Genomic DNA, 288,358 nt, shown 5'->3' with positions numbered 1-288,358 from the left:
AATGGGGATACAAATACCCTATTGCCGAAGATTTTAATTCAGAACATCATGGAGCGGATCTTAATGTCATTAGGTTGTGGTGGATAGAACATGTAAAAGGAAATAGAAAGGGAGGTGTTAATGCAGATATTCCATGCAAACGTGAAGTCTGGTGGATACAGAAATTGAGTGCCACTGAATCTGACCTCAACACAGCAAATTAATTTTGGCACTGTCTTAAAGTGCTTTACGCTGAGTATTTCATTTTCAAAATATATTTTTGTGAAGTGACATATCACCATGTGAGATGAACTCATAGGCCTAGAAATCATGAGTTTGTTTTCCTTTTTGGGGTATGACTTAAAATAATGGACAGCGCTAGGTAAGATGAACTCATTTGATGAAAATGTAGGGGTTTGATTCCCTTATTATACTACTCCTCTTTATCATACTACTTGGGAAGACGTAACTATTATTTCTTTTATAATAAAAAAAATGAATAGGTTGATTGTTACATGTGCAAGACTAGTGGACCTCATTTTGAGCTCATTTTGAATTCATAAGATAACTATTTGTGAGTTGAATTCCTTTTATGATACTGCTGGGGAAAGTGCATGTATTTTTTAGTTTTTTTGTTAATAGATTAATTTTTGTTATTATGTGTACAAAAGAGTTGTGATTTATGAGGGCTTTAAGATTATTGATCATTGGAAATTCTAATGCTGCATGTCCAAAAGGAAACCCTGGTCTGTGAACTTTCAATTAGTAGACAGTTTAGTATCTATTTGGACACGGAGATTGTATGTTTATTATATATAAATGAAAATACAGTTGCATAACATGGTATGTGATCCTATCTATGTGTATATCTAAAGGCTGAAGCTGAAAAGTAAATGATTAATATGCGTATACTATTCTATGAGATTCGTAATAGTTGCAGCCTTAGTGGCATATTCTTGTTGTTGTTATTTGCATTCAAAGGCTTTAGTTGAGAGCAACTAAGTTTAGTAACAATAATAAGATTAATGCGGAATTAAAAATAGCCAAAAGTAAAACATTTTCCACGTGATTTATCTTTCTTAGAAAGAAACACGCTATAAATAAATAATGTGTCATTATAAAATTAACTGAAGAAATACAACTGAATATGGAAGATCAGGGAATCTATTGAATGGGATGGAAATAAAGTGGATTATGAATCGTTTCCCCGTTAAAGCAGGGAAAGCGTTATGATAGAGGATTACATCTCTAACTTATGAGGGAGGTTGTTTGATTAGTCTTGAAATAGTTAGCTAAATAGATTTGTCATTTTTCCAATTTTCATTGTAAATAGAGTTATTTTCTCTGAAGAAGGAATATTAATAAAATAGAATAGGGCAATTTTGTCCTATGATGGTATTGAGAAGTGGCAGTTGCAGACTACTGGACATTCCATACGTGATTTAGGTAAGCGATGCATGTCTGTATGAAAAAGGTGGAATAGCCCTGTATTATTTTATTTATTTCCATTATAAGGTGGAACATGAAATAATAAAAGTTGGAGACTGACCGTAAAGAAACAGAATATATGTTTTGTTAACGGGGTTTATCGCTCAAAGTAACATTGCACAATATGAAATATTCTTTTGAGTACATAGAAATCTTGGGATGGAACATGGGAAAAAGTAAAAGAAAGGGGACATTTTATGAGGGATGTGTATTAATCAAATGTAACTAAAACATTTTTACATAATAAAATATGAACTCACTTTAACAACACTTGTAGTTTGTAAGTAAGCAGTAAACACAACAAAAAGCTCTTTGTAAATTTAAAGTTGTTAATCCTTTGGCATGATTATTATCTTGGTCTGTGCTTATCTCTTTAGTATACATGTCGCCTTGATCATTGTAAAGCATCTGTTACCCGCAAGGGTCATGTTCCCACTATATAAAACTTTATAAATAAATAAAGTCCATAAGTTTCCTATTTCTTTCATATTAATTACTTAACAGCCCTGAAGAAGCGTCTGACTTTGAAGCCACAAAACACTGGTTGGCTGAATGTGCATGATCAATAAATTTGACAAATTACCTTCTTTTGCTGAAAAGCATCAGTATTGGCAGACCATTTTGAAATGCAGGAAATTAGATTGAAGTGCACACAATAGTGGAACAATTTAAATGGAGTTAATTTTCGTGGATTATCAGATGTTTGGATATAAGATGTTATGTGGATGAAAACATTTTTTTTGATGAATTATTGTCTTTTGACGTACCATTGATTGATGAAAAAGGTTCTGTATTCTGACGGAATTGTATCAATAAATACCTATAAAATAGTACGTGTGAGTCGAAAGGATTGTGTAAAATAAGTACAGAAATGAATAGCAAACATATATAAAATGACTCAAGTTGGATTGTTGAACAAGTTTCTTTTTGTGACTCTCCGCCCAATGTAACATTTATTGTTATAGTGGAAATTGGTGCTGCGGCACTCCACGCACCCTTACATCGAGCACCTATGCATATAAAGTAGAGACAAAAAAATAAAGAAGGGATGAAATAACCCTTCAAGAGTAATATAGTGACTGGGGGTTTAGGGTGGTGGAAGCATGAGGTATGAGGTAGAATCAAGATTAGGTGTTCACCGACCTCGTTATTTGGCAGAGCTACTAGCAGACCAAACCTTTACATTTGCTTGATAGAAATCAAATAGTGATGCCTCTCCCTCAAACAGACACATGGTGCAAGTACCTTTTTATCTAGCATTTGGAAGTGAAACATATCCCCTCTTATGTGCATTCTGCTGTACCACAACAGTTTGACCAAGGCATGTGTCTAACAAGTGTTCTAGATGTTAAAAAGTTTCACGAGGTTGGGCTGACATTGCTCACTTGTGTGAGTCTTAGGGGCTCATTATGATGGCGGGCAGACATCAGTCCGCCCGCCATCATCACGGTGATGGGACAGACCGCCAGACGTGCGGCGGTCCCACCGGCCCAATTAGGATGCACCCACCATACTGGCGGGCGCATCCTGGCCTTTTATCATTGCGGATGGTGCTGCTGGCTGCAGCACAGTCCGCAATGGTGAAAGGGCTTGCACAGCATTTCCCTGCACCACGTGGCAGGCCCAGTGCACCCCCCAACCCCCACCAGAGGGCCCGCAATGGGCCCCCAAAGCCAATCCCTGCCAGCCTTTCCATAGCGACATCACCGCCATGGAAAAGCCCATCAATCACCCACATCCTAATATGGCGGGCGGTGCCTGCTAGGCACCACCACCATATTACTGGCCCAGCTCCACCGGCTGGCAATCGTAACGATTGCCGACCGGCGGAAAAGCGGCGGACGGACTTTGCCTCCACCGCGATACCCACCGCCATCATAATATGGCGGGAGGTATTTTTCATTACGATGGCGTAGCGATCACCACCGCCGGCCGGGCGGTGGTGATCGTTACGCCATCGTAATGAGCCCCTTAGTTAGTTTTTGAAAGCTACAGTCTTCATGTTGTTTGGCATAACCTCACAGCTGACGGATTTATGTATACTTGTGTGATGTTTATTTCTTTTTCTTGCAGTTTGTAGGAATTTAATGGTTAGTCCTGGGTGCCAGATTCAAGCAAAAGCCTTAGGAAAAAATACAAATGGCGATCTTATAAAAAAATTGATTGTACTGTAGAACATCGAGGCCGTGATATTCTAATATTGTGGACAGAATAGCGAAGGACAAAATATGGAAAAGGAAGTGCTTATAGAGGAAGAATAGATTTACTATTCTTAACTCCACATCTACGCAACTTGTGATATACATACATATATATATATATATATATATATATATATATATATATATCTCATCAAGGTTTAACATGTAGAATTAGGTATGGAAAATCTATATTTACTTACCTTTCAATATTTTCTTTTCGATATGTGTCCACGATATTTGGTGCTATTGACATTCATTCCTTGCTTGCTAGTTAATTTCTGTATGTGCCTATCAATCAGAGGTGCACTTGCTAATAAATCGGCATCAACATCTTTTTTTCTGCCAATTTATTTAGTGAGTGCATCTGGAACCTTTCACTGATATGGACATACAGAAATGAAGTTATAAAATAAATTGCTGGAAAACTGTTTGAATTAACATGTGCTGTCAGTAATTAATACATCTATGAATGAGTCCCTGATGAAGTTCAATGGCAGGGATGAAACATGTTGGCTGGGCTAACATCTTCCATAAGTGTAATTAAAAAGAAGAAGCAAGAATAAAATAATTGAAAATATCGTTGTTTTGGATGGCCTTCTTAAAGTTTCGGATGGACTGAATGTGAGCTTCTCTGTGACCATCATTCCAAAAATGCATTATGTTGATTTGTTAGGACACAATACAGTGATTGTTGATCATTTGGAGTGCTTTCTCAATATTGGTTTTGTTAACAGCGATTTATTATAGAAGGTTTGTTGGCAGTTGGACCTCAGTGAGTAAGCATCCATAGTGGGATTAATGATGTAATAGTCTAGTGCAGTGAAAAAGGACCACTACGGACAATGCAGTGTGTCCTTCTATTTAGTTGTCTCTGTATGATATTTCTGTACGTCTGCTTTCCTCACCTATTCCATTCCATTACCAGCTACTTGCCTGCCATATATTTATATAGTACATGTTCTTATTGGATTTTGATGGCTTTTTGTTCCTTTTAAGGTATGCTATCTCACTCAGCTTTCATCTATCTGGTTCTGTAGCCTTGACACCTGTGTTGCTATGATAATTTTTTTTGTCTGTTTCATGGTTTGTTTCTACGCTTGTTTTCCACATTTTATGACTGTGCTTGGATACATCTCCAAGCATGTCATTTCTGTGCAGTATCTGTGATGGGGTTGATTTCCACAACATTTTGTTCCTATCTTGTGTCAGTTGTGCCATAGTAAGTTTCCATAGCATTTTGTTCCACATCTGTTCCTTTTGTGGGGGAAAATCTCCACCAACCATCAGTTCCATACTCTTGTTGGGTGTGGGTCCCATACCCCTCATGTTTTGTGAACCCCCTTGGGCTATCTGACCTCTAGTTGACTTTGATGGAGCAACTTTTGTAATTGCTGAGTTCTTCTAGCTAGACTCAGACGGTCTCAGTACAGAACAGTGTCGCTGAATCATCTAGCAAATACTTTAATCCTCTTTGGTGGAAGTTAGGGTCGTCATGTAGATGTCATCTTTCATTAATTTTAATGCGGTGCAATGTGCACACCTAGTATTTATCTATAAGTCATTGCAATTCAATAGTGACAGCTGTGCATATTGACGACTCCTGGCAAGCCTTGATGCAGACTGGAAAGACCTTTCCTAGTCTGTAAACCAGTTATAGTGAATCTTACGAGTTCTTCTATTTCTTCATAGTCTGGGGTAACTGGTGCAGGTTGGTGACCCAGTGTCGAACACTAGACGCCGAGCACCAGACTTCCCTCTGGACTAGGCAGACCTCTTCACTATGCTTGCTGTTCAAATCCAGTTTCACCACCTATCTCTAGCCGACTGTAGTTCAACATGGTGCTACAGTAAGATTTGTTTAGTCCTGGATCCGGTTTGTTTAATTCTATTTACATGTTTGTTTATAGAGGCATTCTCTGTGCTGAAGCCATCCTCACTTTTATGTAAGTACAAACCTATTTCACTGTTGTAAACCCTTTGACTTGCAAACTCAGAGGGTTTGCAACTATAAGTGGCATTTTGCTATGCAGTAAACCTATCTTGCGAGTCATAAAAGCATTAACTTTCAAAATGTGTATACAAACCCCTTTGGAATGACAATTAGTAAGGGGCATGAAAGAAGCATCTCCTCGAACTTGGGATTTGGAATGGAATGTATCTATGGTTTGCAACCGAAATTGCAAACCATGAGAATGTTACTGACTCCTCCAAGGATGTGGTAACAGGGTTGCAAAGGGGAAGCAGTCCCCACTGGACAGCTTTCCCTCTGAGAATCGTGTTCAGGGTACCACTGTGTACTTCCCTATGTGTTCCAAATCATGATTTTTTTAAAGATGCACTACTTTCTTTAGAGCTGGCGAACCGGCAGCGGAATGAACTTCCCCATATTTACAAGGCCATCTATAATCACCCTGCATGACTTTTCATGGCCTTGTAAATATGTTTCCCTTTCCCGCAAAACTCTGCATGAAAGGGGCATTCCTTGGGTGTTCCTGTGGGTGTTCCCATGCAACATCCATGGAGCTTGATGCCTTCCCAGATTTACAAACTTTTGTAAACCTAAGACTGCGTCAGAGCCTCCCAAGGTCAGGCGTAAGGAGGAGATCTACTTTAATGTCTCCTTGTTTTTTCCTCTTTCTTTGTGTACTGCATTCTGCAGCATGCATAGAAAGAGGAAAATGCCTTTAATGATTGGGACACCTTCTTGCACAAACACAATCATCCCCTTAGCGCAGGCACTCTTGCAAAATGTCATAAGGGTATCTGCGCTGGCGCACGCCTACTGTTTGTACACCAGCGCCGGCAAGAAGAACAGGAATGCGCCCCATCTTGTAGATACAGTGCATTCCTGCCCTTTTATTTTGACGCACAGCAACGCAGCAGGAAGGCTTGCTGCACTGCCGTGCCTCAAAATATTGTAACTGAGGCCCTGGATGTCTTGGTTCTTGCAGACCAGTGCATTAGGGAAACCACCATTGAGGTTGTTGAAACATTGTAAATGCATCAGTAGAGATGTACCGGGAGGGAAGTTAAGTGCTTCTTCTAATCCTCGATGCGCATAAGCATTCTGCTACTGGAGTTTTATTTTATTTATAATGCACATAGGACTACAGAGCCCAGAACGCACGAGAAATATAAGTGGTGGACATATTACTCATCATGTCTGTCATGCATTAACTTTGCAGGACATGAAACCTCTGTTCTGGGGAGGGGGTTATCTATGAGTTTTCCTCAATACAAGTTGTTAGAACTGAGTGCATTACACAGCTCTGTATTCCATTTTTCACTCTCCTCCTTGCATTTTTAGTTTAGCAAAACTCTCAACAAAAAGTGCAAATAAAAAAAAACACAGGGATTGGAAAATGCTTGGTAGGGAAGCTTTTGTGCTGAGGAGAAATGGCAGGCACAGGTATCACCACAATGTTGTGCTTTAAAGAGGCTTGATATAATGTAAAGAACATGTCAGTGTTAATGCCATGTGTACGGGGCCGGCTTTAGTGCTGGTGGCGCCTAGTACAACAATCTTTTATGGTGCACCAACACAAAACTCCTTCTCCACCAACTCCCTCACTTCCATTTTTCTTTTTTTTGCAGTTTTATATAGCGCGAGCTCGACCAAAGGTATCAGAGCGCTTTACACGAGCACCAGTTGTATTACTGACAGACACATTCATTTTGTTGTTGTTTTTTTAGGCCTGGGGAGATTAAGAGATTTGCCCATAACCACAGTATGTTTGAGGCTCCCACCAGACTCGAACTTGGTTCCCCAGCTTCAAAGTTGTCGCTCTAGCCATTAAGCCACATCCTCTCACCAACCAGTGCCCCTCATCTCTCCATAGCCCCTCTCACATGCATTTCGTTTGGTTTATAGTGCTACTCATACCTTTACAGGGTGTCAGAACACTTAACATCACACACATTATACAGAGCCAATGAATCATACATGTGTAAATCCATCTATAGGAAGTGTCACATAAAACAATGAGGATTACAGGTTGTAGAAATCACATGTCGTCCATTCTAGTAGGCAGTGCAGTATATATTAGGAGTGTTTGGTATCGAAGAGCACAAACTTGGGATTTAAAATATACAACAGTAGTCTGCTTTACTAATAAAAATGTAGTTCTACCCTAACAAACCCTTTTTAGCAACAGTAGAATAATGAAAGACTGGGAAAAAACTTAGGGGCTCATTATGATGGCGGGCGGACCATAGCAGTGTTTGGGACCGCCCGCCACACATGTGGCGGTCCCAACACTGCTATTAGGATGCGCCCGGCATACTAGCGGGCGCATCCTGGGCCTTCATCATTGCGGCCGCTGCTGCTGGCTGCAGCACCGTCCGCAATGATGAAGGTGCATGAACCGCATTTCCCTGCACCACGTAGCAGGCACCCCGCGGTGCCTGCCACATGGTGAATGGAAATGCAGGGGTTGTACCATGGATACCCACCAGTGCAGCGACACCCCCCCACAAGGGGGGCCTGCAACGGGCCCCCACACCCAATCCCTGCCAGCCTTTCCATGGCGGCATCACCGCCATGGAAAGGCCTGCGAAAACCCACATCCTAATATGGCGGACGGTGCCTGCTAGGCACCACCACCATATTAGTGGCCCTGCTCCGTCCGCCAGGCAATCGCTGCGATTGCCTCCGGCGGAAAAGCGGGGGACTGACTTTCCGTCCGCCACGGTACCCACCTCCATCCTAATTTGGCGGTGGGTAAATCACCATGTGATGGCAGAAGGACCACCACTACCGGCCTGACGGTGGCGGTCCTTCCGCCATCATAATGAGCCCCATTGTGTTCTAACCTATAAAACACAGTTTGTGTGCAGCTCTGGAAACTGATACTAGACAAACTCTGAACACTCTCCAGTTGGAACATTGATCCCCAGAGTTATCTTGACATTTTTATTGCTGTCTGAAAACTGCTGGACACTCACACGTTCTTTTAAAACTCTGTTATTTCTAAATACGGCAGCCTCCAAGGTCAGCACCAAGTGCGGCTGCACCGGTTGCACTGCCCTAGAGCTGGCCCTGCATGGGTACCTGCTTCATCCTCTGCTTTGGCAATTTGATAGGTAAGTGGGAGGAGCTGGTAATCTGCACTCAGGAGAATGCAAAGTATAACCAAAACATGCTGTAATGTATCAGGTATATTGATGATCTGTCCTTTATTTGGAATGGCTTTCTGAAGAGTTTGCAAATTCAATCAATCATTCAGTCAAAATGTATAAAGCGCAGCTAATCACCCGATAGGGTATCCAGGTGCTTGCAGGTCCTGAGGCTTATTCCAACAGCCAGGTCTTGAGGGCCATTTCGAATTCTGGAAGTGAGGTGATGGTCCGGAGGTACCTGGAGAGGCTGTTCCAGGTCTTTGCTGTGATGTGGCTGAAGGAGGGTCCTCCACTTCAGCTTCAGTAGATGTGGGGAGTATGGGCAAGTGAAAGGGAGGTGGATCATAGTCTTCTTAACGGTTGGTGGAAGTTCAGGCGGTGGTTAATATATGCAGGTCATTGGTTGGTTAGAGACTTTTGTGCGTGGGTCAGAAGCGTGAATTGGCATCTCTCCTTACGGGGATACCAGTGGAGATGCCAGAGGTGGGGTATGATGTGGGTTCATCAGGGTAGGCCAAGGATGAGTCAGGCTGCAGCGTTCTGCAGGAGGTGTGCGCCGATTCCTACATAGAAGGCAGTGCCATAGTCCAGTCGGCTGGTGATGAGGGCCTGTGTCACGGTGCTTCTTGTGTGTTAGGGTAGCCACTTGAAGATCTTACATGGCATGCACAAAGTGAGGAAGCAGGCAGAGGAGAGGATGTTGGTCTGTGTTTTCATGGTGAGCTTGTTGCCAATGATGATTGCGAAGTCCTGGCATGGTAAGAGGAAGTGGGTTTGGGTCCTAGGTCTGATGCCCACCAGGAGTCGTTCCATGTGTTGCTGCTGTTGCCAGTAAATTCATTCAGTACTAATGATTTGAACTTATAATTTACAAACAAATAAGCAGCTCTGATATAAAATACCAGGACCTGAAATTAAGTGTTGTGGGAGACGATTTCATGACGAGTATGTATAGGAAAGAGAGTACCAGGAATTGTCACGATTCATTAGTGGTGTATGGCAGAGTCTGATGATAATCCACCCCGCTCCCAGAAGATGGTTGTGCTAGCATGTAGAAGAATACTAAGGACAGAACAAAATGAAACGGAAAGGGGAATAGGAGTGAGAGAGAAAAAGAGAGATCCAGGGCTCCCAGTCTTTTAAACATTAAGGGGCTGATTCCAATCCGGGTCGGAAGGGCACCTTAGGACCTGGGGTCTCCAGGCCCTATGGGGCGGTAACGTGACACGAGCGGTCGGGCCACCAAAGGTCTGTGTGTAAAGCAACCATTCAACACGCACCTCACATGGGACGAGGGACACACACAATAAGTGACGCCACACTGTAGGAGTTAGGTAAATACTCAAGTTTATCCAAGTAGATCACGTTAGATGCAGTTCGTGAGGTAACAGTACATTTCATAAGCTGACAACACAATTCCTAGCGCTATACATATTAGGTAGGAGCTATAAAAGTTGGTCATACCCTACAATGCGATTCCTGAAATGTCAGTACTGCCTGCAGGACAACTACTATCCACGTAGGTGTCCAAGCGCGCTTCACTTGCCTATAGCGCCTGAGGGGGGTGACTACAGCGCTGGGCGCGCTAACTGGTGACGACCTCAGAACGGGGCATCTAGCACAGAGAGCTACTCGTAACAGATGACATTTAGCACTTCAATATGGAACATGAATAACAGAACGCTACTCGTAATCAATAGCATGTAGTACTTCAATATGGGCGTGAATAACAGTGCGCTACTCGTAATCAATAGCATGTAGTACTTCAATATGGAACATGAATAACAGAACGCTACTCGTAATCAATAGCATGTAGCATTTCAGTATGGCACATGAATAACAGAGCGCTACTCGTAACCAGTAGCACGTAGCGCTTCAATATGGAACAGGAATAACAGAGCGCTACTCGTAATTAATAGCACGTAGCACTTCAATATGGCACATGAATAACAGAGCGCTACTCGTAATTAATAGCACGTAGCACTTCAATATGGCACATGAATAACAGAGCGCCACTCGTAATCACTGACATGTAGCGCTTCAATATGGCACATGAATAACAGAACGCTACTCGTGATCACTGACATGTAGCGCTTCAATATGGCCCATGAATAACAGAGCGCTACTCATAATTACTGACACTGAGTACTTCAATACGGGGCAGGACAGTCAATGCGCCTCACGGAGCTTTCAGCGGGGAGCGCCCGGGACTGGAGGAGCGAGTCTCTCGGCTCCGGTGCAGTTCGTAGGGCACCACGTGTCAATACAGTCAAGGGGGCACCCGGAAAGGATCCCTCGGCGGGGTCTCTCCGTCGCGATGACAGGGGGAACTCCCACGGAGAGGGAACCCGGGATAAGGGTGCGGTGTGGCTATCAACCAGCAGGGGGTGCACCGGGAGTCGATCCCAGCCTTCGGGCTTACCTCGATCTCCGCGTCGGAAGGCGTCCGCTCCAGCGACGATGAGGGAACTTGGCCCCGGCCTCGCGCACCTTTTCACGCAGCTGCGGCGGCAGCGGCGGGGCCCCGGGCTTCTCCGCGGGCCTCGCGACTCTGCAGGGCACTTCTTCCGGCCTCCGGGCCGCGGCGTGAGCGCGCTGGCTTCCACGTCACAGGGGGGTGCTCAAGTTAAGGATGGGGGTTCCGCGCTCAGTGGAGCACGCTGCCGGGGGTCCCAGGCCAGGTCAGGGAGCGCAGGGGTCATAGCGCTAATACCTGGTCGATCCCCGGTGGCTCTTCAATCTGCTTCGCAAACGGCTTCAGGGGTCAGTCTGGACATGCAGTCTCAGCGCTTGGCATCTAGGTTTAGAGGTCAATCTGGACACGCAGTCTCAGTGCTTGGCATATAAGTTTCTGTTCTCAGATGTTAGGTGAAGTCTTGTTGGCTCAGATGTATCTGGCGCCCTTAAGGGGTTCTGTTACAGGGGGGTAGGGATGGAGAAGGCGACTAGGTCCTTCCTAGTCAGGTTGGGCAGAGGTTCTCTGGGTCCTCCTACTGCTGGGCAAGATCAGTGGGTTTCACAGGGTCCCTCACTCACTTAAGAGGCAGCACCTAAATCCTGTCACTCTCAGAGGCATAAGTCCCTGGCTAGGCCCTACCGCCTACACTCCTGGTGGATTCTTCCAGCTCTGCTTCACCCCACTGGCCAACTCACCACAAAAAGTTCCCTCCCTCACTTAAGTAGCCCTAGGTCAGGTGACCTCTAGCCAAGGCGGCAAAAGAAAAACCACACCTCCCTTCTAGAAGGTTCCAGCACATTCCAGGAGCTTCCCCACTCTACCTATGGAACAAAAAGGCGGACTGGTGTCGCAACATTGTTGTGGGGTTCCAGCCAGCTCCTGGCAGCTAGGGTGCTACTAGAACAGGCCACTCTGCGGTAGCAGGGGCCTGTGGCAGCCATCTTGGGTGAAGGGAGCACCTGCACCTTAACACTACAAAAACGAAAAAATTCAGGGAAAAAGGGCAAAGTCCAACACAACCCCCTTCCAGCCGAAAGCCAGGGTAGACCGATCAATGCCTTGATGGTCTTCCCTGCTTGGGGCGAGAAAAGGTGGACGCAGGCCCGCAACGGTAGGAGCACCCGTAGGTTCTCCTCCGCTCTGGAACCCGATGGTTCCCTCTCAACCCTTCCTGGACCAACGAAACCACCCCACTGGGGCTCCCTAGCTAGTTGTGGCCAGGACCGGCTCCCGGGCCATCCAGATGTCACTGGCCCGCGTGGTCTCTCAGAGTGGGGGGCAGTAGCCCCAGGCCTGTAGTGCCCGTTGACCACTCTCCTACTCTTCCTTGCAGTCCTAAACTGCTTCTGGTCCTTCCACCTGGGGTCCACACCCTTAGGCTGACCAGCCTTCAGGGGCGAGGCTCTTCTCCCCCTAACTCTCCTTCTGGGGTTCCTCACCCTACCCTGCGAGGCACCCTCAGACCACCACTGTCCCCTCAGTACAGGGCCTTGACCCTTCAACTGATTCCTCAACCTAGGGTCTAAACTCTTAGGCTGAGCCGGTGCCCGAGGCGAGACCTTCCTCCCTCTGCACCCCCTTCCAGAGTTCAGCACCCTCCTAACGGGAAAAGTACCCCCAGAAGTCAATTTCGGGGGGACCCTGTTAACAGAGGCCCCACCCGCCAGGTCAGGCAACCCCTGAGCCTGGCATCCCAGCACAGGATCTAGACCCTGCGACTGGGCCAACCCCAGAACCTCAGGCGCGCGGGTTACAGTCGCCCTGGGTCCTCCTGACACTAGGGGCTTCCCTTCCCCGGCGGCACATCGGGACAGCCCATGCTCCCAACCTGGGGCTTCCTTGCGGAACTCTCCAGGCCCTGAGACTGCGGTTGGGGCACCTCGGGACACCTCCCCGTCTCACTCCTTCCTATGGATAGGTCGTGAGGCCCTACAACCCTCTCTCCCTGGGACCTAGCTGGGCTATCTGCCACCTCTCCCACCTCGCTGGGTTGGAAGAGCCCTGCACCACCCCCTTCAGGGTCACCCACCAATGCCTCCTCAGACACCCTGGTGATGTCATCCTGGGGTAAATAAAATTCTAGCTCCTGTGGAGCTTTCGGTATGCTGCCACCAGTGTCCTCACTGGACACATTCATCTGGAGGGCACGCAGCTCCAACTCCTTTAGCCGAAGCTCGTGCGCCATCCTCCTCTCCTCCATTGCCCATTTCTTGTTCTCTCTTTCCCTTTCTCTTTCATGTTCTAATTTCGCTAGCTCCCATTTTAATTGCCTCTCTTCCCTCCTGTCCTCGTACTCCTCTGGAGACGCGCTCCTTCTAGACCCTGTCCTACTACTGGCCCCAGAACGTCTCCCTGGGGGCACATTTTCCGACTCGTCTATATTTAGTACCTCTAGTACTTCCTGGGCGCTCTCCTCCTGAGGTGCATCTGGCGCCTCTTGTCCCTCATCCTCTTTCCCTTCTGGGTGGGCCTCTACCCATGCCCTAATGGCGGTGCGGAGTTCCGGTCCTTTGGCCTTCCGCACCCCAGGCACCCCCATCCCCTGCCCGAACTCCCTTAGTTGCTTCACACTGTACCCCTCGAGGTCAGCTAACCGGAATTCCATTCTGGCAGGTGGGGACCTAGATACTAAGGAGAAAAATTCCTAGGGTATAGGTGACAGTACCGGCTAACCAGAACTCTTGCACTCTCAACCTGGACAGTGGAAATAACAATGCAGCAATCAATGGTTTCAGAGCTCTGGAACAAAATAGGCTTTTAATTGTGGCGCCCTCCGCCTCACGGAAGGGTGCTGTATGGTCACAGGTCCTAAGGATCCCACCGCTCGCCAACAAATGTAGGACCTGGGGTCTCCAGGCCCTATGGGGCGGTAACGTGACACGAGCGGTCGGGCAACCAAAGGTCTGTGTGTAAAGCAACCATACAACACGCACCTCACATGGGACGAGGGACACACACAATAAGTGACGCCACACTGTAGGAGTTAGGTAAATACTCAAGTTTATCCAAGTAGATCACGTTAGATGCAGTTCATGAGGTAACAGTACATTTCATAAGCTGACAACACAATTCCTAGCGCTATACATATTAGGTAGGAGCTATAAAAGTTGGTCATACCCTACAATGCGATTCCTGAAATGTCAGTACTGCCTGCAGGACAACTACTATCCACGTAGGTGTCCAAGCGCGCTTCACTTGCCTGTAGTGCCTGAGGGGGGGGTGACTACAGCGCTGGGCGCGCTAACTGGTGACGACCTCAGAACGGGGCATCTAGCACAGAGAGCTACTCGTAACAGATGACATTTAGCACTTCAATATGCAACATGAATAACAGAACGCTACTCGTAATCAATAGCATGTAGTACTTCAATATGGGCGTGAATAACAGTGCGCTACTCGTAATCAATAGCATGTAGTACTTCAATATGGAACATGAATAACAGAACGCTACTCGTAATCAATAGCATGTAGCATTTCAGTATGGCACATGAATAACAGAGCGCTACTCGTAATTAATAGCACGTAGCACTTCAATATGGCACATGAATAACAGAGCGCTACTCGTAATTAATAGCACGTAGCACTTCAATATGGCACATGAATAACAGAGCGCCACTCGTAATCACTGACATGTAGCGCTTCAATATGGCACATGAATAACAGAACGCTACTCGTGATCACTGACATGTAGCGCTTCAATATGGCCCATGAATAACAGAGCGCTACTCGTAATTACTGACACTGAGTACTTCAATACGGGGCAGGACAGTCAATGCGCCTCACGGAGCTTTCAGCGGGGAGCGCCCGGGACTGGAGGAGCGAGTCTCTCGGCTCCGGTGCAGTTCGTCGGGCACCACGTGTCAATACAGTCAAGGGGGCACCCGGAAAGGATCCCTCGGCGGGGTCTCTCCGTCGCGATGACAGGGGGAACTCCCACAGAGAGGGAACCCGGGCTAAGGGTGCGGTGTGGCTCCCAACCAGCAGGGGGCGCACCGGGGGCGATCCCAGCCTTCGGGCTTACCTCGATCTCCGCGTCGGAAGGCGTCCGCTCCAGCGACGATGGGGGAACTCGGCCCCGGCCTCGCGCACCTTTTCACGCAGCTGCGGCGGCGGGGCCCCGGGCTTCTCCGCGGGCCTCGCGACTCTGCAGGGCACTTCTTCCGGCCTCCGGGCCGCGGCGGTGAGCACGCTGGCTTCCACGTCACAGGGGGGTGCTCAAGTTAAGGATGGGGGTTCCGCGCTCAGTGGAGCACGCTGCCGGGGGTCTCAGGCCAGGTCAGGGAGCGCAGGGGTCACAGCGCTAATACCTGGTCGATCCCCGGTGGCTCTTCAATCTGCTTCGCATACGGCTTCAGGGGTCAGTCTGGACACGCAATCTCAGCGCTTGGCATCTAGGTTTAGAGTTCAATCTGGACACGCAGTCTCAGTGCTTGGCATATAAGTTTCTGTTCTCAGATGTTAGGTGAAGTCTTGTTGGCGCAGATGTATCTGGCGCCCTTAAGGGGTTCTGTTACAGGGGAGTAGGGATGGAGAAGGCGACTAGGTCCTTCCTAGTCAGGCTGGGCAGAGGTTCTCTGGGTCCTCCTACTGCTGGGCAAGATCAGTGGGTTTCACAGGGTCCCTCACTCACTTAAGAGGCAGCACCTAAATCCTGTCACTCTCAGAGGCACAAGTCCCTGGCTAGGCCCTACCGCCTACACTCCTGGTGGATTCTTCCAGCTCTGCTTCACCCCACTGGCCAACTCACCACAAAAAGTTCCCTCCCTCACTTAAGTAGCCCTAGGTCAGGTGACCTCTAGCCAAGGCGGCAAAAGAAAAACCACACCTCCCTTCTAGAAGGTTCCAGCACATTCCAGGAGCTTCCCCACTCTACCTATGGGACAAAAAGGCAGGCTGGTGTCTCAACATTGTTGTGGGGTTCCAGCCAGCTCCTGGCAGCTAGGGTGCTACTAGAACAGGCCACTCTGCGGTAGCAGGGGCCTATGGCAGCCATCTTGGGTGAAGGGAGCACCTGCACCTTAACACTACAAAAACGAAAAAATTCAGGGAAAAAGGGCCAAGTCCAATAGGCACCGAATGCGATCCGGCCGGAATAACTACGAGCCGTACGCGTGTTTTCCGGCCGACTCATACAGCTGTACGAGCGAGCAAGTATGATGTGAGCTACATGAAATTCACCGACCGAGTCATTTCCGGGTCCGTACCGCTCCGTACGTCTCGGTCGTAAGCTAACCGTGGCGTGCAATGGATGCGATTCACATCCGAGCCAGTATGATGCACGCGTCGGACAGCCTGTGTGAGCCGGAGTGTCTGGCTCGCAAATCATCCGGGTGGTTGCCTTTGGGGGTCCGCGTCGGACCCCCTGTCACCCGCAGCCCTACGACTCGGACACAGGGGGAGACCCATGGGTCTCCCCAACACAGGCATGTACGGTGCGGATGGCACCGATGCGTACCCACTGTAGGAGGCGCACTTGTCCGTGTCGTACCCATTCAGTCAATGGGAGCCCATGTACACGTCGTACAACCGGCTCCCATTGACTTCTATGGGAGTCCGACCGAACCGAGTCCGGCAGCATATGGCCGCATCGTGGTCGTACTCCGGCTCGGTCAGAAAACACTCCGGATCCGGCTCGGTCGGAGTGCTTTCCGACCCGGATCGGAATCGGCCCCTAAGCTGTCTCATATGAGGTCTAAACATGTTGGCATTCTGAACAGTGGGAGTGCATCTTATAAGGTAGGTAAAACACAGATATATGTTAGCATCATTAACAAGTATAAGTACATAAGTAATCAACATGAAATAACAATTAAGTTGCTTGCCAGCTTCAAGATGGCCAATACAAGAGAGGAGGGCGGCATGATGGTTGGTACAAACCCAATTAGGAAGCCATCTGAACAAACAAAAATGTCTTTTTTTTAAATGCATCCCATTTTCTTTTAAGGAAAACGGGCTGCATTTAAAAAAATACTGCTTTATTTAAAAGCAGTCCCAGACATGGAGGTCTGCTGAGCCCAGCAGGCCACCATACCTCAGAGGGCAGCCATTCCTAATGGGGTCGCAAATTGCGAGTGCCTCATTAATATTCACGAGGCATGCAATTTGCGACTCCATTAGGAATCACTAACAGTGTCTCAGACACTGTTGTACATGGCATTTAGCGACTCACAATTGAGCACAATTTGCGAGTTATTAAATAAAATGGTCGTACATCTGGCCCAGAAGCCGTAATCATGGTTGAGGTCTAAGCTAATGGGCAATTAACCTCAAGGGAGAAACAAGAAAAGTGAGGGACGAAGTGACAATGAACAAACTAAAGCCCAGATTTATGAAGGGCTTGCATTACAGTTGTTTCAAGCAAGGCGATGCAAGCCCTTAAGTCAGATTTAGTATACCATGCACAGTCACCTTGCATGGCTCTGTGTGGCATAGTAATTCTGGAGTTATGCAAGGCAGCGCAAGTCGCTTCCTTGGGTTACTTTACATTTGGGAAGGCGTTCCATGGGTGTTCCCACTTATCCACCCATGGCTTTTGGTGCATTCACAGATTTACTAACACTAGTAAACCTGGGAATGCATCAAAATGCTGCACCATCCCAGGTGAGGCATAACAAGGAGAAATATGTTTATTTTTCTTTCTACATGTGCTGTATTCTGCAGCACACATATAAAGAGGAAAAGCCTCAGAGGACAAAAACCATCCTGGGTGCAATGCCTCACCTGGGATAACTGTAACGTAGGCATCCTTGCACCAGGATTCTTTAGTACTATGCAATTCAGCATACAACAGCAAATGGCACAATTTGAAATGTGAGGGCCTGGATTGTTGGTAAGTGTTATGTTTCAGTGCCCGTCATGTTGTGCATGGAAGTGCACGACATGCCTTCTTGGCATTGCGGCGGGTGGTGCTGAGAGCACCACCCCCGCAATGTTAGCAATGCAGGATGCGCCCGCCAGTGTGGCGGGTGCATCCTAATTTCACCTACGGGACCCCCGCACCAATGGCGGGCGGTCCCATTCCACAACCCACCATCCTAATGACCCTCCAAGTGTATTAAATTTTGTTAAATGGTTTGTTCGCAGGTTTTTCTATTGGAATATTTAAGCATGATTACTGGCATAAGTCATTGGATGATTGTCAGACAGATTTTGAAGACATGATGAGACATTTACTTATACAACACATTTCCAAAAACCACAAAGGAGTATTTAGGAAACTGCAAATGACATAGTGAGTGGAAAATAATATTTATGGAAAGAAAGATATATTTATTTGAAGCTGGTAAGTGGTGAACAAAAGAAACCACGTTTTCAGTCACAAATATGAATAACATTAGACGTAACACAGAATTGACGATCATGGTGTATGAGATCTTGAAAGTTCAAAGCCCAAATATTTGGGCTAAATGTCCATTTCACAAATACTCCTCAAAAGGCAAATGAGAATTTGTATTTGTCCCAAGAGTCAAGGTGGCGGCTGCACAGGAGAAAATTGCTTGTGTCTCTTGATTGTGGTTCTGTTGTGATCTTCTCTCACTGGTCCTGATGATCAGCCCGTCCTTGGGGTGACCGGTGGCGCAGCAGTTGCAGGGTTCCCTGGCAATTGGCTCCTGGGATTGCAGGGCTAGTTGTTTCCTGTATAGCCCTACATATGTCCCTAAATCCATCCTGTGCCACCCCAGAAAAGGAGCACATGACAGATCCAGGGGGTCATTGTGCTCCCTCTGCAACTGCCTAATTTCACACATTATTTCGTTGTCATCATCAAGGAGCTGTATGATATGGCCAATCTGGTCTACTTGCCGGGAGGCTACTCACATTATATTGTGGCCCATAATTTCCTTGAAACTATGGGCATCAGTGGTCTCTCTCTACTGTGTTAATGGTGCTCTACCCTACCAACACTGCCTTGTGGCCTTGGATGAGTTGCCACCATCCCATTGGGTTCTGGATCACCTGCAGATGTAGTGGTTTCAGTTGTAACTGGCAATACAGGAGCCAGGACTGGGGTGCACTCTGCCAATATAGATGTTAGAGATGGGCCACAGGGAGCAGTGTCTACTACTGCAAGTTGCAGAGGGGGAGGCACTACAATGGTGGTAGCAGTTGTGGTGGGCAGAGTGAGACTCACCATAGCTGCTCTCCAGATCCACCTGATGAACCAGAACATGTCAGGAGTGATGCAATATGTAAGGTCATAAGCAGCGCATGGGCGGAGCGCAAGATATAGTTAGCACTGCTAACTACAACTGGTCTGTGTTTTTTTTAGTTCAAAACTTTATGTGGGCACTGAAATTTCCACCTAACTATAACATCACTTTACCGTTTGTTTTTTTCAGTGAATTTCTAAGGTTTAAAAAAAAAAACCAGATCTTATTATCACACCTATCTATATGACTTTAACCTTTGTTTTTTTCAGTGAATGTCTAAGGTTTTAAAAAAAATGTAAATTAAGATATCATTATAATTCCTAACTATAACATTACTTTAACCATTGTTATTTTCAGTGAATTTCTAAAAGCAAGCCTTTGACGATGCAATTCCTGCGATTGGCTGCAGAGCCTGGTCCACAGTCAGGCCCTGCAAACAACCCAAGCATGCAGGCAGCTGCCAGTGGAGGGGGTTGCACGGCTCCTCCTGCTCCCAAGTCACTATTGGTCACTGAAGTCCATCTCCCGGGGGCCAAAAATATTTATATTAGGGGATGAGGGAACACTGCCCCTCACCCAAGCCCAAATGGGCCATGGGGACCCTATTGCCCAGAGCCATACACTAATTATAATAGAGGGGGAGCATGGACCCCTCCCTGATCCTTACGAGGCCCCAGGAAACCCATTCCCTGAGGCCAAAAACAATTATTTTAGGGGAAGGGCATGTGGTTCCACCTCCCAAGCCCAAATATCCCCTGGTATCCCATCCCTGAGGCCAAAGAATATTAATAGGAAGGGGCACATGCCCACCTCCCCAAGCCTTTAGAGGACCCAGGACCCCATCCCCTGAGCCAAAATAGTCATTTTTGTGGAGGGGGATTATGACCCCCCTTTTCGTGAGCCCTACAAGGCCCGTGGGCCAAAACCAGTTATTTTTGTGGAGGGTACGTGTGGCCCCTTCTTTGAGCCCCATGCCCTGGACCAAACATATTTATATTAGGAGAGGGGGAAAATGAATTAACTATAAAGGATGAGGTGTGTGGCCCCCTCCCAGAGCCTTAAGAGACCCCAGGGACCCCATCCAACAGGGCCAAAAAAAATTACTTTAGGGGAGAGGGGCACATAGCCCCCATCCCTTAGCCCAAATGGGACCCAGCGAACCCATTTCCAAGGGCAAGGAATAATAATAGGGCATGTGGCCTCCCCCTCCCCGAGCCTTAAGATGCCCTGCGGACCCCATCCCCAGGGCAAATAAAAGTTATTTTTTTAGGAGGGAGCGTGTGGCCCCCCCACCCTGAGCCCAAGTGGGCCCTGGGAGCCCAGATCGGGGACTCGAACACCCACTGCCAACCACTAATAATATTGGAGGGTGGCATGTGGTCCCCCTCCATGACCCTTTAGAAGCTCCGGAGACACAATCATAGGTCCTGCTGTTTCATAGGTTCTTCTCACGTCCAACCATGACTGTGTTTCCAGTTGTAATCATGAATCTGTCCATTTGGTGTACACGCAGAGCAGTAGGCTGTATTCTTTCCTTAATAAGGCACAAACACTCATAGAGCTATGTTGCCCTTCCAGCCTAAATTCCAATATGTAGGCATGGACAATTGGAGACATTCAAATACTTGCCACAATGAAAATACACAAAAATGGAACAGTACATCGCACAGAGCGTCCATATGCTGTGTAGTATGCTATAATGTAGCTCCTAACAGTTGTTGCCCAGTAAGATACACCACACACAAACATTCACACAACCAGAAATAACAGGCCCAGAATATTTATAACTGCTGTACAAAGTGCATATTACCTGTCTAAGAAACAGGTAAATGTTCTGCGGGAGACTTCCTCGACAGCAAAACCACACACCCACATCTAATTGCACACAAGATAGCCACCCAGCTAGAATTGGACCAGAACACAATACCCCAAACATATCAACACTGGATTACTAACTCTTCTGCTTGTAACAGAAACCCTGGCAGCACGTGTTCAGTGTGGCACTCCCAGACAGCCGACATGAATATTGGGCCATCCTAATGGCTTAGTGAGTGATATACAAATGCCAAGAATATTAAAACATAACATGCAAATATTCTACAACCAGCAACCTCAACCGATTGACAAAGACTACTGAGAATAGGCACAGAATGGTACAAGCGACATGACAAGGGACCTTGACCAGACGTCTCTCTCCTCTACAACACACTGTACAAGCACTATAAGGTGTTGATCAAGAATGCACATTAACATAGCCGGACTTATAAACTGGCACACCTCGACAATTGCATGGGACAGAAAATAGGGGAAGCAAAATCCTTTTATCTAAGGAAACCAATTAATCTTAGCTTGATTGTTTTAATGCCAGGATTGTTTTAATGCTAGGGTGTCTGTTTCTCAAAGAAAATGTGTAGAGGCTGCTATTACAGCACGTATGCATCGCATTAGCGACCCAAATGCACTGTTAATTTTTATACACCTAGCTTGAAAGTGGATCACCTGCCTGCGAGACCTATTGCTTGCAGATCTTTAAGATATACCTATAGTGGAGGTTGTTTCCACCAAGAGGTGCATTAGTCCCTCCTCAAATGCTATTGGGTGTTTCGTGTATCATTCCACCTCCTGTATAGCTCTCTTGTTCCTTTAAGCGTGTAAGAGATAGATGTAATTTTGATTAGATGGAAATGGTTTGCTCGTGTGTGCATCTGCTGGCAAGGGGCGGTTTATTGCAGTGTGTTTTAGTCTAGGGTAGTGATTACTCTAGGGTAGCCCTGTACACTAGTTATGTAGGTCGAAGTAGGGACATTATGCATGCAGACCTATGAGAATAGTACAGTATACAAAAACACAAAAAAGGAAGACTTCACCAAAATGGCCTTCCAGTAAAAGGATATTCTATATAGGATGAAAGCACTCCAACTACAACCACCCACACTGCCATGAGCACAAAGCTTCCAGAATCAGGACACAGTAAAGCTTTGATGCTGTGGCTCCACTTTGGCATCCCATCAAAACAAGAAAAGGTCCATAGAACAAGTATAGTCTACCTGAAAATGAATATTGTCTAGCTGAACATACACATAAGGGCTAATTACGATGTCGGGCGGAATCACTTCTGCCCGACACCACATCGGTCATTGGACCTACCGACACCTGTCTGGCGGTCCCGACAGCCCCATTTGAATGCGACCAAACATTGTTTGGTCGCATTCCTATATTTTACTAAGGAAGTATGCATTCCGGCAGTAAACCGGCCGTAATGCACGCTCCCATAGTAAAATGGGAGGTGCAGTTCATCCCTGCACCCTATGGCAGGAACCTCAAGGTGCTTCTCTGTACATCAAAGAGAAGGGGGGGACCGGGAGCTAGTTATGGTCCAGTGTCTGTGCTCCGTGTTATATCTATAATACTCAAATGGAGACACTGTTCCTAAAGAGGGAAAGGGCAAAAGAGACCAGTTCGGAAAGAGATAAGAAAGAGGAAAGGCCTAGGCTAGTATTAGGCCCAAACAAGTTTAGATCAGGAGGGAGGGCATACCTTAGTTTCTCTTGTTGCCCTCACACACCCCGAAGGATGTCATGCTTCATCATTGGGCGTTTGCTCCTCGTCGGGCCGGCGCTGCAATGCCCTACGGGTCCCCCGAAGGGTCACTTTAGCGGAGATCTTTTAGAGAAAACGCCGTTTGGTGCATGCGGGTGTGTGGTTTGGGTCCTAATAAAAAGATATGTGGTGATGGGGTGTGAAAACATTGTTTGGTCGCATTCCTATATTTTACTAAGGAAGTATGCATTCCGGCAGTAAACCGGCCGTAATGCACGCTCCCATAGTAAAATGGGAGGTGCAGTTCATCCCTGCACCCTATGGCAGGAACCTCAAGGTGCTTGCCACAAGGTGCAGGGATCAACAGAGGGGCACCATACGTGCCCCCTGGGCCTCCAACCAGAGGCCATGCACCAAAGGGGGCCCTGCTGGGGGCCCCCTAACACTCTTTCAAACATGGTTTCCATGTCATACTGACTGGCATGGAACCCATGTCGTAAAGCATGCATCGTAATCTCAAGGGCAGAAAGAGCCGACCTTGAGATTACAGGCCGCTTTCCGACCCGGCTGACGGGCTCTCCGAGCCCCTCGGCCTCGGAAGCCAGTCAGAATGACCGGCCGCCTCCATCGTAATGAGGCGGTCGGAAAGGAAACTGAATGGCCCATTACGATGCAGCTGTAAAGGCTCTGATGGTAAGTCGGAGCCTTTACACGCTGCACGTAATCGGCCCCTTAATCTACCTGAACATACACACACACACATCCCCAGTATAGGGCCTCTCGTGTCTATAGAATAGGAAATGTGGCTTTCACACACCTCCTTCATAAGGCATCTGGTGCATATTGATTGGGTTTCTGTGTACAATGCTGGACACAGAACTCTCCTTCAAAATGGGTCTGTTCCAGCCTACACTCACCCCTCTCCTGGGATGTATTGCACCCAGAGAAATGGAGATCACATATCCATCTTCTGCATGCAGTAATGAATCTTTATTGTCTGCCTATTAGGGACCTTTGTTACACCTGCTGGTGATGCAGGAATGTTTTGTAGCAGTTCTTTCTATTTACAAGTTTTGCCTCATTTCTTCTTCCTGGGACACCCCTTTCATCCATACTCCCTGCGCCCCATAGCTTTAGGGCAACGAGGTCTGTATTAGGCATTTTTCAAGTAACTAACATTACATTAACTGCCGAGAAGCATTTTAGTTTGTGCTATATACATAATCATTACTAGTATAATTGTGAGGAATTGGGTTCTTGCCTTCTCAAGCAAGAACCACAATCCTTGTGAGTGTGAACTACAAAAGTTACTAAATTTGCCTGTGCTTAACCATCTTGTAGCTTGGCACAAAACAGTCAGGCTTCACTTAGAGGCAAGGTGTAGAGTATTTATGAGGCACACAACCAGTAATAAAGTGAAAACAAAACACAAGGAAAATCCCACACCAAATTAGGAAAATAGAGCAAAAATTTATAAATTAGTTGACACCAAAACAACTTCACACGTTGCTTCTAAGTTAAGCTTGACTGCTTTTGGGCCAGAGGTACTGGGGGGCAGAAAAGTGGAAAGGGAGTTCAGGCTGCAGATGGCCAAACCAAAAACAGAGGTGACAGCTGCTCAGAGGACCCTTGAGGAGAAAAGAATGGTTCATAAGATGTCTGAAGGAGCTGGAAATAAAAGCAAACTAAGCCTCAGAGTTCAGCAGCAATGGTGGCAGCGTACATGGCAGTGGCCATTCAGTGAGAGACTGTACTCCACAAACCTGGTGCTTAGCTACGTGGCGGGGGATGACAAAGACAAGTGGTTTTCTGCCCATGAAGTAGCCCTGAGAATGGACAGGGTCCCAGAGGAGGATTGAGGGGGTTGTTTGCGCCCACAGTGAAGGACACCCTTCTTACGCTAGAGGTGGGGGATCAGATGAAGTATGCTCCCATGAAGGCCATTCCAGTCACCAAATTTGGACTCACTCCAGAAAAGTACCACATGAGATTTCGGGACAGTCAGAAAGTGGCAAACCAGTCTTGGGTGGATTTCTTGGACTACTTCAGCATTGCACTGAGTGGTTGGATGAGGAGCAGTAAAGTGAGTTATTTCAATGGGCTATATGACCTGATTTTCAGAGAGGTAATGCTCAATACTTGCTTTACAGAATTGTGTCAACACCTGATTGACAGTAAGCTAACTGACCCCTGGGAGCTTGCAAAGGAGGCAGACGTCTGAATTAGTACCAGGTTATCTAACAAGGTACCTGGGAGTGGCCCCAAGAGGGGTGGTTCAGGTTCCCCCAGCAGAGTAAGGGGGATGTCCAGGGTGACAAAGAAGTCCCAGAGTAAGGTAGGGGGAAAAGACTTCCCATGTCCCTTCTGAAAATCAGGGGGGGGGGTTCTGGTGAGTGGTGGCCCAGGATGCCCCGTTTCCAACCCATTGCTTTGGGCGTTCCCCATCAGGACACTAGCAAGGGTACTCTGTCTGTCCTAAGAAACCACCCACTGGTGGGAATTCTAAAGGGGTGGCCAATGTGGCCTTAGGGGGACATAGTCCCAAGGGACAGGTGGTAGAACGTGCCCTGCTCTCCCTTAGTTGGGAGATAGACTCAGAGGGTAGACTTGTGATCTTGAGGGTAGCAGTCATCACTTCCACCAGATCACAGTTTATGGGATCCCTGTCCCTGCTCTGTTGGATACCAGTGCAAGCCAGACCATGGTGGTGGAAAGACTGGTTTCCCCAGATCAGTGCATCGTACAGGTGTGTAGGGTGAGACAAGCCTGTGGGCAGGACTTTGTATGTCCTATGGCTCTGATGCCCCTAGAACGGTATGGGGAAGTGGCCCTGAGGAGGGTCATAGTTAGTCTCCAGATGCCCACTGACTATATTTTGGTAAATGAGTTACACCGGTATTAAACGAGCAGGGAGGGGCGGCCACCCAGGGCGCCCTGAAAGCTCTGGTTTCAGGGGTACTACTACCACAGGGACAATACAGAGCCCCAGATGGAGAGGCAGGAGATGGAAACAGTCCACAGTGGGAGCGCCAGTGGATCAGGGGTTGCCAGCTTTGAGAACAGTGCACCCTAAGACCTGAAGGCACTCCCTCCTACAATGTCACAGAGACAGAGGGGAAGAGACCAGCACCAGGCAGACCCCTGTATGACACAGACAGACTGTTTTTTCCTAGATGGGGGTGGTGCCCCCCCCCCCCGAAGATCCAGGCTTGCCAAGCACCTGTTAAGCCTCAGGGTACAGACCCGGGCTGAGTGGCCAGTCTCAGTTTACCAACTATGGACAGGTGGGAAAGAGGGCGGAAGCAGGGTGCCTAACACCCATGGCTATTGCCCCCCCACTCAGAGGTCAGAGAACCCTGGATTGTTTGGGACCTTACTCTTGACAGTTATAGCTGTCAGTGGCCTCTGCTGGGTGCTGTACTTATGGACAGAGTTTTCTTTGGGTTGGGGGCGGAAGTCAAATTCCAGGGACGGAATTGGCCACAACACTTTGTTGGCCATGGTGGTACTGTCTGCCTACTGGGATGCGTCTTTGAGCAAGTTAAGGTTAGGTGCTTCACAGATGGGATCCACAGATGAGGAGAAGGATTCCCCATGGGTCGGGTCAGTGGGCGATGAAAGTATAAATAAGGGGATCCAACTGAGTTCAGATGGACATAGAACTGACAAGTACCATTGTAGAACAAGCCCACTGTCGATGTTCTATTGTCCCCACAGGGAAGCCCATCAAGGTATTGATTGGTCTGCCCAGGCTTTTTGCTTGAGGGTGCTCGTGATGAGCTTGGCCCTCTCTGCAGGGTCACCTGCAAACCGTTTTGCCTTTAGTCCTCCTGTTTTCTAAACCCATTTTTATTGCCATTAGGTCTCTGCATACATAACCAGTGCTAAAGTGCTTGTGCTCTCTCTTTTGAACATGGTAAAATTGGAGTACACCCAACTGGTACATTTAATTTACTGGTAAGTCCCTGGTAAAGTGGTAGTACATGTACTCAGGGCCTGTAAATTGAATGCTACTAGGGTGTATGCAGCACTAAGCGTGCAATCCACTTAAGTAGCTTTCCTGAACATGTTTTAGGCCTGTCATTGCAGCCTGCATGCAGTTTTAAACTGCCATTTTGACCACGCCAAATAAACATTTTGCCAGGCCTACTCCTTACCTTCAAATGCATGTGAGTCATTCACAGGAAAGGCCCTAAACAACCGATAGGATATGGGTGCACTGTATTTAAAAAATTGGACATGTAATTTTGTTGTATGTGTCCTGGTAGTGAAAAACTCCTAAATTCATTTTTCACTACTGTAAGGCCTACCTTTCACATTGGGTTACTTTATTAAATGTAATAAGTGAAAACTTTTGTTTGGGAACAGGTTGAAATGTCATGTTTGGGCTCTAATGAATTGTAATTTAAAACCATCTTTAATGGTCAAGTTGGATTTTAAGTCACAATTCTCAAAATTCCACTTTAGAAAGTTGACATTTTATTGTCCGAACCATTTGGTGCCTGCAGCCTGTATCCTGGGTCACTTCACTAGGTGTAGTTGGCAGTTGGCCTATGTGTATTCCTCTCAAACACTATCACACATGGGTCAATACTAAAAAGAGAAGGGAGCACACTGCCTGACATACCAGCACACAATTAGTCCAGATGCATTGTGGTAAATGCAGTGCATGATAACATTCACTTCAGTTGAAAATTCGTAGTATTCACCATTGATGCTGCAGCTAGTGCTGTGTGTTTCTAGACTGGTGTTTCAGAATTACTGTCCTTCTTCAGTAGAAAGTAACAAGTGACATTTTAGAGTGCAGGCAATGCTGCGTATAGTTTTCTCAGGTTTGGTACCACTCCCGGAGCACAGCTGCATCCCAGAGCTCGTCAGCACAAAAACTTAGTGTTCACCGTTTTTTGTGCAGCAGGTGCAGTGCATCTCTAGATGCATGTTTCAGGATTGTGGTACTTCTGCAGTAGTGAATAGCAAGTAAACTTTGGTAGTGCTGGGATGCAAGGCAGCGTGCTCCCACCCTCCTTCTGTTCGAAAAGACTCCCTTGATCTACGAAGCTGTTGAGCCCGTGTTGATGCACCTGCATCCAGTGAGTGGTATAGAGACCAGGGAAGACTTTGGGCAGCATTTCCAGCACCCCCAAAACGACTTGTTGCTCTCTACTAATGAAGGAATTAATCCAGAAACACGTGTCTAGACTTACACAGCACAGGCTGCACCAATAGGGGTGATAAATTAAAGACTACTACTGAAGTAAATGTTAGAATGCACTGCATTTACTAAGATGCATTGGGACAAAATTGAGTTCCTGGATGTGACACAGTGTGATTCCCCCTCCTTCAGTATCACAAAGGGGGACTGGGTGTTGGCAGGATGGACCATCCTTACAAGTTGGGAAGGGCAGGGCAGGACTGAGCACAGCCCCACTTGTACTTCACAGGAACTGCCTCTGCACCACCCATAGCACTTCACATTAGCCTTTTGTGACTTCAAGCATCCTGGGACCAGGACAGGGAGAAAGGAAATTCCAGAACCAGATGTAGGGGGAAGCCTAAAAGTTTCTCCCACTTCAAAGCTGGCACCAGATATGAATACTGGACCCTCCGACCAATTCTTCAATACACTCCTGGACCCGCGGATCCTACAGAAGACGGACTGCCCTTCATGTTACAGCGATGACCATCTGTGACACGAGGCCTGCTCATTGTTCTACAGCGATGCCCATCCACGACATTCTCCCTGCTCCTTGTGGTCTTCTTCATCACAAATTGGATTCTTCGTGACAGACTTTGAGAAGGTAACTTTTTCAGTAGGACTAACCTGGTCCCTGTATCTGACCCACGCTCCTTCGCGGTTGGCCTGAACCTGTGACTTTTCCTCAGTCTAGCCTGACCAGATGACCACGAGGGGTGCTTTGTGCATGTAGGCGCAATACTTACCTAAATCTGTAAATTTCATACCTTTGGTTCAACTGATTGGATTTTTGTCATTTTGATGTCAAACAATGTATTACATTTTACTTTATTTTTTAAGCTTGTGGGATTTTTCTGGTGGTGTGTTTTCACCTTATTACTGTTTTTGTGCTACATTACACATTGACTCTAAGTTAAGCCTGACTGCTTTTGTGCCAAGCTACCAGAGGGTTAAGTGAAGGTTAATTTAGTGACTTTTGTTGTTGACAAGGATTGTGGCTGTTGGTTGACAAGGGCTCACACACTCCCGCAACTAAATATCCAATGTCTCACAATACTTATTTACTCAAACCTACAACACATTACATATATGGTGTATTCAGTTGTACTAGAATTTTCCTTGCATCATCTGAAGACAGGTAGCAACATTTATTTCAGCACTTTATTTTTTATCACATATTTTGTTAATGTTTATACAGAAATTGTTTTCATTTCAGAGATCACAAGGAAGCATTTTGCTTTCATATCTCGTAGTCAGGCCTCTAGTTATGAGTTAAACAAAGGAGATTTGATACAAGTGGCATTTTATACTGTAGCTTTATGTATGCAGTTTGTAAAAGTTCCATGGAATGGTGTCAGAAGGATAAAGTAATTTGAGCATTAAACAATCCTTCTAAATGTTCAGGTATTTTAATTTGAGCTCAAATAAGACTTCTAGAATTAATGCCATTGTATTCACCCAAATTTAGCATCTGATAAGCCTGATAGGTTTCTGTTTCTATAGATAAATATAGACAGTGGACCATTTGTTATCCTGTATGCAGTTAGCTTTAGATATGGAACAAAACAGGAAGTTGATAAGTTAATTGCCTTTAGTAATACTCTGATGGATACACTATTAATTGCAGATCCCGCACCAAGTGAATCTCCCCGGTGGCAAAACGGTTTCAGAATGTCTTGCAGAGAGGTGATGCCATCAACCTCTGTTGTGTCTCTGTCAGCCATGACAACATGGAGCATCTTCAATGTAGTACAAGTCTGCGCTGATGTCAGTTTAATCAGGAGACCATTCTGCACGCAAGAAAGCGGAGCGCAGCTTACAGAATTGGTCTTTCGCTGGCAGTGCCCGATAACTCAGTTGGAACCTTATTAAAATCCAGGGGTCCGCTCGACAAAGTTGATTAGTGAGGTGATTAGTAAGGAACCCTGATTTAGAGAGAGGCTAGCCACTAGAGAAAACACTGTCAAGCACAACTTACTTATTCTTCTGATGGATACTTCGAACTGTAAGCTGCTTAACCTGCGAATCAGTACCACAGCAATGGCCTCTTCAAAGAGGGGGTCTGAGGAGTGGACTTACATCAGGAGGTCCTACAGGAGCAAGTAGGCAAAATGTCCCTCTCTGCTGGCTTGTGGATCACAGCAATAGTGCCTGGTGAAAGTATGGCCCTAACCAAAGCAGATATGCTGCCCTCTCCTCTGAAGGATATTTTTTAGCTAGGGCAAAGCACAGCATAAAGTAGAGAACAATCCTGTGAGACAAGGTCTGTTTCTGGACAGCCTTTTCATTCTTCACATCAGTAAACCCAACAAGTGCACACCTTGGACCCAACCAGTGTAGCCTCCCCACCTCCATAAATGATTGTGGTACAGAAAAGAACATAGGAAGCATGATGGACTGCCTCAAGTGGAAACACCACTTTCGGAAGAAAGGATACATGTGTCCTACGCACCAGTTTGTCCGTGAAAAAGGTGGTTTATGGAGGCTGAACTGACAATACTTGAAGCTTGATGACATGGCACTCAGAAGTGATGGCAATGAGGAAAATGGTCTTGCGAGTTAAGAGCCTCAGAGTACAACTAAGAAGAGGCTCAAAAGAAGCATACACCAAAAATGTTAGAACAAAATTGAGATCCCAATATGCAATAATGAAGGGGGACAGAGGGCAGCATAAGTGTAAGTCCTTTGACAAACCAGCTCAAAATGGGCGATTTGAATAATGAGGGGTGATCTGGTAAACAAAGGAATGCCAAATGGGCTGATAAGTATACCTTTAACAAGACCCACAGCAAAGTTAAATCAAGTATATCAGACAATCTACCCTGTTCCTGTATAGGGTTAATCTGCCTCTCCTGGCACCAGGTGACAAGGTTTGCCCAGTGTAAATTGATTTGTTGGAAGAGCAAAGGGTGGAAAAAATGTCACCAAGCACCACAGGTGGCAGATCAAAGCCCCTCAAATGGTTCCCCTCAATTTCCAAGCATGATGGTTTAGATTGTTGAGAGACGGGTGCAGCACCCGGTCTTGCTGTTGGGCCAGTAGGTCCTCAGGAAGAAGAAGCTACAGAGGATGGCAGTTGCTCAGGATCAGTAAAACAGCGAACCAGGTCCAAACCGGAGCCACCTAAATCAGTTGTGCTCGGCCCCACCTGACTGTTTTCAGGACTCACAGTATCAGAAGAAGATGTGGAAACACATATATTAGGCTGAAGTCCCAAACAAGGTATCCTGCGTCTCTTAGAGACACATGAGAATAAATCTTCATGCTGCAAAAAGCTGAAAAATGAGCATTTTCAGAGATAGTGATAGGTCTAAAAAGAGTATGCCTAATTGGTCAAAGATAGTCCATGCCAAATTCGGGAACAGGTGCCACTCATTATTGGCAAGATGATGTCTGGTGAGATTGTCTGCCCTGGTGTTGAGAGGTCCTCGTAGGTATATGTGTTCTTAAAAGTATTTTAACACATACTGTTATGTTTTTTAAATTTCTAACTTTTTAATTTTTGTCTGATGTAATATTATGAATTATATTTGATGTAATATTGTATGTGCCTTTATGGATGTGTAAAGACTTCTGAATAAAGTTTTATGGTGATGATGATGATGATAAGAGGTCCTGGAAGGTGGCTGACAATCAGGGAAATCAAGTGAAGTGCCAACCAGAGCCTCCAGACAGATTGCACTGGAGTATACACTCTGCCCTGCTTGTTGCAATATTTCATGTTGTCTATCAACACCTTGAGCAACCTGCCCTTGAGGGTAAGCAGAAAGGCCTTCACGGCCAACAGGGCGACTTGTAACTGAAAGAGATTTATGTTTGGGGCTGCTCCTTCTGAGAACAGAGACCGGTCACCTTGTCCAGGCATCAGTCCTCCACCACCAGACATCCTGAGCCACCTTGATGGAGATGCATATTCTGTTTGAAAGGCATCCCTAGTGCTGGGCACACTGAGGTCACAGATTCCACTGAAGGGCCTGCATATGCCAATGAGCAGGAGCACCAGCAAGATGCACAATGCCAAGAGCCCAAACCACCACACCGCTCAATGCCAAGATACCAACTCGCCATTAAGGCTGAAACAGAAGCTCTCACTTGAAACATCTGGATCGGAGCCTAAAGGTTCTGGACTCATTGCGGGGGCAGGAAGACCTTCAGGGTAACTGTGCCCAGAATGGTCCCAATAAAAGGAATCCTCTGCACTGACTTGAAATTTGGGGTCAGTGATGGAAAACTCCAGGGTAGACAGTAATGGCACCCTTATCCTTGGGTGGTCTAAGACTAGTTGCAGTCGGCAAGCATTCAGCAGTCATATCTAGGTACAGAAATACATATATCCCCAATGTGAGATGATGTGCTGCAACTGTCAACATGATCTTTGTAAAGAGCCATGAGGGGGATGTAAGTCAAAAGGGCAGTACGGTACTTTGGGAGTGGTATGACCTCACTACATAGTAGAGATACTTCCTATGGGACTACTGGACTCGCACACGAAAATATGTATCCCACAGTACCAGGGACTCCATCCAGTCCTCAGGATCCAAAGCTTCCAGAACATGAGCAAATGTCATCATTTTGAACTTCTTTTTGAGGAAGGAGCTCAGCAGTCTATGGTCTAGAAACAGTCTTAGAAGCGCATCTTTCCTGGGGACCAGAAATTACCATGGGTAACACTCTAGTCCTCTCTCTGCCTCTGATATCAGCTTGATCATCTCTTTGGTGAGCAACTTTCTCATTTACTTTGGAAGAATTGTGGTAAGATCCACCACTGCCTGAGAATAAACTGTGGGAATGTGTAGAGGTGCATTCAGAAATATAAAGGTATACCCAACTTGGATAATCTGAATGGACCATTGGTCTGGTGTGATGGAGCAGCAGTAAGGGCAGGCAAGATTGCACTCCGCCACCTACCGGTCCCAGGGTGAGATCATAGGTTAACTAAAGTGACTTGGCAGCAGTGCCTAGTGAAAAGGAGGATGAGGAGTGTTGCTATTGTCTTGGGATCTGCTCTACCTCACTCAGCATAAGAAAGTCGGTGTGCGTTTCTGTATAGGAAGAGCGAGTTGTCACTAGAAATACACAAAATCCCTTAAGTGTCCTCTGACCTTTCTGTATTGTTGATGGAAGTGGCGTGCAGGGGAAGCTATGCTACTTTTATATTTCTACAAGTCCGTATCTATCTTCTTTGAAAAGAGCCTCGATTCATCAAATGGCATGACCATTAGATAAGTCTGAATATGCCCAGAGAATCCAGTTCAACACATTCATGCATGTTGTCTGAGAACTATGCTAGTGCCCACAGCACAGGCGATAGAATGTTTAGTGTCCAGTTATGAACCCAGGACATACTTTACAGCATCTGGATCATTATGCACTGTCTGAGTGAAAGGTTGTGCATGTGCCAGGCTGGCAACAGATAGTGTGCCATGTCTCAAAGGGTGTAAATCTAAGGATCAAGGTGAAAAACTGCATTCATGCAGCTTAATGCCAACCAGCTAATTGAAAACACTTCCTGCAGATAGCATTGATGCTTTTTGACTCTGTACAATGGTGATCTTGGCACCGAATTCCTCTGTACTGTGCTTGTTGAGAACTATACTAAAAGACGTTCTGGGGTGAGATGTGGTTTCAATCATTTTTGATCACCTGATGGCCTGTAACATCTCACAAGGGAGTAACTCATGGCCAGAGCGGAAAATGGATTTGGCTGAGTAGACAGGACCGAGTCAGTTGGGGCGTCGTTGGAAGGCACCAAAGGTTAAGAGGTCAGAGACACAGGCTGAGAGAACCTCTACTGCAAACGAGGCACGTTCCTCCATAAGAGGCCCTAAAGCTGAATGCAGGGCGGATTCCAGGGAGGTATAAAAGCCACTGGCAGTTATAAGTCAGCATCTGCATAATGAGGTGAATGAAAATTACCTACCACCTCATTGGCATCCTCATTATACAGAACATGTTTAAGGCCTTGAACGGCATCTGAATCCAACCCAAAAATGTTGTCCATCCTCTGGAAGCATTGTTGGCAAGAAGGAGGGGCTTAAGGACAGCCCTCATCAACCCTCAGCATTTTCTTGTAGAATCAACTACCCCAAAATAGGGGTGTGAGGGCTCTAGCTGAAGATTGTTCAGGCCCTGAGCCTATAGCTGATGCCAAAACCGCAGCACTGCTGGAATCATAGCTAGCCCCAAGAAATGACAAGGATGTGTGGCCAGTGCCATAAAGGAGGAGGCACGATTGGTGCCATTGGTTAAGTGGGCTGACTTTGTCGGGGGTCAGTCAACACTAGTAGAAGGCCTAACAGCAGAAGTAAAACTGGAGGCCCACTTATTAATATTGAAAACACACTTCACAATCCCTGAATATTAGATGTAAACACATTAAAAATTTGGACAAGTATGCCTGTGCACTGTCTGTGACCTGACCAAAGAGGGCACGAAAGAGCTGAAACTAGATCATAAATTCAAAGCTGCTCCGAACAGGGTGCCCCAAAATACGTTTGGCCCAGGGCCCCCAAAATCCTTAAGGTGTTCCTGGCTGGAAGGCGCACCAAAGAGAACCAGGATTTAACTGCAGTATGGCCTTCGTGAAGGCCACAACTTGCTGATGAATCAACGATAGCCCATGGAAATTGGGGCATATAGACTCCAAGTTCGGCATAATGATAGTGTGACCAGACGTCCCGGATTTCCCCGGACAGTCCCGGCTTTAGAAAACTGTCCCAGTGTCTCAACGCTTTTGTTAATTTTAAATACATGTCCCGGTTTTTATGACAAAGGCCAGGACATCCTCCGAAGCTGAATGGAAACGTTGTCTCCCCTTTCACAGACTCATCTGGAAGGTGTGAGGATGTGGCCTACAGCCAGAGCTGTCAACTTTGGAGCTGGGGAACTAGGTTTGAGTCTCCACGTAAGCGCAACATCCTGTGATTCTGGGCAAATCACGTAATCTCCCTGTGCCTACCAAAAATAGATGTGTCCTTGTGTAATATAACTGGTGCTCATGTAAAGTGCTGCAATACCTTCGAGGGGACTTCGCGCAATATAAATCTGCAAAAAAGTGTAAAATAATGTATTGGTTTCTGCCAGGCAGCACAGGAGGAGGTAGCTGTCTGCTCCCAGCAGAGATACAGAGTGGGGAAGAAGGGGCAGGTTGGAGGTAGTTCTATTGCTGAGGACGGTATGTATGTAAATGTAGCCTTGAAAATGTGTGTGTGTGTAATATATTCATGAATCCTGCGATCAGAGTTTGACGCGGCTGTAAAAGAGTATTCAACTTACGGAACGGCAGGGGTGCTGCCGCCTTCACCCGACACAGGCTTGTGTTCCATGGAGAGCGGCAGGGGGATTTCACACAGAGACCTTTGAAAACGTAGGATTTAATTTGCATACCTACACATGAAATACGACACAGAAAATCATGTGTGATGCTATCCGCAAAAGGTTGGATGTAGCTAAGACTGTATTTTGTGAAACGGACAATGACTCAAATAACAGCCACTGGGGGCAGGGGGGTGCAGCTGACACTGGAGGGACGAGATCCCTCAAACAGGACCTGTTTCAGTTGGAGAAACTCTACAAGAAAGAGATAAATCGCAGTTGGGAAGTAATATCCTTGAACAATTATATCGAGGTTGGGAGGGTCCCAAGAGGGTTGCGCACCCCGATCACCCCCAACCTACCAGAACCCAAGCCCAAAGCTACTAGAAGAATGGTCGCATTTGATGGCATCAACCTGTAAACAAATGTTGGGACTATTATCCAAATATGTAGCTACTGAACTCCAACAGGTAGGGTAAGACATTAAGACACTCAAAGAAGCCCTTGACAAACATGCCTCCCAGGAGGAAATTGGAAACTTCATGAGGGAGATGGAAGGACGGCTGTTGAAATATGAAGAAAGCATAAAATCCAAGAAAAGGTGGAAATTTATCAAAAGATAAGAATGACTATGCGATGGGACGCATCCTCACGTTTGGGAAAAATATGAGGTGGCAAGAAGAGATTTAAGGCAATCGGAATCACTGCGACAGCAAGAAATCACAACATCGGAGTCAAGCTCTGATGCATGTTCGGATCTAGAAGAACGACAGGGCATATCTAGAAGAACGACAGGGCATGTCAACAGGGGGGGAATGTGCCCTTTACCACACTCGAAGAATACCGTTTTTTATGGCAGAACCAGGCCGTAAAAAAGAAACCTCTGAAAGGAAGAGGAGGAAACAACGGAAAAGAATAATCAGGAAAGGAGGTACAGGTGAAAGACACCGAGAAGCTGCATGGGAGAGGAACACGGCAAAGCAAACGCAACAAATGATGGGTGAGAATACTAATCTTACTATAATAAACCTATCCTCCCATAACATTACCCCAGAAGAACGCTCTGTCTTAGAATTAGGGCTGTCCTTCTGCCCAATTGCCAATTTTGAATATTCACATACCTATATTGACATTTTCCTCTTTATTAGAAAACTGAAGTTACTCAAAATTCATGCTCTAAAAAGAAGTAGAGACACACCCGGGAGGGTACAAGAGGGGTCTTCTAATGATCCAGTGACGGATATTCTCTCAATGAGGGATATTGAGACACTGGCATCACTGAGAGAGATGGAGCTGGGAGCAAGGGACTGGGAGACGGACCGTGAATTGCTCAATAACATCGGCATTGGCACGGACAGAAAGTCCAGGAGCGATTTTAAACCCAAGTCTAAGTTTAACCCTGTAACTCTGCATGACAGTATTGACACGTACCATGAGATGGTATTGCATGACCTGATGGAGATATGGAAGACAAGAAAGAACCAGTTTGCTAGAAATTTGACAGAGTGGCAAAGACTTGGGCTGGAGTCCCTAAGAAAAGCAGACACCTTTGTTATAAAGCCTTCTGACAAAGGAGGTAATGAGGTGCTTTGGGACATCAACAAATACAGATCAGAAGCAAAACGACAGTTAGAGTACTCAGGGATCTATCTGAGATCTAGCTTGGCTCAATACAGTAAAACCATCTTGAGTTATCACAACCTCTTAGAGAATTGGCACAGACAGGGTCTTCTGAGCCTGAATGAATTTCAATCGCTACTAGTGAAAAAACTAGTTACCCCGGTCTTTTACATGCTGCCTAAGGTGCATAAACATTCAACGGACCCACCGGGCAGACCTATAATCTAAGCAAACAAGTCTACTTGAGAACAGTTCTATCTACCTTGATTACTTTTTGTGTCCATATGCAATTAATCTGCCATCTTACTGTAGGGACACCATGGATTTTATATCTAAAATACAAGAGATTCCGTGGAAAGAGTCCTACCTTTTGGCCACAGTAGACGTTGTAGCACTCTACACCTGCATTGAACATGACTTAGGCCTGGAGGCATGTAAATACTTCTTCAGAGATAGGCCTCTATCAATGTATGACCATACCATTATGCTACTAGAAATGTTGCGGTTTTGCTAGAGAACAGCAGTTTCCTATTTGAGGAACATCGTACAGGCAACTGACGGGCACAGCGATGGGAAGCTGCTTTGCTCCCAGCTATAACTGTATGTTTATGGGGTGGTGGGAGCACATCTTGAATGAGGCAAATGAAAACTGTGCAAATCACCTGATCCTGCGAACGAATTACATTAATGAAATGTTTCTGCAATGGGACGGTCCACAGGATCATTTGGAGACATTTAGAACAGGTCTATCAGACAACAATTTAAACTTGAAATTCACTGGCAAGATACACCATAACACCATTGAACTCCAAGATGTACAGGTAGAAGCAAAAGAGAACACAATCCACACTAGGCTTTTTAGAAAGGCTAAAGCGGCAACAGTATCTTACTCGCCCGGAGTCACCATCCAGAAAGTCTGAAGAGAAGCATTCCTTATGGTGAGCTTCTAAGGGCCAAGAGGAACTGCAGTTCCACAGAGGCATACATTGAGGAGGAGAGAAACATGGTGGGCAGGTTCAGAACTCGAGGATATTCAGGAAGAACCATCAGGGCAGCAGTGGAGAAGGCATCGAACAGAGACAGGATGAGCCTACTAACACTTAGAGTCAGGGAAGAGAGCAAGCAGGAGGTGAGGTTAAATACCACAAACAACTGTGCCTCTCAGGCCATACATCAAGTAATACGAAAACACTGGCACTTGGTCAGGACGGACATGACGATTAGCAGACTAGTCAGCCCCAACCCTCACATTACGTACCACAAGTGTAACTCCTCGTAGGAGATTCTGGTCCATAGCCATATGTCACAGGGTGGGCTAACCCCGGGATCCTGGTTGAGGGAACTCCCCGGATTCCACAGATGTGAAAAATGTAAGGCCTGTGCAAATAGTCCTAATGTGAAGAGGTACAGTCTCCCCACTGGTAAAATTGCCAAAATACACAAATTTATCAACTGTAACAGCGATCATGTTGTGTATATTTTGGTATGCATGTGTGGTTTGAGGTAGGTGGGGCGAACCATTTTCCTGGTTAAAAAGAAGATCCTGGAACATTTGCGTGCGATCAGAAACAAAGATCTAACATACACTATTGCTAAGAATTTTGAGCAGGTACATGGAAAGATCACAGATATATGTTCTAAAATGTCATATTTTGGCGTTGACAGGATTCCAGTGCATGCGAGAGGAGGACATCGCGAACGCAAGTTGAGGCGCAAAGAGTCCGAATACATCATCCAACTTCACAGCAGATTTCCCGGTGGCCTCAACCATGATGAGGATCTCCACGTGCACCTAGAGTAGGGGACAGGTAGAACACCCATGGTGACCTTCCATGTTTTGGACACTAACCGTTTCCTTTTTTAATAATGCGCGACGTAGCAGGGATAGAGAATGAAATTCGATAGAACACACCTTTGGTTTTGGATTTTTTTGCTTTGTTGTCTATTCATTTATTGGATCATTTATTTAATTATTAATTGTTTTTTTCACGTGGCACAGGAGCATGATATGAGATCAGGGATTACAGGGCCAAACTTAACCACTTTTTCTTTGAAATATTTAGGAATTTGCCACTGGGCAGATGACACCAGAAGTTAACAAGATGCCACTCACTTGTACAGTGTAAACCACAGATGCACCGCTATAAGAGCAACACTGCCTGTTTCTATGCTCACTATTGACATTGAGGGAGTACTGAAGTATTACATGTTGTGGCAATATTGATGTCTTTAAAACTTCAACAGCCATTCGGTTGGTCTTGCCATAGCACATGCAAGATGACATCACTTGCTTACAATCACATGATTTATAATTGTATTATACATACCTTTTTTGAAAAATGTGCATTAATTGCTATTTATAAATGGATATGAATTATGTACGACTTATTTTGAAAATACGTGCGTGGTTAACCTCGAACTAGATGGTAGTCTGTTTTCCCATGCTGCCCATGAGCTGAGACTGTATCATGTTCAGGGAATTATGTTTTCCATGTTATTATCATTTAAATGCATTGTGGTTTGAAAATGAAGCACTTCCGTGTGTATGAAGTGACTTTGACAAAGACCGTTCAGGTTGGAACGCGTCAGTCATTAAACTTTTATCTCTTCGTAAAATCCCGGAGTGCGGCTTTTCTTTGCGTAGCGATGGGAGGACTTTTGGATTTTATACGTGGGTCCTGCGTCCGCCTAGACAGCACCAACCTCGCATGGTGGATGTGGTCGGATGAAACAGCAGGAGTTATTTGTATCGATATACATATAGATATATACAGTGGCGGCCAGTACGTTTTGGAGGGAGCGGGGGCGGACAGGACACACTCTCACGCACATATAACACTCAAAGCAATGTATTCACACATGCACACGCACGCACACAAACACATCCATTCACAACACTCTTCACCAAACATTCATACACGCACGCATGCACCAAACAGTTTAAAAGAGAACCAAACACTTATCTGCAGCCAGCTCTGCCTCGGAGGTTCCAGGAGTCTAGGGACTGCTGCTTTCCCTCATTGGCTGAGCTAAGGTCAGCCAATGAGGGAAGGCAGCAGTCCCAACGTCTTCACAGAGTGGGATAGGGTCAGTGAGACTGCTGACCCCACCCCACTCTGTGATGAAGTGTCACTAATTGACACTCGACGCTGGACACTTCAGGGCTTAAAACTGAAGCGCCCAGGTGCGAGGCAATCAGTAACGCTAGCCCTCGTCCCTGAGGGGAGGGCCTCAGGGACCTTTGGTAAGCTGAGGAAGTCACGCCCACAGGAGCTGTGATTTCCTCAGCCCAGCAAAGTTCAGCTCAGGCAGCCAGAAGTCTGCGCTGAAATGCGTATGTCTAGCTCCTGGCAGCTTGAACTGAAAGTGAACAGTGTGTCAGGCTGACCTTTGTGCAGCCTGACCAACGCTGTTCATGAGGGGCGAATGGTGGAGGGGCTTGGCACCTCAGCCCCAGTGGACTGGCCGCTCCTGGATATATATATCAAAACAATACCCTTTCGTATACACATATATATATATATATAAATATATGCACATACATTTACAAGGCTACGCAATAAAATGGACGGGCCAGGTATAGAAGTAAGACTAGAGGCTTTAGTCCTACTTCTATGTCTGACCTGTCCCGGTTTTTACGACTCAAAATCTGGTCACCCTACTTATGAATTGTAGACTGAGGCCCTGCAGGCTACTGATCTCTCAGTGTGCTTGTGAATATAGGCAGTGTGTGTTGTGGAAAGGTGTGAGCAGGCTGTTGTGCGCCCATTGACCTTTCCCCTATGACAAACCACAGGTCAGAGAAGGGGGAAAGGGTAACCTGCCTGTGCTCAGGAGTCATGGCAAGCCATCCTCTCACCTCTCCCTCGCTCCCCAGGTAACATTTCATTGTTACATTAGTGTCACTCACTATAGGAGCTAAAGCACAAACGTGCCACACCCAAAATCTCTGGCTTTAAAAGAGCATCTTTGCTGAGATGGGCCTTTTGCAATAGTTCAGTTAGATTCAGCTCTGCGTGTTGTTTTCCCTCCTGGACCGAAGGGTTTTTCCCAAGTTAGATAAAGGGGGTGATGTAGAAATATAATTATCTTGCATTTCCGCTTTCTGTCCTCAGCCTCCGGAAGTGCCGGTTCCCGGCGCCAGCTACAGGGCAGACGCGCAGGCCGTGTCCTATCGGCAACGATAACTCTCCGCTCTGATAAGGTGCTGCGCTGGCGCTGCCCTCATACCGTTGCTAGGAAATGAGCTCGGCGGTAGGTGGCCAAACAACAACTGACCGCCGCAGCACACCTGCGGAGAGCTGATTCAGTCACGGAAAACTACAAACCTCTCCCACAAGGCATCCCCCCTCTCCTCGGTAATACAGAAAGGAAAGGCTAATTAATTGTGAAGCGTAATGCGGCATATATTCAGAGTCGGTGTTATTCAGTCATTGTAACACACATTAATACTCCCTGGGCAAGTTTCACTTGATTGGTGCTGGCTCGACACGTAAATACAGCATTCAGCAAGTTAAGTCGATCAGGAACAGGGTCAAGACTGATTTGCATATGGCTGGGTCTGAACCTGGGGTGGCGCAGTGAGCTAAAGAACGACGATGGATTCAACCCAGATCTGTGACTGGGGGTGAGTGTCTAAAAAGTTTCAGCGCTCTGTCCATCATCTGCTCGTGTTTGCTTTGGCGCATCATGGCAGCATCAACGGTGATACTTTATTTTCGATTGAGATGGACTCAATTTTTGCTGAATTCTACTACATATGCAGCAGATACTGAATTTCGTGGTAACTGAGGTAAATTCATAATTATATTAATATCACCATCAGAGTAAAATCACATAATCCCAGTGGACATGGCTCTACTGAGTTAGTTTTTCACATTTTCCAGGACTGCTTTAGTTCCTAGTCCTAGCAAATTTATTATTTGCAAGCATGGTCAAAAATATTCTGTACCATGCTGCAGGAGAACCCTGGTTCCAAGACACAGAGACCTTATTTATGAAGCCCTTACGCCGCCGTTGTGTCACGTTTTGAGATGCTGTAGCAGCGTAAAAAATGCACCGTATTTACAATGTGACACATCTAGGCAGATGCGTCACTTTGTAAAGCCCTACGCTACATTATACCTGCGTCAGGGTTAATGTATGCAGGGTGGGGGTTCCAACGCAGGAAAGCCACGAAGAAGTGAGGCAGAGAAATCTATGAGATTTCACTGCGCCACTTCAATGGCGTCACAACATCAAATCCTTATGCCTGCTTCAAACAGGCGTAAGGAGCGACGTATGGCTTTTCACATGGGGCTTGCCCCATGTGAAAAGACACATTGCTGGAGTTGTGTCTGTTTTCAGACACATTCCAGCAATGCGCCAAATTGGCGCCTACAGATACGTCAGGAACACTGACATGTCTGTAAATCCTTGCGACATGGAGCACCGTACAGTAAATATGGTGAATCTATGGTGTCGCAAGGATGGAGCACTGAAAAATGTTGCATCGCTGTTTTCCCACAGCATTGCAAAATTTTTCATAAATGAGGCCCAGAATCTTTGCAAAAAAACACCTAGCCCCGTCTTACTGTTCTCAGTTGCAGCTGGGACACCTGCGCATCTCTCAAACTTGTAACGCGGTTTGTTGCCAAAAGGCCTTCATAATAGGTCAGATTTGTGTAGATTATTAGGCTATGAATGAAATTAATAGGAGACGCCAATATACTCTATAATGTTACTTGTCTGCCCGACAACGCCAGTCCACCAGAACATACGTAATCCCAGAATTTGCGACTACAACAGCTACTTGGTGTCCTTGAACAAGTGTTGTGTTTTCATGTGCTTCCTTTCATAGCCAGGAGCAAACATAACCAGAAAAAATATGACCTTATACTGCACTTTATTAGAAAATGATAAGAGCATAGAAAGGTATTTAAGTGGCAAAAAGCAGAAATGAAAATAGGAAGATGGCTGCTCTGCTGCAGTTGGTAAGGACAGTGGTGTTCTAATTCTCGTATGTTTAGGTTCCTCTTGGGTCAGTCAACAATTCCTCTCCCATTTCTTATATATTTAAGGTGAATCCCACAGAACTGCCAGTCTACTGGCAAAGTACTGGGGAGTGAAGCACCTTAATACATTTAGCCCAGCAAGGCAAAAAGTTTTTTTTTCCCCCCGGCAGTAATCGTGCTGGATCTTCAGTTCCCACCCAAAAAAAAAAAAGAAGTGTGGGGTCCCGAGCTTCTCTACTATTACGCCCCCCAGGTGGGCCAGGTCTCAGGCGCATGCAGGATTAAAAAAAGGAGGAGGGGTGTACGGGACACTCCTCCCGAGGCTCTTTGAAGCCCGGGACCACCACCTCCCTGGGGCTTTTATAGTATAATGGAGGGGGCTGCACATACCTCTTCCATATGTTCTTTTAAGCCCCAGGGACCACCACCTCCCTGGGGCTTTTGGTTTATATTTGGAGCAGGGCCGTATGGACCCCCTCTCCTGGAGCAGGTTCATGTCATAGGAACCACCACCTCCCCAGGGAAAAATTCAACATAATGGGCAGGCAGGTTGGACCCAGCCGGGCATTGGGGACCCCCACCTCCCAGGGCCAAATCAACATTTAAAAAAATGGGAGGGGAGACACGAAGACCCCTTCCGGGCCATAAACGGCACCAGGGACCATCACCTCCCCAGGCCAGTCTACTACAACGGACGGGGGCAGTGCGGCCTCCCTCCTGGAGCCATACATGGCCCTTGGGACTGCCACCAACAGGGCCGGCTCCTGCTATGTCCAGGGTACCCACCCCCAGAACATAGCGATTTGCTGTGATTTATTGTGAGCTTTGCGAGCCCCCGACAAGTTAGAGCAAACTTTCTACTTCCAGGAAGCAGGAGCTGACAAAATGCTCTCACTTACTGGAAGGTGAAGTTTCGTCTGTCTCCCTGCCTGCTGTCAAGTGGGCAGGGAAAGAGACGAAACAATTGCTCTCACAGAGAGCTGCATGTTTAGCAGCTCCCGGTCTGTTAGAGCAATGCCGGCTCCCACAGGAGACGGGGAGCGGCAGGGACTACAGGGGCCTTGAGGCTCCCACGGACGTCCTGGGGTAAAGAGCAGCAAGAAGCAAAATAAAGGTGAGAAACAAACAGAAAGAGGCAGCTTAAAGCTTAGCATTAAGCAGAAAGAGGCAAGATAAAGGTGAGAAACGTGCAGAAAAAGGCAGAATAAAGATCAGAAACAAGCACAAACAGTCAATCAATCAATCAATCAAAAGACCTTTATTCGAATTTCATAAAATTCATAAAAGTACATATAAAAAATAGTTCATTATTACAATCTTTCAATACAGTTTCATAAAATAAAAAAAAAACGATACAGCAACGAATCAGGGATTTTCCATCATTTTACGTACACGTGTGATAAGTCTTAAGAAAGTGCTGGTGCGGAAAATTAATTAATCTGTCTCCAGAGAAAGTAACATTGAACGGGACTCCTCCAGAGAGAGTGGTCTCTGCTTTCTAAAATATGGTGTTAAAAACCAATTTATATATTTTAGATAAAATTTACAGAAGAATAGGAAATGCAACTCATTCTGTGTGCTAATACCGTCGCACGGGCAAAAACTATACTCTGTCGAACGATGGTAACCCAGAGGGAAACCTAGTAAAAATTTTACAGAGCCAGCCCTTAAACGGAATAGCAAAGACCTCTCCCAGTTAGACATGGGTAGGGTAAGATAAAGTGGGAATGGTTGCAGGCACATGTCGTTCTCCATGTATCTTACTACAGTGGGTTTTGATATTTCCCTTTCCATTCTTTCAGTATCGAAAAGTGCATAAAGCGCTTGTTTGACCTCTGACTTATTTTTGGGTTCAATTCCTAGTGGGTCAGAAAAGAGGTCGCCTCTTTTTACGGTGCTTAATATTTTTTGAACTCCGGCTAGCCAAGGAATCAATAGGCCATGATCACATTTAAGGCAATCTTTGATTATATCTTGAGTTAGAGTGGCTGCATTGTTCCGCCAGATTCTCAGCCAAAATAGAGCTGGTCTGGATCTAATGAAATCACAGATATAGGGAAGATTTAGCTCTTTGTGGCAGATGAATTCGGAGGATGAGATTGGGGCACCCAGTAATTTCCTACAGAAACGTCTCTCTTCACGTTGAATACCAGGATTTTTTCCCAAACCCCAAACTTCGGCCCCGTAAGTTGCGGCAGGAATGCACTGTAATCTAAAAAATTTTAAAATAGCACTAGTAGCTCCTAGTTTCTTTGGGCGTGGGAGACTCAATATTGAGTTGGTGGCTTTCGAGAACTTGCTCATGGCGTGGGCAGAATGCCCACTCCATGAGCCGTTCGCAGCGAAAACCACCCCTAGGTATGTAAAGGAATTTACAGTGTCTAATTTATTAGGACCAATACGTATGGTGTTAAGTTTCCGTTTCCCAGGCCCACATGACATTATAAAAGACTTTTTAAAATTTACACGCAGATCTAAACCCTCCATATGGTGGACAAAATTTTCCACAAGCAGACGGAGGGCATTTGGGGTGCGGCCCATAAGGACCGCATCATCTGCGTATAATAAAACTGGTAAAGGAAGCCCCCTGAATAATTGGCACATCTTTAGTTGCTAATTTTAATGCTTTGGCTATCCCGTTGATATAGATGATAAACAGCAGGGGTGCTAAAACGCACCCCTGTCTAACCCCCCTACCAATCTTTATGGGTCCAGATACTTCACCACCCGACCCAATCCTAACTTGTGCATTGAGGTCTGTATGAAGATGCGCTAAAAAGTGTACGAGAGCCTCATCCAAGCCGTAGTTAAGTAGCATAGTCCATAATTTCGATCTATTAACTAGGTCGAAGGCTGAAGAGAGATCCATAAAAGCAAGGTAAATAGGAGATGACCGAGCAACGTTATACTTATCAATTATCAATTTTAAATTCAAACACTGCTCGACCGTACCTACCCTGCTCCTGAATCCCATCTGACACGGGTCCAGCAGATCTGAGTCTTCTATCCACTCTAACACCCTATTGTAAATAACTCGCCCAAGTATTTTTAAGGTGTTATCCAAGAGCGAGATTGGGCGATAGTTGGCTGGGTCTGATCTGTCACCTTTTTTGTATATTGGGACAATAATGCTAGAAGACCACGTCTTGGGGATAGGTGCTTTTGACAGGCTGTTGAAAACATTGTGGAGGATCGGTGCCCATAAGTCCGGGCTGTGTTTTATGATGTCTATAGGGAATCCATCTGGGCCGGGAGCCTTGTTACCAAGGCTCTCTTTAATGGCTACTTCTACCTCAAAAAGATCGATATATGGATTCTGCAACTGTCCCAGATCTGGAATAGTTAACTCCTCAGTGGGGGCAGCGTATATTTTGGAGAAGTGAGCCTCCCAAATGCTGCTAGTTATGTTACAACTGGTTGGAGATAGGTGTTTGCCCATATCACGCGTTTTCCTAACGGCGGCCCAGAATGGGCCGCTACTCTTTAGGTTGGCGCTGACAACCAGTGATTCCCACTGTTTCGTTAGTAGGGAAGCCTTCCTTTCAGCTATTTTTTGTTTATAATGTTTTCTAGCTGTCTGTACCTCTGCAGGGTTCCTTGGCTTAGTCGCTAATGCCCTACGTAATCCCCTGTTTGCAATTGAGCAGGCGGAGTCAAACCATCTTGGGTCTTTCGTTTTAGTAGATGGAGGAACTGACAAGACGGTCTTGAATGTTTCACATAATTTACAAAAATCAGTGATTATCCTATGACAGTTCCCATCGAATAATAAACAAGAGTCAATTAATACTTGGTGATCATTTTTTACACTGTCAAATATAGCTGCACAGTCGATTCCCCTCCATTTTAAGCGGAGACCACCATAAAATAATGTAATATCCCTTGCTCCGTTTAGGTTAGCATATACCGGGCTTGGACCCAGGTGTAAGGTAACTGAGAGGGGATTATGATCTCCAAATGTTGACTCCACCACTTCAGAATCTATAACACAGTTGGTTAGGTAAGGGGATGTGAAGATGAAATCAATGGTAGAACGGGAATCCCTCCCTCTAAACGTAGGGGCGCAGGCCATCCCCGGGGTTTGACTTACTTCCATAACATTACTTAAAATATGTTCATTTAATATCTTAGCTAATTCAATACCCCTTCGTTCTGCTTGATCCAAAAGGGTATTATCCTTGTGCCAGTACTTCCTTAAAATGTTTGCGTTAAAATCTCCCCCGATGAGGACCCCTGACTTATCTTCTAGACCTATAATGGATTCAAGGTGTACTAAAGTGTTGGAGTGCTGTATAGTTCTTGTTCGGTACAGAATAAAAATCATTATTGTAAAAATTAATTAAATAGAGCTTAGTCTTTCGATTATGTTCAATGACCTGGATATTTGGATTCCCTTCAGATAAATCCTTGAATGTGCCTCCCGCCAGTATCCTGATACCAATAAAAAGTCCTCCCACTGCACGGCCAAAAGCAGGTTTTGAGGCGTGCACACTGAAACAATGGTAACCTTCTAGGTGCACATTCCCTACAGCCCAAGTTTCTTGAAACATGATAATGTCTTTACCATTCAATAGCTGGACCCATCGGGGGTCAGACAACCTTGAGTCTAGTCCTGCGACGTTCCAGCTGAAGATGGACAGGTTTGAACCACTAGGGATGCCTGGGAACTTATCCCTTACACTCTGCTTGGGATTAGTTGGCAAAGTTGTTATGTCCACACAAGTAACTGGTGATGGGGCAATGACAACTTTTGTGATCTTTAGTCGGGTTGTATTAGTTTCTATGGGATCTGAAAGTACCCCAATTGTGTCAATTACCTCTGCACATTCAATATTACGTGTGCTGTTCCTCAGTCAGTCCAGTTCTTCTAAGTTAGAAAAAGCGTGTTCAAACCTATTATAGGTAGGGACATTATACATATATCTCGTCTCGTTCTGGGCAGTATTAAAGTTTAAATTAGTCCCTGCATGAGGCCTCTCCCTTGGGATATACTGGGGCGCAATAGGGTAGGATGAATATGGCATCGGGTGTACCAATGGTGTGAATGCATTACCTAATGGGGGGCCATTCCTAAAGTCGGCATATTGATCCTGCTGGTGCCTTCGGCTATTGATTCTGTTATAGGGATTCATATCCTGTCTATATCCCCAGGAATTAATCTCAAAGTTATGGCCGTGGCCTTTCAAGTGCCTATAGAACAGGGGTCTCCAACGAGTAGCTCGGGAGCTACTGGTAGCTCGCCAGTACCTTCAAAGTAGCTCTCTGAGGTGAAGTCAAGGCCAGTATCAATTTCAGATTAGGTGCCTATTAAAGAAGGCAGCACTGATCATTTCAAGACCCTAAGAGTGACAGCCAGCCAATCACAGTAACTCATACTAACACTCAAACACACACTGTGCCAGCTTATAGGACCTGCTACATGACAGTCTGTAGCCAATCTCAATATAATTAAGCCACAAGGAGATTGACCATGTTGTAGTCCCTCCTTTAGCAGTCACAACATGTGTGTGAACAGTGCACCATCAAAAAACTAAGGCAGCAGTAGCCTGAGCTGTAATCAGTGCTGACTCACCAAAGTGCGGGACTGCAGGAGTCAGAGTGAAAATGTCAGTTAGATGTATGATCAGCTCAAGACCTGAGGAGAACAGGGTATGATCCAGACCTGAGAAAATTAAGAGATTCATCAACATTTATGTGTGTGCCCATATAAACACTATTGCTTCCCGAAACTATGCCTGGTGCCAAGAACCGCTAAATATATATGCTAGCCACATCATAAGAGTGCTATATGTGGCATAATTGTGTCCATTCCTGAAATAATAGTGCCAATGGCATAATAATGGTCATCCTTGACTATTTCAGTATTTTTGGTCTAGTTGTGGTATGCTGGCAGCCATCATAGACCTACTCGGAGCCTGACTGGTCTATATGTAACTATTCCTGGCATATTAATGGTCATGACTGATATGTGGTCTTATCCCTGATCCTTCTGGTTTCCAGCCTTGGCACAACTGTGGCCCTAGTATAATGGTGGGCATTACTGGCATAATCCAGGCATCCCTGGTGCTATGGTGAGCATCCATTATGATATAATGGGGTAACCCACAATTGTCCACGGACCTGGGTAACGATTGGTATGGGAAACAACGGTCCTAGACTTCTTTAAAGCTACAATTCAGTTATGAAAAACATTCATTAGTCAAAGGGCATCCGGTACATATAGAATTAGCATTGTATCATTAATGTACCACCATTTTCTTTACAATGCAAACAAGTATATCCTAAAAAGACACAAAGTCACAAAATATCTCTCCAATAGTGACTGTTTATTATTTAGTTACTTTTATAACAGATCACCATAATCAATGCTCCAAATAGAGAAAGAGGTTGCTCCAAATGGAGTGTGAAAAAAGGAATGTGCTCATGAAGTAGGGCAGATATAAAGGAGGGGAATCCAAAAGGCAAATTCAATAACCAATCAATTACACGTTCTGGTATCCTTAGTAAAACTGGTTGTGGTTCATAGTGGCACCAGTTTTCCAGATAGGCCAGTCACTTATGGATTTACAAATATTCATTTCATGATTTTCTGATGATGCACAGAGAACTTCATCTGTGAAAATGCAGGCTGGGATGATATCAGGTACAGGCACACTGGGGGAGCGTGTCGACATTTCTACCCTGGTGCAATGATGGTAACTTATATCCTCTGCAGGTGGGTCTTCCTCAGGGGCTGTATCCTCACTGTACCTCACCCTAGGTTACTTCTCCTCCAACCGTCCTGAGGAAGACCCGCCTGCTGAGGATATAAATTACCCTCATTGCAGTTTTAGTTTTCAAAAATGGGGTTTCTTCTGGAAAATTGAGTTTGTTTGCCCACAGTGGAAAGTAGTATTAGAAGTACCCAAGAGGAAGAAGGGTAGTATTATATTCCCATTGTGAGGGTTGTGGGGCTTTTGCTAGTGTGCATTGCGCCCATTGCGGGGACCTGAAGTTTATAATTATACAGTCCCCCTCAAACTTTTTTCTCAACGGACCCACCCACTCCACTCTTTGGGTATGAATAATCTCCCCAGCACCCTCCATCGGGAAATCACAATTTTTGGATAGCCAGTGGAGGGTTCTGTTTTTAAGATTGGTAAAATTTTCCTCTTGGTCTTTCCTTAGTTTGGGCACATTAGATAAAACCAAGACATAAGGTCCGCACTCTGGAGGTAAGTTAATATGAGCCGGGATCTGTCTCATGATAGGTGGGATAGGCTGATCCAATTTAGCTGGGGGCGTAAAGGGGGAGTTACAGGCATCAATATTGTCTTGTCTGGGTTGTGGCTTATTACTTTTGGAAACATTTTTATCCATACCTGCGGGGGTATCAACCCTGGTAGGTTTAGATTCAGATGCCGATCTGGCAGGATGATCCGTATTGGGTGGGTTTTTACTTGTACTTGGTTTTGGTTTTGGGGGTAACAAGAGGTCATTAATATGTCCCTTGTTATTCGTATTAGTTACCCTTAATTGTGGTTTATCTACAATGGTTACCCCCAAACTATGCGTAGTTGTTTGGTTAGGCCCAACACCCAATTTTGTAACTTGATCACTTAATTCCTTCAATCTCTTTTCAATGTTCAGGGCTTGTAAATGTATTGGCCCCAGAAGAGTGGTTATCAATGTCTCCAGTCTCCCCCAAAATCCCTCATTCTCTGTCACGGTGTTAATTTCTATAACGGAGGAATCCAGTGCGCCAAATTGGTTTCCCCCCTTGTCTTTATTTGGCTCTACAGGTGCAGCAGTCCATCGTGATAATTGTTGGCAGTCCTTGTGTTTATCAAATATAGGCTCATTATGCTTCCGTTTGCTCTTCGCTTTTTGCCTTTTAGCTTTCTGGCCCCTAGTTTGCATAGATACGCCAATGCTTTGATCCTCATCTATAGCCAGTATATCAGAGTCAGGGCATAGACCTGCTGTGTGTATCTGGTCATTGCCTAGGGGTTCCGAGAGAGTGGGGTCCCTATTTATGCTTGGCTCTATCAAGGTAGGGGTCGATGACAGCCTGGTATCCGTTGAAAAATGACCACAAGAGGCGGTATCTCCATTAGTGCAGTTCTTATTAGTACCTGCACCCGGGAGCCCCGCATAGGATGTGGCTAACAGAGAGTCCAGTGATTTTTCTGATGAATTATCCTGATGCATAAATAGGGGCAAACTTGGTGGGAGTGATAAGCGCCTTTCTGTGTTCTGGATTGCCGTGGCGACAACGCCAATGGTTTTCTGTAGCATTTTGTCTATTGCTGTCAGGCTAGGCAGTGGGGTAGTGGGGGTTGATACAGGTAGTTTCTGCTTACCCTTTCTTCTTGGTGCAGCAATGCTCTTCTTTCCCATTGTAGATATTTAAGCCGGAGCCCAGCAGTGAGTAAACAGCGATTTCTGGTGTATTTCTATAACCAGAAATGTTAGAGAAGGGGCCCAGCCCTGCCTCTTCCCGCGCGTCCCGCGCTGCGGAGGCACCCGGCTGCTTTTGTAAGGCTCCGGGCGCCCAGATGACGTCAGGCGCTTCACGGGAGCCAGGGGATGCTGGGCAATGGTGTTCGGTACAGCCGTTCCCCTCACGGCGATGGAAATGGGTGCAGGAGGCAGGATTCCCCCAGTTGGAGAGCCGTTCACCTCACGGCAGGTAGGTTTGCACTTTGAAATGATTCTCGGGTCTTTAAGCGCGTCCCCAAACAGTCAAAATAGAGGGGAGAAACTAGCAGAAAGAGTCAAAATAGAAGTCAGATATGAGCAGAAAGAGGCAGAATAAAGGTGAGAAACTAGCAGAAAGAAGCAGAATAAAGGTCTGAAACAAGCAGAGAGAAGCAAAAAAAAGGTGAGAAACTAGCAGAAAGAGGAAAAATAAAGGCAAAAATAGGTGAGAAACGAGCAGAAAGAGGGTGAATAAAGGTGAGAAATGAGGAGCAAGAGGGAGAATAAAGGTGAGAAATGAGAAGAAAGAGGCAGAATAAAGGTCAAAAGAGAGCAGAAAGAAGCAAAATGAAGGTGAGAAACAAGCAGTAAGAGGCAAAATAAAGGCAAAAATGGTGCGGAACGAGCAAAAAGAGGCAAAATATAGGTGAGAAACAAGCAGAAAGAGGCAGAATAAAGGTCAGAAACTATCAGAAAGAGGCAGAATAAAGGGTCAGAAACTATCAGAAAGAGGCTAAATAAAGCCCAGAAATCAGCAGGAAGAAGCAAACTAGAGACCAGCAGAAAGAGGCAAAATAGAGATCAGGAACGAACATAAAGAGGCAAAATAAAGGCCAGCAATGAGGAGAAAGGGGCAAAATAGAGCTCAGAAATTAGCAGAAAGAGGCAAAATAAGAGTCAGACATGAGCAGAATAAAGGCAGAAAACAAGCAGAACCCACTCAGGCACTCATGCATCCACTCTCAGAACACCTTAGACACTCTCACAGCCACTCACAGACCTATTCAGACACGCATGCATCCACTCACAAGTGAACTGAGACACGTACACCCACTCACAGACCTGGTCAGACTCACGTACCCACTCACAGACCTACACAGACTCTCATGCACTTGCTCACAGACTGACTGACACAATCGTGGAGACACTCGCAAGCCCATTGAGGTACTCTCACACCCACTCACAGACCCACTGAAACATTCACTAAGACACTTACGCACCCACTCATACATCCACTCACACAACCACTCACAGACCCACTCAGATACGCATACATCCACTCACACACCCAGTGAGACACTCATGCACTCACTCACACATGCACTCTCAAAGGTTACAGGTTATAGTTAGGAAATAACATTAAAAATCCATAGAAATTCGCTAACAAAACAAATGTCACAGGGATGTTATAGTTCGGAAACAGAATTTAGCATTATAGTTGGGAAATAGAACTAAAAGAACCTTAGAAATTAACTGGAAAAAATAACAGTTACTTTATAATTAGGCTCAGATTTTCCTCATACAAAACCATAGAAAATCTGCAGTTATGGTTACCTGAGCTAACTATAACTTACACCCCTGCAATGCACTGCTTATGACGTCACACGGGACATCACTCATAGCATGGTCATTGGCATCACTGATGACATCTCAAATGACATCACTGATTACATCATCCACAGAACCACTCACACACCCACTCACATCCCTATATAACCTCTCATACTCTCACTTACTCACCCACACACCCACATATGCATTTAATGACCCATTCAAATACTCACACAACAGCTCGTTTATTCATACAACCACTCACACAGCCTCTCACTCACCAATACAGCCACACAGTCACTCACTCAACCACACAGCTACTCACACACCCACTGATACAGCCACTCATACACCCATGAAGCCACTCAGACACCCACTCACACATGGATACACACAGACAGTCACATAATATATGCTACTAGTAGTATCAGTAATTAGTAGTACACCTAATAAACTAATTAAACTTTTGTAGTAACTTAGTATACATGTTTAACACTCAAACTCTTAGAAAACTCTTAAACTCACTGAATGATGTCATTTGATGTTATCAGTGATGTCACTGACCATGTCATGAGTGATGTAATATGTGAAGTCATAAGCTGTGCATTGCAGGGGCATAAGTTATAGTTAGTTTAGGTAACTATAACTGCTGAATTTCTATGGTGTCTTACATGGGAAATATGAACCTAACTATAACATCGCTGTAACCTTTGCATTTTTCAGTTAATTCCTAAAGTTGTTTAAATTCTTTTTCCTAACTATAACATCCCTGCAACCTTTGGTACTTTCAGTGAATTTCTTTGTTTTTTTAATGTCATTTCCTAACTATAATGTCTCTGTAACCTTTGTTTTTTTATTAGCACATTTTGAAGGTTATTTAAATTGTATTTCTTAACATTTGACCTGCAACCTTTGAGAGTGGGTGTGTGAATGGCTGTATAGGTCAATGAGTGGGTGTGTAAGTGGCTGTAAGGGTGTGTGAAAGAGTGGTTGAGTAAGAGTTGCTTTATGGGTCTGAGTGGGTAGCTGTCTGTAGATAAATGGGTCGGTGAGTGGGTGTGTGAATGGCTGTATGGGTCTGTGGGTGTGTGAGAGTCTGTATGGGTGAATGAGTGGGTGTGTGAGTAGATTTGTGAGTCAGTGAATGGATGTGTGAGTGGCTATATGGGTATGTGAGTGGGTCTGTAAATAGGTGTAGAAATTGTTTTGTGGGTCTGTGAGTGGCTGTATGTGTTTGTGAGTGGTTATTTGGGTGTGTGAGTGGCTGTATCACTCTGCGAGTAGGTGTGCGAGTAGTCTTGTGGGTGTGTAAGTGAATGTGTGAGTGGATGCGTAAGTGACTGAGTGTGACTGGGTGTGTGAGTGGCTGTGTAGGTATGTGAGTGGATGTGAGAGTGACAGAATGGGTATTTGAGTGGGTGTCTAAGTGTCTGGGTGGGTCTGTCAGTAGTTGTGTGAGTGATCGGGCCACAACAGAACTTCACCTGCCTCTTTATCCAACAAAAGTCCACAGTTTTGCACAATATAGCTATCAAACTGGAGTACTTACTATTGATTAATTACTAAGTGCTACCTCGTTGGGTAAATGTCCAGTGCATATTCTACACTACATCTGCGTAATGGACCATGAGGAAATGTCTCCAGTGACATTGTGTGTGTTTAAGTTGTATAATTTTTCCTTGTCTGTGTTTATCGAGAAATCTGTGATAACATGACTCATCCAAAGGAAAAGGCAATGAGACTACAAAGCGATAAATCTCCACCAAACAAGGGCATTTCCTCCTAAGCATACGAGTATGTGCTTCTTTGTTTGGTGGCGATGTCCTCCTATTCCACGGCATCAAAAACGCACCACCAAAATCAGGTGAGGGGCCTTTTGGAAAGCTGTTCAACATGGGAGAAGGTGGGAAGACCTTTGCATGTTACTAAAGAAAACGAGGTGGGACCAATGGGTGGCCATTGCAGATGATTTTTGCCATTTGTATCCTCGGGATAATTAAAAGGGAGAACCACAGAGACTGCTCTCAAGACAAGAAAGAAAGCACTTGTCACAGTCACTACAGATCAGATTGCGCTCCAAGAGATCAACAATGCATTCACCACCATTAAGGTTTCCAGATTGTTTTTCAACATGGAATATGAGAGGAAATACATTTAATTTGCCTTCGCCAATCCCAAGAAGTTTGTATCATTTGTGCTTTACAGAAGTGGAGCTTCAAATGGGGCACCTGATGTGTTTATATTTGTTAGTGCTTCCCTTTGAGGTTTCATTTCTGTGAAATGAGCATCAAGGACATAACGGAACCTCCTTGTTTCCAAGAAGAGTCCACAGTTTTGATGAAAATGTCTAACCAACAGGAGTACCTTCTACTGGTTAAATAGTAAGTGCTACCTCGTTGGGTGAATGTCTAGTGCATAGTCTACACTACAGCTGCGTAAAGGACCATGAGGTAATGTTTCCAGTGACCTTGTGCGCCTGCCAATGGAAATACATTGTAAATATTGTACAAATCGGGCTGTTGACCACCTATCTGTTTCTCTGCCAGTTATTCCCATGTTCATCCTTTCTTTGGTCTAGCAGGGCTCTTCTCTGGGCACTCTGAAGGGCTACCTTTCGGTCCTTTCATCTTTCCTTCAGCTGCCTGACTAGCCATCACTTTTTAAGTGCAGAGATTTTTGAAGGGGTTAACAAACTTGTTTGCCCCTTCCTCCTTTATTATACTACAGTGGGAACTTAATTTGGTTCTCACTTTCTTGATATCCACACCATTTGAGCCACTGCACAACTGCCCTCTACAGTTACTCACTATCAAAACAGCTCTTTTAGTGGCAATAACCCTTGCCAGAAGGATAAGCGAGCAGCAGACACTGTCATCTCAGTCTCCTTAACCGGCCCGTCGTTCCGGACAAGGTAGTGCTCTGCACTAGGTCATCTTTTCTGCCTAAGGGGGTAATACCCTTCCATCTGGGATAGTCTGTTATCCAGTTCACTTTCTATGCACCTCCACACTCTTCTAAGGAGGAGGAACGTCTCAACGCTATTTTTGGGTCCAGACAGTGATTGGTCTACCTCAATCACACCAAAGAGTTCCGGGTGGATCACCAACTCGTTATAGAGTACGTTGGATCAAAGAAGGGGCGTGCTGTCCAAAAGAGGACCATATCCCACTGGGTCATCCTCTGTATCAAGATCTGTTACACCTTAGGGAAGATCCAACCCCCTGAAGGTCCACCAGGGCGAAGGCAGCCACTATGGCTCTTCAGCATGGTGTTCCCATTTCCGATATCTGCCAGGCAACCATTTGGACATCCTTGCAGACGTCTGGCGGACACTATTGCCTGGATTCTCAGGTATGCATGGAGGGCCTGTTTGGCCGCTCTGTTTTGCAGGCTTAATCTTTCTGCAGTCCCACCTCCAGGTAAGATATTGCTCGCTATCTGTATAAAGGTAAGGAATCTGCGGCTCAATGTCTCTATCATAAAGGGCAAGTTACTTACCTTCGGTAATGCCTTATCTGGTAGACATGATCTAGCTGCAGATTCCTTACTGACTCACCCTTCCTCCTCCGCACTGTGTATTTGCTTTAGTGTCAAGGGCTGTTCCCTTCAGGCCCCTATTTGTATTTTGTAACACTCCACGATCAGTCACTTCATGGCTCCGCGCTTATGGCACGGAAAGTCATGTAAAGTACTGATGTCAGCACAACTGAGTGGTGGCTATATAGACGACGAAGACGTCATGCTGAGTAGACCGACACCTCCTACCGGTGAGCAGGGGGACCGCTATCAAAAATCTTCCAGATCCAGCCTGACGGCTGGAAGTTCACAGTTAATGAATCTGCGGCTAGATCATGTCTCTACCAGATAAGGTAGAAACCGAAGGTAAGTAACTTGTCCTTTATGAAGGTAGTTTTCAAAGTGCACTTCTTCAGTTCACTTTTCATTTATTATACTTTTTATTTTGACTTTGATATATCTTTAATATATCTTTAATGCAGCTGATGCACTAGGAAAAGATGTGTTACATCAGCAATCTCAGCTTTGGTATACAACCATTTGATCTCTCACACACCATGTAGATTTAGGTGATGTACTTTGTTTTTTAACAGAATACACAGACATATATATTTTTTTTTTTAAATGTACGATGGATGCAACATGTTTAATTTGTCATTGTTCTTACATAAATTTTAAGTCTGTGAGTTTGGGTCAACACAAACCATAATGCAACAACTGTCTTTAAGAATAATGGAGGATGGCGTATCCCATTGGTACACACTGTCAAAACCTCTTTTTCTCACGTGATGACAAGGAAAGTGACTTTGTCCCTGCATATTCTCAATAATACACCAAAGACAATACAAAGTCAAACAATATTAACTTATTTAACGCATGTTTACAAAATTATTTACACTCGGGTTCAAAATTGTGTTCTGCATATGAAAAATACATATTAAATACAATTTTGAACAAGAAAACATTAACTGTGAGCACCACAAGCATCGATATTTAAAACTTTATTTATTTTGTCCGGTCAGCATTACAGTTCACACTTTTGGCATAGTTTGTCTGGCTTACAACGTATACATCTCACAATATAACTACATTTGTCAGAGGTTGAGTCCAGTTTTCACGCATCCTTGGGCATTGCAAAATTTCACATTTCCTCACAGCATGATGACACATCCAACCCCCGGTTAGGTCTGTGGCATAGTTTAGTCTGTGATAACGCAGTACAATGCACATGAATTTAGGGGCCATTACTCCTACCCATCCCTTCAATAACACCTGAAGGAAGATCATCACTACAAGCATCATACATCTGGTAATCGCATTACTGTCCACGCATCACACATCTCCCCCCGTGGTCAAAAGGTATTGTTTCAATGGTTCCCAGAAATCTCTGGGCCGTGATGTATGCGGTAATCCTTCTGCATATGTTTCCATAGTTTCTCTGCAATATGACATGTCCATAACCCAGTCCTTAAATTTTGGTGGTCGTTTGCTACCCCATTTAATTGCCACACGCCTTTTAGCTAGTAATAATGCTACCGCAAGGTACTTCCGTCGGTTGGCCAGTTTCAGTTTAATCCTCCCTAATAAACATACCTGGGGTATGTTCGGTATCATCTCTTTCAGCATTGTAGTTATTGCCCCCATAATGTCTTGCCAATATTTATTTATCTGTGGGCATGCCCACGCCAAATGCAGAAAATCTGCATTCATTGCATTAAATCTTTGGCACCTATCATGAGGTCACCACAAGCATCGATATTACTGTGAACAAGTTTAGAAAATAGTTTCAATTTATCCAAATAACCCTGTTCACTTCACTGAGATGATGTTTTTACTTCTCTGGCTGTACTGCTCAAATGAAAAGTATTAACTATATTTGCTACATTTAAAACCTTCATGCTCTAATAAGGATGTTGCATCTGTTTGAGTGCATTCGATATGTATCCATCGGCAACATTCATTACATAGTGCCTATTGGATAAGGAAACACAATAAAAAAAGATGTTATTTACTTTGCATTGTATGCAGGTCAATAGGTTTCAGCTTTGCTAACTTAAATAAGTTTCGGGCGGTTGGAAGAAATATCTGTAGGAAACTGCACCAATTTGAAAAGGTCACCAACATTTTTTGACTGATATCTGATGCTACTTTCACTGAAAATCACTAGCTTCATACTAACAAGGTCCCCAGTGCTAGTGTTCTTTCCTAAAAACGTGGTAAATGCATACTTGTTTCACGTTTCTCAAGGACGTTAGCACCGCTACAAGTCCCCAGTAAGTGGTAAACCTGGTACTGAGAGCATTGGTACTAAGGCGGGTCCCTTATAACTCGCATTTTGCCACTCTAATGGTAGCCTGGAATCAACCCACACAGACTCCCAATCTAGGCTGCATGAATTGATACACACAAAAAAACATTAAAAAAACAAAATGGCATACACCCCGTCTACTATGTCTCCAAATGCTGCATGGTAATATTTGTAAGTCAGCCATACAACATGCCTTATATGTCATAAGGCAGGGTGCATTATATTCCCTCTCAGAACATATAAGCATTAGCAGATGTGCCCCTGTACTGTACAATTAAATTACTGACAGTATAAGTCAGCAGGGAAGCCATTACAAGTACAGACACTAGTAACTTCCCCAGGTCTACGATGGTTTCACTGAAACCTATTAAGTTTGGTATTAAACAGCTTGTATTAATAAATCCACGCCGACCCCAGCATTGGATTTAATAATATTTGCACCCAGAGTGCACCTTGAAGGTGCACTCTGAAAAACTTGTGATTAACAGTGAGCTGGCTGGTCAGTCTTGATCAGCCTATCACCACAGACTAGTTTCTGCCCCCCTGCTGATGAGAGCCTGCGCTCTCTCAAGACAGACACTAAGCCTGCTCAGGCTGGAGATGATGGTTACCTCTTCCAGACAAGATAGGCACCCAATCAGCATATGGAGGATGGAGGTTTGGAAGGCTTCGTCTGCTTTTGATATGCAACCCAGGCTTCCACAGACAGGGTTATTGCCACCACCGGCCCAGGGCACATTTGGACCTCTGACAGGCAGGAAAACTGGCCACTCAGGAGGTGTGTCATCTCTCCAATCAGAACCTCCCCTATGGTGGTCTGCTTGATGTGCAGACAACTCGCAAAAATGTATCCATCTCGATTTTTCGTGGAATTATGCTCTATGGTTTAGGGTTAAATGTGCATCATACTGGAAGTCGACATATGGAGGATTACATTTATGCATTGCTTTATTTTTACAAATGTATATTTAGAAGTTGAAACTTTTGGGTATTAGAGAGCTGTACATCAGGAAACACAAAATAATAAACACATAGGAGTACACAATTGTAAGAGCAGAAAAAACTCAATTAAAGGAGGTACATTTTCTATAGTAGAGTCTGGATTCAAGATGGTCATTTATTATTGTGTTGGGTGATATAATAGAAAAAGTAATAATGGTTACGTAGTACTACCAGAATGTTTTGCTGAACGGCAGAACATGGAGGTTAAAGTTGGGAGCAGATGCAACTGTCATGGGGAAGGAAAATGTCCATTAATAGTTAATTAACTCTTCGTTTGAAGAGGACAGTTAAGAGGTAGGATCAGGTCACAGGAAGAAGACAGTTCCAAATTGCCGGTGAGCTTCCAGCGGAGCAACACTTGTCAGTTTTATTTTGCAATATTTTCTTGAGCTTCAGTAGAGGGGAGCATGTGCTTACCAAATTTCTGTTCCAGCCTGATAGGACGAGTTACTTGGCCAGTATCCCTGCTCCCGAAAATTCCCAATCAGGAACATACATTCTGCTGGTGGTTTTTTAGACCTAGGTCCCCAACCAACTCTAAACCTGAATTAAAGCCCTTGAAAATGACAGATTTTTTTTTTATCAGTATTGCATTTTTCTCCCATATTAAAGCATTATGCATAAAGACGCATTGTATTGTATTTTTCACTTACCTGCTAAAATCAATAAAACAAAATGTACATCCCTGTATATGGGATTCTGGTTATCTTAATGTATATAAGAATGAACGTTTTTTTTACAATATGGGCGCGTATTTAATCTTAGCACTGCCCTTTTATAAGCCTTAACTGTTTGCCCACACTACCACAAAGTAGAGCTTAAGTGTTTGTAATTTGTACACTGCAAACCAAGGAGGGTTGTCTGGATTCTTTGCACAGTGTAAGTTAGCTGGTTGAAATATATAGAACTATCAAAAAGTGTAGTATTTACCTATTTTCACCTTGTACTTTTACATAGGCTCTTCACAAGGAGGAGGCACTGACGCCGAAGGCACCAGCAGTGCCACATTTGTCATCGATAAATGTCAGTGCAGTGCCTCTTGTTAGTTAATCCGGACAATCGCCCCTTCTTTGATGTTGATTTACCTTTCACCTTTCTGCGAATAATTAATTTACTTGAGGAAGAGCAGGCGAGACTGAAACACTTGGTCTGTGATCAACAAAGAGCAAGAAAGATAGACCTGTCATGGACTCAGTGCATGGCCTCTTTTGCATTTTCTCAGAAACCCCCTATGTACTTCTCCTGAGGTCCTGGAACCGATGAATACCTGGCTGTACTTTTACTACCACCCTTCGAAAACATAACAACTTGAAAAAAATTACAACTTTACAACCTCTGGGGAACCCGGACAAACCTACAGATCTTTTTAACATTAATATTCTATATGAATCATTTGATTTTGCTCTGTAATGCAAAAGACTAAGGGGCATATTATGACTTTTTGTCTGAGCGGTCACAAGGCGGTCCTAACCTCTGCACAACCACTCTGCCAAAGGTCATGACGCATGCCCGCCAGATTACATATTTTTTAGTAGTCTGGCAGACGGGGTGCTTGGTGGTCCCATGGCGGTGCCTCTTTGAAAGGTGGCACCGCCATTAAAAGAGGCACCGCAATGGGACCACACTACGAAGCTGCTGCACGGCATGGACTTGCAAGTCCATGCCGGAAATGAACCTATGAGCATGCACACAGGTGGGCACACGTTATGCCCCCCTGTGTGCATGCACATGCGTGTTAGGCACAGGGGGGCTCTGCACTAACCCATTTGTTTCCTCTCCACCAGGGTTTTCATGGCAGTAGAACTGCCCTGAAAACCCTGGCTAAGAGGGAAATCGTAAATTGCTTGGCGGGACCTTGGCGGTTTAGCCAAGCATATTGCGGCCTCTGACTACGTCCTACGTCAGGCTGTTCCCTGGCAGAGCTGGCGGTCCCAGAGTGGTTTGACTGCTCAAGTCATAATCAAGCAGTCGCACCGCCTGTGCAGCGGTGGCTAGATCCACCACGCCACCATGATACTGGCTCTCCTCAAACCGCCAGACTCGTAATAGGCCCCTAGGACGGTTACCAAATTTTGGAAAAGTTAATGGGAGGAAACACTCTACATCTGGTAATGATTTTTACTATGCTGTTTGGAAACGGTTGAGTGTAAAATTTCATCTTGCCAAATACGCTACTACTGCGCTTCCAGTTATCTTTATTCTGAGATTTACAATCTTTACTAATAAAGGAAATGTGTGTATTTACCATTAAGTTTCCATCATTTACATCTGGTTTTTTGGTTGCAGACACCACAGAACTCGTTGACAAATTCTAAATTCAATATTGAGGTAGATTAGCACATCTTAACAGTAAATGCAAACAAAGTGCAACTTATCTGGAGCATCAGGTACATTTCTAAATTTTCCACAAAAAAATACCAAGTTTAGTCGTACATATGTCTAAAAACAAGGAAATCAATAATAGGACGATATTCAAAAACTTGCATCCATAACAACATATTCACTTAATTGTTGGTGCAACAAGGCAAGTTGATATGCATACAAATTAATACATGTAAAGAGATCAGCATGCTTGCTGTTACATTAAAGGATTAGCTGTTACAAGTATCTTGCTCTAACTAAGGGCCTCATTATGATGTCGATTGGAAAGCATTCCGACCGGCTCTTTGTCAGAATCCTTTACGACCGACCCAGACCGGCCAATTACAATGTTTCCGAACACCTTTTAGTCGGACACCCATTGACTTCAATGGGAGCTTGTGTTTTCCAAACAACAAGACAGGCTCCCATTGAAGAAAGGGGTGGTTGTGGAAAACCCTGCACCTTGTGGCGGGCACCCCATGGTGCTTGATTGTAAAGCAAGGTCCCATGGGTACCCCCACGGGCCCCAACCGGAGGCCTCTGGGTGAAGGGGGGCCTGCTACTGGCTACCAAAGTCGGTTTCCGACAGCCGATCAGTTTTGGACAAAGCAAGTCAGAAAGGCTGTCTGAATCAGACATCATAATACTTTGGTCGGAAATGCGGTCCATAGAGCTGTACGATTCGGTTTCGCCGAATGCCAATCGGAACCGAGTCGGAAAGACCGAACGGTTCAATTGTATCGTAATCGGTCGGTAGCAAATGTTTCCTAGTCGGTCGGAAACATTGGTGGAGTTTGGAGCCTTTCTGACCGACATCGTAGTGAGGCCCTAAGTACAGATCTTAGTGGTAATATTCAATAAGGAAAAAAAGCGACATTAGTATAATCTCTCAGCTTGACTACTAACTTTACATAGTGCTGTGACGGAGTAAGAACTGGTCAAAAATCTTTCTAATGGCAAGACAAATTACAGTTTTTAACGTACTCAAACATCATTCCCATATTTTAAATAGTTAATACTATGTACACAATTTATGCTGTGGACTTTTCAAACAAAATCATCAGAAAACAATATTAGCTATCTATCTAAACATTCCGTTGACGCAAAGGCATTACACATATCCAAAATTGAGACATGAAATGTTAAACTTTAACCTGATGACTCCATTAAGTCCAGTGCAATCTTGAATGTAAAATCCTCCAACTTTTGGGAAAGTCTGTAACTGGCTGTTGACTTAGGTAGGAATCTGCAAACTGAGAACACAGTCGAGTGTTTTACTTTCCTCAATTAATAGTAGAGTAAAATGTATATGTTATCAAAATGACCAAGTTTAAGTGTAGTGGGCGTAAAAACAATTGGCCTCATTATGATTTCGGTCGGAAAGCCATCCGACGGCTCGTTAAGAGGCTTTCAGCCCCACATCAGAGGTCTCCATCCAACCGCATTATTACGATACTAGGGGTCAGAGGGAAACCAACGGAGGAATACCGCTCTGCTTCCAACAGGCTTTACGGCCTTCGTCGAGGCGGCGTTCGGAAATGTAATACCTAAAAGTCAGCATAGCCAACCTTGCCTCACCCGTCGGATTACAATTTCGCTTTTCGTCTGCCCTTTCACAGCAGTCAGCCCGCCATGAAAAGGCATGTGGAAAGTGACTTTGGGGGCCCCATCCTCCTGGACCTACACTATGCCGCCTGAGGGGCACATGCAGTGCCCCCTAAAATCCCTGCACCATGTGGCAGGCACTGCATGGTGCCTGCAAGACGATCCAGTGATGTTTAAACTCTGCATTTTTTACCATGCAGCTTGTGCTGTGAGCATCAGCACAAGCTGCAATGGAACAAATGTAGGATCCGACTGCAAACACGGGGGTCAGAGCGTAAACTGGGAAGTGGGAACTCTGACTCATTGTCGGCGGTTCCGCTTACGCTACGGTGAAATTTGGACACGCGCCCAACCGGCATAGTAATCGGCCTCAATGTGTCTTTAAATGTTTTAACATGACGCAAGAGGCTCTGTCATTAGTGAATTCCCCCTCCCCCATAATTGTTTATAGTCAAAGCCCTCTATACTATTTACTACTATTACTACTATTCAAGAGAAAAAAATCAGGTATGTAACTTCAACAATTTCTCCTTTGAGAATATCGTCCATTGTTCACTTTGATAAAATAAATCAAGGTGCAGAATGTCTTGAATTATCATTACCAGCATGCAAAAAACACCACAATTGTAGCAGTCTTGTTGCTTTGCGTTAGACTGTACCACCAATTCCTATTTTTTTTTTAATTTCTTGCTAGAGGTGTAAGCCAATGCTACATCCCAAAACACAATAGGGAATAAAATCACCCAATTTTTATATGCAATATTTAATTTAGGCCTCTCTTACTATTACAAGCCCTCACATATTTTTATCAATAACGTTCAAACCTCCTTCTGTTCAAGAAAATAAAATAAAAGGTTGCACTTACTAAAAAGAATCCAATGAACACCAATATTTGTTGGACAATAAAATTGTTTCTATATTTTCATAAGGTACCTGCACAGACTAGAATGTGGTTATGAATAACTGTACCTGTCATCCAAACTCCATAGGTAAACACTTAAATGAATACAAAGGTATGAAAGGCTTTTCAATCATAATTCAAAATTAACAGTATTTTCTTTGAACACAAGCACACATATTCACAGCATACTGACATGTGAAATTTTGCCTATTGTTCAAATTTTTTTATTACATTTTTGTATGTCTCTTGTAGACTTCAACAGAAAATCAGGCAGTTATATCACCAAATCATTACAACCTGACAGTGTGAAAATTCACATAAGATATTCAAATAGTTACCCGAAAAACAGACGATCGATATTTGCCCAAGAGAATTGAGGACAACCTTGTCGCAGAAAGTGCTAAACACTAAGGTGAAAATAAAAGAACATCATTAAACAGATTGAAACAGAAATATTTTTTTGCTTGTTCTTTTTTAATACTGATGTAAATATATGTACATTGGGTCTTGACAAACATAACTTGGCAAGGTACACATCTAGTACCTATTTATAAAAAATAAAAAATAATTACACTTAGCAGTTAACTAGTGCCCGATTGCGACTCTGGCGGAGCGAGAATCATCAGACTGGCGTGAGCGCGGCGGTGGCAGTACAGCCAGCGCCACACCGGCAGAACAGCCACTCCATTAACTGTTGGGTGGTTGGACCTTTGGAAGAGGAGCCACACTGGGAACGCCATGACGTCCGCCAGACTACAAATCACTTATAATCTGGCTGGCGGGCAGCGGCAAAGTTTGGCAGGGGGCGAGGATTGGAGTACCACTTGCCCTTGTACCGCTTAAAACCTTAATCAAGCCCTTAGTGTACATAATCATATTTTTAGAAATCCCCAGTTTGTAGACATAAAATCAAAAGAGTGCAGTTAAAATTGCATGCATCAAATACAAACATTAAATTCTTGATTTCAGCATCCCAACAATATACATATTTTATGTATTTTTTGTGACAGTATTTGTACGATCTTACTTTTGAAAAGCTTATTCTCCATGACTTAAATGAAGTTTATTTTAAGCTGAAGATTAAAGAAAAGACATGTATTAATTTGTGAAAAGAATCTTTTTTTTAAAAAAAGATTGGATATAAGTGTGCATCATGAAAAATACGCACTGTTCTAATTTTTAAGATTAATATTCACCTTTTTTTTTTACAAATTTAAGTTCAAATAAAGAAAACATTATATACAGACATACCCAAAACAAACATTTTTAAAACTAAGATATTTTTGTAAACAGCAAAATCTATCATCATACTTGAGAGCAATTACAATTATCTCATTAAAATAACAGATCCATATTCGATGAACGGTTTGTGGTTAATTCAGTTTAACTTGAGAATGAATAATCTTTAATTTTGCTCTAACCATGAACTGTGTCTTAATGATATAGAAACCAACCTCATCAACTATCCATTGGGGCGTTTTGAGTGAATGAAATAAATTATACAATTTTATGTTCGACACTATTGCTTCCAAACAGCCAACCACTGGTTTCTCCCATACAGCCAAAGGTTTTTCAGTTTATTAGATGCATAGTCTTTTAAATCTGTGGATACATTAGTGATGAACGTATTTTTAAACAAAAATGCAAGACTCCTACATAAACTTTAAAACTTTCAGTCACCCAAAAAAAATTACTTTCACTACGTAGCATTTTACAGAAACGTACTTTAAGTTAACTAGAGTAAACCTATTGTTAACCATAAATTAACTATAAATACTTAACAGCCTTATTACAATGTCAGTCAGAAAGCCTTCAGCCTCAGGTTGGAGGCTTTCCGACCGACATGGTAGCTTTTAAATCCAACCGCCGAATCACAATGTTGGTGGTCTGAGGGTAAACCGGACGGTCAATCCAACTAGGTTCGGACAGGCTTAAGAAACCCGTCGACCAGTCGGAAACCGCCCATAATCCCTTAACAAAGGCATCTCCTCCTTAGGGATTATGATGTCGGTTTCTGACAGCAAATCCATGACAGCAAATCCATGTGTAGGAAAGCAAGTTTGGGGAACTCTGGCAGGGCCAACTTCCTCCCCCCAGCCCTCCTCATTTGGCCCTGGGGGGGGGACATATGGCGCCCTGAGGTGCCTGCCCTATGGTGCAGGAATGTTTTCAAACTTCCATTTTTCAATGGGAGCTTGTGCTGTGAATGGTTTCAGCTTGCAGCACAAGCTCACATTGAAAAATGGAAGTATGCAAATGCACCATGTGTAATCGCATCCTAATTGCAGGGTAGGGACCACTGAACTGAGGGCGATCAGTTACATATCCGCAACAATGTCAATCGGAGCCAACTCGGACTGCCTTTGTAATTAGGCCCATAATGTAATATTATCTTTGAATAATAGAAAGCCCATTTTTTTTTTTAAACAAAAAAGGATATTATTTAATCCATTATATAATTGTAATTTCAATACATCTTTAAAATAAAAAGCTAAACTAGAAACTAGTGTCCAAATTAAAATTCTCATCAAATATATTGTTTGAAAAAAAAGGAAATAAGAAAAGAACAATTTTTGATTCAAAGCCAATTTTTGATTGCATGTAAAGCACTATTTGTTCTAATTTTAAAACTGAAAACTACTAAGATATAATCACAATAGTAGATAGTAATACCAAGCTGCTTGTGAGAACACCCTTAGATCATGACTGTCAATATTTGTTAAAAAATTTCAAAACGGAAATTTGCATATTAATAAAATAGGTAGCAACCTCACCCCCCCAGCGGCACACAAGTTTGATTTTCTGCAAAATTCTCAATCTCCTCTGAAAGTGTTTTGAGTGGAAGAGATGCTGCAGATTCCTGATTGGTCATGCTTCCTGTAAAATATTTTTTTAGATTTATACAGGTACTACCAATGACACAAAAATATTTACAATAATTACCTCTGCATCATATATCCAAATTAAATCCATTACACCTCAACGACATAAAAATGCAGAATAAAAGAGGTTTTGTTACATTGTTAAAAATTCAGTTTGGAAAAACAGCCACTACTCATCCAATCCACCCCAAACCCTGCTCAAACAAAAATAAGTTTTCAAAAATCCCTTATTTAACAGACTGTACTTTTCAAACCATATATTTTTTACAATCTCAGTTTCACGTTCTCTTTCTTAACTTACTACCTTTTACTAAGTATGGTGCCATTAGCCTAGGTTGATGGTATATAATTCCAATACACATCCAACTTTTTCCCATTGCATACAAAAAACACACCCTTCAATGGTTTGCTGCTGCCGATCGACTTATAAGGCCTCAAGATGTCAAGATTGTGCATTGTACGTAAAGGGAGGTTGCTTGCATTAAGCAATCTTACACGCATTCCTTGAATTTGGGCGATAGTGTACGGTCCTTTAAATTTATGTTCCAAAATCCCTCCTTTTCATGTACTTCTCCTGCAATTTTTCTGGGGCACCAACTGTCCTTCTGTAAAGATGCAAGGCTTATATTTCTTTGTAACTCTCTCCTTGAATTTTTCTTTTTGCCTTTCCTGTGCAAGCTCAATATTCTGTTTTGTCTGCTTCTGCAACTCTCCTCTTTTTTTTTCTTTTCATTGATAATGCCCGCATATTCTGTTTCAGTTGGTAGAATAAACTCAAGCTATTAAAGGAAACATAAAAGTCAATCACTATTTTTCATTATAATCACTACGATTAAATGTATTTGAAGAATTTAAAATAAAATAATGTAAGACAGCTCTGCATAATGAAAAATATGCATTTATAAATACAACCTAACCCTCTATTTAATAAAAAAAAGTTCAATCACAATATCAAGATTTATCATAAATAAAACTTATGCAAAAGAAAAGTAACAGAGTGAAATAAGATGTGATAGTTGTCAAAACTTCAAAAGTACCTGCAAGTGAATGTATGCATAATTACAAGAGCTCTATATAGATTTAGACATTGATAGGTGAAATGACTCAGAAACTAATAGACCATTTTAACAATTCTTATAACTCAAAACACAATCATAATTCCATACCTGATCCTCTGCAACCTCACTTGAAAATCTTGCTTCACGGCCATACATAGGTTGAAAAAGGACACTTTTGCTGTGGTATGTGGCTTCGATCTTAAAGCAAACATCGCATGATCCAAAAACATATCCTAGCCGTTTTGATGCTCATCCACATAGTTAGACAATGTGCTGTAAAATAACAAAACAATGAGCAAGTTACATGATTGTTTCTGAAAATATATAAAATAAAGTTTCCGACGCTTTAAATCAAATATTTTCAATTACATTTGTTTCATATAATCTTCGATGTTTCAAGTTAGTATTAACATATTATTGAACACCAAAGGGAATCACTACAATGCCGGTCGAACTCTAGTTCGACCAGCACCATAGCAAAAGCGGGCCCGCCCCACAAGGAGTCAGCGGTGCCGCTGCCCTCATTGGAATGCGACCGCCGGTGCACTCCAGGCCCCATAGCGGATAGCCAGGTGGGAAGGGGGCCCTCCTAGGGGGACAAAAAGTCACTCTACGCCTGCCTTTTCATGGTGTGGGAACCTCCATGAAAGGGCAGGCGGAAAAGGACATTGCATTCCTTATGGCAGTGCCTGATCAGGCACCACCCCTATTGTAGGGATTACTGACCCTCCGATGGTCCGAATGGCTCAGGGCTGTCTCTCCGCCTGCTGCCTCTTACCGCTCGCATTGTATTGCGTCAATCGGACCGCAGCAACAGATGGTCGTCGGACCGCATCTGATGAGTTGTTGTATGTGGTCCGAACGCCATCAGAATAACCCCCCCAAGTACTTGCAAACCTAAAACAATTTAAAATTGAAATATTTTGTAAATAAACTACTGGATAACATGTGTATAAAAAACAGATTCAGAATTAGCTTTTAATGTTAGCATTAGTACGCTAATCTAAACCATTTGTCTGTGGATGATATGCTGCACTTAAAAAAATTTCTATTTCTAAGAGTTTTGATAAATCAGAATTAACCTGCAAATGTTTTTAAATATATTTTATATTCTGATGTTTGAGTTGCCAGTAAAAAGTATCAACAAAGGGAGTGAAATCTAATTATATAGTACACAGATGTGTAACACACCTTTAAATGCACAATTCGACTAACGGGCAGAATCCGAATACTTTTCAAATAAAGAAAATTTTGACATCTAAGTTTCTAAAGCAAACAGACACCTATACTATAATGTGCCTGTCGGCCTTTAATGAATTTGGAGTAAAATCTGTTTCAGCCAAATTAGGGGTTAAATGTAAAAGTTATAAAAGGATGGGTAATAAAAATGCTACATGACTTGCATCACATGGAATAAATTTTGCCTAACAGTAATAACTGGGTAGCAATTAGTGGAGACCTGCTCTCAAACAGAATAACAAAGGATTCTGACTCAGAGGGTGCAATCATCCACTGAATCAAAAGGTGAAGAGCAATTTTAAAATAGCAGTCATTAAATATGACAGATTGGTAATTCCTCTAGTTTATTAATTGATCATGCCATTTCTAAATATATATCTATTACTTTTTCAAATCCCAATTTCCCCTGCTTTGAAGATTATGAATTTCTAGATTTGCATACAATTTTTTTGATAAAAAGATGTTACTTTAATATAGTAAGTGAATAAATAGTAGAGAAACATTAAAGTTGTCACAATATTATATTTTAGATCTACCTTTACTGTTCTTTGTTGCATTCATAAACCATACAAATGAACACATTTTTTTTTCAAAACTTTATACAATAAATTCTTGTTTAAAAAAGTAAATATACCTTTCAAATTTCAGAATTAAAACAAGTACTATTTTAAATAACACACAAATTATTAAAAATGCATACTCAATATTTAATGCCTATTTTATACACTCACTTAATTCACAAACTCCCGTCCTTGATCTGATAGAACCCTTTTCGGACTTCCATGGCGTACGTACATTTGCAGAAGTCTGGAAGCAACTTCAGCTGCACTCTTTGATTATAGTGGAAATGCCTCAACACATTTTAAAAAATAGTCAGTTGCAGTCAGAATATATTTGTATCCTGTAGGAATGGTTGGTAAAGAACCCATCAAATCCACTCCTAAAAGTTCCCAAACTTCTTGTACCTGTTAATATACACATTATAAATAAATGTTATCAAAAGATATGCAAATTCTTTATTTATTTTTTAAAAGTTAGTATTTTACGCAAGTGTCAACCATTTTTATTTAAAATTCAAAATCATACCTACAAAACTGTAATTTCATAAAGCAAAACTTAAGACACAGTACATAGTACATACTTACATTGATTTTAACCCAGAAGATATCTGGAGTGAAGGTTGTTCCTTTTGGCAAGTATCACACTCCTTGAATGAAAAATGAAAAATAAAGCTCTATTAAATAAAATTTGCGTGACCCAAATAACAAATTTACATCAACATGTGACTTCGTATCTCTACAAAGTGTAGATGGCGTTCATGGAAATATTATACCCTCCAACACTAGTGCCTGTCTCAATTCCTTGTAAAAAATTACATTATTTCAAGGACACCTGCCAAATCATTCAGATTTTAAAGAACATATCCTTAGCAATCACAGTCTTTGAATTGGTGCACAGAATATGATAATTGGAGTGAAGGAGTTAATCCCCTCCATCTGCAGGCACCATAACTAAGCTGACCGGTCTGCTGCTCCTGAAGTTCCACAGACTCCGAGAGGCTCAGCAACACAGGTGGTGGTTCAGCATCTCCCTTGAGGCCTGCAGTGTCTTCTCAGCTAGTTTGAAGCCAGTATCCCTCGTCTGAACTGCTGGAACAGCACCGCTGTATACCACGTTGACTTGCTGTTGCCAAGGCATGTTGACTCTCTCCTCCAAAGATCTTCAGGCTCCAAGAAGTTCCAGCCTCCAGCATCTCTTGCTAGCAAGATCTTTGTACTCATTGCATCCTCTGCACCGTGGGCCTGCATCATTGGTGAGCAGCTCAAGGTCCTCTTGTGGCTTCTGTGCCTTTGGCCTGTGGGATCTCTTAAGGATCTTCTTTGGCTGCTGTGGGCTCCCCTGCTTGCTCAGGGTCTGCTCTGACCCTCCTGCACTTGGTGAGTCCTTTCGAACTTGCTGATCCCAACACTGCACCTTCTTTGATTTCCTCATTTATTGCTGCTGCCAAAGCTTGTTGGTGCTCCTAATGGACACCGACCACCTGGTTCTCGACTACCGACATGGGACAGATTGTGAATGGCTCCTTGTCTTCCACAGCATCACCTGGTCTTCACGGCTGCAGCGACAAGGTCACTGTCAACTCTCATGCATCTTCATTCATCGGTGGTCATTGGTCTTCCATGCCTCCTGGTCACTCCTGAGTGGCACAGACACTGCCCCGTCTGCTTGCAGGTACTCCTCTTCTAGAATCCACCCTTTGATTCCACCAGACTGTATCCACCTTCTTTACCAGCTACATCTTCACTGAAGTTCTCCATTGGGGTCTAAGGCAGTTTCCGACGTCACTTCACACCTATGCACCCGGCTTCCCTGCAGTAGGTATCCTGTTCCTGGGGTATCCACAGGTGGGGTTACTCTCCAACCTTCCATCTTCCACTGGGTTTCTTCAGGGTCCCCTGGGAAGGGTCCTTCTTCTTGAACACTGCAACCGTGACTTCGCCATTGACTTGTAATAAGCCCGCTGGCGTGTTTCCACTCTGCACACGGCCTCCGTGGGGTTCCTGGGTAAGTTACCTTGGGTAGTTCCTTGGGTCCCCAGCAATTCTAAGTCTCCTGGGTCCAGTCTTGACTTCGGTTGTGGTTCGCATTCCACTTTATTAGTATATGGTTTGGTCTTCCCCTGGAGACCACTGTGTATTTGTGCTACTTACCTATTCTATTATTGAAGTATTGTGCGTATTGTGATTATATCTCCGGGTAGGATATATTTCCATGTGTTAGTGAGTTTATAATAAATACATATTTTTATACCTGCACTGTGTGGTTCTTTTTCACTTAACCAACACTATATGATTAGTACTGGTAAAACAAGCTGCTTTACACTCCTTCTGGACTAAGCTTGAAGGCTGCTCTCCACAGTTACAAATTGGAGAGCTTTCTATGGCTGTCTAAGACCACTAAAATCTCCACAAGGACTGTCTGGATTAGTGCAGGTTGCTTCACTTAAATAAGTGTGAACCCTATACTAAGCCAGCCTCCTACATACATAGTGGGGAGTTATGAATTTTTATTGAACCATTGTGATTCTTGTATAAAAAATATGTTCTGCAATGATCAGTAGAAAGAAGCAGATGAAAGTGATTAGCACTATAAGGACAGTGTGGATTTCTGTTCCAACCATGTGCTTTAAAATAATGGAAAAGACTTGCAGCATGATTTTGAGTTTGGCAGGCATGCACCGGGATGCCACGCCACTGCCCCAGGAACGCAAAACTGCACAGCTGCCCACCTGAAAGATTAAGAATAATTTCATGGTCTGGCGGGTGGCGTGTCAGTCCAGTGGAGTGGCAGTGTAATGGCTCATATGTGACCCTTTAACTGCAATGCAACTGGATCACTAGTGCACATTGCTGCACATCATAACTGTTAAGCCCATGCCGTGCTGGAATGGGGTGCGTGCACACATGGTGGCATAAAATGTGCATCCCTGCATAGACCACCGTGCACATGGCCATTTCTTTACTTACCGCCAGCATTTTCATGTAGTAACAACCTCCAAGAGACCGGCAGAGATGAGTCATAATATGCTTGGCGGTGCCTTAGGGCACAACAAAGCATATTGCGTCATCACGAACGCGCCCCAGGGTGGTCCGACCGCCCAAGTTGTAATCCAGCGGTTGTAGTGGTCCATCAAACTCAAAATAAGGCTCTTGGACTCTTGCCACTGTACGGAGTTGCCTAGATCGGGGATGCATGCACCACATAGAGCTAGCCAAAGAATGATCTAAATTCTGTGCCTAATTAAAGGCAAATCCAGAGGGGGCTGAGGTATGGGAATTGATTAATACACAGTGCTCCCAGGTCGACAACTTGGAATTCAGGGCCCATTCACAGGCCTGGCTTGAGTACATCTCTTGGGCCTATTTGAAAGTTTGGGCTAATATACCTGTATGCACTTACAAAGAATAGCCCGTCATTGAATGTCGCTTGCTCACCATTTGGAAATGGCCAGGGACCAGGGTGGATGGATTCCTGGCTCTAAGGCGAAAGGTGACAATAGTGGCCCCGTTGTCTGTGAATTCAGCCCCATGCCACACGGACACCACATACATCGTTTAGGCAATAAACTCTACCAGACTGGCCAATAAATAGGGATGGACATAACTCTGAGAAACACTGTAGATCATGTGACTAAACCAGAGGGTAGGATCATAAAGTTTGTAGGCACAGCAAGAATTGCATGGGTGACGTCCAGCAGCTACTTCCCAAGTCAAGCTGAAGGGGAACAATTTAAAAAACATGTGGTTGCTGAGGTTTACAGAGGGAGCGGAAGGGACACAAACATAAAGGTCTTTCGAGCATGAGTCAATACTTGGGCCATAAACAACTGCATATGTCCTTGCTCTATTGATCATCCCTTTGATAGAGGGGACATAGACCTACATAAGTCCTCCCACTATATACAGTCATTTCCAAACTCATTAACTTCTAAGACCAGACTCTATTGTTCATGCCACCAGCATGCAAGGAAATCAATTACTTAATTTGATTATGGTCATTTTCCCGGAGTATGCCAGATTTTTGCTACCATGGGTAACATTCTAAATATGGTAAAACAGAAGCTGGGAGTGTAGACGTTCACTGATCGTGATGTATCCTGCTAGGCACATAGTTCTTTTATGATCGTAGACATTCTTGATATCCTGGCAGCCGTGAGGGACTGGGTGGAGGAGCAGAAAAGTATCTAACTAAAACCAATAATTGCAATCTGAAATCTTATGCAGACTCTAAGGGGTGACACAATAACTGGGGTGTCTTGCCCTTCTTCTTAGGATAAGAGTGGGACTGCAACTGGTTAGCACTACTGCGTTTTGGAAATATTGGGGTGACCGTTAAAGAACTCCTTGCTTGAATGGTTTTTTCCCCACCTCTTTCTTCCTCTGGGAACCATGAGTGAGTGCCCCCCCCCCAACAGACATGGATTTGGATACTCTGTTGATAGCCTAGAACTCAACCTCCTCAGCAAGATTCCAGCAGTCAGTAAGCTTGCTGTCATCTATGTACGGGCACATGTTTGCTAAAGATATTAAGAGAATGTGTTCACTAATAACCAAATGTTAGAACAGATTAAAATAAATAACTTTGCTGTCCCTCGACTAGCAATTTAGTACCTAACTGGAGTAACCCAAAAAAAAAACACCCAGGATTGGTTCCGAAGCCTCTGGAAATTCCCTTAATCGTTGGTGAACAATTTTTATGAGTCATCCAACATTTTTCAATCAAAATGGTCCTCACTGTGGTACACTTTGTATGGTCCCCAAACTCTCATCTTAGAAGTGGTTCTCTCCCAAATGTTGGCATGAATTTTTAAGACTGCCCCAAACCCATTGCTCCGCAGAAACCCAGTATACCGTTAGTGCCACTGCATAAGCAGAATACCCTTTATCAATGTCATCTCCAAAGCATAAGGCTGAGCACCAGATGTAGAGTAAAACTAAAAATGCAACTCTAAGAAAAATCTAAAATGATGTTGCTTGTGAAGGGGCAACATACACATAGTTACTGTAACGCAAGTCCTACCCTCAACAATAATCACCTTTGTTAAATAATGACTTTCTGGGTGATAAATTGTAAGCACCCTGACCTAAAAGTAATCACAAATGTTAGTCATGGGAAATCACAACACATCCTAAAGTATTCTGTGCTCATCCTCCGTTAGCTTGGCACAGGACAGTCGCCTTAACCTAAGAAGCAATGTTTAAAGTATTTGTGCAACACCTCAAAGATTAATGCTTCCCTTCCAGTCCTGGATCCAGATTCTCTCCAGGAGAGTTCATAGCCCTTTCTGTGTGGACCAGACACAGTCTAATCAATTAAAAGTGTGAGGTTGTGCCAAGCTTGTCCCTCCTGGCCTCCAAAAGGCCCATCAATACACACCTAAACTCATTTCAGTGTGACTATCTAGATGGAATTCACATATTTCAGCTGTCTGACAACACAGCTCGAACAGAGACAAAGAGCTGGAACCAATTTTGCTAAAGAAACTAAATGCCAACATTCTGAACGTGGGATTTGCTAAACTTGAATTTGAGATTCAACTTCCACATGAAGTATGATTATAAATAGTGAGTACATTAACACCAAACTATGTTTAAGAGACAGGCCATGCAGTAATCAAAATACGAAACCATGTGTTTTCCAGTACAGAAACAGTTAAAACTTTAAAGTACATACCCAACCTTTTTAAAAACAATAAAATCTGCCTTATGGGTGATATAGAGACTCTCTTGTTGGTGACATTTATAAAAAAAAAAGTAAAGGTTTACGGATGGCAAAAGATTTATCTTGTCAAGTCGAAGTGGCAATGTAAAACTGCACATACAGGTTTGACAATGGCATAACTGACCCATGGCTAGAGTACAAGTTGAGGTGGTATAAAAATAAGTGCTAAAGGACCGGTATTAGCATTCTATTTACAGACCACGAATACAGGTAGTGAACTTTTCAATGATTGTAAAATTACACTAAATTTTCCCATTTGAGGTCAAGCCAATGATTACCTTATAAAAGGAAGGAAAAAAACAAGCACTTTGCAATTTGTGATCAGTCATTAAGTGCACGGAGTTTGATCCAAGCAAACACAAGGTCAGAAAGATGTAGGGATCTAGGAAAAAACTTGGGGGATGACCACACTATTTATGGCAGAAGCTGTTGAAAAAGTTTCAACATCTTGTGGTCCGGGATGGGACGGAGTCAATCATCCTTCGTTGGGTACAAGGGAACAGCATCCATGACACAATTCCTGTTCCATGATTAATGAAACCTCTACTTTTTATAGAAGAGCTGCCACCTCCTATTGAAGGATGTCAAGGTGTTCCTTGGAGGGTAAATTTGGAGTGTGGTGGGGGAGGAATAGGGGGAAGTCAGAATGAAGGGAAGAGTGTGGCCCTTTTTATACTAGCTGAAAGACCCACTTCCAAAGTGGTAAAAAATAAGAGGCTCCATCCACATTGGCTCCTTATAGGTCATGATGAGTACAGCAAGACTGATTCCCTTTGGTAGAGGGGGGTGGTAAAGGAGGAGAAGGAGAGCTGTTGGAGAGTTCCACAGAGCCTGCCCCTTTTCCGTAGCAATGGAATCTGCTGCTGCAAGTGGTACTGCTAATTCTGGTTAAAGGACAAACGTCTATAAAATAGATATTTACAACCTGTAAAAAAAATTGAGCATTATATATATTTCACCAAAGAATATGAATTTCTAAACTACACATGGAAGGGTACAATCAAATACAAACTAAAGTTCATAGTTCTCATTTAGAATACCAAAATGACTTTACTTACTGCTAAAAAATAAAGCACCCATAAATAGGGCACAATGGTGATTTTTACCAAATGATACTGAATACCGGAAGATAGATAAGTGTATTCATTACAACAAAATTTAATATGCTTAACCCAAACATATTTATCACATCAACGGGATAGATTTACAGTCTAGGTATCATGCAAGAGTGATTTGTGTGCACCACACACATAACTAAGAAAATCAATAAAATTACAGTTGCAAGCTTAAAAAAAGTAGACGACTGTGACTGCATGAAAATACTGGTTTCTTTGGGTGACGGTTGAACTTGCACAGTTAGAACAAACTGGGAAGAGGTCACATGACGGACACAGTAGTAAATAAAAAAAATAACACTCTTAAATTCCTGGTTTTGGTGCTGGTAGATCAGATTTGCACAGTTGCCACAAAATCGGAGGAGGGCAGGTGGAGGAGATATAAGTAAATATAACTCATTGTGTAAATGCTCGGTCCGGATGCTAGATGCTTGGACTTACACAGCTGGTCTAAAGGATGAAAAAGTCACGAATGAATACTGTAGTAAAAAAAATGTATATTAATATTCAAAAATAAATAACAGAGTTTATTTGACATATCAATTAGTAACTAGTACTTAAGAGATATAACGTTTGCCTTCTTTCAAACTGGGAGTGAAAAGACTTAGGGTCCTATTACAAGTCTGGTAATCAGATGACCACCACAATTGTGGAGGCGTGGCGCATCTAGCCACTGCCGCACATGCAGTGCGACTGCCTGATTACGACTCGGGCAGTCAAACGGCCCGAGGACTGCCAGATCTAGCAGGGAACAGCCTGATGTAGGAGCAGCAATCAGGGGCCACAATATGCTTGGCTAAACCGCCATGGTACCACCAAGCATGTTACGATTTTTTTCTTAGCCAGGGTTTTCATGCGGTTCCACCACCAATGAAAACCCTGGCAGAGAGAAAACAAATGGGGCAGTGCAGAGCCCCCCTGAGCCTCGTACGCATGTGCATGCACACAGGGGAGCATAAGATGTGCCCACCTGTGTGCATCCACATAGGTTCATGTACGGAATGGACTTTCGAGTCCATGCCTTGCAGCAACCTTGTAGTGCGATCCCATTGCAATGGCTTTTTAATGGCACCACCGCCTTTAAAAGAGGTACCTCAATGGGACCTCCATTCATCCTGCCTGCCACACTACTATAAATTCGTAATCTGGCGGGAAGGCAGGGTGACCTTTGCCAGAGCAGTGGCAAGGAAGTTTGCACCACCACCCCACCACTCTGCCAAAGACTCGTAATAGGCCCCTTATTGGGTAATTACAACTACGGCAACAAAGTACAGCTGCAACCCCTGGGATCCATGAACCCTCGGAGTTGTTGCAACAGTCTTAGGCAGCAATATGCTGGCGGTGCCAATACAGCGCCGACAAGCATATTATGAGTTTCCTTACTGGTCTCCTTTTCATTGTGGTGAGCTCACCATGAAATGTGTAGCAGTTAGGAAAGTAAGAGTGGCCTGAAGGGCCCCCTGTTTTGCACATCTGCATTGGAGTGCATGCAGAGTGGCACTCTGCACACCTAGTTCCAGCACAGGATGAAATGCAGGATATGGTACCTTTTTTCCCAGGCTGGAACGTGCTTTGTTGGTCCCAAAGTGATGGTCCCAAAGTGCTACCTTTGTAAGGCTCTCATAAGAGCCTTAGAAGGGATGGCCGTGTGACCACCAAAGCAGCGCACGTGAGACCAGGTTGTAAGTATTTAATATGGTGGGCGGTCCGACTGTGCTGGCGTTGCTGCCCACTATAAGAGTGCCAAACCTGTAATAAAGACCTAAGTGAAGAGAGAAGAATGGTAATATTTACTATACACACACCATTCAATTAAGCCTTAAAAAACAACTCATTCACTACTAACTAATAAAATAATTTCAAATACATGGTAAATACATAAAAAATATATATATGTTAATATATAAAAATATATATAATATAAAATTAAATAAATTAAACATCGATTACAATTTTCAATACACATAATAATTTATTACAATTGATATTAAAATAAAAATAGAAATCTCAATCCTGGAAATAAAAACAACCAATACGTACCAGCTTTTTCACGTTTTAAAAGCTAAAGAAAAGTAACACATCCATTGTTAAATAACTTAAGTATAATAAATTAAATAACCATTTGTAAAACTATCACTTAAATAACTTTCTACCCTATGCTTCCACAAACCACATTTCCATTTAACATTAATGTTATTATTTAGACATATTAAACAATGCAATATTTATAAAATTAATAACAATTATCAAGTTTTCCTACAATAAATATATTTTGTTTACCAAGACACCATTTATCGATACAAAACAAACAATGCACAGCGAATCTATAAATTAAAAAAAATGAATTGCCATCATTTTTTAGAAAACATTAGCAAATAATTAATAATAAAACAATAATAAATCAATTATATTTAAATAGGTTCCCACACTTTTCTCCAACAAATGCTACAACTCACACCTACTACATAAAATAAAAAGTAAATTAATTACATACTATACATAATATTTTTAATCTCAATATTTTTCATCATAAACTTTTTTTTAATTATTATAGTTGATTTCCTAAATACGCTTTACCCCTTATAAAATAGTACAAAAAAAACCCTAAAACAATTAAAAAATATATTAATTACATATTTATGAATTAGTCTTTCATTTACTTTCCACCACATACCCCTAAAATACGCGCAACCTGTACCTAAAACTTTAAACAAAAATAATTCCATTCAACACTAAAATAAAAAAGTAACCGATATGGGTCAGATTTGCCTCCGACCACACCGCCGTGGTGTGTGAACCGACCGACCATAGTTGGGCAGTTCCGACCACCTAATAACACTGCGACCAGTTGCAAACTCCCATTTCCCTATTGGAGCTTGTGCAGCACCAGCGCATTCTTCAATAGAGAAATGGGAGTTTGTGTAAATCCCTGCAACGTTTGGCAGGCACCGGTGCAGGGATTTACGGGGGGCACCATAAGTGCCCCTCTGGCCCACAACCGTAGGCCGCAGAGGGAAGGAGGCCCTGTTATGGGCTCCATAAGTCACTTTCCGACAGCCGTTCCATGTCGGAAAGGCCAGAATGGAAAGGAGGTCTGAAACAGACATCGTAATCCCGAAAGTGGAAACCCCGTCCTTAAGGGATTATCTTTTGGTTCCGACTGGCCAACGGGCTCCTTGAGCCTGTCGGAAGCCAGCCAGAATGACCGCCTGGTTTACACTCCGACCGCCGACATCTTAATGTGGCAGTCATACCGTAAACCTACCATGTTGGTCGGTAAGCCTCCGACTTGCATTCGAGGCTTACCGACCGACATCGTAATGAGGCCCATAATATGAATTAAAATATGATCATCATGTAATTATAATTAAATCACTCCCCCATTATCCCCACAAAACACACATAAAAATACAATTATACATAAACCAATGATACAAACATAAGTATTAATACACTAATTTTTAAAATTCAAGATAAAAATTTACTAATATTGAATTACATTCAATAAAAGTACCTGCCTGCACCCCTATAAACACCACAATGAGCCCTTGTCTTAGAAAATCCACAAAATATTGAAATTTAAATATTAAAACTGCTACCAAATATTATAGACATTTTTGAAAAATACGTTTAATGTACAAACATAATTTAAAATTATTTTGGAAAGGATATAATTTCCACCTATATTTTTCGAAACTATATTAATAATTTCCATATTTTGTATCATGTATTAATAAATTCAAATATTCTTTAAAAATACATGGATTTGAGATTTTTAAAATAAATATAATTTAGCCCAAAACAAATTATTTTGGCACACATTTTTTCTAACAGATGATATTTTGAACTCAATATTTAAGTCTGACGATTTCTTATTTCAGATATTTTGGGGGTCATTATGATAGCGGGCGGATCGCCACCGCCCGTATGGCGGTAGCGATCTGCCGGCCAAAATCTATCGCCCGCATAACTTTTCCCCCGCCACATTATGATGGCGCGGGGGATCCCGGCGGACGGGAAGACTGTCCGCCGGTTTTCCGCCGGTATGCAATCCACCCGATTGCCTACCGGGCGGAAAAGCCCGGGAATATGGTGGCGGTGCCTTGCAGGCGCCGCCATCCATATTATCATCATGGCGGTGAATTGCCTTTCCATGGCGGAGACTCCGCCATGGAAAGGCAGGCGGTTTTGTCTTTGGGGGCCCGTTGCGGGCCCCCAGGGTGTTGGGGGTGCACATGGAGGGTACCTATGGTACCCCCTGCATTTGCATGCATAAGGTGACAGGCACCGCGCGGTGCCTGTCACGTTGTGCATGCAAATGCACAACATGCATTTTACACATTGCGGCGGGTGCTGCTTGCAGCACCGCCCGCCTGAATGTTTAAAATGCGGGATGCGCCCGCCAGTCTGGCGGGCGCATCCTAATGCCACTTGCGGGACCGCTGCGACAATGGCGGGCTGTCCCGTTTCCCGATACGGTGTCCGCTCGCCATCGTAATAGGCCCCTTTATCTCTAAACCATTACAAAGACTTTAAAAACAAAAATTAAGAAAAGTTCCTTCTGAAACTCAATTTGTTTAAATAGATTAGCTGTAATGTTTATGTCACCATTAGTAAACAAGAGTTTATATACACTATAGCATTGCACATATACATAAATGTGTTTGTATAAATGAGGAATTTATACTCGCCATTTATCATTTTTCAGCAACATGACATCAAGTCTTGAAGGTGCACAGTTTCACACTTTCCATGTTTTGTGGCAAGTAGTAAGAGCACATTAAACATATATCATGTACATGAAAGTGTAATTGTAGACCGCCAACAACACAGGGATTTATAGGTTAGGTGAAAAAACTGGAAAGTCGAAGATTTAAATAAAAATTGAACATCGCAGAGGTAAAGAAGCAAATTACATTGCCATGCTTAATAGACAATCTCATCAAACTTTTCTGAAAAACGATACTTGAGCAGTTGTTGGACTGGTGTGAGGACCGCCTAATATTTACATTTTTACAGAAAAGATTTAAGGACAAGCTTAAGGCCGTTCATCATACCTTCAAGTTCTTGCTGGTGAAACGGGGGACAGTGGGAGTGACCAAGTGAGATTGTTACCAGGCGTTTGTTTACCTGAGCACCACATTAAATTGGTCCAACAAGGGAAATTATAAGAGTTGCTCATTGGGATGAGGACCCTACGTGACCCTCTGCACTTGATTAGGCTAATCAATGAGGGAAATTTTATCACAGTATAGTGTAGTGTGAAAAAAAAGTAACCCAAGCATTTATTGTAAAATAAGATGTATGCAAGGTATGCCTCCTTGGCCCACATTTCTTCTTGGAAGTCATTGACAACTGTATTGCTTACTTATCAAATTGCGTCATCGATTATGTATAGTAGTTGAAAAAACATCGCTAATCTTTCAGGACGACGTGTTGTGGTTGTCCAAAACCAGGAGGAGACTGCAAAATCTGTTCGATAGTTGTAATCAGTTCTGGTGAGCGTGTTGCCTTCAAATGTACATGTCTAAGACCAAACAGATGTCTACACCAAAAAGGGCAGGGCAAAAGGGATTATGAAGGTAGTAACGAAAGTACTGGAAGAGTCCAGAAGTTTGAATACTTGGGAATAAGATTAAACGAGTCAGGCGGCAGGGGCTCACAGATCTTAAAAAGCACCCTAATTTCAAACCAGCTGGCTGGCGCCATACAAAAGCTCACCAAAAAAACAGGATGGTCTAGTGAAAGGCAAGCAGTGGAAATAAAGACCAAAGCTAGGGTGCCAGCCCTGAACAAAGCAGAACTATTGGGTCATTGCAACACCACTGCCCTGAGCAGAATAGAAAAAATATTCCTTAGAAACCTGGTGGGTCAATGAAAGGGCAATTCACTGATTCTGTCCCGCTTGCATCTGGAGATCCAGGAGATATTTTCACTAATGTCGTTAAGCCTCCCCAAATCAATTGGCTTCAAATCGGGAGCACAGACACTTTGCGTCATGTCAAGGAGGGCCTGCAGAACGTCTTTTTGGCATATGCAGCAGAGAAAACAGATAGCTATGGGTGTTCAGAAAGAGATCTATTGATCGGAACCTAAGGAAATTCTGGAGTTAGCCACAGTACATCCACAGAGTGGCTGTGACCATAATTAAAAAAAAAAAAAATGAAAGGCAATGAGCTTAGGCGCAAGAACCATTCATCCTTGCTAGGGATTCTACAAGCGCCTGACTTTTCCACAAATCTGTGTGCAAATTCAAGGAATTCCTTGATTTTATATGTCTGGCACATACTCGTTTATGAACAAAACTATATAGGAAACAATTTATAAAAAGATAATATACAAACAATCAAACACTTCTTATGTGTACCCCCATTGGTCAAATATAACTACTATTAGACCTATCTTTAATTAAATCTCTTTATTTCTTGTTGTTTTTATCTTTTTTTTATCTTTTTTTACAGTTGAGGGTCATTTCATTTTTGTTATTTCTTTATAGCCCTTCAAGGGCTATAAAGAAATAAAGAAATAAAGAAATAACAAAAATGAAATGACCCTCAACTGTAAAAAAAGATAAAAAAAGATCAAAACAAATAAAGAGATTTAATGAAAGATAGGTCTAATAGTAGTTATATTTGACCAATGGGGGAACACATAAGAAGTGTTTGATTGTTTGTATATTATCTTTTTATAAATTGTTTCCTATATAGTTTTGTTCATAAATATTTGCTTTAAAACCCTGAGATAGGAAATCTAATTAGGGGTACCCTTGTTATGTTACAATATATGGCACATACTCGTTCCCTGGACCTCAAAATTAGATATGGTTCTCTCTCTCTAGCAACCTTTACCACTGACAAAGCAAAATCAGGGAATTAACTTTTGTTTCTATTAGAAAAATGCACAGTAAAGTTATGAACATGTTCTGTTTTTCTGTCCCTTTATGCAAAACCAAAGTGCAAAAGAATTGTTCACATCTGCGGAGCCCTTAGCCTATTAAATAGCAGAATATAGAGTATATAAATGACACCTCCTCATTTGTGGTTTGTTTCTTTTCAAATTATATATTGGTTAATTAGAGGTTAAGTTCTGGCCATTGTAAAAATTGATGCACAATTCTGGTTGTTTCTAGATTTGTGCACATAGCTTAATGAATTTAAAGTACATTGGTAGACACAATATAAAGTTATGCTCCAGATGTACTTTCCATATCCTATACGGTTGTAATTGTACGGTGAAATTCTATATTTTGTTTTTTAATTATTTATTTTTACATTAATATCGTAGCCATTTTAAATATGTTAATAATGATTTTTTTGATGCTTTAAAATGTTTAAAAATATCATTAAAACAAATGCTAGACATACTAATTAAGCAAATTACAAATAATTTAACAAAAAATCCAAAAGATTGTAACTACTTGAAAAACCATGACTTGATGAAAAGGAACTTTAGTTGTACAGTTTTCATAAACATTAATAAATAAATGTTTACATAGACCAATGCATTGTAGATATACTTACAAAAGTTTTGGGAAGTTGGGAAATTTATACTCACAATTTTTCATTTTATAACGATATAACATCACATTTTGAAGGGGCCCTATTTGAAATTTAAAGGGGTTAGTGGCAAGGAGAAGAAGACCATCAAACAGATATGATGTATATGAAATGGTAGTTGTAAAGCGCAAACATAACTGGGACTGAAAGGTTCGATGAAAAAACAATAGAACCGAAGAAGTAAAAGAAATTTGGTAAGACAGAAGTGAAAGAGCCACTTACATCTCCCACCGGAGGCCTGGCTCCGACTCAGCATTACCCTTGGACCTTCAAGTCCCAAACATATTGATCTTTAATGTAGCTTCTACATGCCATCCATGCTCTGCCATCATGTGCCATAAATGAAAAGGAAATAAAAAATATAAAACCCTGGTGACGAAAGGAAGAAGAAAGATAGCCATGTAATGGGTAAATTGAATAAATAACCCAATAAAAACATGGAAAATTCCCAAATAGCCTGCTTGAACAAATTGTGTGATGATAGGAAAAGTCTTTATTTCACTAGCCTGCTTCTTCGAAGTTAAAATAATTGCGAGCAACTTGCAATAAATCAGTTCTGGCTGTAGGCTGCAAAGAAAAATGGTGGATTAGAATGAAACACTTGTACATGTTAATTTTGTAACTACACCACCAACAATATAGCAAATAAACAAAAGGTAAATTCTGGCATAGGTGGGCAAAAGCCTCAAGGTATAAATGAACGTGTTGGCAGATAATGGTTAATGTACGCCAAAGTTGAACACCTACTACTTACTGTGGGAAAATAGGATGAGGCTGCTGGATAACTTTGCTAAGGAGCCACTAGTTCAACAGAGGATTGGCACCTGGATGGGCTTTCAGCGTCCACAAGTCCACATAGGAGGACAAGTAAGGCCTTGGTGATGCACATGAAAGCAAAAAATCTAACAATCAAGTGGGTGAATTGCATAATTTGAAGCAAGAAAACCAGTGACCAACCCTTGCTTCACAGTTTGACCAAGATCCTGTCTTCAGGCACTCCAAGGATCTTCGCACAAAGTTGTCTAAACACTTATTTCCCAATTTTTTTTTTTTACATTTCTTTTTATTAAACATTTCAATGACAGTACATCCATCCAATACAGGCGAGCGACCTTATCATTACACATTATCAACAGTGACTTCCGATAGATATCATGCTTATTTAACAGATTATGTTAAGGGGTGTCAAGAGTTTCAGATTCGCTCGGTCGACCAGGCGGGGTACAGATGTCTCCTCTGTAGTGATTCCAGGCACCCCATACCCTCCGCCATTTCCCGGGACGGCCTCTGGCCACATAGACTGATTTTTCTCTGAACATGCACCAGTCTAGGTCCTCTTCCCATCTCCTCAATTGGGGCGGCTGGACTGCAACCCACTGCTGTGCTATGTTCCGTTTGCCGATCATGTAAGCCAGGGTTGCCCATTGTGTTGTATAGGTGTTAAGATCTGTGGGCTCCCAGACGTTCAGGAGACACCGACGGGCCTCCACCTGGACGCTTACCACTAATACCTCTCGCAGCATGTGATGTATTTCCCTCCAGTATGATTGCACATGATGACATTCCCACAGGATATGAAAAAAAGGATCCTACCTCCCCACACCCTTGTCTACACTCTCCGCCTTTCCCATCTGGACCAAGCAGGGCCCCGTGATATATGTCCTGTGGAGTATTTTGAGTTGCACTAAACGCAGCCGAGCCTGAATTGCGACCTCTCGCGGGGATAATACCGCCGCTTGCCAGTCCTCTTCGTCTAGTTCCAGCCCATCACTGCACCATTTCCCCTTAAGGGCCTGCAATGGAATCGCCATGTGATTGATAAGTTTCTTGTATATAAGGGAGATGGTTTTTACTGGCAGATGACCATCTAATAACCTATCCTCCAGGGGGGGGGGGGGGGAGGGGGGAGGCGGCGTCCGGGGGCCTTGTGTTACTTGGAATCAGAGCACGCAGAGCATGTCGGATTTGGAGATATCTATAGAGCTCAGAGTCTGCCAAGCAGTATTGAGTTTGGAGTGAAGTGAATGGAAGGACTGTCCCCTCTCCCCAGATGTCTCTGATACGCGAGATACCTGTAAGGTCCCACTTATCAAACCCTTTACATTTCCAGAGGCTCCCAAGTCTCTCAGAGCTCCACAATGGAGTGGCCAAAGTTAGCTTGTTGTCCCATTGTAAATATTTGTTAACTACATGCCAAGTATGGACGGCATGCGCTGTCTATTTCCCTAAATTAATGTCAGCTCCCTACACTTCCTCTATGACTTTGCCAATGCATTCTCGACTTTCTGGCCTCCAATTTCCTCAACTATGTTTACTAGTACAAAGGTCATTGGAATAGAATACTTTGATTGAACCAGGATCACTAGGTACTCTGTTGAGTTCAGAGGGCATGGCAATGTTTCAGCGCAGAGGACTTTTGTTAAGTTGCAGTGGAATGAGAGGGATGAAAACAAAAGGGTATGCGCAGTGCCTGCTGAACCCTTGCTAAATTGAATGTCGAGAAAGGAATCACTGCGTTGACCAGCAAATAGTGAACCAAACAAGTCACAGGGTACAAGCTGCCATCTCACATGGCTGTATATAACAATGCTTCTCGCTATCGAAAGAGAGTGTTACTAGGCCAATGACACTAGCGATCTGAAACCGCTAATAATTTTGCCTTCATTACTGCTATCAACCCTTGTGTATGGATCAGAAATAATGTTAAGTGCTGAGGCAAGTCTACTTGAATAACTGGTGATAAGATCGTATAAACACATTTCCTGGTTACTCAGAACCATCCTCATCCGCCCAAAAAAGGTTGGAGTTCTCAATAACAAAATATTCACTCGCTATACCTACGGCATTTATCAAGCTCTGTCACAAATTGCGCTCAGATGCAGATGATATGCTGGCCCATCCAGTTTGGACTGAAATCAACCTCGAAAGGGGGAATGGAGACAACAAGAAAAATCTTGAGAGCAGTATTAAGAGGCTTGAGTTGGGCACTCTGTGGAATGCCAATATATCTGGGCAAGCTTTCAAGAAAGCGGTAAACAAATCTATTAAACTGCAAGTTGGGTGACAGATACAGAAAAGCTGTCCAAGCAATTACATGGGTGACTGGTCTTGAAATCATACTCCACCCTAACAGAATCGCCTCTTCTAGTAACAACCTACCATTGGACGATAAAACAGACATACCTGGAACTGGGCTCAGTGGGATACCCACACAAGATTTACCCCCCCAAAAAGAAGGAAGGCGGCCAAGGAGAGACAACAGTTGCCACCTATGTCACATGGGGGATGAGACTTTACCACACGTCATAAGTATTTGTCCTGCTATGGTAACACAGCGAAGTTTATTAAGAATAGAGTTTAACAACCAAGGAGTCAGGACCTGTAAAGACACACTGATGGAGTCATTGGACCTAAGAAATGCAATGCTGAACATTAGAATAGTACAGTTCCTGGCTTTTTTAATTAAACTCTGGTTAGTGTAAAGGTTTGGACAGTGGTGAGGTTGGGAGGGGGGGGGGGGGGTTGATGAAGAGAGCCAGATAGTAATCCATGGGGTCATTCTTCATGCAGTGATGGTTCGCTAGGGAAATGGACATAAGCTGCTTCCTATCCCATCAAGCCATGTATCATTAAAACATAATTTATGTCTGCTCACAGAGTTTTAGCACTTTCAGTGCAATTTGCAAAAATGCATTAACACTATTACCTCAGCTCTGAAAACATGCACCAATCTCACCAGATCACCTTTTCCTGGCATGAATTTGCACAATAGAGTTTCCTTTATGTAAAAGTTGCACATTGCATAGTCCTTGGCCGGTTACCCTAACCTCGCACATTGTTCGCATACTTTCGATGAGTTGGATAGTACATTTTATAGATGATCCCCAATTAAGAAATGAAAATGTTTCTTGACTCATGGGGTGCTTTGCAATGCAGTGACGGGCTGCTAGGGAAACAGACATAAGTTGCTCCCTAGCCTGTCAAGCCATGTACCAATAAAACTATGTCTGCTTGCTGAGGTTAGCACTTTTAGTGCAATATGTATAAATACGATCGCATCAGTTCGTATAGCTTACACCAGTCTCACCATACCCCCTTTTTTCACGGCATGAATGTCCACAATAGGCTTTTCACTATGTAACATATGCACATTGTATTGCATTCCTTGGGGCATCATTTTAACCTGCCCCCTATTCTATTAACCCCTTCAGTGCCCATGACGAGCTGGACTCGTCATGGGCCGCGGTGGCGCTGTGCCCATGACGAGTCCAGCTCGTCATAGACCCCCGCCCGCTAATGCAACGGCCGGCACAGGGCGGGGAAAGGGGCGGGCACTGAAGGGGTTAAGCAATGTATCAATGAAAAAACTATTTAGGGCTGCTCACAGAGGTTTATCACTTTTAGTACAATCTGCATAAATGCATAAACACGATCACATTAGCTCGTAAAGCTTGTACCAGTCTCAAACACCCCCGCACCGCCCCCCCCCCCTTCTCTATATTTTTAAATTTGTAAGTACATGTCGTATTATGTATGTCTCTTCTTAGGTTTATGGTTAAAATTGATTGTTTAGGCTTTTTGGCTTCTTACCTAAACTTTGCACATTGGCACTTTATTTGCCTATTACTAACAGGAGGGGTAGTAACATTTTGTATTTGTTTTCTAAATAAGAAATTATCTGGTTTGATCTTGATGGACAACAAATCCTAGAATTTTTGTATGTATATGTTCTGTTATGTATGTCCTGTGCAAGGTTTAAATTGACTAATAAACTATTTCTATAAAAAAAAAGGCAAATTACCCTAGCGAGGCAGGTGAGTGACAGGGGGTTTTAACCCAACAACTGTACAGCAAACCATCCTAAAAGATACAGGCTAGCGAACTCCCAATCACTGTGTTTAAAAAAAATATATGTTAGACCTGTCAGCCCTAGAGTGGTCTACCCGTTTTTTGCCCTTGTTGCCTCATTTTTTTCCGCCATCTTTTTGTTGGCCCTAGGTCTCTGGGCGCCTTACCACTGCCAAACAGTGCAGAGGTGCAGGTGCTCTCTCCTAACAACATGGCTGCCACAGGCCCCTGCTACTGCGGAGTGGCCATTGCATACACACACTAGTGGTTAGGAGCAGACTGGGACATCGTGATATAGTATCTTTTTCCATCCCGCCTTTTTGTCCCATAGACTATTATGTGGAAGCTCCTGGTACCTTCCAGCCCAGGAAGGGATTATGCTTTGCCGCCTTTGCAGGAGGGTCACCTGACCTGGGGGTATAAGAGCAAAGGAGGGAAACCTGACTAGTTGGTTGGGGCACCACTGGACCTGGGGGAACCTCTGCCGGAGCGTAGGCGGCTGGGCCTAGGGGAGAAACCTACACTACTGGGACTGACTGAGTCTAGGCCCTGCTGTACCCAAGTTAGATGAGGGACTCTGACTGCCTGCTGATCTTGCCTGGAGAGGGGACAACCCAGGGGACCATCTCCAGCGTGCTGCAGGGACCCACCCTGCCTCTGATACCTGCCAACTCAACCCCCCCCTTCTCCCCCCTTCTAAGCCTACCAGGGGGACCTGCCATCACCTCTCCCCCTAAGACAAGTGCTGCTCTGGACTGTCGCTGTGGGCCCTCCACGAACTGCAGGTAACGCGCTGTGACCCTCAAGCGCTGTGCTGCCGGAACTGGGCCCCAGAGAGAGAAGCTGTCTGCTGTGGCACGCTGTGCCTCAAGCGCTGTGTGGCCCCAAGCGCTGTATCAACCCCGCGCTGAGCCTTTAAGCGCTGTGTGCCCCAAGCGCTGTGTCAACCAAGCGCTGAGCCTCCCCGTGTGGTGCCAGCCTAGCGCTGTGGAAGTATATCGCCAACTGCCCAAATCACCGCCGCTGCCCCGGTACCCGTGCCCTAGTGCCGCGTGGATGCAAGCGCTCCGTGCTGGAATCACCGCCGCTGCCCAAGTCCCTACCGTCTAGCGCTGGACGCCTGGACTCACTTTGCTCTCCTGAGGCACAGCCGGGAGTAGCGCTCTTCGTTCTATTTTTTTTAAAAAAACTGCTTATTGTGTGTATTTTATACTTCTTGATTGCACTTAGCCCTGGCATATCTTCATCACTTGGCTCTGACACCCCCCGCACAACGGAGCTATCGCTGCAGCGGGTGAGGTGTTTGAATTGCTATTGCCGCCATTTCGCCGCGAGCCTTAGGCCACGCCCACTCGCGCAGGCCACGCCCCCTCCGCCAGGACTGCTCTTAAAGCGCTGACTACAAGCGCCATCCCCAGACTCACTTTGCTCTCCTGAGGCACAGCCGGGAGTAGCGCTCTTCGTTCTATTTAAAAAAAAAAAAACTGCTTATTGTGTGTATTTTATACTTCTTGATTGCACTTACCCCTGGCATATCTTCATCACTTGGCTCTTACACCCCCCGCACAGCGGAGCTATCGCTGCAGCGGGTGAGGTGTTTGAATTGCTATTGCCGCCATTTCGCCGCGAGCCTTAGGCCACGCCCACTCGCGCAGGCCACGCCCCCTCCGCCAGGACTGCTCTTAAAGCGCTGACTACAAGCGCCATCCCCAGACCCACTTTGCTCTCCTGAGGCACAGCCGGGAGTAGCGCTCTTCGTTCTATTTTTCTTTAAAAAAACTGCTTATTGTGTGTATTTTATACTTCTTGATTGCACTTACCCCTGGCATATCTTCATCACTTGGCTCTGACACCCCCCGCACAGCGGAGCTATCGCTGCAGCGGGTGAGGTGTTTGAATTGCTATTGCCGCCATTTCGCCGCAAGCCTTAGGCCACGCCCACTCGCACAGGCCACGCCCCCTCCCAACCCTCTCTCTCACTGGTATATAACATGTGTCACCCCCGGCAGCGCAGCGGACGAGCGCAGCGGGCGCGACGATTGCGCGCCGAAGGCGCGCCTAAGGCAAGCCCGTCTGCGCCCGTCCGCAGCCGGCAGGGGCCCGGGGCCCGTAACTCTGCCCAAATCACATCCTATGCCTCTAGGGACCTGATTGCATTACACTCTCTCTGGCCGCTGGAACCCTCCAGCCATTCAAAACTACTCCAACTGGGGATTTTCAACGCCCGTAGTGTTTTTCCAGAGCTCAGGGCCCTTTCATCCTCCATCACCCCTGAGCACTCTGCCTCCTTCCCACCCTCTATAACCCGGCCTGCTCAGTCACCTGTCAACATGGAGCTAGCAGTTGCATACCTCAACACCCGGTCTCTTGTCAGTCACCAACACGACATATACCACCTTCTGGACTCAGACCGTCCCGACATCTTGTTCCTAACTGAGACCTGGCTGAATGAGGACTCCTCCCCCGACATCTTGGCAGCTATTCCTCCTGGGTATTACATTCTCCAAGCCAACCGACCAGCTGGCAAATCCGGAGGTGGCGTAGCCGCTATTATCAAACTCTCTCTCAGATTCTCTTCCCTCTCTCTACTCACCATCCCCCAGGCTGACTGCCTGGCTATTAGACTCGAATCCTCGGTGTCCCCTCTTACCTGTGTCCTGGTATACCGCCCCCCTCAACCCATGCCCAATTTCCCCTCCCTCTTTGGCGATCTTCTATCCCAGCTCACACTCAATAACTCCAAACTCCTGGTCTTAGGAGACTTTAACTACTGGCCATCTGACCCACATGAAAGCCCCCACTCTTTGGCTTTCACCGATCTATTAAGCGGCCTCAATGGCCGTCAACATGTCCACACAGCTACTCATTCCAAAGGCCACACCCTAGATCAGGTCTGGACTTACAACCTTGAAATCAAATCACTCACGATCCTTCCTTGCTTTTGGTCGGACCATTTCTTAATCTCTTTCCTTCTTCTGGTCCCCCCACCGCCCCCCCGTCGTCGAGGCCCTAGCCTCCTGGCCCACAACTGGAATAAAGCTAACCTCGACCTCTTTCTCTCCTCCCTAACATCTTCGGCTCCGCCCGGCCTAGGTCCTCTAGACTCCCAGGAAGCCGCACTCGTCGATTGGTTGGAATCTGCCAGCGACAAAGTCGCCCCCCTTAAGTCTATCCGAACTAAGCGCCCTCACGACGCACATCGCTGGTTCTCCGACAGCCTCAAAACCCTTAAACTGGGACTTCGCCAAGCCGAGCATCGCTGGCGCCGAAACTACGACCCCTTAGAAAAAGCCCACTTCCTAAAATTATCCGGAGAATACAAACATGCAATCTCAGCTGCAAAATCTGCCTACTTCTCCACAAAAATTCTCAACTCCACGCAAAAATCTAAAGACATCTTTGCTATTGTGGAGGAACTTTCACACCCGGATAGGGTGACCATCAAACCCCCCCCCCCCCTCTCAGGCACTCTGCGATTCCCTTAACCATTTTTTCATAGACAAAATCAGTAAAATCAAAAACAGTATCTCCTCCGGGGCCCCAGCAATGTCCCTCCCAGAGGCCGCCCCCTTTCTCAACTCTCGCTCCCTGACACAGCTCCCTCCTATACCCGAAGAAGACTTCTTCCCCCTGCTCCACAAAGTCTCATCTGGTTCCCCCACAGACTGCTGCCCTCCGGCAATTCTCCGGACCGCTTTTTCGACCTGCCCTGGCCCTCCATTGGCCCTCCTGAACAACTCTCTCCTGCTCGGCGTGGTCCCCAGTCAGTTCAAGAACGCCGAAGTGGTCCCCATATTAAAAAAAACCAACGCCGACCCCACGGTCTTGGGCAACTTCCGCCCCATTTCCCTTCTGCCTTACCTGAGCAAGGTACTTGAGACGCATGTGACCAGCATCCTCAGCTCCTTCATCGAGGACTCCAATTTTCTAGACTCCCAGCAAGCTGGGTTTAGACCTGCCCATTCGACAGAGGCGGTTATCCTCTCTGTTATGGAGGAACTTCGTAGAGGCCCCGATTCCAACATCAGTCAAGCCCTGGTGCTCTTAGATCTGTCAGCGGCCTTTGACACGGTCGATCACACCATCTTAGTCGACCGTGTCAAAGAGGCAGGCATCAGCGGGACGGCCCTTAACTGGGTTTGTTCTTTCCTTGCGGACCACCATCAATCAGTCCGTCTTTCCCAGTTCACGGCAAACCGGACGAGAGTCACCTGCGGTGTGCCGCAGGGTTCATCCCTGTCACCCCTTCTTTTTAACCTTTACCTCACCCCCTTGATCCGCTCCCTCCCCAGTAGGAATGTCACTGCATTTAACTATGCAGATGACATACAGCTCGTTTTCAATCTCGACTCCTCGGACAAAGCGGCTCAAGATTTCCAATCCACCCTTTGCCATATCAGTAACTGGATGAGCACTCACCATCTTAAACTCAATCCCGACAAGACGGAGCTCGTTCTTGTCGGAGGCCCATCCAACCCCTGGAATTCCACCTTCTGGCCCCTTTCCCTCGGCCCTTCCCCCCACCCTGCTGACAAAGTGAAAAGCCTCGGGGTTTACATCTCCCAAGACCTCTCAATGAAGCACCAGGTCAGTGCCACTGTGTCGTCCTGTTTTTTTCAGCTCCAGAAGATCCGGAAAATAGCCCACTTTCTGACCACTGAAGCCCTCACCTTGGCACTGCTGGCGTTAGTCATCTCTCGGATCGACTACGCCAATGCCCTGTACGTCGGCATCCCACAATACCAAATCAACAGATTGCAGCTGATTCAGAATCAGGCAGCTCGCCTTATCTACCACCAACCAAAACATCACCACGTCCGTCCTCTCCTCAAGGCCCTCCACTCGCTTCCTGTTTCGGAGCGCTGCAAGTTCAAACTTGGCTGCCTGACTCATAAATCTCTGGCAGGCACCGGTCCCTCCTTTATTTCCTCCCTCTTGCACCCTTATACCCCCTCCAGGAACCTCCGTTCCTCTCATCTTGCGCTCCTTCAGACTCCCCGCTTCAAGCGCAAAAAACACGGAGGTCTCAGATTTTCCTTTTTGGCACCCTCATTCTGGAACTCTCTGCCGCTGGAACTGAGACTTTCTCCCTTTCACCTTCATTTCAGGTCTCTCCTAAAAACCCACCTCTTCCATGGCATTTACTCATAAATTCTTCTCTCCCCGCTTTCTGCCTCTTGCTGAATAAAGTGAATAGCGCCAAGAAACCGTCCGGTGAATGCCACGCTTTATAAGTAATTTTTACATTACATTACATGGAAGCGCTACTTGACAAGTCACCGCTGCGGCCCGGGCACTGGGAAGGCGATAGCACCATCTGCGCTGCCACTTCGTGTGCCGTGAGGGGGCGCTGTCACCAGGTGCGCCGCGGGCCCGACAATCACCGCCGCAGCCCCGGCGCCTGTTATTTCCGAAGCTGTTCCCCGTCCGACTTCACCGCTGCGGCCCCGAAGTCTGAGGAGGGCCGACGCGGTAGGGAGAGGGTCGCGCTAGGCCCAGGCTGCGCGTTGCCCGGCAACAAGGGTGTCGGCCACGCCCCCCCTACGAGCTGCTCCTGGATTGGCTCCCGGGCGGAGAGGGAAGCCCGGAGCCCTCTGAGGCGTGGCGGGGCCGGAGCCCCGGGGAGCTTTCTGTCAGCCAACGAAGTGTACCGCCCCCCCCCCCCCGCGAGGCCCTGAGGGAAGAGTGGAGCGGGCCTCCTGGTGGTAGGAGCGCGAGGCACTTGTTAGCGCCGGAGTGCACGGAGACTGCCTACGGTGAGTGCGGGGAAGCCAGGATTGGCCCTGGGACCCCTGCACCCCAGGTGCACGTGGATATACCTCCCTGCTGCAAAGGAGAGGAGGTTGTGAACGTTAGTGGGAGCTGGGCACGAGTGACATCAACAGGAGCAATCCTATCCGGGGAATAGTGCCTGTAATATTTCCCTCCCCAGAGGAGGTGTGGTTGTTCGGTTCATGGCCTGAAGTACTTAACTGAGACTACCGTTACCAAAAGGTTGTTGGTGCTATCCCCATGCATGAATTTATGCCTATTTGGTACCCAAACGAATTCAGAGTTGCCCTGAGGTTCCCTACCCTATTGTACCTGAATGAATTACGTGTTAACCTGGAAGTCCCTGCTTCCTTCGTGGGGCCGAATAAATTTTTGTCCTTCAATGCCCTGCCAGTCACTGATTCATGTATTTGAAGGAAATGATCGTTGCTCTGTGATTATCCAATTTTGTTAACTGTTGCTCTGAAGTGCCCTGATTGATTTACTGCAATGAATTAATTGTTACCCTATCCTGCATTGCTCAAAGTAACTGAATGGACTGATTGTTGCCTGGTGATTACCTGTTTTAGCTACTCCATTGAGAGGAATGACTTTGTTGTTGTTGCCTTGAAATCAACTGCATTATTCCTGAAATTAATTCATTTACCACGACTTGAAAATAGATAAAGAATCTGGTTTTTAGAAAACAACCTGTTATGGCGTCCTTCATTGTGTGCGCATGGCTGGGTCCGTGTGAGTGAGTGCTGCACCCGTGCTTTACACATTGCCTTTGGGTGCCTTCCTACCTCGCGCCAAGCTACCGTGTCGGAATTGGTCACCCCAGTTCTAACAATATGGATTGAAGCTTGTGAGAAGTTGGCCTGATGTATGATGTCACTAGTTCTAGTGTACACCTTATATCAGTCCAAACAACCCTTATGGTGATTGGTTGTAAAGGCAACCTTATAGACCAGCTATCCTAGTGGTAGCATGGACAAGAGCAGTCTTAGGCTAAACTCTGAATGGCATGTGAAGTCAGCTGTGATACCATATATAATCCCTTGAATACCAAATGAAAGGACACCACAACAGATATATATATAAAATAAAGTGTATTTATTCTAGTCAAACCCTCAGCACTCTTTATGAGATTAGAAGTAAGTACAACACAGTCTTATTCAAGCATACATTAAGTCACACAGGTAAGTAATACAGTTAGGCCCTAGGGGCCACGCAAACCATATACTAAAGAAGTGGTATAAGGACCACTGTCACGGAAATAGGATAGGCCTAGGCCTAGGGAATCGCTGGGGCTACACTACACTAGCAACAGTTAGGAAGTGGGAGGCCCACGGGATTCAGGTGCAGAGTTGAAACACTCACGCGTAATGCGTAAAAGTCGACAGAATTACTAGCAGTTAGAAATTAACAGTTTAAGGACACTTCTGAAGCAGCTAGAGAGTCGAGACTCGGAAACTAGACCCTAGGATAGTCACTACCCTTGTGAGCACCGAAGTACCCAAGTTACCTAGCCCACGGGCTGCGGGTGCATAGGTGTGAACTTGCGTCGGGTTTCGTCGTGGACTTCTATGGATGCCTGAAGGAAAGTTGCTGACAGGCAGTCAGTGAAGAGTGTCCGGTGGATCCCAAGGCTGGGATCAAGAAGAGAGGATACCTGCAAGCAGAAGGGACAGAGTCAAGGTCACTAGCCAGTGACCACGTGGGACCAGGAAGGAACCAGGCGATGTCTTGAAGATTGAGGTGAAGGGTGAAGCTTGTCGCTGCAGCCACGGGTACCAGGAGACGTCGAGGACGACCAGGACCAGGAGGCGAGCTGTCCCACGAAGGCTCTTGCTGTCGGCGGCGTCGAAGTCGAACTAGGACTCACCAAGCCTTGGCAAGCGGAACCCACGAAGAACGGAGGACTTGCTTCTGGTGCAGACCAGGAAGGTGTGGGGTGCTTCTCTTTTGCAAAGAAGCGGGAGCCAGTCTGGAGGAGCCAGACCAGCAGTGAAGATTTCAAGGTGTGTCGTCACAGAGGCCGCTAGCCAACGGGCAAGCAACCGGAAAGACGCGGCAGGCAGGAAAATGCAGAAGGGCCCCACGCAGGACTCGTGGAGTGTGGGGGGCTGATCTTCGGTGCAGATGGTGCTTGGGGTTGGGGCTTCTCAATCCCCGGTGCACAACTTCGAGGGTGCCTCAGAAGCTGCGCTGGAAGATACTCGCCAACTTTCCCAGGTAGCCGGTCCCACGTCTCTCGTCGCCTCCACGGATCTCAGCTCGGCTGTGGATCAGGGTCGGAGAAGTCTGGAAGTCAAGGCTCTGGTCGGGCTCTGCAGTCGGTCCCTCGTAGAACTTTAGCAAAGCAAAGGGTAGTCTCTTGATGGTGCCTGTTTGCACAGGGTAGCCACTCCTTGGCCACAAGGGAGATTCTTCAGTCTTCTTCTTTCGTCGAATGTCGAAGGTCCAGAGTTTCTGTTCAAGTTGCAGGTTCAGGATAATCTAATCTCCTGGGGCCCAGCTACCACTCTTATACTAATCTGGGGGGCTGGGTTGCCTGCTAGGTCACGCCTTATGGGTGGGACCTGGGAGGGGGGTAGTTACACCCCCTTCCCTTTGTCCAGTTTCGCGCCAGGACTGGGGCTGGAGTGCCCCAGCACCGGTTTGAACTGGACTATGCATGGGACACCTTGTGTGCCCCAGGCAGTGTCTCGTTTCATTCATCCCTCCCTGCCCCAATACACTAAGGCCTGTCTGGGGTGGTGCTCGCACCTCCCAAGGCAGGAAACCTATTGTCCAAGCCTCCCTTGCCGGGATCACTCCCAGCAGCAGGAGGTCAGACTTGTGTCGTGGCAGCAGCATCCATTTTGTGATGCTGGGGCTCTGGTTAACTTTAACCGGGTAAGTAGGTTACAACATGTCTTCTCCCTCTAGAAGGGAGGGATAATGTCCTCATCCCCAGAAATGGGATGGGGGTATTATTCCAAAGTGTTAGACACCTTACACGACATGTTTTGATAAAGCCAAACCATAGTTACCATAACCGTTTAAGATTATAAGGCACTTTAAGAGTATATGGTAGGCTATATCATAGAACAGCTATAAGGACATGGTTCCGAAAGCTGCAGACAGGCTCAGCTCATACTAGAGCACCATCTCACATGTTACCAAGCACTCTGCCTCCAGGATTGTTAAGGCCTGCTATAGGAGTGGCTGATAGGTACACATGTGTCTATATATAAGATAGGTATAGGAATACTACACCTAAGCAAGGGGTGATTACACGACCTTGCCATAGCTGAGTGATCAGCCAGTTGTGTCATAATGGAAGGCCAGGCCAGGGGTGGCATAATACATGCTGCAGCCCCTGGTAGGCCTAGGGTACACCTATGCCCTGGGTACCTAAGGTACACTGTACAGGGGCCAATAAGGTGATCCTATCCAAATGGGTTATGCACCTAAAGTACATAGTATCAATTTAGAGAGAGAACAGCAGGGCTGTGGGTCTGATTAGTAGGCCCACAGCCACATCTAAGTCGAAAACCAGTAAAGCAAAAGCAAAATGTGGGGGTGAACATAGAAAGCAGACCCTACTCTCCTACACCCCCCCCCCCAAACTTAGGGACATTAAACTAACCTTGACCAGTTGAGTCTTCATGTTCTAAGTGGAAATATCTGGAGAGTCCATCTGCATTGGCATGGTCAGTCCCAGGTCTATGTTCCACTGTGAAGTCCATCCCCTGTAGGGAAATGGACCACCTAAGAAGTTTGGGATTTTCACCCTTCATCTGATTTAGCCACAAGAGGAGCTTATGGTCTGTCTGAATCTTGAAGTGAGTGCCAAACAAGTATGGCCTCAGCTTCTTCAGGGCCCAAACCACAGCAAAGGCCTCCCTCTCAATAGCTGACCAACGTTTCTCTCTAGGGGTCAGCCTTCCACTTATAAAAGCAATGGGCTGGTCTTGACCATCTATATTAAGTCGTGAAAGAACAGCTCCCACACCTAACTCAGAAGCATCTGTCTGGACAATGAACTCTTTGGAGTAGTCTGGACTTTTCAGAATAGGTGCACTGCACATGGCCTGCTTCAGGTCATCAAATGCTTTTTGACAGCTTACTGTCCACTGAACTTTCTTTGGCATTTTCTTGGAGGTCAAGTCATTAAGTGGTGTCACAATGGACCCATAGTTCTTAACAAACTTTCTGTAGTACCCAGTCAGGCCCAAGAAAGCTCTGACCTGAGTCTGGGTAGTTGGAGGAGTCCAGTCCTTTATGGTCTGGATCTTGCTCTCCAGTGGTTAAACCTGACCCCCACCAACTAGGTGGCACAGGTATACAAACTTGCTCTGCCCTATCTGGCACTTAGTGGCCTTGATAGTGAGGCCTGCCTTTTGCAGAGCCTCTAAAACATTCCTCAGGTGGACCAGGTGATCCTCCCAGGTGGAGCTAAAGACAGCAATATCATCAAGATAAGCTGCACAGTAATCATCCAACCCAGTAAGGACTTGATTCACCAACCTTTGGTAAGTGGCAGGTGCATTCTTCAAACCAAAGGGCATTACCACAAATTGATAATGTCCTCCTGGGGTCGAGAAAGCAGTTTTGGCCTTTGTATTCTCAGCTAGTCTGATTTGCCAGTAGCCTGCTGTCAGGTCAAATGTGCTCAAAAACTTAGCAGCTGCCAGTCTGTCAATGAGCTCATCTGCCCTAGGTATTGGGTGGGCATCTGTCCTAGTGACAGCATTGAGACCTCTGTAATCCACGCAAAACCTCATCTCTCTCTTACCATCTTGGGTGTGAGGTTTTGGCACAAGAACTACAGGACTAGCCCAAGGGCTTTCTGAAGGTTCAATGACTCCCAGCTCCAACATCTTTTGTACCTCAACTTTTATGCAGTCCCTGACATGGTCAGGATGCCTGTAGATTTTACTCTTCACAGGCAGACTGTCACCAGTGTCCACCTCATGGGTGCACCAGTTTGTCTGACTTGGGGTCAGAGAGAACATATGTCTGTAGGATTGCAGAACTGGTCTGCAGTCCTGTTGCTGATGGACAGTGAGGCTGTCAGAAAAGACCACACCATCAACTGAGCCATCATCAGGGTTCTGAGTCAACGGGTCTGGGAGAGGGTCACTCTCTTCCTCCTGCCCCTCATCTGTAGCCATGAGTAAGCCCATGTCTGCCCTGTCAACATATGCCTTCAATCTGTTGACATGAAGCACCTTGTGGGGGCTTCTGGGAGTCCCAAGGTCCACCAAGTAGTTGACTTCTCCCTTTTTCTCAACAATAGTGTGGGGTCCAGACCATTTGTCTTGGAGTGCTGCGGGGGCCACTGGCTCCAACACCCACACTTTCTGCCCTAGCTGGTAAACAGTCAGCACAGCCTTTTGGTCATGCCAAGATTTTTGGAGTTCTTGGCTTGCCTCAAGGTTTTTAGAAGCCTTCTTCATATACTCTGCCATCCTGGAGCGGAGACCAAGTACATAATCCACTATATCAAGTTTGGGTTGTCTGAGAGGTCTCTCCCATCCTTCCCTTACCAAACATAGGGGTCCTCTTACAGGATGTCCAAACAAAAGCTCAAAAGGGCTGTAGCCAACCCCCTTTTGTGGGACCTCTCTGTAAGAAAACAGAAGGCAGGGTAAAAGGATGTCCCATCTTCGCCTAAGCATGTCTGGTAACCCTTTTATCATTCCCTTTAGGGTCTTGTTGAATCTCTCAACAAGCCCATTGCACTGTGGGTGATAGGGTGTGGTGAACTTGTAGTTCACACCACACTCCTTCCACATTGCAGTCAAATATCCTGACATGAAGTTGGCACCTCTGTCAGAAATGACCTCCTTTGGAAAGCCCACTCTGGAGAATACTCCAAGCAGGGCCCTTGCCACAACAGGAGCTGTTGTGGTCCTCAGGGGAATAGCTTCTGGAAACCTGGTGGCATGGTCCACTATCACCAGTATAAATCTGTGCCCAGATGCTGTTTGTGGGTCCATCGGTCCTACAATATCTATGCCCACTCTTTCAAAGGGAACCCCCACCACAGGTAGTGGTATGAGGGGGGCCTTTGTGGTGCCACCTAATTTGCCACTGGCTTGGCAGGTGACACAGGAGCGGCAAAACTCCTTGGTATCTTCTGACATATGGGGCCAGTGAAAGTGAGGGACAAGCCTGTCCAAAGTCTTGTTCTGGCCTAAGTGTCCTGCAAGGGGAATATCATAGGCCAAGGTAAGAAGGAAGCCTCTGAACTTCAGTGGTATGACCAACCTCCTGGATGCACCAGGCTTGGGGTCTCTAGCCTCTGAATACAGCAGCCCTTCATCCCAATACACTCTATGGGTACCTTGAGCATTCCCTGCAGCCTCAGCAGCAGCCTGCTGTCTGAGGGGTTCAAGAGAGAGGCAGTCTAATTGAGCCTGTCTCAGATCTGCCCTTGAAGGTCCCCCTGTCCCAAGAAACTCAACCTGATCAGGTTCAAGTTCTTCCAGGACAGTTCCTTCAGGGCTCTCAGAATCATCCTCCTGTGAGGGCTGATCCAGTGTCTGAGGCAGGGGGGAAGGCACAGCCTTTACCCTACTGCTCTTTCTCTTGGGTTGTGACTGGTCCATAGTTTCAGGATCCAGCACTTGTTCAGTGGTGCACTTTTTGGCCTGTGACCTGGTCACAGCAAGGACATGTGCATCTATCCCCAGCATTTCTGCATGGGTCCTATACTCCACTCCAGACCAAACTGAAGTTTCAAGATCATTGCCCAGTAAACACTCTACAGGAAGGTCTGAACTAACAACTTTCTTGAGGCCAGTTACCCCTCCCCAGGAGAAGTTAACAATAGCCACACTATGGGAGGTAGTGGCATTGCTAGCGTTGGTCACTAGGTAATTCTCACCTAGTATGATCTGTCCAGGGTCCACAAAGGCAGGTGTCACCATTGTATCACTAGCCCCAGTGTCCCTGTAGGCCTGAGCCATTCTTTGGTTAATAAAAGGAGTCTGTCTGTACTTGCCCAGGTTACTGGAGCCTACAGTAGAGGACAAAGCTAAGTCCCCATCACAGATCAGAACAGCCTGAGTAGGTATCCTGACTAGGCCAGAATCCTCCTCAGTTCCCAGGGTTAACCCTCCTACACCCTTTTGCTGGGAACCACCACTTACAGCTGAACTAGGGGGTACAATTGCCTTAGGGGCAATGGTGGCTGGGGGCTTATCCTTTTTGGTGCACTCACTAAACCAATGTGAGTTGGACTTACAATAGTTGCACCATGGTTTCTTTTGGCCATCTTTCTTTTTATCCTTTTTGGGACCACCCTCCCCCTGAGCCTTTTGGGGGCCTGGTGATGACTTCTGGTCTTTTTGTTTCTGATCATTACCCTTCTGGTCTGCCTTTTTCTGATCACCGCCCTGGTTCTGGTGTTTCTGCTGAACTCTAGTCCTGACCCATCTATCTGCCTTCTTTCCCAATTCTTGGGGAGAAGTCAGATCAGAATCAATCAGGTGTTGATGCAGTAGCTGGTTTTGACAGTTGTTAAGTATTTGTTCTCTCATGATCAAATTATACAATCCTGTATAGTCCTTAACCTTACTTCCCACTAGCCAGCCTTCCAGAGCCTTAGTGGCGCAATCTACAAAGTCAGTCCAGTCCTGAGTCTGTGTCTTCTGGGTATCCCTGAACAACAACCTGTATTGTTCAGTGGTTAGGCCAAACCCATCAATTAGAGCACTCTTCAGGACAGTGTAATTGTCTGCATCCTCATCACTAACTGTGAGGAGCTTGTCTCTACCTTTCTCAGAGAAGGAGAGCCACAAGATAGCTGCCCACTGACTTTGGGGTACCTGCTGTACTTTGCAAGCTCTCTCCAAAGCAGTTATCCATTTGTGGATGTCATCCCCACACTTGTGGGGAGGGACAATCTTGCTCAGGTTTCTATTATCATAGTGCCTGTCTCTATCCTTAGGGATATTGCTGCCACCAGTGGGTTCTAACCCACTTAACTTTTGCTCTCTAGCCAGAGCAAGCTTCTCCTTGGCAAGGGCAAGTTCTTCCCTCTCAATCCTCAGATTAGCTTCCCTCATTCTGGCTTCATGCTCTTTTCTCCTGGGGGAAGTCATTCCCCTGTGAGAAGAGGCACTAGAGATGCTAGAGACATGGGAGTGGATGGATTCCCTTGAAGGGGATCTGTCTCTCCTGCTTCTCTGGTTAAGCCCACTTGGGGGTCTGTATGGGGGGACCCCATGAAAACTCTCATGTAAGCTTAGGTTAGCCTGGCTAAGTCTTCCCACTTGGCCCTGGCTGTCTACCTCTTCATCTGAAGTCCCATCTGAATCATCTGTGGTGGGTAGACCCTCCTTTGTACCTAGGGTACTAGCCTGTGAGGCCCTAAGAGTATCATATTCCTCTAGGAGTTGCACTAGCTGAAGGAGGGTAGGGTTTGCACCCTGTTTTAACTTTCTGGAGGTACACAGTTGTCTCATCTCCTGAAAAGTTAGGGTATCATATCTAGAGGGGGTCTTTTTCAGACCTGCCCCTCCTGAGAAAGCATCTACTTGATCTCCTCCCAGAGACATGATCTAGTGAGGGTGTGGTGTGTGCACCTACCTACACTAGTTGTTTCTACTAAACCTCTCTAGTAGTTGTAGTCAGGGTGTGTACTCCCTTCAACCTACAACTAAGTCCAGTAGGACTTAAGTATTATAATCTATGTTATATGTACCTAAACAATATCTGTGTGATCTTTCAATTTAGTATCTCAAGATTACAATGGTATTGCAACAGCAAGCTCAGATCCCACCGCTGCCACCAATGTGAGAAGTTGGCCTGATGTATGATGTCACTAGTTCTAGTGTACACCTTATATCAGTCCAAACAACCCTTATGGTGATTGGTTGTAAAGTCAACCTTATAGACCAGCTATCCTAGTGGTAGCATGGACAAGAGCAGTCTTAGGCTAAACTCTGAATGGCATGTGAAGCCAGCTGTAATACCATATATAATCCCTTGAATACCAAATGAAAGGACACCACAACAGATATATATATAAAATAAAGTGTATTTATTCTAGTCAAACCCTCAGCACTCTTTATGAGATTAGAGGTAAGTACAACACAGTCTTATTCAAGCAAACATTAAGTCACACAGGTAAGTAATACAGTTAGGCCCTAGGGGCCACGCAAACCATATACTAAAGAAGTGGTATAAGGACCACTGTCACGGAAATAGGATAGGCCTAGGCAATCCCTGGGCTACACTACACTAGCAACAGTTAGGAAGTGGGAGGCCCACGGGATTCAGGTGCAGAGTGGAAACACTCACGCGTAATGCGTAAAAGTCGATAGAATTACTAGCAGTTAGAAATTAACAGTTTAAGGACACTTCTGAAGCAGCTAGAGAGTCGAGACTCGGAAACTAGACCCTAGGATAGTCACTACCCTTGTGAGCACCGAAGTACCCAAGTTACCTAGCCCACGGGCTGCGGGTGCATAGGTGTGAACTTGCGTCGGGTTTCGTCGTGGACTTCTATGGATGCCTGAAGGAAAGTTGCTGACAGGCAGTCAGTGAAGAGTGTCCGGTGGATCCCAAGGCTGGGATCAAGAAGAGAGGATACCTGCAAGCAGAAGGGACAGAGTCAAGGTCACTAGCCAGTGACCACGTGGGACCAGGAAGGAACCAGGCGATGTCGTGAAGATTGCAGGTGAAGGGTGAAGCTTGTCGCTGCAGCCACGGGTACCAGGAGACGTCGAGGACGACCAGGAGGCGAGCTGTCCCACAAAGGCTCTTGCTGTCGGCGGCGAAGTCGAACTAGGACTCACCAAGCCTTGGCAAGCGGAACCCACGAAGAACGGAGGACTTGCTTCTGGTGCAGACCAGGAAGGTCTGGGGTGCTTCTCTTTTGCAAAGAAGCGGGAGCCAGTCTGGAGGAGCCAGACCAGCAGTGAAGGTGTGTCGTCACAGAGGCCGCTAGCCAACGGGCAAGCAACCGGACAGACGCGGCAAGCAGGAAAATGCAGAAGGGCCCCACGCAGGACTCGTGAAGTGTGGGGGGCTGATCTTCGGTGCAGATGGTGCTTGGGGTTGGGGCTTCTCAATCCCTGGTGCACAACTTCGAGGGTGCCTCAGAAGCTGCGCTGGAAGATACTCGCCACTTTTCCCAGGTAGCCGGTCCCACGTCTCTCGTCGCCTCCACGGATCTCAGCTCGGCTGTGGATCAGGGTCGGAGAAGTCTGGAAGTCAAGGCTCTGGTCAGGCTCTGCAGTCGGTCCCTCGTAGAACTTTAGCAAAGCAAAGGGTAGTCTCTTTGTGGTGCCTGTTTGCACAGGGTAGCCACTCCTTGGCCACAAGGGAGATTCTTCAGTCTTCTTCTTTCGTCGAAGGTCCAGAGTTTCTGTTCAAGTTGCAGGTTCAGGATAATCTAATCTCCTGGGGCCCAGCTACCACTCTTATACTAATCTGGGGGGCTGGGTTGCCTGCTAGGTCACGCCTTATGGGTGGGACCTGGAAGGGGGGTGGTTAAATCCCCTTCCCTTTGTCCAGTTTCGCGCCAGGACTGGGGCTGGAGTGCCCCAGAACCTGTTTGAACTGGACTATGCATGGGACACCTTGTGTGCCCCAGGCAGTGTCTCGTTTCATTCATCCCTCCCTGCCCCAATACACTAAGGCCTGTCTGGGGTGGTGCTCGCACCTCCCAAGGCAGGAAACCTATTGTCCAAGCCTCCCTTGCCGGGATCACTCCCAGCAGCAGGAGGTCAGACTTGTGTCGTGGCAGCAGCATCCATTTTGTGATGCTGGGGCTCTGGTTAACTTTAACCGGGTAAGTAGGTTACAACATGTCTTCTCCCTCTAGAAGGGAGGGATAATATCCTCATCCCCAGAAATGGGATGGGGGTATTATTCCAAAGTGTTAGACACCTTACACGACATGTTTTGATAAAGCCAAACCATAGTTACCATAACCGTTTAAGATTATAAGGCACTTTAAGAGTATATGGTAGGCTATATCATAGAACAGCTATAAGGACATGGTTCCGAAAGCTGCAGACAGGCTCAGCTCATACTAGAGCACCATCTCACATGTTACCAAGCACTCTGCCTCCAGGATAGGAATGTTAAGGCCTGCCATAGGAGTGGCTGATAGGTACACATGTGTCTATATATAAGATAGGTATAGGAATACTACACCTAAGCAAGGGGTGATTACACGACCTTGCCCCAGCTGAGTGATCAGCCAGTTGTGTCATAATGGAAGGCCAGGCCAGGGGTGGCAGAATACATGCTGCAGCCCCTGGTAGGCCTAGGGTACACCTATGCCCTGGGTACCTAAGGTACACTGTACAGGGGCCAATAAGGTGATCCTATCCAAATGGGTTATGCACCTAAAGTACATAGTATCAATTTAGAGAGAGAACAGCAGGGCTGTGGGTCCGATTAGCAGGCCCACAGCCACATCTAAGTCGAAAACCAGTAAAGCAAAAGCAAAAAGTGGGGGTGAACATAGAAAGCAGACCCTACTCTCCTACAAAGCTCACTATTGAAATTCTATTATAACACTTTATGGATCCGGAAAATTGAGAATAAGTGGTCAACACCATAGCATTAGTCTGTGCAAAAGGTGATAACATTTTTAGTGTTTTGCATCCTTTTTCAGATGAGGTGACAAGACACTATACCGTTGTCAAAATGTAATTAGGCGTAAGAGACTTTGAGAATTACTTTCTAACTTCCCACACTTTTGGCCAGTCCTGCACACATCTATTTTATGCCCAAGTTTCAGAACAACCTGTGTTACTGCTATCGATTTCAGCAAAGCATGAAGAGGCGTAAATATTTAGTCGCAGAGACACATCATTGTAACACATTAGTATATGTGGCTTTTTATTACACACACTGCAACACCCTTAGCTTATGCAGAGAAACATTTGCTGCATCATGTTTGAAGCCTCTTTGATCCTCACACACGTCACTAAGCACCTCCAAAATATGTCCAGCACCCTAACCACCATGTACTACGCAAGGATCCCCGGACGCGAAAGCAAATCAGAATTCTGTGTGGCCTCGTCAGGAGTAGGAAGCACTACGTAAATGCTAAAATACTATACAATAAAATGAGTTCCAGCATTGTCGATATTGATACGTAAATATTTTGTGTTTTCTCGCATAGCGTGAAAAGGACTTTAGTTGGCCCTCATGTACTGTGCCAGTTACTAGTAGCCCAAAAGCAGACCCTTTGATCTTAGGCACACAGCATGTTTTGTGCCTTTGGTATATTTAGTGAAAACAACGTAGTGGGACGGTAATCATTAGCCTCGCAACAGGTAAAAAGCCTAGAATTATTAGTCCAAGAGAGTAGGGCATACCAATAACCAATATCCTGACAATTGGTAGTGTGCCTGTAAACAGAAAGGCACTTGGCTTCGCACAACGTACCAACCCCTTACACCCTACTCAGCAGGTTCTGTACCCATAAATATTAATTACATATTAGCTCCTATGTGTTGGTAATCGCTAGCCTGCAGCGAGTATAAGTCTATACGCATTATATCCTGAGCAGACATTGCACCTACGACTATCTGCTCTGATATGTGACCCCTGACTTCACTGCGCAAACACTTGCTGACTCCAACGGAGAGAGACGTTTTAAGGCATGGGCAAAGTGGGCTCCGGACCAGGGCCCCAGCCTTTCAGGGGACCCCGATAGAGCCAGCTCTGTTAGGCAGAGTCTTGCCCTGATGACCGTGAATAATTATTAAACAGATTGTTTTAAATACAGTGTTCCTTTAATTTATTTTTAATGTGCATGATGGGTGAGATTCTATTGCAGACATTTTGCAGAGAAAGTGTGTTTATGTTTCATGCAAGTCATTAAAAAAGTTTGTTTTAGATCAAAATAGGGCCTCACATATGAGAAATGGGAGGGAATCACAGAGATTATTTGCAGCACTATTAATGAGCTGCTGCTGTGTTAAAATATTGAAAACACACATCACTATCCCTGAATATTAGATGTAAACAAATTTGAATTTGGACGAGTGTAGCTGTGCACTGCCAGTGACCTGGCCAAAGAGGGCATGAAAGACCTGAACTTGAATCATGCATTTGAAGCTGTTCTGAACAGGGGCCCCCAAAATACGTTTGGCCCTGGGCCCCCAAATCCTTAAGATGTCCCTGCTCCAGGGGACCGTGCTCTTTTTCACTCCCTTGCTCACGTTCAGCCTGATCTACAGACATGTTTCCCTGATAGGTGAGGTAGTGTTGTTGCCAGGGAGAAAGATGCAAAACAGAGGTGTTCCTACTTCCTCACTTTCTTTTCCTCTATCTGGCCACAGGATTTCTTCTCAACAGTAGACGGAGAAGGGAAGTTGCCATGCTCCACCTGCTGTAAAAGGTACAGGCTAGTAAACTCCCTATCTCAGTGTATTTAAAAAATATGGGTAAAGTTCATTATGGAAATTGTATTATAACACTTTATTTAAATATTGTTTACTAATGAAACAAACATTTGGTAACCGTAAAAAGTATAAGCGAGTAACTCAGGCAACATAAAGGGTAAAATATTGCACAGTAAAACAAATTAAAAAAAATAAAAACTCACGCTGCAAATACAGTAAAGTAAGAAATTATTATTCTTTTTACTAACATGAGCAATTTCTGCAGGGGTGTGACTGCTGGGAAGAAAAGTTTAGAGAAGATACAGAGGGTAACCTGGAGGAAGAGAAATTGATTTGTAGAACTGGCAATGGTAGCGCGTTACGTCATTGGAGTTAGTGAACATTTACGGCTGTGTGACCAATGACGGTGAATTGCTGTTGTGGAGGGAAGCTCAGAAAAATATGCAAAATGCTAATGTTTATAGTGCGCCCCAAAACACGCATGAGCAAAAACGAGGAGGGAGCACATACAGACGGGGATCTTATAACGATGGAACACAGCAATATGTTACCCAACAGGCAGCGCATTCGCTGTCTTGTAGGCTTCGGCCTACAACTTGCTTTTGGAGCTGCACTTATATTATGTCCTGGCGCCCTCTGGTGTCAAAGCTGTATAAATATAGTGAAAATGTGTGCTTTTTCGTTTCAAATGACAAGTAGGTTTTCAATGTAGTGGTAGTTTACTTGGTTACAAATAATTGTAACCTATCATGCAGACAGCACAGTCCATTGTGTCAAGACTGGCCCGGCCTCAGGCCGTCCTTGGCCACACCTTGACCGTCACGTATCGGCTGGGCAAAGGGGAGAGAGACAAGGGGAGAGAGGATGTGGTCCGTCGGCTAAACTGCCGATTTTGGTGCTGGAAACCAGAGTTCGAGCCTCTAGGTCGCGTCCACGTCCTGTGATTCAGGGCAAATCACTTAATCTCCCCGTGCCTAAATGTGTAATGTAAATACGGTGCTCGATGTTGCATCCAGCTAGATGCATTCTAGTGTTTCACCGCTGATGTAAGACACTGTACACCCACCCACCACAGGCGTCACCAGTCAGGTGACCCTGGTAATAAAAGGGGCCGGGTGCACGTGCCCGGGGCCCAGTTACTGCACCATACCAGCATGTGTCTGTGTCAGTCCTTTTGCCCAGCATGAGGGCCTAGCGCCCAACGTAACACTGGCGACGAGGCGGGTACTTCCACCCGCGTGTGCACGCTCCGATCGGCGCACCGAAGGAAAGAAAACATAGAGGGAGAGAGGACTGCCCCCAGGGAGGCCACCCCCTCCGCGAGAAGGCGCGACACGCCGAGAAGCCTGCAGGGCGAGGCGGAGCCCGCAGCATGTCCGGAGGCGGCCAGGTGCCCACCCAGAGTCTGACGCCGTGACCCCCGCGTGGGAAGCGCCCCGAAGACAAGCGGACCGATCGGAGCCCACCCGCATCGGCCGCGACCTGCCCGGTGAAGGAGGAGAAGTGCGAGCCGTGCGGAGCCCACCCGCATCGGCCGCGACGCCGTGATTCAGCAGGAGGAAGTCGGGTGCCCACCCCGACCCCGTCGAGCCTGCCGCTGTGCCCGGTTCGAAGAGTGGTCCGAGCAGAGCCCACCCGCGTCAGCCACGACTCCCTCACAGAGCCTGTGTCAAGCGGAGCCTACCCGCGTTAGAAGAAGCCCAGCCGGGCAGAAGGTGAGCCCTGTATGCAAAATGGCGGGGGGCCGCGACAAGAGAGCCTAGCGTGAGAGGAGGATGAGAGTGGCGGCCGTCCACTTCCCCACGAGGAAGATTTGAACTCGGTCCAGAAGCGAAGGTCCCCGCCCCTACCAGCACCAGCGAGGGGACGTGAATCACTGTCACTGTCCTGCTACGGCGTAAACGCCGGAGGCGGAGCCCACCCGCGAAGGAGCAGCGCGACGAATGGAACCAGCGGGTGCCGACACACCCCCCCCCTGCCGCGCGAGGACTGCAGGAAGCTGCCGCGGGCAGGGAGAGCGATTCGAAGATAAGGAATGGCCGCCGCCGGCCATAGCAGTATGCCCCCACCTCACAGGACCCCGGCGGCACTCGGAATAATGATAAGCGGCCAGCGCCGCCGAAGATAAACTAAACTGGGCGCGAGTTGGCACTGACTGCCAGCACGCCCACAGAAGTCCCGACTGTGCAGGGAAACCCAGCGTGATGGAGGAGCACCTCTCACCCAACTCGCGCACACGCGAGTGATGCCTTGTCCTCTGTGGTGCTTACTAGCAATGCCCGTTGCCCCCTGCCTCCAAACAAATAAATGTAAAGGACTTACCTGCTGGCTGGCCCCGGTCCTGCTCCCAGCGTTCTGCTCCTGCTGTGCCTCCAGCTCTCCTACTCACGAGGGAAGCCTGGAGAAACAAAACAAGAAGACACGGAAGGACAGTCTAGCAGCAGAGAAGGTTGCTGCTGAGTGAATGGAAGAAAAGCACACCCTGCACTGCCATCTAGTGGCCGGAGGGCAGCATTGCACCAGTTGCAGGAAAAGAATGGAAAGGCTAGAGAAGAGGCAGCAAGGCACGTACCGCAAGGTCTGACCGATGCGCGATGGTGAGCGCACGGGAACGCGATGGAGGCGCACAGGAATGCGCCAGAAGCGCAGGAACGGGACAGAAGCGCAGGGAAGAAGAGACAGTGTGCCACAGGGATGCAGCACCATCCCACAGCGACAAGGAGGAAGAAAGAACGGTGTCAAGCCGACCAGCCACATGGTCGGACCCCTGGAGCCGCGTCCGGTGAAGCGCATGAAGAGCGCAGTCGAATGCGCGCCAAAAGTGAAGCCGACCGGCCAGACGGTCACAAGAAAGAAGCACTGCTGTAGGGAGATCCCCTACATCTCCACCGCCCCAGCGAAGCCCCGCAGTGGGCCGAAGGAAACAGTGTCCTCCCTCGCACTGCGTCAAGACAGAGTCGGCAGGGACCCAAGACAGCAAGAGAGGAGTCGCACACCACACGTGGCAGGCCGCCACGGCAACGGACACTCCTACAGCACAGCGACACGTGACCCGACGTCACAGCGCACAGCTAGCAAGGAGCCTTTCACACAGAGTGAACAGTCCGGACAAGCACACGGGAAACCCAGAAGGAGCAGCCGCCGAGACGGCGCAAGCACGAAACTTCTTGAGGGAAGAGAAGAGGGATCCTGCAAAATCCCTGAGGAGGGGTCGGTGCCACGGGAAGTCCCCAAGAGGTACACGCAAGTCCTACCAACAGGACAGGCCTGCAAAAGGCCGCAACAGAAAAGGAAGATCGTCACAAGAGAGACGCGACCGGTGCAATGTCCATGTGGAGCAACATGAGACAGGTGGCAGGACGCCACATCCAAAGAAGAGCCTGGTCAGAAGAAGGAGAAGAGCACGGCACAATGCCATTCCGCAAAGGAGGAAAGAACAGTGGCATGACGCCGCAGGGCAGACGACCAACACAGGGGTGCACAATGGAACAGAGAAGAGCGACAGGACCAAGGACTCGCATCAGCACGCAGAAAGGTGTTCATCCACACAAGCCAGCCACCGGGGTGCAGAGACGTCACTGGAGACAGCTCCGCGGGAGGACCTACCGTAAGCCGCTAGCAAGCGCAATCTGCGTCCTGGCCCCACGCTTCACAGTTCGACCGTCCTCTCACCTGTCACCGACTGCTTGGTATCGATAGCACCACACCTCGCAATGCACCTGCCTGAAGTCAACGGAGAGGTGCCACGAAGTCCATCAAGTCCTTCTCACTCCCTAAGGTCACCCCGACGGAAAATCACCGCCTGTCTGCCCACTGAAGAAAACTAGCATCCTGTTACCACCTCCCAGGTGCATCATCAACAAGGAGCATCGCACCACCCGTGTGAATCCACACACGCCCCGAACACCCGGAGCGCAACGAGGCGAATCACCCAGGACCAGTCTGTGCACCTCAGTCAACCTACAGCCTGCCGAAGTCGAGCACACCCGGCCATTGGAAGAACCGCCCTTGTGGACTACACAAGACCTGGCCGTGGCCCTGTTGGGAGTTCTGCAGCGACCCCTAAGTGTGGCCTACGCAACGGCCCACAAAGCCCACGCGGTCACGTGGCAGTCCAGGGGACAAGGGCCTCAACGGAGCTCCCGCGCGAAGGGAGTCCGAGTAGGAGAGATGTGTCGGTCACAGCTCCACGTCAGGTGAAGGAAACACTAAGGTCACGGCTGAAGACTGGTCACCCGCAAGATCACCAGAGGAAGGTGCAGAACCCTAGTCCAGACTGCGAGGATGCCCAGACAACGACACCACCCTCGGAGGCTACATGAGCGACTTGGCTGTGAGTCCGCTGGCAGTTCCTCAGCGACGCCTTCGCGCGGCTCCCACGAAGCCCCGCACGGTCCACACGGTCCCATGACAGCCAGCGAGCAAAGCCACCCAAGAGGCTCCAGTGGCAGAGGAGTCCAGGCGAGGGAGGCAAGTAGAGCGTCGATCAGCAGTCAGGAGTAAGGAGGTCACTGAGCACGTAATTCCCACAGGAAGGCCTCACCCACAGAGATCGTCTCTGACACCAAAGTGGATCTCACCACAGCTCCAGATGCATCAACACTGAACTTGTAGGTATAGACTTCGACACCGCGAGACCAGGCCGGTCTAAAGAACACCACCAAAGCGACTGAAGGCATCCCGACCGGGCGGTCTGAGGCTCCAGCGCGGACTGGCTGACGGCCCGTATAGACTCACTTGGTGTTTGTGTGTTACTTCTGTGTTTTATTACAGGTTGGACTTTTGTTTGGTTTTTCATTAAAGTTTGGGAGGGATGTTGCATCCAGCTAGATGCACTCTAGTGTTTCACCGCTGATGTAAGACACTGTACACCCACCCACCACAGGCGTCACCAGTCAGGTGACCCTGGTAATAAAAGGGGCCGGACGCACGTGCCCGGGGCCCAGTTACTGCACCATACCAGCATGTGTCTGTGTCAGTCCTTTTGCCCAGCATGAGGGCCTAGCGCCCAACGTAACACTCATGTTAAAAGCTCCAATACCTTCGGGTCGAGTTCGCGCTATATAAATATGCAAACAAATCAATCCACAGGGAGAGTGACAATCTATGCGGGCTGACCGACAGTCCCCGCAGGGGAACCTCATAAGAGGGCGGCCCCTTTAGTGCCACAAGATGGCACACTGGGCAGCCTAGTCTTTTGGCTGAGACCCCTGCTGGGGTCCCATGCGTCACTTCCGGCCATGGGGGGGGTTTCAGGGAGAGGTATATAGTCCTCTCCCGCCCCCCTGGCGGCCTCTTTGTCCCCTCGCCCTGACGCCGACCCATTAGCGTTGGGGCCTTTTACCCCCGGCTCAGGTGGCATTGCCCGAGTTGTCTAGGGGTCTGGCCAGCCCCCCACGCCCAGGTCGGATATCGCTGGATTTCCTGTTTCCACTCACTCCACATGCGCGCGGTGCAGCGCCTGCCAACAACCAAGTCTGGCGGCCGCATCCTCAGCCCCCCCCAAGCCTCGGCACGCTTGTCTGGGGCCTCATTGACCAGCGTGATAAGCAGAGGCAGGCATGGTAAGTTTTGTGGGTGTGAGGCGTGCTGTGCAGCCTGGTCTTTGTCCGGCCTTGGTGTCTCGCATAGCAGAGGACGGGTTGGGTCTCCCCTCGGGGATTACTTGGCATAGGTTACTGGGCAGGTATTAGGCCCGGCTTTGTCATTAGAAGTCGTAGTTCGGCTTCCGCCCTCTGACTGCGCTTGAGTGCGAACAATACAGTTGGTCTGAGTTGCTCCCTGGTACACAAATCTACCTTTGGCCTCTGAGGAGATGATTTTGCGGGGGTGTTTACGTTGCGGTTTTCCAGGCATGGGCTCAGTGCTTGATTGGAAGGCCAAGGGGGTTTTCCGGCGGCACGGTGGGTGCCATGTTTCCTTTCCATGTAAGATAATAGGATTGCAGGGGGATGTACGAGGCAATGCCTAGCTTCCGGCCGTATCCCTGGGAGTCGAGCACAGATGGGGCTGGCCAGCATCGGACACGCTGGGGTGTTTTCTGTTTTCGTCAGTCCTTAGGGAATAAGGAGCGGTGCACCGATCCATGCCTACACAGCGGGGGCCAGGCGTGGGGACAGGTTGCCATATTGCGGATCGTCCAGTTTAGTGTTCTGCCTCATGGACCATGAGCAGCTGGAGGGAATATTAAGGGGATGCATTCTTGCACAGGAGGCCTTGGATGCCACCCCCTTGATGACCCGTGGGAGTATTAATTGTAACGTGCCTCGGCCTAGGGCCTTGCGCAGGTGCACTGTTTTAGTATATCGGGTGGCTCCAGTGTTGCTGCCCCAGCTGCAGCAGGCCCATTACTGAGTCCCACCCCTGTCGTAGCAGCCGGAGGTGCCCTTGGCGGGGGGTATTCTCGGGGTGCATACACGTGATGATTTGCAGGAAGTGTTAATTTGACGGTTTTGGTGATGATGCAACCTTAATGGGCCATTGGCCCGGCAGGCTGCGCATGGGGATGTGGCTCCCTGCAGTCGATTGATGCACAGATGCAAAGGGGGTCCGGATGGGACCTCCTGAGTTGGATCTTCCACGTCCGTCACCACCGTAAGTTTGCTATTACTACGTTCTCTTTTACGGGGCATAGATGCTGGGGTAGCCGCCCAACAGCTTTTGGTATCGTGTAGTTATTGGGAGACCATCGCTACACGCACACTCCGAGAACGCATCTTAAGGAGTACGGTGGGCACCGCTTAGACATGCTTAAGCGAGAACTGGGGCTGAGTTCCTGCGGTTTTCTAATTACTGTTTGAAATAGAAAGATTTTCTGAGAGTACTGCAGAGTAGTCTCAAATGCGTTCCGAAAATGTATATTCTTGTAATGATGACTGCTATCACATCCTGCAGCTGACAGTAAATGAGGATGGTCCAATTGCGCATCTTGGCACGTGGGAGCAGCAAACGGCTTCCCTTGTTCCCTGTTCTGCTAAACATTCTTACATGAGCTTTGTCTCTCTGTGAGTGGCTGCCAGGTCCAGCTAGAAGTGTCAGGGCAGAACTTCTATAATTTCTCCCAGGGGTCGGTTTGGGAATATATCTCCGATCCACTTTTCAACTTTATCACAACAGCGGCCTATTGTTCTCTAAAGTGACAGTGGGCAATGTACTTGACCCACTGCAGTCATAACATCTCAGGGCACCTGGTGAGTGTGGAGGGTGTTTCTGCGTAGGTTTTGCTGCCTTTTGCTTGTGCAACTATCTACCTTGACAAAGCCAGCAACCCTGGCATGTAGGGTATGATGTTCTTGCTGCATCACATATCTGGAGGCATTACAGCAAAATACTAGTCAGGCGGCACACCATACTACGCACAGAATTTTGATTGCACAAATTATGCCATACCCCTAATTACTTTAACCACGCCAGTCCAGGCAGCATAGAGTTTTCATGTGGTGTAGCCATATGTCACGGTATTGTAGTGAGGGATTTTGAGGGTGCACTTTGTTAAATTGTGGTGCATGCTCAATTTTCCCTCCCTCACTACACTAAACAATTACAGGGCACCAGTGACTCATTTGCTTTCGGGTACCCGGCTGGGCTGCCTTGACACGTGTGAAGTTCAAAAGGTATTATCGGGCTGTGTACGAGTTCACATCTGCCTAATACAGACCTACCTGCCTTTCCCTGGCGTCATCACCCTGATTGAGGAAATGTATTGCCATTCTTCCTCTTTCGTACTGACTGCTTAGGTTTATATTCAGCAATGCAAGGCATTCATTTTAGTTATTAGAAGTGCCAGTGCACTCGTCAAGTGTCTTTGACAGTACCCGTTGGTAAGTGTGATGACTCTGGCTTTTCGAGCCCCCCCCCTCTTTATACAAACAGCGCCATCTTGGCCAGCGGTCACATGTCTCAGTTATTTCCAATTATTTTCAGTAGGGCGCAGGGTGTATTGAGCATCAGTGTATTGGGCTGTGCGAAGTATATTGGCTATACTATAAGGGGGGGGCAGACGGTGCCCCATGGGCTTGGTATCGTTGGGTGGGCATGCCGGTCCCTGGAAGGACGTGATGTGGTTCGGCCGTCTGGGGCGGGGCCTGCACAGACAAACTGGAGATCAGTCCAGGCTTCCCACGCGACCCAACTGTGTGTTCACAGGCACATTTGCATTTCAACTTGCTTCCCTGTGATCTTCAAACGTGGGTGTGCTCTCATGCGAGTCGATTTGGCAGACTGCAATGTCGCTCTAGACCTCATGTAGGATACAGATGCAGTTAGGTCTCAGTACACTGGTAGGATGTTCACTAATACGGAGGTCCACTACACTACAGAAATGAAATACAGCGGATGATGCAAATGCGCATAGTTACCACTTTTACAGATTGGGACGGGTTACTGGGTATGCCTTGCCAGGACAGTGACACACACTTTATTTGAACTGGAGCCTCAGTAAAGGTATGATGGAATCGCAAACTGGTACAGGGGACTCTCCTCTCCAACATGCTGCGGGGGCATTATGTTGACAGGGCGGTGACTGGCAGGCAAGGGCATCAAGGAGCGGTATTAAGCAACAGGGTCAGTTGCAGGGTGAACTGCGTAGGTTGTCACTCAGCGAAAGGGTGCGGTGGTGCCACAGTGGGCACAATTCATATCATTCCCAAACCAGGTCAGGAGTGCACACTCGTACACAACAGCACACGCGGTAATATTAGCAGTTGCCCTTGGTAGAAACTCTTTTGGGGGCCCCTGTTTGGATCAGCTCTGAATGTGAGACAGTCCAGCTCTTTCTTGCCCACTTTGGGAAAAGCACTACAGTGCACGGGCAAACTCTGCCAATTTCTAAATGTGTTTCTATACAATATTCGGGGATAGTGACGTGTGCAATAGGGTAACTCAGCAGCAGCTCACTAATAGTAATGAAAATAATAGGTGAGTCTGCCAACTAAAAGAAACATTTTAGTGATGTCGTAAGGGTGGAACACATGACCCAAGCGGCGCATGGTGAAGCTTTGCAGGGGGGCATACTGGGCTCGGGATCTGAATGCTGTGGGTCGGAAGTGCGACCATTGGTGGTAGTTTCACTCTCACAGGTTGAGAAGAATAATAAGAGACTTGTACTTGGTTGGTGCCAATTTGATAAGGGACTGTGTTCTCCGCAAGCACATGTGCCACCTGGCCAGAATTGTTGCATTTTCGGTATACTACTACACCAAAGCCATATTAGGGCTGTTCGCCTGGTTGGTGTCCTGTGCTAGAGAGGGGCAGATTCGGGCCTCCCGGCCCCGGGTAGGGGAGGGCAGTGCTCTCGCTAGGTGCAGCTGCTATTAGGGGGGCCTTTGGGGTGCATCTTAATGATGGCACCATGGGTCAGCGAGTGGGTGCTCAGTATGAGGCGAAACCGGCACATGCCAGTTCCCCCCTCAGCGCAAGGTGTGTACATCACGCAAGGCTTTTAGTTTGCAGGCGCCCATCTCCAGTACTTACGGTGCCAGGCTGTCAGACTGACTGTGTATATGTATGATATTCGGCTCAATCTGAGCTACTTCAGTCTCATACTTTGACTCCCAAAGTATCGTATATATGTTACCGTCTCACACATGCACACTCGAAGCTCTGGAATATCTCTCAATAGCAGCCTTATACCTTGGTCGTCTTAGAGTTTCTTGTTGGTCTAATAGGCGTACTTACTGATATCGGGATGTCTCCCTCATCCTAAGGGTTTGATTGCTAGCAAGAAAGTGTAATTCATAGTCTTTTATATGTCACTCTTAGTGCACTGGAATGATGGAAATGTCACATATAGCAGTTGAAACCTTGGCAGCCTTGGTTGGGGCGGCTAGCTCTTGGTTGGCTAGGCAAGAAAGCTATATTTGTGGCTTATCTAGCTTATGTAACTAAGAAGCATTGTCAAAGCCAACAGATTGGCTTGTTGTAGGGTAGTGCTCCTTTTGTAGTAATATAGGGAGGCAATGACCTAGCGTCTAAATACCAGGCAATATGCAGCACATTGCCTGAGCGAGCTGAGTGGCCCTGCAGATTAGTTGGGCCAGCATGAGCCACACATAAAGCTTCTACATTCTGGCCCACGCTGAGACAGTTACATAAGTTGTATCACAGCATCGCCAGTTTCTATACTCAGGCCCATTGGTACTATGGTGACGCATCATCACTTTGCACAGAATTTGGGCCTGCATTAGCCTCCCATACCTCCTCCAGTCTAACCCCACTAAGACCATTCAGCTCTGGGCAAAGTTCACCCGAGATGCCAGGCAATAATGCCATATGGGGCCTTCGTGGTTTTAGGCAAGTAACCAGAGGCACCGAAGCCAGTAGTACTAGCTTACAGATTTATGTATTTGGTGGATACATCTGGACAATGGCCACCAGCTCATCTGTGCATCATTCTCCCTCAAGAGAGCAGGCATTATTTGAAGCCCCCATCTATCGAAGGCACATATTTGATTTTATGACACTTCTTGATCTGATAAAGTAGCTCGGATAGGGAGCAGAGTAGTCGGACAGCGTTTGTGGCTTGACACACAAATCATGGCAGGGCACACATGGGGGGATGCACAATAGACATACAGTCACACAAACCAGAGGGACACCATTCAGTTGTTCGACACATTTCAACAACAGAATTGCCTGCGCAAATGTCTGGTCGATGCAGCCGAGTAAGGTGCACTCTGTATATCAAGGGCATGCTACCAGTTGCTCAGGGGAGACAAAACACCCGCCCTATAGCCGGGGAGCCAGGCATTTGCAGGAGTTGCCATTTAAATAGTGGGTTGCGGTGGACAGGCTGGGGGGAACATGGGGTCATAGCATAATTTGGCTACACTTATTGAGGAATGATTGTTTTGGCATTCCCACTGCTCGGGAAATGGCAGGTAGTCGTACATGTTGTTCCCCCCTCCTATACGGCAGGTACACGAGGACACCAGTGCTTAATGTCGCCTATCCCACGGCAGGATAGTCACCAAGGGGTGGACAGGCCATTGGCATGCCCTGCCAGGACAGGGATAGCCACTCACACTATCTGGAGCATCTAGGGAGGATATATGTTGGAAACACAGTGCGCTGGGCCCATAACCCCTCACCAAAGTTGCGAGGGGCATCATGCTGTCGGGTGTCTTTGAGGGATGGGCAAGGGCATTAAAGGGCATTAGCTCATGACTAAGCATTTGCAGGGATGCAGAAGGGTCCCAGTGGATCCACCAAAGGGACTGCAGCGAAGCATGTGACACACAACCTGGTAGCCCGACACCCTTACCGGTATCAAGGGTCACCGGTGGAAAGCAGGGACGGGACAGCTGTGACCGGTTGAAGGTTCAGCAAGCAGGGTGGGCTGAGTAAGTCGTCAGCCCACGAAAGGGTGCAGTGTCTAATAACGGGTACCATTCACATATTCCCTCAAACCTGTTTTGACACCATTACTATGTTCACCAGGGAGCAATCCATAAGAACTGTAAAATTGTCTGGTCAGTGGGGCGAAGTAATGCACCCTAGAAGGAGACCATGAAGACCACAATGTGCGCTTTTGTGGTCTGTAATCATCCCCAGCTCCCGTGGCAGGGAGCTCGGTTGGGGGAGGCGATGGAGCCTGCGCGCAGAAGGGTCATCTGTACTATGCGTTAATTCACTGAGCAGAGGGGATTTGGCTTCCTTAGACATGGGTTGCTACACGCCAAATTCACAGGGTGCTTTGAGGACAATGGGGAACATCTGTCCAGTTAAGCATGGACCTATCCTTGCTGGATAGGGGGAGAGGCACCATAAACAGCTATAGATAAGGCCGGTACTTTGGGCAAAAGGACACTGCTTCAATACATTAAGGCCACAGTTTGCAATGGAAGCAACCAGTTAGGGACATGTGAATGGTGGTGGTCAGAGATCACTCCCCGGCTCCCATGGCAGGGAGCCCGAACTGGGGAGGCAATGGAGGCTGCGCGCAGGAGAGTCAGATGCGCGATGCGTAAATTCACCAAACAAATGGGGTTTGGATTCACAAGACATGGTTTGCCTCATGTTAAATCCACGGGGTGTCTCGTGGACGATTGGGTACATCTCTCCAGAATAGGCATGGACTTGTTCCTCCTGGACCTAGGGGAGGCCCTGGAAATAGCGGGATGTAAGTAGGAGCGCCGGCCTTGGTCGCCACACCCAGGGCTGTGACGGAGTTACATGGCGATCCAGAGGCGGAAAGGTACTCAGGGGTACCCTCTTCAGGAGTACAAAGGGTGCTGAGGCCGAATATCCCCAGGAAGTCTGTGTGGTGGACCCTGGGGTGCGACGGCGCCCCATCTGTCCTACGGGCGGTTGGAAACCTGTACAACCGGGGGTCGCTTGAACGCTCCGCCCCTCGTAGGGGGGGGGCGTGAGTTATATGGTGGACCAATGTTTCACCGGAAGTGGGAGGGGCTATCCCCTCACCACAACCGCTAAGCACCGATTGGCTAAGACCACGATGCAAGTTGGCCCATCAGGTGGTAGGCCGGGAGGGGCGGCTTGCCTTTGGATCGCCTGTAAGATAACCCACCATGTTGGCATATTTGGTATGCTAATAAACCCGCAGCAATTTTCTCCACCAAAAAGTTGTCTTGTCTGCTTATTTATGCTACCTGTATGTTGCTGCGGGAGGGCTGGTGAGTGTGGCAGATATTGGCACTATGCGGGCTGACCGACAGTCACTGCAGGGGACCCTCATAAGAGGGCGGCCCCTTTAGTGCCACAAGATGGCACACTGGGCAGCCTAGTCTTTTAGCTGAGACCCCTGCTGGGGTCCCACGCGTCACTTCCGGCCGTGGGGGGGTTTCAGGGAGAGGTATATAGTCCTTCCCCGCCCCCCTGGTGGCCTCTTTGTCCCCTCGCCCTAACGCCGACTACCTCCCATCCGCTTACCCGGCGATCAGGGTGAGGGGAGGAAGGATGTTCTAATCTTTCTATTTGTGTTGCAGGCGGAGTTACATGGCGATCCAGAGGCGGAAAGGTACTCAGGGGTACCCTCTTCAGGAGCACAAAGGGTGCTGAGGCCGAATATCCCCAGGAAGTCTGTGCGGTGGACCCTGGGGTGCGACGGTGCCCCATCTGTCCTACGGGCGGTTGGAAACCTGTACAACCGGGGGTCGCTTGAACGTTCCGCCCCTCGTGGGGGGGGGGGGGGCGTGAGTTATATGGTGGACCAATGTTTCACCGGAAGTGGGAGGGGCTATCCCCTCACCACAACCGCTAAGCACCGATTGGCTAAGACCACGATGCAAGTTGGCCCATCAGGTGGTAGGCCGCGAGGGGCGGCTTGCCTTTGGATCGCCTGTAAGATAACCCACCATGTTGGCATATTTGGTATGCTAATAAACCTGCAGCAATTTTCTCCACCAAAAAGTTGTCTTGTCTGCTTATTTATGCTACCTGTATGTTGCTGCGGGAGGGCTGGTGAGTGTGGCCGATATTGGCACTATAGGGAGAGCAGCAATCCACAGGGAAAGCAGAAACAGAGTGGCCTAACGGCTAGAGCGGCCGACTGGGGAACCAGGTTCGAGTCTGGCGGGAGGCTCGAATATGCTCTGATTCTGGGCAAATCATTTAATGTAACCTTGCTTAAAAATGAACGTGTCCGTCTGAAATACAATTGGTGTTCTTGCTAAGCGCTCTAATACCTTCTAGTCGAGTTTGCGCTATATAAAACAGCAACAAAAAAGGGCTAATCGTCATTCCCCAGAACCTGTGTGTAGCAGTCTAAAAGGGACACAGCATTCAATTAACAGAAGGAGAAACACTATTTTGCCTACAGCGACAATTATTTTTGAACTTCCTATTTGGAGTAACTTTGGGGAAAAGTATTAAGGTTCACCCAGCTAGCTGAAGGAAATTCTCTACGAAATTGGGAGTTGCTCTGGAACGATGGGTCACCTGGAGGAGAGCAATCCGTTGGTTAGCTGGTGGTGCACACCAAATTCTGGAGCAAAACATCACGAGATACCCGTCCGGGCCTTTGTTAAACTACAGTAAGGCCTCAGCTATCGAAAGGAAGGCCACACATCTCAGTCTGCAAGTTTGCCTTTGATGTGGGCAACTCTAAATTGAAGACACAACCGCAAAAGATGCACTCATTTTCAGTTGGTGACCCAATTCTGACTCAGCTGTAGTCTTCAAGGCACTCGCATTTGGTAGTGCGAGGAAGAGACCAGCATTAGTATAAAAATACGAAATACATTGTTCGGACCCTCTGAGCACCTGGACCTCGACCAAACCGAAAATGGCTTCCAACCTCAGGTAGTACTGGCGTTGAGGCGAGAAAATAGCAGGGGAATCCTCTCGTGCCACAGGCTGTGCTGCAGTTATTCCGTACTGCAACATATTCTGAGATCTTTCAGAAATCAGCTCCAGATCGGGCACAAAACTGGAACTGGTGCATCTGAAACTGAAGTTGGCACCGAGCTGGGAATAGCCGGTGGTACCTGCACAAAGGTACCGAGGTGCAGCCTGGACTTGGCAGAGGGCCAGACTGCGGCTGAACAGCGTCAGATACTTCCCTAGCGAAGTACAAGTGGAGGGTTCGATGGAGCCCTGGGTCCAAATGCAGGCCAGAGGGACCCAGAATCTTCTGAAATAGTTACAGCAACGCCTCCTTAGCAGGCTCAATTTGTTGCAGAGTCAATGATGGCCCAGGAAATTTATGACGAGTTGGCTTAAATCTCAGAATCATATCAGATAGTCGATAGTCAATGATGGCCCAGGAAATTTATGACGCATTAGCTTCATTCTCAGAATCGGGTCTGGTTTGGATGATGTTGCTGGAGATGAATCTTTCGAGATCCGACTGTGCAATATCTCTCTGGTGCGCGGGCAAGTCGGGATGGGGTCAAATCCTGCTTGCCATTCTTGTGCTTGCGTCGAGTCTAGGCGTAAGTTTGTCTTAGACTTACCAGAGGACCACAACCAGGACTGTCTTCGAGATTTTGAACAGGATCGGCCTCGTTTTTAGTTCTCGCCTGATCCAGCGCATGCGCTGGTCTGGCCGAGACATTTTGTGTATGGGTTTTCAAAGTGCTGCCTGTGGCCTAAAGCTTGCGTGCACGTGAGCGTGCAGGCGCACAGCCACTATGTGTCTTTCCACCGTTGCGCTTGATCGCGACCACTTTCTCTTTCACGGCCGCGCCATTTTCACGGCCGCGCGGCCAATGCTTTTTAATATTGTCTGCCGCTTAGGTTCTTTCCATGGCATTTTCCGTTTTTTCATTTTTCACAACTATTTGTGCTTATCTACTTAGCCATGTGGCAGATACCCATTAGATTATATAAACGCCGTTTCTAGCTTCTCGCAGCACTGTTGTTTATAGACAACGTAGGTCCTGTTCGATACTGACCTGCGATGCCATTTCCTGGAAATTCTAAACCTTTCCATCATGGCGGCTAAATTCTAGGCGTGATTTAGCCCTACAACCAGCTCTCCTGCCAAGTTCAAGAAATAAAAAATGCTGCTTGAAACGGTCCTCTTTTGTCAAGTCTTATTAGAATTCGAGCAGTGGCTGCACGGCGCGGCATTCAGAGAGTTTCAGATGATGAGATGTCTAAACCCTTTCGAGGCACATGCGCTCATTCCCACATCATCAGAGTTTTCATTCGAGGCAGACGCGGCGAAGAATCCTCTCGATATGCGCCTTGCATAAGGCCCAGCTGAGCTCAGATACCTATGCGTGACCTTCAAATTAACAGGAGGCGCGGCTTACGTGCTTATACGTGGTAATTCCTGATCCCATGGGAGGAGCTGATCATGTTTGGTATGGGTGGATTAGTAGTGATAGATGCACTCTGCTGGTAAGGTTGGATTTACACTACTTGCACAGAAATGGCACTTTCAGACGGTGGGCATTTTTCTGCTCTTAACTTTGCTCTATGCGACCTCCAGCCTGTTTCCACCACCCTTCTGGATGGGGTGACAGATCTAATTTGTGCATTCCTCCCCGTCAGTCACAAACCCAGGAAAGCCAGGGGGGGCTGAGCACTCTTCTGCATAAATCTGCATTCCAATGACCAGCCTCGACAGAAAGGAGGGAAGGGGGCTCACACCGGGACATCAAGGAGTAACAACCTGACCCCAAACAAATGGCTGGTGATCCCCATAGATAAGCTGGCAGACAGGACTAGCTTGAAAGGGGTGCTCATGCACTTCAAAAACACTCTGAAGTTTCCCCAGCATCAAAGACAGATTTGGGTAGAAGAATGGGTCTCTGAGCCTCCCAAATCGGACATTTCTGGACCGATTACCACAATGAGGGTGAGATGCAGCGACCAACAAATCCATAGGTTCAAAGAGTGTACACATGAGGAATGTAAAGACCAAGTTAAGGTCCAACTGGGATGGCACAAACTGTTTAGGGGAAGCATGTGTCTAAACAATCACAACTAGTAACCTGAACAAAAACGGTCAGTTCAGCAAATGTAGAAAGGTTAAAAGGGCAGAAAAATAACCTTTTAGAGTTAACACTGCTGGGCTGCTTGCTGGGCTACAGTCAGAACACACAAATTAATCTCCAACCACTTTAATTGTATGGGGTTGGAGTCCTGGGCACCACACCAGGATACAAACTTGAACCAGTGGCAGCAAAGATGGATTTTGAAGAATGGTATCTGGCAGCGAGAATGACACCCACCACTTCAAATGGTAAGTTCAATTCAGTCAATTACCACCGCTCAATCTCCACAAATGGAGGTGTAAGTTGCGGAGGTTCTGATCAAGCACCCTGTCCTGTTGTTGAGACAAGAGGTCCTATTGAAGTGGCAGCCGGTTTGGAGGGCAGATGCTCATGCTCAGAAGTTCCAGGTACAACACTCTCCTGGCCAAATCCGGGGCAATGAAATGACTCGGGCTCAGCCGCTTTCTAACTTCTTTAGAATTCAGACCAGTAGCGGTAGCAGCAGGAAGGCATAATGTTTGGTCTTGATGAAGGTGGATGTAAAATTGAAGTTTAGCCACCGAAACGTACGTCGATGTTTCTAAAGTCTGCTGATTTCTGTTGGTCATACAAGGAGGGAAGAACTTTGTGTCTCAATGATGTTTGGACTTTGGGTCTACAGCAGGGTCCTTTTTAACTAATTGAACTAAATGGTTGTCTGAAATTAATTTGGGGCTGCCGGGGGGGAGGGGGGTTATCCTATATTAGCTTTTTTTTCAGTTTGATTTTGTTTTTGATTCACTGTTCATGATTATATGTTGGACTGTTTGCTATATTTATGTTTGTTGAAAAATATGATTCTAAATATGGGGATATACATTTACTAATTACATTTTACCATCGAAATTTGAATGAATAAAACTGCTTTAATAATCATTTTTATGAAGAATCGATTGTTTGGGCTTTGAAGAGTCCTTGTGTTTGGAGCAGCGGCGGTTCCTTCTTATGGGCAAAGGAGCGTTGGCACGCCTGCTGTGAGCGCAGCAAACAACATAAATTAAATAACATGGAAATCATTTTAATCAAGTGACGTATACTTTAAATATGAAAGCGGGGGCGGGGCATTCCGACTGGCATACATACAGCTGCCTAAAGTGCAAACTGCGCATGTAGGATTGGCCGGCTGTCTTCCGACGGCCTGCCCGACGTGTGCACTTCAGAGGCAGTAATGTGTAAACTGTATGATTGCCACGAGGACTGCAGACAGAGGCTCCTAATCTCTAAAGGAGTGCTGCTTTAGTCTGCTCCTCATACCGAGAGCAGCTCCAGGATTGGTTGGGTTTGTTGCTCTTCATTAAGTTGAGTCACCTCCTATTTCGGTTGCGGTTTCTGGGAGCAGTCAAGACTTCGTTCCTCAGTCTGGCGCTTCAGATCATTTCCCAAGGCCACAGATGAAGACGCTGAATGTACTATTGAGAGATGAGAGTCATGTTCAAAGGAGATAAATTAATGGAGGAGGGTTATAATCCAGGTCCTACTGTGCAAAGTTTATATCTCTCCCGTAGGAATACTAACTATCGTGCGGTAGACCAAAAGTATTTTTGACACAGCAGTGTTTGAGATTGATATATACGAGTGAGTGCTGGTATACACGATCGCAGAATTACTGCTAATCTGAAGCACTGGTAGACGTGTTAAAGTAGTGGACTGTAGCTGTCTAGAAAGACAGGATGGCCGGCCATAACTTCTTTTTGCCTTGATTTGTGTGAAATGTTTCAAGAACTGATTGTTTCAGTAGTTCAGTCAATCTCATATCTCTCAGAAAACAGATGCTACCTTTATCTACCACAATGGCATTGGATGTATAGACCTTGGAGGAATGAAAGAATGTGCCATGCCCCAGCATTCAAACGTCCAACTCGCGAGTTTAACATAGATGACATAAACCAACATGTAATCCACAGAGCCCATGTTATCTATCTTATTAAAAAAAAAATTCTAGTTCTGTAGCTACTTTAACAGAAGAACTGGCCAGGCGATGGAACCGACTGAAGATGTAAAGCATGGCAGGATTGCTGTGTGAAAGGTGGCCATCATCGGCACTTGCTACTCTTGAGTGCTTGTTTATACAGAATGCTATGGGAAACAAACGTGAGATAGACTGCATGGGGGGGTACATTGGAATTAGAGTTAAGCGTGTTTTGGTACACATTGTGACAACCATTGCGAAGAGAAGAGCTGAAATACAACCCAAGCCTCCCGAGCTAAAGACGACTCTTTGTAGGACCTGGGCTCCGCATGTGGCATGTCAGAGTCGCTGCGGGGCCAATGTGCTGCGCATTTAATTAAAATGAGTGCTGCGCTGCTCAACTGAAAGATTGGAAGCCTGGTTAACACTGCCAGTAGTATCTCTAAATAAAGCTCCCATTGCGCACATTTCTGTTTTGAACGGATTCACAAATATATTTACCAGCAGTAAAACAGAAAGAATTAGGTTTCTTACTTCGTGTGACTGGACAAACAAATCATCTCCTGTGTAAGATATGTACCGCACACTCCAACATCTTTACTGGTCTCATCCTCTTTCTTACTGCTATATATTATACCTGGGCTTATAGCTTCTGAATTAAATATATCGATTATATAGCCATTTGCAGAACTATTTTGGTCCTTGATGGTGTTTGAAGGCGCAATTGTGGAATGATTTTTGCCAGTCGATGTAAAGTGGTATCGTTCACGCACCACCATTTGGGCCACGTTTGATGCTTATAGGATCAACCTGGCACTTCATAATACGGACAACATTCAGAGAGTGCACATATGCTTGTAGGTGTTACTAGTAGGGTCCATCAAAAGACAACTGGCCGGCCGACTGTAAACCCAGAAGCCGATATTGTCTCCATTCCTAAAATAAAGCCGTTTTTTTGCCTTAAAGTCGGGAGTACCAATCCCGAATCAGGTCAATTGACATGTACGAGTTAGCCGTGAGCCCCAAGTCCTTCTGCTCCTGATTCGCCCCACCACTTTCAAATGTCACTAGCTGCCACTGGTTTCGAGGTAGTAGCGGGAAGGCATACTGGAGTCGCTCTTCCTACCAGAATGCATTTCCAGAGAAGTGTTCTTGTGGAAATTCCTGTAACAAAACTGTTGATTATGCATGCTCCGGACTGTGACAAATAGATCTAACCAGGGGTCTCCTCACTGGTTGCATACACCCTGCACCACCTCGGGATGGAGGCATGGCCCGAATTCTGCTAGACGACTTTGGCTCGGTACTTTTGCTCTGGCAATTAGGGACCCTGCCGGGCAGCTGACGAGCAGGAAGATATTCTGTTCTAGACACCTCCAGAATTGCACAGCCTCCTGGCACATGGCCCAGGACCCCACTCCGGCCTTCTTGGTGAAGTACCAGATTGATAGTTGTCCTAAGAACCTGCATCATCCTGCCATTGATGGATGGCAGGAAAGTCTTCAGGACCAAAAGTCTGGCCCGCAACTCCAGTAGGATGATGTGGACTTGACTGTCTGCTAGAGACCAGAAACCCCTGATCGTTACATCCGCCAGATGACACCACCCTAAATTCAGAAGCGATGCATCTTCCACAACTGTCAGCTCAGGGGGAGGAAAAGACAGTGAACTTCAGCACGACAAATTGTGATCGGTCAGCCACCACTGCACATATTGGACTGTCTTCTTGAGATATCGATGGGCTTGGAAAGGTGGCCTTGATGCTGAGCCAACTGGGATTTCAGCATGTTCCACCTGGTGTGGTTAACAAGGAGGCCCTCAAGGCTAAGAGGTCCAGAAGCCTCGGAGCCATCTTTACTAAGTTCCCGTATCGTGCCCGATATATCAGGATCATAGCCCAAATGTCTCAGACTCACCACAGGAAGGAAAGGCCTTGAATGCCAACATGTCCAGAACTGCCCCAATGGAAGCCCTTGTGATGGAAACAGGGGGGAATTGGCTAATATATAGTGAACCCCAACACCTCTGTCATTATCCAGAGGTGGTCTACTACTGACTTCTGCAAGCCTGCCCTCCTCAGCCTATTTGGGTACGAGAATAAAGAAACTGAAAATATCCAAAGATGGTTAGTGACCGCCAACATCACTTTTAGGAACACACGAGGGTTGGCAACAAGTCTAAAAGGAAGCAAAGCAAATTAATCCTGGCCCAAGTTGAACTGGATTTAATGCTTTGAGAATGCTGGATGGGAATGTGAAAATATCCATCCTGCAAGTCCAGTGACACCACCCTGTCTCCTGGTTCCAGAGGAAATAGGATCTGAGCCAACTTGAGCATTTTACATTTCTCCTTCAGCACTAAGGTATTCAGGAGTTGAAGGCCCATAATAGGCCAGAAACTTCAAGCTTTTTCAGGATGAGGAAGTAACAAGAAAACAACTTTTCCCTCCCTCCAATTCCAGTACCTGTTTGATGGCCAGCTTGGACAGTAGGATGGACAGATGCTTCTCGAAAAAATGTATCTGGTGTGGGAGGAATGTGGGGTGGGGAAGACAAGAAAGGGAGGATGTTGCCCCCTTAAGAAAATTTGTAAGACCCATTATGGATTGCAAAGCTGGTAGGAAACCTGGGTCCTACCTTCCACCGGCTGGGTGTGAGCCACTGAGAACAAGTCAAAGTGGATTGGTGGCTGTTCTTGCAGTGGAGGAGGAGTTGGAGAACTGGTTCCTCTGCTGGCCTGTGCCATGTCTGCTAGTTCTGCATTAGCACCCCCGAAAGAAATAGGCTGTCTGCTACATTAATGGCTCGGAAGGGCATCATTGTCTGTAGGCTAGCCCCCTGGAGTAGCCCCTTAATTAGAAAAACTGACAGGGGATTTACTTTACAAAACTCAACAGCCCTAATAAACATGCGATGGCCTACTGGCTTTAAACTGCTGCAGTGCAGTCTGCCTTCTCTCCAAAGAGACGAGTCCCATCAAAGAGCAAGTCTATCAGTGATTCCTACACATCACCGGAAAATCCTGTTATCCTCATCCAGACATGTCTGCGTAGAAAGACACAGTACAGACTGTTCTGCCAAATTAATCTTTGGTATCTATGCCTGTTTGGATGATGTACTTTGTTGCATGCTTCCCATCATCGTCTGAACTGAGGAGGTCCTCTAGACCTCTGGGACTGCTCGCAAGATCTCACTGTCCATGACCCCTACGGCACATGTATATCAGCCTAAAAGACTGCGTTTGTGAACCACAGAGCTAGGCTGGCCAAAGAAAACATTTGCCTCCAAAAGCATCAATTCTTTTGGCTTCGCTATCTGGCGGGTTAGTTGGAAATCAGTTAAGATTCACCTTCCTGACTGAAGCCTGTACAATCATACTTTCCAGACTAGTGTGCATGGTGATTAAATCTTGATCAATGGGCGCAGGCCTGTGTTACCTGGAATTTGTTGACTAACGAGCAGACAAAAACACAGCTTCAGCCAAGAAGCTACCAAGGCATCCGTAAGGGTGTCACTGAATGGAAGCAGCATCCTGGGGTGCACCCTGTACTGTCACAGGATCAGAGTCAGAACCAAAAGTAAAAGGATCATCTGCTAACCACTGAGTCCTAGGAGAGGCACTGGATTAGAATCAAACTGCATAACAACTGGTTGCACTTTTATGATTTCATAATGTAACACTGGTAGAGCTCTGGCTTACGTCTGGTCATAGACCAGAATAGGTTTTAGCACTCGGTATAGACTTTGGAGTGACCGGACCCATGTCGATAACTGGGTCAGAGGGGAAATAAGTACTGGATTTAGTATAGGCCCAGTAATAAGTCCCACATGGACAGACGGCATCAGGGAGGACTTGCTAGTTGTAATTCAACTGGAGGGCCAATATGGTTGCAGGGGGCTGAAGGGGCACCACAGCAAGATGGAGGGGCACTAAAAATGTACAGCTTGACCTCCTTGAAACCTAAACTTGCTATGGGGTTGAGAAAAGCTCGGGGAACTCTGGGCACGCCAGGACACGCTGAAGTATCCGATCTGTGTGCTCAAAGCAATGTGACTAAAATCTTGATGCCCTAACACCTTTACTTTGGAACTAGTGATGGCAGGGCGGTGTGGAATCTTGCTATGCTTTTTTGTGCTTGCATTTGGACTTCAACTTACCACAAGATTTTGAGCGACCGATCCAGGTGTTAAGTTTGGCGATTTACAGCTTTGAATCTTGATCGAGAATTGCCTAGTAGGTGAAGACATAGTTCCCTAGTACAATATGAAGAGTTTTATTGAGTCACTAGAAGACGACAAAGAGGGGAGTGGAGGCCCACATCTGTGTCAGAATCTCTGGAAAGAAAGGAAGAAATTAGGGCTAAGAAGAGGTGCATTTATGAGTCTTTGCTTCCTCACATTGGAGCAGTATGGAGTCAGTGTGGAGCCATATGATGCCACCTACAAGCACCTAGTTGCATTCTAGAAAGTTCTCTGGATCCCGTCTGTCTCCTTGGGGATAGTCACAAGGTGAGGAATTTGCAGTCAGAAATATCAATCAAAACAAGGCCATATAAAGAACGGCCCAAGAAATTTCAGACGCTTTATAAATTCAAAAGGATACAATGAAGAAAAAAAAACACGTCCAGGCAGCAGCATGTCTCATAATGGGAACTTGCTACTGTAGGGATGTCTGAATACAACCATGAAAACAGTATGGAACTTGTTCTAGTGGACAATTCCAAGGTTGAATGATTGTTCAGGAGCAATCTCCTCTGTGCAAGGCAGAAAGGTATCATTGGTGGCAGCCCAGTACAAGGCTGCTATGGCACCCTGGTTAAGTACCTTGTGGAAAGCTGCAGAAATAAGGACCACAGAGAAGACCTCCATTCTCAGGCCTCAAGACACTGTGGACCTACGTTCAGTGCAAAGTCAATAGGAAATCTGGAATAGGATCCTGGTAAGAGGGAAGAGATCTAACCTAATCAAACCAGCCCAGGTAGAGCAGGGGATGAATTCTGATGCAGCAAGAGAAACAGAGAAGGTGGCATTCAGTATTTCCTTACGGGAAGCAGGGATTTTGAAAGTAAGGTGGAGTATGGCCCTCCACACATATGGAGACTGTGTCTATGCAAGAGTGAAATGGTCATAAGACCAGAGAGGAGCCTCAAGTCACTGCTGGCATGCTTTTCAGACAAGTTAGAAAGCCAGAAGACCCCAAAAGATGGCAAATACAACAAAGGTAAAGAGTCCTAAGAGGAAAGAAGGCTGAATGTAGGTAAATTAATATTAGGCACAAATATTTCCTCGCTGGGTGGGGAGGTGGAGATTGGGCATAGTGAACTTCAAGTTAAATATACACTACTCTAGGGTTGCTCAAAATATCTTCAGGCTCTCCAACCTACTCTACGGTTATCTTATTGTCAAAAAAAATTAAAGATTTTAAAAAAGCACAACACGTTGTGAGGCCATAGAGTCTAACATGCGTTTAATGAAAAACACAGCAATCAGCCAAGCAAAATGACAATTGTCAATCCAAGAGACGAGAGCATCCACTCAAAATCCAGTTGGAGCAGAATATGCTGAATTCTATTCAATTTACAAAGGTTATTACACACTTTACTCCCAATATAAGTAAACAGGAACATGTGACAGTAACTGTTACTTCAAATAAACCAGCAGAAGTCAGGATTTTCTCTAGAGCAGAATGCAAGAAGTCCTTGCGGTCCTGATAAAAGATACATAAAACTGCGGCTGAATTTACAACTTTCTGACAATCATGCATTTGATCACAAACTTTAGAAGTGGGGCTATGATGATTTACAACCTGATGCAGAAAATGTGCAAATGTACAACACAAAATAAAATGGCTTCTGGACCCAAGCGAATCCTAATACCTAGCATGCACATGAAGGCTAATGATCACTTCAGATTAATACGAGAACAACATTTAAACTCCGTTACGATATAGATCAGTGCACATTAAGGCATATACGTGTAAAGCAGCATTGGCACTAAGGCAACGAGTATATGAGGTTCTGCTTTCTCACTATTCATCTGGAGAAAAAGGGACTGAGCACAGTCACAGGTCCTTTATCCATGAAGTGGCATTAAGAATTTTCTTTATCTACATTATAAAAAAAAGTCTGAAAATAAATCCATTTAACATCCGTCACCAAATCATGTAGGATAATTGTTAATTTAGTATCTTTTAAGCCAAAAACGAACCTGTGTTTGAAATATTTGGTGAAACGTGGCTGTTGTTGCAAGTGTGAGGGAAGGTATTATTCATGCTCACATATAACATATACTTTTATGACTGGAAGCTTTACACAGATTCATCATATCACCCTGAAAAGTGAAAGTCAAAATAGGACATGGATTTTTTTTTGACCCCCTTCCTGACCACATTCTCACTCAGGGTCTCCAGAGAACAGGGCTACTAAAATAATACAACTAGGCTTCAGTTTCATATGTAATATAATGTATATATTCAATACAAATGACACATACAGTACATCAAAACATTGGAGAAAAGGTTGCATTAAAGACTAAGCATTCTACAGCAAAAGAATCCTAATGTTTGAACTTGCGCATCTTTCACGGTCACGCGTTTGCTCTAGAGTGCACTGACTGCAAACTGACTTTCAGCTTTCCCTGGTTCGGAACCTGTAACTGAAACAGGTCACCAAGAAAACCAGGTCTCCCACTCAACTCCAAGTGACCACTGATTTTTCAGCTTTCCACGGTTAGAAAACTGTGATTGAAATGGGTCACCATGAAAGCCAAGTCTCCCATTCAACTCAAAGTGACCATCAACTCTCTGCCACCTTGTTGCTCTAAGGGAGAAAGGCACAAAATGGCATAAACAAGCAAAAAAACGTAAACACCAAAAATCAATTCACCATCAAAGTGAGGCCACAAAAACCTATTCTTCAAAAAGTGCAATCTCTATATAGAGACTAATCCACACCATCTGTGGGGGCTTGCGCCAAACATTGAAACAGGGAAAGGCAGACTGGAGGATAATTGCCTGTGTGTCCACCAGAAACATCTACAAAATCGGCACTAACTAAAGACTACAGATTTGGAATCATCAAAAAACAGAAAAGCATTGCCTTCCCTTACTCCCATAACCTTTCTTTCTTGTGAAATGGTTTCATAAAATTCTTTGGAGTGGTAGTTTCATCATCAAAATGAACATCAACAGCTTTTAAAATGAATGAAAGAAACAGCGTTAAAGTCTCAATATTAAATTAAGGACAACCATAGGTGCATTTCCTGTGCATCGGTAGCGGCTACACTGGATGCAGGAGCATTACAGTGGATCACATACATTTACACTTTACTGTGGTTTGTAGCACATGTGACCGGTTCATTTCTGATAAACAATTGGAAGGACAGGGAAACCGAGGAAGAGTGGTTACTTTGGAATAGTACTGGAAAAGAATGTTCGACGTTATTACAGTCAGAGAAACTGTGAGAACATCACCATGGTAGAAGAACTTTACAGCCAAATATGCAATGAACCACTTTACAGTCTGGAACACAAGCACAAAAACTACACAACTGAGTCCATGACTTCAGGAGTATACCCGAGACCAGAACCAAATTTTGTTAGTTGAAAAGTTGCCTATGGCTTCATATGGATACAGTCTGGGACCATGTACTTTTGAGGATCCTCCCCTGCGAAGTAGAATACTTTTAACACTATTAATAGGTCCCCTGAGCAACCCAATGTCCAACAATGTGAGTACATAAGTACAGCAGTGTTTGTATTTTTATTTCCTCTTCTTCACATGGGATTAGATGATTTCAATACATTCTGTAGTCCCTTTGGTCAATCCAGTAGTCAACACGTGTTTCGTCATTAGGTACATAAACCACTGACTTCATCAGGGCTGTTTTTGCAAATATCTCACTGTAAAATAATGTTTTATACACGTCAATCCTCAAACGTCCTCATTGACCAGTCATAAAGTAGAGGTCTTCCTCCTTATACATGTATTTCCATCCCTATTGAAAATGTATAAGAACAGCCCTGATGAAGTCATTTTCAGTCTTGTTTACACGGTTACCCAGCTCAATTCATTTTAATACAGGTTTTTGTTTTTCCCTGGACAGCAAGGTTATATTTTATGCAGCACTGTTGCTTGTGTACACTTCCCTTTTAACTGGATTCCAAAGACTACAAAAAAACCAGAACATTGATCCCAGACAGGCAATTGCAAGTTTGTCTGTGTCGGATAATGCCAGATTAACACTTAAGGCCTGATTTAGCATTTGGCAGACGAGTTACTCCATCATAAATGTGACGGATGGGCGTGGATGCCTAGCCTATGATGGTGGAAGCGTGAGCCTGTAGCTCTGCACCGGACCTTCACTTATCCTCCACCATTTGATGCCCTGAGCATTTGTTGCACTTGGTTTCTGCCTCCATGTTGACGCCACCAGTCTAGGGGTGCCGCTGTTCAGCGGAGGGGCCCCAGGCAGGGCTGTTGTGAGTGCCGCCAATCGGGCTTTGAGGCGGCAGAGCTTCCTGGCGATGCAAATGGTGGCCGGGAACGGAGGCTGTGACTGCTGTCGCCTGGAGTGACTCTAGGATGGCTGCTCTGAGCCCGTGGGACCTCCCCCCGGGGGGGACCATGTTGGGTCTTCTTATACTGGCTCTTAGTGCCGTGGGGCAGTCCCCTCCGGCCTCGAGAGTTGGACTTGCCCTCGCCTGCTGCCACACATGGCTCAACTGTCCCCGATGTTGTGGCCCCGACTTCTTGGGGGGTAGTGGGGGTCCTTTTACACCCACCCTCTTTCTTCTTCTCCATCCATGGACCAATTTCTGCTCACTGGTTCAGGGAGGAGGTAATCTATTGGGATTCATTGAAGATTTCTGACCCTGTCTTTGTGAGCCATCCTGTGTTGCTCCTAAACATGGGGAAGACGAGGGCCAGGCAGACGGGAGTGGCAATTTTCACTGGGGAGCATGTTCAGATCCCAGCTGTATCGTTAATAGATCGAGGATTACCCCTCCCTCCCCCCCCCCCGGGTGAAACCACGCTCATCTCAACAAAATCCTTGCAGCAATTGTGGACACCGAGGACACGCTGCAACATGACATTGGTACAGTCTCAGTTACTCTAGACTAACTACAGGCAGAGTCGGGCGCCCCTTCCTGTAAGATCGTGGAGGGTCTCCGGGAATGGCTGGGTCACTTGGACCTGAAAGATGTCTGGAGGACACAGCACAGAGCACTGAGACTACTCATTCTACTCCCCCATTTACCAATTGGACATCAGGATAGACAATTTTGTGTGCTCTCATAAGCTTAGCAATTCCATGCTTCATACCAATTATCTGAGACAGACACTATCGGATCATAGCCCCCTATAACTGGACTTCCAGCAACCAGAGAGCCCCTGCGAATTCCTGAATGGTGACTCAATCCGCTGGCCTTAGAGGACACTTTTTTCCAGGCACCCCTAGGGGAGGCGGTCTTGAGCTATTTTAACAATCAAGGCTTAGCAACTATGGGCTAGATTGAGTGGGGGGCCTTCAAGGTGGTGAACCGTGGGGATTGCTTGGGTCACAAGCTTGAAATACAACAGAAGTTTAATGCGGGGCTCCAGGTTGCGGATGGTAGGTTGCATGACCTAGACAGCGCGCTGGGCACAGACGTCACCACTCCTGAACGACTACAGCAACAATATATTGTCCTATTAGAGAGACTACGCTGTCATGATTACAAGGCCTATTTGGCTAGAGTGCACAAAGAGGGCAGCCACCCAGGCAGGTTATTGGCTTGGCTTATTCGACTGGAGTCACAGGTCCAAGCGCATACCAGCAAATCTATACACCCTGGAGGCTATTAATGCCCTCTTTTGGGAATATTACAAAACCCTGTACAGTAGCCCAGACCCAGTGCCCCTAGAGACCTAGTTGGTCTTCCTGAAACGGTTGCCACTGCTGGCCCTCCCTTGGTCTGCGAAGGATGAATCGGGAGGACTGGTGTCATTCAAGAGATTCGCTACGCCATTAAAGAAATGGTGACGGGCAGGACCACGGGCCCCAATTGTCTGCCTGCAGAGTTTTACTCCATATTTGCTGAGTATCTGGCATGTAGATTAGACGCTATGTATGCTGAATCATTGCGATTGGGGGGAACTGCCTGCTACTGTCCGTGACGCAGTCATGATTTCCTCTTCCTAAAACCAAAATACAGGAAGTCCGAACTTCTGAGTTCCGGCCTCTCTCTATGCTTAATATGGACTTCAAACTGCTTAGTAAAATATTGGCCTCAAGGCTTCTCCCTCATATGCCCACCCTCATACATACCAACCAAAACTGTTGTATTCTTGCCTGGGAAAACATTGCTCTATCTCTGGAGGCTTTAATCATACTTTACCAACCAGATACACAACTTAACCCACATGTTGTGCGCATGTCGGAAGACCTTAAAAAGGCCTTTGGGACTTCTTGTTTGCGGTCATGAGAAGGATAGAGCTAGGAGACTGCTGCGTTAGCTGAGCCAAACTACTTCACACTGCCCCAAATGTCCAGGTCAAGACAGGTAATGTTACATCCCCACAATACAAGGTGTGCCCGGGCACAAGGCAAGGGTGCCCCTTATCGGCACTCCTATTCGCATTGACAATAGAGCCACTCACCAAACTTTTCTGACTGGAAGTTGCAGGTAAGGGTTTGACAGTGGAGGGCCGGGAACAAATCTTCTTATATGCAGACAACCTTTTACTTTACCTGTTTGATGGGGTAATGGCTCCACAATGGCATTGGCCCTTATGCGGGAGTTTTACTCAGTATCTGGCCTTCAAGGTCAACAAGTCTAAGACTCGCCTGTTCCCTATGTCCCGGGGCGCCCTCTGGATCTTGCCTTGGACCTTAGATGGACTCAATATTGCTTCGGATATCTGGGCACACAGATCTACTATTCCTTGGAATATCTGAGTCAGGGTAACCTCAGAAAGGCCCTCCCGTCCCTTCGATCTTGCATTTCCTTCCGGCGCTCCCTTCAGTTGCAGATAATGGCCTGTATATGCTTATCCAAAACGGTTATGTTGCCAAGGTTGCTTTATTTCTTTATTAACCTCCCGGTCAAGGTCCTGGCTCTGTGGTTTCAACAATTGAACATCCTCCTGAGGGACCTCATCTGGGATGAAGGGCGTCCGAGGGTTTGCCTGGAGACCTTGCAGTGCCCAGTAGACAAGGGAGGGGGGGGGGGGGTTTGGGGTTCACTCAGTTTCTTGATGGGGCACACCACGAGGAGCTGGGCTCGGCTGGTTCTTCAGCACACATGGGTGCCTTGGTCACTCTGCTGCTTTGCCTGGCAGCTGTGATATCACGCCTGGGAGTATTGTTGACAGTGGCCCTGCTCTGCTGGAAACGTTGTGTGACAAGGATCGTGGGAATACTGCTTCACGCCCCGGTGCTGCCCCTGGTGGGCTGCCCACACAGTGATCCCTTATCCGTTTTTTACTGCCGGACGGTTGTCTACCCGGACAGACACCGGCCTAGTAAAAACAGGCAACTGCTTCCAACAGGGCATTCTATTACTGTTTGACGAACTCGTCACCACCTTCGGCTTGCCTACGGGACAGTTCCTCCTATACGAGGCATTAGCCTGCACTTTCAGGGACCCATGGGCCTGTGCTCGGGGGGGGGGGGCAGACCCACGCGGTACTTCAGCTTCTGGTTTCTCTGGGCTCAAGTAGACATTTAGTGATGTGGTTCTAGAGATCCCTATCTGAGATGACACAGAAGCCTTTATTGACAATGCAAAGCAAGTGGGGAGGGAAGCTCTGGAAGTTTCAAACTCAGAGTGGTGCAAAATCCAGGCATATCCCAAGCAAGTCTAAAGGATAAGGCTAAAATTCACACAATTTAATTATGTTCACATGACCTATATGACTCCTCACAGATAGGTAGTTTATGGTGGCGAACCACGCTGTTGCTCCAGATGCAATGATTCAGAGACCGATTTCATACATATGACCTTGGACTGCCTGGGCTACGCCCTTTCCGCAACGCTGCTATGGATGCACTTGATACCACTCTGGGTCGCTCCCTAACACCCTTTCTGGAGGTCTGCTTGTTGGGGCTATTTGACAGATGGTCCAAATGCAGGATGGGCACCAGATTCCTGGCACTTGCCCTAGTGCTAGCCAAGAGGTGAATTGCAATGGCCTGGAAATCCAGGGTGGGACCAGTGATGGGATATGGATTGAAAATGCTGCTTTTGGAGAAGGCCGGGGTGGGTCCAGCGACATCCCATAGCGGGGTTGTGGAGTGACATATTGGATACTTGTGAACATTCACAAGGAGACTGTTGAGAAGTCAGCTTACCAGAGAGCTTACCTGGTGAGGTTAGGCATGCAACCCAGAGAGTCACCGGGGGGGAGGGGTGGGGGGGGGGGGGGGGGTAGAACGACACACATTGATCTGGATTAGGGCTGAGACTTTGGGGGAACATTCCACCTCAGTAACGGAGCAGCCCATACTGCATGATCTGCCCCTACACTTAGATATGGTACCTCTGCTATGAAGAAACCTCCCAAAGTTGGATTAGTGATGGCTGTATAGACCATATGGCTCCCTCCTTCTCCTTGCTTGTCTATATCCCTTATGACACATTTTTTCTTCCTGTGTTTTTAGCTTAGAGAGATCCCTGCACAAGGTTTACAACAGTTTGATGTTTTATGTTTTGTTTCTTTTTACCCCCCAATATTTAGGTGGACATGGTATCCTAGTTTATTCGACTCCACCACAAAAAGATATACAATGCATACATTTACCTGCTATAATGTACTATGATCAATCTGGAGTTGTGATGTCACTTGAGATTTATGTGCAATGAATGTATAAGTAACTGTTACTTAGCTGTTGGTCTATTGCTTATGATCTGCATGTTCGTTGAGTCCCTGCGAGGTCTTATGGCTTATTGGCTCTTTTGCGGACCATTGTCCACCCTCAGGTGATGTCTTACTTAAATGCCAATAACCATATGTTTAAAAAATAAAATAATCGTGTTGGATAACCTATCTGCCTTATTACAAGTGCATAGGATGTAATGCACATGTAACAAGGCAGACTGGATATCATTCACGTTGAGTGGAGTGCCTAAGTTAATGTAAGACCTGGCATCCTTTGGCATGTTTCCCCTGTCCTTTTGCTTTCTGGCCTCCTGTTTTGATGGTACATTGGACTTCATTTAGCTGGTTTAGCGCCTCTGTGCACTCTCTCACTGCTGTCCAGTGTTAAAGTGCAAGTGCTTCTACTGTAAATTGTGGTTATGGATTGGTGTTTTCATGTTTGGCTTATTTAATAACCTGGGAAGTCCCTAGCAAAGTACACACGGGGTGCCAGGGCCTAAAAATCAAATGCTACTAGAAGACAGGCAGAGACCATAAAGTGGGAAGGCCAGGCAAAGCTCGCCCGCTACCTCAACTTCAGCTTTCAATGTAGAATTGAATGAAGGCCAAGACAGTTAGCCACAGACCTCATACGTGTGTCATCGATAGCTTAGAATCACGCCGTGGGAACACTTCGGTTCAAGTGAACACCGGAGTCCAACATTAAGGTAACTGGCACGAGCACGCGGGAGACCGGGCTCCAGTGCGAGATGGAGAACCACATGATGCACAATGTGATAGTCGCTTGTTAAAAATTGCATGCTGTCCATGCCAATAGGGAAGCAACGAAGACACACAGTCCACTCACCCCAAACAAGGGGAGTGCATGAAGAACATTTCTTATACCGACGATAGATACAACTTGAGGAAATTTGCCCCGCACAAGACGCCCAGCACGCCATACACGGACCCAGCATCCGGTATGCCGAGTATCACGTGAGCTGCACCATGCAGAGGGCTTTACGCCATGATCTTATTAATGCATGTACTTGCACACGACGGCACCCACAGTATCAATTCACAACAGGGCTAGCATGTTGTCACGATGCTAGTCTAATCCCAAAGTGCATGCCGGGTTTCACCATGCCACCACTCTCCTAGTGTTTTAACTAACTCACTGATCAGACACTCATTGCTCTTCTGTAGGCTCCTGGATCAACCTTGACGAAGGGTCTTAAACACAATACATTTCAAGGTATGATTTCTACCCCTCTAAAGCTACATGTAATTAAAGACCAATAATTCCTCAGCCTCTAAAAAAGATTTTGCTCCGGTTTCAGGTCTGAACCATCACACAGGAGCCAACAACCTGACCTGAACAAGAAACCAGCTAGATACAACGAACAAGGCGGTGGCTATATATCTAGCAAATCGGTACATCCCCCACCAAGTTTTGCGAACAAGTGGAATCTCTTCCACAACGTACAAGGTTTTGACACAAGGACATACACAAGGCAGTAATTGTTTCGTTTAATATCCCCAGTGTCCATAGAAACACGTGCCCTGAAGACGACCTTCCCCGAAATTATCCAAAGGCCCATCTTCGAAGGTAGAAACGCGTCAGTGCAAACATAAACGGGGCCAAGAGGGACCATATATTGACGCATTGTGTGCACAATAGAGGTGCAATACGAGAGATGGAATTTGGGATCCCATCCCGGTAGAGATTCGTGCTCAAACCCCAACCAAAATACAGCCCAACAGTAGTGTTCAACACTACACACAAAGATGACACAAGTGGCAGGAGTCCCCACGATAACACAGTCCAGGGCACTAGATAAGCAACTGCATATGTTCTGTTGCATGCTCACAAACTAAACCATGAACTGTATTTTAGATGTGGTAATAGCTTTGTTGTATAGTAATTGTTTTTCGGATTAATCCTTTATATGCATTTAAGAAATGTTGCCATGTCTGTCATGTTCCCTACAAGTTTTGTCTCTTGTCATTATGTCCACACATGTATAGTATGTGGTCTTTAAAAAAAATATTTCTTCAAAAAAACAAGAACAAGAAAAAATGCTATGATTCAAGAAAAGTTTCAGTGTTTCATTTAAGAAAATTGTCATAAAAGTCACACATACAGACGAGACAAGCAGGAGTGTACAACCTGGGTGAAAGACTGAAATAATAGCAGGTCAAATCAAAGACAACAGAGGGAATAATGTTTTGGTTTCTTCTATTAATGGTCTGGGAGGCAATACTCCAATTATGATGTACATCTAGTGGGCTTGCAGCACTGATTGTGCCACCCACCGGTTTCAGAGATTCACCCCTCTTCAGCCAGGATAGCCTGATTTCAGTGGCATGGAGAGCACGGGACCCACGTCTGGGCATACCCGTCCCACTCGGAGTGACAAATGCAAAAACAACAGTTGATGGACAGAATGCAGAACAATGTCATACATTCACCCCAGTACAGAGATCTGGGCCTGTGGGCACCTCACTTCGCACCACCTCGCTTCACACTGCTAGCCCTGGTATCCTCGATGCCACCGCTCCATGCAGACATAGGTGCCGCTGCTTCCACCATGGTTTAAGGGCACCACTTAAGTTACACGAGACACCGGTCCATCCCACACTGCAGCCTTGGCCTACTGACGTCGGCACCATCGACTCCGGTTTGTCAGCCAACGACAGCGCTTCCGCAATGACGACGATGCTGCCTGCACCGTGAACTGCTAGCACCGTAACAAGCACAGCAGTCCTGGTCTCACCAACGCCTCTGGACCACTGTCACTAAGCCGCTGCCTGCACCGTGACCTGAGGGCACCGCACGCCGCACCACAGCCACAATGCCCGCCAACTTCAATCACACTGAGTTTGATCTGCAGCGCGTATGACTTCAAGGGCCAGATGACTCCTGCACCGATCTCCGGAACAGACACCGGATATTGGGAGCTCACCGCGAGGTCCCCAAAGCCCTACATTTCTAAAGATACTATTTTTGCGGGTCTTCCCGACACTGTAGCTGACCTGCGGCGCCGCAGTCAGCCAAAACTGTGTGGATTTGTTGTTCCTGACACTGTCATAGCCCTGGACGGAGCTATTGACTTCAAGGAACTGTATGGTGGATTTTTACTGTTTTTGGTCTTGTTTTGCACAGATAAAATATAGGATATTTTTCTAAAACTGGTGTGGTGCTCCTCTTTTGTAGTGTTTTCACTGTATTACTGTTGGTTAAGTGCAAATGCTTTACACACTGCCTCTGAGATAAGCCTGACTGCTTGTGCCAAGCTACCAAGGGGGTGAGCAGCGGTTAAGAAAGAAGTGTAACCTCCTTATCCTGACTAGGAAGAAGGATCCTTACTTGGACAGGGAAACAACCTGCCAACTAGGGACCCCCATTTTTAACAGTTACACAGGTGTGATATTTATACAATTAGATTTTAGATAACCTCAGAGTAATAGGTCTTCAGCAACATCAGTCAAGTGATAAACTATCAATTCAGAAAAGTCTGGTTTATGATCGGAGAGCGAGATATCCAATAAGGCACACTTAATTGAAATGACAACATTCTACAATGCTCTACCATAAGAGCAAAGGGGTAACTTTACATTCAGGGGCATGTTGCTAAATGTCCAATTGGTACCACTTGGTAATACGAAATAAGTTACCTGTACCAACAATTCTCCAGCACTAGTATCTTTCTTAGATTTGGTTGCTCAAATTATTTGACACCAGAGGGATAGAAATGGTTCAAGCATGTGAATAAATTAAAGATCCAGAGCTGGACGGCATCACATTAACATGAACACTGTACTAGTGCTACACTGATGGGCACCGGGATAATTTAACAATCAGAGTCACAACAATACGCTATCACTAGGGGTACTGAGGTAACTATACAAATAGAGACAAATAATAGTTTATGGTCTTGGTGCTTTGAAAATTATACAGCCAGGGAAGTTCCATAACTTTGAATTTTCACAGCACAAGAGATCTAATAACTCAACAGTTAGATGCCTGATTATTTACAAACGTCGGAGTACAACGTTATCATTCATGATGTGATCAATGGTTGTATGCCAGTTACTAGTATGATAATAAACCTACTTTCTGAAAAGTCAGTTGTATATACTGTCAGAAAACTTTAATGGCCATTTGGGAATGTAAAATACAACAGCCATCATTTTTCAAATATTTTACAAAGATATGGTAATTTCATAATCAAAAGTGCTATAACTTTAAAGTCTAAGAGAAGTGACAAAGTTTTTGTAAAACTCAGATCTAAAATGTGTGATTACAGCCACACGTACACCAACGATTCACATAGTCATATGTTGAAAAAAGACAGTCTAAGAACCAGCAAAGCGTACAGGGATGAACTTTTAAGCAGCGAAGGAATTCTACAATCGGGAGAACATGTCCTGTCTATGAACCAAGGACTATGCAAATCAGCACGTAAACATATCAGTGGCACATGGTTGAGTAGGAGCAGCCAATCAGTGTACCTGAATCAAGGGCCACACAAACAATGTGGAAGGGTCTTGCGATGGGGCATTGGTGTGTCACTGTTAAGATGCCTAGGGCTCAGCATTTTAAACTACACCAGTGATAGGATAGGCAGGACTCCAAAGACAGACACAACCTAAAGGCTCTTCAAAATTTTAGCTGTATTAGGTAACGGATGCGGCACTGGCTCTCTTTGTAGATGAGGTATTCACTCTGGCTGAAGAAAGAGTCCTTAAACTTCGGCACAGGGATTGGCTTCCCCTGAGGCACCACCACCTTCTTTCCATCCAGTTCAATCTCCTTATCATATGCAGGGTCTGTAAGGAAGAAAGACAGAAGGCACCACTCAATAGTCTTTCTACCATGGCTTGAGAATGCATATTGCTATTTATTTCTCTATCCAGCTTCTCAGACTATGTAAGCAAATCTGTTGCCCTTTACAAAGTGTAATTTTGTTACCATTACTCTTCTTGTTTGCAGGGGCAATCTGGCATCACATAATGCTGAGGCCATATGGGAAAAATAAGGCTTGGTTTGTTCTGAGAAGAAAACAAGTTACTTACCTGTAACTGTAGTCCTCCAGTATTGGAAGTTTTCATAGATTCACATGCCGGAATCATTCCCAGTCGTCAAGACGGGAGTCTCCGGTATATAAAAAAGCAATGCTTAGTTGGATAGCAAACTGAAAAAAAGCCTAGGCCTATTTCCCTTTTGCAACCCATAACCGTCGTTATGTAAAAGAGACCAAATTTGTCCCTGAACCAATCAGAAACTCTCACACACTCCTGAGAGAACCTTTTGCCCCTCAGATTTTCCTGCACTTGTGCCTTAGACACCTTTTGTGCTAAATCCAAGGTGAGCCTCTCAGGGGAGTATGGTGGGTCGCATGTGAATCTATGAAAGCTTCCAATACCGGAGAACTACAGTTACAGGTAAGTAACTGGTTTTCTTACTCCAGTATTGGAGCTTTGATAGATTCACATGCCTGAATCAGAATAGCGGGCAGTAAATCATAGCACATTTTTCATCACCTAAGACTTGGAACCAGGCAACGTATGTACCTTGAAAAAAAACCACTTGATATATATATACACACACACACACATATACATACATATACATATATACATACATATATACACATATATACTGAATCTTTCAAGACTTGCATACAATACAATACATAACAAAAAAATGTGCATATGTAACCAATAAAGGAAGGAGGGATGGTAAAGAGGGCTTACCCTCACTGGCAAAGGTTTCTCAGTACCGCTTGTCCCACTACCACATCCTTCTCTGCAGCTGCATCGAGGCAGTAATGTCTGGTGAAGGTGTGCGTACTCTTCCAGGTAGCAGCTCTGCAGATATCCTGGATAGGTACTCCCGCAAACAAAGCAGTGGAGGTGGACACTGCTCTTGTTGAATGAGCATGAACACGTGCATTCAACAACTTCCCAGCCGCCCGATGACAATATTGTATTGCACTTGAAAACCATTGGGCAATTCCCCTCTTTGATAAAAGAAAACCCTTCCTAGGTACACTATAAGAAACAACCAGTTGAGAAGACTTGCGGAAAGGCCTTGTCTTTTGCAAGTAGAACTTCAGACACCGCTGAACATCTAGTGAGTGAAGAGCTTTTTCCGCTGCCGTTGATGGTTGAGGGAAAAATCTCTTAAGGATCAGTGGTTCATTCAGATGAAAGTCTGTTGGCACTTTTGGAATTAATTTAGGATTAGTCCTGAGAACGATCCTGTCCTCCTTAAACTGTAAGAACGGTACTTGTATAGTGAGAGCCTGGATCTCCCCAATTCTCCTGGCTGAAGTGAGAGCTATGAGAAGACCTACCTTCCAGGATAGGAATTTTAGGTCCGCCCTGTGAATTGGTTCGAAGCGCTGCTTCATCAATTGAGATAGAACGATGTTCAGCTGCCATAGAGGTGGAGGAGGTTTTATGGGAGGCAAAGTTCGAAAAAGTCCTTTCATGAACTGTTTGATGATTCTTTCAGACCACAACGATGGTCCTGAGGAAGTTCTTCTATATCGAGATATAGCAGCGAGATGAACTTTAATAGAAGCATGGGCCAAACCAGATTTTGCCAACATTAAAATATATGGGATAATTTCATGAGCCGCTGAGTTGAAAGGATGAATCTTACGCTCTTGGCACCACAAACAGAACCTCTTCCATTACATCTTATATGTCCTGTTTGTACTTTCCACTCTGGCATTTGATAATATATTTCTGCATTCTGATGAAATATCTAGGTGTTGAAAATCGCAGTGTTCAGGAGCCAGGCCGGTAAGCGTAGCGATTTTGGATCTGGATGAAGCACTTGTCCCTGGGACATCGTCAAGAGTGACGATATTGGTTGTAGACGAATCGGGTGAACCTGCGACAGTAGGAGCAACTCCGTGAACCAGTGTTGTCTGGGCCACCGCCGTGCTATCAGTATTATTTTGCACGGTTCCTTCTTTATCTTTGTAAGAACGCGTGGCAGGAGGGGAATCGGAGGAAAGGCGTAGGCAAAGACGCCTGACCATGCCATCAAAAACGCATTCCCCCAAGATCCCCGTTGGTGATGCCAACTTGCGAAGAACCGGCATTTTTTGTTCTGAGCTGTCGCAAAGAGGTCCGTTGTCGGTACTCCCCATTTGAAGAAGATGCTTTGTAAGATATCCTGGTTGATCTCCCACTCGTGGCAGGTTGACTTTAGTCTGCTCAGAGTGTCTGCTTTGATATTCTGATCCCCTGGAAGATGTTCTGCGTTTAGCGACACTCCGTGTTGAATAGCCCATTCCCATATTTTTTGTGCTTCCTGCGACAGGGAGAGTGATCTTGTACCGCCCTGTTTGTTGAGATAATGCATTGCTGTTTTGTTGTCTGTCCTGATTAGTACAGCTGATCCTTGTATCCTTGGCAGGAAAGCTAGTAATGCCAAGTCCACTGCTCTGAGCTCTAGCAAGTTGATGTGAAGTTGTTGTTCTTGCAACTTCCACCGACCGCTGACATGAAGGAATAATCCCCACCCTTCCAGGGATGCATCAGTGGTAATCACTAGTGGAGTCGGTTTGGTAAGGAAGGAAAGACCCACTGAAATATTTCTTTTTTGGGTCCACCATGCTACCTCCTGGACCATGGCGGGTGTGATTTTCACCATATCGTCAAAGGATCCCTCTGCTTGATGCCATTGCTGATCCAGTTGTTCCTATAAAGGACGCATTTTCAATCAGCAAAAAGGAAAAAGAGGAATGCAGAGGACATTGTTCCTAGTAGTGACTTGTAACGGCGTACTGAAAGATACCTTTTTCTTGCAAACGCCTGGGAAAGAGATAATGCCTAGTTTACGGTCGTGTCCAGAATCGCTCCCAAGAACGTGATGTTGGTTGAAGGGATGATTTTTCCGCATTCAGAGTCAGACCCAGTTTGGAAAACAATTGTACGCATGCCGCTGTTGATGCCTGGGTTGATGTTAGTGATGGCGCTTTGACTAACCAGTTGTCCAGGTACGGAAACACCTGGTGTCTATTTCCGTAGAACAGCCGCCACTGGAGCCAGACATTTTGTAAAACTTCTCGGGGCTGATTTGAGGCCAAACGGCAGTACTTTGAACTGGTAATGGTCTCCGGCTACTGCAAACCAAAGCTACTGCCTGTGGGAAGGATGAATGGGGATGTGAAAATATGCATCCTGCAAGTCTAGGGTGGCCATATAATCCCCTGGGTTTAAGAGCAGCAGAATGTCTTGGAGGGACACCATCCGGAAAGACTGCTTCTTGAGAGAAGTATTCTGAGATCTCAGGTCTAGAATGAGACGCCATTGGAGAACATTGTTCCGGACTAGGAAAAAACAAGAATAAAACCCCCTTCCTTTCTGGGAGATCGGCACCGGTTCTATTGCTCCCTTTCGGAGCATTTTCCATATCTCTTGACTCATCTGAAGTAGATGTTTGACCTCTTGACGTGTCGGTGGAGTACAAGAGGGGAACTGAAGGAATTTTAGAGTATGTCCGACTTGTAGAATATTGAGGACCAACCGGTCCATCGTTATTTTTTGCCAATAATGGAAATGGGAAGAAATTCTTCCACCCAGGGGAACTTGTGGAGGGGAAGGAAAACATGCAGCCGGATCCTGAAGGTTGTCATTGTCTTCTGGCATTGTCCTTTCCTTGATGTCCTCCTCTTCCTCTAGGAGCAGATTTTGTACAGCTCCCTGCCTGTTGTTGACCATACTGTTGACGGTATGTTTGAGAAGAAGTGGAATAAGAGGGGTATCTGCCCTGCTGGTAACCTCCTCTATATGATGACTGGCCTCTACCTCGGGACCCCCGAAAGGGCACCTTGCGGTACTGTAGTGTTCCTAAGGCCTTAGCGGTGTCTGTATCCTTCTTGATACTTTGAAGTGCCTCATCCACCTGTTTTCCAAACAAATCCTCCCCATCGAAGGGGAGATCCAGAATTTTATTTTGGACCTCTGGTCTAAAAGCAGTAGCTCTCAACCATCCCTGACGCCGTAGTACAGCCACTCCTCCAAGAGATCTGAAGGCCGTGGTAGCAATATCCATCGCGCAGTCAATGACTTCAGCCGAAGCCCTTTCTCCCTCTTGAAGGATCTTTTTTACCTCCTGCCTATTATCCTCCAGGATGAGGTCTATGTAAGGTGTCAGGTCACACCACATCTGCCTATCGTATCTGCCCAGAATGGCAAGGGCATTAGCCGCTTTAACTAGAAGAGCAGACATGGACGAAAATCTTTTTCCTGCATTATCTAAACGCCTACCCTCTCTGTCGGGAGGCGCTGATATAGGAGCTGAGGGATTTTTAGATTTTTGCTGTGCCGCTTGAGATACAACGGAATCCAGCTTGGGATGGACCAGTAAACAAGCCGGAGCGTCTAAAGCCGCTTTATATTTCTTCTTCATTCTGGCGAGCACAGGCGTGACTGTCGCCGGTGTCTTCATAACTTTTAAGCCTTCTTCCCACACATGGCTAACAATCAGGATAGCCCGAACAGACTTGCTGTATGGTTCCTTGCAATCATACAAGAAACACTCCGTTTGTGTCGTCTACATCGGAAGCTGAAATCTCTTTGCAGCCCTCTCCATCAAATTATGGAAACCACCGATGTCCTCTGGCAGAGAATCAATAGGCACTGGTGAGGGAGATGAAGGCAATGGAATAAGATAATCGTCCCATTCTTTGTTAGGGTCTATTAACTCTCCCTCTTCTTGGTCATCATCGTCAGTGGTGACAGGATCCTGTTAGTGTACTGGTTGGGGAGACCTAGGTGCAGGGTCTGGCAGTAACTCCCTGCTTCTAATCGTAGTAGTAGGGATGGAACGTGGACGCGAAACAGGTATTTCCTGAGAGGCTGGAGTTGGCGGAAACCTCTTTCTATAGTCCGCCAGCATAAACTGCAGATCCATCATCAAGGAAGATGGCATGCCAACCATATCTTCCTGGTAGCCCTGGCAATAATGTTGTTGTGGAGGATATTGATACTCCCCTTATCCCTCCTCAAAGTCATCCTCCTGACATTTAACATGTAATTGGGAGGGGCTACTGGCATATCCAAAGGGTCCTTCATCTTCCTCTTTTTCTGAATCCTGCTCCTCTAGCAGGTGTCATGGTACAAGAGGAGTAATTTTGCTTGGGGAGGTGATCTCTGACGTAATCCTCCTCCTCCTGCCAATATCCAACTTTTCTGGTGTTTCTCTCGTCGACAAGACCGTTGTCGAGATCGCCGATGACACCAACGTCGTCGATGCCCCGCCGTCGACACCAAGCGTACTGCTGTATTCGCCGTCGCGACATCGTTACCGTCGTTTATGTTGCCGTCGACAATCCCGTCGTCGCCGTTGACGACCCCATTGCCAACACTGTCGTTGTCATTGTAGAAGCCGTTGTAGATGCCGTCGTCGAAACTATCGTAGACTATGACGCCGTCGACGGGGAGCCAACTGACACAGGCAATGACGGCTTCTTGGAAACTAACTTCACCTCAATCTTCGTCGTCGACGAGGATGATTTCTTCGTCGACGATGCAGGTTTTCTTGATTTTACCTCAGAAGGCATAGAAGATGGCTTTCTGAAGGGTTCCTTGACCCGAGGGGGTGATTTTGACAGCTCCGAACTCGTATTAATTGGATGTTTTTTCCCATGAAGCATGTCCCTTACTCTCCTTTTCTCTAGGTTGAGGAGATTTTGAAGGACTGCGCCCAGGAGACCCTTGAGTGGTATTTTTTTAGGGCCTTCTCAGGACGTTCCTCTGAGGAATGAGCGTGCGGAGATTTTCTTCTCTTTTGAGATCTCCTAGATGTAGAGGAGGATGCCTCATCACTATCACTGGACATAACCTCCTTTCTGGCCTTTAGCTTTAGAAGCCATATCAAAAGGCGCCCTTCACGATCCCTCAGGGTTTTACTTGAAAAGGTACGACATACCTTACAGTCTTTAGCTTGATGATCCGGGTAAAGACAGTAAATGTAATCAGCATGAGGGTCATCTGTGTAGAGCTTTTCTTGGAACAGGTGGCACAGGCTCTAAATAACCCTTTCTTCTCCTTTCCAGACATTCCCAGAAGAATGAAGTAGAAGGCAGCAAAGAAGAGTATATATTCAGATTAAATTCAAAGAACAAAGTTCTCAAACCAAGTTAAAAAAGTAGAATTTGAGCAGAGCTCAAAGGAGATTCCCTAGCACAACGTGCGGTAGAAAATCTGAGTGGCAAGAGGTTCTCTCAGGAGTGTTCTAGAGGGCGAGAGGTTCTGATTGGTTTAGGGACAAATTTGGTCTCTTTTACAGAACGAAAGTTATGGGTTGCAAAAGGGAAATGGGCTTAGGCCTCTTTTCAGTTTGCTATCCAACTAAGCATTGCTTTTTTATATACCGGAGACTCCCGTCTCGATGACGGGGAATGAATCAGGCATGTGAATCTATGAAAGCTCCAATACTGGAGTAACCTTGGCTGCCATCTTTAAAAATCAGGGTTCCCCAATAAACCTTCATCCTAATAAAGACCAGTCATAGGACCGTTGTTTCTTATCTCTATGAAATGTCCTTCATTAACAATTGCAACCACATTTTCATCCAAACCAGAGCAGTCATTATCCCAAAACAATACTATGCCCTTAATCTTCCATGACAGAACAGCAATGCATGTATATACCCTTTTCCCCCTAGAGTTGTCCAATTGAGTCGAAAAGCAGGGTCCTCCAGAAGTGTACATGCGCACTCACTAACTATGCTGACCTGCACTGCCTTGTAATTTTTCTGTATATTCGTGAGTGCTATGCCCCCTCATATGTTAAGCGGTGGATGGTGGATAGTGCTAGCATCGGTGGGCCTTCCTGCCAGAGTAGAGCTCGTAATGATGCATTTATGGCCTGGAAGAACGACTTGGGTATGGTATACAGGCTGTTTTGGAGAATGTATGTGAATCTGGGTAGAGCGATCATTTTAAAAATTGCCACTTTTCCCAGCAATTAAAGTGGTAGCGTCTTCCAAATTAAAGTGGCACCGCACTACTCCATTTCGCCTAGCAGTCCTTCCTGGGGGAAAGGTTTACTCGTAATCCCAATAGGTCTGGTGATTGATGTTAGCGACCCATTCTAAAATAAGAGCAAATCATAACAGGGCCCCAAGAAATTCCACTACATGCCTTTCTTACAGGTGGATTAGAAAGACCGGACATATCTCAAGAAGACTACTAAGGCGAAACTTACCAGGCTCAACATGTCCACGAGCAACTACACTGTCAAATCCTTTGGGAGCTGCACGGAGTGAACCATCATCTCGGACGATGTGATGTTCCTTTCCAAGAGCAACCTCATTTAGAAACATGATCCCAATTTGATTGTTTGTGCAAGCCACTGAAAAAAATAGAGAAAGGGAAAACAAGAGGAGATTAGAACGGGAGAAAGAGAATGTGGGCAAGTGATGGAAGGAAGGTGGATAATAAACAATAGGGTGGCGAGTGAAAAGGGAATGCAAGGTAGGAAAATAAAGTGTGAGGGAAAAAAGGAGATGCACACAGGATTGAAAAACAGGAGTTAAGAGAAACTGAGACATTTGAAAGAAGAAACAAGAGAGGCACAAAATATTATGGAAAAGACCTGGGGAGCTCCGACATACTGAGCTACCACTTGCCCCAGCCTCCAACATCTGCCCACATTTCCCAGGCTGATTCTAGTACTAGAACCATATTACTTCCCTTCCCACATTCCGACATACACCACACTACACATCCCTCCCTGAAATAATGAACGGTAAATACAGTCTCACACAAGTTAGAAAGGTATGCAAGCATACGTAGGAGAAAAAAACTTGTATCAAACCGGTAATACCAAAAACAAACTCTCCATCCAATAAAGCTTTGACAAAGTCAATGTTTTACACATCACTGCAAGGTGCATTTGCCTCTTCGCCCTCATGGATAATCATCGCTTTAACTCCTACTCGTCTGCATAAACCGAATATCTTAAAAGGACACCTCGGTACTTACATATTAGAAACTGTATACTTCCGTTTCGACTACCGCCAAAACCTCTCTCATTAGGGTTTTTTTCACAAACCAAACCCAGTTCTTCAAACATGCTATCTGTTACAACAGTACACCATAGACCCAGTATTCTTCTGATCTTACACTCCAAAAGTACGCGGTTAAGATTCCATACTCTTACACCTTTCATCACTCAATCTGACAGCATTGCACAGAACTTCTACAAATTCCTTAGGGTTCTAGAAATGGCTTTATCCGTTGTTAACATGACCTGGTTTCTTCACTCTTATTTCCACATATTTGGTTTCATACTTATCATATAGTCAGTTAGTCAGTCAAAATCAACTTTATTCGGCTGATTAAAGCCATAAAAGTGCAACATAAAACATCAATCAGCATAAAACGTCATATAAATCCATTAAAAATGTATATCTTAATATACTTAAAATCCATTGAAAACATTGTGCAAAAGAGAAGTAAAAACCACGTTTATGACTATTATATTGCATTAAGTGATAATCAGCATAAACATACTACCAACTTGTTCAGAAGGATTAGCTCTGTGACATCCTATTCCTATGTCTAATCGCCCTAATTAAAAAGCTGGCTACCCCCACACAAATTATAGGAGAGCTTAGCATTTGTAGATAAACCAGGGCTGGCCTTACTTGCACAAAATGTTGACCCCTTAGCAACAGAAGAATGTACTTTCTGCATAGGGGGTCATAATGGGTGCAAAAGAACATAATGTGTAGAGTGTCTTGCTCTGAGAAGTTGTCACATGTACACCCATTTGGTGAATCCGGTTTAAAATAGCCTTTCGGAAAGGCCAGTAACCAGGGTACCATATTTAAAGGAAATCTTGTTAAAACAAAGAGATGGTAAGTTTTATTTATACATGTTAAATATGGTTGCATCTGCTGGCCCAGGATCAGTGTGACATACTTTCTCACCGAAGGCTTAATTAGTTCTTTTTCCTCCCTTAAACATTGGCATCTATCTAAAAACTTCAGTTTAACTGCTCTAATAGCGGACTTAGTCAAAGGAGTAGGAGACATGAACAGGTCGGGCAGTCAAGCTTCTCAGTCTGGTCTTTAATATATTTAAGCCATGGAATTTTTAATGCCTTCTCCAAGCCTAAACAGTCCTTAATTAGTTATTAATTGATTTAAGTTTGGGGTTGGTTGAGCCCAAATTCTCATCCAGCAGAGAAGTGGAGCAACCGCGATCATGTCTGAAATATAACCCACTCCCATCTCTTCATGTAGGTTAAAAATTGGGGTGGATGCTGGGACAGAAAGTAGTTTACGCATAAAATTATTTTCTGCCCCTTGTATTTCTTTCGTGTCCTTATAGCCCCAAATATCGCTACCATAAGTGGTCATGGGGATGCACTTGGCATTATAAATCTTTAAAATCGCAGGGAACGGCTTAGAGCCTATTCTTTTTGCGAAATCTAGTGTTGCCCCTGCTGCTCTGGCTAAAACGTTCTTTTTGAGTGTGCGTTGTGCACACCATGAACGTTGATCATCAAAGAGCACCCCGAGATATGGGAAGGTAGACACCTTAGTCAGCTCAGTCCCCTTACAGTAGAATTTTGCTTTTGCTGCCCTCCTAGAACCTATTGTCATTGCGTGTGATTTTTTAAAATTTGTAATTAAATCCAGAGAGTCCATGAAATCTATAAAACAACTTAAAAGCAGTTGCAGTCCCCTTGCGGTTCTAGATACTAGAACCGCATCATCAGCCTATAGGAGTGCCGGAATCATTTTAGTACCCACTCTTGGTATATCTTTACAGCAATTTTCCAAAGAGTCCTATAGTTTATTGATATAAAGGGTAAGCAGCAAAGGGGCCAATATGCATCCCTGACGCACCCCTCTTTTTACCGCCCAAGAGTCGGTCAAACTGCCGTCTTCATTGAAGCGGACTGCGGCCATAGTATTGTCATGGGCAGTAGCCAGGAAGGTGATCAAATTGGCATCTAGCCCCATTTCCTGAAGGGTCAGCCATAGCTTGGACCTATTGACTAGATCAAAAGCCGAGGAGAGGCACATAAAGGCCAAATGCAAATCCCACCCCCTGGCAACAGTCCCCCTCCCCGGCCTAAACCCATACTGCAGATCCGAGACAATGTTGACGCTGTCAAGCCAGGCTGTTATTCGCTCCAGGACTACTTTCCCCTTGATGTTGGCCAACGAATCAAGAAGCGAGATGGGCCTGTAGCATGCTGGGTCATCCCTGGCACCTTTTTCAAAAATAGGGATGATCACCGCCTTTGCCCATGACAATGGGAAACCAAACCTGCAGGCTGCGTTAAAAAACTTGTTCACATTATAGCCCAAACTTTGGGATCTGCCTTATAAAAGTCGGCCGGAACACCATCGGGCCGGGTGCTTTTCCTCCTGAAGTCGAATTGATAGCTTTATGAACCTCATCTATATTAAAAACAAGCGGGCAACCTACTGGTCCGGGAACAGTTTGTCCCATGGGGTTCTCAAGGTTATCATCACTGTAAATTTTGCCAAAGTGCTGGACCCATGTACATGCGGGTACTAAACACTCTGTGCAGGAGTTGGGTGAGTCGTCAAAGAGAGGACTGTTGATAACGGACCACAATTTGGAACTGTTTGCCAGCGCACTGGCTTGGCTGAGCTCCTCCCAAGCCATCTCCCTCAGTTGTTTTTTGTCTGTACTGCAGTTTTGTATGCCTTTCTGCTGTTTTTGATTAAAAAGGCCACCCTCGGTTTTTGCTTGAGAGCATGCATGAGCTCCTTATGGGTAGTCATACAGGTATCATCTTTTCAACTTCGGGCACACTGCTCTAGTCGTGGTAGACAGATTAGAGGCGACACATTTAGTGATTGACTCAAAGGCACCCAGGGTATTGAGGAAAATAAAAATCTATGAGGCCTATGTGTCCCCATGTGCCCCCCCCCGAACGCTTATGTGCACATACATGTAACCTATGTATTTCCCCTCCATGGCCTTTCTATCATGATGCTTATGCTATAACGTGGCCTGCCATCATCCAGTCTCCCATGAGAGAAACGACAAATCTGTATTGAGGCCTACACGTTTTTCATCATGTTTTCCTGCATTTTCATGAAGCTCATGTTTATGGCTCTGCCAGAGCCAAAAAGAGGTTTCATGCCTCAGAACGCTCTGAAAGCTACAGCTACGTATCCTTGGCCTTGCACACTTGGGCCTCAGCCAAAGGGGCCCCGACCGAGGTGTCGAGACAGTATTGAGCACGGTTATCTGCTTACTCTTACTGAAACCACATTCTTGCCTGGTGAAGGAGGAATGAACGCGACCCATCTGCAAGGAGGGAGCCCAGCCCTACTGTCTCTCTTTGTGAGATTGCAAAGCTCACGTCAGTAAAAAGCCCATAGCCCCCATGTAAGGCTTCTGCAGTAAATGAAGTAAATGAAGAAATAGATGCCACATCGGCTCTTGGTGATGAGCAACCTATGTCACAAATCAGTCCCTGCTCCAGATATCGGATATCAGATAATACAAGATGTGCTGGTCGTCTTGACACTGAAGGCCTCACTAACTGAAGGCCTCACTTCCAGACTTGTCCGGTCGCATAGCAACCCTCCCCACGTCAGTTACACGTCATGCTCGAGTTGAGCACAAGTAAGGCAAAGTTCCAGTACAATTCCAGCAGATCACGCAACCCCCTCCAGGTATCCACCCACACATGACAAATTACCCATTATCATCAAGTGGACGCCCACATGGACGCCCACCTTCACGCCTACTTACACGCCCACATGCTCTTATCTCATTCTCTCTTGCTCTTTTGCTTACGTACAATTGAGAAATGTATATATACTGTACTCTGTGAATAATGTTTTGAGAATATTGAGAATACTTTTGAGTCCCCTTCCAGATCCTTTTTTTGGTGATGGTAATATTCTCCCTTTGACTCGAGTTATTGGAATAAAGCCCTTTTAGAACCTGATTCCACAGACTCAGCCTCTTGCTTTATGCATGATCCTATTGATATTCTGAAATACATAGAGCGTAATATTTTATTTACCACATAATGGCGCCCGAACAGTTACATCTCTTTCCCCACACGCCGGAGATGAAGGTCCAGTTTTGCCCCCTTCCATAGCCGTGACGGACTTCAAGCGCGCACGTCGCGGGTCTTCCCGCCAACTCCCTCAGGCCAACGAAGGGGACAGACTGCGACCAGGCATCCATACGAGGCGGTGAGGAACGCAGATTGTCCTACCCAGAGCCCACCTGCGAGAGAGCTGTGTCCGAGGTATACAGAGGCCCACCAGATTCCGAAGTTCCGAAGTATCCAAGTCACGAGTCGAGTCCAGTCCAGTCCAGTTTGGTCTAGTCCAGTTCAGTTCCGAGGCCTTCCGTTCCGTGCTACCCGGTGAGTACCGTTGCTGGGGAGGCAGTTAGACGTGCACATTAGGTTGTGCCGGTCAAGACGGGTTTGGGTACACAAATCCGGTCTGCACTGTTTCAGCAGTGTATCTGTACTGTTTAGCAGTATATCTAGTATGTCTTGCATATAATAAAGTATTCTCTAGTGTTAGTATTATGTCAGTAACTAGTTTCCTATTAGTTATCATCGTTCGTTAAATGTTAAATGTTTTAATATGTTTTAAAAATTGTGGTATGAATGAGTGTTCATTATTGTGTTTATTGTAATTTATTGTGTTCAAAATCAAGTAGCAAAGTTTAAAGATGCCGTTCTTTTCAAAATTAAGACAGATCAAAACTAGAAAAGGGGTACTCGAGGAAGCTGTTCCCATTCCACCTAGGGACACTCCAGGGTACTTTATGTATCATGAGCATGGCCTAGATGCCGTATTATTTCTTGATTTATGGGTGGACTACACCAAGGATTTACCAGAAAGTCAGAGGTGGCCCGCAGCTGGGACCTGGGATGCAGATTGCATCATGAGAGTAGAAGAAGAGTTATGGAAAAAGACAGCCAGACAGTCACAGAAAAATGCCATTGAATTATGGCGTAAAGAATTGCATAGACGCACAGAGAAAGCGCTCAGAAAAGAAGAGAAAAGTAGGGAGGATTCAGACAAAGCCCGAGAAAACGTATTAGTTGAGGAAGGTATCCGAGTAAAAGCAGAACAAGTAGACAGACAACGAAACACTCTTATGAAAGAGAAAATGTAGACCAGCTTGGAAGGATGCCATTGAGTTTTGGCGCAAGGAGTCACATAGGAGGACAGAGTAAGTGTTTCACGAAGCAGAGGGAAGTAGACTGGAGTCTGGAAAAGCCAAGGAAAAGATGTTACAGGTGGAAGTGGAGCAGGTAAAATGAGCGCAGGCTGACAGAGAAAGAAATACTGACGTTGCTGGTATTTATCCCGTCCTTTCAGAGGACCTAGCAAGAGTGGCCCCAGTAGAAGGTCCAGTTAGAGTGCCACCGCAAGTACCACGATACATATAATAATGATATAGTAGCCCAAAGGTTCTTGAGCCTCCCACCAAACGAACAGCGCATAGCCGGTGTTTACATGGTCCAACATTTGACTACGTTGTCAATAGGAAATTGAGAGGGGTGTAGCTAGAGAAGGAGCAACACCTGTGATTTGATGACACCCCTAATGTACAAAGTGTTAATGAAAAATAATTAGTGAAAAGTTTAGCTTGAGAAAAATTGTGGGTATTTCGAATTTGCAAAATTGTTCCAGAATCCAGGTTTGTGTTCTTGGTGGTCCAGTGAGCCAATGTGCTGGGTCAAGACGGTAAGATTATGACCCCCTGAGAGCAAATTGTATATAAAAATAATTTTTCAATTGGGCGAATTATTGCAGTTTTTATGGAATTGAGTAGTCTTTTTGTCTTTGACAGCTTCAGAGTGAGGAGAAGGTGGGGGCTGTGTAGAGCAGTATGTGATACAGAAATCGGAGACAGATTCTGACCTTGTAGCCAGTGTAGGTGGGGGCCGGTGAGAGGAGCAGAACAGAGGCACTGCTTAGAAAGCTTCTCTGACATCGCATCTGTGTAATGCCTGCAGCCGGAACAACAAAAAAGTTGGCTGGCAGCCCAGGCTCAGGCCGCGCTGAGGGGCTATTTTTAGCTTCTCTGATAAGACAGGGCAGCTGAGAAATGTAAGTCGAGAAAGATTCCCTTGGTCTATTCTGTGCTAAACCAGTGCCCCGGGGAAAATGTCTATGGAGAAGATTTGTTTTATTTTTTAGCAAATGTTATATTGCTTCTGGCCAGAAAGTAAAATGTTGCTCTTGCTTGGAATTTTAAGGGCTATATGCCTATATAAAAACGATTTTCGAATTCGGACATTTTTAAATTGTGGCCACATGCTGCCACCAGTTGAATTGAATGACTGATCCGGTGGTTAAAAGTCTGTGAGGAGAGATGAGAGGTGCGTCTTCGTCTGGGACATTAGGGTACATTGTGTTGACGAAGATGCATAGCTCATTTTTATGAAAAAAAAAACAAACAGGTTCGTGTGTTCTTCGTTTTTGATTATTCTTGCTGATTCTGTGTGTCAGACTTGACACGGTGATTTCAGATGGGGGTGTATAGGGCAGGTAAATAAGTTATTGATTATAAGCCTGACAAATTAAGCAGGCCAGAGTGTTCGCCTCTGAGCTGTAGGTACTATAATTGCGCATCGCTGCTCATTTATATATGTTAGTGTAATTGTCTATGCTTTCTGTGCTTGGTATACTGATGGCTTGGCATATGTATTTTATATATGTTTTGTTTTTGTGTTGTATTGACCAGTATGTTTGGCATTAATACAAGTTCTCCTGGGCGTTACGGAGATGGACGTGACGACGTAAATCTTTGCGCAGCGCTTGGCTGGAACTTGTTCACAATTACTAAATTTCACAGACATGATATTACCTTTATCATGCTGTCAAAATAGCGGACAACACGTTATCAGTGTATGTCTAATTGGTATTGGTGATGAATAAAAGAAGAAAATAGTTATGCAAGACTTAAATATGTATCACATGACTGCCTTTCTCTTATAGACAGGCAGCCTCGGTCATATGTTTCCAGATTGGACATTAAGGAACCATTATGATCTGTGCACTCGCATCTTACCTCTTGAAAGGCCTGTTTTAAATAAGGACTGCCACCCCAGAGTGACAAATGAGGCTCGGTATTTAGGGTAATGAGAAAATATCTGAGAGGATTTCCTTTTTAAAGTTTGCTTTAGTAAGCTCATTCTTGTAAGTGGTGGCCCCAAAAGTTGACTTGTTTTTTAAATTAGGCTGTTTTTTGTATAGGTGGAAATTATTGCAAAATGACTGATTTTTTTTAGCAGATGAATTATTAATTATCAACATTAACAACTGTTCTTAAACTTGGTTTTCCGAATATTTAGGTAATTTAGCATTCCTATTAGGGCCTCCTAGCATTAATATTGACTTCAGGTTGGTGTAGGTTCATGTAATAGGGACATTTGCATATGAGATGTCATTTGGCCAGCTTATGAGCTAACACAATGAGGTTTGTACATTAATTTGAAGGATTTCTCGCCGTTTCAAATACGCTGTGTATCTCCTATAATTTTGCTTACGCCCAGTAGCTACACACAGGGATTAATAGTGTTGACAAGACACAGGGTTTGATAGTGTTTGACAGCAGTGAAATCTGTTTCAGATTTCCTCCTGTCAAAAAGGGGGGGGAAGGAGGAGAATATTGGCTTTCTGCTGGCCCCTGAGGAGGTTCGCTTCTCGCAAGCCCCTTAGAAATTAGCCCCCTTAGAAATTAAGCCGAGGAAATAGGTATGGTGCTTTCCCCTTTTTCTCATGTTTTATTGTGATCTTTCAGGGGAATTAGTCCAAGCCCCTAATACAGCTTCTACTAAAGTCCTCCCTTGGACACAAGAACACACTGTGGCATTTGAAGAATTAAAGAGAGCTTTATGTCAAGCACCAGTTTTAGCAAACCCTGATTACAACAAATCGTTTATGCTTTTTGTGACAGAGCGGGATGGAACAGCACTATCTGTCCTAACACAAGATCATGCAGGAAAACACGAGCCCTGTGCTTATTTTTCTAGTACATTAGACCCAGTAGCACAGGCTTTGCCTGCGTGCCTAAAATCAGTTGCAGCAACGGCCTTAGCCATAAGACAAAGTGACTTGATAGTGCTGGGCCACCCTCTGACAGTACAAGTACCACGCGCAGTAGAGGTTCTCTTGAACCGGACACAAACACAACACCTGACTGTAGCTAGACTGACAGGCTATGAGCCAACGTTATTTCAACCACACATAGAGATCAGACGATGCAACATACTGAATCCTGCTACCCTTTTGCCCTCCAGTACAGAAAGCGTTTCACCACACGACTGTGTTGAAGTAATACATACCGTGACTAAACCAAGACAAGACTTGACAGACGTTGCACTCCCAGACCCCGACCTAACACTATAAGTTGACAGCTCATGCATGAGGACAGGGGCGGGAGAATTAGTGGCAGCATATGCAGTGACTACTGATACTGTAATAATAGAGACTAAAAGAATAGACATATTGTCAGCACAAGCAGCAGAGCTCATCGCCCTGACACAAGCGTGCATAAGAGCTAAGCACCTGAGAGTAAACATTTACACCGATTCTGTGGCGAGAAAGAGGTTTCTTGACCTCTCATGGGGTCAAGATACAGCATGGCCCCCTTATTCAAGCCCTACTGGAAGCAATACATTTACCAACAGCCATAGCTATCCTAAAATGTAAAGCACATACTAGAGCCACAGATACCATTTCCCAAGGCAATGATCTGGCAGACCGAACAGCTAAACAGACAGCTCAGACCCCACTAGACATGACAAAATCACAGATACTATCACTGTCCAAAGCCATGACAGTTAGGGATCCTTCCAAGGATGTACAAGACATACAGACAGATGCTACTGTAGACGAATTAAAGAAATGATCGGAACAAGGAGGGGTACTGACTGATCAGGGTTGGATGACAAAGGGCAAATCCACATGGTTTCTTCCTGATTCAATGGTACAAATAATCATAAATACCGCACATAGTCCTGCACACTTAGGAGAGAAAGCAATGCTAGACAGCTTACAGAATATATGGTTCTCTTTTACATGCGAATGGTAGCTCATTCTAGAACAGGCTTATCTCCCTATGAAGTGGTCTTTGGTAGACCACCAAATATGTGGGGCACTCCAATGCCTAAAAGATTACTGATGCTGACAGATTACCTGGCTTCCTTGATGTCTGCACTACTCTCTTGTTGTTCGCAGGTTGCTGCCGCCTTCCCTGACAACACCCAGGTCAAAGAATACTCCATCGCTCCTGGATGGAAGGCGCCAAAGTCAGTGCTCTGGACCACGGGGACGGCCGTTAAAGTCAAAGGGCGGAAAGGATGGTTGCACCTTCACCACTCTTTTACAAAGGAAAAAGACTTTGAACTTGGACTTTGGACTTTGAACACCATTTTCTAAGAGGAGACTCCCCAGCAGTTTCCACAAAGCTAAACTTAGATCTAAAAAGTCAGAACACGTTTGATCAATTAAGTCCACTAGGTGGTGAAGCGGTTGAACATGTATTCTGGCTTGCATAAGATCTTGGACAATAACATTGATAAAAAAGAGCAAGATGTGCATCACGATAATATGTATCAGCTTAATACTACATGCTATTTTTCCTCCTATTGCCTCACTTTTACACTCCTCCACTAATGATACCATAAAGCACACATTTAGTGATCTGCCATCCCATGAGCTATCATATCGACTTGCCTTACGCAACAATACCTTTATTCAGATGCTGCACCATTCACATCAGACTAGCAATGCTACAGACTGCTGGGTCTGTGGCCGATTTCCCCCGTATCAGAAGGTAAAGGGAGTGTTGCCTCTTTTTCCTTTTCCGTTCTCCCATAATGGTTCTTGCGGAGCATGGTTTGCCTTAATGGCATCCATCAACGGTGATGCCAAAGAATACAAAGCAATAACAAGGCTCCACAAGATTGCCCAAAACATACATCAAGACCCAGGCACGTGGACATGGTCCGGTTGGCTCTGGGGATTAATATCGGCTTGGGGATGGAAAGTGTTGACCGTCTGTGGGTTGATACTATTAATGATATTCAGTTGTTGCCTATGTCTGCAGTGTGGCCCGGCCATTTGTGGCCTGTGTGCTACTGCATGTGTTCCACATCCCTATTTACAAAGCATTGAAAATGGAAAAATAATGCTGCAAGAACAGATCGACTGTCTCATGAAAATAGACGTTACATAGGGGGTTCACTAAGGTACAAGGAGGGAATGAGGAAAATAAAAATCTATGAGGCCTATGTGTCCCCATGTGCCCCCCCCGAACGCTTATGTGCACATACATGTAACCTATGTATTTCCCCTCCATGGCCTTTCTATCATGATGCTTATGCTATAACGTGGCCTGCCATCATCCAGTCTCCCATGAGAGAAACGACAAATCTGTATTGAGGCCTACACGTTTTCATCATGTTTTCCTGCATTTTCATGAAGCTCATGTTTATGGCTCTGCCAGAGCCAAAAAGAGGTTTCATGCCTCAGAACGCTCTGAAAGCTACAGCTACGTATCCTTGGCCTTGCACACTTGGGCCTCAGCCAAAGGGGCCCCGACCGAGGTGTCGAGACAGTATTGAGCACGGTTATCTGCTTACTCTTACTGAAACCACATTCTTGCCTGGTGAAGGAGGAATGAACGCGACCCATCTGCAAGGAGGGAGCCCAGCCCTACTGTCTCTCTTTGTGAGATTGCAAAGCTCACGTCAGTAAAAAGCCCATAGCCACCATGTAAGGCTTCTGCAGTAAATGAAGTAAATGAAGAAATAGATGCCACATCGGCTCTTGGTGATGAGCAACCTATGTCACAAATCAGTCCCTGCTCCAGACATCGGATATCAGATAATACAAGATGTGCTGGTCGTCTTGACACTGAAGGCCTCACTAACTGAAGGCCTCACTTCCAGACTTGTCCGGTCGCATAGCAACCCTCCCCACGTCAGTTACACGTCATGCTCGAGTTGAGCACAAGTAAGGCAAAGTTCCAGTACAATTCCAGCAGATCACGCAACCCCCTCCAGGTATCCACCCACACATGACAAATTACCCATTATCATCAAGTGGACGCCCACATGGACGCCCACCTTCACGCCTACTTACACGCCCACATGCTCTTATCTCATTCTCTCTTGCTCTTTTGCTTACGTACAATTGAGAAATGTATATATACTGTACTCTGTGAATAATGTTTTGAGAATATTGAGAATACTTTTGAGTCCCCTTCCAGATCCTTTTTTTGGTGATGGTAATATTCTCCCTTTGACTCGAGTTATTGGAATAAAGCCCTTTTAGAACCTGATACCACAGACTCAGCCTCTTGCTTTATGCATGATCCTATTGATATTCTGAAATACATAGAGCGTAATATTTTATTTACCACAGTATGACTGGCATGCGATTCCTGGTCTAGGCACACCTTAAGCTCTGGGACACAAGTAATATACAAATTATTTTAAAAACTTTCTGGAGTGATCCTGTCCCATCTCAATCTACGAGCTTGATCCTTGGGTTTTATATTTATATTAGTGAGTTGACTGACAATCATACCCTTAAAAACAGCATGTAGATAGAGATCCAGTGTCAAAGGGTTATGATCACAAAACGGATTCTGGGTAACACTTAAGTTTCCTACAGCAGACGTTAGCAGGGAGGATACCAGTATGTAATCAATTATGCTTTGACAGCCATGGCCAATATAGGTAGCTACAGGATTATCTGGTTGTTGTAGGCAGTTCAGGTTATGGGCTGATAAAATACTTTCTAATAAAATGCCAGATGGCGAATGTTCAAAATGGTTTTGCCCCTGCAGACTGACCTCCTCCTCTAACAATGCCAAACAATTAAGAGGTTAGGCATGAGTATTAATATCTCCCAAGATTAGTATGTTATGATAATCATCAGAGCTTTCCCCATAGGCCGCTAAAAAACTCTCCAAGGCCATTAGATGCTCAGTCTCATTAGTCCTCATGAAAGAGTTGTAACACATGGGGTGAGCACACGTCAATCAATTTAGTATTATAGGAGAGTTTAAGACTAAACAGCAAAAGGAGACACCCCCCCCTTGCTCTACCCATGCTGGACTTTATAGCGGGTTTCCAGAATGATATATAGCCATCCAAAAATAAGTGGTCAGTGGGCTCCCATGTTTCTTGTAATGCTATAATATGGTGGGTAGTCACAAAGCGTAGCAAAGCAGTATCACCTTTTTTTTATCTTAGCCCAGCTATGTTCCATGAGAGAAGTTTCAAGCTGGCTTGATCAGTTATGGAGTCAATGGGACTAGTTTTTGCTTTGTTGGCCCGCATTGGCTGTAATAGAGGATAAGATGTGTTGGAAATATAGGGACCAGTAAAAACAGGTGTTTCCACTTCCATTAAATGCTGAGGGTTTTCAATGTGGGCAGGTACTGCCGCGGGAGATGGTAGTCAATCTTGCATATCCAGACCTGAAAGGGCTTCAAACCTATTCACAGAATAGAGGGGGGGGGGTGACACTAAAGCCAGGCCCATTGTGTAGTTTGTAAAAATAGCCAAGAGGTAATGGGCAAATGTTAGTATTCATAGGGGTTTCAAGCTCACAAGGTCTCAGTAGATATCTCCCCAGGGCTGGCCTACGGAAGTTAATTACGATACAGTCGCCTTCGATGTTTTTTATGGAAGTACCAATCCACCCAACTCTACGTGCCATGATGATGTCCCTCCAATCGGGGGCTTGAAGCATCCTGAATCTGGATAGCCAATCGACGCATTTGTTACATAATCGTTCCCATGTCTCATGCTGATCTTGTTTTAGTGGAGGAACCCCTGCTAGAACCAGAACATAGGGGCAAGCATCCGGCGTCAGGCTCAAGGTGTCTTGGTTAACTGCCAGGGCATTACTGCTTGGGTGAGACGATACATTACACCTTAAGTTGCCAATTGATGGATTTTGGGCATCTCCCTCGGGTCTGCTGGGGCCGTCTGCATTCTCCTGTCGATGGTGAGTGCGTGTAATGGTGGCTGGGTTACTAGTAGATTTGGCACTATTTCCCTTAGTAGCTGGGTTTAAATTTGGGATGGGGGGGGGGGGGGGACAGAGTTTGGTCTGGTGTCTTACAGGGCTTACTTACAGCACGGGGTGGGAGAGTTGTGTTGTACTCGAGATATTTGGTATAGTTATTGTAGACCCAGTGTTACCCCTCCCTCCTTTCTTTGGATCGGTGGGCATTTGTGCATTCCTTGCTACGTAACCCCCCCCTCCCCGCCCTCCCAAATGATTACAGCCAGGTGGTCAATGGTTGCTTTAAGTGATGCAAATTTTCCTTCTAAAAGGGCAGTCACTTGATTATTTACTAAGGCAGCGATGGTGTCCCCGCAACCCCAAGACAGACAAATGGCTCAGTCAGATTCATGGTGACTATAGATGATGCAGGGGAGCATCGAGAGTCCTGGTGTTATCAGTAGAGTTAGTAGTGGATGGTTGCATCCAGGTGGTGAGACAATTTCGAGCAGGGATAATATGGGTGGGTTTTTTCCTTTTAGTGCAGGTGGGTTTCCCGATGGTTTTCCAGCCTCAGGGTTGTTAGATAGTGGTAGAGGTTGCTCTAATATATTATCTGGTGGTGCACCTCTATAATAAGTAACAGCCGCCCGCCCGCCCTTCGGCATCCAGGGACAGGCGCCTTTCTGTTAATGCAATTTCGCCTGAAACAATGTTAACAACCCTCTCAAGCAGGCTATTAATGCTGGTTGCGATAGGGTGTGCTGGTGGTAATGTGGTGCGTCTTCCCATGAAGAAAAAAGTTATTGGGTCAACTCAAGAGTCAAAACAAAATTTGTCCAAAACAGTTAGGTATTTTTAGTGGGGCACTCACCCGCCTTGTTCGATCGCGCTTCAAAGAGGTGTGGCCCAGCCCAGCCTTGACCGGTCTCGGACGGGCGCAGATGGCCCCGCCCTTGGCCCGGGCTTTGCCCGGGCACACCTGCACGCATCCTGCGCTGCGGGAGCCCTGTGGGCCTTTTAAACGCCTCCTGGCGCTCTGTGGCAGCGTCGGCGGCGTGCGCGCCGCAGTGGTTGCTGGGAGGAGTAGTCCAGTGGTCCCCCAACACTGGGATGGCTGCAATGACTCTGGCGGCGGTGGCGGCACCAGCAACAGGTGAGTTTTAACGAGCTCCCCACATGAACCACATGAACCTGAAGACAAACACAATGTCCTCCACGCCGGCCTTCCTCTTCCAGGAACTGGATGCCTCAACTCCCTTGACCAATCCTGGTGCTGCTCTCATGCATGTGGAACTCTTATCTCACAGGCTCCTTGGACTCCTGAGGTCACTTCTGGGGTGTGGTGGGCAGCGGCAGGGCGAGCTTCCTCCTCTTCGGTATGTTGGCTGGTTTAATTCGTTCCCTCAGGGCAATAAAGTAGGGACAAACACGCAGCACGGCGATCATAATGAAGCCATTCAGTCTCTCTCGTGCAAACTTCCATCCTCGGAGAGAGCCAAGTTCTTATCACATAACTTTTTGCAGTTTTCATGTATGCTTCTAGTTCTATTCCTCACATCCTACACAGACCACATAGAAGACTTGAGTTTTAACAACCATCCAGGACTACTTTTAGTACAGGGACTGACTACACTCCTAATCCCAAACGGAGAAAAACCAGTTGCTTTGATATCATACACCCTGTAGGCCAACAAAGAAGTGACTATTTTTTAGTTTAACTCCCAATCCTTGTTGTCTCTGCCACCTCAATTACCCCTTCAATTGCAGCACTGACCCTCTGAATCATCTCTTTCCCAATAGGGTTGTACAATGAAGTGGTCTTAGGTTTGATTCAAAATACTGTTCAGTGTGAACTGGACCCAGTCATCCCTCAAGAAAAGATCCGGCATGCCCTCTTTCAACATGGTCCATGGTCCAAAAAAGTTGAAACAGAATCTATTACCACCTTGTCACCCCTTTGGCATTAGGCTACTGCAAAAAGAGGTCAATAAATGCAATTACAGATTTCTGTGACATTTCAATTGGTCCCAAAATATCAATAGCCACATATTCTCAGAGAGTGCAAGGAATATCAAATTTACACATAGGAGGCGTTAAAGTCCTCAAAGATTAAATCGGTCATGAAACTTTGGTTACATTCTCTCACTATTCTCTCCAGAACACCAAAACAACCTTTTACCAGCTTAATTCAACATAGAAATACCAAAATGTCCTTTGTGTCCCAGTTGAACGATGTTCATTCAGAAGATGTTCAGTGCAAACACTTTTCCTTCTTTCAAGAAAAAAGCATTTTCCACTGTTAATTCTAGTCCCAAATGGTTTCATACAATTCATATAATTTTTCAGTGGCAAACCATCTCACATACTTCTTAAGCATCTGTAGTATAGTGTCCGTATCACACTCATACGTCCACCCTTTCTTACGTCTATAAGGAATCTCACTGTCATGAACATAAATCACATCAAAATCATTCCAAAAGTCGTCCATACTTTCTTACATTTGTGTTGGTATTCTTTTTTTTTGTACAGTATTTTATTAAGTTGATCAATAAATCATGCTTCGACTGGCAACCCATTACAACACTTGGCGCTTATCCACGTCTCTCTCACTTTTCTCCCCCTGGGGTCACCTCCTCCCATAGTAACGTTTCTTGCGGAGGTGGTAACTACATCACAGGTCTAGTTTCAACCGGCACTTGTCCTTATTCCCACCTTGGTGGTCTTTGTGTAGCCAGAGCCATTCCCATGTGCCCTCCCTGGTTCTTATGCAACCTTCAGTCTTTAGTTAGTCTTCTCTTACCCATAATTTATCAACAAACCTTTTGGGACAACCTCTACCTTTGTATACCATCTTTTCTCACGCATAGGAAGTGTTAATTTCTCGTTCCCAGTCTCGCACCTTCAGCAATGTTGTGCTGCCCCATTTAAGCTCTAGTTCCTGTTTAGCCAAGAGAAAGCCCAAATTAATGAGGAGTTTCTCATAGGAAGTAGAGTCAGTCTCATTCCAAATCCCCATCAACACCGGCTGTGCACTAGGCTATATATGTGTCCCTGTGGCTCCCTCCAATCTCACAAACCCTTCCAAAAACTTGAGGCGTTGCGAGCAGTTCCACAGTGTGTGGTAGAATGTGCTCCTATGTCACATTCCTGTATGCACCTCTCGTCAGTAGCTTTCCCCATTTTATATAAGAGGACTCCAGTATAGTATACTCTACGTAATATTTTAAGTTGCATCTGGCGGTAACGTGTCTTCAGAGTTTACATATGGCCGTCCAGTGGTATGTTATCCAAGGAGAAGCTCTCCATTGTTTCCTCTTCCAGCGGCACTACCAATCTTAGTGTGTGGAGCAGCTGGAGATATCGAAACACTTGGGACGATGTCATGTACTCAGTCCTGAGATGGTGAAAGGGAACGATACTGTTTGTGCCCAAACCTTGGCTAAGGTAGAGATACCAATACTGTTCAATTTTTTAAATCCCAGTAGTCTCATCACTGGGCCAAGCTTCAGGCCCAGCCACATAGGGGTTTTTGGTGTGAGCGGCTTGTGCCATCCAATTCCCCTATTTAGTGCATGACAGGTAGTAAGTACAGTTACTGTTGCCGGAGGGCCTCTGTGGGTAATCTAATTAAATATAATGCATATATACACACAATTTTTCCCCTTGCGTCACCCAATTCAATCAGACAGCAGGGTCCTCCAGAAGTGTACATGCCCACTCATTAACTACGCTAACCTGCACTGCCTTGTAATATTTTTGTATATTTGGGAGTGCTATGCCCCTCCTCATATGTGGAGCGATGAATGGTGGATAGTAGTATCCTCAGTGGGCCTTCCTGACAAAGTAGTGCTCATAATGAGGCATTTACGGCCTTGAAGAACGTCTTGGGTACGGTATACGGGCTGTTTTGGAGTATGTATGTGCATTTGGGTAGAGCAATGATTTTAACAATTGCCACTCTTCCCAGCAATGAATGTGGTAGCGTCTTCCAAATTAAAGGGGCTAAATTTAAGTTGTAGTGGGATTTCTCACCTATGGAGATCCTCAGTCCAAGATATTTGAGGTGACAGTGTTTGATCTTAGTGGTGTGGGGAGACATGCTCGCCTTCCATGTGCCCACAGGGAAGATCAGTCACTACTAAATAATTTTCAACCCAGAGTACCTCCGACAGATCTCAAACATTCCCTCTAGTCTTGCCAGGCATTGGTCAGGATTTGCCAGGTGCAACAGGATGCCATCCGCATATAGCGATAGGCGGTCTGCCCATGTGGGTTCCCATCTCCAGCCTTCTATTTGGGCATCGAGCTGCACCCAGTCAGCGAGGGGTTCCATCGCCAGTGCAAACAGCATCAGTGATAACAGTGCAGCCCCGTCTTACTTCTTTCTGTATCGGGAAGCCTCGGGAGAGAAGCCAGTTTACCTTGAGCTTCGCTCTAGGATTAAAGTATAGTAGGCAGATCCAGGCTAAGAATTTCAACCCAAAAGCACATTTTCATCTAGGTCTGCAAACACTAAAGGCCACTCCATGTGTTGGTATTCTTGAAAGGGAATCAGCAATTCATGTTTTTCCCAGTAAATAAACTACCATAGCATTAAACTCTTGTAAACGTATACGAAGTCATCTCAATGACTTCAATATGCAGAACTTTGATGAGACCATGTCAAGAATTATTACAGAATGCTGCACCAATGATAACGGGGAAAACTACAAGTTGGGATAATTACACTGCAGTATGTTTTGGGTAAACAGTCTGCAGTGATGGCAGAGAGAGGTGTCCACTGTTCTGGGCTGAGCTAGCACCTACTCAGTGGTGGTAATTGCCACTAATGAGTGCAGAAACAAATGCACTTATTAGAAGAATGTTCTACAGGAAGGAATGTCTCATGATGTGCTTGAGCACAGACATATTATGCAGCATGCAAACCTTTTTCCAGACACCTTCCTGAGAGGAGCTATTTTCTAGGGTTTAGGGCAGTGATTAGTATTGTAATCCAGAAATAGCAGCATAGGTCATAGCAAAACATTTATAAGGACTTCACTATTTCTGCTCCTCCTGTTGTGTAAATGAGCCATTTTTTAAAATATAAAGTGGGAGGTGGTTTGAGTGCATGAAAAAGAATGAAGGTCAGTGGGAATCCGAGTCCTATTAAGAAAAAACACACAAGCTTGGAAATCATCATCTTTGCCACATTAACACGATTTGATTAGTTCCACACCAGGCCCAGAACACTTTCTGTATTTAACATGGCAGTACAGAAAGAATGGTTAAATCTCATTTAGGCAGTTTCAGTTCCAGACTATAAGAGTACAGGCCTCAAGCACATGGTTGGAAGCCATGTTCAGATTCTTCAACAGAGACAGACTCAATGTTACCGCATCTATGGAACCTACCGGGAATGAAGTTACTCATCTTTAAGCATAGCTGCTGTATTGTTACCCTTTAAAGATTCAAATGTGTGTTTGATCATTATCTCGCATTACACTGAAAATGCTCCAAAAACACAAACAGAAATAACAATTTCCTAAGCTATACTGAACGCCTCCTTTCTACAGTAAATAGAGCTTGTTTTCATAAATACTGCTCTGACAGAACTGACACTTACAAACCCAGCCAGGCCCTCAATTTCAATACAGTTCTGTGTACAATGTGAGCATCTACCTATCAAATCTATCACTTGAAAGATGGAAGGGGATGAAGGTAGTTGTGAGTAAATATATAAGGAATATGCTACTTACCAGTATGCATCTGTTCTTGGCATGTAGAGCTGCAGATCTACACACTTGTGCATAGATCGCCATCTGGTGTTGGGCCCGGATGTTTGCAGTTTGTTTATTCTCTTGGAAAGTCTTTGGAAGTCACGAGGTCGGTGACTCCTCCTTTGGATCGTATTGCGCATGGGCTTCGGCTCCCTCCTCAAATTGTTTTTCGCAGCAGGGAAAGATGGAGCGTAGTAGTAACAGTGAAGATGCCCATGTGTGTGCTATCTAAACAAGATAAACTGGGACAGATACAGGTAGCCGGGGAGGCGGGTGGGCGCGTGTAGATCTGCAGCTCTACATGCCAAGAACAGATGCATACTGGTAAGTAGCATATTCCGTTCGAGGCATCTGAGCTGCAGATTACACACTTGTGCATAGATTATATAGCAGTACCCACCGATAGCGGCGACCACCCGTATCTGTTGCAGTGGTTTGAAATAATGTTTAGAGTACAGCCTGGCCCACACTAGCCTGTTGCTTAGTTTGCACATCTACACAATAGTGTTTGGTGAAAGTGTGCGGTGTTGACCATGTAGCTGCTTTGCAGATATCATCTAATAGGATGTTCCCTAAGAATGCCATGGAAGCCCCTATTTTTCGTGTAGAATGGGCTTTCGGGGGAATGGATAGCGTTCGCTTTGCTTTATGGTAGCAGATTTGAATGCATTTTACAATCCACCTAGCTATCCCTGATTTTGAGATGGGGTTGCCTTTGTGTGGTGGAGAGAAAGAAACATTTGTGTGGTGGAGAGAAAGAAACATTTGTGTGGTGGAGAGAAAGAAACAAACAGTTGTTTGGTCTTACGGAAAGGTGTGTTCTTTGAATGTAGTAGAGTAAGGCTCGTTTGACATCCAGTGTGAGAAGAGCCCTTTCTGCAACGGTCTGTGGTTGCGAGAAAAATACTGGTAGTTCTACTGTTTGATTTAGGTGACAGGGAGAAATGTCTTTAGGGAGGAATTTTGGGTTGGTACGGAGAACAACCTTGTTGTGGTGCATTTGGAGAAAAAGTTCTTGAATGGTGAGTGCTTGTATCTCACTGACCCTTCTAAGGGAAGTGATGGCTACAAGAAATGCGGTTTTCCATGTTAGGAATTGCAGTTCGCAGTTGTGCAGAGGTTCGAAGGGAGGCCCCATTAGCCTTGTGAGAACGATATTTAAGTTCCATACAGGTGAGGGTGGCACTCTGGGGAGGAATTATTCTTTTAAGGCCTTCCATGAAGGCTTTGAAGGCAGGCACTCTAAAGAGTGATAGATGTTGCCTGTTTTGTAGGTAAGCTGCAATAGCTGCGAGGTGTAGTCGAATGGACGTGTAGGCTAGATTGCACCTTTGTAGGTGAAGTAAGTAGCCTATGATGTGTTGAATGGACACGTCCAGTGGATGGATGGTGTTGTTATGGCAACAAAACGTTTCCACTTAGCGGCGTAGCACGCTCTAGTGGTAGGTCTTCTAGCTTCTCTGATGACGTTCATACAGTCAGGGGGAAGATTTAGGTATCCGAATTCTAGGATTTCATTAGCCAGATCGCAAGGTTGAGCTGCGCTGGGTCCGAGTGTTTGATCTCTCCATGGTTCTGGGTTAAGAGGTGTGGAGAGAGGTGTAGTTTTTGGTGCGGTACTACAGATAGTTCCAGCAGTGTGGTATACCACGGTTGTCTGGCCCACGTTGGAGCTACTAGGATTAGTGTGAGGGAGTGTTGTTGTAGTTTGCGCACCACTAGTGGAATGAGTGGGAGAGGCGGAAAAGCGTACGCAAATCTGCCTGACCAGTTCATCCATATCGCATTTCCTGTGGACAATGGGAGTGGGTATCTGGCGGCGAAGCTTGGGCATTTGGCGTTTTCGTGGGTGGCGAAGAGGTCTATCTGTGGATGCCCCCACATTTGAAAGTACGGGTGAAGAACTTGCGGGTGAAGCTCCCACTCGTGGATCTGTTGTGTCTGTCTGCTGAGCAGATCTGCCATTGTGTTTTGGACTCCTGGGACATGCTGAGCTAGGAGAAAGATTCTCTGGGGTATTGCCCATCTCAATATGCTCTGTGCTAGTTGAGAGAGTGTGTGCCGCCTTGTTTTTGAATATAATACATGGCTGTCATGTGGTCTGTGCGGATCAGGACTGCCTTGCCTGAAATTTGAGTTTGAAAATATTTTAGGCTAAGATGATTGCTAGTAACTCCAGATGGTTGATATGGAGTAACTTTTGTTGAGGTGTCCACTTGCCCTGTGTGGTGAGATGTAGTAGATGAGCTCCCCAGCCGGAGAGCGATGCGTCCGTTGTCAGTACTATTTGAGGAACCGGGTGCAGGAACGGTCGACCTTTGGAAAGGTTTGTGGTGTTCCACCACTGCAGAGAGCGATGGGTGCGACCGTCTACCAACACCAGATCTGTTAATTGACCCTGGGCCTGGTTCCATTGGCGCGCTAAGCACTCTTGGAGAGGACGCATCTGGAGTCTTGCGTGAGGTACTATGAAGATGCAAGAGGCCATCATCCCTATTAGTTGCATAAACACTCGAGCTGGAAGGGAGTGTTGTGCTATGAATTTTGTGCGTAGAGCTTGAATGCTTGCAATCCTGGCAGGATTGGGGTAGGCTAGCGCTCTTGAGGTGTCTATGGTGGCACCGAGGTATTGTTTTATGTGGGATGGTTGGAGATGGGACTTGTGGTGGTTTACTGTGAAGCCCAGCTGGTGGAGTAGCTGAATGGTGGTAGACGTGTGTTGTACACACTGATTGTATGACCTGGCTTTTATCAGCCAGTCGTCTAAGTATGGGAAGACGTGGATGTGTTGTCTTCGCAAATATGCTGCCACCACTGCTAGGCACTTGGTGAATACCCTTGGCGCTGTTGTGACTCCGAACGGGAGCACTTTGAATTGGAAGTGTTGTCCGTCCACTACAAATCTGAGGTACTTCCGGTGAGCTTTGTGCACTGGAATTATGGAAATAAGCGTCTTTTAGGTCTAAGGTGGTCAAAAAGTTGTTTTGTGAGAAGAGCGGAAGTACCTGCTGAAGCGTCACCATATGAAAATGGTCTGAGTGTATGTATGTGTTTAGGGGCCGGAGATCTAGGATAGGTCGCAGAGTCTCGTCCCTTTTTGGTATGAGGAAATATAGGGAGTAGACTCCCATGTTTTGTTGGTTGGTAGGAGCGGGTTCTATTGCCTGTTTCTGTAGGAGGGAGATTACCTCCTGCTTTAGGAGTATTAAATGTTCTTGTGACATTGGGCGCTGCCTGGGTGGATTGTTTGGGGGGTTAGATATTAGTTCTAGGCAGTAGCCTGACCGAATTATTTGTGTTACCCATTTGTCTGAGGTGATGGTAGGAAATGTTGGAGTCTGCCCCCGACCGGAGTGGAATGGTCTGGGGGGAGCGGGGGGAAGTCATTGGGTAGGCGTTGTGGCAGAGCGGGCGTTGTTTGTTTTGCCTCTGCCTTTATTATTGTTACCCCTATAGCCGCCTCTTTGATAACCCCTCGTGAAGGTGGACTGAGTAGGGGATTTGTATGAAGTGGACGCGGTGTCTGAGGAGTAGCCTCTAGATGTACTTCGAAAGGAAGAGCGGCGAAAGGAGCGTCTAGGAGAGTGTGACTGTAAGGCTCCCATGGATTTCGCCGTATTCGTATCCTTCTTCATTTTTTCTAGGGCCTCATCCACTTTTGGGCCAAATAGATGTTCCTGGTCAAAGGGATGGTTAAGGATGGAGGCTTGTACCTCCGGTTTAAACCCCGATATTCTCAGCCAAGCATGGCGACGGAGGAGGACGCTGGTATTGATGGCCCTGGAAGCTGTGTCTGCTGCATCTAGGGCACAGCGTATAGAGGTGTTAGTAATAGTTTTACCCTCTTGAATTAGTTTGTTGGCCCTAGCTTTATATTTTTCAGGGAGGTGGTGCATTATGCTTTCTAACTCGTCATAATGTGCCCTGTCATATCTGGCCAATAGCGCTTGAGTATTGGCGATACGCCACATATTGGCTGCTTGTGACGCAGTGCGCTCTCCTGATGCGTCCAGTAGCTTTGACTCTTTGTCAGGTGGTGGTGCTTCGCCTGACGCCTGGGAATTTGCCCTTTTACGTGCAGTGGATACCACTAGAGAATCTAGTGGCGCTGGCCCTCTAATGTAGGAGGGATCTGTGGGGGCAGCTTTGTATTTTTTCTCGATGCGCGGGTTAATGACCCTGGCCCTAACTGGGTCCTTAAAAACTTCTGGCGCGTGCTTTACCACACCTTTGAGCATAGGTAATATGGAGGTAGACCTATGTGTGGTGTCGAATGTGTCGAGGAGGAAATCTTCCTCCACGGGGTCGGTATGCAAGTCTACCCCGTGATAGTGTGCCGCCCTTTGCAGTAGATGGTGGAACCCCAATGAGTCTTCTGGTGGAGATGGTCTGGAGGGGTAAAGATCATCTTGTGGGATGTTGGGGATATCAGGGATATTGTAGTCGTCCCATGGGTCTGGGGATCCTGTAGGGGTGGGGTCCCGTGTGGGTAGGTCCTGGGGCACATCCCCTATGTCATCATATGGGTCCCCGTGATCATCATCTTGTGGAGAAGGGGTGGGAGAACGATGAGGTGGAGGTGGAGGAGGTGGAAGAGGTGGGGAAGGTATTCTGAACGGAGAGGTAGCAGAGTCGTTCCTCTTTGGAGGTGGAGGTGGAGCAGGCTTCTCCAAATGTCTCATTTTGGAAGGAAGTGTCAAATGTCTCATTTTGGAAGGAAGTGTCAAACTGTATTTAATTTGCAAACAAATATAAAAATAAAAGCAAAGTTTTAATAGGAAGGTTGTAACTTTTCTAAATTCAGTTGAGGGTACCCATTACCCATACTAGTCTGTTTGATGCACTTACACTCCACAAATCAATCGGAGGATATGGAATTGATTTTTAGCCTCCATTTTCAAATTCCTTCACATTTACAGAACGTTTTAAAATGTTCAATTGCACATTTTCTGTAGTGTTCTATGCCCTGACGTTTTCATGCATGGTTGGTAAATCTAGGAGGTCATAGTGTTCTAGGTTGGAGTGTAGAGACTTGTTGAGGCAACAGCAGTGAATAAATGGTAATTGCTTTAACAATGCCACCGTGGTTCGAGTGTCGTTACTACAGAAATATTGTAACAGAGATTGCAGAACCTGCGTGACATCATCCTACCTCATCAGGAAAGTGACATCTGCTTTTCACAGTTGTAGAGTGCAGTTTCAGGACAAAAGCTATTTGGGCCAAAAGTGTGCGCTTCATACAAGCTATTGGAGGAGTGCGGACAAAATTGGAAGGGCATTGTGTGAGAATTTGCAGATTAGCGGTCAGTGCAAATGCACCACAATTTCATATCCACTGTCAGTCTGGGCAGTATGATCAGTTGAAGTTCCACCATTTGCAAAGTATGGCAGGGTACGTACCAGTTTTTCAAAGCTGCTGCGCGCAACCTAGGAAGCGAGGCGTGCCACCATTTTTTGGTGCACTTAAAAAGGTATTTAGAGTTCAAGCGTTCCTGCTTGCCAGCGCAAAACATTACGGAGCAACGTTGATTACGAAACATGCCGACATCTTGGTACAGGTTAATTGCATTTCTACACATTATTGAACCAGCCTGACATACAGAGAAGGACTGCTGCAGGCGGTGGTCCCTCTCCCCCTGGAAGCCCTTACAAGTCGTGGAATGAGATCAAAACTGAGGAGGTGGGAGAAGAAGCCGTAAGTGGACTGGAGACGGCTGGCAGGCACAGTAGTGGCGGAAGGCCCAGGTACGGTGGGAGAAGTTCAGGCCTGAGTGGCATAATACTGTGAACGTGCCGCGATACAGGAGAATTGCAGAAGCCCTGCGCAGTGAAGTGCAACACCAGGCAACACTAAAGTAGCAGCGCACAGTTTTTATTGTGCATTAGGGAACTGTGCCACTGACCATACCGGCATAGTCAGACTAAGCGTCCACAAGCATGAAGAACCACGTCTGGAGTAGCATTCAATTGGCGGTGTGCATGCCAGATCAACACTAGAACACGCACCAGTAGGGCAACAATAGTTCAGGATTGCACTGAATTAACTGCTGGCAACATACGTTGGACATGGGACGTCTCCGCTCTGAAGCAGTACCCAGGCGCTACTGTGCTGAGTGCTAAATTTTAAGGATCAAGACTCAATTTTGCACGAGATAAGGAAACTACAGAGAATACAAGTTGCAAATAGCACAGTAATGCTATTCCTGTACTACACAGCAGTGGTTCAAAAGCTGAGGCACTCCTTCCTAGAGGTCAAACGCCGACTCTGCACATTGGACATTAAATATTCGCGGTTGTTTCCTGCATGCCTACGAGTAGTGGGGCAAAGACAAGTCGTACTCCTTTGACACTCCTTCTGAAGCCTTGAAATGGATAGATGGCGAGAACACAGGAGAAGATGCACAAGGAAACAAGGCACACCCAAGGACACACAAGGCTACAGATCCACGGCGCCGCCGAGGGAAAGGGTACAAGCAACAGGCGTCGCCAACACACCATGGCCAAAACATGGAGCAAATGAGGCAAGATCAGCAAAGTGTGCTGCAAACAGCAGCAGAAATCGTGAACCACATGAGTGACTCGCAGTCGGAATACAGTGTGCCAGATCGAGCAAGTGATGCAGAATCTATAGATGAGGCCCTGAATTCGCAGGACTCTGGGTCCCCGCCGGATGTCACGCCCCAAACGGCAGATGACATTATATGATAAGCATGCCAATGACCGAATGTACTGAACTTTGTAGCCGTTGATGGGCACACGCAAGTACAGAACGGCTTGTTGTAATTTACACAGTAAAAATTAAGGGCTATATTGTAATATCTGTGCGACATAACTCAGTCTCTATCGCTTTACGCAAACTTTATGCTACCCCACGCAGAAAACAATCTTTTGCACGCCAGACGCTGTCATCCAACGACACTTGCAACATATGAGGGTTGACCCCAGTCGCTGCTCGGTAGTAGCACAGAAAGTACTTAAATACAGTGCCCGTGCGCCCTGGCCCAACCTTTACTGTTACTGTTTATAACGCAGACCACCATCAACAGATTGCGTTCACTCATATGTCCACCATTGGCATCCTCGCTTGTCATTATACCATAAGAGCAGTAATCCTGGTTGCTGCTCACCATGTGAACAAGCGGGGAACTCTTAGTATCCTTTTCTTAAATTTCAATTGAACTCGTTTTCTTGAAACACAACACCAGCATAGCCTGACCCACTATTTAGTGTTGACATGTTCTGTTGTTCAAAGGTTTGGACGAATGCACGTTTCAAATTCGCCATACTGGTATTAAAAGTTGATGTTCAAATTAGGTTAGACAGTCAAAGCACACCGATTCAGCCAAGCAGTAGGGAAGACATGAAAATGATCTGCTGCTTTCCCTGCCTCCACGCTCTTTCACACATTAGAAGGCCGCCTCGAAAACCTGCACCCTCTTACGTATCACAACACCACCCAAATCATGACAGTCACTAAATTATGCACCTGGAATGCAAGAGGCATACATTCTCCACCCCGCAGATATTTTATATATTCCTATCTCAAGCGGCATCAAATCCAGATAGCCCTCCTCCAGGAGACACACCTCACAAAACCTGAGACACTAACACTGCAAAGGAGATGGAGAGTACAAATGTATGCAACCGGCTACTCAGTATTCGCTAGGTGTGTGCTGATATGGGTTAGAGCAGGCACTCCCTTTCAGTCAGACGAAACAATCATAGATGCAGAAGGACGATATGCCCTGGTGCTGGGGCGTCTGGATGGCAGACCAATTGTACTGGGCTCCCTAAATGCACCCAACACCGACCAAGCAGCCTTTCTCGATACACTATCTGGCACGTTATCAAACTGGCATGGAGTGCCCTTGATGATGGAAGGAGAATTAGCTTGCATGCTGGATGGATCCCTGGACCGCTCCTTCCCTCCACTACCAGGGGCACCCACTACAACAGCTATGAAGGCACTAAACACCTGGGGTCAAGCAGTGAAGACGAGCAGATGTATGGCGGCATAGAAACCCCACAGACAGGGTCTATTCCTATTATTCAGGGTCACACAATTTACATGTTCGGTTAGACCGAATTTTAGCAACGAAGGAACTACTACCTATAGTGCTCACGGCCAAATACCTGGGGAGGACACACCGACCACAACCCACACACAATCCAAATGACATCAGATAGCGGAGTAATGCCAGCCCCCAGATGGCGCATGCAGCCGGAGGCACTAGAAGACACACTGTTTTGCAAATCCCTAAACACAGCTATAACGAACTACTTTGACAAGAATGCAGACACTGCGACATCTGCAGTCATTGAATGAGATGCCTTCAAAACAGTAATAAGGGGACACTGTTTGGGTACACAACCTGGCATGTGCAGATCCATTGAAGCAGATCTAAAAAAAAAAACTGTAGAACGGGCTAGCAAATCTCGAGCGGCGCGCATACACTGATCCATTGGACAAAACAAGACTAAAGGAGAGCAGGGCAGAGCAGGCGCAACTATTAGAACTATTACGGTGCCTCAACTACAAAGCACATTCGGCACGAAATCATAGCACAGTAGATCAGGCTGGCCGGCTTCTAGCATGGCTCATTAGGCAGGACAATGCCAGATCCCCCATTAGTTCCCATGACACTATAACACCCAATATAAATCCGCAACTAAGGCAACACCAGATGTGATTCAACACTTTCTCAGAGAAATCCCCCTTCCCAGGATAACGCCAGAGCAAAAATTAGAACTCGATAACCCGCTTCTGTTAGCAGAAATACTGGCAAGCATACGCACCCTAGCCACAGGGAAAACTCCAGGTCCCAATGGGTTACCAACTGAATTTTGTAAGGTGTATGCCTCGCTTCTAGCACCTCATCTGCAAAAAGTGTATGCCGAGACACTCGGTTATTGCACACTGTCCGATACGCCATGAGAGACCCGATTAATCTCTCTCCCTAAGCCGGACAGGGATCGAACCTTATTGGGTTCATATACACAGGGGCACTTAAGAAAACAGATTATAAAATATTGGCTTCTATCCTGGCACCACTGGTGAGATCCCTGGTGCACCCTGAACAAAACAGGTTTGTACCGACCCGTAGTACTTCGTTAAACATCAGAAGATTCTTTAGGGTACAAGAATACGCCGCCTGCAACTGGCTCGACGCTGGACGTATGGTACTTTATTTAGAAAAGGCTTTCGACTCTCTAGAGTGGCCCTACCTATTTACAGTCCTACGACGCTTCGGTTTCAGGGACAACTTTCTCAAGATGGTCAAGCTGCTTTATACACAACCACTTATCAGGGTGCGCATAGGCAACACTACGTCAGAGAACATAGTACTCAACAGGGGTACCAGGCAAGGGTGCCCATTGTCCCCTGTTTTCGCTAGCCATGGAACCGCTAGCCATACACATGCACGGGGGAGGAGAGCAATGGGGCAGATGGTATACACGCTATTTCCCTATATGTGGATGACCTCCTAGTATACTTAGGGAACTAGACAATATACCAGAAACCATAGCGGGAACCTTACGGCAATTTGTAGCATTGTCAGGTCTGAAGGTGAACTGGAACAAGTTGTGCCTGTACCCCTTTAGTACCAAGACTCAAAATACGAACCTCCAAATTAGCAATAAACTTGTCAGCTGGCAGCCCACCTCCGTTAGATACTTAGGTATTCGCACATATCACAGTCAAGCTGACATATTAGAAGGTAATCTGTTCAGAGCCATTTCCTCAATTTGTGCACAAATTACATTCTGGAAAACCCTGCAGCTGAACGTAATAGGTAGAATAGCACCAATTAAAATGGTAATGTTACTTAGACTGCTGTACTATTTTGTGAATCTCTCTGTCTATGTACCAGCCGAAACATTCCGAGAGTTAGAGCAAATAATTTGTGACTTTATTTGGAATACAGGCCGGCAAAGAATAGCACTGTCAAAACTGTACGCCCCCACAAACAGAAGGGGACTGGCTGTTCCGAACATGGAACTTAATTACTTAGCTGCAGAGCTGCAATGGGCAACGAGATGGCTCGCTGGACTAAACCTATCTGAGATAGCCTAAATGCAGCCAGAATGGACACTAGCCTGGGTATATAACTTGTTCCACCCGGCAGCAAAATCGCCGATCCCATCACCCACCTCACTGGCTTTGGCTTACCGCTGCCACAGACGTAGCCTATATCTTACCAGAAGCATAACTCCATATGCACTAGCACTCCCCCTTCTTGGTCCCAAAGACGCCAGAGAGGCACCTCTAGTAGGGAACTAGCACACTGGAAAGCAACAGAGATAAATACTTTAGGTGACTTATAGGAGGATGGCGTACTGCTGCCCTTCCACAGACTGGCCCGTGAATCAGACCTACCAGCAGGCCAATTCATGCTATACAACTTAATTGTGAGGGCTCTCACAGCAACATGGGAAGATAGGACAACTGAACCCCAGAAACACCTGGTAATCCAGTACCTATATTTAATGGGAAATGGGTGTCACATCGTGCACTGGCTGACGGCAACACTACTAGAGCACCAGCTGAAGCCTTGGTCGTCCCCAAGTGGGAAGAAGATAGATGGGGCCCATGGATGGAAAGGGAGTGGGACATAATCCTAGCCAGCGCGACACAGATTCAGCGCAATGCTAAATTTAGAGTCATACAGACATAGATTGTACACAGGGCACATCTGTCACCTGACAAGATAAATCGATACTTCCAACTTACTGATTCAGCTTGCCTGCGATGTGCTCAGGTAGGAGCAGATCTCCAACACATGACATGGTCCTGCCCCTCGTTACAGGCATATTGGCAGGGACTAATGGAGGGAGTGTCCGAATGCACTGATCGTCCACCACTGCACACATGGGAGGAATGCATTTTGGGAATATTCCCGAGGCCTAAAAAACAATAAGTCACCTCCAGATTCATAGATTTAGGACTTATTGTGGCTTAACGGCTGATAACCAGAAGATAGAAGAGCAAACACCCCTCTGCAATTGACAATTGGAAAGGCTCACTGGAGGTATGGGCTCAAGCGGAGAGCACTGCTTTGCACAGAGAGGAGACAGCTGGGCTGCGCAAGTACCCTATCGCCCAATATTGGGATGCGATTAGACCAGCGATGCAATACCCTGGGCATGCATCGTGGACAACACTTCACAGGGTGGGGAGGAGACCAGAGTGGACACAAGCGCATAGTCAGTCCATGCATTAGGCACCAGAGGCGAACACAGAGTACTCCTTGAACAAGGGACACTAAAGCTCACGGCCCCAAGACACTAACAAGCACACAAAAAAGGCACGTCAGCTAGTTCAAGGGAGCAAAAGATGCATAAGAGGGTCAAGTAACATACGCGGTATAAATATTGAAACTGAAATGTAGCAGGCATGTATCGGATGTGTAGGTTATTGCCTTATATGTAAATAGTTCTTAACAATGCATTGTTCAAACCTTAAATCTTGAGCCGGACGGACTGAATGTAAAATCATCGACACTGGTTGTCAAGTAAATCAGAATAATTACAAAAGCGCTGGAGACAAAACGACATGCTGCCGTACAAATATTGCTGTAACCAGAGCAGCGTACATTCATGGTAAATTTTCACTTACAACTGAATAGAGATTGATAAGCTCAGTCACATGTAAACCAGAAAGCGCAAGTCAGACAATGAAATATATGATGTAAAATGTATATTGTGTAAATCGGATTTGTTTATATCAAAAATGCAAATAAAGAAATTTAAATAAAAAAAATCAGGTTGTTCTCAATTCATCTTGAAGACATCTCACAGCTTTTGCGTCACCAATGGCACATTTCAATATTGCAAAATGCCATTTGGGCTGGCATCGGCTGCAGCCCTTTTTCCAAGAATAAGGTTTCAAATGTTTAGGGATGTCAAAGATGTAGCTGTGTTTCAAGACAACATTTTCTTTTACGATGCAACAAGAGAAGAACATGGTGATATTCTCACAAAGGTGCTTAACAGAACGCAGAAAAGAGAGATATTACTGAGAGTTGAAAAGTGTTAATTTATTTAGAGGTAAAGTGGAATATCTTGGTCACATAGTGTCTCAGCAGGGTGTAGATACTAGTCCTGGGTTAGTCAAAGCGATCACTGATGCTGCTCCACCCACTGATAAAACTGGGCTCAAGTCTATTATAGGCCTATGTGAATTTTAGTCATGATTCATATCTTAATACGTGTCGAGAGTTAAACGTGACAACCATGCAACAGAAAAGCACTACTTTCATCTGGGACAAAACTTGTCAAGAGGCTTTTGAGGGGATCAAATCCAAGATGGTAGGGTCAAGGATTTTGAAGCCTTATGATTCAAAAGTACAAAGCCCTATCACAGTAGATGCAAACAGTTTTGGACTTGGAGCTGTTCTAGACAAGTTAAAAATGGGATAGAGAACATGTTGAGGTAAGCTTCAATTGTTGAGAGGGTTTGAAATTAATTTTTCGGTTATTGAAAAATAGTTACTGGCCTGTTGGTGGGTCATTAGGAAGCTTCACCCTTACATATCGGATAACCAATTTATTTTGCAGACAGATCACAGTCTGTTAGACTCCATATTATCAGGAGATAAAGTTAAAGACTACACTCCACGGATTTCTAGATTGGCTACAAAGTTTTTACAGTGCAACTTTGAAGTTGTATACCCACCAGGAAACAAAGACATCCGAGCAGACTACTTATTTAGATTTTCAGTTGAAGTATATGGGGAAATTACAGAGGATTACAAACAGGAAAACTATTTTATTGCAGACAATATGTGTGATATTATTGAAAGTGAGTGGTGGGACGCACTGTTCAAAGATCCATCTCTGTTACAAGTTATGGATTTTGTCAAGGAAGAGTGGCCTAAGAGAAATATGTGCTCTATCAATTTCAGAGTTTTGTGAAAGTGTCTGATGAATTCTCTGTTGAGGATGGTATCCTAATGGAGGGTGAAGAATGAGTACCTCCAGAAAGTTTAAAAAAGAGAATTATGTGTGGTACACATGATGGTCATTTAGGCAAAACACTTACAAAACAGAATACGCAAAAAAATGTTTATGGACAGACAACTTGATGAGTATGTGGAGGATTGTGAGTTATTGTAAGAGTTGGATAAAGTAGGAATCGACCTTGTGGATCCTTTAACTGCAATACCGCAATCTTACAGATTTGAGGTCGTTTTAATAGACTACTACTCGAAGTGGCCAGAGGTCTGTTTCGTTGGAGAGACAGCCTAGTAAAAAAACATCATTGATTTCTTGAGAGATGTGTTTTAAGGGGAAGGATTCCCTTCGTTTCTTGTTTCCAACAATGGTGTACAATTTGTCAGCGAAGAATTTAAAGGGTGTTTGCAACAGGGAGGTATCAAACATCTGAGAAGTTCACTTTACCACCCAGAAACAAATGGTTTAGCTGAACCATGTATTAAGTAATTGTGTACAATGGGCCATTAAATGCATCGTTCAGAATGCAGTGCACTCTATGTTGTGGTTCTATCGCACAACCCCTTATTCATCCACAAGGGTTTCACCACTTAAGTTGTTGCGGGGACGGGGACCTTCCACTAAAATCTGTCTGTGTTAGATGTCGGAAAAGGTAAAGCATTATGTGTTGAAGGATGTTAACAGTAAAGCGAGGCAGAATATCCAAGAAGTACAAGACACTCCAAATAAATATTTTGACTCTAAAAAGAGAGTTTTTCTTCATCAATTTATAGTAGGCAACAAGTTACGCATCAGTCCCTGTTCATAGAAAAAAGAGAGAAATGAAATATACTGAACCATTCCTCATTGATAATGTTTTTGAAAATGCAGTTAGAGTCAACAAGTGTGCATTGTGACATGTTGGAAAAGTAGTAAATGATACAAAGAAGGGCAAGATTTTGACTCAAGAATGAATGTGGATTATAATGATTCATTGGTCAAATCTAAGGGGTTGGTTGACAAGGATGTTCAGGTTTGCAAAAGCAGTTGACTGCAGAGGTTGTCTTTCAGGTATCGGTGACGGTGTCAAGGTCAGCTGACCGACAAGGATGTTCATGTTCGCAGACGCAGTCTACAAAGGTGGCTGAAGTTCAAGTATCACTTAATGTGTATAGCGTTTTATTCACAAATGTGACGGTTAAATATTTAATTGTAGAAATGAATATGTAGAAGCATGTTATCATTTTGTTTATATTTTACTATAGAATGCATTTTGGTTTTCTCTTAATAAATTTCAATGCATGAATTAGACTTATGTTTTGAAACAGTATTTTCATGAGAAGGAAAGGGCAATGTAGTGTTCTATGCCCTGAAGTTTTCATGCATGGTTGGAACATCTATGATGTCAGTGTTCTAGGTTGGAAAGTAGAGAAAACTTGACCAGGTAACAGCAGTGACTGAATGGTGGTTGTTTGAACAAGAGGCTCCTCCAATGCAGTCTCAGTTAAGTCCAATAAAACGTAGTTGCCCGGCCATTGTGGTTCAAGCATCATTACTAAATTTTCCTTTTTTAGGTATATGCATATTATTAATCTGTTATTATTTAATTTTTTTAAGCAGTCACAGACCCACTGAGTAGACTTCATGGTCCCTCAGGGGTCCACGGACCACAGGTTAAGAACCACTGTTCTACATCAGTGGTTCTTAGCCTGTGGTCCAAAGACCCTTTGGGGTCCACAAGGCCTACTTGGGGCATCCGCAATGGTTTTTACAAAATTAGATCATATTAAAATTAAGAAGTTAAAATTATTAAAGAAAATAAAAATAAATAAAATGTAAAATTATTTTCAATACTTGTGAAACAAACCCAGTTTTAATATTTGAGCATTTATTTGGTGTATACTTGTTTTTTCATTTTTGTGTGTATTGTTTCGAGGTTCGAATCATAGAAATTGCTTAGTTCAGGAGGCTCCAGTTTCCAATAAGGACTCAGTGGGGATCCCTGGATTCCAGTAATGATTCATTGGGGTCCATAGAAGTCAAAAGGTTAAGAACTGCTGTACTAGAATCCTGTCAGATAAAACATGTAGGGATCTTTTAAGGGAGTTTGGAGGTTTATTTAAAATATACTAATAATCATACCACCTGTTTTAAAAAAAATGCTTCGAATTCACCTGAAAAAACAATCTAAAATGGTTCCTCTGAATCACTTTATTAGCATGGAATGTCCTACATGGCTTTTCTGCTGGAAACCTGTCGCTACTATAAAGGCAGTGGGATTTAATGCCTGGAAAGTGACCCCGAAGAATTGGGGTTATTTAGGATTGACAGGGCACCCATAATACAGCTGAGAAGGAGGATGGAAACAAAGAGAGCATTATATGGGTCATAGCACTGCAGCATTGCCTCCCTTTACAGAAAGTGATGAGCCTGCAATGTTCAGACAACTTCATGCCTGTAAGGTGCTTGTACACTGCTCTTCAGTCTCAAGAAACACTAGAAGACTCTTCGCCTTCACACACCCAGCTTGGGTCTAATTTATCTGGCAGAAGTGGATTATTTTGATTAGAACACCATTTGAAACATTGTCCTAGCCCTCTTGGTAAAGGTGTAGTGCATGCCTGGCCTTGAAAGAAACGATTTGCAGAACTAGTGACTTCTGTGGCTGCCCCTGCCTATGGAAAATTCGACTACAACCAGTGGATTCAGGGATACAAGCCCCTAAAGGAAAAGCTAGTGGCTACTGCTTCACTAGTTCATTTGGCTCTTACAAAAACCAAGACGTTCAAACTGATGGTTGGACTTCAGCCACTAATGACTTGTGGACTGTGTTGTATCTTGGATAGTCATGACCAGATACCAAGAACACCCGCAGGAGAACCAGCAATTCTTTACTGGATAGTCTCATCCAAGGTACCTTAAGACCAAAGTTTGATCCAGAGTCCTTCACTCTGCTTTCGCTAACCACCTTTTGTGAGAGATTCAAGAGCTTTTGAAGTTTTAAATTTGGCTGAACATGGCCTCCTAGGATTGCATCATCAATAGGACTAATGTACATTTTTATCTACCGCCTAGGATTCAGGAGTTATAACCTTTGGATCGTATCTAGCACCTTCTTTTTTTTTATGCATCTCACTTTTAACTCAACAATTTACTTACCAATTAAATAAAGTAATGTTTTTCTTACACAAAGCACCAACTAGGCACTGATGGTACTGACTGTTATTTATGCATAATGAATCTTTGTTTTAACTACCTCTAACTGAAGTAAATCCTATGAGCCCATCCTTGCTATTCTGAGAATCGCGCCTAAAGGGAGTGACTTGATATCCGACTGAAGTACATTAGTGTTGTGGCACAGGACAACCAAGGGTATATAACAGTACCCACAGAGGACACTGACAAGCATCCATTGACTGCCAAAGCACCCTAAGGAAAGGTATCACACATTCTGATAAATGTCTATTTGAGAGGGAGACTTCTCCTCCAGGACTGATTTGTATTTTCTCAGTGAGCAAAATGACTTTTTCTTGAAGTTCACAAACAAGCACCCAGATGTATATGCTTGCCATGTCCATTCTTAAATTGAATCTGGCCTCACCTAAAAGATCTTTCTTGATGATATTAGCTGCAATTTTCGTGTTTACGAAGAGGCCCCTGGAATATCAAGGGATCAATTTTGGCCGCTCGGTCATCCTCCTTACTTGATGGGACTCTTCTCTTTCGTCTAAGTGCAGGATGCTTTGGAACTAGCTCTATGCAAATGGGAAGCTACAGCTGCTAGGTACTTTGGTAACAATTCCCATTCTTGAGAGACTCCACACCAAAAAAAGCTATTTTCAACCGATAGGTGAGATGATCGACAACAAAAATGCATTTATATAGTAAGAGGTTTTATAAAGCACTAGAAATTACCTTTTGTCAACTTCACAGTATTAGAAAGCAATTTAGGTGAGGATGAGATGAAGTTCGATTCGAAACAAATTCATGTTTATCCTTTCATCTTGAATATGGATAACTCAAGACAGTTCCTACACCAGTGCTGATCTCAGAAGAGGTAAAAAAAGAATCACCTTATGGATTGGTGTTAGGTTGGAAATATATACAGGAGCCTGATTTTGAGGCATGTGTCCTTTCCTCCCCGAGGGAATGCTCCGCCTTCTGTCCCAGACGAGATAAGAAATCGAGCAGAATGGAAGGGGAGAAGCTCCAGGTGTTTCATAGTTCATCCCTACTGGAGTTTCTCTAAGCATTGTGTCAATAAAAATCATTATACCTCTAAGACTTATGTGGTTGAGTCCAGTCCATCATCCTGTTAAACTGTGCCAGAGTGCGTGTGGAGGTTGAGCAGCAAGCACGAGACAGCGGACCACTGTGGCACTGCACATAACATCAGAAATGCTGATGGTATTTGTTAGTTTTGCTGCTACTACTGCTAAGCACTTTGTGAAGACCCTTGGGGCTCTTGTTACGCCAAAGGGTAGCACTTTGAATTGATAATTAAAGCATTATGATGCTGTGGAGTTCGTAATGACAAACTCCCAGACTATACTCTCTTTCATGGCTTTACTGTTCTTACAATGTCTAAGAATGGACTTAGACACTGTAGGGGTCCAGCGCTCATGCAACTGTACCCTCACCAGCGGTATAGTGCACCCAGCTAGAGGGATGACTATACCATAGGCAGCGGGTTACAGGCATGGCACACAAGTATGTGTGCCATGTCGACACTTCATTTTTCTCTGCACCAAAACATGCAGCCTGCAATGGCAGTGTGTGTGTTAAGGTACAGGACCTCCAAGGGTGGCACAATTGGTGCTGCACCCATCAGAGGCCTTCCTAGGTCAGTGTCCTTGGGAACCAGGGTACCTTTTGCAAGTGACTTACATGTGGTCAGAAAGGTGTCAACTGTGAGTACCAATGTACAGTTTGGGGAAAGAACACAGGCACTGGGAACCTGATTGGCAGGCACCCAGGGCACATCAAGTGACAGGGCGTCAGAAATCTGGCAAGGGGGGGATACCGAGACAGAAACCCAGCTTCCTACAATGACATAAAGGCCATTCTCAAAATTAGCACTCCTAATTAGGCCTTCTGCACATGGATCTTGGCTTCTTGCTTGGTAATGTATTAACCTGGCAATTATAGTGTGTGTTTTTTAATTTGTTTTTCATCTTTCTATTTTTGTCTCCCTTTCTTCAAATTGTATTCTCTGTTTCATCACGCGATAATATCTTGCATATCGTTTTTACAGTAACATCGATGAATACATTTGTGTTTCTATCTCCTTTTTTTAAAAATGTTCATCCTAATTCTACCTTATCTTGTTCTGGTTCATCACTACTTTAGTTGTGTATAATATGAAGTTACAGATTCGCACTGATGAAACGACCTGTGTTGTGAAACACGTTTGCCCCTGTTGTTGATCTGAAAAAATAAAACACTCAATTTGAAAAATCTCTATCATCAACAGGCAGATGTTTATTGAATCATTCATGAGACCTCAAAACCAGTCTCTTTTTTGCATTTTAATGCAGGACTTCAGGGATTGATCCCGCACTTGTTTTTTGAGTTCATGTCAAACCTTTGAAAATCCTCTGCCTCCCTCTATCGTAATGATGGGCCTGTAAATTTAAAAGTTTACCTCCCCTAACATACAAGAAAATCACTCAGAGATGCGGTCAAGGTGGTGATTGCTGCATCTGTTTTCTGATAATGAACAGGTGCAAAAGTAACTAATGTGGAAGGTAATAAATCAAGTGGATACCCTTGCTCATGCACTGGATACAAAAACGTGTTTTCACTTCCTAGTATGTTTCCCCTAGAACTAAGGGCTCAGGCTTGTCTGGGGACCTTCATGCAATCTGAAGAGATATACAGATTACCCTTCCCTAGGACCTCAGGCGCCAGATTGCTTGGTTTGATTATTCTGGGCAACCATAAAGTATCAGTGTAATCAAAGGCTGCACTGATATCTATCCCAGATCTGGATACCATTTCTGTCTGGCCCACACCGGAACGTTTTAAGAAACCATGCAAAAGACATGCTGGTGTTTGATGTGGAGTTCTAGAAACAGGAGCACAAAAAAATAAGGACCAAATAAAGAAATGTATTGATCTAAGGACCATAACGATCAATAAAGAAAACTTTACTTATGTGTAACAATTTGTTTGCAGCATGTAGTGCCATAGATTCACATGCTGTGAACACTTCAGCCATCTTGTGTTGGGCTCAGAACATTTGGAGCTGCTTTTGTTTGAAGACGTGCTTTCTCTGCAAGATGTGATACCTCCCCTGAAACCCGCAAAGCACCAGGACACCTTCACCACCTCAGATTGCTGTTTTTCCCGAAGGGCAAACAGGAGTTAGAGATACAACACATTATGACATCTGTCTACAGATAAAATTTAGCATGCCACGAAAATGCAGGTGGAAGAGTACTACATATTTTCAGGGGCTATTTCTTGCTGGGCCGCCTGTGAATCTACAGGACTAGAAGCTGTAAACAGATTGTTACATGTAAGAAACATTTTAGATTTGCAAAATGTTCTGCTGTAGATCTCACGCTGTGAATGGACTCAAAAGCAGCACACAAACCAGTCAAGCAGTGGATGTAGACCAAGTAATGGCTTTGCATACATTTGCTAATTGGGCTTTTCCTGTGAATGACACCGTGGCTCCTTTCTTGCACCTGGAATGCATTGTAGGAGAGCTGAGCAGTTGGTGTTTGGCTTTGTCATAATACAACACAATGCACCGGACAATCCATTTTGCCAGACACGCATTTGAGATAGGATCCGCAAGATGCATCTGGGCAGATGAAACACCCAGTTGTCTTCTTTTTCTAATGCCGAGAGTACAAAGTAGTACCTGACGGCCCTTAAGGCCTCTCTCTGGGAGGCTGTGACATTTGGAAAAAGATGGTAAGTCAATAGGGGGCATATGTATCAAAATCCGTTATTGCGATTCTCAAATAGCGATTTTTTGAGAATCGCCATTTGAGAATCGCAAAACGGGATGTATTTAAAAATTTGCAAATATTTTGCGATTTCTTGTTATTCCTTAATTGCGATTAGCAAATTGCGAAATCGCAATTAAGGAATACCTTCCCATTCATTCCTATGGGCCAGGAGGCCCATAGGAATGAATGGGAAGTCATTCTCAATTTGCGATTCGCAATTAGAGATACGCAAATTAAGAATAATTTCAAGGGTGCAAGGGTGTCATAAGGACACCCTGATGCACCCCTGAAATGAGCATGTATACGCATATGGCGCAGATAAATGCCCTAAGGGCATGTATGTGCGCCACATGGCACTTTGAAAAATGCCAAAAAGTTCATTTTCCAAAGAAATCGCAAATTACCAACAACTTGAAGTTGGTGGTAATTTGCGATTTCTTAAGGAGAATTCGCACAACTTGGGTGCTCGTTACATAGCATTTAAGGAATCGCAATTTGCGATTCCTTAAATGCTTATGCAAAATTAAGGAATCGCAAAATTAGCGATTCCTTAATAATGCGATGCGAAAATGGCTCATACATCGTGTTTTGTGATTTTGTATTCGCAAACTCTGTTTTTTTGCGAATCGCAGCGTTTGCGAATACAAAATCGTTTGATACATATGTCCCCAAATTAACATGGACAGGTGAAACCACCTTGGGTAGAAAAAAGAGTGAGTGCTTCACACTACTATAGCTCTATGAATCTACATGCATGGTTCTTCTACTGAAATGGTGTATCGTTTTTTGACCCTTTGACACTCGCAAAAAGATCTCACTTTTGGAGACAGGAGCTCAGTAAGATCGTATCTCGAACTATACCTCTAAAATTTTGGCAAAAAGATACTTTCTTTATAACTCTAATTTTTTATTTTGCGTTACTCCATAGCACTTGCTATTGGGCATTCACGAGCTTATCAACTAATCATTTGTATCAGCAATACGAGGGCACCTTCACCTTTTAAAGATGGCTGCTCCATTTCTATCATTCTGGAGTCGAACTGATTGGCCACATCATAACCCAAGTGACCAATCACAGAACAACGGAACCTCACTTACGTGTTTGGAACATTTGCATTTCTCGCGCCACCTTTGAAATGTTATCCATTTAAAAGCGACCACAACTCGGTCGTCTTTGGTCTTTCGTTGTGGAATAGACACGGGAGATGTCTTTTCGGTCGCGTTGAACAATTTGCGCGGTAAGTGTCTAATTAGATGTTTCCAATATTACTAATTACCCTCCGAGTCGGGACCACCTCGCAGCGAAGGTCTTTTAAATATTGTTATCAGTTAATGACCCCTTGTAATCTTCTTGAGTATCTTTAAAACATTCTATGGGTACATCTTGGTGCTGGGCTAGGGGGAACTAGGTAACTCTTGTAGTATTTCTTATATGCCAAGTCATGCCCTATAAGGCCTCAGCGACATCTTCCTTAAAATAAATTTCTATATGACCAGTTAGCAATTATGTTTTCGAGCCTAATTCCTTTCTTAAATGTTTTGAAACTCTAAGCTTCGCGTGATTAGCGTATAATAATGCAATCGAACAAAAATTCATTCAGATACAATTAGTAAACAAATATGAGTGAAGCTCATTGGTCCCTCTCCCCTGACGAAGTTAGTTTGAACTATTGGACCTCAGATGGTTTTCTTACATGTAATTTCATGCCCTATGAGACTATAATACTATGTGACTGGAAACATCTTTATTTAAGCATAATCACGCAATAGGAAATTCTTTTGAAATACTTAGCTAAACAATATAAGAATACAATACTCCAATTAGCTATGTTTGAATAGCCATGGATACTTTTTTTACAGTTTATGCCATCTGCTTCACCTTGCTCTGTTATGTATTTCCGTCTGTATGACTTGTATTATTTTGTTACCAAGTCATGCTTAGCTTGAAAAATATTCTTAAAATAACATTACCTTCGTGCATCTCAACACATCCTTTCTCTTGACCCATTTTCCTTTGCAGGGCTCACCATAGCCAGTTGTCTGACCCCACTTACCATGGCGGAGTCAATTATTATATGAAGTAAGGAGGTTTTTAACACCTTGTTTTAATTGAAATGATCATTCTGTTTGGAGATCTCATTTTTTCTATTACTCTCTCACTATTTAGGTTACCAATTATTATATAATCACACGAGGAATGTGACAACGTCCACTTTTCGGAAAAAACAACATAACTCAGTACTTTGACCATAGTACACCACAGTATGGTCTATTAATTTCTTCTACCTTAGGTATAACAATGTACACTCTTATGCATTAGACTTACTCAGTCTCTCTTTGTCTCTCTACATCAATTCCTCATTTATCTCATTTTGTTTTTTACTTATATTAGTTACAACTGATGGAGACTCTATAATCTTCAAGACAAGGTGTAAAAGCACCAGAACCACTTCTTAGGAAACAGACAATACCTATAAACAAACTATAAGGGTAATAATTACGGGAGAGTTACTCTCTTCTCGTTTTTCCCAATTCAAATACTTAAATCTACTAACCGGCCTTACATTTTAATTTCAATTGGTTTTTTGTCATTTGTCTATCTGTAACGCAACTCTCTTTTGAACTTTACACAGAATCTCCCTTATTCTTGTTTGGAGTTTTTGGAAATCTCTTTGGGAACAAGTTTAAACAAACGACTGTTACTCATATTATCTTCACTAACTTATATTAAAAGGTTAGTATCTATGCTTGACTTGAGATACTCACCAAGCTGCTCTTACTAAATGATCTACGTTTTTCACACTTGGTATGGTGATGGGATAAACAATAATTCTCCTTTTATATTGTTCTCTTTCCTTACCTATTTCTGATCTTTAGACATCACTCCTATAACTTATCACATACTTAGTAGTCTTTCTTAATCCACATTGATTCTTTCTTGGGTTTTTCCTTTTTTCCCATTCTTCATCTTATGAATCTCCATTTTTTAATAAATCTTTTTAAGATTAGCAAAAACTAGAAAAAATGAATGTATCAATTGCAAGATGTATTTTATTCAGTCAATTAAGATTTTGATATTTTTTCTGCAGCCCTGAGGAAGTCACTATACGTGACGAAACACGTGTCGGCTGTTATCCTTCTGGACTAAGATTTGGAGACCACATGGTCTCTTGTCATGAAAAATATTGACTGTCACCCATTGTACTAGTTATCTCTGTTAACAATTGTACTAGCTATTCCTGAAGTGTCTCTACGATTGCGACTCCTTCATTTTTTTGTAAAAATTGGCAATTAAACTATCTATCTTTTCCACATATTACTGCGAGGACCTAATCTGTTCTGTAGCCAGTCTCATTGACAATATTCTGTTCTATGCTCTTGTGGTTAATAACCAAAACAAATTGCAACTGTAAACTTTGGAGTGCCGGGATATTGTTATTCAAATATTGTTCAGCACGGGGAGTGTTTCCATGACCCATGCACTTTTAGCACCCAGGTAGTAGGGTACTTTTTTATCCCGAGTGGCACCACTATTTGAAATTGCTATGTGATCTTAAAAAAATTTTTTTTGTTCTGACTAATACTATTGCATACCCAACTCGATAATAATAATTCTTTTTGATGTGCGCTCTCATATGCATTACTACCTCCGATCTTTCTTTACTGTGGAGGTATGTTGTCTAGATTCACTAAGAATTTACATATTTTGACAGAGCTGTAGGAACCCAAATTTGTAAATCTCAGGTGCAGGACCGAGCAACTAGGGTTAATGTGTAATAGCGGACCTCTATGTTGTTTGAGCAAGTCTTAGCTCAAGTGCAGTTTCTCGAGTGAAGAGATGGATACTCCAAGCTCCACAGACCTGCCAACCAAGGTTGGTAGACCAATGTTGGTGCAATAAGACAGCATAACAATAAGCACTATTTATGGGATCAAGAGGGGTGTTGGTGAGGGGAACATGTAAACAAATGCCCAACCAATCCATCTACAACATCGAGAGAGACCATGCATGTGGAAACCTGGATACAAAATGTTGGTACTTTTTGTTTGCTTGTTTGGCTAACAGATCTACTGTTGGGGTTTCCCAAAGCTGAAAGTATTGATTGAAAACTTTGGACCTAATCTCTCACTCATGGGTTTGGTGGCGGCTCCTGCAGAGGATATTAACAAAGTCGTTATCCCCTCCCGACAAGTGCTCCGCTACCAGGTGAATGTTGCAGTGGAGTGACCGATAACAGGTTGCTTGAGCCATGCTCAAAAGCGGTGGCAAATGCACAGTCCTATTTTTGGATGTAGTACACAGTGCTGTTGCTCATAGAGATAACTGAAATGCCATGGGTTCCAGCACATTACATTGATTTATAGGAAACTTGCCTTTGAGGACCAATCCCCCATAATGGTGAGGTTGTTCATGTGGGCTCCAAGTCCTGTAAGGGAAGAATCTATGGTGAGCCTCACCAGCCGCTGTGGGTTGAGGAAGGATTTGTCTAGTAACAAGTTCTTCTTGGTCCACCTCGGTAACATGTGCTGAACACTGGCCTCCACCAACACCATAACCTCCCAGTCTTTAGTCACTTGTGACCACTGCCTGACAAAAAATTGCTGTAAAGGATGCATGAGAAACTGAGCATTTAGAACTAATGCAATGCAAGAAACCATAATTCTTAAGTTTCATTATCTATCTCACTGTTAGGGGAAGCGACCTCCCAAATGCAATTACTCGCTCCTGCTGGGACAGGCCTTAGCTGCCACTGAGTTGATAGCGACTCTAAGAACGTTTATGTCAGCTGATGATGGAAGTGGTAGTTCTTTACTTGGATGGTGATGGAGGAGGAGGACCGTCTGCTGCGAGTGCTTGAGACACACCGAATAACTCGCCCACTTTACCAGACAGACGTCTTACAAAGTATTTTGGCTGCTACGCAAAAACACCGCTTCCACAGCTAAACATTTTGTAAACACATCAAGGCCCACAGTACACCGAAAGATAAACAGGTAATGAATTCCACTTCCCACAAACCTTAAGTTCTGGCAATGGTCAGATTGTACAGGAAAACAGAAGTAGGTGCCATTGAGGTCAACGATTGCCATTTAGTAACTGTAGAAACTGCAAGCACTTTTCCGAATGATAACTACTTGTAACGTTTCAACTGCAACACTAGATTGGTGAGGTGTGTACATTTGATCTACAGCTGCAGATAGACAGCAAAAATGCATCAGCCCAAATCAATACTTCTTATAATGCCTGGATAGGAAGTCTGGGAATTTTGGGTTCTCCCATGTCACATATAAATGAATGAATCATTCAATCAATCAAATCGCCCCCAAATGGACTTACAAGGCCACAACATTATTTGCATCAATGTGTACCAGGACTCAACAACACAACATTATTACATAATACATATTCGAAGAGAGAAACAATAATGTAGCAACAGTGATGTAATCAATAATATTAATAAGAAGGGGACGTATGGTGTCACTAGTGGTGTAGTCTGCAATGGCATCCGTCACATCATGAGCAGTTCATTAGGAAGAAGAGTTCTGGTTTTCATGGCTGTAGTTATGGTTTGTGCAGGTAACCTTAACTGACCGACTGAGCAGGGGACGGGATTTATTATATAATCATAACTTCACTTAAAGATCTCTTTCCAAGGAAATTGGGAGTTTTTTTATTATAGGTTTATGTGTTAGGAGCAGATGAAACTATAACTTGCATTTAAAGGGTTTTCACTGTTTTTCTTTTTTTTATATTCTACATTCTTTATAACCAACTGCACATCCGGCACACCCAACCCCAGACTGTGCACACCTTTACATTTCAAGTGCAGTGTAACTTCTCTCAGAGATTTTGTCACAACTGCAAGCAAACTTTCTAAAGGAAGTTAAAATGGAAAAGAGCACTTTTGTTCAGCCACGTATTACTACCCCAACATTCCCATTTTCTACACCTATGGACAAACCTTCACAGGTATTGACATGGTGAAGCCTAGTTTAACACACCAAGTGAATGGCATATTTTTTGTAGACTCATCAAATGGAGGCAGAATTATAGGTATATCCAAAAACTAAGGTTTAAAGGAAACTTGGACCTAATCCCAACTATAGTTGCTTTAGTGGATAATGTAAAATTATTATATATGTTTGCTCACAGACAGCAGCTATACAGATAAAACAGATTTAGATTATCATCTCTAGCAGAGAATGCAGTGGTCACATTAGAAACAATCACTGAAAAACCATTTGACAACCTGACACCCCTCCAAAATTCTACTGCGATTAAACTAGGTATATGCAACCTTACCTAAAAGCAGTTTTAAACCCAAGACATAGGTTTATTTTGATTCGTTTAAGAGTAGGCACTTTCCACAGATTGGTCAGTTTTCCACATAGGAATGACTGTTCTACAATTCTACCTAGTTGCGCCTGCAGTGACGGTATGGCCCAGAACACCATGGATGTGGTGTTTTTCTGTAAGTTTTATAACTATCAGAGGAAGCGCTACATCATACCAATTTTGAGAGACGCACATTTATGAACAGTCTACCTGCGTTTTTATATTTACAATCTTTGCCTTCTCTGGTGATCGGTTATAGTATGACATCCTTTATGTGGGCGGTCCTTTGCGGTAGAAAGACGACAATTTTAATGTCTCCACAGCAAAGTTTTTAGAGTGTTCTCTATGGTGTTTCGCTGGGCGGGTATGTGGGCTTAATATACGCATGTAATACGAATGTGTTAATGCAGGTAAACAATCCACCCAGCTACTTTTAATTAATAAGTGCTGTTCACAAAATGTATGTGCTAATATATTGTGAAACTAATTAACTGAAAACTTTTTTTATTGGTTACAAGGTTTTACTATGCATATAACTTGAGCTGATCGTATGAATTGTACTGTATCCTTTCAATGTTTTTTATATTTGTATTGTTTTATGTTTCGCTTTTATGGATGGCTGATTGCCTCCGAATAAAGTTATTATTGAAATTGAAAACTAGGCATAAAAATGGAATTACCATATCCAGCCGATTTGCTGTTCTCCGAAGCAAAATAGATGCCTCTGCCCACACGGCCACCGGAATGTGGCATGATCCGGAGCCCACTCTTAAGAATGGCAGCCACCACGGCAACATTAGTTCCATGCCAAAGCAGACGTCGATTGTCAAGTCCATCGTGAGCTGCAAAGCGACTGCCCTGCGAAGGCAAATATCAGATGTAATACAGGAGTCTTTGCACAATTATGAGCATAATGTGTTAGCAGAATGTCACCTTCTCTTTTAAGGTGTAAATCATTCCCCTTAGACTCCAGTCACTGGCAATGATTAACATGCTGGCACAAGGGCCTCCTCAGAGCAAGAATCTGGTACAAAAACAAGATGATTAGAAAATCGGTGCTTAGAAGATCAGGTCAGGGATAACAAGACAGACAGGGATTTTGTTTGGATTTAGAATAACAAGATTGACTGGAGTCGAAAGTGGAGTTTGGAACACTGTTCGGAAAAGGGGAGACATATGTGACAAAGGTTATTTTATAGCTATTTTGTGGTTCAAGGAGGATGCAAGGGCTCCAAATATACAGAAATAACATCTTTCTGTCCTTTTTGCTTTCCCAAAATACACACATCAATAAACTGCAAATTACAGGAATGGATGTCGAACAGAGCTCAGTGACAGTCTACTCTCTTTGAAAAAAGGTCAGAGGTGTAGCATGTTGGGCATTGTGCTATTCACTACAGTGAGCTACCTGGAAACGAGGTCATGAGTAGGACGAGCCAAATGTGGGGAATGACACGCGTCACATACTATGCTACACTATCAGGCGCTGCAATGTACCAAGCACTGTAAACAGAATAGCGCAGCCTGCAATAAACCACATTTTTCACATTCAAGCCACATTAACAAAAAAATATTGTGTGACTATACAAAACATACCAATTCACAACAGAAAGCAGCAGTTTGTAATACTTCACGCAAACCATGTCAACAAGCCAAGAGTATTGAGAACAGTTAGGGTCTCTCCCATCCTCTGCCATGGGTTAACAAATTACCTCTTCTGGATGAACTGGCCATCTATCTTGGTGGATGGAGGTGGGGTCAGGCCTTGGTTTTATGGACCTCTGCTGCTGCCTTTGCTACTAGTAATCATTCCATCCTCAAGGAGCATGATTTTCAGGAACGGGATTAGCTTGGGTAAACTCAATTGTTGAAGGCAGATCTCAGTCGGTCTTCATGCTTCCACTTACCTTCCAATCCCAGTAACCTCACCCCCCCAAAAAAATAAATAAAAAAAAATGATGAAGGTTATCACCTTTTCTTTTTCAAATAAACATGCAGCTGCTGACTAACCTACTCCAAATAATGGGAGCCACATGTTAAAGTAAATATGCTGATAATGCCAAAATGGAGTTCAGAACCTATTTATAAATCAGGTGGAGGATGACCGGGTAAGAAGGAAGTGTGCTAGTATCCAGTGTGCACTGCTTCAAACTCCACTGAGAAATGGAGCCCTGATCGGCAAAGTTAAGGGCCTCCTGCTGGTGAGGGGTCACTGAGCATGGCATAACTTGGCGCAAATTGAATATGCTACTTACCACTATGCATCTGTTCTTGGCATGTAGGGCTGCTGACATTCATATCTGTGCATAGATCGCCGCCTAGTGTTGGGTCCGGATGATTGCACATTGTTGTCCTGGAAGAGTCTTCGAAGTATCACGAGATAGGTGGCTCCTCCCGTGGACTACAGTGCGCATGGGCATCCTCTCCATCCTCAGATTGTTTTTCGCCATTGTGGCAGTGATGGAGTAGATACCGTAAGTGATGACCATGCTATACAGTAATTCTGAGTGCTGCAGCCGCTACAGGCGCCGGGGAGGAGGGTGGGCGATATGAATGTCAGCAGCCCTACATGCCAAGGTCAGATGCATACTGGTAAGTAGCATATTCAGTTCGAGGCATGTGGGCTGCTGAATTCATATCTGTGCATAGATTATATAGCAGTCCCTCTATTAGCGGCGGCTGCCCGTGCCAGCTGCAGCAGTCTGAAAAAGGGTCTTGAGAACAGCCTGTCCTACAGCTGCCTGCTGTTTTGAATGTACATCTACACAGTAGTGTTTTGTAAATGTATGTATAGTGGACCATGTGGCTGCTCTACATATTTCCTCTAAAGGAATATTCCCCAGGAAAGCCATGGACGCCCCTAACTTTCGTGTTGAGTGGGCTCTGGGAGGAATCGTTAATGTGCGTTTAGCTTTTTCATAGCAAATTTGAATACATTTAACGATCCATCTGGCTATCCCTGCTTTGGAAATGGCGTTGCCCTTGTGTTGTGGAGAAAAGGCAACGAACAGTTGTTTTGTTTTCCTAAAATCCTTTGTTCTGTCTATATAGTACATGAGAGCCCTCTTTACATCTAGTGTATGGAGCATTCTCTCCGCGACATTTTCTGGATTTGGAAAGAAAACAGGCAGTTCAATAGTTTGATTCATGTGGAACTGCGATATCACTTTAGGCATGAAAGTGGGGTTAGTACGTAGTACAACTCTGTTTGCGTGAACCTGTATGAATGGCTCTTGAATGGTTAGTGCCTGGAGTTCACCAACTCTTCTCAAAGAAGTGATTGCCACTAAGAAGGCTACTTCCCAGGTGAGGAATTGAATCTCACATGAATGTAGAGGTTCAAATGGTGGACCCATTAATCTGGTGAGGACCACATTCAGGTTCCACACCGGTGCCGGTGGGTGAGTTGGAGGAATCACTCTTTTGAGTCCCTCTAAGAAGGCTTTGATGGCAGGCACCTTGAATAAAGAGAGGTGCTGCCTGTTCTGAAGATAGGCCACTATTGCGGTTAGATGTATACGGATGGAGTTGTATGCCAGATTGCATCGGTAGATGTGTAACAGGTAACAGATGATGTTCTGAATGGATGCATCCAGCGGATTAATGTCATTGTTTTTACAGTAAATGACAAACCTTTTCCATTTAGCCACCTAGCAAGCTCTGGTCGTGGGTCTCCTGGCCTCCTTGATGATATCCATACATTCTGGAGGCAGGTTCAGGTAGCCAAACTCTAAGACTTCAGGAGCCAGATCGCCAGGTTCAGCTGTTGCGGATCTGGGTGCTGAATTTCGCCATGGTTCTATGTTAAAAGTTTGGGTGTTAGCCGCAGTCTTTGAGGCGGCACCACGGACAGTTCTAGTAACGTGGTGTACCATGGCTGGCATGCCCACATTGGAGCAACCAGGATGAGTGTCACCGTAGTTTGCGTGCCACTAGCGGTATTAATGGCGCTGGGGGAAAAGCGTACGCAAATCTGCCTGACCAGTTCATCCATATCACATTGCCCTGCGACTGTGGATGCGGAAACCTGGCGGCAAAGCTTTGGCATTTTGCGTTTTCCCTTGTGGCGAATAGGTCTATCTCTGGATGACCCCACTGCTGGAAGTACGGTTGGAGTACTGATGGATGTAGCTCCCATTCGTGCATTTGGTGGCTGTGTCTGCTGAGCAGATCCGCCATCTGGTTGTCCTTGCCCGGGAGGTGTTCCGCCATGAGGAACATGTTCCTCTGAATGGCCCACTTCCACATGCTCTGAGCCAGATGAGACAACTGTGGAGAGTGTGTTCCTCCCCGCTTCTGTATGTAGTACATGGCAGTCATGTTGTCCGTCCGGATCAACACGACTTTGTTGCACAAGTGTACTTTGAATGCTTTCATTGCCAGGAAGATAGCCATCAGTTCCAGGAGGTTGATGTGCATCTTCTGTTACTGTGTCGTCCATAGTCCCTGTACTGTGTAATTGACTAGATGAGCTCCCCATCCCTGGAGAGACGCGTCCGCCGTCAGTATTATTTGTGGAACAGGCTCTTGGAACGGTCGGCCCTTGCAAAGGTTGTGTGGATTCCACCAATGCAGAGAGTTGTATGCCCGACCGCTCACCAACACTAGGTCTTTCAACTGTCCTTGAGTCCGATTCCATTGACGTGCCAAGCACTCCTGAAGCGGGCGCATATGTAGTCTCGCGTGCGGGACTATGAAGATGCAGGAGGCCATCATGCCTATCAACTGCAGGAACACTCGCGCTGGAAGGGAGTGTTGTGGTCTGAACTTTTTTATCAGCAGTTGCATGCTGTTGATTCTCGCTTAATTGGGCTGAGCTTTGGCAGCCAGAGTGTCTATAGTCGCGCCCAGGTACTGCCGTACGTGGGCGGGTTGGAGATGTGACTTTGGATAATTCAGTGAGAATCCTAGACTGTGAAGAAGGTGAATGGTGTGGGATATGTGGCTGGCACACTGCTGGGCTGACTTTGCCTGAACAAGCCAGTCGTCCAGGTAAGGGAAGACGTGAATGTGCGGTCTCCGTAAGTGTGCGGCCACTGTCGTGAGGCACTTGGTAAAGACTCTGGGCGCTGTTGTTACTCCGAAAGGGAGTACTTTGAACTGATAATGCTGATCCTGAAGAGTGAACCTGAGATATTTTTTGTGTGATGGGTGTATGGGTATGTGGAAATACGCATCCTTTAAGTCTAGTGTTGCTAGGAAGTCTCCCTGACTGAGTAACGGCAGAACCTGCTGGAGGGTGAGCATATGAAAATGCTCTGACAGAATGTATTGGTTGAGGGGGCGGAGGTCTAGTATAGGTCGTAAAGACCCTTCCTTTTTTGGGATTAAGAAGTACAGAGAGTACACCCCTGACCCCCGCTGTTCCATAGGCACGAGCTCTATGGCTCCTTTTTGCAGCATACTTAGTACTTCTTGCTGCAATAATGTCAAGTGCTCTGCGGACATAGGACGGTGTCTTGGTGGTATGTTGGGTGGATTGGATGTTAATTCCAGACAATAACCGTACTGGACAATTTCTCTGACCCACCTGTCTGTGGTGATGGATGTTCAGACTGGCAGGAACTGTTGGAGTCTCCCCCCGACCGGTGTTATGTGGGCGGGGGGCAGCGACAAGACGTCACTGTTTGTTATTGGGGGAGGACCTGGTGTTGTTGTGTCCTCGTCCTCTGCCTTTGGTGCTGGATCCACGATATCCACCCCTATTGTTTTTATTATAGGTACTCTGGGTACCTCGTTTACTGTACTGCTGCTGGGACCCCTGACCTCTAGCTGCTCCTCTATTCCCGGGGCGACGAAAGGAGCCACTCCGAAACTGCTGCGACTGTAGAGCCCCCATAGATTTCGCAGTTTCAGTGTCCTTTTTAATCTTTTCCAGTGTAGTGTCAACCTCGGCGCCAAATAAAAAGTCTGGGTTGACTGGTTGATTCAAGATATTATTTTGAATCTCAGGTTTGAAGCCTGATATTCTCAGCCATGCGTGCCTCCTCAACATCACACTAGTGTTGATTGCCCTTGCTGCAGTGTCAGCTGCATCCAGTGCGCATTTGATGGATGCATCTGTAATGAGTTGTCCCTCTCTGATGAGGAGCTCCGCTCCATCTTTGTATTCATCTGGTAGGTGTTCTGGCAGTGTTTCTAGTGTATCGTGTCGTATCGGGCCAGGAGGGCCTGAGTGTTGGCAATGCGCCAGATGTTTGCTGCTTGTGCTGCTACCCTTTTGCCTGATGTTTCTAGCACTTTGGACTCCTTGTCTGGAGGAGGAGCATCACCTGTAGTCTGCGAGTTAGCTCTCTTGCGAGCATTAGAAACTACCATGGAGTCCAACGGCAATTGACCCTCAATGTACATTGGGTCTCCGGGTGCAGGTTTGTATTTCTTCTCTATTCTCGGGTTCAATACCCGTGCCCTGGTGGTTTCCTTAAAGATGTCCTTAGCATGTTTAAGAACCCCTTTCAACATTGGTAGAGTCTTGACCGTTCGTTCTGATGTGGAGAACGTGTCCACCAATTAATCCTCTTCCACAGTCAGAATGGAGTTCCATTCCGTGATTGGCAGCTGCCCTTTCAATGAGGGCATTAAAAGCAGCAGTATCTTCAGTGGGAGATGGTTTGACATTATTAAGATGAGTGTCAGGAGCATCTTGTGGGTCACCTTGGTCAGTAGGGTCTCCCCATGCTTGGTCTTGGTCTTGCTGTTGGTCATCAGGGTCATTATCCACAGGATAAGTGGTATCATCCCCAATATAGCCCTCTCCTGCATCCTGTTCTGAGTGTGTAGGAGAAAAGGATGGTGGTTCCTGAGGATGGGTGTGGAATGTTTCTACAAGCACTGGCGTCGAACCTGATGCCAGTTTCCTTTTTAGTGGAATCTTGTAGGAGTCCAAAGCCTTCTCTGGAACAATTCTCCGCTTGCGGAACAACAGCCTACCAGTGTCGGCGTCGATAAACTGGGCCTGCGAGTCCTCGACATCGGTTCTTTCCGTGGACACTGTTCGTGGTTGTTCGAGACTTCTCCGAAGTTCGAACATCTTCGGTGCCCCCGGTGGCGGCAATCCAAACTTGATCGGTGCCGGCGCCGAGTGAGCTTTGGCGACTTTGTGTGGTTCGGGACCCGTTTTTGGTTCGAGGGTTGCCCGTTCCCTGATGCGCTGTAGGGACTCCGACACCTGTTGCAGCGTGAATGCAGACGGTGCTTTGGAACCGATAGGCTCTTTTGAGACAGGCCTCGACGCGGTCTCCGGTTTCTTCCCAGTCTTCGGGTTTTCGATCCGGAGTTTGGGATCGACGCCTTGTTGATTCGATATTTTGGCAGTCGTCGCACTCTTCGGTGTTGACGTAGTCGGATCGACCACCGTGACCTTGGTGGTCGGTGCTCCAACCTTCGGTGCCATAGGCCGTTGCGTCTTCTCGGGACCGAGGGCCTTCTTCTGTGTCTCGGTGCCGAAGCCCTTCTTTGGTTTCTCGGTACCGAAGTCCTTCTTTCTTTGTTCGGCTCCGATGTCCCTTTTCTGTGTCGACGGATTGGAGGGCTTCGATGCCTTCGATCCGACCTGAACCAGTTGCACTTTCGGTTTCGATGTGACCGGTGCTGGTTTTGGTTTCGCTTTCACTGAATCGAAACCAGTCTTTTTTGATAGTGTTGGCTCTTTTGAAATGTTCGAAGCCGGGCCTTCAGGCGGGGCTGTAGAACGATCCGACTGATCTTGGGTAAGGCCCGCAGGCGATCCCTCGACCTGAGCCTTATCAAGACTGTGTCCTTCGGCCTCCGCATCGACGGATGGGCCTAGCTCCTCGCCCGAGCTATCTTCCTCGGCCCCAAGGGCCTCATCGTCGTCTCCTACCTCGTTGACGATGTCTTCGTCCTCGAAGATCACCTCATCATCGTCATCAGATTGGGATTCATGCTCCGAAGCATGGCTCGAGTCTATCTCTTCGACGCTCTCGACTTCTTCATCCTCGTTGCTGAATATGTTAACCGGGTTAGGCGCCGGTTGTTTGGCCTCCAATCTAGCCGCCCGTTGATTCCGAAGTGTCTTCTTTGACCGGAACCGGGCGCAGGCCATACACCTTGACTCATCATGATCCGGTGATAAACATTTGTTACACACCGGATGGACATCGATGTGTGGATATTTCGCATGACATAAAGGACATCTCTTGAAGGGAGTCCTCGATTCCATCCTCGAACGTCGATCGATGTTCGGACCGAAACTAGGTCCGAGAAGTGTGAATAAATCAGAGAACAAGTATAATAGTTTGTCGATACCGAACGCAAACAATACCGACGATACCTAAAGGCTTTTGGCCTTAAATAAAGTTTTCCTAACTTGAGCTAAGATAAGCACATCCGAACCCAATGGCGGAAAAAAACAATCTGAGGATGGAGAGGATGCCCATGCGCACTGTAGTCCAGGGGAGGAGCCACCTATCTCGTGATACTTCAAAGACTCTTCCAGGAAAACAATGTGCAATCATCCGGACCCAACACTAGGCGGCGATCTATGCACAGATATCAATTCAGCAGCCCACATGCCTCGAACAGCATTCAAGGTCAAGCAGATGCCAAATCTGCATGAGCACTGACCGGCAGGCCGGCCAACCAGCCAAATAAAAGATGGTGGCACCGGCAGACAATGAGGAGGAGCCAGGAGGCACCAGGGAGCAGCACATGGGAACCAGGCCTCTCTCCCAAGGGCCTCACTAATGTAAATGTGGGCAGGGGCCGCCCTTTAAAGCCTGGCGACAAGGGAGTTTGTTGGACAGACACTAGACTGATTTAAAATGGCGGCGTGCAAATAGAGAGGGAAGTGAGGCAACTCTCAGACAATTTATTTTTAGAGTACCACCTACTTAACTTACATAGGCACATAGGCCTACCACTCGTAGGAGTAGAGTGGTTTGTGTAGCAGGCCCTGGAGGTGCTAATGCGTCATGGTGTACTCAACATGCGTGTACCCGCTGTGAGCGGAAAGAGAGTGCTACCTCTATTCCTATGTTCCTTTTGTCCTGGGGGAAGAGATGAGAAAGGCTGAACATACACAGCATAGAAGAGAACATTGACGTCCGCAGAAAAAACACTGGGGTGTGGAGACAGACCCTGCTTCCCACTTCTGATAGACAATAAAATAATCAACTCCAATATTACATCTTCACTTAGATATCATTGGGATCACTGAAGTGCATCAGTCCCTCGCCTGAAATAAAGGGGGGGCAGAATCAAGGAGCGGGGGGGGGCAAAGACACTGAGACCCTACAATGCTGGAATGATCACTGAGACAGGCACAGACCTCCCCCGCTGTGCCGAACTGGACCTCTTAAACACTGGGGCGATCAGACTTGCCTCAGCAGCGAAAATAGATTAGAGCTAGTAAGATGACCTCATGTCCAGGCCTTCTAGGCGCATGGGAGGAGGCACGATCAATGGATTTTTGAGCAGGCATTACAAGTGCCTGGCCCGTGGGGTGAACGTAGATTTGACCTTTTCAGAGAACGCCTTCCGTCTGTGAAGGACTGTCTTGCAGCCTTAAATTCAGGCTTCGAAATGCTCCTCACTGAGGAACCTGTAGTGTTGCAAGCAGAAATAAAATATATCCTCCAAGAAGTGGAATAAGACCCACAATTCATGGATCATAGGATAGAGAACACGGAATTACAACTGGATTTAACCGGGACGACAGACCAACTCTTCCCCACTATGGTGGCTTCATTTGAATCAGAAGTATAACTTATGAAAGAGAAAAGTGAAGATCTCAAAAATAGTTCCAGGAGAGACAATATTCACATTTGATCAGGTTTTGCTGGCCTAGGCACTGAGAAACATGAGGGGAGCGCAGGGGTGTGGGTGTAGGGGGGCATTTAAACTCTGTTAGCAACAACCAGCTAACATTACAGTTCCATGAAATATCACTTGCTGGGAAGAGAATTCATGCGAGTGAAAAATGATCCGGAGTCGATTCATCCGAGCATACCTCCAAGTGAACATAATAACTCATGTTATTGAATGTTTCTGCCCCCAACACTCATGAAGATTCCTTTGTGTGGGGTGGGGTGGGAAGAGTTTCATCATACTGAGAGAAAACTTTAGCATGGTTTGGGATGTCCGCCTAGGTAGCTCTCACAAAACAGAAGAGGGGCTTCGGAATTTAAAAAAAAATAAAAAAATAAAAAAAGAATTATAAGTCATAGTGGACAGGGGTCTTGAAGACTTCAGGCAGGTGGTACACTCAAGAGATAACGATTTTTTTTCCACTCCTACATCCACAGAACATCCTGCCTCGATTTGGCTCGCAGGGTACTATTCATAGGCTGAGGAATATAGAAATCTCAAAGATCTTTGTATCTGATCACGCACACATTACAGTAGAGTGGGAGGGGTGGGGGCAGAGCATGGGAAAACCAGATGGAGGCTACACCACATGCTGTTTTGTGATCCAGCTAACAAAGCAGAGATGGTCAAAGAAGAGAACTTTGCGAACAATAAAATAGAAGAGAAAAAAGTGTGAAATGCGGTGGCGCAGGGGGAGACTATAGAGATTTCTGATCTACAGTTGAGGGAGACCTGTTCAGAACAGAGCTCACACTACTGGGGGCAACAGTTCTATGAAAAGGGGAACCAAATAGGTACAATCTTAGCTAGATACCTTTGTGCTCTGAGGGCAAGGAAATGGGTTATGCAGTTCAGGAAAAAAAGATGGAGCACTAACCAGAAATGAGGCAGAAAAGAGAAGCTTTCAAGGTTTTCTACATTGAGTTATATAAAAAGGGTTGAAAACAACAGATATTAGGAAATACCTTGAACAAGTTGATCTCCCTGCCAAACCTTACTCAGATGTAGAGGATCTGAAGGGCCCGTTAGAGCTAAGTTAGCCGCAACATGTACTAAAAAGTATGCTCCTGAACAAAAACACTCAATCTGGACAGCTTTACCCTAGTGTTTTATGCAGTGCTTAATTAAGTAGGCAACTAACAGACTAACTTAACAATTTTGCTTGCGGGAGGTGTGGAGGGGTGATGTCTACAATGAGAGAGGGAGCTGTTGCTCCAATTCCAAAATGCAGAAAACATCTTACGAGTTGTGCCTCTGATAGGCCTGTCACACTTTTAAATACGAATGTCCAGCAATACACTAGAATTTTGCCCAATCGCCTTGACAACTGGATGCCCTTCTTCAAGATTTTGACCAGGTGGGCTTTATCAAAGATAGGTTAGGGCCAGATAACACAAGGAGAATTGTGCACCTGGTGGAGACACCTAGCAGGTAAAAGGTCCTGATGGTAATTCTAAGCATGGATGCAGAAAAGGCATCCATCATGTGAGTTGGACCTCGAGGACTGGATTTGGCTAATCGGAAGGAGATTGGGCCCCCTGTGGCTTACATCTTGTACAAGGTATGGTTGCTTGCGTTCAGAATTAGGAGACAATGTGAAATCAAAAATGTTTACATTTGGCCCAGAAGAACATAAGATCTGCTTAAACAAGATTATGTCATGCTCTCACTGTCAGATGCATTGCAGTCATTGACTGCAACTCTGGAGGAACTTTACAGGTTTGAGGCAGCCTGAGGATTTAAAATTAATAGACACAGATTAGAGATACTGGAACCGCAACTTTCACAGGAGGATCAGCAGCGAACAGTAGATCGGTGAGTGGCTAAGTGACCAGTTCTTTGTAACCAAATAAAGGTGCACCTCAAACAATGGAACTCAAGGTCTATTTTGGGAGTGGGTGGAATCAATGTGAACAAAATTAGCCTGATGCAGAGGCTGCTCTATGTTTTCTAGGCACTGTCAGTCCTCATCACCATAAAACAGTTGCAGGACATTCAAAGAAAGGTTGTTGGTCTTATTTGGGCAGGCTGTAGGCCCTATATAAGCAAGAGATTGCGGATGGGCTCTAGCAAATGATGAGGCCTGGGCTGCCCCAACATTCTACACAAAACGTTAGGCACATTGTAAAATGGACTGCTAAGGAGAGAGATAAGTGAGTGATCAGGCGATCGCTCAGAGATCACTCTAGGACCTATCTTGGTTGCCACTATTTCAAATGCCACAAGCGCGCATCTGCCCACCTCTACTTGAATTATGCTAGAGATCTGGGACAGATTAAGATGAAAGGGATCGCTCACCACCTTTCCCTTGCCTAATACCCTGGATTTTACACCAGGAATGCAATAAGATCTCACAAGGAGGCGTGTAGAGTTCAATCAGATCTTTTTTGCACCAATACATTAAAACGTTTCCAGAATGTAAATGTGATTTCGAGTTGCAGGAGACAGATAGGATGCAATACCTACAAATGAGGCATTGGGCTCTGTATAATCTGTATCTATAAAACAAATCAACAGTGTGATTATGGGCACTGTGACTCTGTGGACTACGAACACAGTTACAGACAATACCATGGAAGGATGGCACCCATAGCCACGTGGCAGCTTAATGCAAACCTTTCTTAATAAAGATATAGACAGATTGTACCCGACCTTCTCCTCTGAGCCAAGACTCTAATGGGCCGACTGGGGTGGAGGAAATGGATAAAGGGAGAGTTGACTGGGTGTAGCTGTATTCTCAGATTTGTTCTTTTTCTCCTACATGAGGAGTGTATGTAAGTTAATTTTTCCTCCATTTTATTTTCTCCCCTTTGTATTTGATAAACTTCCATAAAGAGGCACTGGTTTAAAATAAAAAAATAAAAAATAAAAATAAAAAAAGGCAGAGGAAAATAGGTAGCTGGCTGACCAAAGTATGCTAAATTGCCTCTCCCTAATTTAGAGGTGGATCAATAATCAATTGTTTCTTAGGTTGAATTCCATTCAAATTAAAATTATTCTAGCCACCAAAGGGTCAAGTATCAGGAGCAAAGTAATCTGGCCCCACATTCAGGGCCAGCTAAATATACGCAAAACCAAAATATCTCTCTGTAGAGCGATCTGCCATTAAAAATTAAAGTTAGTTTCCAAAATTCCTAACCCATGCTTCCTGCAAATAAAAGCGGAGGGAAAAAAGCTGCTTCCATTTGATGGAGCAAGGACTCGTATAAAAGAGACTTGTTCTGATGCAATCCGCTCATATAACTCGTAACACTGTATTAATAAAGTATTGTGTAAATTAATATGCACCTCATTACATATTTTAGCAAGATGAAGCTTGCTTACGTGTTTTACTAACAAGTAACCAGAGTAAAACATAAGATGGCTGCTAACGCGGGAAACGTACTGCGCATGCGTCAACTGCATCTACGCAGAATGACGAGTCTTTCGCTTGGAGGGAAATTTCTGCACCTGCGCAGTCGCTCTAAAAATGGCTGCTTGAAAGCTCACATGCTAAGCACCCTCTTCGCCGAAACTAAAGCAAGCCTTTTTCCTAAGTGCTAATGCGGGTAGAGCTTTTATAAGTAAATGGGATTAGTGTGGAGATAGGTGGTATACAGTGAAATCATTTTATTCTGAAATTAATATGTTTCTTTTTGACCTCTCTACTAGTTCGTATTTGGGCATCTGAGAGAGAGAGAACCCTGCACTACACATGACTTTTACGCAGGCGCAGTAATAACAAGCCGGGAAGCCACGATGTCGTTTGTGGAAACTTGTCCAAGGCCATCATTTTTACATGTCCTGGGAACCTGCAGGACATCCTGCTTATTGTACAGACAACTGTTATATGTATTCATTTATATTGATAAAGATGTGCAATGCGGGTGGGAAATAAATCTTGGGAATAGGAATTAGGGGGCGGGAATAATAAACAAAGAACCAAAGAAAATTATTAAAACTTAGCATGGTGTGATGATCATACCCCCTTGCCTGTCCAATCAGAATTAGGAGTTTCATAAAGTTGAAACATTAATGGGTGGTTAATGAGCAATGAAAGGTATAATTGAGGTAGTTTAGTTAGAACACACAAAGTGATGCTGAGAGACCGAGATGCTGTCCGAGAGCTGCACGAATGCTGTAGAAGAATCGATTTGCAGACTTAGAATTCAAGCCAATTAATTAGAAGATTGCGGAAGAATCGAGGAGGAAGATAGTGTCAGAGAGGGGTGCGACGCAGGCATCAGATCTAGAAGAGGTCATCTATTCTGTCCTGAATTCTGTCCTGAAACCTGTCCTGAAGTCTTTGTCACCTGATCTTTCCCAGGGAACCCTTCCAGCTCCTTGGCCAAAGGGTTGGTTTCCACACCATTGTAGGTAAGGAATATGCTACTTACCAGTATGCATCTGTTCTTGGCATGTAGAGCTGCAGATCTACACACTTTTGCATAGATCGCCATCTGGTGTTGGGCCCGGATGTTTGCAGTCTGTTTTTCCTCTTGGAAAGTCTTTGGAAGTCACGAGGTCGGTGACTCCTCCTTTGGATCGTATTGCGCATGGGCTTCGGCTCCATCCTCAGATTGTTTTTCACCAGCAGGGAAAGATGGAGCGTAGTAATAACAGTGAAGAAACCCATGTGTGTATATCTAAATAAGATAAACTGGAACAGATACAGGTAGCCGGGGAGGAGGGTGGGCGTGTGTAGATCTGCAGCTCTACATGCCAAGGACAGATGCATACTGGTAAGTAGCATATTCCGTTCGAGGCATATGAGCTGCAGATTACACACTTTTGCATAGACTATATAGCAGTTCCCAACCTTAGCGGCGACCACCGGTATCTGTTGCAGTGGTTTGAAATAATGTTTTGAGTACAGCCTGGCCCACACTAGCTTGTTGCTTAGTTTGCACATCTACACAATAGTGTTTAGTGAAAGTGTGCGGTGTTGACCATGTAGCTGCTTTGCAGATGTCATCTAATGGGATGTTCCCTAAAAATGCCATGGAAGCCCCTATCTTTCGTGTAGAATGGGCATTAGGGGAAACGGATAGCATTTGTTTTGCTTTGTGGTAGCAAATCTGAATGCATTTTACAATCCACCTAGCTATCCCTGATTTTGAGATGGGGTTGCCCTTGTGTGGTGGAGAGGAAGAGACAAACAGTTGTTTGGTCTTGCGGAAAGGTTGTGTTCTAGCTTCTCTGATGACGTTCATACAGTCAGGGGGAACATTTAGGTACCCAAATTCTAGGATTTCAGGAGCCAGATCGCAAGGTTGAGCTGAGCTGGGTCCGGGTGTCGGATCTCTCCATGGTTCTGGGTTAGAAGGCATGGTGAGAGGTGTAGTTTTTGGTGTGGTACTACAGAGAGTTCCAGCAGCGTTGTGTACCACGGTTGTCTGGCCCACGTTGGAGCTACTAGGATTAGTGTGAGGGAGTGTTGTTGTAGTTTGCGCACCACTAATGGAATGAGTGGGAGAGGCGGAAAAGCGTACGCAAATTTGCCTGACCAGTTCATCCATATCGCATTTCCTTTGGACAATGGGTGTGGGTATCTGGCGGCGAAGCTTGGGCATTTTGTGTTTTCGTGGGTGACAAAGAGGTCTATCTGTGGATGCCCCCACATTTGAAAGCACGGGTGAAGAACTTGCGGGTGAAGCTCCCACTCGTGGATCTGTTGTGTCTGCCTGCTGAGCAGATCTGCCACTGTGTTTTGGACTCCTGGGACATGCTGAGCTAGGAGAAAGATTTTCTGGGGTATTGCCCATCTCCATATGCTCTGTGCTAGTTGAGAGAGCTGTGGAGAGTGTGTGCCGCCTTGTTTTTGTATATAATACATGGCCGTCATGTTGTCTGTGCGAATGAGGACTGCCTTGCCTGAAATCTGTGTTTGAAAAGATTTTAGGGCTAAAAAGATTGCTAGTAACTCCAGATGGTTGATATGGAGTAACTTTTGTTGAGGCGTCCATGTGCCCTGCACGGTGAGGTGTAATAGGTGAGCTCCCCAGCCGAAGAGCGATGCGTCCGTGGTTAGTATTATCTGGGGAACCGGGTCCAGGAACGGTCGACCTTTGGAAAGGTTTGTGGTGTTCCACCACTGCAGAGAGCGATGGGTGCGACCGTCTACCAACACCAGATCTGTCAGTTGACCTTGGGCCTGGTTCCATTGGCGCGCTAAGCACTCTTGGAGAGGACGCATCTGGAGTCTTGCATTTTCATAGTGCCACACACAAGAGGCCATCATCCCTATTAGTTGCATGAACACTCGTGCTGGAAGGGAGTGTTGAGGTATGAATTTTTGTCTCAAAGCCTGAATGCTTGCAATCCTGGCCGGATTGGGGTAGGCTATCACTTTTGAGGTGTCTATGGTGGCACCGAGGTATTGTTTTATGTGGGATGGTTGTAGCTGGGACTTTTGGTGGTTCACCGTGAAGCCTAGTTGGTGAAGTAATTCGATTGTGGTGGCGGTGTGTTGTACACACGTATTGTATGAAGTGGCTTTTATCAGCCAATCGTCTAGGTATGGGTAGACGTGAATGTGCGGTCTTCTCAAGTGTGCCGCCACCACCGCCAGGAACTTGGTGAATACCCGTGGTGCTGTTGTGACTCCGAACGGGAGCACTTTGAATTGGTAGTGTTGTCCATCCACTACAAATCTGAGGTACTTTCTGTGAGCATGGTGCACTGGAATGTGAAAGTATGCGTCTTTCAAGTCCAGTGTGGTGAGGAAGTCGTTTTGGAAGAGCGGAAGTACCTGCTGAAGCGTTACCATGTGAAAATGGTCTGAGTGTATGTATGTGTTTAGGGGTTTGAGATCTAGAATAGGTCGTAGAGTCTTGTCCCTTTTTGGTATGAGAAAATATAGGGAGTAGACCCCCATATTTTGTTGATTGACAGGAACGTGTTCTATTGCCTGTTTTTGTAGGAGGGAGATTACCACCTGCTTTAGTAATGTTGAATTTCTTGTGACATTGGGCGTTGCCTGGGTGGAATGTTTGGGGGGGTAGAGGTTAGTTCTAGGCAGTAGCCTGACCGAATTATTTGGGTCACCCATTTGTCTGAGGTGATGGTCGCCCAGACATGAAGGAAATTTTGGAGTCTGCCCCCGACCGGAGTGGAATGATCTGGGGGGAGCGGGGGGGAAGTCATTGGGTAGGAGGTGTGGCAGAACAGGCGTTGTTTGTTTTGCCTCTGCCCTTGTTGTGGTTACCCCTGTAGCCGCCTCTTTGGTAACCTTTTGTAAAGGTGGTCTGAGTAGGGGATTTGTATGATGTGGATGCTGTGTCCGAGGAGTAGCCTCTTGATGTACTCCGAAAGGAGGAGCGGCGAAAGGAGCGTCTGGGCGGGTGAGACTGTAAGGCCCCATGGATTTTGCGGTATTCATGTCTATTTTCATTTTTTCTAAGGCCTCATCCAACTTTGGCCCAAATAGATGTTCCTGGTCAAAGGGATGGTTGAGGATGGAGGCTTGTACTTCTGGTTTAAAACCAGATACCCTTAGCCAAGCATGGCGACGGAGAAGGACGCTGGTGTTGATGGCCCTGGAGGCTGTGTCTGCTGCATCTAGGGCACAACGTAGGGAGGTATTCGTGATTGTTTTACCCTCTTGAATTAACTTGTTGGCCCTAGCTTTATATTTTTCAGGGAGATGGTGCATTATGCTTTCTAATTTGTCATAATGAGCCCTGTCATATCTGGCCAGTAGTGCCTGAGTGTTTTCTATACGCCATATGTTGGCCGCCTGGGATGCTGTGCGTTTGCCTGATGCATCTAGTAATTTTGATTCTTTGTCAGGTGGCGGTGCATCACCTGACGCTTGTGAATTTGCCCTTTTACGTGCCGTAGATACTACTAAGGAGTCTAGTGGCGCTGGTCCCCTGATATAGGAGGGATCTGAGGGAGCAGGTTTGTATTTTTTTCCAATACATGGGTTAATGACCCTGGCTCTAACTGGGTCCTTAAAAACTTCTGCCGCATGCTTTACCACCCCTTTGAGCATGGGCAGTATGGAGGTGGGCCTATGTGAGGTATCAAATGTGTCTAGGAGGAAATCTTCCTCCACGGGGTCGGTATGCAAGTCCACCCCGTGATAATGTGCCGCCCTTTGCAGAAGATGGTTGAACCCTAATGAATCTTCTGGTGGAGATGGTCTAGAAGTGTAAAAATCGTCTTGTGGGACGTTGGGGATATCTGGAATATAGTAATCGTCCCATGGGTCTGGGGATCCTGTAGGGGTGGGGTCCTGTGGCACATCCCCTGTATCATAATATGGGTCCCCCCGATCATCATCGTCTGGAGACGGGGTCGGAGAACGATGAGGTGGGGGTGGAGAGGGCAGAGGGGGTGGAGGTGGGGGAAGGAGGAGGAGGTGGAGGGGGAGGGGAAGGTATTCTGAACGGAGAGGTAGCAGAGTCCTTCCTCTTTGGAGGTGGAGGCGGAGCAGGCTTCTCCAAATGTCTCTTTTTGGCAGAGAGTGTCAAATGTCCAGTTTTTGGATCCTTGGTGAGAGTTTTTTGCAAGGGATCCGGTGTAAATAGCTCTGGTGAGGTTATTTGGTCCGTCGGCGCCAAAGGCGTCAGGGCCGATGTCTTTTTAGGTTTTTCTGTGCCGGTTTGTTGCTTAGAACCCGGCTTGGGACCCTCCGGTCTCTTGGTCGACGCCGAGATGGGCTTCGGCTTGGAAGTGTCGGTGCCGGTGGCCTTGGGTGGTTTGGTTGGTACCGAAGATGGCGTCGGTACCGAAGAGCGGGGTTTCGACCCCGAGGGCTTCGGTGCGGGGCTCGGTGTTGAGGTGGAGGCCGGTTTCTTTTTCGGTGACGAAGTGTGTTTCTCGGCACCGCTGGTAGGCTGGCTCGAGCCCAAGCCGCCCGAAGGCTTACTTGGCTTCTTCACCGGGCCCGAAGGTGGGGTGTGTGAAGCAGTCTCTCTAGTCTTGCTTAGGCCCGGAGGCAAAGGCTTGACCGAAGCCTTTTTGGGTGTCGGCGCGGGTGTGGGTAGATGGGTACTCACAACCCTCGGCGCCGGAGTGATGTCTTCCACTTCTGACTCGTCGGCCTCGGAAGCGCTGACGAGGTCCTCTTCGGTGCGATGATGTTCCGGATCGTCGATGTCGTCTCCGAAGATGTCGACTGGAATGGACGTCGAGGAGTGAGCCTTGTTCCTTCTGGCTCTTCGGTCCCGAATAGTCTTTTTGGATCGGAAAGACTTACAGGCCGGACAGTCTCGAGCCTCGTGTTCAGGGGAGAGGCAGAGGTTGCATACCTCATGAAGACCGGTGTGGGGAAATTCGGACCCACATCGAGGGCACTTTTTAAATGGAGTTCTTTCCATGATCCGGGACCGGAGCTTGGGTAGGCCCGAAGGCCGCCGTCGACGACGACTGGAACCGAAGGTTTGTGCCGAGGAGAAGGTGCGTTGATTGAAGAGATTGCGATTGAAACAATACCGCGAATTGGGGTGAGGATTGCGCGTCGATCGTCGAACTGGAAGCTGTTGGGAACCGGAGCGCGAAGATTACATCCGAGCCCGATGGCGGAAAAAAACAATCTGAGGGTGGAGCCGAAGCCCATGCGCAATACGATCCAAAGGAGGAGTCACCGACCTCGTGACTTCCAAAGACTTTCCAAGAGGAAAAACAAACTGCAAACATCCGGGCCCAACACCAGATGGCGATCTATGCAAAAGTGTGTAATCTGCAGCTCATATGCCTCGAACATATATTTCTGTGTAGTATGTCATTGTACTGCTCTCGCTATCCTCTCTTTCCTGAGTACTGTCATTGTGAAACTTTGTTCTAATATAGGTGACTGATATTGAAATAATTGACTTTTTCTCCTTGAAGAAAACAGAGCTCGTACTGTATTTTGACTTTGGCTCACATTAATTAATTAGATAAACATTTAAAACTTTCTCCCGAGTCTGTGGTTATTTCAGATATAGAAAGGAAATTCCATATTATGTCATTTCACCATCATCTAGTTCCAACTCATAGGTCTATTGACCAGAGGAAATAACTTTTTGATCAGTGAAAGATTAGTTAAAAATCTGATAGGTAACTAATCTCATAAAAAGGCATTTATAAAAATTGACCCGGGCGGTATTAACTAGCCTGTGTGAATGTGTGTTTATAGGCCCAGGTGAGTATATAGTGTTTGAGTACCTGAGGTTGGTAACCCGTTGGATCACATTCAGCGATTCTAATGGGCAAATCCCTCTGGTGAATGCTCTAATTGAATTAAGGCTACAAGACAGAAACCTTATTTACCAGGTAGCCCAGCCAAACTCTTATACAGACTTCTGTAAAACTCCACAGCCAGGTCAACAGTCCCACCCTTATTTCACTGCCTTGGCTAGCAGATAAGCAGGAAATAGTATTCATGAATAGGACTTTAGTACATAACAAAGTATACTCTCAAATATCACAGTTCTGGGTGCTCAGATTTGCGAGAGCATACCAGGGAGGAAAATTACACTTAGGACTGGGAACAATTGAGTATTTTCAAATACATTTTGCAAATTTTTCCCATACTGTTGATGAAACTGGTCTGTGACCCCACAGATGTGCCATACCTTTAACTGGAGGAAATCCCCTAAACGTCTCCACCAGCCTTAGTATTTTTGAGTGTCTTCACTGCCAAGAATGCAATGCCTGTGACAAGGTCTACAATACCATGGCTGTGCGCAAGATCCCTGGGCGTTGTTGGCAGGAGGTGGCATTGGATCTTCTGGGTCCCATTACGAGCAGCTCTGGCCAGTTCTATGCCTGGGTCCTTCTATACATGTTCTCCAGGTGTCCAGAGATTAAGATTACTCACAGTACTGAGACTAAAGATGTCATCAGGTTTCTTGAGGAAGTCTTCTCGCGTGAAGGGCTCCCGGACTGTCTCCTAACCGACAACTGGGTCCAACTGGTCTCGAGGTAGATGGAGGAATATTTGGCAGAAAGGGGGATCAGACACAAGCGTTGCGCTCTCTGCCACCCCAAAACCAACGGGATGGTGGAGAGGTTTAACCGTGTCTTAAAAGAATCCATCCAACTGGCCAAAGCTCAGAACAAGAACTGGAAGTCGGAGATAGTGGAACAAGTGATGATTTACCAGATTTACCGTCTCATGCCTCACTCCACCACAAGTAAAGTTCCCTTTGAGCTATTTCAGGACGGAGTACAAATACCCGCATGTTTCGTGGATGAGGGACAAAAGTGTGGGTGTAAGTTTGGATGCTGGTTCTGGTGTAATGGCTCCTACTACAGCTGATGCTGGTTCTGGTGTAATGGCCCCTACTACAGTTCCTGGTGTGATTTCCCCTTGTGCGGATCCTGGTGTGGTGTCCTGGCAAGAGAGTCAGAAAATGAAAATTGCCAAAAGAAAAGAGTACTTTGTAACCAGGCATGCTGTTTCTCACACCCGCGTGTGTGAGGGTGATAAAGTGTGTGTATGTCTTCCACAGAGGTCCGTTGGTGTCTCGAAGTTCTCCTCACCCTTTTTTGTAAGAAAACTCTTTCAGAATGCGGTGAAATGGAATGATGGTCGGATCTGAAACTTAAATAGAATTGCTCCCATGTGCAATGAAGTTAATTCTGTGTTTGTTGTTCCAAGTGTTCCTCCCAAAAAAGTGCCTGCACCACGAAGGAGTTCTCGTGCTGGAAAGATTTCAGCAAGATTGCATGATTTCCTTCTTTGTTAATGCCTTCTTTTAAAATTGCTTGTTTTTGTTCTTCACATTGTCTTCCTTTTTCACTATTTTCTTTCATCTTTCTCTTCTCCGCCTCGTTCTCACTGTACTTTCTCTTTCTGCTTTCCTTGTGTAAAGGAGGAAGGTGTGTAATGAACTGTGTGTCATCTACCTCCATTCTAAAGTTTTCATGTACTTGGGTTTGCTCTAGAACTCTCATATGTCAGTTGCTGCTAGCTCCTTGTGGGTAGGACGTTACTTCTGTAGACACTTCGCCTCCAAGAAAAAACTTCCTTCCATCAACTTCCCCAGTGTACTAAACAAGAGACCAGGATCAGAGCTTAAAAAGGTCCAGCACCAAGTATTGCTAAATAATTGGCCTATTAAGTAAACATTGGGTCTCGGTGCAATAGGTCTAGGATGTGACCCACATACATCCCAAAAAGGTGATAAAAAAACCACCGTTATCCAAGACTGAGAGTTAACCCCGCACCCGAGCGAAATATTTTCTATTTATATGGCTGTCATAGTATAACTTGTTCTGATGAATAAACACAATATATAAACAAATGAATAACTTCCCACGCAAAAAAGTCACACAGTCATGTATCTTGATTGTAGTCGTAGAAAATCTTTTATTTTAGGCTCATATTCCGTTATTTGTTAAAATCACCACACAAATGCTTTGCCTTGCCAACGCGTTTCATCCCTCATGGGACTTCTTCAGGGCTTGCTAAAATAATTGTTGATTTTGTTGACAGTAAATGTGGCTCCAAATCAGCCTTCATAGCAGTGTTGAACAAATCGTATATTGGTGAGATTCTCCCCAGATGAATCACAATGAGTCCGTGTAGTTAGTGGCTCATGTTCTCTTGACTTATCTTTCTAATAAAAAGGTATAACGTCCATTCACAAGGTGTCAATATAGCAGTGTCGCTTCGTCTATAAGCACAGGGTCCATGGAGACATCCCTGGCTGATTTGGAGCCACATTTACGGTCAACAAAATCAACAATTATTTTAGCAAGCCCTGAAGAAGTCCCCTGAGGGATGAAACGCGTTGGCAAGGCAAAGCATTTGTGTGGTGATTTTAACAAATAACGGAATATGAGCCTATAATAAAAGAGTCTCTACGACTACAATCAAGATACATGACTGTGTGACTTTTTTGCTTGGGAAGTTATTCATTAACTTCCCCAGTGTATCTACTTCATTACACAGAGCAAATCAAGAAGGGAGACCACCAAACTCATAAAATATTTACAAGGACCACTAATGCCAGATGATGAGATCAAACTAGTGAGCTCAAAGGCAGAATTCTTATAAAACACACTGTCAGTTTATTTTGGGTCACTGCAGTTCACAAGTGCCCTCTCAATGGCCAACTGCCAAGTCAGAGATAAGAGTAACTAAAATTAGTCACCTGGGCATGAACTGAAAAAGTGCCCTGAGGGCTGTATCTAAACATGAAGAAAATGGATGTTCAGAATAGGAGGAAAACTGAGAAATGCATTTCCAAATAAGTTGATGAGGAAGAGAATTCCCGAGGGAGCCTTCCTCTAAACATCTTGGCTATTAAAGTTGTTCAGCTGGTGTGCCAGAAGGTTGCCACCCTTGATTACAGATCAACCACCACCAAAGAGGGATGGCTTGAAAGATGTAGCACCAGTCGGGCTGTTGCATGAGAAATGGGGTAGTGTGGTTCATAATATAGGTATTTTGCAGGACAGTCACTGAAGTAGTGATGCCTAGAAGTTTGATACCCAAGTTGTGACATCATAGTCAAGGATGAGTATTCACTGCCTGTCCATCCTTTTCCTCACATGGTATAATGTATGGGATATATTAAGCATTGACATGCCTAGGGCTATAAACAGTTTCCAAAAGCCAAACATGGTTCTTGTCCCCACTTTCTTCTCTGTAAAGAGATTTTGTACTTGTAGCTTTATGTGAAATGAGGCTGGTGGCCAAAGATCAGGGAGGATGGTATTGCAAAGCTCTTTTGAAGTTGCGGATTGCCACCATCGATGATGTTGACACATCAATGGGGCCACTGGCTGAATCACTGCTGATCGAACTGCTGGCAAAGCAACCAGATGCTTGACAATTAAAGGAGCGATACATAAGGAGGGAGTCGCTGATGATGCCACCAGTCGCCACTGTCAATGCTGTCAGTTTGTTAAGTGCTCAGGTTCGGCTCAAGTAATGGAGCTACACAATTATCCGACATTGTCTTAATTTTGCACAATAACATTTCTACTGTGACCTTTTGCACATATTTAAGTGCATGACAATGTTGGATTCGATTCTCTGAAACTACTTTATTTACACAGCTAGCTTCGCATAACATTATCACAATGCTTGAAAAAACCTTGTACAAGGCCTCGAGACTCACAATGTACAAATGTCGTTCTATCTTCATCCACGGGGCGACAGGGCTATCTACATATGCATAACATTGCTGATCTATACGCACATCACAAGGATACTTTCTATTATATGTAATGAGCATTCCAAAGAATTAGCAGAGGAGGCTGTTCAGCCGACACCGAGGGTCCCTGCATGCAGAGACTTCACCATGCAGCGGTCTGACATCTACTAGAGGAGTGTCCAGTTTGTGGCCAAGACAGGGTCCTACATTCTCTTCTGCCAGGTATTGGGGTTGTATCGTCCTTGAGTGGATTCTTGGCTTTACATCTATGCACACTCTAGGTACAGGTAGAGTAGGGTTAGCATAGTTGGAGTACGCCTGATTACTGCCTTCTATCATGTGTCTGCATATATACACTGTTTTAGCACCATAGTAGAGCTGTATCTACTATTTACTCTATTGGTGCTTGTAATCACTTTCATCTGCTTCAGTCTACCGATTATTGCAGCACATGTATTCTATACAATAATGTATATATTGAAAACGTCCCACTGTGTATTCTCTGAGCACAAGGAGCACGAGTGACTGAGTGAAAGGTTCTGATCATTTTCCACAATCCCGGAGGGGTCAGGATTGTCATGTTCAGTGGTTGACCGAGACTATTCGCTCCCATGTAAGGTTATGGGAGCTTATGGTGGTACCGTGAGCTAGCTGGTCTCTAGGCTAACATATCCTACGGGGGTGCTCAGAATCAGTCTAGGCACCTCACCCAAGGTTTGTTGTCCAACAAACATGCAGATCCGACGGATTAGTAGGAACTACATGACTTCCAGTGTGAGACTGCCAATGAGAAGGTTGTTAACAATGCAAGCATTTGTATAGCAGACTTCTAGGAAGCAGCAGCCACAGGTTATGTGGCCCACACTGATGAAGGAGATGCAGTTGAAATACGTTGTTGCACAGGTGCCAAAGGCATCATCGCCAAGGAAGATAACACATTTGCAAAGATAGTTTCAGCTGAAATTGACAGGAGGACCGCCATTAGTGAGGAAAAAGGCAGGAAAGATTCAGGAGCAATATTTTGGTGCCATTTTCGGTGACAAGAGCAAGTGTGCACTTTTGGTGACTCGTCAAGTGTGGACTTTCGCAAAAGAAGCAGTTTTTGTTTTATAAGTCACTGGGGGGGGGGGGGGGGGCATCTCTTTCGAAAACGAGAAATCTGGTGAGTCTAGATACTTTCCTTTTTGTGCCTACATTGTATAAGGAACCAAAGGGAAACTTTTAATGGAATCATCCCTTGAAGAGGGGGCATCCCCTGTTCCTCACCATCCCGAAGAAATAAAGCCAGCCTGCTTTCCCTGAGGGGCAAAGTCTAACATGAAACATTCTTGGAAACATTACAGTGCAATGCCTTTGCTTAGGATACAAACAGTAAAGGCGCCGATACTGTGGATCATTGCTAAATATCTTTGACTGGCCACTTGTGGAAGAGGCCGTGAAGAGAGACGTTTTCCTTCACAGGAGTGCTTGCAATGATGAGGCAAAATATTTCCGCTGGGGGAAGAGGAAACGAGAAACATTCAACAGAGAGGTTTAGCTTAAGCTGTGACCAGGGGAGGCCAAAACAAAAAAGTTCTTTGATATAAAACACACCGAGATAGAGGACAGCTTTCCCAGGTCTTCTTCACAACTCACACTGAGTGGAAATCCAAGCTACGGTGGCATCTTAAGGTAGAGGAGCACTGAGGTCATTCACCCTGTTTGCTAAAGTTTGAGCAGCTTCAAATGAGAGGTGTGTACTACTGAACAAACAGCACTGGTTTGCCAGGGGGTATGTTATTGCTGTTCACTAGGGATTCCAGTCCAGGCGACCTGGAATAATTAAAGTATGTGAACCTATGAAAGATACAGTGATGGAGAATGATGAATTCTCTGTTAGACTTGTTACACAATGGACAGCTGCAGCTGTCTCTAATCTGAATGCCTATGGCCTTTTGAATTTTAACCATAGTTGGGTGGCAAGGTAAATCAGGTGAAGTTAAAGAGAAAAGTTTTTTGTAAATCTTTTTAATTGCAGATGACAAGTGAACTCGGAGCTTGTTTGCAAGAATATGGTACCCAGGGAACAAGGTTTTACTCTGATCATTGAGGTTTTGGTGGTGGCACCATTAAAGGGGACTATTTCATTCAACCCCCAAGACTATTTTATATGAACCAGTGGGCTTCAGTCCTGGCTTTTGAAATTCCTTGGCAATGTACGTTAAGACAAGACTCAGTATAGTTCTCTTCTTGCTGTATTGGGATATTCCCCAGCTCTTACCCCAATGCCTTAATAGGTGTTCTTAAAAGAGGCTTTCCTTTCACAAACCCTGCTGGAAAGGTTGTGACCGATAAATCAACTCGGACAGTCAGAGAGCACACTGAAACCAAGCAGAGAGATCATAGAAGGAGGCAGACTCCTCAACAAGGGAAGGATACAAGCCTAAAATGAGTGGCAGCTGAACTGGAGTAGCGTACAGATCTCAGACTTACCATAGGTCAGCTTCAGATGACAACTGCAGGGAACTGAACACTGACATAGGCATACCAGAAAGGAACAATACATTGATTCATACACAATGCTAAAGTTAGAGTCCCTTATTCCAAGCTATGGGTTAAGGAACTTATCAGTATGGTACTAAAGATCGAAAAGAGAATCGTAATTCATCTCCCTCAAACATGCATACTCTGTCTTACCTACAACCACAACTGAAGTGGCAGTTATGCACATACAGGGTTTTTGACCAGTGTGTAGTAAGAACATGCTTTGGAACAGTTGCCAAGCATTGGCTGGCTTACCTCCATATCACGGTTCACCTTCCATATGTTCAGAATTTTGAGATTTCTGTAGGTAGGGCCAGTGGCATCCACATACGTTTTAATAATCTGTAAGGTAAGATGCAGGGGGATTTATTGTGAAAATGCAAGAAAAACAGTACAAGTGGAACTGCACCTGTAACATGTGCGAGGCATACAGCGAAGTACAACCAGAGGGGGAGAAAGAGCTGATTGGGTGACATACATCTTTAGATGAAGTGTGTAATCTGGGACTTACTGCTGCAGACACTTTACATCTTGAAATATTGCCATGGTCAGCCATTTGATGAATTATGCACACAATATGTTAGAAAGCCATGAAGTAATAACAGTTAATGCCACTAGCATACCTTGTACTCTTCAGATGATGGCGGCACATGGGACAGATCACATTTCAGGATCATGTAGTCTTCATCCAAGGGATGAGGGACTTCCTGTTCCACAGTTTCCTCTTCCTCCTTCTTCACCTTATTGGCTTGAAGACTCTGAGCAAGTTCAATATCTGCCAGGACCTACCAAAAACAAGATAACCAAGTTGTCTGCCACTGGAAAGAAGCCATGGAAGGGTTAAGAGCTGGAACACCCTGCCCCACCACCTTAGGAAAATCAGTGTCGCTGACCCAATTCAAGAAGGACCTCTAGACCTAGCACTTCAAATGATCCCCTACCAAAAGGGACCAGCATCCCAACCCCCTTACAAGCTCCTGAGTGATTGATTGATTGAAGAGGAGAAACAGGGAGGGAACAAGTAGGGTGGGGAAGAGTGGGCTGGAAGAGATGGGCTTGTGTTCATGTTTCATGCTAGCATTGTAGACGTGCTGTTAACGATGTGTTGCCTCGTGCGGATGTGCTGTGAGTGGTCTGTATTTTGTTGTGTGTAGCCTTTGTTACTGCGTTTTAAGTGGCTGCGGGGGCTAGAGGAGGGGCTTGTATCGGGTACACATGCTTTGAGTGCTACAACAAAATTTAAATATGCAGATGTGTGTCTGGTGCCCATCAGATATACAGTGATGGGTAAACTGAACCTTGTAGGTTGCGTTTTAGAGCTGTTAAGCACCTACTGAAGTTCAGTCAGCTATGCATGGGACCCTTTGGATATGAACTGAAAGGTTAGTTAAACAATAAAAAAACAGATGTGCTCAGCCTTCTTTCGCTGTGCACTTCAAGGGATTGCAGTCCAATAATTTAAGTGTTCAACTTATGTTTCATATAAGGTTGAAGAAAGCCCTCAGTGTGTGAACCCAAGCCGATAGGTTGTGAGTAGTGTTCACGTAGTCTCTCATAGTTGTGCAGGGAGGCATGGTGTGCAGCATCTGTAAATATCTATGCATTCCCATGGAAGTGTTGTGAGGTGGAGTCAAACTCCCCCTACAGATTTGCAGTGATGTGTTTGTGTGTAGTCTGGTGCACATGAACAACAAGGGGTCTGTATGCTCTCTTAGATATGCAGTAGTATGCCTAAAGCCGCATGCAGGTGTATGCTAAAGGTGGTGGATCAACCTATTCCCATGTTCATGTTTTGTTGAATAAGCGCCCTATTACTCTTTAATATCTGAAACTAATCCCTCCAGGATGCAAGTATCATTTTTGCAGCAGCCCCCTTGGTCTCCCAACCCCTTCAGTTCACACTCACAAGTAGCATGTCCTTCTTCGCTTGGATGACTTCTGCAGTATTAATGACAGGGGGTCTCATACGCCCAAAGTTATGAGGAACGATGGTGTAGAAGCGCGATGAGAGCTCCTCCAGATTCTTCTGAGATGCACTGCTCTGAAGTGACCGTTCAATCTCCTCCAAGGCCTCAAACCCCTTGGCGATCTGTTGTTTGCTTAACTTACCCAAAGGCATTTTCTTCACATCTGAGGGGAACAGTAAGAATAGAAAGGACTCAAGTGAATAAGAAGGTACAAGTTGAGATGAATGGTAGGTGGAGTATAACGATACAATAATTGAAAAAACATCTTGGGAAAGCTCAGCATTAAAAACATTATTCTACTCACAAAAACTCAACTTCAGAATCATTTGGGAAGCAGAAAACGTTTGGCAGAAACGGAGCATCGCATATTCTAATTTTTAGATCGTGAATTCAGCTTGTGGGCATTTCTGGGACTTTGTTATCTCAATTTTTGGCCTCAGGCCATGTTTTTGGCTGTCAATCTAGTCTTTCTTTTGATTCTTTGACCATAAATTCCGACAACATGGTGAAAGCAGTATTCTGCTAGTGGAAGAGAAACAAACATAACAAACTGCTCTTAACTGAAGATGATCTACTCTTGCTGCCCAATTTTTTCCATTGACCCACACACCAGATGAGGCATGAGGAAAGTCTTCCCTTCCTCTCAAAGGGATGAGGAAGCAGGAATTGCTGGCCAACTATTGTGGTTTCTGAAACCGCAAATGATGCATTCTATTAGAACCCTAAAACAGTAAACAGAAAACTGCAGCAATACAAGGAACACCATTACCTATTCCACAGAGGGCTGGCTCGAGAAAGAGAACCGGGACAGGAACACTTGCAGATATCTTAGGATCTCAATTTCCTAATTCAAGGTCACCACACAGCACTGAGAGAACAGGGCTTGTGCCATTGACCACTATTTAACCTAAGGAACATGTTACTCATTTATGGCAATAGTTATGTGGCTTCAGACTATGCTAGATTTGCATGATGTGTATTATTCTTCCATCTAGTGGCTGTTAAACATCTTTTATTTCTAGGAGTTTACCACAGGAAGAATACCCCAGACTCCTGGTGATGTGAGCTGTAAACCTACAATACTAAAAAGATGATCCAGCATTTTCAGATTTCTTTCCTTTTGGTGTTGATGTGTAAACACCGTACACATTTTATTTTTTATTTTGCTGCAAGCTGCTTCACTTACCAGGGACGCAGGAAGGTTACATGTGAATCTAATGCGCCCTTACGCCACAAAGCTAAAGCTTTTTAATAGCTCTTTATTGAGTTTTAACATAATGTGTGACCATCATCAAATATGTCCAAGAATCAACTAGCCACACAAAGTGAAAACATATATAAATAATTCCAGTGACAGCCAGGAAATTATGCAACAGTTCAGAAATCAAGATCTTCAAGTAAGAAAAACTACCCCCACCCTGCCTTTCACTCAAGGATGCAGAGTTCAGAAGGGATTACAGCCATATCAGTACATTCATTCAGTGAAAACAAGCACAAAAATAGATCTTGGTGTGGCACCAAGACAAACGCTTCTTCGTGAAAGAACTCGTGGCAAAAGGACCAAACGCAATCCCTTAATTAACATAGATCATATTTTACATACAACGATGAGAAACTGTGGAAGGTCATCCTAGTTGGCCTACATAGTCCTCAGAAAGCTTTCCCAGCTACTCTCGGATTCCCCACACGCCCCCATGCCCGAGAGCACCTAGTGAATTAATTCGGCCACTGACCACTTATACACCTCTATCATCCAGTTGGCACATCCTAGTGCCCCACATGCCTTCTTCCCCATCGCAACTCTCCTCTTAGCCAGGACCAGTGCCAAATCAATAAATCGGCAGATGTATTTAAGAGCTGTGGACCCCTTCATAAATCGAAGATGAGATTGCAGGGTCCAGTGGGACTGCCCATCGTCCTATTTTGCCAATCTCTTTTGTACTTGTGACCCAATATGGATGGATCACTGGACTCATCTAAGCCTTGTGATAAAAATCAGCCTACCCTTGCCGACATCTGGGGCACAAATCTGATGCTCCTGGGAAGATACTGTGCAAAACTAAGGTTAATGGCAAGTAACTTGTTTATTTTGCACTTTAAACCTATTTTAGTTTAAAAATCTGTGTGTGAACTGCAGTTATAGTGCTCTAGATAGATAAGAGACAAGAATGCAGGCAGTACCTTATAAATGATTTACTCTGACCCGCTGTAACCTCCTGTCATATTACGGGTAGCCACATGATATCTAGTAAAAGTACGAACATATTGCCAAGCAGATGAAGCACATAGCTGTTATTGAAACATTCCTGAAAAAGATGCTTTCTGGTTTTGTAATTAATGTCGTACCAGCTAATGAAGAACATGTATGAATTGGTCTCTACAGTCCATTTAATGACTGCTTCTTCTGTGGCTCCTTTGCCCAAAGTATGTGGAGAGTAAGAAACTAAAACTTGTTGCGACTACCTCAGTAAATGTGTCTTGTGATTTTAGTACATGACTGCTCTTCTTACATCTAAAGTAAGTAGCCCTTTGTCATCTATTGATGAATATTTGAAGAAAAATGGCTATTACACTGTTTGATTAATGTGCATATCTAAGACTACCAGAGTCTTGACAAGCCTTGGACAGGATCTGGACATTTAGAAGGTAGGGTTTGTATCCTCTGTTTGCATGCCATCTCAAAACATCTCCTCTATAGTCCTAGAAATATGCATGAAAAGCGGGCCTTAACTTAAAACTTATGATTGTCATACCTCCTCTTTTCTTATGAACAACCCTCTCCTTACTTTCCAGCCTGTGTTTCTGTGTAGGCCTGCTCTCTCTGATCACAGTCTACTCTTAAGCCATGGATAAGTTTGCCTTAATCTCTATTATTGTATTTCTACAAACTAGCCCCACCTCATTTCAAAGATCACTACCTCTCCTTCTATGAAGGTCATACCACCTGCATAACAATACCCAACAACCTCTAGCTCATTTATTAAACCCACCAACCATCTATATTAACTCACATACATCCCTATTCATGATCACACATCACTTCCAGTAAAGTAATGTACCACAAACAAACTCGAGTAAATGTATAAAGTAGTTTTGTTGATAGCACAAGACTTATCCCAATAAGCACTGGATTAACCACGGCCCTTGGATTCTGGAGCAGTGTGCTCCCCGGGATGAAGCTCTACAATGACTCATCAGGGGTAGTGAATGCTTTGTTAATGCAATTACAATACAACACTTTGGATGTACCTGTAAATACAGCTGTTTAACTGAGTACATGCAATGTATTGGCTTAATTACTAATAAGAAGGAAAATCTTACTTACCTCTAACAGTCAGTTTGTGGCTGTTTTACGTGCTGAGATTCACAGGCATTGCACACTCCCATCTAGTGCTGGGCACAGACCTTGCGAGTTGTTTTTGTTTGTAGTGGAGGTTTGCAAGTAGGTAGAAGGATAAATCACTGTTCAAAACATCAAACTGTATCCTCGCATCTGAGAAGGCGAGAGGGATTCTAGGAGAGATCCCTCTTAAGGCCTTCCATAAAGATTGAGGATTGAGTGGTGTTGTGTATTTTGCAAATAAGCTGTCACTGCAGCCATATGTCCCCATATGGAAGAGGAAGGTAAGACTGACTTTTGTAGGTGCAGCAAGTAACACATTATGTCCTGCACAGAAGCATATAAGGCCTGCCTATTCAGAATGGTAAATAAATAAAGGACAAAAATCTTACATTTGGCTATATGGCAAGCCCTTGTGATGGGCATTCGGGATTCTTTTAGGAATTTGCACACATTCTTCTGGAAGATACCCACATTCAAGACTTCAGGTGCCAAATTAAAAGATTCAGTGTCTGACGTTGGGATGCTGCTGCTAAACTTGATGCTGCATAAGACGGTCTGAGTGTTGAGGTAGCTTCGCGTGGAAATGTACGGACATTTCCAGCAGCAGGGAGTAGCCACACCTGCCTTGCGAAGGTGGGTGCTAGCCTCAATTTCCTCACCAAGTATGGACTGAGAGATAGTGATGGAAAAGTGTACGCAAGTATCCCAGGGCGGATTTTTTAAATAAATTTATTTTAAATGTAAGCTTCATCTTTAATGATGGGGACCATTCTTTTTTTTATTACACTAAATACACTTGACTCCTACCCAACCCAAACATTATCCTTACCATACCTCTACCCACCTCTAAATCCTAAAAATATCCTCACCACCTTATAAGCCCACCCCTAAATCCTAAAATTATTCTTACCACCCTATACCACTACCTACTCCTAAATCCTACAAATACCCTTACCACCTTATACCACTACCCACTCCTAAACCCCAAAATAAAATATTTCCCTTACCACCCTATACCCCCACCCATCCCAAAAACCATAAAATATACTTACTTTGCCTGGTATAGGCATGTGTGGAAAAGGCATCTGCGTGTTAAAGGCTGTTTCCCTCTCAGGCCGATTCATCTTTACAGCATTATCAATGGATTCAGGGTACCTAGAAAAGAAGTGTTAGCCTTTTGCCTTGTCTCGCATCACAAAAACAGGTCCACCGCAGAGGTCCTCCAGCGGTGGTAGCATTTTTAGATCAGACGACTACTGATCTATCATTTTTGTGTTTTTGATGAGCACTGACTAGCAGGTTCGTAAAGTCATCGTCCACCTCTAGGAACAGCTTCGTTAGGAGAAGTACATAGCCATAAATAGACCACAATCAGATTTTGTAAGCTAGCGGAACAAATCTAGTGAGTGCATGCCAATTTGTTTTTGTTGTAAGTTCATGGTGGTCATGCTCTCAATGTGAAGGTCTTTTTTACTGCAAATTATTTGTAAAACATTCAAAGCACTAGCTGCATTGCTATCAGTTTAAGTAGACTGATGTGTAGGTGCTTTTGCTGCAGAGGCTATTGGTCCTAGATCTTTAGCTAGCCCACGTGAGCATCCCAATTTGTTGATGGTCTATTGCAGTCAGAGGTACAGAAATGAGTGTCCAGTAAAAGGTTCTTGTTGTTCCACCATGCAGTCTGTGCTGAACTCTGGGCTTTACCAACACAAGATCTTCCCAATGATAACCCACTTGTAGCCACTGTCTCCCAAGGCACTCTTGCAGAGGACGCATGTACAGTCGAGAATTTGGTACTACTACAATATTAGACACCATCATTCCCAATAAATTCATTATCATACTCGCCGTCAAAGGACACAACGTCAGGAAAGGGGGGAGGGGGCAGCCTTTGAAATTTCGTCAGTCTCTCGTAGCTTTGAGTGTCACCGTATTGAGTATGGCTCACAAAACGGTTGCATTTGTTGGAGGGATAGATGAAATTTATTGGCTCGGCAGTGAACATCAGTATATGGAGGAGTCAGATGGCTTGTTGAGAGTGAACGAGGCACTGGCTTGGCTGTTGTCTTTTAGCAGCCAGTTACCGAGGTATGGAGAAACAGGAATAGCGTTGCGGTGACGATGCGCCGGCACAACTGGCAGCAATTTGGTGAACAATCAAGGGGCAGTGGTAAATCCCAATGGTAGCACTTTTAACTGATTATGTGATCCACCTACCACAAACCTAAGGTACTGGTGGTGTGGATGGTTGTGGTGGTGGGCTGGTTGAATAGAGTAGTGGAGGTAGGTGTCCTTGAGATTGAGGGGTAGCATGTAGTACCTGGTGCAGAGCAGCAGAGGATATCTTAGAGAGTTCTCATCATGAAGTGGTCTGACTGTATAGATTAAGCGGCTGGATTTCGAGAATCGGCCACACTGTCCAGCCTTTGTTGTGGAGGAGACAGTACACAGAATAAACTCCCTGTCCCCACTGATGGTGGAACACGTTTACTTGAACCCTTTCTATGTAAACCCTACACCTCTTGCATCAGCTTTGGTGCTCATGACTGATGTGCTGGCGTGATGGGATGTTGGCGGGCGTAGTAGGACACTCCAGGCCTTATCCCCGGAGAACAAAGGAGAGTACCCGCTTGGCCAAGGATATTTTCTCCCATTCTGGGAAACATAGCCTGAGGTGTCCAAGGGCAGGGTTTTATAGGCCAACCACGAGCTGGAGTCAGGATTTCTGCTATTCCCCCCCCCCCCCCCCGTCCTCCACTTCACCCACAAATGAACTTTCAGGAGGGTCAATCAGCCAGGTGGTACTCACGAGGCAGCTTCCTGAACAACAGCCATGCTAAAGCCAGAGGCCCACAAAGCAAGCGCAGCTCTACCATTGAAAATGAGGATCTGCCAGATCCCTATGAATTGGAGCCCATAAAATAATAGGCAGCGCAGGCCAATTCCATGGGGTCTCTTGGGCAACGCAGGGTGCATACTCAATCTTGGTTGGATCATGGGAACTTGGAGTTGAAATCAGACCAGAACTGGAAAGGTGTATTCTCTACCCAAAGCCCTCCCCTCCCCCGCTGACAGAGTCATCTTCATAGGACATGACCTCTGAAAAAGTCCTGTCCAACCCGATTATTAAGTGTTCATTGGTTGAAAGAGATCTCTGTGGGCCGTAGCAATTCCAGTGAGTTGATGTTTAAGATTTCATTTCTGTTGTGTAATGCTCCAAAACCTCTAAAAGAAATATCTAAAACAAATGGAGGAAAAAAAAAAATTCTACGGTAGAGTCTATGTTCTGGTGTAAAATGGGTTTTGGTATCACAAGAAGCTCAAAACGGAGACCTCTACTTCGAACAAAAACAACTTGCAATGTCCATGCCCAACATTACATGGCAAGAGTGTGCAAAGCAGTGATCCACAGAATCACAAGCTGAAATCAATTGTTTTAGGAATGGTTACCAATGTGACAGATATCCTGTTCACAGTATTATAAGAGCATCATATCCTATGGCACTTACAATGAGGATGAGATACCCATCACGTTTGTAACAGAGAAACCAGCTGCCAACTCTAAATCAGGCCCCAAGCGTTTCACAAATGCCTCTTCATTAGTTCAAAGTGTAGCAACTGTAGCCTACTTAAAGCCACGCTGAGATCTCTCATCTACAAAATTCCTGCTGTTTATTAAATCAAAACATTTTCCTTCACCTAGGATTACAAATCTTTCAATTCTATGGCTATGATTTTGTGCTGCAACACACTGGCGTGTTCACCAATTCTATCAGATTCTATTGGTCACGGAACCCTACATGAAGCTGGTTTTAAGTGCTCTCCATTCCATGTGAGAAGCAGCTGCATTAACAGGAATAGTTAGATATGTAAATATGCTGCCTTTTACACATTGTGTGTTGCATAAACACCCCCCCACGAACCACGCCCGAAACCTCGGCATCGTACTCGACTCCTCCCTCTCCATGACCCAACAGGTCAACACCGTCGCCTCGAGCTGCTTCAACACCCTCCGAAAGAGCTTCAAGTGGATCCCCCTCGAATCAAGGAAGGCCGTCACCCATGCACTCATAACCAGCAGACTGGACTACGGAAATGCCCTTTACGCCGGGATCAACAAGTCACTGCTCCGCAAGCTCCAGACCATACAGAACACTGCAGACAGACCCGCCTCGGCATCCCTCGACACGATCACACCACCCAACACCTACGGCTCCCCATTGAGAAGAGAGTCACTTTTAAGATACTCACCCACGCCCACAAATGCATCCGCAACACCGGACCCCAATACCTCAACAAGAGAATCTCCTTCCACATACCCAAAAGAAACCTGATGTTCCGCCGACCTCGCCCTCGCCGAAACACCGCGCATCCGCAGAGCCAGAACAGGTGGAAGAACCTTCTCCTACATCGCGGCCAAGACCTGGAAGGAGCTCCCGATCGACATCAGACATGCTTACCCCCTTCCTGAACATCTTCAGGAAGGCACTCAAGACCTGGCTCTTATCTGTTCAGAGCTGTTTACCCTCTCCCGCCAGCGCCTTGAGACACTCACAGGTGAGTAGTGCGCTTACAATTCCCCGACTGATTGATAATGCCATTATTACCAAGTAATCCACAACCACTAGATCCTTCCATTACTTGTTTGACTGTGTCCACCGACTGTCCAGTAATTCAAGAAAGGGTCTCATACGTAGGTGACCATGTTGGACCAAAATAACTCATGATGCCTTCATACCAATTAATCATGTGGCCGTCTTCTCTTCTGGGATAATGAGACGACTGGTAAATTACATTTGCATTTCAAAGGCCTGAAGGCTGTGGGCTGCGAGTGCTGCCATATCCCGCACAATCTATGTCCGCACACAACAAGGTTTTCATCTGGGCTGTACTGGTCGACAATTTTCTAAAATTTTTGTGAATACCAAACGGGCCAAACGCTGAATTACTTTGTTTAAACTTTTCTGGTATAACTGAAAAACATTTCCTTTCACCAACATATCGCACAATAAGGCTAGTCAAGAATTTGTCTGCTTCAATGTTCTGCCACTACAGTTAGGCAGTTGGTAAAAACCAGTGGCACCGTTTTTATTATAAATGGTAGTATCTTGAACTGGAAGTGATAATGTTTGCCCATTTACCACAAACCTCAGAAATGTCGGATGCAGGAATAAGAAAGAATACATCCTTTAAAATGGTCACCAGAAAGTTGTCTTTTTCCACCTTTAGGAGGACATCTTTTGAGGCTGGTGTAGGAAGTTTGCTCTCTGTGCACACTATCTCTTACTTTGCTATAGTATAAAGAGTCCAGTGGATCCCCAGAGGTATAGCAGAGGCGAAAGTAGATAATACCTTACTCTCTTTTGTGGTAGTAAGGTTGAGCAGTCAGGCTTATTAGGAGCGTAGTATTAAGCATTTGTTGTACACACTCAGGCAAGAAATGATGTCACACACTCAAAGACTGAATCCAGACCAATTGTTTGTATAAAAAGTTATTTTGTTTAATTTCTAGAACCAAGATATACTTAGTGGCAGGTGAGTTATACTCTTTTTACTTTTTGACAGACAATGAAAGCTGATTTTGGTAGGAACATTTAGATTACCTTTGCAGTGAGAAAACAATTGGTCAACTGTTAAAATACACTTTAAATTACTGATAGATTATGTTTGGATTACTTCCCATTTACTTTTCTGGTTTGACCCGAAACACACTCCTAACACAGTTTAATCAACACAGGACATTTGTACATAGGTTAACTCTTGTTAAAGCAATAGGTTACTTTCGTGCAGTACAAGACAATTCAACACAGAAGAAGATGGAGAAAAATTAAGTGTTATATTTACAGGTAAGTAGACGGTTTTTTAATAGGAATTTGAGAGTAGAACCAAAGTTCAGGATGGCACCCAAGGGGCACTACCTGTGGCACTAGGGCGGATGGGTGCAAAGTGCAGGGTGCCAATGTTAGCTATTGGGGCACCTTGGTTAGGGGCTGCTCACAAGCAGGCCACTCGGTCTCAGGAGCCAAGCTCCAAGAGTTAAGGTCAGGACAAAGGAGGTCACAGGTTAGCACCAAGTCCACACCACCAGCAGCGCAGGGGCGGCCGGGTGCAGGGTGCTCAGTATGTGTTGTGAGCCCAATGCGTTTTAATGGAGGATGTTGGTTGCAAAAAAGGACTGCAGGCTGGAGCCAGAAGACTGGTTGACGGGAACCAACAACTGGAGAGTGAAGTTGAAAAGTTGCTGGACACCGTCGGTCGGACACCTCAGGACTTATGAGCTGGGGGTGCAGGGGTGTCCTTGCGTGTCGGGTTCTTCTCACTGGTTCTGGTCGAGGTTGGGGGACCGTTCAGGATAAGGCTGCAGGCGTCGAGGAGATCGGTGGAGGTTCTCCAATGTTGGATCACAGGTCAGGATCGCCAGGAAGGACCTCGCTTGGGTGTCGGGCCACTAACTCGGGCTATGGGCTTCGGGTGCAGAGTGGTGAGAACTTGCAGATCTGGAGTTCTGGCTTGGGTTAGTGCTGGACAAATCCGGTGTCCATGGGAGATCAGAGTTCTTTGGGAACGCAGGGCAGGTTTCCTGGGTTCTTGGAGGCTGCTGGCCGCAGGACAACACTGGGTTCATCTCGCAGGGGTTTCAGAGCAGGAGACAGGCCTGTAGGTAAAGAAGTTGCTGTCGTCCTCCTCTTCTGCAGCACTGCTCTTTGGTCCTTCTTCTGGTCACGTCGAATCTAAAGAGGCATGGTTAAGGGGTGGCTCTAAATACTAGATTTAGGGGTGTTACAGGGAGGTGCTGGTTAGACCAATGGGTCCCTTCCCTGGGGTGTCTACATCCCCTAGTATGACATCCTCCAGTGGAAGGGGGCATAGGCCTCTTCCTGATTTGAGGGATGCCCCCATCTTCAAGAAGGCAGGGGCCAAGATGTGTGCTTCACCTCGCCTACCCCACCTGAGTGGGGGGGTTAGCAAAGGTGGGCACACCTCCCTTCCCAGCTAGGTGTTCCCACCAATTCTCGCACCAAAAATGGGGGTCAGAACCGATGGGAGCCAGTGGCTGATAGCAGCAAAAGACTGGGGGCAGCTAACAAAGGCAGCAGGCCTTTGAAGCTCCCTTTTTAAGAACCTTGCCCATCCTTGGGTGGGGAGCATGACATCTCTGCCAAAGATATGCTTTGTTTCCAGACCCAGACAGCAGAGGGCCCAGGAGTCCAGAAACCTGTCTGGTGGTGGCACATGGCTGGAAGCCAGTCAAGAACCACACCAGAGGTGGTCATTGTTCAGGGGCATCTCCAAGACGTCCTGTGTGCATTTTACATTAAATCCAACACTGGTATCGGTGTGGTTTTATTGTGCTGGGAAGTTTGATATCACACTTCCAAGACTTCAGTAAAGCCATCATGGAGCTGTGGAGTTCGGGTTGATAAACTCCCAGCCCATATACTCAAAATTGCTTCACTGCACTTAACAATGTCTGTGCATGGCACATACACTGTAGGAAGAATGTCCAATTGGATGTAGGACAATCGCACTCCTGTGTGGTAGGGATCGGTTTAACCTGTATTCTTTATATTCGTTGGTGCTAGTTAGTAACCCTCGAGTGTGAGGGTGAATAAATAAATTAGCAAGCGCTGTCTCCGTTGAGAGGAGCGTCCGCAAGTTGCACTCGGAATGACAAGTTCATTAATTTTGATTCGGACTCATAGTTTTGTGTGTTTCAAATATCCAGTTTATTAGATCTTTTTATTTTCTTTATAATATATAATTCTTCAATTGGTTTCCATTAGTTAACAAAACGTAATTTCTTCTGCCCAATGCATTGCAGGCTGAACCCTTCATCAGGGGACTTTGATTCTGCAATCATAGAATATAACATTCAGCATAGCACTAGGACCTCTAGTACAAGTACGGAAACTTCTTATTATGAAATAAATAAAAGGTCATGCTGGGTTATCGTGGTTAGAGGACAGTATGTGGTAGGTTCATAGCGGTCAGTGGTAAAGATTGACAGTTTTCACCCTTAGGATAACTAACCAATGTATTAATTCTATTTTTGCGATTAACAAGGTTCATAGACGGGTGATGAGATGTGCACCTGAGTAATTTGAGTGGTTTGGTGCATAGAGTTATTTTGTGATTAGCAAGGTTCATAAACGGGTAATAAGATGTGCTCCCGAGTAATTCGAGTGGTTTGGTGCATAAAGCTCCCATCAGTGACAAAATTGGAGGCATGGTTCAGGGAAAGGAGGTTCAGTGTGTCAATTTGCAGACAAGGCGGAGTCTCGTGGACTTTGCCTTTTTTTCCTTCATTTGCTACTGCATAATAACTGAAACTGAATTTTGTTGGTAAGAGGATGGCTATTGTCCATCTTGCAAGGCTATAACCTTGCTGTGACTATGGTTGCCTCCCTGGAGGTCTGCTTTGATTTCAGGTTTCTCTTTTGTTCAAGCATATTGCCAGCTGAGTGTCCAACATAAATGTTCTCTGTTGGACTTGGCCCTTTTTGCAGAGTCATCCCTAAACATTTTGCCTTTCTCCTAGCCTTTTTTATGACATAGTGTTGGTGGTTTTAGGACTCTGGGCACTTTAGCACTGCTGTTCAGTGTAAAGTGTGTGCGCTCTCTGTGGTAAACATGGTAAGATTGGTCTACACCTGTTTGGCATATTCAATTTACCTGTCAGTCCCTTGTAAAGTGGTATCTCATATACCCGGGGCTGGTAAATTAGATGCTACTGGTGGGCTTGCAACGCTGATTGCGCCACCCACCAAAGTAGCCTTGCAAACCTATCTCAGGCCTCTGCCATTGTAGGGCCTGTGCGCGCAGTGTTACTGCCGCTGTGACGTGGCACCTAAAGTGTGTGCCATGTCCGTAACCCCCCTTTTACTGCACGTCAGTCATCCCTAAGGTAGGCCCTGGCTAGCCCTATGGGAAGGGTGCTTTGTAGGCAAAAGGTAGGACATGTACCTTAAGTGTGTGACATGTCCTGGTAGTGACAAACAGCCATTTTGGTTTCTCACTGCTATGGGGCTGCCCTCCCATAGGAATGCATTGGGGATTCCCTGATTAAGTGTTTCAGTAGTAATTCCTGATATGAGAAGAGCAGCGTGGTCAAGTTTGGTATGTTTGGAATAGTAATAATAAATGCTATGCAATGGTGTGCCCCGATTTATTATCCCCATTTTATAAATGCCACTTATAGAAGTTGGCATTTCTGTGTGCTATGTGTCTGCCTGCCTGATGTAGATTGCATGTCTGGCTTTGGCAGGGGCTGGTGAGGTGTGTGTGGCTCCAGGAGGGGCAGGGTGAGTCAGCGCTAGGCTGAATAGGGCATCTGCATTTGGAGTAGTGGGTGGAGTAGTCCCCTGACACTAAACAGGTCTGTGCCTCCCTACGTGAATGCTGGCTCCGCCCCTCCTGTGGTCTGTCTGATGACAGAGCCCCAACCTGACAAAGAGGAAGACGAGCCCTGAAAAGTGCTCCACGCACCAAAGAAACAGTTAGGACTGGTTCCCCGAAGCCCTGTGCCATGGCAGACAAAGGAAATTGTGATATAAATATAGGGGATGTGACCCCATGTGTGGTGCTTTTTCCTTGTGCTTATTTGGGGACTTGCTGCTGCTGGGCCCCAAGAGAAACCGCCACCATGGACTGCCTCCCTGCTGGAGGGCCCTGTGTGCTGGCCTGCCAGGGCCAAGCTGTGTCCCCTGAACCATGAGGACTCTTGCGCCTTGTGAGCGCTTTACTTTTACTTCCAGGAGAAAAGGAGCGTCTGGCCTCTGCAGCCCAGTCCCTGTCAGGTTCCCCACAAGGTACCGGTTACCTGTGGAGTGATCTCGCAGAGATGACAGGAGCCACTACCCCTACGCCCACCTTACCCTACTCTGGAACCATGACAAACTAGGAGTAGGATGGGAGAAGGGATGGCAGCCAGACATGGACCAGATGACCCAAGGAAGGAAGGGTGGACGTCCCTCAGTGTATGGACACCAGCTGTTCAGGAAGACAAGGGCACACTGGTTACTACCACATTAACACGCTAACCCCCATTCAACAACAGACAGTCGTGAGGGGAAGGAGGTTACTATATAAAGGGAAGGTCGCTTACCCAGGAGGGGACGATATGCCTGGCCAAAGGGAGCGCAGAAGCAGCGCTCCTGCGCTGTGATAACGGTAAACCAAGGGGAAGCACTCCTGCGCTAATGGGACAGTACTGGCAAACAAAAGGAAAGCGCTCCTGCGCTAATGTCACTGGCAAACCAAAGGAAAGCGCTCCTGCGCTAATGTTACTGGCAAACCAAAGGAAAGCGCTCCTGCGCTAATGGGAAAGTACTGGCAAACAAAAGGAAAGCGCACCTGCGCTAATGTCACTGGCAAACCAAAGGAAAGCGCTCCTGCGCTAATGTTACTGGCAAACCAAAGGAAAGCGCTCCTGCGCTATGTTGACTGGGCGAGATTACCTTCCTGTGCAATCAGCACAACGTGGAAGATTTAGAGGACAAAGATGCGCCCCAGCGTGGTGAGGCAGGGAGCAGAGCAACTGTCAAACGCCTTTCTACTCGGCGTGGCAGTTCAGCAGGGGTGCCTGGCATGGGCTTCAGGTAGCAGGCGACATCTCAGGACGGATAATCCGGCAGGTGCAGCAGCAGACACAATCCCCACGGAATCGGCACATCAATCAGGATCCGAAGCGCCAGCCCGGGGGAATCGCGCTCCTGATACGCGGATTCCCCCGGAAGCGCTGATGACGTCTGCGGTGATTCCTAGAAAGACTTGACCGCTAGCGGTCTAGTCCGGAAGTGAGAGGTTTGTTCCATCACGGAACAGAGGCAGACACCCACGCGACCTAGAGGACACCAGAGGCAGACCATGACAGCACCCCCCACCAAACAGTCATTCCCCCCGGTACCACCCACCAGAACAGAATCAGACAGGGGTGGCTGGGCGAGGGCTGAGTGGGTGGCGGGCATGGAAGGCGCAAACCAACTGAGAAGCGTGGCGGAGATGTGACAGGGGTACCCAGGACCTCTCTTCCGGGCCATAACCTTTCAAGTCTACAAGGTAAAAGAGCTTACCCCGTGTACGACGGGAACCAAGAATTGCCCTGACCTCATACTCAACGTGGTCGTCCCGGAGAACCGGAGCAGGAGGGGAAGAGACATCGCACTCAGGGTGAACGGGACGGAGAAGGGACACATGGAAGACAGGGTGGACCTTCATTGACGGAGGCAGCAGTAATCTCATGGAGACACGGTTGATCACCTTTCCAATAACATACGGACCAACAAAGCGGGGCAACAGTTTCTTGGGGCCATGGACGTTGAGATGTCGAATGGAGAGCCACACCCTGTCCCCCTTCTTGTAGGCGGGTTCCGTTTGTCTGCGGTTGTCCGCAAACTGTTTATAGTATTCCTTGGCCAACTCAAACCGGGCCTGTTGCCAGAGGTCGCAGATTTTCGCATGGTGTTCTTGGACGGTGGGCAAAGGGCTGTTCTGTGGTTCTTCCCATGGCATGGTCTTAGGATGTTTGCCCTGGAGACAGTAGAAGGGGGACATGCCGATAGCGGAATGCTGGTTGTTGTTGTAGGCGAATTCCACCAACCATAGCATGTCTCCCCAATCTTTGTTTGTAGTGAGGAGTAGGCAACGCAGGTACCTCTCCATGGTGTGGTTTGTCCTCTCGGCTTGACCGTCGGTCTGAGGGTGGTAAGCGGAGGACAGACGAACGTCCACATCCATGACAGCACACACCTCCGCCCAGAAGCGAGACACGAACTGTGCCCCCCGGTCTGTTATCACCACAGACGGTATGCCGTGCAAGCGAACCACGTTTTGCAGGAACACAACCGCCAAACCGGCTGCTGTGGGTAACCCTTTCATAGGGACGAAATGGGCCATTTTGGTGAGATGGTCCACTATGGTAAGGATTGTTGTGTATCCTAGGGTGGTGACAGGCAAGTCCACTACGAAATCCATGGATGCGGTATGCCAAGGATAAGGGGGTACAGGTATGGGGTGAAGCAATCCCACTGACGGTCCGGACATGTTTTTACCCTGGGCACACGTGGAACAACGCGTGATGTAGAGCCTGGTATCTTCTTCCAACGTAGGCCACCAAAAATGTCTTTGTAGGAGGTCCATGGTTTTGTGATGGCCCGGATGGTTGGACAGAACGTGATCGTGACACATGGACAGGGCTTGTTGTTGATGTGAACTCAGGGGAAGAACGTATCTGTTGTCCTTATTTTAGGTTAAGCAGTTCGTTGTCTGCTGCTTGAACAAAGGTGTGCCGGGCGAACATGCGTCGTAAAGCTTCCTTGAAGGTTGGTAGGTTATACAGCATGAGGTCGTCGTCTTCCACGAGGGAGATGGACCATTGTGCGGCGTTGCCTCCCATGTAGGAGAGGATGAACGCGATTTTCGAGGCATCATCAGGAAAGGCCATTGCTCTAGCCATGAAGTGTAGGTGGCACTGATGGAGGAAAACGCTGTATTTGGAGCTATCACCATAAAAGCGTTCGGGTGGAGCTAGTTGAACGGGATGGGGTGCTATCACCTGTATGGTGTTGTCCTGTTGGGCGGCTGACGTAGCGTTCCCATAGGTGAACACAGGAGGCCGTATCCACCCCTCTCGCCTTGGTCTAGGAGAAGGGGTAGGACCCCAGGGATTAGCAACCCCTGCTGCTACCTGGCCCTGTAAGGCCGTCATGTCCTGCCTTAGCCTAAGATTTTCTGCCTGAATATTCGCAAGCATAGCTGCTATGTCCTGCAGGGACACATCGGAATCGCTCATGTCGTCCGGGCGAGATGTTAATACTGGAGCTTCGGATTCTGTCAGGTTCCCCACAAGGTACCTGTTACCTATGGAGTGATCTCGCAGAGACGACAGGAGCCACTACCCCTACGCCCACTTTACCCTGCTCTGGAACCATGACAAACTAGGAGTAGGATGGGAGAAGGGATGGCAGCCAGACATGGACCAGATGACCCAAGGATGGAAGGGTGGACGTCCCTCAGTGTATGGACACCAGCTGTTCAGGAAGACAAGGGCACACTGGTTACTACCACATTAACACGCTAACCCCCATTCAACAACAGACATTCGTGAGGGGAAGGAGGTTACTATATAAAGGGAAGGTCGCTTACCCAGGAGGGGACGATACGCCTGGCCAAAGGGAGCGCAGAAGAAGCGCTCCTGCGCTGTGATAACGGTAAACCAAGGGGAAGCGCTCCTGCGCTAATGGGACAGTACTGGCAAACAAAAGGAAAGCGCCCCTGCGCTAATGTCACTGGCAAACAAAAGGAAAGCGCTCCTGTGCTAATGTTACAGGCAAACCAAAGGAAAGCGCTCCTGCGTTAATGGGAAAGTACTGGCAAACAAAAGGAAAGCGCACCTGCGCTAATGTCACGGGCAAACCAAAGGAAAGTGCTCCTGCGCTAATGTTACTGGCAAACCAAAGGAAAGCGCTCCTGCGCTATGTTGACTGGGCGAGATTACCTTCCTGTGCAATCAGCACAACGTGGAAGATTTAGAGGACAAAGATGCGTCCCAGCGTGGTGAGGCAGGGAGCAGAGCAACTGTCAAACGCCTTTCTACTCGGCGTGGCAGTTCAGCAGGGGTGCCCGGCATGGGCTTCAGGTAGCAGGCGACGTCTCAGGACGGATACTCCGGCAGGGGCAGCAGCAGACACGATCCCCACGGAATCGGCACAGCAATCAGGATCCGAAGCGCCAGCCCGGGGGAATCGCGCTCCTGATACGCGGATTCCCCCGGAAGCGGCGATGACGTCTGCGGTGATTCCTAGAAAGACTAGACCGCTAGCGGTCTAGTCCGGAAGTGAGGGGTTTGTTCCGTCGCGGAACACAGGCAGACACCCACGCGACCTAGAGGACACCAGAGGCAGACCATGACAGTCCCAAAGGAATCCCGACGTGGGGATTCCCCTGCACGATGCAGGGATCAAGCGGGAGCCCACCCCGCACTTTGCGCTCTTTATTGCAGTGGGTGCCCACCCCGCATTGTTTGCTTTTGTGGAATCCCATCCCGCATTGCGGCCGATTTAAATAGCGGGTGCCTACCCCGCAGGTGTGCTCGGGAGTGGGACCCCTCCCCGCATTGTGGTGTGCTTTTGAGGGAGCCCACCCCGCATTTATGCTTGACGGAGTGCGGGAGCCCACCCCGCGTTTGTATTCCGGAGCGGGGGCATACCCTGCATTTTTAGTGCCAGTTTAGGGTGGGAGCCCACCCTGCACTTTGCCACACTGAAGAAAAGCCGCCGCTCCAGGAACGACCTGAAAGCCAGACGGCCTTGCCTGGTTGTGGACACGGGCTAAGCAAACGACCGGCCAATCGCAGCACGGTCAAAGAGGAAGCCTGGGCTGAGGAAGGCAGGCCCCCGTGTACCGGAGGGAGCCCCGCGTGTGGTCCCAAGCGTCGGAGCCTGGTGGGCTCCACCCTGCGGCTGGAGACAGATACCGGGTGAAGACAAGAGACTCCGTGGTCCCACTGCGAAGGGAGCGGAGAACGGAGAGGAGGGCCTTGCCCCAGCCACGAGGAAAGCACGGCCTCCACCCCCCCACCCCCCAGGTGAGAGGCCGTGGGAGAGGTGGGGGTAGTGCGGCTCCATTCCCCCGCAGTAGCAGCTGCCCCGGATGGTAGTAGGCAGCTGCCTTGAGTAATTCCACAGCACCGTGGTGCCGAGTTGGTGCCATTGCTTCAGCTGCCCAGCAGGAGAGCGGACAGCTACACCGGGGGCATTTTCTAAGGAGTCCCGGAGTGGAATTCATGAGGCACAGTTAGTGCCAGTATTTTCCTCCACAGCTGCACCGCAGTTGCGGGCAGCTGCAACGTTTGGGCAAAGTTTACTTTGGGAGTCCCGGAGTGGGGCTTCCACAGCAAGCATTGGTACCAGTGCTCATTTCTTGCCACAGCTGCACCGCGAGAGAGAGCGGCCAGCTGCAACATTTGGGGGCCATTTCTTTTGTTGAGGAAGGGGGGAGTTGCACCCTACGCCCCAGCGCACATGCGCACAGTGTTTTTGCTGCATTGGCAGCTGGAGGGCCATTTGAGAGGCTCCAATTCAAGCCCTGACATTTTGGCCAGATGGCCAGGGGGTCAGTATTGGTAGGGAGCAAGGCCCTTAATGTGATGCCCAATGTGTGTATGCCTATGGTTAGGCATAAGGTGTTTCATGCCATGTGTTGATGTAGGCATAATGTGTTTATGTTAGGTTGTTTAGGCCTAAAGTGTTCATGCCTACAGATATTGCATAATGTATTTAGGCTACGAGATTTATTGCATAATGTGTTTATGCTTGCGACGCCTAATGTCATGCTATGATGTTTTAAGATGATGCCTATTGCGTAATGTGTTTATGCTAATGAGGTTTGGGCCTAATGTGTTTTATGCCTAATCTGATAATGCGGAGGTCATTATTGTTATTGTACCAGTAGTTACTGGTTGTGTTTTATATTTACTACCTGCATTCTGATGGTTCTGACCGGGGCCCGATTGGCCTGGTCCTGTATACAATCCCCTGTGAATATTGCCCAGTGCCAGTTGGCACAGTGTATAGGGTGTGTTTATGATTTTAATGTGTTTTGGATAATACAAAGGCTATTTTTTATATAACATTGTGTGGAGTTCTTTTGTGGTGTGCCTAGTGTGTTGCTGCTGTGTGTGTGTGTTGCACAAACACTTTACACATTGCCTCTGGGATAAGCCTGACTGCTCGTGCCAAGCTACCAAGGGGGTGAGCAGGGGTTATCTTCAGCGTGTAACTCCCTTGCCCTGACTAGAGTGGTGGTTTCTGCCTGGCTTAGGCGCATGCCGTAGCCAACCAGAAATCTCATTTCTAACATTCTCCCTCCAATGGAGTACTTCTCACTTAAACTTTAGGTTTGAATCCAGTGATACACTCTAAGATTGGTGTTTAATCACAGACTTTACAAAGGAAATGGCTACTCTTGCCTTTGTGTGCTGTAGCTTCTACTATTTTCTTACGTTTCTCTATTCTCAATCAGTGTTGGTGACCATATTGGATTAGAAGTGTCATGGATTTGGCTATGCTCAACCGGTTTGGGCCAGACCTTTTAATTTTCTTTCCAACTGGCTCCTAAACCAATCATTTAGAGATAGATGTAAAAGATTCTTCCTAGTTCTTGAGACAAGTAGAGAGTCTAAATATGTGTAACTCCAGGAGTAAGTCTGGCCCGAAACAAGGAATTACCAGGGGACTCTGATCTGCAATTCCTCAATTCTCAGTTGCCCTCTAGAGACCACCTCACAATGAGCCATGTTATCACCACCCTCAAAGATACCAGCGCCTCAGGTATTGGGGCCTGGTGAGAAATGGATAGCTGTTTATCTGTCATCTGCAGTTGATTGAGAAACTGCTGCAAGCGCGCTATTGAATGTGTCAGGTGAGGCACATTTCAATAGTGTGGATCTCGCCAGGGCAGGTTTCCAGGTGCTGGAAGAAGGGTCTTAATAGCAGAGTCGGGTTTTCAGTTTCTTGCGAAATTCAAATACTGAGCTGACAGCTGTGATGTGCTGAGGTAGGTTGTTCCAGGCTTTAGGCAACATCATATGGTACAAAATCAACACAACAAGGTGGAAAAACAAAAATAAACAAACAACATACAGACAAAAAAAAAAAGGTTTCTGAAATATGTGGTGCTTGTAGACAGTCAAGGCGGTCCCTATGGCAAACAAACATAAATAAATAACCCACTTGTGAAATCCAAATAAACTTTAAAATGTGTACTGCAAACAAGTTTTATCTAGTCTGCTGAATCCTTGGTCCAGCAATACTTTTTATGTTCCTTCTCAAAGGGCAACCGTGCAGTAGAGCTGCTATTCTTTTTGGAATGTTTGTATACTCATTTGTGCTTCTCGTTTCGATTCCCCTCCGCACATCATATGGCTAAGAGTTATGTTACTTGTTTCTCCAATTTTTTTTTTTAAACAAACTTTATTGCAAGTTTATTACGACAAGACAATATACATTACAACGATTACTGCAGGATGGGTCATACCTGAACAAACCGCTCTCTCCAGGGCCCCTGTCAAGCCCCCCTGATCAAATTCCGGAATATCGATACCCCTCTACCATCTCCACCTTAAGACAGGGTCTTTCCTAGAACTCTCCATGTTTGTATCCCGTCTACTTGCTTCTCCAATGTAGACATACCCCGCCTCTAACTCTGCAGAAAGACTGTTCCTACTGAGAGGAGTGCCTGTAGTGCTATTTAGCTGTTTTGAACTAATAAACCGTGCTGTAATTTACTTGTCAGGTAATTGCCAGGTAATTATCTGTTGTTTCTTTTGTTGTCACAAAACTATTTCCACATGTTTTCATACCAAACTGTAAACAAAGTGTCCATACACTGAGGCATGAAACCTGGGAGGTATTGACAATTGGAGACTATACCAATACACTCGCTACAGCCACAGAAAAAGAAACATTGTGCTATTTGAAGGCCAAACTGAATCTCAACAAGGCGAGTTCACATTTTACCCAAAATATTAAAGGCATCCCTTGCAGCATTAAAAAGACAAAAGAGAGGCATCTAGTTCAGAATGGCGTACAGAGAGAAATACTATTTCTAAATGTATTTATGGTCGATGCTCAAAGTAAAATCTTTGTGTTTACAAGAGACACTTCTGGAGCCAATGTCAAGATAGTGAAATAATGTAGAGCACATGATTCGATATAACAGATTTATTATGCAGAAATGGTACAAAGTAACAAACAAGAGTTTTGCAATCACTGCAATAAGGAATAAATGCAAACATTTGACCAACCAGGAGAACAAACAAAGGAGAAATCACTGCAAACGTCGAGTCAGGGCTGCAACACCAGCCATATGCAGAAAGCAAATAGTAACAGAAAGTCATGAAAGATTGACAAATGGTAAATCCGAAGATGTAGACACTCATTTGTGATGTTTATGATTTGAGCGGGCTCCTGACCCATGACCGCTGACCATGAAACACTAGGTTAATTATGCAATATATTATAATCTTTATTGTTTTCTATATATAATTTTTGCAGATTTGTTATGTTTTCATATATGCGCGTGTTCATGTATGTTTGTGTGAATGTTTTTCATTTATTCATGTGTAAGCATTTAAAATATGTAAATGCCTGTTGGTAGAAAAATAATTCTCATTGCCATCTTTTTATGTGTAATTCTCAAAGATAACTCCCAAGCATATTTGGGAAGCAGTGGCTAACTTTTCATATATTTATCTACAGACATCAGTATAAGTCCCCCACGTTCAGCCAGGTTGCACACTAAGGACCTCATTACGATGTCTGTCGGAGGCGTTTCAGTGAGTGTTCCGAACACCTAATTAGTAGGCTACCACAAATAGTGCAGGCAGAAATTTCCATTTCTCTATGGGAGCTTGTGCTGCAGGCAGAAACCGCCCACAACACAAGCTACCATTGAGAAATGGAAGTTTGTGAACATTCCTGCCCCGTGTGGCAGGCACGGTGCAAGGATGTTCAGGGGGCACCATAGGTGCACCCTTAGGCCCAAATGCGGAGGCAACGGGGCCCTGCTAGGGGCCCCCAATGTCACTTTACGACAGCCTTTCCATGTCGGAAAGGCAAACATGGAATGGCTGTCAGAAACCGACATCATAATCCCGACGGCGAAAACGCCGTTCTTAAAGGATTATGGGGAGTTTCCAACTGACCGTTGGTCAGGCCCTCTGACTGCTGCCTCCGACCACAAGCATTGTAATGCAGTCATACCGCAACAGTAGATGATATCATTTGTTTTTTTCTTGTTGCATAAATTACTGAACCTGCCGCATAAATAGGCCCGCCTGTGTGTCATAATTCCATTGATCCTCGCTATTTAGAGAGATTAATGTATGAGATATATATATATATATATATATATATACATATATATATATTGGAAGCTGTAGTGGGGGTCTATATGCATACAGGTCCCAGGTAGGTCTCTGGACGTCTTCATACTAGTGCATCGTGTAGAATAGCTCACAGAAGGGGCGACTGTGAGCCTGTTCTCTCGACTCTACAATCCCATGGGAATCCTCAAGGATAGAGTGGCAAAGGGGATCTACCAGACCGTCCAAGAATCCTTGGCATGCTTGAGGCCCTAAGGCTCCAGCAGCAACTCTCAATTACTTCTAGTGCAAAAGGATGACTGACATTTACTTCACTGGAAACGTCAGAAAGGTGAATGCTTGTCACTACTTTGGAAACGTTTCACTCAGAAACGTCTGAATAGATTTACAACACCACACATACAAAAGCGCAATTTCTAAATGAAGTTCTACTTTAATGTCAAGTTTGGTGTAAATCCATTCAACATTTTTTTACTGTAGGCACGAACAAAAACTTTCTATGCCATTGTGTAATGGAACAATAATCTCAAACAACTGCGAAATTATACAAGGCCAGACTAGGTAATCCAGAAGTGCAGACAGGGGACAACACAGCGGTAAGGTTATGATACTAAAGAAGACAGGATAATGGACAGCACACCGAAAAGCTTATGTTAGAGAAGCACACGACCCCCACCTCCCCACCCCCAAAAGACCATGGCTGAAGAAATCGGAAATGTTCGGGATGTAAATAGACCACGTTGAAATAACTTAAAGAAAAGTCCACAGAAAAAGAAACATTTTGTCCAGTATATTCTATTTTGTACATTGACTGCAGCAGCAATTAGTAAACTGGTTTTTAATAGTGCAGGTCATGTACGATAGATAGATAACCATTTCTATGTGCCAAAGTGCAGCAGTGAAATGTTTTCAAGAAATGTACTCTGCCAAATTACATTCCAAACAAGATTTTCATCTCAATTATAATTGTTCTTTTTTTACAAAAATCGTTTAGTATGAAATCCTACTTTTAAGTGGAAAACATCCCCCTCCTCTTTCCCATTAATCTCTATGACTTACTTTATTTAGCTATTTTACATAGTTCAAACATGCACATTACAGCCTCTTTCCATAAAACCTCCTCTATACATTGGTGGTTGACCTTCAACTCAACTAACCACCAAAGGCTCTAATATGAGGCTTCCAAGTTTCACCTTCATCTAATCTACTCTCCCACCTCCCCTCAGAACGGGGTCTATTACAATGTCGGGCGGATCGCCACCGCCCGCATGGCGGTGGCGATCCGCCCGACATTATCCCCCGCCCGCCTCCCATTTCCCCCCTGCCATATTATGATGGCGGGGGGTACCATGGCGGACGGGAGCCGCCACTTTTCCGCTCGGTCGACGAGTCGACCGGGCGGAAAAGGGTTGAATATGGTGGCGGTGTCTGCTAGACACCGCCATCCATATTACAATGTCTGCGGGAAGCAGCCTTCCATCACGGAAATGCATGCGGTTTTCTCAGTTGGGGGCCCGTTGCGGGCCCCCAGGATGTTGGGGGGCACCTATGGATACCCCCCTGCATTTGCATGCACAACGTGGCAGGCACCGCGTGGTGCCTGCCACATTGTACATGCAAATGCACAAATGCCTTTTTTGCATTGCGGCGGGTGCTGCTGACAGCACCGCCCGCCTCAATGCAAAAGATGCTGGATGCGCCCGCCAGTGTGGCGGGCGCGTCCTAATTGTGTATGCGGGACCACCGCACACATGGCGGGCGGTCCCATTTCACGATGCGATGGCGGGCGGACTTTGTACACCGGCCATCGTAATAGCCCCTAAATGTCCAAACTGGGTTAAAAAAAAAAAAGCATTTGAAAATGGAACTTGTGCATCGTCCACACGGATGTATGACAAAATATCACTGACAAAAAACACTGGCAATAAAAATATTGCCTAAAAAAAAAAAGGAAACAATATAAACTTTACATACTGAGGGGCTGATTACAATCTCGGTTGTAAAGCCTCGTCTGTTTCAATTCTGACCAGCTGATCGGAATTGAAAGTGGCCGGTTATTCTGGCTGGGTTCCAACAGGCTCAAGAAGCCCACCGACCTGTAATCCATATGGACGGTGTTTTACGCCGCCCGGATTACGATGAAAGGTTTCAGGCTTTCCATGCCAGGCTTTCCGACATGGAAAGCGTGTTTGGGGGCCAATAGCAGGGCCCCCTTCTGTTCACGGCCTCTGGTTGGAGACCGAGGGTTAACCCCTGCACCTTGAGGTGCCTGCCGCAGGGTGTAGGGATTAATACAACCTCCCGTTTCCCTATGGGAGCTTGTGCTACAGCCAGAACACAAACTCCCATAGGGAAATGTGAGTATGCGACCGCACCATATGTGGGCGCATCGTAATTAGGCGGTCAGGACCCTCCTGCTGGAGGTAGGTGGGTCCCGTTTCTGCGACGGTGTCGGGCGGACGCAAGTCCGCCTGACATTGTAATAAGCCCCTTAGTATGTAAAGTGAAAATATCAACAACAAAAAGATAGAAGGCCACAAGATCATCATAGCATATCAGTTATTAACTGCTATAAACCATACTAACTTTAAATCATATTACATTAACTAATATTGTATATAAAAACTTTACATGCAAACAAAATAAAAATATATACTTCAAAATAATCAAAAAAATAAACAGATTTAAAAAATATGTAAACATAGGTAACAAATACTGATAATATCTATAAATACCAAATATTATAAAATAGAAAAAAATATACAGTAACAATATATATATTTATATATACGACTTCAAAAATAATTAACATTAACAAATTAAAACAAAAAAATATCAAATAAACAAAAATTAAACATGGATGAGGTCAAACTACTCCCACTCCAACCTAACAAACAGTAGGAAAAGTGCTGGACTTTGGACGGGTAAGATTTACTATTCCCACACCAACATAAGCAATAGTAGGGAAATTGTTGGACTTTGGGGTTGGTCAATTCACTATGCTCACCCAAACGTAAAAAACTGTTGAAAGTGTTGAACTTCAGAGGGGCTAAATTTGCTATGCTCACCCCCAACTTAAGCAACAGGAAGGAAAGTGATGGAATTTGAAGGGTTCAGATGTACTACTCCCTCTCCAACCCGAGCAACAGTAGGGAAAGTGTTTGATTTTGGAGGGGTTAGATTTACTATTAGAACTCCAACATAAGGAACAATAGAGAAAGTGTTGGAATTTACAATTCCCACTCCATCATGAGCAGGAGTAGGGCAAGTGTTGGATTTTGGAGTGGGTCAGACCAACTATTCCTACACCAACATAAGCCACAGAATAGAAAATGTTCAACTTTAGAAAGGTCACATATAATTTTTTCTACCCTAAATTAATATAAAATAAATTATAAATAACCAAACATATTTCCATACGCGTATTAAAATAATTTTAATATATCATTTATACAAATTATTAAAATCTCAAAACATGAAATGGACATAGTATAATACATAAAATTATATTAAAATCGTATCAGTTAAAATATAAAACATAAGATATAATTTAAGCCACTTCCCAACCTATTATCCTATAATTCTAACAGACACAAAAACACACATTAAACTGACAATAAAATACACATTACTTTAAAAATATTAATACTATAAAGTACAAAAAAATGATCTTAATACCCACATAATTAAAAACAATTAGATAATTAGCACAATTACTAATTAAAAATTAAATAAAAACATTTATGACCATATTTATAAAATGATCTATTAGACTGAAGTTACATTATAAAAATGTATTAAAACTAATGTAACATTATTAGATTTAAAAAAAATATTTTAAAAACTTTGCATCCAATACCACTACAGCCCAACAACTTGCTAAACAAAATATATTACCATTGAAAACAAACACACTAAAAATAATTAAACCTGCTAATACTACAGTAACTTAAGAGAAAACGAATAAATCCCAATTGAATAATTTAAAAAAATAGTATGTACAATTATATTTTCAAAAAATGCATAAAAAGACTTAAAAAAACAACATTCTTACCTTCTATGTTCAGTAACACAATATTTTTGACATCGTGATATTTATGACCTTATGAAACTTTTAAAACAATATTTTGGCAGAATACCAATCTGCACATGTGCAGTGAAGCTATTAATGCTACCATTTTTTACTTGTACATCATGATGTGTGCGCAATTTCCAATGACCCCAACCTAATAGTAGAGGCCCCTCTACCACTGACTTGGACGGACTACCTATTAATACCTTTTAGCTTTAACTTTGCATATCCCAGCACCAGATCCAAGCGGTTCCTGAGAAAATGAGAAACTGGAGTAGGGTTACTATTGAAACTGACACCTACGCTTTAAAACGTCCCCCTCCAGTTGTCAGGGAACCCGAATGAAGATATATCCAGCTTCAATAGCTGGGTTGTCAATGCCTTAGATAAAGTGGCCCCTCCTAGATCTTTGACCTCCTCTAGGAGCAGACCCACAGCCCTGTGGTTTATCTTAGACCTTGGGGCAGAGAAAAAGGCATGTAAAAAACTGGAGCGCGCCTGGAGACTTTCGTATGACCCTGAGGCCAAATGCTCCTAAAAAATTTCCATTGACTTAAGAATACTACTAACCGAAACTACTTTACTCAAAGATCAAACTGGCAGACAATTCAGCTAAAACACTATTTAAAATTGTCCAATGCTTCACCAAACCTGCGGCTCTTGACAGTACCGTGATCCCATCCCCTTCCCTCTGTGCAGGCCTGTCAAATAATTTTCAGAATAAAAGATCCAATCTATCCATTCCACTTTCCCATCCAATTTCTCTGCCAGAGCAAAATCTTACCCTCAATTGTCATGAGACATGTTCCGAATTTCGCTCACTGCCTCTGAATGTGTCCCTCAAGAAACTGTATGAATGTAAATGTGACTCTCTGAGCGACCCCTGCCCAGCTCAGTTTTTCAAACTACTGGCCCCATGTCTTAATGCCCCCTTGAACCAGATTTGGAATACGTCTCGGAGTTCAGGCATCTACCCAGCAGCATGGAAACAAGCATTGCTACTGCCCATCTTCAAGAAACCAGATGCCAACCTGGCAGAATATAAAAACTTTAGACCCATCTCTCTTCTGCCGGCACCGGCAAAAATCCTTGAGCAGGTAGTTCAGGATCAACTCTCTGTGTTCCTGGAATCAAACAATTGATTCCATGACTGCCAGTCCGGCTTTATGGCTGGATACATCATGGAGACCGCACTTTTGGAGGTTGCGGAGAGCATTTGCGAGACTACAGACGAGGGTAATGCAAGTGCTGCTTGACCCGTCTGCTGCCTTCGATACAGTGGCCCGCCCTATTCTACTGGACAGACTTGAACATCTGGGAGTTCAGGGAACTACCCTGTCCTGGCTCCGGTCCTTTGTGGAGAACCATTCTCAACAAGTTTTTCTGCATCCCTTTGTCTCCTTCCAGAAGCCCTGTGTGTGTGGGGGGTTTCTCAGGGATCGGTACGGAGCCCCCTCCTCTTTAATGTGTACCTCTCTCCTCTTGCTAGCTTGGTCAAGAACTTCGGGGTGAAAGTAATCTTGTACGCAGATGACACCCAGCGGATGTTCTCTTTTAAATAACAATCGGAGACTGCTTTTGCTAACTTTAGACGGTGCCTATGTAATATCTTGGCTTGGATGACCCAGAATGGTCTTAAGTTGAATTCAGAGGAAACCAAGGTGCTCTTTTTTAATCAACCAGTCCCACCACCTTCTAAGTTCTGGTGGCCACATGAACTGAATCCGCCACTGGCTCCTGTGGACTCAGTGAGAAATCTGGGGTTCAAATTTGACAATGCTCTCTCTTGTAGGACCCAGATTCACCAAGTCTCCTCGTCCTGCTTCTGGAAGTTGCGAGCTTTGAGGAAATTACTCCACTTAATCCTACTGCACTGCAGGAGGACAGTAGTCCATGCCCTGGTCATATCACATCTGGACTACTCTAACAGTCTCTACCTAGGTCTTCCAGCCAATCTGATCCGCAGGCTAAAAATGGTCCAGATTGGTGCGGCCAGATTGATCTGTAAGGTGCCTTTTCGTCACTCCATTTCTCCCCATCTGAGGAGTCTTCACTGGCTGCCGATCAGTAGGAGAATTTAATATAAAGGCACTCTCTCTGGCCTACAGGGCCACTAGGGGCCGAGGCCCAGAATATCTGAGACTCAGACTGCAAAGCTACCAACACGACCGGGCCTTGATATCAAATCATTTGAAATTGCTCATTATTCCCCTCTTTCGTAAGGCCAGGGTAGGCAGCAGAGCGTTAGCGGTGAGAACCGCTAAGCTCCGGAATTCCATGCCTTTATCTCTCCGACTGACAGAACCAGAATCAGCTTTCAGGAGAGCTCTAAAAACCCAGCTTTTCATTTGTACTTCGCCCTTTCTCTGCGTTCTGTGTGAATCTGCAGCCTTAGCATCGGGACACCTCCGTGGGATGTAGCCACGAGATCTATAAATTTCAAAATAAATAAATAAGCAGACCTTGCTTCACATGCTGGCCCGATATCAATTTCTTTATATTCATGAACACGTTTGACATTTTTCATCATTTTTTGCCTTTCACAGAATTTTTCGCCTGATATTTTTTCCTACATATCTTTCTTAATTTTTTTATTCAAGTAATCATCTTTGATAGCACATGAAACCAGAGTTACGCGCACTGCCTTTGTTGTGATAGTTACGGTACCCACCTATGTTTGCATTATGACATTTATGACCTTACTTATGACGCGCCGCCTATCTGTGCATGACTTACATTATCGAACCCACTACATCCTATTTATGTCCATGATTTTCAGTACGCTAGTGTGAATCTCAGTTAGATGCGTGTATTCACCCCAGAGCTGAGTCTCACCTATATTCATGGTCTGCATGGCATCCTTGAACATATCATTGCTGAAAATGAGGGAGACCAGGTCCTGGGTGGGTTTATCCAGGGAACATGGACGAACCTTCTTCTTAACTTTCTGCAGCTGCCCATCAACTGTGTCAACCTGAGGGAGTAAGGAAAGGTTTTCGGAGCTTTAAAATAAGCAAGGTACTGAAAGACAAATATGTGCCAGAAGAACATAAGGCAATGACAGACAGACAGACAGACACACACACAGACCTTATGAATGCCACTGCCCAGAATTTGTTTGAACACTCCAATATCAACTATTTGGCAGTTTCCCAGTGTCCTGCAAAGAAAGTCTGTTTACTAACCACTCAAATAACTAACTGCGATTCCACTCCTGAAACAACCTCTTACCAGCTGATTCATGTATAGGAAAACCAATCTCTATAGAAAATAATGCACAGGAAGTCACACAAGGCCAAATGTAACACTACCTTCATTAATTCCGTAACAAATGTCATGACCCATATCAGCCGTAGTAAGCTACCACTTATCAAATTACCTCGCCTAGAAAGTACCCACAGTCATGACCTATTTTCACATGAACATCTTTTGCATTATGTACTCGCACACTAAACGAAGGAAGTCTCCATCTTTCTTCAGTCCCTACAATTAAGTACTCACAATCTTGCCCTGTGCCTTAACCATACTCCTCTTCTCCTGGCCAAGGAGTATAAGATGTATTCATTATTCTTTCCTGTTCAGATTTAATTCTGCCACAAATGTTCTACTGTTCTTTAAAATACTGTTCCTCAGACTGTGGAGAGGTTTTAGGAAAAGTCTGGTAGTCCTAGTGCCACTCACCTTGACAGTGACTTCTGCTGCTTCATCCTCCTCTTCACCTCGCTGCACTTCAATCATCGTGTACTTCCCGGCATGCTCCACAAAATTTTCTCGGTCAGCCCAATTATTCTTGGTTTTGTCCTTAAACTTCTTCTCAAAATCTTTCTTAGCAGCATCCAGGGAGAAATAAGGTGTCAGCTTTGACTGCCCAACCTCTCCCTGTTTAGCCGTAGAAAAGGAAACAAATAGTGTCAAAGGACTACCAAGTACCCAACGTGCTATAGTATATACAAAAGGTAACAAACACCTAAGTGACACTGATGCCCAAATCCCTGTGTGCCCTGGTTTGGGGGAAACATTTCTTCATAATTAGTTAGTAACATGTTCATACAGCTGTGCACTTGAAGACTTGTAAATACACAGAAGAGATTTGATATTAATTTCATAGCAAAGTACTTATGCCAGCCGCTGTCTGTCTTTTTAAAGCGGGTTAGGAGACAATTTGTAATGCAGTAGTGTCTCTAATAAAACATGTCTGTCTGTGGCTGCAATGTGTGTTGTAGACGGACAATTTTAGATATAAATGGTATAACATGGAATGCAATAATGCTGAACCACCGTCCCTCCAGAGACTTGTCAGACGTTTTAGCTCTCTGAAAGAATTCTTGCTATGTTGGTGATTTTTTACTGAGATTAATTATACTAGCGATCAGTGTAAGTCTTTCCCTGTTTTAAAATCTGTTTTTGTAACAAGCAACTTTTTTGCTATATTAGTGTAGTAAGTATTTCTTGGAAGCAAAGCTCTTTACCAAGTTTTAATGGCATAGTGCTTATTAAACATATACTTTGTAAACATTCAGAGAACTGCATACATGGCAACAGTGTTAAAGCTCATCTTAATATTCACATGCTCTGCATATACGCCTACCATCTGATGTTGGGCATGGAAATTTTAAACTTGTTTTTTTTTTTAAGAAGACAGAGTCACAAGAGACTCCACCCTTTGTCTACAATGCAACAGCACACTGGCTCCATGTCAGATTGTTTTTATGTTGAAAGGGTGAGTGCTGTATGTGGAGTGGAGTGTCTAAGACAGTGTGTGGTGTACATAGCAAAGGATGATAAAGTACATGGATAAAATTTGTAAACATCCCTTGCTTCCGGGGAGGACGGTGGGCACATGTGAATTTACAGCATCACATGCTACAAACAGATGTTTGCAAGGTATGGTTTTCCATTCGTAGTGTGTGTCGCTGGAGATACATATGCTTTGAATAGAATAGAAAAACAGTTACTCTTCAAAGCGGTTGCTAACTAGCAGAGGATGCAGATGTTTCAATAAGTATTCTATAGACAGCTTGGCCAACTAAAGCTTGTTGAAGTTGAAGGACATCAACACAGTAATGCTTTGTGAAGGTATATAGTATTGACCAAGTAGCGGACTTACAGGTATCCATTAAAGAAATGTTATACAGAAAGGCTAACGCTGCACACTTTTAGCATTGGCTCTACGGGGCACGGAGAGTGTGGACTTAGTCTTGGCACGGCAACTTTGAATACATTTAACTAACCACCCAGCAATGCCAGCTTTAGGGGTGGCAGAGCGCTTGGAAGACTTGAAGGCCACAAAAAGATATAAAACGTTAAGTAGACTTTCTGAATGGGTTAGTCCTATCAATGTAGCAGACAAGCGTTCTCTTAACATCAAGAGTGTGAACTGCCCCTTCTGCCACAGACTCTAGTTATGGGGAAAAAACAGGCAGGTCAATCAATCAGTAATTTTATAGAGCACAACTTCTCACCTGTGATGGTCTCAAGGCGCTAAAAGGGGCGGGGGAGGGGGACTTCGGTTTGATTCATGTGGAAGGGTGCAACAACCTTAGGCAGCAATTCGAGGCTGGTCATAACAACTACCCTGTCCTTGTGTACCTGAAAAAAAGGTTCTTGTGCAATTAAAAAAAAACACACTTCCAAGACAGGAACTGCAGTTGGCACACGTGCATGGTCTCTAAAAGAGGTCACATGAGTGAGAACTATATTAAAGGTTCCAAGAAGGTGCTGAGGGAATGTTTTGGAACGTATTACACTCTTTAGCCCCGCCATACGAGATTTCTTGTCTGGCATCCTCAACTGGTATAATGCTGTCTGTTTTGGAGGCACGCTGTGTTTGCTATTAAGTGCAGGTGTATAGATGTGTAAGCAAGGCCTGCATTGTACAAGTTTAGAAGGGAGGACACAACAGAATATTTAGGATGATATCATTGGAAATGTATTAATGCTTAATCCTTTTCCACTTTGTGGCATCAGTGGCACGAATAGTAGGAGTTAGTGCTTCCGACAGGATAGCCATGCATTCCTCTGAAAGGTTAAGATAGTCAAACTCCAAGAGCTCAGATGCCAAAGGTTCTATTGTTTGAGATCTGGGTGCCTGAAATGGCCATGACACTGAGTGAGAAGGTCTGGCGAGTGTGGGAGCTTCTCTTGAGGGTTGACTGACATTTCCCAGGGCATGGAATGTCGGGGCTATCTGGCACAGGTTAGCTCTACAAGGATAAGAGTCATGGACACCTCCCTCATCACATAGAGAATGAGGGGTAGAGGCAGTAATCCATAGGAAAACACCACTGATCAGTTCACCCATAGTGTGGGTTCCTAAAGGCAAAGATTTGGCTTTTTGCATTTTCTGGAGCGGCGATTGTCAGGTCTATTGTTGGGGTCATCCACCGTTGGAAGTACCTGTGGAGGATTTGTGGGTGGATTTTCCAATCGTGGACTTGTTATTGCGCCCTACTGAGCAGATTTGCTCTCCATTCCTGGTGAATATGCAGGATAATGCTGTTGCGGATTGCTCAATACCAAACAAGTTGTGCAAATGCAGAAATCTGGGGAGAAGGTCTTCCCTCCGGCTTCTGAATGTAGAACATGGCTGTCTAGTCTGTCTTTACTAGTACCGTCTTCCCCTGTCAAGAAGGAAGAGCGCTTTGAGGGTTAGCCTGATGGCTTGGAGCTCTAGGTAATTTATCTGGCATCCCTGCTGCCGAATAGGCCAGAGGACCTGAACTGTTAACTCATGGAGATGAGTTCCCAGCCCATGATAGAGGGATCAGTTTTGAGATTCACCGGCTGAAGGGGGTTTAGAAAGGGTCTGCCGATAAACAAGGTCTTGACCACCAAAATAGAGAATACAGAGCCCTGGACATAACAAACACTAGATCTTTCTAATGCCCTTCGTTTTATTCCCAATGCCTCATGAGACATCCCTTTAGGGGGCGCATATGCAGTCAATCGTAAGTGAAGTCTCAACCTGCTGTGGCTGGAGAAGTTGAAACCTAGGCTGGAAACAGGGAGACTACTTGAGTGTCCATTGCCACCGCTCTTGATCAGCCAGTCATCTAAATATAAAAAGACATGAATGCCATTTCTGCGTGGGTGCACTCAGAGAACTGTTAGGCCATTTCATGAACACTTTTGGAGCTGCACTGACTCCGAAAGGGACCACCTTCAATTGGTAGAGAAGGCCACTTGCCAGAAGTGAAGGAGCTGATGATCCAACTGGCGCTGAGAGACCTACGGGTGATACACGTGCCTAACAAATAACAAAATACAAATACATGTGCTGGGTGGAAGGATAGGGAAAGTACGCATCTTCTAGATCCAGCATTTCCCTAAAGTTGTCTTGGCACAGCAGAGGAATGGCACCCTGTAGAATGACCGTATGAAAATGTTCGGAAAGGATGAACCTGTTCAAAAGGTCAAGGATCAGCCGGACTGAGCTGTCCTTTTTGGGGATAAAAAGTCCAGGGAATAAACTCCCATGCCTTGTTGGTGTTCAGGTACTGGTTCTATTGTGCCCTTGTTTAGGAGGGCCTGAAATCTTTCCTCCAAGAGAAGAAGGTCAAGGTGGTCTGAATGCCATGCATGGCGGCGGGGTGAGATGTTGTGCAAGGGGATGTTAAATTTAAGGCAGTAAGCTTCCAGCACAATGGAAATTACTCACATATCTCAGGTGGTGCATTTCCTCCGAGGCAGAACGTGCCTCAGCCTCCCGCTGAAAGGTGTTGGATTGTGTCGTTGCGGGTGTATGTGGACGGACTCACTGCTTTGGAAGGTGATTTACTGCTTTGCCACAGAGGAGCTCCCTTACCCCACCCATTCCCTGTATAAGCCCAATTGTGGAAAAACTTGGACTGTTAGGGGGTCCTGAAAGAACCTGTGGAAAGGCTGATAATGTGGTGGTCTCTGGTTTGTGCCCCCTGGTGTGACACCTCCCCTAATTTGCTGCTTCCCAAAGGCTGGCCTTGGGCTCTTGGACTGCTGGGCGTCCATTGATTTGGCTATATCCGTATCCTTTATTTTCGAGTACTGGTCACCTGAGGGATGAACAGACGCTCACCATTGAAGGGTTTGCTTGCACCTTGGGCTATAGCCTGACACTAAGCCAGATGAGCCTGCAAAGGAGGACGCTGGTATTGATGTCCCTCACTGCAGTTCCCACTGGGTCAAGGGCACACCCAAAATTGGCATTACTAATAGTTTTGTGAACAAGTTTTAGTTTTGTGTTTCCTTTTCCAGTAGGTGCTTTATTAACTCATCAATCTCTTCTCAGTGGTATCTACTGTACCTGGAAAGGAGACCCACTGAGTTGGCAATACACCAATGTGTGGATGCCCTAAGTACTACCCACTTCCCTCTGCATCTTAGACTCCTTGTTAGGTGGGGAAGCGCCTCACGTGCCCTCAGCAGAGGCCTTTGTTTGGCCAGCCTGCTTGCTCTTGGCGGCTTGTGAATGACCTGTGCAACCTGAGCATGCATGTGCAGCACCTCTGGTTTGAGAAACTCAAGCTCCTTTTCAGTGTCAGAGACGTCAGAGAAGTGCACCTCTGTATCTTGCAATGCTTGGCAAGGTGAGTAACCGGAGAGGCCTTGCTCTTCCCACTGAGTGCTCAGCATATCTACTGCACCGAAACGGTCAGGAAACACCAAGAGCACTTGCCTGTGCATGTTGTGGTGTGCCCACCAACTTTGAGAATGTTCTTACAGAGGAAGGCAAGACAAGGGTTGCACTAGGTCTCGAAGTGCTCTGAGGGCAGCCAGAGGTTGTAGATCTTGTGGTATCCAGCCCAGGGGTATTTTGCATTACATCTAGCACAGAAATTAAATGGTGTGTGTTCCATACTGTTGGTCTTGGTGCATTCTTGAGAGTTCCTTCTTAAAATTTGTAGAAAATAGCAGCTTGAAGCCGCAATGCATGGAAGTGCCCTGGTGACGGTCATCGGTTCAGGCAATCCGTTGATGCGAACGGATGTCTCCCCAATGCAATCGCTTGTTATCCAACGCAGGGCTGAGAAGGGAGTTGTTTTGACCTAAGTGGATCGAAGAATTCGAAACCCAGAGTACGTAAAAGACTCGACTTTGGAACAGGGTATCAGACCGTCCAAACCAAACTGAGGAAGAAAACAATCTGAGCTGCAGGCAATGTGCTGTTTCAATGTGGATAAAGGACAGAGTCACTACAGGCCTTGTGGCTCGAACTGATTTGAAGAAAGGCATGTCACAGGCGTTCAACAATATATATTTTTTTTTCAGTGAAAAACAGAAAAGATTATTATAATGTTATAGCTAGGTGAGAATTTTAGTGACAACGTAATGTTTTAAACATACAAAGCCCCTGAAATTCACCAGTTTTATTATCAATAATTTCATTGCAAATGTTTCAGTGATCTTATCAACGATGTCACATTTGTCATGAGTGATGTAATATGTGGGGCAATTAGCAGTGCATGGCGAAGGCGCAAGTTATAGTTACCTTAGGACACTAGTTACAGTTACATGAAATAACTATAACTGTTGAATTTCAATGGTTTTGTACGTTTAAAAAGTTACATTGTCACTGAAATTCTCACCCAAGTATAATGTTAGTTTAACCTTTGTTTCTTTCAGTGAATTTCTAAGATATTTTTCATCGCAAAGTAATATTTTGTCACCAAACTCAATACCAATACCTAGCAGGCAACCAAACCCACGCCAAGCACGGCCAGAAACCATGCACAGAATGGGATTAGCCGCAGGGCATGTACTGCGCCCAGGCCCAGAGTCCAACCCATAAGCACTGCCCCCCTCCCCGAACCAAATCGGGCCCTGGGGGACTCCATCTCCAGAGGCATTTTGTTTATTGATTTTTAAAGGGAAGGGGATGTGCATCCCTTCTCCCCGAGCCACAAGGGACCCCTACTCCCAGGACCTTAAAGAGGAGGTGGCGGATCCCCCACCCCAGAGCTAATAGTGGCCCTGGGGACTCCAGCCCTTAGGGCATTCCTTAAATATAGGGAATGAGGGCGCATGCAACCCCACGCCTTTATAGGATGCTGCCAAATTCCAAAAAAGGGGCCCACCAGATCTACAGAGGTCTGCGTATCCCTATCCTGACCACTAACGTCTTTTTTACCTTTTTTTCAGTCTCGGGCTGAGTCCGGCTCCTAAGATGGCTGCTGCTGCATCATGGCTGATGTAGTGGCAACCATTCCTCTGAGTCCTAAAATGTGGTGGCAGCCAATAAGCTCTCCAAGAGATGTGTCGGCTCTTCAGATCCTCTGGGCATAATATATGCAAAGTGTCTGAGCATTAACTGCTCAAAAACTACTGAACAGATTTACACCAGATAACAAACGGCACTCTTTCTGGATCATGATCTAATTTTCTGATAAGATTGGTGTAAATCCGTACAGCGGTTTGGGCTGTAGCGGTGCCTACATTTCCTATTGACAAAATGAATGGGGGAAAACATGTTTTGGTATCCCTACCTCCTTTTTCTCTGCCCCTGCTTGACGAATGCCCCCAAACACTTTCCAGTTAGGAGCTGAGGTAGAAGAAAAGAAAAGCTAACGTTTTGTGAAAATTCATCAAACGACGCTAAAGTTATTAGTAAAACAACAATGTTTCAACTATAGAAACGTGGTCCAAACTAGGACTACCCACAGGCTACCGCCACTGAAACCTTCAAGAAGTTCTAAGCGAAACTTCACAAACTTGAGAACTTTTACCCTTTACATCAATATGCTTTTAGCTCAGTGAAATAAACAGGTGGTGCACCCACTATAAAGATCACAGAGAAATGGATCCTGCTGTTAAAGCAGCAACTGAGGAATCAGAATTAGTGTTACACACGACAACAACAGATCGAAACACTGCATTGCACCCTTAATGACAAAATACCAGAGGGAGGTCTTCAAAGGTATGATGGGAGGGCACTCACCAACCATGGCAGCTAATGTTCCCCACCAACCACTGGCTGTGGTGGCAGATGGGGGAAGGAAGAGATCTTCAGTGAGAAGGGATGAACTCACCTTGCGGCCTCATTATTTCCAGAAGACGCAGTTTGCAGAAGAGTTAACAGATGAAGGTTGTCAATTGAAATGAGGGTTGCTCTTAGTGTGTTAACTCTGGTATTAGCAGTTGCAGAGCTCCTTCCCTCTACCCAACAGTGGCAAGTGGTTGTAATTTTAGGTGTCTGAAATGAAGGGTACTCACCACGCGCCCCCAGCGATTCCAGCAACTATAGTGACCCCCCTGCACAATGAGCTGGATGATGTAAAACTTGTTGTTGTTATGCCCAATGTTGGTCTGGTTCAGCATGCAGTCATAGTCCTCACAGACCTGGAGAAAAAGGAGAGAGGAGTGATGGGAAGGTGATGCTGTATTCTGTGGCAAAAATCCTCTCTGAAATCTAAAGGAGCCAAGCCTAACAATGAGGACAAAACACAGATGTTGAAAAGAACTCCTCTATGTCGGGTTGTGTCTCTGCACCCTCTACCTATGATGGTACCAATATACAAATGCAGAAGTTAAAATGCAGAAAGTACTTCTTTTGAATGTTTCAAGTATTTAAAAAAATAATAATAATAATAATAATAAATGGCCCCCTGTCAGTGAGTGAAAGCAGATTTTAAAAAGTATACCAACTGATGTTTATGTAAAAAATGCATCTGCTGGGTTATAGTGAATGCCTCTGTAGCTCACGTTCTGCTTGTGATGTCAATGTAGAACTTGTGATGTCAAGGCCTGAATTTACAAAGAACTTTGTCACAGCCTTTACACATAATATGGCCTGACCGGACATGTGGCGTCATTGCGTTATAGTAGATGCAGAACTGCATATCAATCAGTATTTTTTTAGTTAAATCCAGTGCTCGCAATTTACTTGCTTGATTTCACGGTGATTATTAATCAATAGAGGAGAATGTTTTTTCAAAGTGGTGCTTTCCAGCAGGTAACTCGCTAAATAACTCCAGTCAAGTCCCTTTTTGAGTCAGATACACACACCGGGCTCAGATAATCATCAAAAAACATCAAACTGCAACAAAAGGCATGTGTTGCATGCAGTCACACCATTTAAACTATTTGGAGATAGTAAGGAGTTCTGACAATCCACTATCTGCACAACAGAACTGACAATCAACACTTCAGTAGTTCTACTCTAAAGATAGTATCAAGGGACCAAAGTTAAGTAGGCACTGGTGACAGCAAAGATTTGTCACAGGGGTGAGAGCAGAGATTAGGATATGCCACCAAGTTTAGTTTGGATATCAAAAATTGTTATATGGGAGCGTGCAGAGGACAGAAAGGACTTAAGACGCTGAACATGAGCATAAGCAATAGAAGGATCTGAGAATTCTGCATGAAATTACTGTAGGAAGCTGGCTCTTTATATAGTGGCCCAAAATGAGGTACACGGTGTCAAGAGTCCAGGCAAACCCCAGCTGACAGAGGCACACATGATAACCTAAATGCTCTTTTGTGGTAGTGTGGGCGAGCAGACCGGCTTATCAGAGGGTAGAGAGAAGCATTAATTGCTCACACGAAGGCAGTAAGTGAGACACACACTCAAAGAAATCCTACACCAATTTATAAAAATAACAACAGGTATTATTATATAAATTTAGATGCCAAGATAATCTGAATCAGGTGAGCACTTTTCAAGTTATGAATTTTTATATTTTTCAAAAGTTGACACTTAGATCAATTTCTGGAGTTGTAATGTTATCCTTTGGTGGAAAACATTTTGCATTCGGGCACTTGTCAGTGACTTACTGGACCCTTCCCCTGGACCCATGGTGAGTAAGGGGCATGATCCAAGGCCACTCCAACATATCACTTTGGGAGGCTCTGGAGCATCCGGGTCAGAGGTGTGTTACGGCATCAGGTGTCCCATTCACTTCAATGGGGAACATTCGGGTCAGAAAGAGGCTGCAAGGTGGGACTGGGGTGCCAGTCCAGGTTTTCCCACAGGGGGCCTCAACCATTGAGATGCTCAGACACGTACAGACACCATTGGTCCACTTCTCATTGGGCTGTGGGGCTCAGGTGCAGTGGTGTCTTTTGGCATCAGGTTCGGTGCTAGAGTCACTCGTGGCTGCAGGTGGTGACGAAGTCTAGTCTGACCAGACCCAAGGATGTGCTTGGCTCTTGTGGGTCTCAGGACTCCGTGGGCCTAGGCACCTCCCTTGGACTTAGGATGTGGAGAGCGGGTACAGAGGTGCTTTGAGGTGTCAGGTGGCGGCGGTCGGAGGCTAACTCCATCTTGGTTTTGCAGTAGAGGGGCAAACAGGACAGCTGGGCCAATCTTGATGTAGGTCTCACTGTCCTTTAAGACCCTCGACATGCAGGTCGGTCTTCCTAGGTGTTGGTATCCGGTCTGGACACAACAAGCCTCGGTTGATGCAAGGGGTCTGATACCCCAGGTATTGGTGCTGTGCGGCTCTGGTTGGTCCTGGGGTCCCTACATTTGGAGGGAGGGAGGATCTGACCTGTGGGAGCACGAAGACCTCTTCCTGGGTGGCTGTAGTATCGGTAGTCTCGGTAAGTGGCAGGGTTGTGAATCGGACCTTGCTTTTTTCGGTACCAGGGGCAGCAGGGGAGCAGCTAATCTACCCCAAGGGAGTTTCTTTGGTGATTGATGAAGTACTGGCAGCCCTCTGGGTTTCTTAAAGTCTGCACAGCAACAGGGTGAGTCAGTTGCTCCACGGGGATTGGGTGCAGCAGGCAGGCTGGCAGGGTTGGCGCCAAATCAGTCGTGCTCCTCTCTTCTCGGATCAGCAGTCTTCTTTGTCCACTCTCCTTTGTGCCCATCGAAATCTGAAGTCCTGGTATCAGGGGGGTCTACTAAATACTCAATTTAGGGCATTAAGGGGAGTGAGGGGAAGTAGTCAATGGGTTACTTACCCCTCGGGTCACTACACCCCCTAGATGACCCTTTCCTTTGGGAATGGGCATCACCCTGTCCCAGAATTCCTAATTCCACCACACACAAGATGGTGGAATTCCTACCTCTGTGTTTACTTTAGGCTGTCCATCTTAGAGGTGTGTCCAACCTGGCAGTGCAACACGCCCCCTGCATAGCCAATTTAGCTGCCTGTCCTGGTGCCCAATGGTCCCAGGGCAGGGGGTAGCATTTCCCCTGTCTGGGGAAGCCTTGGGTCGCATATCAAAGGCGACAGAGGCCTCTGAAGCCTTCTGCCTTGATAAGCTGATTTACTAGCATTCCTGGAGGAGGAGGTGTAAACACCTCCCGCTTGAGCAGATATTGTTTCGTTTATGACCTCTTGAGAGCGTGGCTATCACCACCTAGGGGGTCAGAAACTTGTTTGTGGTGACAGGCTGGACCGGACCAGTCAGTCAGCACACTAGAGAGCAAATAGGGTTCAGGGGGTACCTCTAAAAGGTACCCTCAGGGGGCAGGTATTATAAATCCATTTCTGGAATCAGTTTGGGTTTATGAATATGAGGTGTTTGATAACAAACCACCATGTGTTTCAGTGAAGCCAATATGTAGCTGGGAAACTCGTTTTGATCAGTGCCAGTACATACCTTAAGATGACTTCCCTATTCACTTGCACTGCCATTAATGGGATTGGCCAGCACAGGGGCATATCTTCTCATGCAGATATGTCCTCACATGTAATATAATACACCCTCACTAGGGCTGTAAGGCCGGCTGTAGGGGTGACTTTCAAATATTACATGCAATGATGGGGGCATGGCACAAAGGTGTGCTCCATGTTGCATTTTCACTTTACAGAACACCTGGTCACGCAGCTTGCAGTGGCAGTCTGTAGGAGTTTGGTGCTGGGTCTCTTAAAGGGACACAAGATATGCTGCAGCTCTTAGGAACCCGCTTTAGTACCTATGCCCTAGGTAGCAGGGGTACCACATACTAGGGACTTACAGAGGTGCTAAAGGCCTGGTCGATTGGGGATAAATTGACCAGCTACATTGTTCTGGCGAAAGAACATTGGCACTGGGGACCTGTATATCAGGAAGCCAGTGCACTTCGGTCAAAGTTGCATCAAATATCAGGTAATAAGAGGGAGCGTGTGTGGTGAGGGGGGGGGGGGGGGTGCTTACTGCAAAAACAAAAGTTTCCTACAATTTCCTCTCAGTGAAAAAGACAGCCTTCAATGAATATTTTACCAAAACTCGCAGCACTCATTGGAATAGGAAGCTCTCCTCATAGGTGGGTTCATGAATTATTTCACTGCAGTCCTTGAAAGGGTAAAGATGTGGATGAAGGGCTCAAACAGGGTGGCAAGGTGACAGTGAGAAATGAGTTCCCAATCAATGTTGAGGTCTATCTCTCCAACGATCTCTTATGTACAAGAACGTTTTATGTGCTCTTTGTTGACTCTACATCTTGCACTACAGGAGAAAAAGAGGCGCTACATGTATTTTACTGGCTCTCTGGCCTCCGAGGTGAGCCCTAACCTATCATTTACCTTTTTTTTTTACTCACGTGGAAGAGGCGATTTGACACATTCTCTAGCTCGCTTACACCTCAGTGGAGGGAAGAACTGTATGTAATCTCTTACATACATGGAGGTAGAGAGACTACATAATCTGCAACCCTCTTACCACTCTGTGGGCATTGGTAAAATACCGATTCCCCAGTTCTTGTAGCCCTAAGGGAAAGATGAGGAACTGTAAGTGGAGGCTCTCACATCTCAGCAGAGGTGTTGGGTAAAAATGTCTCTCTAACGCCGCAGGAAGAGGAGGTTCACTAACTATACTCCAGCTGTCTCATCTCTATAAGGAAGTGAAAACTCTCAACCTGTTCTCTGGCTCTCTTACTGCTCTGGAAAGTGTATGCTCTGCCTAATCACTTGCTTCTTTACCTTTCAAGGGAAGTGGAAACCCTCTCTCCTTTCCCCTAGCTACCTTACCTCATTCGCAGAGAGTGGACTTACAGCTATTATCAAGCTTTCTTGGAAATGAAAGCTCTCTATTATTAAGCTGTTAGGATGAAGATTTGACTATTGTGGGTCTTTGTATTCTCTGGCTCCAAGTTTTCCCAGCTCCCTTACCTTTAGTGGAAATGGCCGCTCTCTCCCTAAGCTATAGCTCTCTGGAGATGTGGTTGCCATCTCCCTATCCTCTAGTTCTTACTTCTCTGAGGACGTAGAGATGCTTTACCTTTTCCCTAGCACTTCTAACTCTCTAGAGATATGGAGCCTCTCTACCAATTCTTTAGTTCTCTTATTTGCTGTGGTAATTAGAGTTGTTCTGCCTACTCTGTCCTGCTTACCTCACTTGCAAAAAGGAACTCAGTACATACTGTGGCTCTCTCACTTCTCAGGGCAAAAGCTTAGGTATAGCCTCGATTCTACAGTCTATTTAAATATGCCTCAGATTCAGAGGGGCACATCTCAGGCCCTACTGATGAGAACAAACAGGCTTTCTTCGCGTAGGCAGGGACGCATGTCGCACTCACATCCTTTCCTCATTGGCGGCCTTCTACTTCCAAAGGCCAACTATATTTTAGCTCTCAGATGATAGTCCTTCCTCTGCCCCCAAGAGTGACACACTATTACTGAGTGAGCTGTCTTTCACTTACCAATAGGTGGGGTCCATATACTTTTTAGTGGGCTGCTATTATGCTTTATTTTTTAAGTACCGTTTTAAACCTGCCCCTGGTCGAGTCCTTAAAAGGTACTCCTCGAGTACTCCTACTGCTGAGTGGAGTGCATACAACCTCACTTGCTCCTCCACCCCTCTGTAGTGCCCACAAAGCTCTGAGGTCTGCAACTCTTCCTCCAGGAGTGGAGGCCTTAAACCTTTATTGGATCACACCCCATCCACTTCTATCTGTTCCAAAACAAGCGACATTTCAGGAGGTCGTTTCTTTTCCTCAAGATACATATCCCAAAAAATTTCCCAATGTAGGAACCACCATTTTCAATTTTGCCAATTCTATATTGGAAGATTCTATTTTTACTAGCACCTCACCTTCTTTAACGATTCTTTCTCTCTAATCTTTTATTTGTACTATCTTTCCACTTCATGGTACCTCAGCCCTTTATCACATTTACTTCCTACACTGACTCAGTGGACCACTACATGACTGTCAACTAATCCTACCTCTCAGACTTTTGACATAGTGGCTCCCGTTAAACCCTCATGAGATTGACAACATAGTCAGAAGGCTGGAGGGCTCAAAAGTAAGGTGAAGTTATTAAAGAAAAACTGGAATTGTTGAGAGACAGTGAATAAAAACATACAACCACAAAGTAAAAACCCTGCAACAGCACAAACCTTACAAAACAACTACGAAGGATGCTCAGATTCTAGAAGCACCATGACAAACTAAATGAACACTTCAAAGTAATTTCCTAACTTCCAGGTAGGACTGCAAGCTCTGGAACACAATGTCAAAGGAAATAGGGATTACCAGCAATTGTCATGAATTTTGAAAGGGGGGCGGTGGGGAGGGGAAGAGAAAGAGAGAGAAAGAGAGAGAGAGAGAAAGAGAAAGAGAGAGGAGAGAGAGAACTGTAATTCTACCTCATTCACTTTCTCCATATCTCTTGGAATGTTGCACTACATCATACCTACAATGACACGACTGGAGAGCCCTTCCAATCCTGAAGGACACCACCACTACATGTCTCAGATAGGCAACCCTCAACGCAATCTTTCAACCCGGCATACCAAATAGAGTATATATAAATGCACAGTACTTTAGCCTTGCAAGGGTAGGAAAGTGCCATATGAATGCCAATAACACACTCTCACCTCTCCATCACTGAGAGGACATGCTGAGTCCACCTTGGCCTTCACTGCCTGCTTAGGGGCACATTTCAGTGCTTCCAGAGCAGAACGGAAGTTGTCTGGCTCCTCCTCCTTTTTCACCTTTTTCAGACTGTCGGGTGCCTTGGCTTTGGTGGCTGCCTTCCGCTTCGGTGGCATGGTTTCGGACTGGAGAAGGAGGCTGACCTGTCATAAGCACAAATTGGTGGTTTTGGTCAGGGAAGGCCCAAATATAAGTAAAGATTCTCAATGTCCAAATATCAATTACACTGCTGTATCTTTAAATTAAAGAGTAAAACCACTGCAGAAGGGATTAAAGAAGTGGAACACAACCAAAGCGCAGTGCCTGATGGCAGGTTCAAACATGTCCCCGGTCAGTATGTCCAAGTGCAGAGAAAGTGATAAAAGAATGAGATGAAAGGACTAGAATTACCCCACCTGAAAACAACACTCACCATTGTCTGGCGCATACTTTAGCAGTTCCCAGCAAAGTTTCAAATTCCACTTCCAGTGTATGTTCCAAGGGCAACCCCACGCTATCCAATGGTAGTACTGTTTCTGGATTCCTGGTGATGGTTGCTTGTTTTTAGGTACAAACATTGATTCTGGTGACAGATAAGGCCAGCCTGACTCATCCTGTCTGCCACTACCCACCTCTTGTTATCTTTTAAGACCCAATGCCACCCTGTTTCATCTTTCCTTACACATTAGCAGGGCCATAGCCACGGGGGCCCAGAAGGGCCCGGCACCCCCATCGTCCTTGGGTGTATGCAGGTGAAAAGGAGATTTTGAAAGAAATGCTTAGTACAATCCACGCATTTTTTGTTTCGGGAGAAACACAGAATGTAAGCTAAAGTGTGCTCCAGTTGAGAATAAATACTTCTTAAGAAAAAAATACTTTGCATTGTTGTTATGACAATGATGAATCCAACTTCCCCTTCCATTTAAACACTCCAATTTCAGAACGTGATGATTTGTGTTCCATTAAGTGGCTGGGAACTGTACAAGTATAACACATGCAACCTGGACTACAGTAAAAGTAAGAAGTTCATATTGGTATTGCATCTGGAAATTAAAATGCAGGTGTGTTGCTGGGAATCACTTTCAGGAATGCATGAACTGCAGCTTAGAATTAAAAACACAAGGCAGGGCTACATTTAAAATAAAGTAACCTAGAAACAAAATAAATGAAAGCATAAAAACAATCGTAGTTTGGGATACAATGTTAGATTTCATAAAATGTAAATTAGACTGTGGAAAATTATTGTATTGAATTGTTCTGTTTTTTTACTTAGCAAGGAGCCTGTCCCTCGCAAGGTCTAAATCACGTTTCTGGATAGTCTGGTTTCATTCTTTATATACTGCTCCATACCAGTGACAGGGATATTGAAGCGCGCAATTTGTATCAGCTGCTTGGTGCATGGTTAAAAGGGTGGTTTTGTGGTTTGACTTTTATTGAACATGTTAGGTGAAGAGTGTGAGGTATAATAGTAGAGGATGTGCTGTAGACGCGAGTCTCGGCATCGGCTCAACATCCTGTGATCCCGGGCAAATCACTTAATCTCTCTGTGCCTAAAATAAATAAATAAATAAATAAATAAATAAATGTTACATTGTTTAAAGGCACTGGCGCTCTTGTAAAGCACTCCAATACCTTCGGGTTGAGTTTGCGAGATATAAAACTGTAAAAATGTAAGAATATTTAAAAAATGTATTTAAATATGATGGCAAAGTGGGCACATGTCACATGGAGTTTAGCTGCACATAAGTGTTGCAGAGGGTTTAAGAAACCCTCAGCTGCACCTGCGTGCACTCCAGATGGAAACCACTGTTCATGTCCATCAGAATGGACATGGAATACAGCGCTGACCAACTACCAACCGGAGACCCTACGTATATTGGGGCCATTGTTAAATCACAAGTAGTATTAATAATAGGATAACGTTTTCCCTGCCGTACATGATAAAGAAATTGCAAGTCACCAAGGAGTTCCCAGACTATATAGAGGAGCAAAGCCGAAGGGCAAGTATAACATCCCCCTTCCTGCAAACATCTTAAAACCTTGGACCTAGATGATCAAAGATGTTACAAAATGCAGGACAGCAATCACATTTGCTGCACTGAGTCGCGTGACAAGGAGGAAAAGCACCATATCTACAGAAATATGGGACTCTCTTCCTAGTGGCAACGCACAATCAGGCTGCTGAGTGCATGCACACACATTTGCATCATTTTGCAAGGGCATCTGCATGAGTCTCGATTAGGTTTTGTACTAGAAGGGCACCTTTTCAGTACAAAATACTATGCATAGATTAACTTTAAAACTTGTCCCACTTCAGATGTATGCTGTGCAGTGCAGCACACATGCAAAGAGGGAAACGTTCGGAGAAATAAAAGCATTTCTCCTTTTAATGCCGGTTTCAAAACAGCATTATTCTTGGCACAAAACAATGCCTACTGTTGTAAGTAAATAGGGTTTTTCCATAAAAAAAACATGGGTGGTTGTCTGAGAACGCATATATACACAACACATGCAAAAACCCCTTTGCAGTGCAACACGCATGCCAAGTGGGAACAGTGGGAGAAATAAAAGAATTTCCCCTTTTTAAAGCCTGAAACCCATGCAACACCCTTCTTTACAGAGTAATGCAAAACTGAGGGCTTCTATGCGTTTCTTTGAGGGAACTAAAGTTTTGCGCTGGAAAGTAAATTTTACAAAAACAAAATGCACAGGTTTGCGTCACTTTTGTGACACAAAATCAGCAGAAATGTTTGGTTATCTGGGCCTTGGTGTCTTGCTCTTTCATGTTCATAACAGATAAGTATGAAAGCAGAATCTGTAGTGCGAAATTAAGCACACCAAATTGCACATACTAATTTTTATCAAAAATATAATAGAATCAGTTTAATGCAAGTCAGGTTAAACAGGCTGTGGATGAGATGGTGTAGAAACTTGTAGAAATTCTAACTTTCTTGCAATGACCTACATTGTGGAATAAAATAAACACCTTTGCATGAATATCTCTTCATTGCGGTTCATCTTTTCTTTTTAGAAAAATATATTGAAAGGAATAGCCAGCTCCCATTTTCATTGGTTGAACTTCCTTTTATCCTTCTTCCATTTAGTTGAATGCTGAGGTGGACACGTTGAAGGGAGAGAGAAAATAAGTGAGCTGAGCAACGTTTACCAGAGCGAGGAAGGAAGGGCTGGTCTGCAGCAGGCTCAACTACTTCACCTGCAGGTCAATAGAGATGTTAAGAAACCGGCCCTTAAGGTGGAGGTAGTCAGCGTAAGGCAGGGAGGAAGCAAGGGGCTACAGGGTATAAAAAATAACCCATTAACTTGAACACAATGCTATACACAAGGGTGGAAAAACAAAAAAGCAGAGGAAGAAACATTTTAAACTTAAAGTACTGTACATGCATAATCGCAACAAACGGATGCCTTTAAACATTCAGACTTTCTCGAAGATAAGTGGGGTACCCAAGACCACTCACACATAACACCAAGAGTGCACAGGTCAAAGGTAACACCTGAGGACTCTATGAGATTAGTTCATTACATGGATTGAAGTTGTCCAATTGGAATAAGATAGCGTATCTATTTCACACTTCTGCAAATTCCAGAATACCAAAAAGGTGTTGGCTAAAAAGCACAACTAAATGAAGTCAGCCCTGCATTTTGGGGCCAGTTGGCAGTCCTGACGACCTCCTCACTTAGCTGCAGACATTGGGCAATTGCATCAGGCCTATTTGCTTTCTGCTGCTGGAAATATAAAAATGTTACTCCCAAGGAGAGGGACCCCCGCCCAAGGAACAACAGCGAGCATTGAAAAATACCCTGCCCCTGTTCTTTGTGTTAGTTGTGTTGAGATCCAAAGGGGGGGGGGGTGAGGAACAGTTTCTCTATCTCTTTGATCCAATAAAAAAAAGAAGAGTGATAATAATAGAAATCTGTTATTTGGTAAATGCTCTGAAAAGGACATTTACTATGCAATTATTAGTAGCAATTCATAACAGAAACTTATGGCCAGATGTACATAATTTGCAACATATATTTTTGTGGCAGCTAAATTATTTGGTGAACCGACCTATGCATTCATAGGTTGATTTGCACAATAAGGATTTGGAGTGAGGCACAATCCTACCGACCCCATTAGTCTTCATGAATTCGGTAGCAAATTGTGATTTACTCCAACGGATGGCCATTAGAGGAATGGTGGCCTGCTGTCAGCAGATTACAATGTCTGATCTCGTTTTCAATGTAGCCCCTTTGTCTTGAAAGAAACAGTGCTGCATTGAAAATCTTGTTTATTAAAGTTCCACTGGACCACTTCCCACTCCAAACTTTTTTTTTAAATTCACAACAGGGAAGTGTCTTAAGATGACCACTTCACCTTTGTGAATGGTTTGCAACCACCTTTGAAGAGTTGGTAACCTAAGAATGGTTTGCGACCCAATTATGTACGCAAACAATTGTTACATAGCATTTTTAAATGCGACAGAGATGCTAGACCCACCCCTTCCAAATTTCGATTTGGTATGCATTTCTAAACCCTTCTTTGCGATTTGCCAAGGGAGTGCTTGGCAATCTATTATTTCTGTGATAGTTAACACAGAAATGGCCCTTGTGTTCACTATCCAAATCAAAAACCTTCTGTGAGCCCTTCCTACACTATCCCAAAATGTATACACTTACTCTCACTGCAGGTCCTGCTTCCAGCAGTCTTTACAATCCTACCAACATGTAAACATTTTTAAACAATTCAATGCGAAACCTTCTGTTCCCATCCACTGAACCACTCTTATGTTGCTGTCATTGCTCCCCCCCAAACGAATATTTCTGGCTACAGGCCTGCACATTAATATGGCCGGTACATCTTGCTGTAAACAATCCAAATGCATTTCTATGAATTATAGGCACAAACGTATTCATTATAAGTTCCTAATGCTTTTTAATTTGCTCATGCGAAAAAGGAGTTTACAAACGTAGAGTACGGTTTCTAGGCCTCATTCTGTAAACTCTTGTGAATTCATGAAAGCTTTGAATCTGTTCCAAAGCGAGGTCATTCAACTGTGGGTGCACTTGTTTGACCTTCTTCAAGAAGGAGCCTCCTAATTTTAAAACATGGTGTCTTCAGTGGTTTTACACGGATTCCTCACTATTATGTTTCTGAAAATAAACGATGCCTTAAGAGAAATTTTATTTAAAGTTGTCCTCCAAAAACTGCATAATAGTTTAGCAGAACTACCTTTACCCTTCAACCTTTTTGTTTTCCCCAAAATGCAAATATTTGGATACAATTTTATTTTCAAAAACAAAAATACCAAAAACAAAAAAGTCAATCATCCACAAGGCGAAGAAAACACAGTTGTTTCCTTATATAACCCTGTTAACCTTATACATGGCGGATACATAGCTATCGACTCTCTTTCCTTGTGTTAAACCATACCGACTAGAAGCCTGAATAAATAATAATTTACCTACTAGGCAGGTTTTTTTTTTTTTTTAAATGCTTTCTTTACACATAAAGATACCCGCCAACTCCTATTTTGTCATCATTTTACACCATACAACTACACCTATAAAAACTCCCACATAATCCGTAGGTCGCAGCACACCCCTTTCCTCAGCCTAACAGGATGGACCCCATGATGTAGCATGCCAGCATGGGGCAACTGTATGTTTTTTCACCTTGTGGAGATTTCGTTCATAGGAATCGGATTGGCTTCTTCTGTTTTTGGTACATATTGGTAGGAGGACGAGCCATTGTGTCCCTCTATTTCCCCTTTATTTTTGATAATTCAATATTATTTTGACTACAATAGACAATATAGCATCCATTCTTCTGTATGTATCTGCATGCAAGGGGGCATTATGAGAAAATTTTAAATAGCCACAAAAATGTACATTTTGCAAAGAGTCTAAGCGATTTGATACGGTTTGTTCCCCACAGCTTTTGCCCCAATAGATAAGTCTTTGTATTAATAAACCATACATAAAATTTGGAACATCTTATATTTATGGGTTTTTATCTTACCTGGAGACATTCCTCTTTCCCACAGCCATACTGCGGTACTGTAACCTGGCAGACAAAACGTTTCTTGATGCTGGAAATCTGGACTTATTATCCAGTGAACAAACTAGACCTGAAAACTTGTGTTCGACCCCAAACACTGTTCCTGGGCATCGGGCGGTAGGAATTCCATATCCCTGTAGACGCCTTAGTTATCGAAGACTATATTACTCCTATAATTACATCTAAATGCATGTATCTTTTCTTAAATTAACGTGTGGTTAATATAGCCCATTTTCATGGCTCATCAGAGGAAGGTCTTCAATCTTATTTTGTCCTTATGGAGATGTGGCCTCCAGACCAAGACAATATTGCCTGTGAGGCCTTTTCTTGGGGTACTTAGGCAGTCAGTATTTACTCGACAATGTCCTGCCTGGTACACCTACCACTTTGACACAGGAAAAACGGTACTATGGCTCTACAACTGGATAACCCAATTTCTCTCTTCGGTATTTGACTCTCTCTAGCCAGTGAGGCAAACAGTCGAGACAGAAGGTAGAAGAAACTCAGATACTGTATGGCATAGTAAATAACACTCAATACCCGGTCAGTGCCTTAACCGCAAAGAACAGAAATGTTAAAAAGCAGATACACAAAGAAAACAAGGTGCCTTTCGATCTCTCCACAAGTAACAGCAACAAAGCTTTGTACAGGTTTCCCAGGTTTAGGACTGCAGGGAAAGTAGCAACACAGCACTGGGTCCAGTTCTGTTGAGAGGTCTTCTCCTACACACCTGTTCAGGTCTCCTTGATGTTCAGATGATCTAACAAGTACTGTCCAAGGAGGCCTAAACATATCATTTTGACGTAACGAAGACAGGAAGACAGAAATAGAAAGAGGTCTACCTTATTTGAAAATTAAAATAGTACTCCGATCGTGGATTATAGCATCTTCCTGATGTTCTCCAGTTTTTCCAAGCAATGAATTAAACGTTCACAGATCACTCCTGCTTATACTGGTTTCAGGATTGTAGGTGGGAGTCGGCATCTGCTAAAGTTGCTTTAGGAAGCGGCACACATAAAGGAAGTAGGTATGAGTGTCCATGAAATATGAATTTGCAGTCATCCTGCAAGAGGCAGTACGGTCTAGGGTGAGGGGCCTTACTCCGGAACAGTGGTACACTTTCATCATAAGAGCACATCTCGGACGATAGCGAAGAAAGTAAAACGAAGATGGTGCACCTCCAACCGACTTGGGTGAATGTAACAAACAAGCATTGTCAAAGCCAACATGTCTCACATTTTCAACATATTTATTGCCTTTCCCAATGTTTTTTATCAATGCCGTTCAGCATCAGCAAAAGAGAACATCGGCATGCAGAGCTGCTAAAATCTTCCAGCTTACTGGAAACATCTTATCAACAACTTATCGGAAGCCGTTAGATACAGCTGCACAATCCGGATCCAAGATTAGTCTACCCATTTAGGATTTTAATCTGTGATCAGCAGTTTACATACACCTACACAGCTCTTTTTCGTCTGCATTAAATGATTAAGCAATCTTATTATCCAGACACCTGACCACCATGATATGATTTTGATAAAAATTTACATCACTTTACTGTTAAAGAAAAAGGCACTTTTGATATGACTGTAAAACACCCAGAAAGAAAATAATGCTCAAAACCACACTACACTATTATTGTGACTCGTGGGACATCCCAGAATCTAAGTGTGGGCAAATAAAAATACTTTCCATCACATTCTCTTAAGTGGAAAGAGTTCAGCCCACATACAAACCTCAAACCAGCCAAAATTACAAATGTGCAAAGTCAAGTGAAAATGAAAGACATTAATTTGCATACCGTCTGATGGCACCTCGGGTCTCAAACACTGAATGTTAGTCACACACCTTGCAGCATTCTAACCCTTGGACATTTTAAGGACATTTACTTTAATGGACTATAACACGAAACAATTGCCATTTTTCTTATAAAATACCTTTTGGATCAAAATCCAGAAATCTCATTTCTACAGACTCTCTGATATTTGCGTCTCTGAGGGCTAGCTCTCCATCCAAAGAAGGGGCCGTACTCAGACTGGCATTTCAGGGAAAAGTTGGTTGACGGACTGGCCAGGTTGACAAACCGGTTTGTACAAAATGCCAAGTGCATAAGATAGAAGATGTACAAGTTGTCTCCGGTTTCGGGTTTTTCCGTCATTCTTTTGTTTAGTCAAAGTAATCGTTCAGGTTAAATTGATCTTTTGTTGGGCATTACAAACGTCAGTAAAGATGGGGAAGCTCCTGACCACTGCACAGTTGAACTTGTAGTTACCAGTTACCTTTATGAACCTCCGTAATGCAAGGTGTGCATTTCCAAGTATGACCCCCCCCCCGAACACAGAGGCGAATTGTATAGCATCTATCTTGCTCATCATGAAAAAAATCTGAAGCCTACTTTACTTGAAGACATTTTTCATACCTTAAGTCATGTATATTTTTGATATATTTATGTGTGCTTATTTTTGATTTTTTAAAGTAGTCTTTTTCAGCATGTTACAGATTAGAAGGCTTTTAGAAGTCCTTTTTTTTGCTTGATATATATTTCTGTTTTTTTTAAGTAAACAAACCTTGGTTCACAGGCCCAGATCTGTTACGGTCCATACATTCCGAGCTCCTTCCTTTATCTAAACTTCGACCCACCCTTTCTACTGTACTGGTTGTGACACCGGCCTCTCTCTTTGTACAACCGTCTCTGATAATCGAAGTCAGGTTTCCGCTTCATACCGGTCCCTAACAACACTAAATGAAGGGTGGAGTGGTCTACTTTTTTTAATTTAATTTATTTTTATTATTCAGCTCGGAGATCCTGCGAGGGAGACTTAGAATGGACCCAGGCCGGGAAGGCGAAGCTGGACCAATAAGGGCCTGGGTAGAACGCCCTCCGGAGGCGGGAGCCCCGCCCTCTGCCCACAGCAACATGCCGGCCAACACGACCGGCCAGCACGACGGGGGGCCAGGATCGGATTGGCCCTAATTTAAACAAGGCAAGCTCCTTCCCCCCCCAATGAGGGGGCGAGGGAGGAAATGGGAGGAAATGCGAGGAGGAGGATAAGAAGCGGCAACGGCCCGAAGAAAACACATTTCCCTCCCTCGCATGAAGAACTAAAGGAATGAAGTCGTGAGCATACCTGGAGGCGACCATCCCCCCGTTTTTGGCGCCAAGAAACCAGCGCTTCAAAGTCTCGGGAGGCTCCAGCGACGTTCCATCCCACGCTGGCCAAGAGACGGCGTCTTCAGGAGCGACGGGGGAGATCGTGAGCGACAGAAGGGGGCCCGGGCGTCGGCCTCCCTCCCCAAAGGCAGCGCCGGCAGCGGGCTTTCACAACGCTGTGTCTCAAGGAAGCGAATCAGCTGGCCGCCAAGTACCGCCGGACGACTCGGTGCCGGAAACGTACGGGAGATACGGAGCCGCCTCCGCCGTGAGCAGCACAAGCCGAGAGGCGTAAGCGGGGGCCTTCAAGTGGCGACAGACACTGCCTGCTTTCCAGAGTAGTACCCTGGAGGCAGGAAGTACGAAGGGAACAACGGCGTCGAGGGAAAACGGAAAGGAAGGCCACGCCATCGCACAGAGGGCAGAGAAAGAAAGGAATGCCCGGGAAGCTGACCGACGTGACCGGAGAGGAGGACGACGCAAGGACGCTGTGTGGCGTTTCGCGCCTTTGGTCGGAAAGAAGAGATGCGGATTTTGATGGAGCAAGCAGCTGGCGTAGGATCACGGCAGTACACGAACCACGCGGGGGTCGGTGCGGGCGGCTGTGCCCCCGAGCGGAGGAAGACGGGTGCGGGCGTCAGTGCCCCCATAGCGAGCCCGGAATCAAATCAAAAGAAAAAGGTAAGGAGCGGGGCTGCGCGAATTAGGGGTACGGCCGACTCAATTGGGAAGAAAGTGCTGCGGCCAGCCTACTAACAATCGCGGAGCATCCCAGCCCAGCATTGATCACAGAAAGAAGGTAACCTTACGGTGGGGGGTCAACCGAGAAAGGGCGGAACAGGGTTCGAGCCCGGTAGACAGTCCAGAGCCTTCGCGACCTGGGTCCAATCGCTGTTAACTGCTCGGGGAAGAAGACAGGGCCGGCTGGAGTGCTGGCGCGCCCTGGGCAACAATGTTTGTTGGGCCTCCGACACGGATCCTCTCAATAGCACCCTGTAACAATAAGGTGTAGATCCGTATATAGGGAATGATACAGGAGCCACAGGTCTGAGAGTGTGGAAGTCACATGGCACCCATAGCGGTAGGCGGTATAGTTTAAGAGTGAGTGGCGGGAGTAGCACGAACGCGGCGTCGGAAAAGAAACAGCATAATGGGGAGTTTTCTTTAATAATAGGGATCGATTTCTAGCCAAAGTAAAACTTGTTTGCGGCATTAATTATTGTGCGGATGTATAGTTTGCGGTTGATATGCAGTTCCGGGACGAAAGTCAATAGCTCACTATTCTATATCGGGACCTTTAAGTTATAAATGGCAAATAACAAGAGAGGTCTTTTTGAAAGCAGTTATCTGCTGAGCTGTTCTGCATCATATGCAGGCGGTAATATACTGGGTACGCGTCCGTTGCACATTAAATCCCTGCCCTTCTTCCCGCCCGGTTCTTCCCGCCGAATTTGGAATGGCGACGTGGGCAAGCGGTCCTAAGTCCAAGGCAGGCCCTCCCATCAGAGCGGGTCTCTGCTGCTCACTGGTCTTACTGCTGGAGTAAAACTACTTCTGCCTCAAGCACTCGAAGGTTCTGTGAGGCGAAGCAGAGGCAGGCATGAGAAAGGATCCGGGTAGACCTCAAGGGGCACCGCATCAGCAGGGGTAATTCATAACCCTGCTATTTCTTCGATGTATAGGATGGTTCTTCCGTGAATATAGCGCGTGGGGATGCTGCGTCCCCCATAAGCAAGTTCGGTACCTCAAATTCAGCCATTGCTATCATCTCGCTAAAGGAACTCCTTTGATGTAACTATAATCGTCGTTTAAGCACACTATTTACTTCTGTTTTTTAAGTGGAAAATCCAGATAGATGCATTTAAAAACTGCTCTCCGTGACTGTGAATACTGAGGTTGCAAGTGCACAAATAGGAACAATGAGGCATGCGCTGTGACTGGACTCTAGGACACTGAACTCCAGGAAGTGATGAACTCTCCAACTGAGCTCTCATCACCTCCATTCATAGTTTGGTGTCATGCCCAATTAACAAGTTTGTTGCTGAGGTGCTAATCCCTCCCCCTCTAACACCGAGTTGGCAGGTATGCAGATACACGGATAGTGTTGAGTCTCAGTTACTTAGCAACGCTGCTGCGTATCCAGACCATCAGGCCAAACTGAGAGTTGTATTTTCAAAACCGGCATTTTAGATCAGTTCTGAAGAACATTCAGGGCTCTTTATTTGTGGAGCAGATTTCATGCCCACTGGATTAAAAATGGATCACCTATTTGGAAGGGCAATAAGTAATTATTTGTAAATGATTCGATGAAATAGGGCACACATGGAAACTTGACAGAGCCAGGTCAGCCTTTCCAACTTTTGACTCTGATAAATCGATTACCATTAAATTATCTTATAGTAACATTCGCGAATTTGGTTGTTAGAAACTGTGGTTTAAGGGAAGTATAAGAAGTTATTATTATTAGTTATTCTTTTTCAATAAGAGGGAGAACCGCAACTTCATAAAAAGCGTGGTTCTCTACAAAAATTCAAAACACTAAAAAGAAATGGATAAGGTGACGTAGATAAGGTGTCATGGATTTAAAACAAATCTAGGCGAGATAGCGTACACAAGTAGTGAGATAAATTAAGGGCAGGATAGAAGCGTTATATAAAGTGCAGCGCATTATTTGCAGTTGTTATTCTTTGCTCGTTTTGTCCAAGCGCAGTAATTCCAAAGTATGCCATCAGTGAACAATGTCTACATCACAGTTGTATTTCAACATTGTATTCTGAAGCCTGCCTTGCACGTAGACGTCATTTTGCTGGCAAATGGAAGCAATGTGCACAGAAAGATACCTTAATCATGCTGAATAGTCGAGATTAGGGAAGACGTAAATCTCTTTACAGCCACCTAACCACTGAGTATAATGAGGCGAAGCATAAAACAGACCTATTGTGCCTTTTTAGAATTCGAGCCACCTGAAAAATCTGATTTTCGGGTAACCGGCCTCTTTGATTGCTGCTCGTTGCAATCCTTACTTTTTAAGGTACACCCTAAGGGAGAAAGCACAGGAGACAGCATGATGTGGTGATTGCCGTTTAACTCTCCTCTAGGATTACTGTTTGGCTGATTTGAGAACCCAGGGTGCCAGTGGGAAACTGCAAAGGCTTGAAATGTTTCTGCATTACTTGTAATCCCAACACAACTGCTAACCTGCACTGGAGATTATGATTAATTTATAAGGAGGGTCTAAGCCTGTTGATGACTGCCCTCTACTTTTACGCTGGGGTTGTCAGTTCGAAACCTGCAAACACACCATTTCACCCCTCTTTGGTGTTAAAAGATAAGAAGGCACCGATTCACTTCAGGACGAAGTACTGAAATAAAATAACAAGCCAGGAATGACGGGGCTCTGCAAGGACCTTGCTACATCTTAAATTCAGTGCTTAATTTGAGCCGGGTTTTTCCGGTGCTCAGCACCGGCAGATAATTGGTGTCCGGTGCTTGGCACCGGCACCTAATGGTCAACACCAAACTTGGAGCAGTCCGCCACATGGTGCCGCCGCTTATCTAATCTAGAGTTGAATAGAACAACGGTAATTTGGGACTACAATATACATTAAAAATTTTAATAATTGCCTCCCCACCCATTCCTTTAGCTTTGGGGACCTGGAATAATATGAACTGTCGCATTTACATGCGAGAGAGATGGTTAGTAGTTGTTTTGGCAGCGCTAACAAGGGCGATGGGTGGCTCAAGCTGCAGTGGCCTCCTGGCCAGAGCCATAGCACTTAATATTTCACAAATTAAGCACTGCCTAAAGTCATTAGCCTCAAACATTTATCAGCACTGCAGCTGCAAGAAGGCTAGCAACTGGTAAGCAGATAAGCGATTTAGCTAAAGTTAATAAATCAACAATAAGCTTGTGCTGCCAGAGCCACTCCTTCACCATTCTTGCTAAAAAAAAAAAAAAAAAAAAAAAAAAAAAAAAGCACAACGGGAAACCACAAAGCAGCATTGGCAAAGCCAATGACTCTCAGCTATGTATGGGCTATTGGGTTTCTAACGTATTTCTGCCATGTTGTACAGCAGCACGGCTGTTGTACAGCATGGCTGAAAGAAAGGGAACAAGCATTTGCAAGGCAACAGGTCTCGCATTTGCAGAGTTTAAGCTACTGGCATTGGGGATGTCTGCCTTTTATTTATCTGTTTTGCTAATTAGCACATGTATGGAAGGCATGGTCGTTTTCAATTCGCCCAGATTCGAACTAAAAAACGGCAAGTGAAAACAAGCGCACTAAAATAACTAATACATACATATGCTGCTGAACTCTTTGGATCGCCTAGGAGGTGGAATTCTTAAGATATTAACAACACGTGGGAGGCCTAGAGCAGGGGGTTTTTCTCTCGAGGAAGAGGGCGAAGGGGGAAGGGGGGGAGCTCCCTCCGATCGAAGAACCGTAGGTAGCGTGGCGGGACAAGCACGAGGAAGCCAGTAGAAAGAGAAATGTACTAGAAGATAGATAGAAGACTCTCCCAGTGTCCTTGAGATGCCTCACGGCAGGGGCACCGAGGGAACCAAGGGGCGGCGTGCCGCCATAAAAAGAAGAAAGGTGATGCTCCCGCAGGACCCTTGGGATGCCTCACGGCAGGGGTACCTAGGGAGAAGATGGCAAGGACTCAGCCTCAGGAAAGGTAGAGTAGATGCCCAAGTAAGGTCCTTGGGATGCCTTAGACGGCAGGGATCCCTTGGGAAAAGGGAGGGCCCCACAAAAGGTTTACAGGGCGAGCGGGACGGCACTTGCAGCCCGGGTAGGTCCAGACGGACCCCCTCCAAATTGGTAGCAAGCTGAAGCCTAGACCCGCAAATCGGAAACCCAGAGAAAAAAGGGGCCCCTCCCCTCCCAGGAAATGAAATAGAGGAAGCTGGGTCCATAATGCAAGAGAAAGAATTTGCAAAGGACTATAGATGAAAAGAAACGACATGTACAACATGGGCAGCAAATGACGCAATGACCACGAACCTTTGAAATGGAGAACAAAATGTATTGTATGTAAGAAATTAAATATTGACGTGATAAATAAACTGCGACCTTTTCAGGCACCAAAGAAAGTTGTCAGTGGTGATTCTAAGGTAAAGGTGCGCAGCGATGGTAACAGTGGAGGAAGCGGGACGACTAGACGCCTGGAGGGGGTTTGGACCCAGGCCGGGAAGGCGAAGCTGGACCAATAAGGGCCTGGGTAGAACGCCCTCCGGAGGCGGGAGCCCCGCCCTCTGCCCACAGCAACATGCCGGCCAACACGACCGGCCAGCACGACGGGGGGCCAGGATCGGATTGGCCCTAATTTAAACAAGGCAAGCTCCTTCCCCCCCCAATGAGGGGGCGAGGGAGGAAATGGGAGGAAATGCGAGGAGGAGGATAAGAAGCGGCAACGGCCCGAAGAAAACACATTTCCCTCCCTCGCAGGAAGAACTAAAGGAATCCCACCCACCCACACCTGGAGCACGGGCGTCGCAGCCGTAAGGGGAACATGGGTAGCGGGACAAGCACGAGGAAGCCAGTAGAAAGAGAAATGTACTAGAAGATAGATAGAAGACTCTCCCAGTGTCCTTGAGATGCCTCACGGCAGGGGCACCGAGGGAACCAAGGGGCGGCGTGCCGCCATAAAAAGAAGAAAGGTGATGCTCCCGCAGGACCCTTGGGATGCCTCACGGCAGGGGTACCTAGGGAGAAGATGGCAAGGACTCAGCCTCAGGAAAGGTAGAGTAGATGCCCAAGTAAGGTCCTTGGGATGCCTTAGACGGCAGGGATCCCTTGGGAAAAGGGAGGGCCCCACAAAAGGTTTACAGGGCGAGCGGGACGGCACTTGCAGCCCGGGTAGGTCCAGACGGACCCCCTCCAAATTGGTAGCAAGCTGAAGCCTAGACCCGCAAATCGGAAACCCAGAGAAAAAAGGGGCCCCTCCCCTCCCAGGAAATGAAATAGAGGAAGCTGGGTCCATAATGCAAGAGAAAGAATTTGCAAAGGACTATAGATGAAAAGAAACGACATGTACAACATGGGCAGCAAATGACGCAATGACCACGAACCTTTGAAATGGAGAACAAAATGTATTGTATGTAAGAAATTAAATATTGACGTGATAAATAAACTGCGACCTTTTCAGGCACCAAAGAAAGTTGTCAGTGGTGATTCTAAGGTAAAGGTGCGCAGCGATGGTAACAGTGGAGGAAGCGGGACGACTAGACGCCTGGAGGGGGTTAGGCTTTTAACCAGTGACCCGTGTTTGCTGTGCGCTCCCGAGGGCGTGGCGCCTGTCCTCCGTGCACCTGTCAACTTGCAGCCGTTGCCGCACTTTTAGACCAGCAGGCTTTCAACCAGGAAATACCACAGGTAAAAGAACAATAAATACTTCAACCGTCCCAACCGAACTCGCTCATAGAACTGTGTTAGTAAGAAAATATAGGCCTCGTCTCGTTTTACTTTCTGGATCACAAACCCAGAACAGGGGAGCAATTTGAGATGTCCCGTCGCGGTTTCCTTGGTTTGTACTTCAGGGGATTTCTTAAACAACTCCAATAGAATAGTTTGGAGCATTGTCTCTGTTTATTCCTCACAAACACTGCTTAAAAAGGTGTTGGGAAAAGACCAGTCCTGTGTCAACAACCGGGAATAAAACACCACAGGAACCAGGGCGGAGTGGGTGGCAACACCCTCTATGTCTATGGTGTAGCTGTACACCTCACCCTTGCCCTCTGCCCCCTTCCTCCCCCCGACAAACACCCACGGAGTCTAGTACAAACACAGACTCTTTTTATCCAAAGAGGTCTGACACGACAGGATGCCAAGCTGCGCGAGCAAGCACTTCCCAGCACACTCTTCTTCGATTGGTGCATGCTGGCAGCTTAAACCATACTACGAACAGCACACTTGCGAGATTTCCTGACACACAGATGCCTCCGAGAGACCGGCGGGGTTGGGATTGAGTCAGTTACACACCACAGCCAGCCCGCCTCTACCCCACTTTTCAACAGCTGAAAACACCGATCAGAGAAGCTTGAATGCAGCATTAACTCCAGCTCCCCCTCCCGCTGGCACACTAGTTATGGGACATTTCCTTCAACGAGAAAGTGGAAAACTTGTACACTTTTGTAACCGAAGTGCTACGCATTGTTGAAAAAGCCTGGCGTCGGCGGCACCTTATTTATATTTTATAGATCTCCATGACAAATGAATGGAACAGCAGGCAGAGTATGAGAAGGAAATGAAACAGGGAGAGGCGCAAGGAAATGACTCACCGGTCTGAAACTCCGTTACAAAGACTCGCTCGCGCCAAGCCCGGGAAGCCGGCTGCTGCCGTCTGCGTCTGACAGGCCGATGGAGCCGCAGGAGACGGGAAAGCAGCTCGTCGCAGTATAATCAGGGCAAGTCTGTGCAAGCCTCTTTGCGGACGGAGTGACTCCCTCCTCCCTTCCTTGCTCCTCCTTCCGGTACTAGGCAGGCTGACCTACCCTCCTCCCACTCCCACTCTGTTCTTTTACTCCCTCCTGTCTTCTCACTCACAGTACGGTCTTCTTACAGTGCACGTCCCGTGTCTTCCTAGTCCCACCCCCGCGGCCTGTCCACTGGCTGTTCAATACAAAAATACTTTATTGGCAACATAAACGGAACAAGCATTGCTGAAGTACATACGTAATGCAAAGTACTGAAATTGGAGAAAAAAAACCTCTAAATTAAATTAGTGTTCAAGGTGTGACAACGTAAAAGGGATCGAATGTTGCAAAGGCTGCATGTTAAAATAGTTTATGGGGTTAAGGTACCTGCTGCAGAGATAGTTGTGCCCCCAGCAAATCTCAGGGGATAACAATGGTAAGATAACGCTAGTGGTTAATGCGCTTGTTAGTGAGTGGTAACAGTTTTGCCTCATGAGGTAGCAGAGAGGGTTAATGTGATTGCTGCAGAGCACATTGGGTAACATACAGATCACATATTTTAGGTGGAAGCCTTACCTAGGACATCTTGTGGGCATTCTGCTGAAAGCTTCCCTGGGAATGCATTTTGCCTATTGCTTACTATTGGCTTTGTGGTTTGTAACTCAGTTGATTGTTGCTTTCTATTTGCTGGCTTTAAGCTGTCTAGCTTGAGTTCATCCCTCCCATGGACCATCCCTTGTTTAGTGTATCCTTCTGAGTACACACTTTCTGTAAACAGGCCTTTAAATCTTGTTCTTGTGACATTTGGTGTGCATTCAAAGGCAGAGGTCAAATGTCAGACACAGTCTTCCAGAAAGCCTGGTGTTTACTTTTCTTTCTCTGACTTGAAAGTGAGATAATTTATGTGACAGTCCGTGAGTACCCATGCCAAAGGAGAGGCTGTAGGATGTTATGTTTTCTAGCACACAACAAACATGAACTGTGCTTATAATTTCTGAATTTATCAGAATTAGTTAAGTACAAATGAAGCACTTGTTTTTGAAATTCTGAACTGTGGTAGAAACAAATATTTGAATACAATCAAAACGCATCAATACACTAGATGATGACATTTCCGCACATTATCAATTGTGTGCAGTAAAACTGTATGTCGGTGCAAATGTAATGGTCATTTCAATTGAAAATGTGTT

At 45.3% G+C, this 288,358-nt stretch overlaps 1 protein-coding gene and 1 long non-coding RNA gene across 2 annotated transcripts; both read right to left on the bottom strand.

The window, feature by feature from the left end:
• Window positions 1-65,031: 65,031 nt before the first annotated feature.
• LOC146797960 (uncharacterized) lies at window positions 65,032-111,255 on the bottom strand. The gene is made up of 6 exons (XR_014968570.1): window positions 111,186-111,255; window positions 71,084-71,145; window positions 70,670-70,903; window positions 69,426-69,596; window positions 68,808-68,972; window positions 65,032-68,420 (listed from the first exon to the last, which is right to left on the bottom strand). It is a non-coding gene; the product is annotated as an uncharacterized LOC146797960 (long non-coding RNA).
• A 32,936-nt stretch (window positions 111,256-144,191) lies between these two features.
• Window positions 144,192-287,336, bottom strand: PARP3 (poly(ADP-ribose) polymerase family member 3). Its single transcript, XM_085625169.1, has 11 exons — window positions 287,034-287,336; window positions 270,503-270,703; window positions 263,969-264,094; window positions 256,463-256,660; window positions 255,617-255,755; window positions 226,423-226,646; window positions 225,140-225,301; window positions 224,772-224,858; window positions 198,768-198,945; window positions 152,290-152,436; window positions 144,192-144,885 (listed from the first exon to the last, which is right to left on the bottom strand). The coding sequence occupies exons 2-11, from the start codon at window positions 270,674-270,676 to the stop codon at window positions 144,716-144,718; spliced, it is 1,605 nt and encodes a 534-aa protein (XP_085481295.1). The 5' UTR covers window positions 270,677-270,703; window positions 287,034-287,336; the 3' UTR covers window positions 144,192-144,715.
• Window positions 287,337-288,358: the final 1,022 nt, after the last annotated feature.

The sequence above is a fragment of the Triturus cristatus genome, chromosome 9 (assembly GCF_964204655.1).
Source record: "Triturus cristatus chromosome 9, aTriCri1.1, whole genome shotgun sequence".
NCBI classification, from domain to species: Eukaryota; Metazoa; Chordata; class Amphibia; order Caudata; family Salamandridae; genus Triturus; species Triturus cristatus.
This window is presented reverse-complemented; position numbering and strand designations above follow the sequence as displayed.

Coding starts and splice junctions, on each gene's coding strand:
- PARP3 (XM_085625169.1), bottom strand. CDS start 270,676: ATGCCACCGAAGCGGAAGGCAGCCACCAAAGCCAAGGCACCCGACAGT. Junction 225,302..226,422: donor CGAAGAAGGACATGCTACTT/GTGAGTGTGAAC, acceptor TGTTTTTGGTAG/GTCCTGGCAGATATTGAACT. Junction 198,946..224,771: donor AGGTGAACCGTGATATGGAG/GTAAGCCAGCCA, acceptor TTGCCTTCGCAG/GGCAGTCGCTTTGCAGCTCA.